Source organism: Xenopus tropicalis, chromosome 6, assembly GCF_000004195.4.
Source record: "Xenopus tropicalis strain Nigerian chromosome 6, UCB_Xtro_10.0, whole genome shotgun sequence".
Classification (NCBI taxonomy): Eukaryota; Metazoa; Chordata; class Amphibia; order Anura; family Pipidae; genus Xenopus; species Xenopus tropicalis.
In genome coordinates, this window is record NC_030682.2 from 140,339,229 (window position 1) to 140,571,940 (window position 232,712).

General features: G+C 43.8%; 5 protein-coding genes across 7 annotated transcripts; 2 read left to right on the forward strand and 3 right to left on the reverse strand.

Moving 5' to 3' along the window:
- Positions 1–17,546: 17,546 nt before the first annotated feature.
- Positions 17,547–22,441, reverse strand: ndufb9 (NADH:ubiquinone oxidoreductase subunit B9). The gene is made up of 4 exons (NM_001078784.1): positions 22,303–22,441; positions 18,502–18,694; positions 18,271–18,384; positions 17,547–17,777 (listed from the first exon to the last, which is right to left on the reverse strand). Exons 1-4 carry the CDS (start codon positions 22,389–22,391, stop codon positions 17,646–17,648), a joined length of 528 nt encoding a protein of 175 aa, NP_001072252.1. The 5' UTR covers positions 22,392–22,441; the 3' UTR covers positions 17,547–17,645.
- A 13-nt stretch (positions 22,442–22,454) lies between these two features.
- tatdn1 (TatD DNase domain containing 1) lies at positions 22,455–37,909 on the forward strand. 2 transcript variants are annotated; one of them, XM_012965171.3, is made up of 12 exons: positions 22,455–22,542; positions 24,113–24,178; positions 24,750–24,799; positions 25,587–25,650; positions 27,448–27,591; positions 28,051–28,093; positions 33,268–33,353; positions 34,278–34,318; positions 35,325–35,401; positions 35,522–35,592; positions 36,614–36,740; positions 37,618–37,909. In XM_012965171.3, the coding sequence occupies exons 2-12, from the start codon at positions 24,139–24,141 to the stop codon at positions 37,718–37,720; spliced, it is 846 nt and encodes a 281-aa protein (XP_012820625.1). In that variant the 5' UTR covers positions 22,455–22,542; positions 24,113–24,138; the 3' UTR covers positions 37,721–37,909. The 2 variants fall into 2 exon arrangements, with proteins under 2 accessions (XP_012820625.1, XP_002938706.1); XM_002938660.5 differs by lacking the exon at positions 22,455–22,542 and adding an exon at positions 22,554–22,616.
- A 1,975-nt stretch (positions 37,910–39,884) lies between these two features.
- rnf139 (ring finger protein 139) lies at positions 39,885–47,604 on the reverse strand. Its single transcript, NM_001001242.2, has 2 exons — positions 47,377–47,604; positions 39,885–41,957 (listed from the first exon to the last, which is right to left on the reverse strand). The coding sequence occupies exons 1-2, from the start codon at positions 47,537–47,539 to the stop codon at positions 40,129–40,131; spliced, it is 1,992 nt and encodes a 663-aa protein (NP_001001242.1). The 5' UTR covers positions 47,540–47,604; the 3' UTR covers positions 39,885–40,128.
- A 5,412-nt stretch (positions 47,605–53,016) lies between these two features.
- Positions 53,017–73,469, reverse strand: washc5 (WASH complex subunit 5). Of its 2 annotated transcripts, none has more exons than XM_031903312.1 (29): positions 73,271–73,469; positions 71,320–71,575; positions 69,386–69,531; positions 68,278–68,362; positions 67,036–67,136; positions 66,233–66,425; positions 65,628–65,780; positions 64,121–64,234; positions 63,825–63,996; positions 63,186–63,313; positions 62,674–62,803; positions 61,853–61,965; positions 61,557–61,723; positions 61,118–61,193; positions 60,813–60,923; positions 60,408–60,548; positions 60,026–60,106; positions 59,357–59,458; positions 58,811–58,990; positions 58,129–58,253; positions 57,878–58,040; positions 57,360–57,462; positions 56,793–56,872; positions 56,509–56,612; positions 55,990–56,119; positions 55,720–55,816; positions 55,141–55,294; positions 54,705–54,792; positions 53,017–53,700 (listed from the first exon to the last, which is right to left on the reverse strand). In XM_031903312.1, exons 2-29 carry the CDS (start codon positions 71,503–71,505, stop codon positions 53,644–53,646), a joined length of 3,480 nt encoding a protein of 1,159 aa, XP_031759172.1. In that variant the 5' UTR covers positions 71,506–71,575; positions 73,271–73,469; the 3' UTR covers positions 53,017–53,643.
- Positions 73,470–73,568: 99 nt separating this feature from the next.
- Positions 73,569–200,926, forward strand: nsmce2 (NSE2 (MMS21) homolog, SMC5-SMC6 complex SUMO ligase). Its single transcript, XM_031903509.1, has 7 exons — positions 73,569–73,667; positions 75,837–75,987; positions 94,815–94,921; positions 119,652–119,805; positions 194,434–194,531; positions 197,512–197,618; positions 199,461–200,926. Exons 2-7 carry the CDS (start codon positions 75,849–75,851, stop codon positions 199,570–199,572), a joined length of 717 nt encoding a protein of 238 aa, XP_031759369.1. The 5' UTR covers positions 73,569–73,667; positions 75,837–75,848; the 3' UTR covers positions 199,573–200,926.
- The last annotated feature ends 31,786 nt before the right edge of the window (positions 200,927–232,712 follow it).

Below are 232,712 nucleotides of genomic sequence, written 5' to 3' on the forward strand. Positions count from 1 at the left end.
CCCTACTATACCTGCTATCCCACAGCCCCAGTCCCTTCCCAGAGGCTATTATCCCCCCACTGCTACTATAGGCACCATCTCTCCCTACTATACTTGCTATCCCACAGCCCCAGTCCCTCCCCAGAGGCTATTATCCCCCCACTGCTACTATAGGCACCATCTCTCCCTACTATACCTGCTATCCCACAGCCCCAGTCCCTTCCCAGAGGCTATTATCCCCCCACTGCTACTATAGGCACCATCTCTCCCTACTATACCTGCTATCCCACAGCCCCAGTCCCTTCCCAGAGGCTATTATCCCCCCACTGCTACTATAGGCACCATCTCTCCCTACTATACCTGCTATCCACAGCCCCAGTCCCTTCCCAGAGGCTATTATCCCCCCACTGCTACTATAGGCACCATCTCTCCCTACTATACCTGCTATCCCACAGCCCCAGTCCCTTCCCAGAGGCTATTATCCCCCACTGCTACTATAGGCACCATCTCTCCCTACTATACCTGCTATCCCACAGCCCCAGTCCCTTCCCAGAGGCTATTATCCCCCCACTGCTACTATAGGCACCATCTCTCCCTACTATACTTGCTATCCCACAGCCCCAGTCCCTCCCCAGAGGCTATTATCCCCCCACTGCTACTATAGGCACCATCTCTCCCTACTATACCTGCTATCCCACAGCCCCAGTCCCTTCCCAGAGGCTATTATCCCCCCACTGCTACTATAGGCACCATCTCTCCCTACTATACCTGCTATCCCACAGCCCCAGTCCCTTCCCAGAGGCTATTATCCCCCCACTGCTACTATAGGCACCATCTCTCCCTACTATACCTGCTATCCCACAGCCCCAGTCCCTTCCCAGAGGCTATTATACCCCCCACTGCTACTATAGGCACCATCTCTCCCTACTATACCTGCTATCCCACAGCCCCAGTCCCTTCCCAGAGGCTATTATCCCACTGCTACTATAGGCACCATCTCTCCCTACTATACCTGCTATCCCACAGTCCCTTCCCAGAGGCTATTATCCCACTTGGTGCTGTTATTAACCTAATTCTGTGCCTGTAACATTACTTACCAGGGCCTGGCCTGTTGTGATTCCATGTAGAGAATAAACTAACAAGTGCTGTCCAGTTCTGGTCTCTGGTGCTCAAACGGGACATTATTGCGTTAGAGAGGGTCCAGAGAAGGGCAGCTAAGCTGGCCATACACGAACTGATGACATTGTACCAAACCTCGTTTCGTATGATATTCGGTGCGTGTATGGTGGCTCAATGAGGTGACCAATATCGCAAAAGGCTGACTCGTCGATCGGACAGGTAAAAAGATTTTGATTGAGCAAACACAGTAACACAGGTTACTATATTCAGGGCTGAATCGGCAGGAGGTAGAATTCCTATTTTTTTTTACCCCCATATTTGATGATTCAGCCCTGAACGTCCGTGGAGGGTGGGAATAAACTTTTGTGCGACCAATGGTTGCACGAAAGATCGAAAATCGCTACGTGTGTGGCCAGCTTAATCTGTAAGGGTATGGGAAGTCTCAGTTATGGGGAAAGGCTGGCCAAGTTGGGGTTGTTTGGAGAAGAGGTGCATAAGGGGTGATATAATAATGTGTAAATATATAAGGGGATCGTATAATAACCTCTCTAATGTTTTATTTACCAGTAGGGCCTTCCAACGGACACGAGGGCACCCACTCCGTTTAGAAGAAGGGAGGTTCCGTTTAAATATTCGGAAAGGGTTTGTTACAGTGAGAGCTGTGAGGTTGTGGGATTCCCTCCCTGAATCAGTCGTACTGGCTGATACATTATATAGCTTTAAGAAGGGGCTGGGTGGATTCTTAGCAAGTGAGGGAATACAGGGGTAGGGAGATAGCTCTTAGTACAAGTGAGGGAATACAGGGGTAGGGGGGATAGCTCTCAGTACAAGTGAGGGAATACAGGGGTAGGGGAGATAGCTCTCAGTACAAGTGAGGGAATACAGGGGTAGGGGGGATAGCTCTCAGTACAAGTGAGGGAATACAGGGGTAGGGGGGATAGCTCTCAGTACAAGTGAGGGAATACAGGGGTAGGGGGATAGCTCTCAGTACAAGTGAGGGAATACAGGGGTAGGGGGGATAGCTCTCAGTACAAGTGAGGGAATACAGGGGTAGGGGGGATAGCTCTCAGTACAAGTGAGGGAATACAGGGGTAGGGGGGATAGCTCTCAGTACAAGTGAGGGAATACAGGGGTATGGGAGATAGCTCTCGGTACAAGTGAGGGAATACAGGGTTATGGGAGATAGCTCTCAGTACAAGTGAGGGAATACAGGGGTAGGGGAGATAGCTCTCAGTACAAGTGAGGGAATACAGGGGTAGGGGGGATAGCTCTCAGTACAAGTGAGGGAATACAGGGGTAGGGGAGATAGCTCTCAGTACAAGTGAGGGAATACAGGGGTAGGGAGATAGCTCTCAGTACAAGTGAGGGAATACAGGGGTATGGGAGATAGCTCTCAGTACAAGTGAGGGAATACAGGGGTAGGGGAGATAGCTCTCAGTACAAGTGAGGGAATACAGGGGTAGGGGAGATAGCTCTCAGTACAAGTGAGGGAATACAGGGGTAGGGGAGATAGCTCTCAGTACAAGTGAGGGAATACAGGGGTAGGGGGGATAGCTCTCAGTACAAGTGAGGGAATACAGGGGTATGGGAGATAGCTCTCAGTACAAGTGAGGGAATACAGGGGTATGGGAGATAGCTCTCAGTACAAGTGAGGGAATACAGGGGTAAGGGAGATAGCTCTCAGTACAAGTGAGGGAATACAGGGGTAGGGGAGATAGCTCTCAGTACAAGTGAGGGAATACAGGGGTATGGGAGATAGCTCTCAGTACAAGTGAGGGAATACAGGGGTAGGGGAGATAGCTCTCAGTACAAGTGAGGGAATACAGGGGTAGGGGGGATAGCTCTCAGTACAAGTGAGGGAATACAGGGGTAGGGGGATAGCTTCTCAGTACAAGTGAGGGAATACAGGGGTAGGGGAGATAGCTCTCAGTACAAGTGAGGGAATACAGGGGTAGGGGGGATAGCTCTCAGTACAAGTGAGGGAATACAGGGGTATGGGAGATAGCTCTCAGTACAAGTGAGGGAATACAGGGGTAGGGGAGATAGCTCTCAGTACAAGTGAGGGAATACAGGGGTAGGGGAGATAGCTCTCAGTACAAGTGAGGGAATACAGGGGTAGGGGGGATAGCTCTCAGTACAAGTGAGGGAATACAGGGGTAGGGGGGATAGCTCTCAGTACAAGTGAGGGAATACAGGGGTATGGGAGATAGCTCTCAGTACAAGTGAGGGAATACAGGGGTAGGGGAGATAGCTCTCAGTACAAGTGAGGGAATACAGGGGTAGGGGAGATAGCTCTCAGTACAAGTGAGGGAATACAGGGGTAGGGGAGATAGCTCTCAGTACAAGTGAGGGAATACAGGGGTAGGGGGGATAGCTCTCAGTACAAGTGAGGGAATACAGGGGTATGGGAGATAGCTCTCAGTACAAGTGAGGGAATACAGGGGTAGGGGAGATAGCTCTCAGTACAAGTGAGGGAATACAGGGGTAGGGGAGATAGCTCTCAGTACAAGTGAGGGAATACAGGGGTAGGGGAGATAGCTCTCAGTACAAGTGAGGGAATACAGGGGTAGGGGAGATAGCTCTCAGTACAAGTGAGGGAATACAGGGGTATGGGAGATAGCTCTCAGTACAAGTGAGGGAATACAGGGGTAGGGGAGATAGCTCTCAGTACAAGTGAGGGAATACAGGGGTAGGGGAGATAGCTCTCAGTACAAGTGAGGGAATACAGGGGTAGGGGAGATAGCTCTCAGTACAAGTGAGGGAATACAGGGGTAGGGGAGATAGCTCTCAGTACAAGTGAGGGAATACAGGGGTAGGGGAGATAGCTCTCAGTACAAGTGAGGGAATACAGGGGTAGGGGGGATAGCTCTCAGTACAAGTGAGGGAATACAGGGGTATGGGAGATAGCTCTCAGTACAGTGAGGGAATACAGGGGTAGGGGAGATAGCTCTCAGTACAGGAAGTGAAAGGGGAATACAGGGGTAGGGGAGATAGCTCTCAGTACAAGTGAGGGAATACAGGGGTAGGGGAGATAGCTCTCAGTACAAGTGAGGGAATACAGGGGTAGGGGAGATAGCTCTCAGTACAAGTGAGGGAATACAGGGGTAGGGGAGATAGCTCTCAGTACAAGTGAGGGAATACAGGGGTAGGGGAGATAGCTCTCAGTACAAGTGAGGGAATACAGGGGTAGGGGAGATAGCTCTCAGTACAAGTGAGGGAATACAGGGTAGGGGAGATAGCTCTCAGTACAAGTGAGGGAATACAGGGGTAGGGGAGATAGCTCTCAGTACAAGTGAGGGAATACAGGGGTAGGGGAGATAGCTCTCAGTACAAGTGAGGGAATACAGGGGTAGGGGAGATAGCTCTCAGTACAGTGAGGGAATACAGGGGTAGGGGGAGATAGCTCTCAGTACAAGTGAGGGAATACAGGGGTAGGGGGGATAGCTCTCAGTACAAGTGAGGGAATACAGGGGTAGGGGGGATAGCTCTCAGTACAAGTGAGGGAATACAGGGGTAGGGGGATAGCCTCAGTACAGTGAGGGAATACAGGGGTAGGGGGATAGCTCTCAGTACAAGTGAGGGAATACAGGGGTAGGGGAGATAGCTCTCAGTACAAGTGAGGGAATACAGGGGTAGGGGAGATAGCTCTCAGTACAAGTGAGGGAATACAGGGGTAGGGGAGATAGCTCTCAGTACAAGTGAGGGAATACAGGGGTAGGGGAGATAGCTCTCAGTACAAGTGAGGGAATACAGGGGTAGGGGAGATAGCTCTCAGTACAAGTGAGGGAATACAGGGGTAGGGGAGATAGCTCTCAGTACAAGTGAGGGAATACAGGGGTAGGGGAGATAGCTCTCAGTACAAGTGAGGGAATACAGGGGTAGGGGAGATAGCTCTCAGTACAAGTGAGGGAATACAGGGGTAGGGGAGATAGCTCTCAGTACAAGTGAGGGAATACAGGGGTAGGGGAGATAGCTCTCAGTACAAGTGAGGGAATACAGGGGTAGGGGAGATAGCTCTCAGTACAAGTGAGGGAATACAGGGGTAGGGGAGATAGCTCTCAGTACAAGTGAGGGAATACAGGGGTAGGGGGGATAGCTCTCAGTACAAGTGAGGGAATACAGGGGTAGGGGGGATAGCTCTCAGTACAAGTGAGGGAATACAGGGGTAGGGGGGATAGCTCTCAGTACAAGTGAGGGAATACAGGGGTAGGGGGATAGCTCTCAGTACAAGTGAGGGAATACAGGGGTAGGGGGATAGCTCTCAGTACAAGTGAGGGAATACAGGGGTAGGGGAGATAGCTCTCAGTACAAGTGAGGGAATACAGGGGTAGGGGAGATAGCTCTCAGTACAAGTGAGGGAATACAGGGGTATGGGAGATAGCTCTCAGTACAAGTGAGGGAATACAGGGGTAGGGGGGATTAGCTCTCAGTACAAGTGAGGGAATACAGGGGTAGGGGGGGATAGCCTCAGTACAAGTGAGGGAATACAGGGGTAGGGGGGATAGCTCTCAGTACAAGTGAGGGAATACAGGGGTAGGGGGGATAGCTCTCAGTACAAGTGAGGGAATACAGGGGTAGGGGGGATAGCTCTCAGTACAAGTGGAGGGAATACAGGGGTATGGGAGATAAGCTCTCAGTACAAGTGAGGGAATACAGGGGTGGGGAGATCTCTCAGTACAAGTAGGGAATACAGGGGTAGGGGGGATAGCTCTCAGTACAAGTGAGGGAATACAGGGGTATGGGGGGATAGCTCTCAGTACAAGTGAGGAAACAGGGGTAGGGGAGATAGCTCTCAGTACAGTGAGGGAATACAGGGGTAAGGGGATAGCTCTCAGTACAAGTGAGGGAATACAGGGTTATGGGAGATAGCTCTCAGTACAAGTGAGGGAATACAGGGGTAGGGGAGATAGCTCTCAGTACAAGTGAGGAATACAGGGGTAGGGGAGATAGCTCTCAGTACAAGTGAGGGAATACAGGGGTAGGGCGGATAGCTCTCAGTACAAGTGAGGGAATACAGGGGTAGGGGGGATAGCTCTCAGTACAAGTGAGGGAATACAGGGGTAGGGGGGATAGCTCTCAGTACAAGTGAGGGAATACAGGGGTAAAGGGGAGATAGCTCTCAGTACAAGTGAGGGAATACAGGGGTAGGGGGGATAGCTCTCAGTACAAGTGAGGGAATACAGGGGTAGGGGGGATTAGCTCTCAGTACATAAAAGTGAGGGAATACAGGGGTAGGGGAGATAGCTCTCAGTACAAGTGAGGGAATACAGGGGTAGGGGGATAGCTCTCAGTACAAGTGAGGGAATACAGGGGTATGGGGGATAGCTCTCAGTACAAGTGAGGGAATACAGGGGTAGGGGAGATAGCTCTCAGTACAAGTGAGGGAATACAGGGGTAGGGGGGATAGCTCTCAGTACAAGTGAGGGAATACAGGGGTAGGGGAGATAGCTCTCAGTACAAGTGAGGGAATACAGGGGTAGGGGAGATAGCTCTCAGTACAAGTGAGGGAATACAGGGGTAGGGGGGATAGCTCTCAGTACAAGTGAGGGAATACAGGGGTAGGGGAGATAGCTCTCAGTACAAGTGAGGGAATTACAGGGGTATGGGAGATAGCTCTCAGTACAAGTGAGGGAATACAGGGGTAGGGGTAGATAGCTCTCAGTACAAGTGAGGGAATACAGGGGTATGGGAGATAGCTCTCAGTACAAGTGAGGGAATACAGGGGTTAGGGGAGATAGCTCTCAGTACAAGTGGAGGGAATACAGGGGTAGGGGGCGATAGCTCTCAGTACAAGTGAGGGAATACAGGGGTATGGGAGATAGCTCTCAGTACAAGTGAGGGAATACAGGGGTAGGGGAGATAGCTCTCAGTACAAGTGAAGGGAATACAGGGGTAGGGGAGATAGCTCTCAGTACAAGTGAGGGAATACAGGGGTAATTGGGAGATAGCTGCTCAGTACAAGTGAGGGAATACAGGGGTAGGGGAGCATAGCTCTCAGTACAAGTGAGGGAATACAGGGGTAGGGGAGATAGCTCTCAGTACAAGTGAGGGAATACAGGGGTAGGGGGGATAGCTCTCAGTACAAGTGAGGGAATACAGGGGTAAGGGAGATAGCTCTCAGTACAAGTGAGGGAATACAGGGGTAGGGGAGATAGCTCTCAGTACAAGTGAGGGAATACGAGGGGTAGGGGGGATAGCTCTCAGTACAAGTGAGGGAATACAGGGGTAGGGGAGATAGCTCTCAGTACAAGTGAGGGAATACAGGGGTAGGGGAGATAGCTCTCAGTACAAGTGAGGGAATACAGGGGTAGGGGGGAATAGCTCTCAGTACAAGTGAGGGAATACAGGGGTATGGGAGATAGCTCTCGTACAAGTGAGGGAATACACGGGTAAGGGGGGATAGCTCTGCAGTACAGTGAGGGAATCAGGGGTATGGGAGATAGCTCTCAGTACAAAAGTGAGGGAATACAGGGGTAGGGGAGATATGCTCTCAGTACAGAGTGAGGGAATACAGGGGTAGGGGAGTAGCTCCTCAGTAACAAAGTGAAGGGAATAACAGGGGTAGGGGGGATAGCTCTCAGTACTACAGTGAGGGAATACAGGGGTAGGGGGATAGCTCTCAGTTTTTTACATAAGTGAGGGAATACAGGGGTAGGGATAGCTCTCAGTACAAGTGAGGGAATACAGGGGTAGGGGAGATAGCTCTAAGTACAAGTTGAGGGAAATACAGGGTGTAGGGGAGATAGCTTCTCAGTTAACAAGTGAGGGAATACAGGTGGTATGGGAGATAGCTCTCAGTACAAAGTGAGGGAATCAGGGGTAGGGGGGTAGCTCTCAGTACAAGTGAAGGGACATACAAGGGGTAGGGGTGGATATAGCTCTCAGTAACAAGTGAGGGAATACAGGGGTAGGGGGATAGCTGCTCAGTCAAAGTGAGGGAATACAGGGGTGGGGGAATAGCTCTCAGTACACAGTGGAGGGAATAGCAGGGGTTAGGGGGGATAGCTCTCAGTACAGTGAGGGAATACAGGGGTATGGGAAGTATAGCTCTCAGTACAAGTGAGGGAATACAGTGGGTAGGCGGAGATAGCTTCTCATAACAAGTGAGGGAATACAGGGTAGGGGGGGATTAGCTCTCAGTACAAGTGAGGGATACAGGGGTAATGGGGGATAGCTCTCAGTACAAGTGAGGGAATACAGGGGTAGGGGAGATAGCTCTCAGTAACCAAGTGAGGGAATACAGGGGTAGGGGGATAGCTCTGCAGTACAAGTGGGGAATACTAGGGTTTATGGGAGATAGCTTCAGTAGCAAGTGAGGGAATACAGGGGTAGGGGAGATAGCTCTGCAGTACAAGTGAGTGAAATACAGGGGTAGGGGGGATATAGCTCTCAGTACAAGTGAAGGGAGATACAGGGGTAGCGGGGGAATAGCTTCTGCAGTACAATGAATGAGGGAATAGCAGGGGTAGGGGGGATAGCTCTCAGTACAATGAGGGAATACAAGGGGTAGGGGGATAGCAAATCAGTACAAGTGGAGGGAATAAGGGGTGGTGAGATAGCTCTCAGTACAAGTGAAGGGAATACAGGGGGTAGCGGGGGATAGCTCTCAGTACAAGTGAAAGGGAATACAGGGGTAGGGGATAGCTCTCAGTAACAAGTGAGGGAATTACAGGGGTAAGGTGAAGATAGCTCTCAGTAACAAGTGAGGGAGATAACAGGGGTAGGGCGGGATAGCTTCGAGTAAACAAGTGAGGTGAATACAGGGGTAAGGGGGGATAGCTCTCAGTAACACAGTGAGGGAATACAAGGGTAGGGAGATTAAGCTGCTCAGTGTTACAAGTGAGCGGAATACAAAGTGGGTAGGGGGGGGTAAAATAGCTTCTCAGTTTTAAAGTGAGGGATACAGGGGTAGGGGAGATAGCTGCTGCAGTAAAGGTGACGGGAAATACAGGGGTAGGGGAGATAGCTCTTCAGTACAAGTGAGGAATACAGGGGTAGGGGGGATAGGCTCTCAGTACAAGCTGAGGGAATACAGGGGTAGGGGAGATAGCTCTCAGTACAAGTGAGGGAATAGCAGGGGTATGGGAAGATAACATCTCAGTTACAAGTTGAGGGAATACAGGGGTTAGGGGAGAACATAAGCTCTCGTACAAGTGAGGGAATCAGGGGTATGGGAGATTAAACTCTCAGTACAAGTGAGGGAATACAGGGGTAGGGGAGATAGCTCTCAGTACAAGTGAGGAATACAGGGTAGGGGGGATAGCTAGTACAAGTGAGCGGAATAACGGGGTATGGGAGATAGCTCTCAGTACAAGTGAGGGAATAGCAGGGGTAAGGGGAGATAGCTCTCAGTCCAAAGTGAGCGAATACGAGGGGTTAGGGGAGCATAGCTTCCAGTACAAGTGGAGGGAATACAGCGCGGTAGGTTGGAGATAGCTCTCAGTAGCAAGTGAGGGAATACAGGGGTAGGGGAGATAGCTCTCAGTACACAGTAGAGGGAATACAGGGGTAGTGGAGATAGCTCTCAGTAACAAGTGAGGGAATAAGGGGTAGGGGGATAACTCTCAGTACAAGTGAGGGAATAACAGGGGTAGGTGAGATACTGCTCCGTAGCAAGTGGGGAATACAGGGGTAGGGGAGTAGCTCTCAGTACAAGTGAGGGAATACAGGGGTTAGGGGGGATAGCTCTCAGTACAAGTGAGGCGAATAACAGGGGTTAGGGGAGATAGCTTCTCAGTACAAGTGAGGGAATACAGGGGTAGGGGGTGCTCTCAGTACAAGTGAGGGAATACAGGGGTATGGGAGATAGCTTCAGTACAAAGTGAGGGATCAGGGGTAGGGGGGATAGCTCTCAGTACAAGTGAGGGAATACAGGGGTATGGGAGATAGCTTCTCAGTACAAGTGAGGGAATACAGGGGTAGGGGAGAATATGCTCTTCAGTACAAGCTGAAAGGGAATACAGGGGGTAGGGGAGATAGCTCTGCAGTACAAGTGAGGGAATACAGGGTAGGGGGGATAGTCTCTCAGCTACACAGTGAGGGAATACAGGGGTAGGCGGTGGAATAGCGCCTCTCAGTAACGAAGTGAGGAATACTAGGGTATGGGAGATAGCTCTCAGTACAAGTGAGGGATACAGGGGTAGGGGGGATAGCTCTCAGTACAAGTGAGGGAATGACAGGGGTAGGGGGGATAGCTCTCAGTTACAAGTGAGGGAATACAGGGGTAAGGGGGATAGCTTCTCAGTACAAGTGAGGGATACAGGGGTATGGGAGATAGCTTCTCAGTACAAAGTGAGGGATACAGGGGGGTAGGGGGATAGCTCTCAGTACAAGTTGAGGGATCACAGGGGTTAGGGGGGATAGCTTCTCAGTACAAAAGTGAAGGGAATAAGGGGTAGGGGGATAGCTCTTCAGTACCAGTGGAGGGATACAGGGGTAGAGGGGGAATAGCTCTCAGTACAAGTGCGCGGAGATACAGGGGTAGGGGAAGATAGCTCCCAGTACAAGTGAGGGATACAGGGGTAGGGGGGATAGCTCACAGTACAAGTGAGGGCATACAGGGGGTATGGGAGAATAGCTCTCAGTACCCAAGTGGAGGGAAATACAGGGCGTAGGGGGGATAGCTTCTCAGTAAAGTCGAGGGAATACAGGGGTAGGGGAGATGCTCCCAGTACAAGTGAGGGAATACAGGGGTAGGGGGATAGCTCTCAGTAACATGAGTGGGGATACAAGGGGTAGGGGGATAGCTCTCAGTAGCAAGTGAGGGAATACAGGGGTAGGGGGGATAGCTCTACAGTACAAGTGAGGGAATACGGGGTAGGGGGATAGCTCTCAGTAACAAGTGCGTGGAATACAGGGGTAGGGGGATAGCTCTGCAGTACACAGTGAGGGAATACAGGGGTTAGGGAGATAGCTCTGCAGTAACAAGTGAGCCGGAATACAGGGGTAGGGTGAGATAGCTTCAAGTACAAGTGAGGGGACTACAGGGGGTTAGGGGGGATAGCTCTCCACGTACAAGTGAGGGATACAGGGGTAAGGTTGGGATAGCTGCTGCAGTACAAGTGAGGGAATACAGGGGTAATGGGAGATTACTCTCAGTACAAAGTGAGGGAATTACAGGGGTAGGGGGATAGCTCTCAGTACAAGTGAGGGAATACAGGGGTCGGGGGGAATAGCTGCTCAGTAAAAGTGAGGGGAATACAGGGGTAAGGGGGGATAGCTCTCAGTACAAGTTGAGGGAATACAGGGGTAGGGGGGAATAGCTCTCAGTACAAGTGTAGGGAATAAGGGGTAGGGGGGATAGCTCTCAGTACAGAGGTTGAGGGAAATACAGCGGGGTATGGGAGATTGCTCTAGTACAAGTGAGGGAATAGCAGGGTTAGGGGACATTAGCTCTCAGTAACAAGTGAGGGAATTACAGGGGTAGGGGGGATAGCTCTCAGTACAAGTGAGGGAATACAGGGGTATGGGGGGATAGCTTCTCAGTACAAAGTGAGGGAATACAGGGGTAGGGGAGATAGCTTCAGTACAAGTATGGGAATACAGGGTAGGGGAGATAGCTTGCGTACAAGTGAGGGAACCAGGGGTAGTGTGGATAGCTCTCAGTAACAAGTGAGGGAATACAGGGGTTATGGGGAGATAGCTCTCAGAACAAGTGAGGGATAATAAAGGGGTAGGGGGATCAGCTCTCAGTACAAGTGAGGGAATACAGGGGTAGGGGGAGATCGCTCTCAGTAGCAAGTGAGGAAATACAAGGGGTGGGAGTAGGCTGTGCAGTACAAGTGAGGAATACAGGGGTTGGGGAGATAGCTCTCAGTACACGTGAGGGAATACAGGGGTAGGGGAGATAGCTCTCCAGTACAGTGAAGGGAATACAGGGGTAGGGGGGATAACTTCAGTACCAAGTGGAGGGAATACAGGGGTAAGGTAGATAGCTCTCAGTTACAGTGAGGGATACAGGGGGTAGGGGGGAGATTAGCTCTCAGTACAAGTGAGGGAATACAGGGGTAGGGGGATACGCTTTTCAGTATAAGTGAGGGAATAACAGGGGTAGCGGGAGATAGCTCTAGTAGCAGTGGAGGGAATAACAGGGGTAGGGGGGCTAGCTCTCAGTAGCAAGTGAGGATACAGGGGTATGGGAGATAGCTTCTCAGTACAAGTGAGGGATAAACAGGGGTAGGGGGGATAGCTTCAGTACAAGTGAGGGACCATACAGGGGTATGGGAGATAGCTCTCAGTACAAGTTGAGGGAATACAGGTACGGGAGATATGCTCTCAGTACAAGTGAGGGAATACAAGGGTAGGGGAGATAGCTCTCATACAAAGTGAGGGAATAAAAAGGGTAGGGGGAAGCTCTCAGTACAAGTGTGAGGGAATACAGGGGTAGGGGGGATAGCTCTCAGTACAAGTGAGGGAATACAAGGGGTATGGGAGATACTCTCAGATACAAGTGAGGGAATACAGGGGTAGGGGGGAATAGCTCTCAAGTACAAGTGAGGGGAATCCAGGGGTAGGGGGGAATAGCTCTCAGTACAAGTGAGGGAATAGCAGGGGTAGGGGAATAGCTCTGCAGTACAAGTGAGGGAATACAGGGGTATGGAGATAGGCTGTCTCAGTACATAGGTGAGGCATAACAGGGGTAGGGGGGAATAGCTTCTGCAAGTACAAGTGTGAGGGAATAACAGGGGTAGGGGGGATAGCTTCTCAGTAACAAGTGAGGGGAATAACGGGGTAGGGGGATAGCTCTCAGTAACAAGTGAGGGATACAGGGGTTAGGGGGGATAGCTCTCAGTAACAGTGAGGGATACAGGGGTAGGGAGATAGCTCTCAAGTACAAGTGAGGGATACAGGGGTAGGGGGGATAGCTCTCAGTACATAGTGAGGGAATACAGGGGTAGGGAGATACGCTCTCAGTACAAGTGAGGAAATTACAGGGGATATGGGGGGATAGCTCTCAGTACAAGTGAGGGAATACGGGGTAGGGAGATAAGCTTATGCGTACAAGTGAGGGAATCAGGGGTAGGGGAGATAGCTCCAGTACCAGTGGGGGATACACAGGGGTAGGGGGGATAGCTCTCAGTACAGTGAGGGAATACAGGGGTATGCGGAGATAGCTTCTCAGTACGTGAGGGAATACAGGGGTGGGGGGCAGCTCTCAGTACAAGTGAGGGAAATACTACGGGGTAGGGGAGATAGCTTCCAGTAGCAAGTGAGGGAATACCAGGGGTAATGGGGGGATAGCTCTGCAGTACAAGTGAGGGAATATCACGGGGTAGGGGGGATAGCTCTCAAGATAGAAGTGAGGCGAATACAGGGGTAATGGGGGAATAGCCTTCTCAGTACAAAGTGAGGGAATACAGGGGTAAGGGGAGATAGCTCTCAGTACATAGGAGGGAATACAGGGGTAGGGGGGATAAGCTCTCAGTACAAGTGAGGGAATACAGGGGTAGGGGAGATAGCTCTCAGTACAAGTGAGGGAATAGCAGGGGTAGGGGGGATAGCTCTCAGTACAAGTGGGGAATACAAGGGTAGGGGAGATAGCTCCCAGTAAGTGAGGGAATACCAGGGGTAGGGGGGATAGCTCTCAGTACAAGTGGAGGGAATACGAGGGGTAAGGGGGGATAGCTCTCAGTACAAGTGAGGGAAATACTTAGGGGTAGGGGATAGCTCCAGTACAAGTGAGGGAATACAGGGTAGGGGGGATAGCTCTCAGTAACAAGTGAGGGAATCCAAGGGGTAGGGGGATAGCTCCCAGTACAAGTGAGGGAATACAGGGGTAAGCGGGGGATAGTCTCAGTACAAGTGAGGGAATACAGGGGTAGGGAGAGATAGCTCTCAGTACAAAGTGAGGGATACAAGGGGTAGGGGGGATTAGCTGCTCAGTACAAGTGAGGGAATACAGGGGTAGGGGAGATAGGCTCTGCAGTACAAGTGAGGGATACAGGGGTAGGTGGGGATAGCTCTCAGTAAAGTGACGGGAATACAGGGTAGGGGGAGATAGCTCCCGTAAGAAAGTGAGGGAATACAGGGGTAGGGGGGATAGCTTCAGTACTAAGTGAAGGGAATAGCAGGGGTAGGGGGGATTAGCTCTCAGTAAACAAGATGAGGGAATACAGGGGTAGGGGGATAGCTCCAGCGTAAAGTGAGGGAATACAGGGGGTAGAGGGGGGTATAGGCTCTCAGTACAAGTGAGGGAATACAGGGGTAGGGGGTAAGCTCTCAGTACACACAGTGAGGGAATACAGGGGTAGGGGAGATAGCTCTTCAGTAGCAAGTGAGGGAATACAGGGGTAGGGGGGAATAGCTCTCAGTACAGTGAGGGAAATACAGGGGGTAAGGGGAGTATAGGGTCTCAGTACAAGTGAGGGAATACAGGGGTAAGGGGAGATAGCTTCTCAGTACAAGTGGAGGGAATACAGGGGGTTGTAGGGGGGATTGCACTCAGTAAAGTGGGGAATACAGGGTTTATGGGGGATAGCTCTCAGTAAACAAGTGAGGGGAATACAAGGGGTAGGGGAGATAGCTTGCAGTACAAGTGAAGGGAATACAGGGGTAGGGGGGATTGCACTCAGTCAGTGAAGGGAATAGCAGGGGGTAGGGGAGATAGCTCTCAGTACAAGTGAGGGAATACAGGGGTAAGGGGAGATAGCTCTCAGTAGCAAGTGAGGGAAGTACAGGGGTAGGGGAGATAGCTCTCAGTACAGTGAGGAATCAGGGTAGGGGAGATAGCTCTCAGTACAAGTGAGGGATACAGGGGTATGGGAGATTAGCTCCTCAAGTACAAGTGAGGGAATACAGGGGTAGGGGGGATAGCTCTCAGTACAAGTGAGGGGATACGGGGTTAGTGGGGATAGCCTCAGTACAAGTGAGGGAATACAGGGTAGGGTTTTGAGATAAGCTCTCAGTACAAGTGAGGAATACAGGGGTAGGGGGGATTGCACTCAGTACAAGTGAGGGAATATCAGGGGTAGGGGAGATAGCTCTCAGTACAAGTTGAGGGAATACAGGGGTAGGGAGATAGGCTCTCAGTAAAGTGAGGGAATGACAGGGGTAAGGGGAGAATAGCTCTCAGTACAAGTGGGGAATAACAGGGGTAGGTGGAGATAACTCTCAGTACAAGTGAGGGAATACAGGGGTAGGGGAGATACGCTCTCCGTACAGTGAGGGAATACAGGGGTACGGGGGGGGAATAGCTCTCCGTACGTGAGGGAATAGCAGGGGTAGGGGAAGATAGCTTCTCAGTACAAGTGAGGGAATACAGGGGTAGGGGAGATAGCTCTCAGTACAAGTGAGGGAATAACAGGGGTATGGGAGATAGCTGCTCAGTAAAGTGAGGGAATCACAGGGGTAGGGAGATAGTCTCAGTACAAGTGAGGGAATACAGGGGTAAGGGGGGATAGCTGCTCAGTACAAGTGAGGGAATAACAGGGTAAGGGGGAATGCTTCTCAGTACAAGTGAGGAGAATACAGGGGTAGGGGATGATAGCTCTCAGACAAGTGAGGGAATACCGGGGTAGGGGAGATAGCTCTCAGTAGCAAGTGAGAGGAATACAGGGGTATGGAGATATGCTTCTCAGTACAAGTAGGGAGATACAGGGGTAGGGGGGTAAATAAGCTCTCAGTACAAGTGAGGGAATACAGGGGTAGGGGAGATAGCTCTCAGTACAAGTGAGGGAATACAGGGGTAGGGGAGATAGCTTCTCCAGTACAGAGTGAGGGAATGACAGGGGTAGGGGGGAATAGCTCTCAGTACAAGTGAGGGAATACAGGGGTAGGGAGATCAGCTCTTAGTACAAGTTGCCCCAGGGACTGGTCCGATTGCCATCTTGGAGTAAGGAAGGAATTTTTTCCCCTCTGCGGCAAATTAGAGAGGCTTCAGATGGGGTTTTGCCTTCCTCTGGATCAACTAGCAGTTAGGCAGGTTATATATAGGCATTATGGTTGAACTCAATGGTCTTTTTTCAACCTGTATTACTACGGCACTAGCCCCAGACTCATGGCTTGAAGTGGGGGGGCGGCATAGCCAGTTACTGCCAGTAAAAGGATTTATTATGCACTGTGATTCGCAGTTCTAATAAACTCCACTGGGGGGCAGCGGACCCTGTGCTTGTTTGCACTCCCGGATATGACTATGAGGCTTGCAAGACAAAAAAACATTTGTCCTCCTAATAATTTGAATGTCTCTGCTGCTTCCTTGCCAGGAGGAAACTGACTATGTATAGAGTCTGGCAAACACCACAGGGGTTGGGGTGCGCTGCTATAGAGTGACCCCGCCCCCTCAAATAACTGTCTCCTTTCCCAAGGCACTGTATTAGAGCTGTCTTTTTAAATAACCGACTCCAACACAAAGCTGCATGTAGAGAGACTGAGGTTGCTGCGGGATACTGAAAAGTAATTGTTTAACAGAGAAATGGTGCAGAACTTATCACTGATGATATTTAGTAATAATCACCAAAAACTATTAGAAAATAAACTAAAAGTTTGCCAAAAGTTTGTGGCTAAACTGGAGCCACTGACACGCTGAATGCCTGGGCGAGGGAACTGGTACTGCTGTAGGGGCCTGGAATCCCTATCGATATAACTCCCAATAACATCTCCTTGGCCAGTAATACAGACATGGTACGTTGGCCTAGGGAATATTAAGATACTTACAGCAGATTACCCAATGGGCTAAATGCCATGATAGTGTTATGTTTAAAGGGGAAAAGAAGATGGGGGGCTACTGGGGGCATCTTCAGGGGCACAGACCTTCCCTGCTTCACTGCAGAACCCCCAAAAGAACCATACTTATTGGTAAAGTTTTAGTTCTCCTTTAATTGAAATTAAAACCCAGAAAACAAGAGTAAAGTTGGCCAGACTGCTCTTCTGAGCAATTTACACTATATTTTCTAGATTTGAGATGTTACCAGTTTTACACTGCTCATATAATAAATGTGAAACAGCACCACCTGCTGTTCATTTCGTCCGACAGGCAACAGCTGAAAGAAAATGAATTTCATGGGGAAAGTCTTGTGATGTCGCTGTACTTAGAAAATGAAGTCAGCGAGCAGAGAAGAGTCACCTGATGTTTCCCTGGTCATTCTAAGAAGAGCAGCATCATAAGACAAACCCCATTTTCTGATTGATGATTTCCAATACCCCTAAGCTTTGCTTCTCAAAAACAGCTCACTGAGCATGTGCAGTGCCACTGACACACAAAAGATGGCTTTACAAGATCCAAGATGGGGAGCTGCGAGGGGTAACTTTGAAGGCCTGGTTTATTACTGTTACTGCTGAGCCTATGGGCAGGTACAGTAAGTTCTTGCCAGATCCTTAAATTAACCCATGCATCACTTTGGTGAAGTCTGCACACAGCTACCTGTCCTGAGTAATGGATCTTGATCTACAGGGATAATGGGAGTCTTAGCATGCAGGGAGCTCTAGTGGGGGGAACACAAAGAAACTCAATATTCCACACATGTAGTCATTTATTATTGCAAGGGTTAATTAGTACATCAGATCCAATCAGATCTCCACAGAGAAGGATCTGCGTTTAGGCTGGGTGTCCTCTAGGTGGGGCGCTCACGTGGCCGAGTCACATACTGCCACCAAAAAGGAGGAAGATGGCCTGGCTTCCGGGCCGGGGGCAAAGCTTCAGTCTTGGGACCTCCAGCGGGGGTCTCTTCTAGCAACTGCTGCACCTGAGATGGAAGGAAAATAACAGAACCGTCAGGGCAGAAATGCGGCACCGTCAGGGCAGGAATGCGGCACCGTCAGGGCAGGAATGCGGCACCGTCAGGGCAGGAATGCGGCACCGTCAGGGCAGGAATGCGGCACCGTCAGGGCAGGAATGCGGCACCGTCAGGGCAGGAATGCGGCACCGTCAGGGCAGGAATGCGGCACCGTCAGGGCAGGAATGCGGCACCGTCAGGGCAGGAATGCGGCACCGTCAGGGCAGGAATGCGGCACCGTCAGGGCAGGAATGCGGCACCGTCAGGGCAGGAATGCGGCACCTTATACTATATTAACAAACTCTACACCCCGGGGTTCACCCTCATACGTTAAATAGAAATTAATGTAAAATGAACCTTTAGTATTTGTGGAAATGGCCTACGGCTTGATGTTACCCCCAATACTCAGTTCATTCTACACTGACTCCCCCATTAGGCACATGTTCCAGTCGCACAACCGTACCTCCTTCTCCCAGCTCTCCTCCCGCAGCTTCTTCCACTGCTCCCTCTTGGTAAAGTAGTCCGGGTACTCTGCCTTCTCGGAGGGATGCCAATGGTCCAAGCACCACTCTGGCACCTGCAAGGACAAGTAAAACCAACTTACAATTTCTTATATATGTGTATTTATATTGTATACAGCACATACAGTATAACCCTGGCCCAGGGCCCCGTGACAGTAAAGGTGCCAGCTGACCTTGTAGCAGTCGTATCTCTCATAGGAGGTTCCCCCCGGGGAGTCAGGGAAGATGTAGGGCTGGGTGTGTTGGCGCTGCCAGAACTCCTCCTCGCCAGCCTTCAGCAGCTTGGTGGCATTCACCATGTCTTTCTCATCCTTGTGGTCATCGAAGCGCGCTCTCAGGAGGCAGGCAAAGTAGCGGTACTTGTCCCTAAGGGGTTAACGACGGAGAGAATTCAATATATTTTCACACTGGGATGTTTCTGTTCCTCAAGGCTCCAGCCTCCATGGCACAAAAGGAAAAAAGGCTAATGACCCCCCCCCCCCCCTTAATAGCTGGTACTTACCCCTAATAGGGTGCAACTGATACTAAAGAAAACAAGTTACATGATGCACCAATATACCCTAGCAGTGTGATGGCGAGGGCATCGGTACCATATGGGCCAATATACCCTAGCAGCGTGATGGCAAGGGCATGGGTACCATATGGGCCAATATACCCTAGCAGTGTGATGGTGAGGGCATCGGTACCATATGGGCCAATATACCCCAGCAGCGTGATGGCGAGGGCATCGGTACCATATGGGCCAATATACCCTAGCAGCGTGATGGCGAGGGCATCGGTACCATATGGGCCAATAGCAGGAAAGGTTGCACCGTAACTCATGGCAACCAGATTTTCTTTCATTACTGCACCTACTGGCAGGGCTGGAGTTATAGAAGGGGCCCTGGCAATGAAGGAGGAGTAAACCAACCTGCAGCCACCCCGCTGTGTAACTGCCCCCCCGTCGGTGATGTGTAAACTGCCCCCCGTGTGTGTGTAACTGCGCCCCCCGTAGTGTGGTTTGTAACTGCCCCCCCCAGAGCATTGTGTGTGGTAACTGCCCCCCCGTGTGTTTGTGTGTGTAACTGCCCCCCCCTGTGTGTGGTGTTGTGTTGTGTGTAACTGCCCCCCCGTTGTGTGTTGTAGTGTTTGTAACTGCCTCCCCGTATATGCGGATGTGTCGTTGTTGGTTCTGTAACTGCCCCCCCGTCTGTGTTTGTGTATGTGTAACTGCCCCCCCCTGTGTGTGTGTTGTAACTGCCCCCCGTGTGTGTGTGTGTTAACTGCCCCCCCCGTCTGACCGTTATACAGTCACGTGTGTGTGTAACTGCCCCCTGTGTTTGTGTGTGTGTACTTGCCCCCCCCCTGTGTGTTGTGTTGTAAACTGCCCCCCTCGGCTGTCCTCAATGTGTGTGTGTGGTAAACTGCCCCCCCCTGGTGTGTGTTGTGTGTGTGCTGTAACTGTCCCCCCCCCTGTGGTCGTGTGTGTAACTGCCCCCCCCCTGTGTTGTGCACTGTTGTTTTATGTGTAACTGCCCCACCCTGTGATGTGTGTTGTAATGCCCCCCCCGTGTGTGGATCTGAGTGTGTGTGTAACTGCCCCCCCCTGGTGTGTGTGCTAACTGCCCCCCCGTCGTCTGGTGTGTTGTACTGCCCCCCCGTGTTGTGTTGTAACTGCCCCCCCGTGTGTGTTGTGTGCTGTAACTGCCCCCCCCCTGTGTTGTGGCCTTGATGTCTGTGGTTTAACTGCCCCCCCGTGTATTGTGATGTTGTGTGTGTAACTGCCCCCCCCGTGTGTGTCGGTGCTGTAACTGCCCCCCCCAGTGTTGGTGTGTGTAACTGCCCCCCCGTGTGTGTGTGTAACTGCCCCCCGATGTTGTGTGTGTAACTGCCCCCCCCGGTGTGTGTGTTAACTCCCCCACCCGTTGGTTGTGTTGTACTGCCCCCCCCCGTAATGTGTGTGCTGAACTGCCCCCCTGTGTGATTGTGTGTAAGCGTCCGCCCCCTGTTGTGTGTGTGTTAAGCTGCCCCCCCCCTGCTTGTGTGTGTGTAACTGCCCCCCCCCTGTCATCTTGTGTGTGTGTGTTGTTGTAAACTGCCCCCCCCTGTACTGGTCATGTATGTGTGTAGACTGCCCCCCCCTGTGTGTGTGTGTGTGTAACTGCCCCCCCTTGTGTGTGTGTGTAACTGCCCCCCCTGTGTGTGTGTGTGTGTAACTGCCCCCCCCCTGATGTGTGTGTGTAACTGCCCCCCCTGGTGTGTGTGTAACTGCCCCCCCCTTGGGTGTGTTGGTAACTGCCCCCCCGTGTGTGTGTGAAACTGCCCCCTGTGTGTGTGTGTAACTGCCCCCCCTCGTGGTGTGTGGTGTAACTGCCGCCCCCCTGTGTGTGTTGATCCTGTGGTATGTGTGTGTGTAAACTGCCCCCCCCTGTGTGTGTGGTGATAACTGCCCCCCCCTGTGTGTTGTGTGTAACTGGCCCCCCCCTGTGTGTTGTGTGGTAAAACTGCCCCCCCCGTGTGTTCTGTGTGTTGTAACTGCCCCCCCCTGTGTGTGTGTGTAACTGCCCCGCCCTGTGTGTGTGTGTAACTGCCCCCCCCTGTGTGGTGTGGTGTAACTTGCCCCCCCTGTGTGTGTGTGTAACTGCCTCCCCCCTAAGTGTGTGTTGTGTGATTGTGATGTAACTGCCCCCCCCTGTGTGTGTGTTGTAAACGGCCCCCCCCTGGATGTGTGTGTTCGTGTGTTGTTAACTGCCCCCCCCTGTTGTGGTGGGTGGTGTGTGTAACTGCCCCCCCTGTGGTGTGTGTGTGTGTGTGTGTAACTGCCCCCCCCTGTGTTCTTGTGTGTTAACTGCCGCCCCCCCCTGTGTGTGGTGTGTAACTTGCCCCCCCCCCCCCCGTTTGTATTTCTGTGCTCGTATGTGTAACTGCCCCCCCCTGTTTGTGTGTGTGTAACTTGCCCCCCTGATGTGTGATTGTGTGTGTTAACTGCCCCCCCCTGTGTGTGTGATGTAACTGCCCCCCCTGTGTGTTGTGTGTAACTGCCCCCCCTGTGTGTGTGTGTAACTGCCCCCCCTGATGTGTGTGTGTAACTGCCCCCCCTGTGTGTGTGTGTGTAACTGCCCCCCCTGTGTGTGTTTGTGCTAACTGCTCCCCCCCCCTGTGTGTTAACTTGCCCCCCTGTTTGTGTGTGTAAACTTGCCCCCCTGTATAATAACATTAAGTTGATGTGTGTTGTTGTAACTGCCCCCCTGTGTGTGTGTGTAAACTGCCCCCCTGTGTGTGTTGTGTAACCCCCCCTGTGTGTGTGTGTAACTGCCCCCCCTGTGTGTGTTGCCCCCCCTTGTGTAACTGCCCCCCCCTGTGTGTGTGTGTAAACTGCCCCCCCCTGTGTGTGTGTGTAACTGCCCCCCCCTGTGTGTGTGTGGTAACTGCCCCCCCCCTGTGTGTGTAACTGCTCCCCCCTGTATGTGTAACTGCCCCCCCCTGTATGTGTAACTGCCCCCCCCTGTATGTGTAACTGCCCCCGCTGTGTGTAACTGGCCAATAGCCTTTCAGTACCAAACAAGGGCAAACACAAGACCAGAATTGGTCCCCCAGGGTCAGACGGGCGCCTCTGGGTGGGGATAACTATAAGTAACAAAGTATTACATAGTGTAAACATGGTCAGATATTCCCAATATACATGTAAAGATAGGCCTAAGGTCTCCTGTTAACTACAACTCCCATGATCCCCTGTGTCAGGCAAGAGAGCTACAGGTTTCAATGCTGTACCCTATTAATGGGAATGCTGCCTCACTGAGCCGGGCCCAGCCTCCCCGCACCCCCAGGGGTCCCGCTCCCCTAACCGCAGCCCTGGGTTCCAATATCCAGCCGCTCCGCGCCTCCCCAAGATCTGTCATTGAGTGCCCTTCCAGCAGGCCGGCCGCACAAGCACTGTAGGTAGGGCCGCTGCGGGAGTATAGGGGAAGGAAGCCGCAGTAGGCGGTTACAGATACCTGAAGATACACCAGGACTCCAGGTGCCGCAGAGACTTCTTATACAGGCGCAGCACCTTCTGCTGGTGGCTCAGGTAGGCGGCCGCCATCTTGCCTGCTCCGGCAGGGGGCGGGCCTCACAAGCTTACGTACACAGCAGGATTACGTCCGGCGTTCTGTCGTACGTGGCGTTCGCGTTGATCTTCGCTGGGTGCAGCAATATGGCCGCCAATGATCACGTGGATTGAGGCGGCCTATGAGGTAAGAGCGCAGGGCATTGTGGGTATTCCGCAGGCAGATACCCTGAGCCAACATGTCACTGTACCGATTCATTGGTGAGAATATGGCAGAGTTTTCGGCATATCGTTACTGTTCGACAGTCATTCATATATTGTACTAATGGGCCTGGGGCCCTACATTCTGTCAGAGCGTTCACTGGTTGGAAAGTCTTTATCAACCACTGGGGAAGATATACAATGCAAAGGGTCTGTGGCTGTTACTGAACTACAGTTCCCAGCAGTCTCTGCTAGTAGTGTTACTGAACTACAGCTCCCAGCAGTCTCTGTTAGTAGTGTTACTGAACTACAGTTCCCAGCAGTCTCTGCTAGTAGTGCTACTGAACTACAGTTCCCAGCAGTCTCTGCTAGTAGTGCTACTGAACTACAGTTCCCAGCAGTCTCTGCTAGTAGTGCTACTGAACTACAGTTCCCAGCAGTCTCTGCTAGTAGTGCTACTGAACTACAGTTCCCAGCAGTCTCTGCTAGTAGTGCTACTGAACTACAGTTCCCAGCAGTCTCTGCTAGTAGTGCTACTGAACTACAGTTCCCAGCAGTCTCTGCTAGTAGTGCTACTGAACTACAGTTCCCAGCAGTCTCTGCTAGTGGTGCTACTGAACTACAGTTCCCAGCAGTCTCTGCTAGTATAGCTTACTGAACTACAGCTCCCAGCAGTCTCTGCTAGTATAGCTACTGAACTACAGCTCCCAGCAGTCTCTGCTAGTATAGCTACTGAACTACAGTTCCCAGCAGTCTCTGCTAGTAGTGTTACTGAACTACAGTTCCCAGCAGTCTCTGCTAGTAGTGTTACTGAACTACAGTTCCCAGCAGTCTCTGCTAGTAGTGTTACTGAACTACAGTTCCCAGCAGTCTCTGCTAGTAGTGCTACTGAACTACAGTTCCCAGCAGTCTCTGCTAGTAGTGTTACTGAACTACAGTTCCCAGCAGTCTCTGCTAGTAGTGTTACTGAACTACAGTTCCCAGCAGTCTCTGCTAGTAGTGCTACTGAACTACAGCTCCCAGCAGTCTCTGCTAGTAGTGCTACTGAACTACAGTTCCCAGCAGTCTCTGCTAGTAGTGTTACTGAACTACAGTTCCCAGCAGTCTCTGCTAGTAGTGCCACATAGGCCTGGAGTGCTGGACACTGCAAGATGCTATGGGTGCCACTGGAGCTTGCACTCTCCTCATTACATTGTCACCAGCAGCCAAGTACCCTGCATGGTAAACAGTATAAATAATGATACATTTAGAGCTTAATATTCCCATTAAGCAGATGACTGGAAATAAAACACACAAGCTGCAGTATGGCAGCACCCACTTCTAAATATAAAGGCAAATCTGCTGAGCTGGGATGTTCTGTAGGTGAATGTAGCGCCAGACCCTGGGATGGGATCTGTGTATTTATGTACTTGGAAGCTGCCATATTGCCGCTGCGATTATTGAACGTTAAACATTTGCCACAGACCCAATTAAGGGTCGTTTGCTCTGGAAAAGCACATGTACTGTCTCTTTAAGAAAATGCCACTGAGAAGTTTTTTTTTTTATTTTTGTTGCAGATATTGGCATCAATTTAACAGACCCCATGTTCAGGGGGCTCTACAGGGGCACTAGGAAGCACCAAGGTAAGGCTCACTGGCCATTCTAACTGATAATGAGAATGTTATAGAATCTCCTATTCCTAGCAACTTTTCAATTGGACATTTTTATAGTTTTTTTTAATTATTTGCCTTCCTCGTCTGCCTCTTTCCAGCTTTCAAACGGGGTCACTGACCCCAGCAACCAAAAAACTGTTGCTCTGTGAGGCTTTGATGTTATTGTTACTTTGTATTCCTTATCTTTCTCCCTTTCCTATTTATCTTATAGTCTCTCATTCAATCCAGTGTATGGTTACTAAGTTAAATAGGACCCTAGCAACCAGAAATCTGCTCATATTCCAAACGGATATTCAAAAAAAATGAGGCCCAATTGGAGGTGCATTAAATTCTGTCCTCCACTCAAGGAGATAGTTAATACATTAGAGGTAAAAAGCTCAGGAACTGCCCCATATGCCAGGGCCTTTAGGGTATGTACCAAACGCACAGGCCTTTCATGCAGACTTGTTGGGCCAAAAGCACTCAGATCTGTGCCTCAGGGGATTGGCCAGTTGGTCAGAGCTGATTGTGTGCAGAATAAATGATTTGTGCCATTTTGCAGATGACTTTGCAGATATAATAGAGCGGGCAGTCAGAGCCGGAGTGCAGAAGGTAAGTGACCTGTCCATCCATACATTACATTAATTGCACTTTTGCCCTGCAGTTGGTTATAGGGCCCATGTTGTCCGGGGTACAATTTGCCCCAGTGCAGTAACTTTAGTCTGTAGATGAATTTTAATGAATTTGGGCATTAAGGCCTCTTTATGGTCTGTGTTTGTTCGGGTTTAGCTCAGAGCAGCCAATCACAGATTCATGAATGATGGGGGCCCCATACCACTACATTAGCACGGCCCTCCCCCCAAAGAGGCCCCAGTTACCTATTGGCCCTGGGATGTGGGCCCTGCCAAAAAGATAAAATGATAAAAAATGATAAAAAAAAAAAAGCATTCATGTCAATGACTCTGATCACTCCAAGGCCACTCCCCAAATATGCCAAACCCCACCCACAATCTACACAAACTCCACCCACTCCTGCATCTGGGGACTCGTGAGTGCAGTACCCCCTGTACCCCACTGATGACGGCTTTGGTCTCAGAATGTGGGAGTGTCTGGCCGGTGACAACCACTTAGCCATAAGAATTAGCAGCCTCGCAGTATAACGATCACAGCTAACAGCTGATTGGTTGTTGTGCTGCACTGAAGCAAATGGGGGCTTTTGTCTGAAATAAGGTTTAAAGTGCCTGACGTTACACTGACTTCTACATTGATAAAGTGCTTTTCCCTTATGATGACCCCATGGTCCCTCCGCTTCCCATACCGGCCTCGCTGTACTGTATTTGTTGTTGCACGCGGTGCCCGTTGTGTATCTACTCATCCAATAAACATTTTGTCCCTTCAGTTTATGATCACCGGAGGGAACCTGCACGAGAGTAAAGAAGCCATACAGCTTGCGCAGTCCAACGGTACTTCCCATTCATTTGGTAGAGATGGAGCAGGAGTGTAAAAGCAAAAGCCTAATAAGCAGTAAAATACCTGCTGTATTATCCATACAACTATGGCCCTGTACTATGCACAATTCAGCAGGAACAGCCCCCTAAGTTTGCTCATAGCCTGTACAGAGAGATACCATAAAACTATGGCAGCATAGGGATTCCCCTGTACTAAGCACAATTCAGCAGGAACAGCCCCTAAGTTTGCTCATAGCCTGTACAGAGATACCATAAAACTATGGCAGCATAGGGATTCCCCTGTACTAAGCACAATTCAGCAGGAACAGCCCCCTAAGTTTGCTCATAGCCTGTACAGAGAGATACCATAAAACTATGGCAGCATAGGGATTCCCCTGTACTAAGCACAATTCAGCAGGAACAGCCCCCTAAGTTTGCTCATAGCCTGTACAGAGAGATACCATAAAACTATGGCAGCATAGGGATTCCCCTGTACTAAGCACAATTCAGCAGGAACAGCCCCTAAGTTTGCTCATCGCCTTTACAGAGAGATACCATAAAACTATGGCACATAGGGATTCCCCTGTACTAAGCACAATTCAGCAGGAACAGCCCCCTAAGTTTGCTCATCGCCTGTACAGAGAGATACCCATAAAACTATGGCACATAGGGATTCCCCTGTACTAAGCACAATTCAGCAGGAACAGCCCCTAAGTTTGCTCATAGCCTGTACAGAGATACCATAAAACTATGGCAGCATAGGGATTCCCCTGTACTAAGCACAATTCAGCAGGAACAGCCCCCTAAGTTTGCTCATAGCCTGTACAGAGAGATACCATAAAACTATGGCAGCATAGGGATTCCCCTGTACTAAGCACAATTCAGCAGGAACAGCCCCCTAAGTTTGCTCATAGCCTGTACAGAGAGATACCATAAAACTATGGCAGCATAGGGATTCCCCTGTACTAAGCACAATTCAGCAGGAACAGCCCCCTAAGTTTGCTCATCGCCTTTACAGAGAGATACCATAAAACTATGGCAGCATAGGGATTCCCCTGTACTAAGCACAATTCAGCAGGAACAGCCCCCTAAGTTTGCTCATAGCCTGTACAGAGAGATACCATAAAACTATGGCAGCATAGGGATTCCCCTGTACTAAGCACAATTCAGCAGGAACAGCCCCCTAAGTTTGCTCATCGCCTTTACAGAGAGATACCATAAAACTATGGCACATAGGGATTCCCCTGTACTAAGCACAATTCAGCAGGAACAGCCCCCTAAGTTTGCTCATCGCCTGTACAGAGAGATACCCATAAAACTATGGCACATAGGGATTCCCCTGTACTAAGCACAATTCAGCAGGAACAGTCCCTAAGTTTGCTCATCGCCTGTACAGAGAGATACCATAAAACTATGGCAGCATAGGGATTCCCCTGTACTAAGCACAATTCAGCAGGAACAGCCCCCTAAGTTTGCTCATAGCCTGTACAGAGAGATACCATAAAACTATGGCAGCATAGGGATTGCCCTGTACTAAGCACAATTCAGCAGGAACAGCCCCCTAAGTTTGCTCATAGCCTGTACAGAGAGATACCATAAAACTATGGCAGCATAGGGATTGCCCTGTACTAAGCACAATTCAGCAGGAACAGCCCCCTAAGTTTGCTCATAGCCTGTACAGAGAGATACCATAAAACTATGGCAGCATAGGGATTGCCCTGTACTAAGCACAATTCAGCAGGAACAGTCTCTCAAACAGACCTTACCTAGGGTTTTCGTTCTATTATAAAAACATATTTCTGTTCCCGTTAGATCACTTTTACAGCACAGTGGGCTGCCACCCGACCCGATGTGGAGAGTTTGAGCAGGGGGACCCTGAGCAGTATTTGGCTGAGCTGCAGGATCTGCTGGAAAATAACAAAGGCAAAGTTGTGGCTGTTGGCGAATGCGGCCTGGGTGCGTATGTAGGAACCCTGTGGTGGTATCTGTGCTGTGTGGGCAGGCAGAAGGGCAGATTTAGCAGAAAGCAACAAAACAATTTGAGTTGATCGGTGGGGCCAAGGGTTAATAAAGTGGATAAACGTCCTGAATTTCCTTCTAGAAAATCTCTGTTAAATCTGCCCCTTTTACAAGCAGAAGTAATGGTCAGAGGCCAGTGGCTCTACAGCGCCCCCTACAGCATCAGGCATTACATAATTTTACAGGAATCCACCGATTGGCCACTTGGCTGTTAAATTCTGACCCTGATGCAAGCCTGGGGAAATGCATTAATAAGATAAGTGATGCCTTGTCCAATATCTGCATATCACTACCCACAATTCCTAGCTGCTGTGTAATAGATGGTGCTGGTATGATTTGCTTGGATCCTATTGGAGCAGACGGACTGCCCTAAATATTATTGCTCTTCTCTTTTAGACTTTGATCGGCTGGAATTCTGCCCCAAGGAAACACAGCTAAAGTAAGGAACTGTGCATACCGCCAGTGGGGATATATATTAGAGGAGAACCCCGCACTACCACTCAAATATAGGGTGCTCAGTGTGTAATAGTAATTAAAGCAAGGAAAAGAAAAAAGAACACATTTAACCCGGCACACCTATAAGTAACCATAAAAACAATTCTTTATTATATACCAAGTAAAAAAATTTTTTAAAATGAGGGAAGACAAAAAGGAGATTTAAAATCAAAACCCTATACCTAAGAAAAAGTGACACTGACAGATCTATAGGTCAAGATCTCTCTATTGAGATATATCAGGGTTTGTTGCTATTTAGATCAAATCTAACAAGTAAGTAACAAATGTGTTGCAACACACCAATTCCCTGATTGAATAGAGGGGACTTGTACTTTATTGCAACAAATGTATCGGGTTCGTAGCACTCAGATTATCTTAACACGGGTAAGTATCTTAAACTATTTCCCAAATTTTTATTACTATGCTTCATATATTGCCGTTTTTCTATATAATAAAAAACAATACCCCAGTCTGTGTGAGATTAAGTACTCATCTATTATTATTGTCCAAATAGTGTGTGAATATGTATTTAGATCATGACATACTATAACTGATAGTGTGACATATTCTCCCCACACGCCAAAAGGTTTGTAGGATGTGTCATATTAATGACATTGGTTTTAATTCAATATATCAGGTAAGTATCAAGTGTACTAGAAATCCAAGGAGTTCTGATTTCCCCGTAAGTAGTGGCCAAATTGCCACCACTTAGTTCACTATATCAGGTAAGTGATAGGTACTGGAGATCGAACTCCTCGGACTCTACCATAAGTAGTAGCTAAACGCGTATAGTTTGCGTAGGATTCTAGCTATGGCGACAGGCCCTGTTTTCAGATACTTATACCTATTACACTGCAAGATAGTGTGAATCCGTTGGACAGCGCTTATATCGCATAAAGTTCGCTGTTGGTAAGCTGTTCATACCACCTAATCACCACTATTCATGGAGCACACTGGTATGGTAAAGTGTGCTGGCATCACACCCTCATAGTACCCAGAGTCTGGCAAATCCCACTAAATAACAGACTGTATCAAGCTCTGTCTTATTCATTGCCCTGACTTAATCACCCAGGAACAAAAGAGTAATACGGTACCGCGCATTCGCAGCCCCAACTATCCCCTTGAAAACAATGTCTTGATATCAAGGAGGGCAACTTAGCGGTCTAGGTGTTCGGCAATCATTCAGCAACTAATCCGGGCTAAGCCCACTATGAGATACTTCGTTAAGCCCTCAAGACGCCGGCTGCGCAATCAACACCCAAAACTGTCACTTGTTATTATTTGACTACCGTTATTAGGGAACTAGCGTATAGTATGTTTATCGCTGTTCCCCCACTGCCTTGATCATACAGGGGGTGAATATTTGGGTACAATGTTACCGGTGCTTAGGCTGAGAATTCACACGGGGCTCAGGCAGAGTCCTTCCAAACGGCACGGAGCTCTAATAGCTCCCAGTCGTTCCAAGGTGCGCGGAGCTCAAACAGCTCCCGATCACCCAGAGCTCAGGCAGCTCCCAGCCGTTTAGGATTTACGCAGAGCTCAGACAGCTCCCAGCCGTTTACAGATACATGGAGCTCAGGCAGCTCCCAGCCATTTAAATTAACACAGAGCTCGGACAATCCCAATCCGTCCGAAATTACCCGGAGCTCAGGCAGCTCCCAGCCATTATCTAATACAACCTTAATTGGTGCTTCCGTAACTCCAACTCGAGCAGCTAATCTGTAATATTACTTAAGGAAAACAGTGTTCCTGTGCCTACTACTTGAACAATTTACCTCGGCACAGGAATTGTTAGCAGGGAAGAGCCCAATCAATCCCGTATCACATCACACAAAAGGTACAAAAAAGTCGTCCCCGCTAATAAAGTCAGTAAGATCCTTGTGCCTACTACTCAATATTTGTTACCTCGGCACTAGGATCATAGGTATAGGGTATAAACGCCGACGCGCGTTTCGCTTAAAAGCTTTATCAAGGCAAATCTCGAGATTCGCCTTGATAAAGCTTTTAAGCGAAACGCGCGTCGGCGTTTATACCCTATACCTATGATCCTAGTGCCGAGGTAACAAATATTGAGTAGTAGGCACAAGGATCTTACTGACTTTATTAGCGGGGACGACTTTTTTGTACCTTTTGTGTGATGTGATACGGGATTGATTGGGCTCTTCCCTGCTAACAATTCCTGTGCCGAGGTAAATTGTTCAAGTAGTAGGCACAGGAACACTGTTTTCCTTAAGTAATATTACAGATTAGCTGCTCGAGTTGGAGTTACGGAAGCACCAATTAAGGTTGTATTAGATAATGGCTGGGAGCTGCCTGAGCTCCGGGTAATTTCGGACGGATTGGGATTGTCCGAGCTCTGTGTTAATTTAAATGGCTGGGAGCTGCCTGAGCTCCATGTATCTGTAAACGGCTGGGAGCTGTCTGAGCTCTGCGTAAATCCTAAACGGCTGGGAGCTGCCTGAGCTCTGGGTGATCGGGAGCTGTTTGAGCTCCGCGCACCTTGGAACGACTGGGAGCTATTAGAGCTCCGTGCCGTTTGGAAGGACTCTGCCTGAGCCCCGTGTGAATTCTCAGCCTAAGCACCGGTAACATTGTACCCAAATATTCACCCCCTGTATGATCAAGGCAGTGGGGGAACAGCGATAAACATACTATACGCTAGTTCCCTAATAACGGTAGTCAAATAATAACAAGTGACAGTTTTGGGTGTTGATTGCGCAGCCGGCGTCTTGAGGGCTTAACGAAGTATCTCATAGTGGGCTTAGCCCGGATTAGTTGCTGAATGATTGCCGAACACCTAGACCGCTAAGTTGCCCTCCTTGATATCAAGACATTGTTTTCAAGGGGATAGTTGGGGCTGCGAATGCGCGGTACCGTATTACTCTTTTGTTCCTGGGTGATTAAGTCAGGGCAATGAATAAGACAGAGCTTGATACAGTCTGTTATTTAGTGGGATTTGCCAGACTCTGGGTACTATGAGGGTGTGATGCCAGCACACTTTACCATACCAGTGTGCTCCATGAATAGTGGTGATTAGGTGGTATGAACAGCTTACCAACAGCGAACTTTATGCGATATAAGCGCTGTCCAACGGATTCACACTATCTTGCAGTGTAATAGGTATAAGTATCTGAAAACAGGGCCTGTCGCCATAGCTAGAATCCTACGCAAACTATACGCGTTTAGCTACTACTTATGGTAGAGTCCGAGGAGTTCGATCTCCAGTACCTATCACTTACCTGATATAGTGAACTAAGTGGTGGCAATTTGGCCACTACTTACGGGGAAATCAGAACTCCTTGGATTTCTAGTACACTTGATACTTACCTGATATATTGAATTAAAACCAATGTCATTAATATGACACATCCTACAAACCTTTTGGCGTGTGGGGAGAATATGTCACACTATCAGTTATAGTATGTCATGATCTAAATACATATTCACACACTATTTGGACAATAATAATAGATGAGTACTTAATCTCACACAGACTGGGGTATTGTTTTTTATTATATAGAAAAACGGCAATATATGAAGCATAGTAATAAAAATTTGGGAAATAGTTTAAGATACTTACCCGTGTTAAGATAATCTGAGTGCTACGAACCCGATACATTTGTTGCAATAAAGTACAAGTCCCCTCTATTCAATCAGGGAATTGGTGTGTTGCAACACATTTGTTACTTACTTGTTAGATTTGATCTAAATAGCAACAAACCCTGATATATCTCAATAGAGAGATCTTGACCTATAGATCTGTCAGTGTCACTTTTTCTTAGGTATAGGGTTTTGATTTTAAATCTCCTTTTTGTCTTCCCTCATTTTAAAAAATTTTTTTACTTGGTATATAATAAAGAATTGTTTTTATGGTTACTTATAGGTGTGCCGGGTTAAATGTGTTCTTTTTTCTTTTCCTTGCTTTATTTACCGCCAGTGGGGAGACCTGATGTTTCTGGGCCCCACAGTAAAATCAGTTTAGGGCCCCCCCATACCATTACATATAGGACATTTTATATTTACATTTAAAGCGTGTATCCAAACTAGTTTTAAGGCAGTGCCCGCTATAACTCCTGGACCCCTAGCAACTGCAGGGTCTGCTTCCCCTTTAATACAACAGTTATTATGTACAGTGCCCCCTATAACATCTGGACCCCCTAGCAACTGCAGGGTCTGCTTCCCCTTTAATACAACAGTTATTATGTACAGTGCCCCCTATAACTCCTGAACCCCCTAGCAACTGCAGGGTCTGCTTCCCCTTTAATACAACAGTTATTATGTACAGTGCCCCCTATAACTCCTGAACCCCCTAGCAACTGCAGGGTCTGCTTCCCCTTTAATACAACAGTTATTATGTAGTGCCCCCTATAACTCCTGAAACCCTAGCAACTGCAGGGTCTGCTTCCCCTTTAATACAACAGTTATTATGTAGTGCCCCCTATAACTCCTGGACCCCCTAGCAACTGCAGGGTCTGCTTCCCCTTTAATACAACAGTTACTATGTACAGTGCCCCCTATAACATCTGGACCCCCTAGCAACTGCAGGGTCTGCTTCCCCTTTAATACAACAGTTATTATGTACAGTGCCCCCTATAACATCTGGACCCCCTAGCAACTGCAGGGTCTGCTTCCCCTTTAATACAACAGTTATTATGTACAGTGCCCCCTATAACTCCTGAACCCCCTAGCAACTGCAGGGTCTGCTTCCCCTTTAATACAACAGTTATTATGTACAGTGCCCCCTATAACTCCTGAACCCCCTAGCAACTGCAGGGTCTGCTTCCCCTTTAATACAACAGTTATTATGTAGTGCCCCCTATAACTCCTGAAACCCTAGCAACTGCAGGGTCTGCTTCCCCTTTAATACAACAGTTATTATGTAGTGCCCCCTATAACTCCTGGACCCCCTAGCAACTGCAGGGTCTGCTTCCCCTTTAATACAAGTTATTATGTAGTGCCCCCTATAACTCCTGAAACCCTAGCAACTGCAGGGTCTGCTTCCCCTTTAATACAACAGTTATTATGTAGTGCCCCCTATAACTCCTGAAACCCTAGCAACTGCAGGGTCTGCTTGCTCCTTAATACAACAGTTATTATGTACAGTGCCTTTCTCTACAGGTACTTTGAGAAGCAGTTCGAACTGGCAGAGAGGAGCCGACTGCCAATGTTTCTGCACTGCAGGAATGCACACACGGAGTTCCTGGGTAAGGGAATGTTGCTTACTAAACAAGGAAATGCTATGCAGTGTTACAGAACTTCCTTATTGGGCTGGAAATGTAAAGGGCAAGTAAAGCCCTGCCTGCAGTTAGCTTGGGTTAAGGCACAGGGCTGCTTTACTGCTTTATACCCTGTTCTCTGGGCAATGTTTCCTCATCATCATCATATTTTATTTATACAGGGCCAGGATATTACACAACACTTATAGGGCATAGCAGCTATATGGGTGCTAGAGTCCCCATTACCCTAGCAACCAGGCAGTGGTTTAAATGAGAAAGTGAAATATTAATAGATGTGAGTCTGAATAGAAAGAAAAGTAATAGTGAAAATAACAATGAAATTGTAGCCTCAAAGAACCATGATTGTTTGGCTGCCGGGGCCAGTGACCCCCTATAAAAAGACGCCAAAGTCAGAAAATGAAAGCAAATAATAAAAAAAACTTATAAAATGAAGACCCACTGAAAACCTGCTAAGAACTGGCCATTCTATAACAAAGCAAAGGTTGATTTAAAGGGGACCTGTCACCCAGACAGAAAAAGCTGTAAAATAAAAGTCCTTCTCAAATTAAACATGCAACCCAAATTCTTTAGATAGAGAGGCGGGGCAGACGATTACTTTCACTTTACATTCAGCATTTCCTAGATGTCACTGCACCCCCCCCCCCCCCTTCTCACCATCTAATTGTGTATCCCGTGCATGGGCATCAGGTCCCTTTATAACAGTGCCCACTAAATGGCATCTTCCTGCTTACTATGATTGGGAATTGAAGGCCGAAGGAAGTTTAATATTATTTTTATGGTGTAAGTGAAGTTTATTTTGCTTAAACACAGTAGAAACACGTTTGGAATTATTTCCTAGGATGATAGGTTTTTATTAACTGTTACAAAAGGACTTTTTGTTTTTACGTGCAGATATAATGCAGAGGAACAGAGACCGGTGCGTTGGGGGTGTAGTAAGTACCAAAGTCATTATTATTGTCCCTATAACCTGGCATAGATGCCTTACAGTGGAACCAAGGAATTAGTATTAAAACATTGTGCCAGTTGCAGTGCATTCACTTCTGATCATTACATTCCTTCTTATACACAGGACATTAAAGGGGAACTCCGGCTTCCGAACCAAAATTTGTTACAGAGCCCCACACAGCACAGAAACCCCTAATATCCCTATCACTGTAATCTGTTCCTTCAAACAGTAGGAATAAATACCATTTTATATGCTGAAATCCAGCTGCAAAACAGTTCTTCTCTTTCTGCATCATTTGAAATCCTGGCAGGGGAGGAGGGACTGGAACACTGATGTTACACATTGTAACAACTTCCCCACAGCTTACAGACAGCATGCAGGAACTACATAACCCACAATGCATTGCACTGGGATGTTCCTTTCCTTATTGACATCATGTGTGCAGCAGGGAATCGTGGGATTGGGAGGAGGCAGGCTGAAGGCAGGCTGAGGAGAGGCGACTACTGTTACATTTATTTGAGTCACAAAGTAGTCAGCCAGACCAACAGGGTGCGGGGCTTAGAAACTGTTCCAGGCCATATTAAATATGAAAAGGCTGCATATTTTTTAATTGTTGAATTTTGCAAAGTTGCTTGAAATTATGTTTACTTTTCAAAAAGCTTAAATTGTGTGTTGAGTTCCCCATTAATGTACCTTGCCATTTCCCTTCCTCCTGGCTGCAGATCCCATTTTTGTCCAGTAGGTGGCACCCATGCCTTTACTGCTATCTTAGTTACTGAAATGTGATTCAAGTTGAAGTTGGGCTATAGGCCCCATTAGCCACTCAGGCTGCCTCTAGAATACAGACCCCTCTCACAGAAAGTCTGCCATTGGTTGGAGAGAAGTGCAATAGCCTGCAGTGAGGGTATGGCACTAGTACATTCGCTCCTGTGCTGCTTGGGGTGAGTCTGCGCCCCTGTATAGCTGTATTGTTCGGTTCTGTCTCTTTTTAGGTTCATTCATTCGATGGCACAAAGGAAGATGCAGAGGCCATAATCGGGCTGGACCTGTATATTGGGATTAACGGCTGGTGGGTCTGTTTGTTCCTGTATAAAACATGGAAATGGAACTGCTGTGCATTACGCTGTCAATTCCACTCTCTGCTCTCAGTAGAATATTATTATGATTATGATTTTCCCCCCCATTTCAGCTCATTGAAAACAGCGTCCAACCTGGAGGTTCTCAAGTCGATACCGAGTGAGAGACTGATGATAGAAACAGGTGAGGCAGCCTGGAGTCCCATTCCCACTGCAGAGTTCTCGGCTATTTCTACTGTATATAAAGACTGTATGGGGGAAGCAGAAAGGAACCAGTTCCAATGCTATACTGGTAATATGACATATGCCCCTCCCACAAGCCCCCTGTAACTGCAGGAGAGGATTTGTGTTAGTGCCCATACTAGCAGGGTTGCCATTACCCCCATAGCAACACGGACACTGATGCCAGTCCCTCCTGTCCCCCTTGATGGCCGCCCTGTATATGAATGACCAACAATAACGTTGGCATAGGTCTAGTAACCCATAGCAATCATTTTAGTTATTAAAGCGGTGATTTACTTTTAAGTTGACTGTGAGTATGCTATATAATAGCCAGTTCTTAGCAACTTTTCAATTGGTCTTCTTTTTTTATTTAGCATTTTTGAATTATTTGCTTTCCTTTTCTGACTCTTTCCAGCTTTCAAACAGGGGTCACTGACCCCGGCAGCCAAAAAACAAAACAAAAAAATGATTGACATGTGAGGCTACAAATTCATTGTTATTGCTACTTTTTATGACTTATTTGAGACCCATTCCTATTCATATTCCAGTCTCTCATTTAAACCACTGCCTGGTTGCTAGGGTCATTGAGACTCTAGCAACTGTATAGCTGCTAAAATTCCAAACTGAAGAGTTGCTGAATAAAAGGCTTTTTAAAAAAGCACAAATAATAATAAAAAAAAGACCAATTGCAGACTGTTTCAGAATAGCATTGTCTACAACTCACTTAATTAAAAACTGAAGAACTTCTTTAAAGAGATGGCCAGTCACCTACTGATTGGCTGATGAGTTAATATATATGATCTCGACAGGTTCCAGCTGGCGTTTTTATTCATTCGAGTTTCTGGCGACAAAGAGCCCAAACTGAAAAAATCATACTTTAGTAAATGCCCCCTAACATGTAAGGGCCTATTCTGCCCCCAGCCGGGCCTGCTGGAATGTTCATTCTCACTGTAATGATGAGCAAATTTATGTGCTTGTTACAGACGCCCCGTGGTGTGGGGTGAAGAATACTCATGCTGGGTCGAAGTTTGTAAAAACAACATTTCCAACAAAAAAGAAGTGGGAAGCAGGTTATTGTCTGAAGGACAGAAATGAGCCCTGTAACATCATGTAAGTACTGTGTCCTGCTATATTAGGGCTCACATTAAAGGAGAACTAAAGCCTAAAAAACATCATGGCAGAAACTGCACCATCTATAGGCACCATCTCTCCCTGCTATATCATACCCTACTATAGAGGTAATACAGAATTAGGGTAGAGATAGCCAGATACACAGTAGGACTACTGAAACATGTCTTAACCAAAATGAGTTCTGTGAAATGCAGAAGGAAATGAGTGATGCACATATCAGTGTATGAGCCATTATACGGATGGGAAAGGCAAGAGTGAAAGAATAAAAGGCCATTTATTGTGTAGCACAGTATTAAGGGAATGTAATGAGAGAAGGGCAGGGCAGTCTGCTGAATGGAGCAGGGCTCCTATACGAGTTACAGAAGGATCTGATCAGGATGACAGGTATAATGTTAGCTTTAGGCCTGTTCCAGTCAGCCATGGGAAGGGATTACTTGGTGCCAAGAAGTACTGGATTTTCGGGAAGTTTCAGCGCAAGAAACCTGCCCAGATAGGAGGAGAACAGGGAACAATAATAATTAACATTAGGATGTAGAAATACCAGCACAATCCTGAGAACACTGGGCCCCATTGTGTAACATCTGAGCAGCTCATGGATCTCACCCTGCAGCACTGTGTGTGTATAATGCTCCTTGGTGTTTCTTATACTCTGACTTCATGGGATTGGAACCAGCATTATATACACTGTTGTCTGCAGCAATGATAAATCAGTAGGCTACTACCTTAGTGCCTCATTGGTTAGCAGGGCACTATGGGTACCGGCACAGTCTCTAGCTACACACAGTAATTGTGCAGTTCCATCATTCCATTGTATGTATATATCCCTTGGTAACATCTACCCTTTGTGCCCCTGCAGACAAGTGCTGGAGATTATGGCCTCGGCCAGGGAAGAGGACCCATCGGAGCTCTCCAAGACCCTGTACAACAACACAGTGAAAGTGTTTTTCCCAGCAGCATAAAGGCACAGGGATGGACAATAAAGGGTGTTTATCTTGGGGGCAATCTGCAGCTTTATTCGCCTCTGGATGGGACTGGGCCAGATGTGCAGAACAGGAGCGGTACCATTGGCCCAGGAGTTGCTTTATACATCAGAGATTGGTTATACAGCAATATCGCCTTACAGTAACATAAAGAGATTTTGGGGCTCATAGTTTTTTCCCATTTTTTTTAGTTATTTACATTTATGTTCTTCCTGAAATTTAAAATGCTTTTTGGTTGGCAAGTAACCTAAGAATTCTGTCTATAGAGGCCAACTTTCACTATTCATGTTCCAGTCGGCCCCTCTAAATTCCTTGCCTTGAGATGGCACTGGCCCCACTGTGTTTACATTTACACTCCTGGTCTCTTAAAAATGGAGGAGCAACATGGGAAAATAACTCAGAATGCTTTGTATTTGCCCGTAACTCCCAGTGCCTACAGATACAACTCCCTTTACCCCCTTAATTCCAAGCAGTTCCACCTACCTCAGAATGTGGCATTACTGCATACAGGTGGGCAGCTCGTGGGATACACGCCATTCAGGCTGTGCCAGCCAGGGAGCACCGGGGCAATTCAGGGCCTGCTTTTAGCACACGACAAGGTTTAATTTCAATGTATTATTTGTTACTCAGTAAAATAAGAGAATTGGTGAAGAGCCCAAGGGGCCCCTGCACTAAGGAACCCCTGACGATGTCTGTCATTATCAGGATCTATTTGATTTAATCATTTACTACTTCACATAACCAAACTATGATTTTTTTAAACAGTATCCAATAACACGTAGGGTTTGTCTTTTGACAATTAAACACTTTCCAGGGAAAGAGAAGAGCTACTATTAATAAACACTAGGTGGCGGTATAGCTTTTAAGTCTATGGGGAGGAGAGTAATATGGAACTCACCCTCAGACATAAATGCAAATAAGCACATAATAAGCTATACTTATTTACCTAGGGAAATTATACAGCACATAAGCCAGAGATGTTTATGGATGTGGTTATTTCGCTGCTTGGAGTTGGCTGAACATTAATCAGTAGGTGCTTAGAGCAGCTCAGTAGGATATACAGCTGGACTTCAGCCTTCAGTGTGCAGGGACATCACATAATAATCAACTGTATTTCTGCAGGTAGTGACACATGGAAAAACACCGCTCTCCTTTCCCAAGAGTCGGCCTATGGCCATAAAGCATCTAGTCTCCACCCCCATCCTAATGTTGGCACTTTGTGCAGGAAAGGAAGCGGCACTGAGAGAGGGCCAACACGTGCACTAGTATAGGTTTCAGCACACGGTATGACTAATGTGCACAACTGTAACATTTATATATAGTTATTAAGTGTAAGATTTAGCACCACTCTCCCGGCGCAAGATGGCATAATAAGCTCTGTAGAAGCCAAATACAGTTCTGCTTGACTGTATGGGCTCTAATTCATAGTAAGGAGAGAAACTAGTCTCTTCAGCAACTCACAGTAAATCTATGGAAGTTCCTGTAAAAAAAAATAAAAGGAACGTCTGATAAGGGCACAAAAATGCCTAAAAAGGCTATAAATTCTACATTTCATATACTGAACTTACTGTACCAGGCCAGGGGTTCAGCAGCCCTATAGCTGTAATGATCCATATCCACAGGAGCATCCCATCTGTGTCAGTGACACTGCACATGCTCAGTATGCTATTGGCTTAGGGATCATCATAAACCAAGCAGGAAGTTCCTCAGTCACAGAAGCTTATGGTATAGGTTTCTGCAGACTGCACTGGCTTCTAAGTGATGTGAATATAAACAATATAGCCTTGTACTGGGAATTTTTTATATTCTGTATATTGTGAGTGGGTCCCTAAGCTCAGCTAAGTGACAGCAGCACAGAGCAGAGTGCTGGGAATCAGCAGAAAAGAATATGGGGGGCTACTGGGACATCTTCAGGGGCACAGACCTTCCCAGCTAAAGGGCTGTGGTCACCCCAGGCTAATAAAGAAGCCAAACCCATAATATGTGGCATCTCTAGCCTTCTGGAAATGTAGGGCTAATGGACATTTATGTTTGGGTGCATTTTGAGATGAAATAATGCATCACCCTATATGAACTAATTATGTACCCCTGTCTAGGAAATAACTATCATATTCTGCCCAGCAACTGCTCTTCAACAAAGTAATGCAAATTCAAAGTTTTATTCCATGTACAAGAATGTACACATTTAATTAGGTCACAACAGAGACCAAAAGGAATATTTACAGTAGCACTTAACAAGAACTATCCATCCAGACCTGGCCTCGAGATTCTGATTTTGTGCTTTCGGATGTAGAAAAAAAAAAAAAGAAAAAAATTCTCTGATCTGGATTTCAAACACCTTAATGATTTAGACACACAAAGGCAAAAAAAACGCAATTAAATAATGCTTATTCCCCAAGAGAGTCTGTATCGTCGCTGACGTGTTCCTCAGAAGTGGAGTTGTGCGGTTCTGTCGTCCATTCCTCGTCGTCGCACTCCACGCTGTCGTCTTCGCTGAGGTTTTGCTCCTCGAGTTCCTGATCCGCCTCCCGATCAGCGTCGGGTTGCGCGGGTTCCTCGTTGGGCGCCACAAAACCATTATTGTTGGATACAGAGGCGTTCTCTTTTGAATCATCGTCGATATATACTTTCTGATGGCACATAGGACAAGTGTCTTGTATGTACAACCACTTGCGAAGGCAAAGGGCATGAAAGTAATGGTGGCATGGGGTAATACGGGCAGAGGTGTGGAACTCTTGGTAGCAGATCGCACACACGTCGTCTATCTCTCGTGATTCCGAACCCTTGACTTCTGGAAGCGAGTTTATTTTTTTCACAGCTTTCCTCCGGTTCATGAAGGTCTTCCACCCGTTCTTGGCTTGCAGGTAGATGTTGAAGTAAGCGTGCAGACACATCATGCATGCCCGGATCTTGCTGCCAGATTCAAACATCATCGTGTAGGCCCCATTTCCGAACATGATTACTCCGAAGATGAATTCGATAATACTACCAGTTGAGCGCACGTAGTAGACGTAGTCGTCGAGCTTTTCCCACAGCACGCTGTAGTAACCGTCAATCATAAACAGTGTGTAGACTGTCAGAGAAACAATGACTTTCAAGCAAAGCTCTACGCAGAATGCCGTGACGGCAAACAGCCATGTGTTAAGTGCATAGTAGTGCCACAGCACACAACTGAGCAGAACTGGAAGAACAAAAAGGCAAACAGAAACCAGCAATACTGGAAGGTGCCTGCGGTACGATGACACATGGGAGGCACTAAGTGACATTAGCACGGGGTCAGTCATTCCGTGGATGAAATGCAAGACTGCTGTTAACAAAAGGCACATGTTTCGACAAAGGCGGACAAGTCGTTCCTCCGGTTTCAACCCACTCAGTCCAGTTTGGAGAGCCAATATGAAGAACAGCACTGGTGCCACAAAGCCGAGCCGCTTATCCTCTTCCTCCGTCGACCCGATGAAGGCTAGAATTCCCAGGCCCAAGTAATGGGCAATTGACGAGATCACCGCGCTCATTCCCAATACTGTTAGGGTGGAATCGCAGCCATTGATAATTAGGTTGCACACAAGTTCCGAAAGGTCATTCCAAGGTATAAAGTAAGAAACCTCTCCCGCGTCGCTGCTCGACTCTCTGACCACGTAGAATAAGAACACGGCTTGGGTCGCTAAGCGCGTCAGCCAGAAAACGCGCAGCACGTCTGGGAAGTGAATCTTTTTCCAAGCATCCTCAACCATGAGCTGTATTCCATACACTTGGTACATGTGCTTGAGGAGGAGCACGGTATATTTCGTTGAGTAGTAGAACCATCTGAAGCGGAAAGCCAAGCAAGCTACAGTGTAGAGTATGAGAACGAGGGCAGAAATGAAAACCAAAATTTGTTGCACGCCGAGTGGAAGTTCTATTATAAAGCCAACTGTGGGGATCAGCAGGTCAAGTATTATTAGCTGGGAGTAGGACTGGACCTGGAGTAACGTGATGAAACCAATGCCAAAAATAAGTTGTAATACAATAAGCGTCATCCATAGGGAAGGTCCGTTGGAAGGAAGAAATTCAAGCCCCAAAGCCGCGGAGTAGGAGGCACGGGAAAAGTTCAAGTGCAAGGTGGCATAGTAACTGACCAACACTGAAGTTGCAGCCAGCGCTAGGGCCGCCGTGATCATGTAGAACTTGAAAAGTGCTCTGCGAGACAACACCAGCACAACAATGGATGCCACAACACCTAGAAAATACAATAAAGAAGGGGTCAGTGGTGAGAATCGTAATAGGTTTCTCTAGCAAGGGTCAGCGTAGCAACAAGGCACAGACCAACATGGATCTTAAGCTGAGGGGATGCAGACTGGGAAATTCTATTAAAAAGGCTCCATTTAGGCAACACACTAGCAGAGACCGCTGGGTCTATAATCATTATGAGCTGCAGTGGAACGTGTTAGCGTTGTACAACAGGGAAAAATAAGAACTTCCTGGTTGTTAGGGGGTCACTGACCCTGGCAAACTGAGTAACAAGTAATAAGAAGCAAAGCAGTAGATATTGTACATAAAAAATGAAGACCAATTGAAAAGCCGATTAGATAAACTCTTTAAACTTCATTTATAGGGGAACTTCCCCTTTACCTATCAAGCATTACCAAGAACCAGCAAATGAGATTCCCGCAGCTTTGGAAATATCCAATAACGCCAATGTTTGCTTGACTTGCTGACGCTCAGTTTCACCACAAAGCTCTGTGAAATCTGATTATTGCATTTCAGCAATTTCAATGAAACAATCGAGCCAAAGGGTAACTATATCCCCTGTTCCAAGATGGCCGACGGGCAACCCTTCATTACAGAAACGCTGGAAAGTAATCGTGCCAGTAACAGATCCGCTAGCCCTGATTTGCACAGCGGCGCCTCGGCTTACCCACAGCCCCACACATTCTCTGTATAATACAGCTATGGGATCCCTCACCCAGCCCTGGGCAGCAGGGGGGGGGGGGCAACTCTCATTAGGTTTTAAGCCAATAAAAATGATTTTCTTTGCTCTGTAATAAAACAGGACCCTGTACTTCATCCTGACAAAGCTGAAGGAACCTATACTGATGGCTAAGCAATTACTATTAGGTATATTTCATATTTAAATGATATTTATTGGGCTTAAGGTCTGTTGATCCAAATTACAGAACGGATCCCATAGCAGTAATTCAGGCATCAATAACAAGGAACAAATTGTACTTGTTTTTTTGTGGCTCCAACCTTTGAATCAATATAACAAATCCCCCAGCTATATGTCAGTTTGCTTCTAAAGGACAAGTAACATCAAAAAATTAACATTACAATATAATGTACTGTTCTTTGCACTGTTAAGGGTGAAGACACACAGAGCTACTAGTAGCAGCTACTTGTCGTGGCTACTAAAATAGACAATGCTGATGATTTACTGATAACTGTCTCTACATGTGTTTTAGCAGAAGCAATTCTCAGTATTGTATATAGCAGGGGATTTTCTGGAATTTAGTAGCCGTGAAAAAGTAGCTGCTACTAGTTGCTCAGTGTGTCTTCACCCTTAGGGCCGTGACACACGGGGAGATTAGTCGCAACTAACCTCCCCACAATGCCATCCCAGCGGGTAGAATGTAAATCGCCTGTGGGATGGCATACGCAGTGCCGCGATTGGCCGAAGTCTCCTTGAGAAAGTCTACTATAGTTTATATAAATCAGCTGCTGTGTAGCCAGGGGGGACAGACCATTTTTTGGTGTTACTTCTCCTTTAAACAGTAAGATGCCGCTCTGCTACCAATCAAAAGTTAGTAGATGAGTGGAAGCCAATGAGGTGATTCCTGTAATGACTGACTGATTACAATGAGGGTTGAATCCTTGCATCACTGTAATCAGTAACCCATTAACTGCCTCACATTCTTTCTACCATTTTCTCTTAAGGGAAAAAGCGCAACATACTCAGATTTCTGACTCATGAACATCTCACTGGGAAGAGGGCTGGCCTTAAAGAAGATTTCTATGAAATGGGTGTTAGTGAGGCGGGACTGTGGTGCAGCACACCCCTATCTAGGCACCAACACCTACTGGAAGGAACACACCCCGGCAGCCAGGAGTCCATGGTGGCAATAGCACGCTAGGAATGCACTGAATGTGCGTTAGTCACACTATTGTGTGTGCGACTTCTAGGAATGTGCTGCAGGAAGGCATGGGCAAACTGGGGCAAACTAGATGCAGATGAACTTTGCCTCTCACCGCGTTGCACCTGTAGGGCCCCGGGTTAATTGGGTTTAAATATACATTTCCAGGCAACTCCAGGAAGGTTCCTGATGCTCTCGGCTATACACCCATAAGCAAATGTCTCATCTAAAGGGACACAGTGTATAAAAATAAGAATATGCCACTGCATTATGCACTTTTAAATATAAAAGGAATGTGATTTAAAAAGTTGCTTTAGCTGATTTGTTGTGTAAATAAAAAAAAACAAAAAAAACCCCTAGTCCCGCCCATCTGTTCCACTTCCTGCAGCTGGGCTGACCCAATAGGGAACTGACACCTATCTTTGCTTGTGTGATTGCAGGGCTGTGATTGGCTCTCTCCTACAGTGCTTCTGGCAGGGTCCGTTAGTACAAGCCCACCTCTCATTTGAAACATGGACAGGAACCATAGCAGATCTATAGGGAGCTCCTATTAAGGGGCTATTTTTATGAATAATAGTCATTTTTAGTCCAAAGTGAAACCAACATTATATATTGTTCCATTATTGCCTATGAGATGGGGGGTGGGTGATATCCTTGGGGACTTTTATATGAATTAGGGTTGTGCAGCCCGTGTCTCCCAGCTTCTGAATTTATAGGCGCACCCCTGTCACTCCCCGCCCCTTTTGTGATCTCATTATGGGGCGGGGCATGTATGGGACATGCCTCTTATACTGTGAGTGACAGTAGCACACAGAGCTGTGTCACAGCGACCCCCCTAGACTGCCACGTGCAATGAAACATGTCGCTTCCCCTGACAAGCGCAAACACGAGAGCCCCTCAAATCATTCCCAATTAAGCCAATGGGGGAGCAGTTGCTTCAGGCGTATGGCAGTTAGTTTTTTGGGCTGATCAATAAAAAAAACCATTACTCTTAAATGTCAATTTACAGAATATTTTTTGTAACTTTGCCCGACTGCCAAAGCAAACTCCCCCGCCCAGACTGGCGAAGCTCCCGCTAGCAGAACCCCGGGTCTGGCAGCTGCCTGTGGGCTGGGCACACAAAGCCGAATATGTTCGGTTGTTATGCACTTATACAGGTTTAATCACAATACCAGCCGGTCAGGCTCTTACAGCCAGTTTCACCAATACTTTCCAATCAGGGCGACAGAGTTCCAGCCCCAGTCTGACCCAACTCCAGCTCATCCCATGTCTATTGGCCACACAGGCTGCTTTACCCCAAATGCCTCTCTGCCCTTAACCGAGAGCTTGAATATTAACCAGCCATGAATACACCAAGCACTAACCATATAATTACAAGGTTAATTAATACAAACATCACATATAAAGGAACAGATGCCAATACCAAGTTTAGTGGGGTGTCAGTTCCATTTAAAGAAGCCGCAGCAATCCCAGCACTGTCACTGCACAAGCCCAGGGGAATAATAACTGCACATAGGGCAGGTCTAGCAGGGACAGGGATAATAGGGATAAATGGCTGGTATGGATTGCACAAAGCAGCCTGGCAGCCCTCCAGCTGTGACTAGTCAGTCCTGGTGTTATACAGCGCTCCCTCCCCAATGGTACTGGGGCCAGACAAGAGGTCAGTTAGTTGGAGATTTGGGGGAGAATGTCTCACTGTACTTACAGAAGCCCAAAATGGAGGTTAATTAAAGTGATATTTAAAGGAACAGTAACTCCAAAAATTGAAAGAGCTTTAAAGTAATACAAATATAATGCACTGTTGCCCTGCACTGGTAAAACTGGTGTGTTTGCTACAGTAACACTACTATAATTTATATAATAAGCTGCTGTGTAGCCATGGGGGCAGCCATTCAAGCTGGAAAAAAGGAGAAAAGGCACAGGTTACATAGCAGATAACAGATAAGTTCTGTAGAATACAATAATGTTTTATCTGTTATCTGCTATGTGCCTGTGCCTTTTCTCCTTTGAATGGCTGCCTCCATGGCTACACAGCAGCTTATTTATATAAATTATAGTAGACTTTCTGAAGTAAACACACAACTTTTACAAGTGCAGGGCAGCAGCACATTATATTTTAGTTACTTTTATACACTTTCATTTTTTGGTGTTACTGTTCCTTTAAGGCCACCTATTCTAGTTATCCTTGCAGCTGTTGATAAATAGCTGATAGTGTTGAAATTTATTTTATCTGTAACTACTAAAGGTCCCCATACATTGGCACCTACGGGTGGGCGATATCGGGAGAATCCAGGATAATTCGATCGTTGGCCCTGGGGCCAAATGATCGAATTATAATGACGGGCATAGGTAAAGATGGCCCGGGGACCGCATCAACGAGCCCATTCGGTCCCCGATCCGACTAGATTTTCTAACCTGCCCGATCGAGATCTGCACGATTTCAGGCCAGATATCGGTCAGGCAGCCCCGTCGGTAGTGCCCATACACGGGCCGATTAGCTGCCGAATCGGTCCAAGGGACCCATATCGGCAGCTAGAATCGGCCCGTGTATGGTGACCTTTAAGAAGGCCCCTAAAAACAAATGTTGTACATCAATGGGGGGATTAATCTAAGGGCTGTGGCACAGGGGAGATTAGTCGCCTGCAACAAATCTCCCCAGAATGCCATCCCACTGGCTAGACTGTAAATCACAGGTGGGATGGCTTACGCGTCGCCGCGATTTGCCAAAGTTGCCTCAATCGCCGCATATGCCATCCCACCGGTGATTTACAGTCTAGCCAGAGGGATGGCATTTCAGGGAGATTAATCTCGCCGTCTGCCACAGCCCTAAAGAGTCAGACAGCTGATTAAGGACTCAGCCAAAGCTAAGGGTGAAGACACACAGAGCTACTTAGTAGCAGCTACTTGTTATGGCTACCAAGCACCAGAAAATCCCACAGATTACTAGATACGGAGAATTGCCTCTGCTAAAACACACGTAGAGACAGTTATCAGTAAATGATCAGCATTGTCTGTTTTAGTAGCTGCTACTAGTAGCTCCGTGTGTCTTCACCCTAAGGAGAGAGTGTAGTGAAACAGGGAGAAACCAATACAGGGCTGGGGGGGGGCAGACTGTAGCAGACGGGGGTGCAGAACTAGCAAAGCTTTAGAATCTGTATAAAAAGCAGATATTTATTGCACAGTGTAACTACATGGTAGGGTAACAATGTATATCAAGCCGCACAAACTAAAGCTCTTCTGTCATTGAACTACAACTCCCACTTACAGCCTGTGGGGTGCAGGGAGATTGTAGCTGATCAATGGCGGCTCGGCCGATGTATAAAGGGCAGCCCATCAGACTCGGATATATAACCTCTCAGAATAACAATCAGGAGGCTAATGGGAACATGTAGAACACACAGGCCCCTATGTATAGCCGGCAGGGGGAAGGTACCGTATGGCACTGGCCGGCACACAGGGAACAAGGCAGTAGCCAGACAGGCTAGTAGTCACAAGGCTAACCCTACTGTGCAGGCCCGGAGTCCTTACCCAGCAGTCTGAGCGCCAGCTGCAGCAGCAGTGACAGGAAGCCGGCAGAGGCATCGTGGGGCAAGTTCAGGATGGCGTCCGTGATAAAGAGAGAGGGAACCCGCAAGGCCACATCCAGCACGGCCCGTACCCGCTGCCCGACCACCACCGGAGGGGACTCCATGGGCTCCGCCGCCCCCTCGGGCTATTTCCCTCCGGAATCCAATTGCCCCCTCATCTCCTTCCGCGGCCGACTCTCACACAACAGGAGGGCGGCTGCGTCACGGCACCATTGCTGCATCCGGTGACGTCCAACTCAGGGCGGAAGCGAGTCCTTGGAGGGAATGCGCCTGCGCAAAACTTTCAATTCTGCTTCCGCTGACCTGTCTATCGTCGCCACAGTGAATTATACATTTACAGCAGGGTTGGCGGGTTTTCCGGCAAATTGGGCTACTAATTTAAAGCCCTGGTGGGTTTCCAAAGTAAAAACCCGCCAAGGTAAAGTTTTGGGCTATTTTTTGGAGCCTTGGCAGATTTGTAGTTTGGAAATTAGCCAAAGATTTTTTCTTCTAGTGTGTCTGTTCCACTGCATGCTGGGTAATGTAGTTTGTTTCCAACTATTAGCCTACAGGTAAGATTAATATAAAACTACAATACCCAGCATGCAATTGGACAGTATAGACAGAGGCTCCTTTTTGCTCAACCTGTCTGTTCTGCTCCCTGCTCTATAGGGTATGTGATTGTACTGTTACTTTCTACTGGGATGTGGGGCAGTTCTACCCCCTGCTCCCTGCTCTATAGGGTATGTGATTGTATTGTTACTTTCTACTGGGATGTGGGGCAGTTCTACCCCCTGCTCCCTGCTCTATAGGGTATGTGATTGTACTGTTACTTTCTACTGGGATGTGGGGCAGTTCTACCCCCTGCTCCCTGCTCTATAGGGTATGTGATTGTACTGTTACTTTCTACTGGGATGTGGGGGCAGTTCTACCCCCTGCTCCCTGCTCTATAGGGTATGTGATTGTACTGTTACTTTCTACTGGGATGTGGGGCAGTTCTACCCCCTGCTCCCTGCTCTATAGGGTATGTGATTGTACTGTTACTTTCTACTGGGATGTGGGGCAGTTCTACCCCTGCTCCCTGCTCTATAGGGTATGTGATTGTACTGTTACTTTCTACTGGGATGTGGGGCAGTTCTACCCCCTGCTCCCTGCTCTATAGGGTATGTGATTGTACTGTTACTTTCTACTGGGATGTGGGGCAGTTCTACCCCCTGCTCCTGCTCTATAGGGTATGTGATTGTACCATTACTTTCTACTGGGATGTGGGCAGTTCTACCCCCTGCTCTATAGGGTATGTGATTGTATTGTTACTTTCTACTGGGATGTGGGGCAGTTCTACCCCCTGCTCCCTGCTCTATAGGGTATGTGATTGTACTGTTACTTTCTACTGGGATGTGGGGCAGTTCTACCCCCTGCTCTATAGGGTATGTGATTGTACTGTTACTTTCTACTGGGATGTGGGGCAGTTCTACCCCCTGCTCTATAGGGTATGTGATTGTACTGTTACTTTCTACTGGGATGTGGGGCAGTCCTACCCCCTGCTCCCTGCTCTATAGGGTATGTGATTGTACTGTTACTTTCTACTGGGATGTGGGGCAGTTCTACCCCCTGCTCCCTGCTCTATAGGGTATGTGATTGTACCATTACTTTCTACTGGGATGTGGGGCAGTTCTACCCCCTGCTCTATAGGGTATGTGATTGTATTGTTACTTTCTACTGGGATGTGGGGCAGTTCTACCCCCCTGCTCTATAGGGTATGTGATTGTACTGTTACTTTCTACTGGGATGTGGGGCAGTTCTACCCCCTGCTCCCTGCTCTATAGGGTATGTGACTGTACTGTTACTTTCTACTGGGATGTGGGGGCAGTTCTACCCCCTGCTCTATAGGGTATGTGATTGTACTGTTACTTTCTACTGGGATGTGGGGCAGTTCTACCCCCTGCTCCCTGCTCTATAGGGTATGTGATTGTACTGTTACTTTCTACTGGGATGTGGGGGCAGTTCTACCCCCTGCTCTATAGGGTATGTGATTGTACTGTTACTTTCTACTGGGATGTGGGGCAGTTCTACCCCCTGCTCCCTGCTCTATAGGGTATGTGATTGTACTGTTACTTTCTACTGGGATGTGGGGGCAGTTCTGCAGTTGATCCTTAAGCTATATCTCTCAGGATATCTTGGGGCTGCTGAGAGTTGTAGTTCAACACACCCATATGTATATCATGTCTGGGGTAAATGCAACATTCTGAATCCATTTCTGTAGTGACTTCCCAGCTGGACTGGGCACAGAGGGAATTATCAGCCATCCCAGTAACTGGAGAGGGGGCACAGGGGATGGATAATGATTATACACTTTAAAAGGCAGGTTTTCCCATATATACTTTTATTTTTTTTAGATTTTTTTTCATTGCACATATTGGACTATTTTTGGGCTACTTTCAAAATGGCTTTTGGCTAGTTTTAGGCTGGTTTTAGAACTGACTTTGGCTAGTTTGGCAAAATAAATCTGGCAACTCTGAGTAGGACAGTGAATTATACATTTACAGGAAAGCGCTGATCATTGCCTGTGAATCTTTAACTCTGCCCTGGGCCTCAGCAGGGATTGGCCGACCAGCCAGTGAAACACCAAGGCTGGGGGAAGCATAGCATACGTGCTGCCATTTCCCTTACAAGTGTATTACATTAGTATATTTATTAGTGAAGAAACTATTTTCACGCTAGGAAATTTGATGCACTATGTTATGTAAATATGGAAGCTTTCCCCAATACAAAACCTATAGGACTAAATCAATCATTTTACCCAGTTAGGTCATGAACCAAACACACACTTAAAGGGGAACTAATATAAACATTAACTATAAGCTTCATCATACTGAAATAAAAAATGTAATATGTTCAATTAAAAATTTTGAACTGTTTCTGAATTAATCAAGTTTCTCTTCCCCTCTCAGCATTTGTCTCCTTTCATTCTCTCTCCATGCAGGAGGTGGGAGTATGATTTCGAGTGACAGGTCTAAAACAGCCTTTGGTGGGGTGCTGCTTTTGCCTGGGTGTATTAGAGCGAACGCTTAAAATCAGCAGAAATCCTGTCTCTATATGCAGGATGTGTGCTACAGTCAGTTATTTTGTTAGATTTTGTTTGTACAGGAATCAGGCATTGGAGTGAGCACTAATACAATACCTACCCACAGTCCTGCATTACATGGACCAGTCCTGATTTGGGCTGCCCATCCACTGGTGTAACTATAGGGGCAGCAGACCCCACTGGGGGAGGGCAGGGGGGCCTGGACTGAAGTATCTGCTTCCTCTATAGATTGGAAGTAAATGAAAAAATTAGTTAAAAAAATCCCCCCTCCCAAGCCGCACTCTGCGGAAGGGGAGCAGGGACACGGGCTAAATAGTTGTTGCACTGAGCGGCTGTGCATCAGGCCCTCTGACTTGTTACACTGCTGTGCCCAGTCTGTTGGCCCACATAGTTGTAGAGATGTCCTGGGGCTGCCATTCCCTTACAGTGTGAGCAGCCCCCTGATCCTCTTTCAAGGGAACCTACTCTTGTCCATTATATCTGCAGTTTTATACCACCATTTTATCCCACTCATTGTTGCCATTATGCCCAACTTGCACCCAAAAGACACAACTCGAAGAGAATATGAGCAACATAAAGCAGTTTGTGCAATGCAGGTTATAAAAGGACATCTACTGAGACTGGAGGAAAGGAGATTTTACCATCATCATAACATGTTTTATACTGTAAGGACAGCCAGATTATGGAATTCCTTACTGAATGTAGTGATATTATGTATATTATGATTACAGTAGATCAGTGGTAGCAATCTTGGAAGCAATCTGACGGCTATTTTTAAATGATTTAATACTTAGCTACAACAGAAGCACACTGAAAAAATGAACACAGATTCAAACACACAATTATAAGCCAACAATATGTTGATGCATACCAATAATAGTAAATCCAAGCTTTATTCATTAACCATCACAATGCATGCAGAGGGTTGGACTTTGAAAGACATCAATGCACCAGGGGACTGGGTTATAGGTTGCTGACTGGGTTGGTTAATAGAGAACTCCGGCTTCCGAAACAAAATTTGTCACTATAATCTGTGCCTTTAAAATGTAGGAATAAATACCAAACTCACTCTCTTCTACAGCAAAAGACAATGCAGCAATGGAAAAAATAAATAAAAAAAACAGCAGTAAAATATTTAAGAGGTAGGCCTACTGTGTCTCTCTCACTAATGCCAAAGTAACATTACTGTGATTTTAGAAATATTATTATTTTTCCCACCTTGAGGCCTACCTATATTTATAATATGAGACCAACATTCTCTCCCGCATTTCCCCTTCCATCTTCTGGTCAATAACCAGCAGCATCTCACCGTATGTTACAGGTTATTTGAGATGATCCTAGATGATCCCAGATGATTCCTTCTATTACAAAGCTTTCTGAATGCTCATTTGTCACTGAAGATTAAGTCCCGGTAGAACAGCACAGGAACTGGATGGGCTGGAAGTTGATTCCTTTCAGTTTATCCAATCCCCATGCGGCTTAACTTTCTGTGACAGGACGGGTTCCGGCTAATCAAGTAAGTGCTGCACAGGCGAAAAGCCAAGACCCAAAACCTATAGGGCCTGGGACAAAAATACCCCCTGTAACTGCCTGATGGCAGCCCTCTATGCCCATGTCATGTCCATAATGTAATTATACGCCCACCCTTGCCCATGTGATGCCCAGAATGTAAGTATATACCCATTTCGAAAATGTAAGTATAGTCCCATGTCCTATCCATGTGATGCCCAGAATGTAAGTATATGCCACTCCCTGCCCATGTGATGCCCAGAATGCAAGTATACGCCCATGCCCTGCCCATGTGATGGCCAGAATGTAAATTCACACAATTTAGTTGTGCTGACACTAATTGCCCCAACCTTGGTAACTCGCGTGCAAGCTGCAGCAGTTCTACCTGAAGGGTACCAAACCATTTCTAGAAGCCAACAGAACACAAACCACTGAATTACTGTGGAAAATGCTGGTGTAAATAAAACCGTAAGTATACATTTTTTATATTCCCTTTGTATTTTACCATAAACAAAGGGGCTGTATATATAGAGCGTCTTTCTATTAGTGCTTATCTGTAGGTGAGGGCACAAGTTCCTCTGTTACAGACAATAAAGCCAAAAGTGGTTTCCACACATACAATTATCTTCCTCAGCATCCTATGATACGTGAGCCTGACCTGAGTCCGGGTTAGTAAGGCGGTCATTATAGGCGGTCATTATAGGCATTATAGGCCAGGGTCCTGGCTCAGGTCCCGCTTGCCAGGTTACCGGCCACAGAGGAGCTTGGCCACTTAATAACAAACACGATAGTCTGAATCACAGCCCATACAGAATCACATGTTTATATTGTGTTTTTTCTGTTATTTTCTATATTATTTTGTTGTCATCCCCCACATTTATGGCCAATAAAAACCAGAGCTTGAAGGGCCTGATAATAGACAATCTCTTTGAATCTGTTATTTCCCTCTACACACCTCCTGGTCATGGTTTCAGTCTGATCCTGAGCTCCATAATTGCAATCAGTCAGTCAGGTTAACAAGTATTCATTTTATTACTGAAAAGAGATGTATTTAAAGGACAAGATCATGAAAAATGATGTATCCCTCACATCTATGAACAAGAATCTAAACATAACTGAGTGCAATATTAAATCATCTGCTGCAGAATGTGCATATTATCTATTACAGAGCTGCCCAACTGAAGGCCTATGGGCTGGATACAGGTGTTCAATGTATTTTTATGCTCTGCAATATTCCCCAAGGCCTCCAACTGTGACATTTAAATTCAACTCAGCTCCAGGCAGTGGACATATTGGATATTTAGTGCAATATCTGGGAAAAGCTAGGGAGAACTGACCTACAATATAAATTGAGAAGTCCCACACATAGGCATTAAGGCTGGTCAATAGAATGATGTGATTAGATTTACAGTACTATGTAATACTATTGTTGTGTGTGAGCATAAGAAAACCTGTATTCAGTGCCTAGCCAATAGCAATAGACTTCCTCATTGTGCCACATCCACATTAATATGGGCACCTAGCACATCGGCACTAGGTGCAACCCCTGCTCATTTGCAAAGTTGCACATCCCAGAGTTAGTAAATCCGTACTTCATTTTTTCAGCCACTCCCAAATAGCCGTTCACCCTGGGGGTCACTGTATCGTCCGGAATTCATCAAAAATGAAATTAGGCACATGTGCTTCGACAACCTATTGGGAAAGGAAAAAGTAAGATAGGTTTCAATATAAAATATTATAGTTTGTACCTGGCTGAGACACAAGATTTTAGCAGTCATTTGCTGAAATAAAAGTGTAATTCTAGACAGCTCCTCAATGTAAGCTAATTAAACATTTTCAAAGCAGAATCTTCCTGTCCCTCTGTATCCTATGTCAGTGGTCTCCAACCTTTTTTGCACCACGGACCAATTCAAGCAAGACAATTTTTCCGAGGACCAGGGGTGGTGGGTATAATACAGCTCATCATAATACAAAATCAGTGGGAGACCTGAGCTTGTTTCCCTGCAACTAAATGCGCCCAGCCCCCTTGCTCTTACTCCCACCTAAGTGGTGACATCCCCTGACACTTAGGGGCACATTTACTAATCCACGAACTTTTTCGCGATTGGCGTGAATCTTTCGAGCGCTCAATACGAAAAAGTCGCGACAATTCACGAAAGTCGTAATGGCTATGCAAAAGTCGCGACAATTCACAAAAGTCATAATGGCTATGCAAAAGTCGCGACAATTCACGAAAGTCATAATGGCTATGCAAAAGTCGCGACAATTCACGAAAGTCATAATGGCTATGAAAAAGTCGCGACAATTCGCGCAAGTCGTAACGGCTACGAAAAAGTTGCGACAGTGACGAAAAAAATACGAAAAAGTCGCAAAATGTTCGTTTCCAATCCGATTTTTTCCCATTCGGGATTCGGATTTGTGGATTAGTAAATCAGCCCCTTAGTATGGAGCTTTAAGTACTTTGGTCCTTTTCGTGATCAGTAGAAAGCTCCCTGGGGTTCGCACAGCTGTTGTCATGGAGTTGGGATCACAGGTAATTGGGACCAGAGGTGGCCCAGTTCAGCACAGCTCATGGTCTGGCACCGGTCCCTGGCCCGGTGGTTGGGGACCCCTGCTCTATGTGTTACTAAACACTGAAACACTGTTGCAGTTGCTAATAGATGTCAAAAGAGGGAGAGAGAGAGAATCTATCTTACCCTTCTTGGCAGTTTAGCAAAATGAACATAATCTTCAAGAAACATAAGTGCACCCACAACATCAGCCGGCATTTCTGGGATCTTCTGGCTAAAATGACAAAAGAAAAAGTCTCATCTCAGTCTTTATTTTGTGCATAATCCATTATTAATATGGATTAATATGGCGTTATTTCCAGTGTTTGGTGTGCCTATTCTTTTGCTTCAAGTGTAGCACTGACCCATGGGTCCAGCCAGGCGTCCTTCAGCCTATGCCCCATCCAACAACAGGGTCGGTAGTCAAATAATAATTAATAGTTTGGATAGATAATCTGTGAAGTCTGTTGAAACTGAACTCACCACAAGGAGCCATATGTGCACAGATAATTGGCATTCAAAACTGACCTGGCCAAATGTATGGCTGCTTTAACTGGATATAGCACTGTGTCTGCTGTCTCACCTGGTGCTTTGTTCCAATGACGAACGGATAAATTGCCCTATCAGGGCCAGAAACTGCTCAGTGTAACGGGAATGGAACTGCTTGAGCAGTGTTAGCAGGCCGAGTACCAATGGAACCCAATCAATCGGATCTGCCGGCTTCCTGCATGTCATTCCTAGTGGCACAAACAGTAAATGGGTCAAATATAGCCATTATTGTTTTATGAAGAGATGCTGAAAGCAAAGCCAATGGGAGAGAAAGAAAGAAGCAACAACGAATATAAACAGTGAAAGACATTACAGAGACTAATGTTGGACATAAATGGCCCACATTCTGCAATATCTCACGTGTAATGATTTAGCATATACTAGTTTCATTTGGCCATACGCATGGCCATTCACATTTCACAGAGCCAATAATTGGTCAGTTCTGGTTCCCCATGACCCTCAATTACAGGTCATCCATTGGCCCAGATTTGCATGTTGGCTGATTGGACCACCTCATCAGAATCTGTTCAACCAATTTAAGCACTAACTGAAATACAAAAATCTGTGCATGGCAGGGCAGTTAAAGAAATAGAGACATGGATCAGGACAGTACCTAGGTTCTTGTTATACTGCAGCTTTGGCAACTGGGCGACCAGGAACAGGAAATTCACAATAGGAAAGAAAGAGAGCTGCTTGGTAGTAATGTAAATCTGGGTGAAAAAACACAAGAGAAAAATAACACTAAATAACATTTCAGCAGAAATGTATTGTGAGTTGTACAGTGGCATTAAAGAGAAATATAAGGCTTGGTTGTGGCCTACAGTAAGTGTGTTTGTGTAACTGTATGCAGGAGTGTGACACTAACACAGGCACAACATCTTACTTTGTTCAAGGGGTTGTGTGTCCCAGCTGCTTCCAGGTATGCAGTGATCTCATATAGGAGCGTGTTGTCTTCTCGTGGGCAGGGAAGGCTCGGGTCCTGGTAGTGGGCTTGTATGTCAGCCAATATGGCTCTGGGGCAAACATAAAATACAAGATAACTCCACTGCAGCCCATTGTACAGAAGCAGCAATTGACAGTAATGAGTAGCGAACTGCAGTTGGCAATCAGCTCATCAGTTCCCAACATTCACACAAACAAGTTGGATAATATCATATAGTTTAACAACAAACATTCTTTTTGGGTTGTTCAGTTTCCACTCTGTTGTGTGATGTTATCCACAACAATACTGGTACTGGGCTCCAGCATGGGGCGCTGTTATAGGCAATGCCAGCAGCAAATTTGTACTTCTAATTGCAGGATTAATTTCAGAGCACTGGGTTTGGTTGGGGGGTTGATGGCCCCCTAGAGTCCCAGAGGGGTACAGTATTTATCACAGTTAGATGAAGGTTTAAGCTCTTACTCATTAAAGTTCTCTAGGGCTCCTGCCAGGTGCTTAGAGTCAAATTTACACGAGTAGTTTAACTCATTGGCAATCTGTTGTCTTAACACTTGCATCTGTCCAACCTGTAAAAGCAGAAGGATAAAGTTAAGATGAAGCAGCTCATATCCGCTCTACAAATTGATGACCATGATGATAACATTACAGCAGTCACTGAATGAAAACTCCCAGAATCCTGAGATCTCTGGCAGCACTGAAATTGCCCCCGCTCAAATAATCTTCGGAACTAGTATTCCTTTACCTACCTTCATTATAGCATCAAGATAAGCAGGCCAGATTTTCTGGGTTTTTGCAATGGCAGCAGAGTATATTTTGGCAGAATTAGCTGTATAAAATAATGAATATATGTATCATGCTTAGGGTTAACATACAATGCCTTATAAACAGCCACTGAGGAAAAGCTTCTTATGTTGTAAAACTACACACAACTCTGCCCCTACATGAAACAAAATTTGGTGAGGGCCTTCCTGTGCTTATAAATGTACTTGTATTGGCCATAATACTCTATATCCAAGATGTATATTCACTCCCAAATTACATCCTACTATCCTGGGATAGTAATTATGCCTATGTTCCAAACCTGACAACAATTCCCTTTTAGCAGGAGAGGGCCCATTCTACTGTCTCAAATACTAATAACACATTGCAATTAACACTGAATTTACTCACAGTTCGGGAGCCTATACATAACTGGAACACAGTCATAATAGCGCCAGTACTATAGCCCTAGTGAAGGGCCACAATCTCAGGGCTATCAGCATTACAATCTGCCTTGTCAGAAACTAGTATTACATCAGTAATAAAGCACTTACCTACAATCCCTTTAACTGGAGTAACTACCTTCTGTAAGGCCCGTAATGTCTCCTGGGCACTTTTATCCCTCAGAATTAACCTCTGATACAAGAGGATGAAGTTCTGAAAGAGAACAACCCTGTGACTTCATTCACAGCCACTGCAATAAGCACACACTTTAGCATTACATTCATGTCTTTATTGTTGCCCAATGGAATCAATATCCTACTGTAATAGTGTAGGTGTCATAAACCTTATTATGAAATACAATCAGCAGGAACCATTTACTGGTCACCGGGGCATAACTACAGAGGAAGCAGACCCTGCAGTTGCAGGGGGGCTCAGTGGTTTAGTGGTCCCAGTGAGTCCCTAATTAATGAGCAATTTCAATATATATCATGTCAACCTACTAATATTTGGGGTTGTAAATTCTAGTAATTTCAAGTAACTAGTACAGTCCGACCCTGTATCTAACATTACAGTTTTAAAGCTTAAATGCGAAGGTCTCTATAATTGTGCGCCCTCTGGTGGTACAAACCTGCAGTTCCTTCACTATCATAAAGCAAAGTAACCTGTCCAAGCCATTTAAGCCAAAAGTTCCCAGTGAATCGTTGATCTCTGAGAAGAGGTGGTTATTAGTGACTTCCTGGTGAGTTTTCATGTCGTACCACGTGTTCATCTGATCTATGTAACACGTAACCCTGCCGTGCACACAAAGGGGTAAAACACACATTTATAAAAGGGGAATGCTTTCTCATAGTGAAAAAAACATTTTATTTGGCTACTTACTTCGGATCAGTAATTCTCAGGATTTCCCGACACAGACGTCCTATAAACGTCATTGATTCATCCACAGGAGGAAATTTGGGAATAGGGATGTGAGTTGACTGATACATGCTCTGCCAGTCTTGAATCTGTTGGATATAGAATTGCAAGTGATCAAAAACACTGGGTCATTTCTATGTCAATAATTCTGTATCAGTGGTAAATGGTCTAAGTTGCAGGATATAATGCCACAATAATTATTCCCTATAAGGGTGATCACAAACTGGCATACAGTCCTTTTCTTCCTGTCTGTATTTTGTAGGGAGGCAGAGAAAAGTAGTTCCGTTCCTATAGGCTCCTGTGTGTAGCTGCACTGACAGACACAGAATTGGCCTGACTGCAGTTACATAGAGCGATTTTTGGCCTAAAAAATCTGAAAGCATGCTTTCTTGGGCCGATCTCAACTCTATTTAGCTACACTCAGGCCGCTGTGTCTGTCAGGGTGGCGACACACAGGAGCCTATAGGAGCGGATCCATGCCCAATGAGCCATCACCCTGAGGGTTTGAATTTGAGTGATATGAATCTTTTTTTATAACCTCGACAACTATTTTCAAATGTCTATGTGTTTGTAAATATCCTATTTAATTACAAAGTAAAATACACAAACGGTTATTTCCTTTAGTACTGTAAAGCTGCCACGGTACCTTTGTTCTTAGGAAGTTGTTGCATTCCTGTTCTACGTTGTAATTAACAATACGGGATACTTCCTCCTGCCAAATTTTCAAGCCATAAATGCTGACGTAGTCTTGTATGTACTCGAAGGAGCGATGGAATCCATCCATGGTGGCAGCCATGTCTTTCAGCTTTGGCAGCAGTTCGCTGGGCTACAAGAAAATGCAATTTTTTTTTCCATAAAAGGAACAGGCAAGAGAGGTTTTAAACAAAAGTCCTATTTTTTGTAGTTCATGATAAACCTAACTTGCTGGTTTTGCCCCTTTAAATACCCCTTTGTTGCTATAATCCAGCACAGCTGAATGTGACCGGTATATTATGACAGTGTAGTTCCCCCCATGGGAGGATTCCTATTAAATACCTAGATCAGATAAGATACATGTAAGGCTTGAGAGGCAATCTCCAGGGGAATGTCACTGAGTGTGAGAGGTACTGTGCTGTACTGTACTGCCCTTTCATTCTATTCTGTGCGCATTGTAATCAAATGAAATAAAGCACAGACCACTCTGCAGTTCTACCTTTGCTCTGGAGTTGAAGATAAGCCCTTTGTGTAGAGCAACAGCAACTCTTTTAACCAACTCCTTCCTGATCCCATCCTCCAAAAGCTGCTTTGGATCCACCTATGAAGACCAAGTTAAACAAAGATTAAGATTTCTCACATATTCCTTATGTGCACAGTGCTAATTAATGATTGCTGGCAATGGTTTAAGCACAGGAGAATATCAAAAACTTACAATATGAAAACAGGCACATACCATTATAAGTGTGGTTTAAAGAGACAACACAAATTCCCTGTTATAAATAGTACAGACTGTTGGTACAGTTGCACAGTGACATATTAGCTCTGGCTGACATCACATGGCACTTTTTAGATAAAAGGATATCTTTAGATAATGTAGTTTCTATATTACTAAACAGTACGTTAGGTATAATTACAGCAGATAATACTGATGCATCTGCCTGCAGCTGAACTGAATAGCTAGTGAATTCATTCACAGATAGTAATGGGTTTTAACTCTACTACTAAAATGGAGCGTATCAATATGCTGATACTATTGGGAGAACAAAGCAGAGGGGTGCAATACATTAGGGGGAAGGCCAAGTCTACCAAGGAATTCTTCTCATATTGCAGTGCATTATGTGACCCATAGGGAGTAGCTGGTACAGTAGAGCAGAGGGCAGCCTACCTTGATTATGCCTACAAGTGTAGTCTTCATCATTAGAATTCCTTCAGTAAAGATTGAAATGGCATTGGTCAACTTGGCAACCTGCAGGAATGAATAAAAACTTTGGATACCAGTAACCATTGAAAAATCAGCTTTCCTGCATAGCCTACCATTGTTTCTTCAGTCTTACAGGTTATTCTATCACCAATCATTCCAGTATCAATTTACAGGCAACTTGTACAGTGTTGACATTTTATAATATATAAGTGGCTGCTGTGGACAATTGCTTGAGATCCCAAAAATGTGGAACTGCTGCATTTGTGTGTTATCTAAACATGTAAAGTGCTGAATGCTGCATATTCCCAGGTGTCAGTGCATATGGTTATAACTGGTGTGTGCTCACCTCATATCTAGCCCCAAGCTGAGCGTAGTCTCTCAGTTTGTCCTTGTCCAATCGGGTTGGCACTTCGATAATGTCATGTGTCTGTAACTTGATGATCTTGGCTAGGGAAGTGAACATGCTCTCCGGGATGATCTGCAGAACCTTCATTAAACAGAATTAGGTGACAATGTTGCTAAAGGTCAGCTCTCAAATAAAACACAGCTTTAAAGAAGTGTAAAAAAAAAAACCAAATACTAGCACCATATACACTCCCTTTTTCAAATAACTTATATTTACACGTCATATTATAATCTCACTATGGCAGCCTTGGTTTCTGGTTGCTTTGGGTTCCAGGGTAAAGCAGTGACATATACAGTAGAGTACAGCTCATGTTGAGGCACTGGATACATTGCTTTGGATCCTTACCTTCCTGACATAGAAAACCAGCTCTCCTGAGTAGTACTGGGATACACTGAGTAGGTCAGGGCTGTTTGCCTGATTGATGCGTAGCAAGGGCAAATCAAGTGCAGAGGCCAGCTTCAGGGCAAAGAAAAAATAAGATTAAACATTCACACATTTAAGAAAACCTTTATAACAGACAGTCTTGTACATTCACGCAAATAACATGCAGTAGTCTGTGGTGTCTCTTAAATTTGAGAGTTGCAATGTCAGTACCATATGGCCCTTGGCAACTGGAATATAACAGTGTCTTCCCTCCCAGCATGGCTCACCTTAAGGAAAGTGGCCCTCAGCTTGGTAACCATGGACGGGTTGGCTCTGATACTCTCTTGCATGATTGCTGTGAAGCTTCAGAGACAAAAAAAAGGAACTCTTTATTCTGCAGCTCTTATCAGTGAATACACATGGGTTGAAAGTAGGTGGGAAATGCAATCTAGCTGCACAAATAGGCAAGACATTGCAAAGCAGCCATAAAAACAAAGACCTATAGTTATATGTTGATTCTGGATGTAACACTCCTTGTGGCTTTCATATAAGTCAGGTATTTAGGGTGTCGGTGAAGAACATGGTAAGGTAGGGGGCTGATGCCATACACAAATGAAGATGGTGCATTGTGGCACAAAACAGTGCACCGCAGAATACTATTCCTTATAATAGAATATTCTAGTCTCTAATGTCCTTGCAATCCTAGCAATAGATTACAAAATGTACCTGTCAATCAGCTGCCAGGCATACGAGAGGTCACCCACAATCTGCATAGTGATCAGAACCTCCTCTTTAATGTTAATGGTGCGGATCATTTGATGGAGGAACTTGCGGGTATCAGCCAAGAACTGGCACACCTGAAGGTTTGTCTCCAGCTGATGGAATTCTTGGACCTTCACATTGTAAAGTGAGAGGAAGAGTTCATTAAGTATGTGTAATTTAAAACAAACTTGCTACACAAAGTACTAACATAGACTCTGTATAAAAATGTATTGGTGGTATAGAGATAAACAGGTACCTACCTCTTCAAGAGCCTGGATGAGCTGAACGGTCTTCCTCCCAGCAGCAGTGGAATCATCATAATTTAAGGAGTGAATTTGCTTGGCGATCTCTCTGAACCAGGCTTGCAAGTGTTCTGAGAGTGGGGTGAATATATTCAGCATAAGGTATCTACCCTTCAGTATGGGTATCAATAAGGTAAGATATGCTTCTCCGTATAGTATTGAAATATAACTCTCACCATCCACAGATGATAAGTGCTGTAGTCAGCAGCTAGTGGGTAATCTCTAAGCTTCAAGAGCAGGCACCGGTTATTAAGATTGCAAAAAGCATTACAGTTGTCATCCTGCCCCATATTGCTCTGCTTTACCTGCTGTCCTCACTCTTCCTACCTACAGCTGCTGCTCTGTACCCAGAATAGTCACCCCCTACTGGCACCCCCAAAGACAGTTTTGCTATTATATAACTACAGATCCAGTTGCTGAAAGTTGCAAAGTTAAGTTGGGTTGAAAAAAGACCAAAGTCCATCAAGTTCAACCCTTCCAAACAAACCCCAACACACACACACATAGAACCATACCGACCTAAGTACAGTATATAAACCAACATCAATACTAACTGTAAATTTCAGTACCACAATAGCCTTGGATATTCTGCTTTTTCAAGAACTCATGCAAGCCCCTCATATAGGCATTAAAAGAATCTGCCCCAACCTCACTGCCCTCACCCTAAGGAACCCCCTACACTGCTTTAAATGAAAGTTCCATTCCTCAAATATAAAGGGGCACAATTTAATATCATCTGCAAAATGTGACACACAAACAAATAAATGCATCTCTTGTACCATTTTTCTCTACCCTGGTGAGGGGTTTGACGCCAGAGAAAACATCTGCCAGCTCCGTCATTCTTTCTGATCCTTCTTTCTTATAGCTTTCCCACTTGTTTTGCTTCTCTGACAGCATCTGTTTGAACATCTGAAAGGGAATAAAAATATGGGTGAGGGATTACCCAAACTGGCTTGTGCCCCACACATTGCATGTACATACATTCTGAATGCACCAAATTTACACTCTCCTAAAAAAACTGTTGTCAATATGCAGGGACTTGTAGTTGACTATTGCTTCCTTGCTTAGGTTTCTAGACTAGCTAGACATAAGGTGCTGGGAGTTGTAGTTTGTAAAAGCAATTTTATTTATTGTTACAGGGTAAATGTTTTCTAACATACACAGCAAGTAATGCACACTATTACCTTGTACAATTGTTTGGCCAAATGGACCCAGAGTAAATACTCTGGAAATATGCCAGAAAGGGTAAGCTGTACATTCTATGCCAGTGATCCCCAAGAGCCCAACGTACCTCCTTCAGAAGGAACTCAAACTGTGCAGTATCCAGCAGCAACTGGAACAGAATCTTGGGGTTGTACTTGGAATCAGCAAGAACCTGATCTTTTACCTGGCGAAGCCGTTTGTTGTTTGGATCATAAGCTACAAGAAAAAGAAAAAAAAATAAATAAATAAGGTGCTGAACTGTAAAGCATGTTATGTGAAATGGATATTCAGGGCTCTGCTAGACTGTGAAGTGGACTATGCTGGGTACAGTACACTTCCCTCTTCAGCCAGACACCTTTAAATTGTGTACCCAGCAGCTACAATCCAAACTAACAAATCAGTCTGATCCAATCATTATGCCCCATGGCCAAAGATCAGTTTACATGGGCTGGGGTTAGAGGACTTCTATATATAAAATTCTCCATTTTTCAGCTTATAAAAGACAGGCTTGGTTAGAGTCAGAGGCAAGCCCTGGCATCTCCAACTGCACTGCCCCATGACGCCACTTTTTGCCAATAGTTTTTCTTGCTGTACAAGCCTAAGATCTGACTGCAACAAAGAGTGACTTCTTTGGGTAACTTTCTATAAAAGGGTTTATTTTCTCTTTCACAACAATATTCTTTTAATGTACCATTAAACAGAATATTTACCCATCCCTTGGCCTTACCAGAATCAGCTGTGTGAAGCATGAGCCATCGGATGGCGACATTGCAGTCCCGCAGACAATTCAGCAGCTTGGGGATGTTATCCAGTACAAACTCCTCTCGGAGAAAGCCCTCCTTCAGGAACTGCTGAACCTGGGGGTGCAGGCTCTCAATGATTTTTGCATACCTGGAAGCCTGTTTGGGACAGAAATGGAAGAGTCTACATTTACTAAGTCTTCCCAGGTGGGACCTCACCATTTAGTTTGTTACTCATAGCAGGTTATATGGAAAATATAGATCCAATGCCTGTCCCTCATACCTGCTCCTTGATATTGGGCAGGTCCAGTGTGTAATTCAAAGCAGTCTTTGCAGCCTTGTAGGGCTCCCACACTTCCATCAGATTCACAGTGATCCCCATATAGATGCTGATAACCTAAGGAATAAGAACAGGGCTTTTATCTTGCAACAATGACTGGGAGTGTTGCAGACCACTGAATCTGTTGAGATATTACAAGTAAGGGTTGATGCCAGCATGGACTGCAAAAGTAACTGTGGATGAAACACAATACTAGGTCATAACAGAAACATAATGTGAGTAAATAGGAGGTAGTTATAAAAAGTTAAATCTCTTTATTAGGACAAAATTTAGCCTAATGCATTTTGTGCCGGATGCACACTTACACATAGTAAGTGCCCCATCACCCATGAAATGCGTTAGCCAACCCAATAAAAAGATGTAACTTTTTATAAATACTGCCTATTTATTAACCGAGAGGCTGACATAATTATTCTTCTGTATATACTAGTTTCACTTACCCTCTGACGGGGGTTAAATTTGAGATTTCCTCTCCCCATACAGCCGTTTGGGATTTCTTATTACTTTTTGGCTAAATTATACCTCATAGTTTAAGCAGCACACACCACAATTCTAATTTGTTTCTTAGACACAATGCTCACTAACACTGCTATAACAGTCTCTACTCTTCTGGGAAGGTTCCCACTAGATGATGGAACATTGTTGGTGGCATTTGCTTCCATTCAGCCACAGAACATTAGAGAGCTTGGGCAGTGATGTTGGACATCAGATCTGGAAACAATTGGTGTTCCAACTCATCCCAAAGGTGTTCAGTTGAGAGAACTATTACCACAAAGTAGGAAGCATGGAATTGTCAAGAATGTTTTGCTTTCACTGGAACCAGGAAGGGACCCTTGTCCAAAGCAGGGAAACAGCCTCAGACCATTATATCTGCTCCATGCTAACATCATTAGGAATTCAGGCATGTAGTATTCTGGCATCTACCAAACCCAGATTTTGCCATAAAATTGGTAATATTTCCTTTATCACTCGTGTCCAATGACTTTGGTCTTTTCACCAATTTAGTGATGCTTGGCATTGCACATGGTTATATTAAAAATCCCACACTCCCAGTCTTCCCACCTAGTATCTCATTCCATCTATTCCTATACTCTTTTCCCATTCTATTGTTGGTATATTTAAGTTTACCACTGTTACAGTACTCTATATAAGTAAAAATCCAATAAAAACCAACAAAAAAAAAAAATCCCCATGAATAGTTCTTGTTCTGACATTGCTTCCAGAGGTCTGGAACTCAGCAGCAATTGTTCCAACAGAGAGTTCACATACTTTTGGTTATATAGTTTAGATCACAATAAACCTTTTGGTCGCCTCTCCTCCTTTTAAACTTCAAATGTATTAAAAGGAAATAATAAGAAGCAAATAAAAATGATATGCTTGTTGCAGTGCCTCTTAGTTACACACCAAATAATCTTCTCTTATAGTTACACAAATGACCCAATATACTCACCCAGTTATCTGGGAAATACTTATCCACTATTTCTCTCATTTTGGCTTGGTGAGTGTGCAGAGTTGGTGGGTGGAAGTAGAGAATCACATACAAAATGGCAGCCTGCGTGGCAAGTGCCGTACTACGGTGCTCTGGCAATGGATAGGCAGACACCTACAGGAGAAAGAGTAAAGGATCCTATAACTGTATGGAACAACTGTATTTCTGGCTATTTAAATAATAGATAAACTTAAAAAATGAATGTAAAATTGCTTAGGGTGCACTTCTAAGCTGTTTTGCAGTTTACATGAATTGTTTATTTTTTTCATTTCAAAGCTATCAAAGCTAAACTGCTGATATAATGAATTCTGTAACAACAGCGCCACCTGCTGGTCAGTTCTTCTGTACAGAAGATGAGATTCTGTTAGGAAGGAAAACAAAGAACTGTTCTGATGTTTCTCTGCTCAGGAAAGAGATCCAAAACCTCGGATGCCCCTTTTCATGTCTTTCCTAAGCAGAACATATTCTCCTCGAATAAGGAAGAACTGTCCAGCAGGAGAGCTGTTGTTACAAAATCAACACATACATCAAATGTTTCACATTAGGGGGTACCAAAAGCTACTCACTTGGTTATAGATATCATCTGATCTTAATCTGCCAATCACCATGCTGATAAAGGTTTCACTAATTGGCACGCGGCTGAAGTAGCTCTCGGGGTAGTTTGGGGGTCTTTTAGCGCCTGGCTGGCTGGAGTAGCCTGTACTTCTAAGTAGCTTGCAGATATCATCCATGTTTGAATCGACAGAGGATCTTGCTGCGCTGAGGACATAAGAATACACAATTATTTTAATGTTCAAGGATGTAACAATTAGGGATGCACCAAACCCTTAGAACACACCCTGATGGATTCTGCCGAACCGAATCAGGCTCCTAACTAGCATATGCGCGGCCGATACCGAATCCTTCAAAAAAAAGGCTGGATTCGGCCCGAATCCCGAACCGAATCCGGGATTCGGTGCATCCCTAGTAACAATACACAAAGAAAATATAAGGGTACATGTTGCTCCCCACCCCCTTTGATGTTGCTCCCAGTGGCCTCAAAGTAGGTGCCATTTTTACATTTCTGGCTTGGAGGCAAGTTTTGGAAGCCCAGACACAGTTTTACTCCAAGCAGAGCCTCCTGCAGAATAGCAGTTCACATGGGGCTACCAAATAGCCAATCACAGCCCTTATTTGGCATCCCCAAAGAAGTTTTTCATACTTGTGTGGCTCACAAGTAAGAAAGGTTGGGGATCCCTGACAAGGACTAATGCTTTGGTCTGTACATAAATGCACTGAGGCAATATTTGCCAATACGTGGACTAACCTAGTCTTTCTCATTAAACTACTGTGGCTTTAGAAATATTATTTTTCCCACCTTGAGGCCTACCTATATCTATAATACGCGACCAGCATCCTCTCCCGCACTTCCCCTTCGATCTTCTGGTCTATAACCAGCAGCATCACACCGTACAGGTACAGCGCCTCACACTGGTGAAATGAGACATCAGAAACAAATTAAGTAACGATCTGACAATAAAGAGTTGAATAAACAGCCTAAAATTAAATATCACGTTGGGTCCAAAGTAACAACTTTGGTTTGGTTTGATAAAAAGACAAAAGTCCATCAAGTTCAGCCCCTCCAGATGATTCCCAGTGCGCACACACATGCATACATAAAAACTGTAGATCTTGAGATAACAATCACTCAAGAAATTCTGCTTGTTTAAGAAATCATCCAAACCCCTCTTATAGGCATTAATAGAATCTGCCATCACAACAACACGCAGCAGGGCAGTCCCCAACCTCACTGCAAAGAACCCCCGCTGCTTCAAATAAAAGTTAATTTCAGTCAGTAGAGAGTAATATTCTGAGACAATTTGCAATTGGTCTTCATTTTTTATTATTTGTAATTTTTTAGTTATTTTGTTTTCAGTTCAGGATCTCTCTAGTCTGGAGTTTCATCAGTGATTTGGTTGCTAGGGTCCAAGTTACCTTAGCAATCAGGGAGTAGTTTGGATGAGAGACTGTTATATGAATAGGAGAGGGACTAAATAAAAAAAAGGAACGTAACAATAATAATAAAACTGTAGCCTCACGGAGCAATAGTTTTTTTGGCTGCCGGGGTCAGTGACCCCCCATTTAAAAACTGCAAAGATTTGGAAGAAGGCAGCAAACAAACAACAATCATGACCAACTGAAAAGTTGCTTAGAATTGCCCATTCTATAACATACTAAAGGTTAGCTAAAAGGTGAACCACCTTAAAAAGGAAGCCTTCATTAACTGGTTTCTTGGTCGTTTAATCACAATATAATGTAGGTAAAATTGGAAGATTAAAACATTTAAGTGGCTACACCAAGCTATATGCAATATATATTTATCTCCAACATAATGGCACATTAGGGTGCACCTATACTTTAGGTGCTGTGTGTCTTAAAGAATAACAACATCTGTTACTAGTCCCATAGTGTCTGTATGTACCTGAGGCAACTGTCCATCATGGATACAATGAGCTGGATATATGCAAGTGCAGCTAAGAGGACTGTATGAAAGGCAACCTACTTTTTTCCTTACAGCTCCCCCCCAAGAAAAAGAGTGCATCAGCAAGTGTAACAGCCGGCTATTACTCACAAGCAGCTGTTTTCCGTCCTCATTGAGAAGCACAGTTTCCAGGGTTTGCTGAATGTAAATGCCTTCATTAAGATCCTCCAAATACCTGAAACAAACAGTAGTAGGATGTCATATATACATTGACAAAAAAGAGGCATCATTCCAAGGGGAGAGAGGTAATGCAAAGTTGATATTCAGTTCAGTGCAATATGTCAATATTAAAGGGGTTGTTTACCTTTACGTTAACTTTTAGTATGTTATAGAATGGCCTATTCTTACCAACTTTTCAATTGGTCTTCATGGTATTTTTTATTTATAGTTTTCTAATTATTTGCCTTCTTTTTCTACCTCTTCCCACTGACCCCAGCAGCCAAAATCTATTGCTCTGTGTGGCTACAATGTTGTTATAATTGTCACTTTTTATTATCTTTCTATTCAGCCCTTTTCCTATTCATCTTCCAGGAACTTTAAACCTCTTCCTGGTTGTTAGGGTAAACCAGGCCCTAGCAACCAGATAGCTGCTCAAATTTCTCACTAGAGAGCTGCTGAAAAAAAGCTAAATAACAAAAACCACTATAAATAAAATCCAAATGCAAATTGTGTTGTAATATGATTTTCTACATTGCACTAAAAGTTAAGTAAAAGGTGAACAACCCCTTTAAATCCCATTTCCCAGCAGTGAGATGCCGGGATGTTTGTTCTGAACTAAAGCAATGTATCAACGTTTATGAAATATCCTTATCCTTTTGACAGAAGCCTTATGCCTCTTACAGTTAGAGCCCCCATTAAGCCTTTGTTCCCAGACTCATTCCCACACTCTTTGTGCCCTGGGGCATAGCACACAAGCAGTATACCACCTAAGGGAGGTAGCATATAAATGTGTATGCACATCTAGTAGCCCAAACCCTGGGTGGAACACTGCTTATGTGCAGATCAAGGCTTAAAGAAAGAAAGTCACATTAAAGGAACCCATAAGGTTATTCGGGCTGACGCAGAATGCTGCAACTGATGGGAAGTTTGACCTTATCATGTGACTTTTGGACTAACCAATTGGAACAAACGCATTGCTAAAATTTAGTGTAATTACAGCTAAAGGTGACTGTAGAGCAATCATCTTACACCGAGGTACCTGTTCAAATCAACAATATACTTGTGTACGCTTTCAAAGGCCAAATAAAATCTTGTTAGTATCTCTATGTTGTTTTCACGGAATTCCTCATCCAGGTCCTGGAGCTCTGGTTTGGCTTCCAGTCTCCCCTCACAGACCTCAGGCCCCTGCCGACAGAAAAGACAATTAAACATTTTTCACCCTGGCCTATCAATATGCAGTTGCCTAGGAAGTTTTAGTCCAGGAGACCATTTAGCATGAGTCTAAAATATTATCATTTCATATAGGACTATTTAACCCGTCATATGGTCACTCAAGTTTAAATAAGGTATAACAGGGTTTCCTTGAAAAATGTTTTTGATCAAAGCACTTCTGATGATTACCCTAGCCATAATGATGCTGTAAAGCCTATCGAACAAGAGATGCAGGCTCACTTAGCCCTACAGCCAGTGTAGGATGGTGAATAACAGTACAGGTATGGGACCCATTATCCAGAATGCTTGGGACCTGGAGTTTGCCAGATAAGGGGTCTTTCCGTAATTCAGATCCCCTACCTTAAAAAAGGAACAGTAACACCAAAAAATTAAAGAGTTTTAAAGTAAAAGAAATATAATGTACTGTTGCCCTGCACTGGTAAAAGTTGTGTGTTTGCTACAGAAACCCTTCTATAGTTTATATAAATGAGCTGCTGTGTAGCCCTCGGGGGCAGCCATTCAGGCTGGAAAAAAGGAGAAAAGGCACAGGTTAAATAGCAGATAACGGATAAGCTCTGTAGAATACAATAGTGTTTTATCTGTTATCTGCTAAGTGTCTGTGCCTTTTCTCCTTTGAATGGCTGCCCACATGGCTACACAGCTGCATTCTTTATATAAACCATAGTAGTGTTTCTGAGGCAAACACATCAGTTCATTATATTGGAATTTCTTTTATACACTTGAATTTTTTGGTGTTACTGTTCCTTTAAGTCTGCCAATAAAATTACTTAAACAGTAATTAAACCCAATAGGACTGTTCTGCCCCAAATAAGGGGTAATTATATCTTAGTTGGGATCAAGTACAGTTACTGTTTTATTATTACAGAGAAAAGGGAATCATTTAACCATTAAATAAACCCAATAGGGCTGTTCTGCCCCCAATAAGGGGTAATTATATCTTAGTTGGGATCAAGTACAGTTACTGTTTTATTATTACAGAGAAAAGGGAATCATTTAACCATTAAATAAACCCAATAGGGCTGTTCTGCCCCAATAAGGGGTAATTATATCTTAGTTGGGATCAAGTACAGGTACTGTTTTATTATTACAGAGAAAAGGGAATCATTTAACCATTAAATAAACCCAATAGGGCTGTTCTGCCCCAATAAAGGGTAATTATATCTTAGTTGGGATCAAGTACAGGTCCTGTTTTATTATTACAGAGAAAAGGGAATCATTTAACCATTAAATAAACCCAATAGGGCTGTTCTGCCCCCAATAAGGGGTAATTATATCTTAGTTGGGATCAAGTACAGGTACTGTTTTATTATTACAGAGAAAAAGGGAATCATTTAACCATTAAATAAACCCAATAGGACTGTTCTGCCCCAATAAGGGGTAATTATATCTTAGTTGGGATCAAGTACAGGTACTGTTTTATTATTACAGAGAAAAGTGAATCATTTAACCATTAAATAAACCCAATAGGGCTGTTCTGCCCCCAATAAGGGGTAATTATATCTTAGTTGGGATCAAGTACAGGTACTGTTTTATTACTAGAGAGAAAAAGGAAACCATTTTTAAAAATGTAAATTATTTTATTAAAATGGAGCCTGTGGCAGATGGCTTTTCCATAAGTCTGAACTTTCTGGATAATGGATTTCCGGATAAGGGGGTCTGATACCTGTACCTGTTCCCTTATTTTTATAAATTCTTTTTTCCCCTCAAGCAAAAATATGAATGAAGTGGTTTTTTTTTTACCTTGAAGTAACTAAAATCGAATATGATATCTCCATACTTCTGCTGATCTGCTTTGTCTTTAAGGCGGAACACACTGGGAACAAATTCCGAGAGCCGTAACAGTTCCGCTATGATAGCGTTTCCACGGGAGACAATGCGCAGAATGGCTTGCCCGCACAGGTTATTTTCTGCCAGGAAATCAACCATCTTGCTTACACTCCGCAGCTCCAAGAATCAAATCAGAAGGAAATATCTCTCTACTAAACCTGCACAGGGACAGAGAGATAACAAGCAGGAACATAGTTACTTTTAATACATTTAAAATGATACATCCAAGAAATTATTATGGTATCGTTCATTATAACAAGAATCGTAGGTACCCCGGCACTCTGGTTATAACCCATGTGTCACAGTCAGTATATCCTAATCTCAGGACCAGCAGATTGCAGCAACCCAGCCCTTTCCTTGATTTATATTTTAAAGGGGATGCTCACCCGAGCTGTATTTATACAAGGGCCTGTGCCTCAGGCAGCAAATTTAGGAGGTGGACCCTGCCCTCTGTTTTGTGATTGGCCCCTGCATAGTGCAGTCGGAGCTCTGGTGTGGCCCCAGACTAATACATCTCTGGAGTCCCAAGGGAGGGGACCTCAGCTCTACATCCCATTAATTCCAATTTATTTCCTCTTTGCTAAGATGAGCCCTGACCAGCTCTGACCCCCGACCTCACAAGTATTTTAAGACATTTTGATCATTGCATTTTGGTTTTTTTTGTAGTTTAAAAATGAGTTATCATTTTTGTTTTGCAGCAGTCAGCTTTGGGAAGTTATTGGGGCGGATCCCCTTTGGGTTAACTTTTACTATGTTGTAGAATAGCTGATTTTTAGCAACTTTTCAACTGGTCTTCGTTCTGTATTTTTTTTTTTTTAAAGATTTTCAATTATTTGTCTTCCTTTTTTGATGCTTTCCAGTTTTCAAATGGGGGGGGTCTTAAAGTATTATTATTACTTTTTATTACTTATCCTTCTATTTAGAGCCTCCCCTATTCATATTCCTGCATGGTTGCTCGGTTAAACTGAACCCTAGCAACCAGATAACTGCTGAAATTCCAAACAGCAGAGCTGCTGAATAAAATGTATGTATGTATGTATGTATAACTTTATTTATAAAGTGCCACAAGGGTACGCAGCGATGTACAGTCTTACAGAATACAAAATTACACACAGGGAGGACAAGTGTTATAATAAATAAATACAATAAGTACATATATGTATATATATATATATAAGTGCCATGTGGTATGAGACACAGTAGGAAGGAGGTCCCTGCCCTGTAGAGCTTACAATCTAAGTGGTTGGGTAACATACAGGCACAAACTGGAAGGTAAGAGTGCACCAGGTATGGGCATTTGCCCTTAAGCGCAGGACTGGGCAAAATAATGTTTTAGTGCCCCAGAAGGTACAGTCTGAGCTTTTTCTTAAAGCGAGTGGGTGAGTTTTCCCTACGGAGGGAATTAGGGATAGAGATAATGCTAAATAATTGAAACCCCTAGATAATAAAAAATGAAGACCAAAATCTATTTGGCTGCTAGGGCTTAGTTACCCTAGCAACCAGCAAGACCTTTGGTAGCCACAACAGAAAGTGAACAGCAGAGGGGACAAATGCAACTATAACAAAATTAGGACAACTATGAACTTTTTTTTTTTTTTTTTTAGCATGTTCAGTTGCAGGCAGAATAGGAAGGCCTATTCCACTCAAAAGCCATCTAAAATAAAAAAAGACCAACTGAAATGTGTCTCATAACAGGTCCTTGGTCTGTATATTAGTATAGAGCAGGGTCCCTATTATAGCAAATGGCCTCTTCCCTCAGGGGCAGTCTGTACTACATTAGTATATATATACTGTATCAGTATAGCTAAGTAGGAAATAAGTACTGTCGGTGACAGCCATGGGCAGAGAGCAGAGGAAGCCTTACCAGGGGTCCCTTGCTGTGAGGAGAAAGTGGTCTCTTCCTCTTCCCCAGATTGCATCAGGGCAGAGCCGTTGCCATGGTATCCAGCGCCCAATACCCAGTACCACTAAGCTCTGCCATGGCACACCCGTAGAACCCTCAGCTGCTAATCACATGACCTGCCAAAGCACAGAAGTCATGTGACGCGGCGGCCAGTGTTGATGACGTCCCAGCGCGCCCCCTGCCATAGTAACTGAGGTAGCGGTGGGCGGGGCCTACGGAGAGCGGGGAAACAGGACGGAGGGCTGTGGGCGGGGCCTACGGAGAGCGGGGAAACAGGACGGAGGGCTGTGGGCGGGGCATACGGAGAGCGGGGAAACAGGAAGGAGGGCTGTGGGCGGTACTTGTGCGGGTTCGGGAGGTAGGTGCTCATTCTAATTTTGGGTTGGAGCCTGTATTTTACATGTGAGGAAAGAGTGCTTGCCCAGTATATATTTACCAGTCCCGGGGTTGGGAGTCTTGTTTAACCCGAGGTTCTGCTGTTTATGCTGTACTACAGCTCCCAGCATCCCCCATGGCCGAGGCACTGTCACTCATGCTCAGGGACTATAGACATGATTCTATAAGATATATATTGCATAGCCCCAGGACTTTTATAACCAACTTCTTGTCCTCTGGGTGTTATTAAATGGGCATTTTATGAACATACTTTGTTTTATGTGCTGATACACTAAGTGATGTGTATAAATATCATTAAAGGGGAACTTCACCCCAAAACTGACTTTCCTTTTGCATAATGAAAAAAATATCATTCCAAGCAGCTTTCCAATATAGTTTTTCATGAGAATTGTGTGGCTGCAATGGTATTTGTAAATATATTTTCTGCACTGCTGGTTCTGACTCATGAAACAACATAGGCGTTCCTGCTGTATAGTTACATAGGGTTGAAAAAAGACCAGAGTCCATCAAGTTCAACCCTTCCAAGTAAACCCAGCACACACACCTATACTTACCTATCTTTACTATCAAATACATAAACTGTATATATGTAGCCCACTTTAGGCTGATGCCACACATGGCGTAGGGCTGATTTTTTTCAGCCCTACGCCTGCTACTTGTGCCTGCACCCGAATGAATGGGATACGCTCGGGTGCAGGCACATGTAGCCGATATACGCATGAAAACACGAGACTTTGCATTCTCACACGTTTTCATGCGTATATCGGCTACATGTGCCTGCACCCGAGCGTATCCCATTCATTCGGGTGCAGGCACAAGTAGCAGGCGTAGGGCTGAATTTTCGGCAAGCGTTTTTCCGCTTGCTGAAAAAATCAGCCCTATGCCATGTGTGGCATCAGCCTTAGACAGTGCTGCTACTTTTACACTATAACTACCCCCCCCCCGGAAACTCTGTACTATCCTCCCTGCAACTCCCGGTACCTTACCCCCTTGGGGTAGCTGCTTACCAGGCAGTTGAGGATCCTCTTTGTAGGAAGAGACAAGACACTGGCTGTGATGTGAACCAGATGAACTGCTTTATTGAGTGCAGACAGGGCAGCTAAGAGTACGTCACACACACCATTCAGGGTACACTCTCCTTTCCTTCTCTTTGGGAGACCCCCTCTCTCCCTGGGCTACCCACAGTACTCTCGCCAGGTGATCCTCTTTGGGAGCTCCCCCCGGTACTCTCGCCAGGAGACCTTCTCTTAGGTCTCACCCTGGTACTCTCGCCAGGCTGACCCTCCCTGAGGCCTCACCCCGGTACTCATGCCTGAGCACCCTTCGATTAGGAATCTCCCTGGTGGTCACTTGCTCCACCTAACTAGACACTACATCCCCTGAACTCCAGCAATGGATTGCTGGGGGGGGTCTTAACTCCTTTTACTCCTGGTGGGGCTATCTCTGCCTGTTCTTGCTATCCCTGCCTGTCACTCCTAGAGTGATCTGTTACACACACTACTGAACTAGAGCTCAAACTGGTTGATCACCTCTTCACAGAGGGAGGTCCCAGGACTTAAACCTAACAACACATGGAAGCATCCCCTTATATATCCCAACACACCACCCAATGGTTGCTGCCTGAACTGCAGGGAAACTCTCTCTAAACACACAAACCTACAGGACCATCTTAGGTGTCCAAATCCCACAGGGTCACCCTCTAGTGCCTGTCTAAACGGGAACCCACCACAGTTATCACAATATCTATGCTTGTTCAATAACTCATCCAGGCCCCTCTTATTAAAGAATCTGCCATTACAACAGCAGGGCATTTCTCAACCTCATTGCCCTCACCGTGAGGAACCCCCTACGCTGCTTCAAATGGAAGCTCCGTTCCTCTAATCTAAAGGGGCCTCTTTTAATTAAGGATCCCCCCAACACACTACCATTTAGTAAATAACCCGTGTTTATATTATTTCTACCAAAATTATATAAACGTGAGCCACAGTCTTCTGGATTATTGCCTTCCAGCACTGGGGTTCTAGGCTCGATTCCAGCCAGGGCACTACCTGTAAGGAGTTTGTAATCAAGCAGGTAAATATGATAAATTATTTTGAGGAATTTATTGTGCCTTCTTTTTTTTTTTTTGTAGAAAATTTTCAAAATGTCTGGCCGGTCAGCGCCTATGATTTCTTTCAGCTCTGTGGATAACTCCCTGTCATCTCTGAAAAGCTGTCAGGGGTACCTGAGCACAGGAATGGATATCACGGCTAGTGTGGCCCTCGACCTGCTCGAGACTGGATGTAAGTTCTCTCTTAAGTTCCTTCTCCTCAAAACTTCTCATTAGGTTTCCAAATAGAGAGTTGTCAAGTTAAATTAGATATAAAGAATTTCCATATTCAGGTCATTTATATGTAGGAAGGTCTCAATTATGGGAAGGCCATCCCCCATAGATTCCATTTAAATAAGTCACATTTTTAAAAATGATTTCCTTTTTCTGTGTAAAAATTAAACCCTATTGGGTTTATTTAATGGTTAAATGATTCCCTTTTCTCTGTAATAATAAAACAGTACCTGTACTTGATCCCAACTAAGATATAATTACCCCTTATTGGGGGCAGAACAGCCCTATTGGGTTTATTTAATGGTTAAATGATTCCCTTTTCTCTGTAATAATAAAACAGTACCTGTACTTGATCCCAACTAAGATATAATTACCCCTTATTGGGGGCAGAACAGCCCTATTGGGTTTATTTAATGGTTAAATGATTCCCTTTTCTCTGTAATAATAAAACAGTAGCTGTACTTGATCCCAACTAAGATATAATTACCCCTTATTGGGGGCAGAACAGCCCTATTGGGTTTATTTAATGGTTAAATGATTCCCTTTTCTCTGTAATAATAAAACAGTACCTGTACTTGATCCTAACTAAGATATAATTACCCCTTATTGTGGGCAGAACAGCCCTATTGGGTTTATTTAATGGTTAAATGATTCCCTTTTCTTTGTAACAATAAAACAGTACCTGTACTTGATCCCAACTAAGATATAATTACCCCTTATTGTGGGCAGAACAGCCCTATTGGGTTTATTTAATGGTTAAATGATTCCCTTTTCTCTGTAATAATAAAACAGTACCTGTACTTGATCCCAACTAAGATATAATTACCCCTTATTGGGGGCAGAACAGCCCTATTGGGTTTATTTAATGGTTAAATGATTCCCTTTTCTCTGTAATAATAAAACAGTACCTGTACTTGATCCCAACTAAGATATAATTCATCCTTAATGAAATCAAAACAATCCCATTGGATTTAAGGTATATAAATCCAAATTATGGAAAGATCCCTTATCCAGAAAGCCCTGGTCCTGATCATTCTGGTAACAGGTTCGATACCTCTGTGTATAGAAGGAGAGAATTTGCTCTCTATGAAAGTTGCAGCTGTACAAAGATTTTGCAACAATTGTGCAATTAAAAGTATGGGGAGCCGAGTACCGGCAGTAAGGATTAGCTCGTACTGCTAGCAGCCTCCCAGCTGACTTAACCCTATAAATGCTTAGTTCCAGAATTAGTCCCCATATTAAGCTATAGGCTAATTGGCACATATGTCTGATACCTACAAGTAATCCAACTACCCCATATTCTCAATTAATACTTCTAGAAAGTTCTTCTTCTGATTTACATTTTTTCATGGCTCAGGGCATTGAGAGGGTTACTATGTGTAGGAGAGGAGGTGACTTAATGTTCCATGAAACCAAATGAATCTTAACAGATATCCACTTGGTTTTATTTTACTTTTGACAACCATTTCTCATAATAACAAATTATCTTTCAATTGCAATTGTCTGTAGACAGTTTAACTGCATCATTTTCATCTCTTTCATTGAGTTGATCACATGATTGTTTTTAATGTTTTATACTTATAAAGTTTTCTGTATTTTGAATGAGCGAGAGTTAAGAGGGCACCATTATGGTGGAATGGCTGTGCCTTAATTTGAGCTCTTTTATGATTGGTGAGACAATTAATTTGTACCTTATGATTGGTGGGAGCCACCTTTAAATACCCTATAAGTGCTATTACACCTTTGCCTATGATTAAGTGGCTGTGAACATTAAACGTGTAAGGCAATTATGGTAATCCAATAAAATTATTTCTAATGAAAAGTTTTGCCTGAAGATTTGCTCATTGAGTGCCTGCTCTTCAACTAATAGGTGACAGTTAGTCAGTATGGGCAGTTTTTGGCTATTTCCACTAGGTGGCAGCATTGTTTAATCCAGAAGATTACAATCAAATCCTCAGCCGCTGTCACAGTAAATCAGCGCATAGTTTTGTCAGAGCTCAGACATTTAGGAGGAAAGCATTAGAGAAATTTGTGAGCGTAGCAAGAATGTGCCAACACCGCAGATCGCTGTTAGTGAGGCAGCTACTCCCCTTACAGATTGTTAGAATTGCTTCTGTAACCAGCACAGCTTTGTGGTTTTTCCTTAGATAAATGATATCTCCCTTACCGGCTGAGATCGGTTCATCAGGTCCGGGAACAGCACGTGGCGCTAGAGAGACAAAGTGGGAAACACAGTGGGGCTCATTTATCAACACTGGGCAAATTTGCCCACGGGCAGTAACCCCTTAGCAACAAATCAGTGATTGGCTTTTTTCAGCCAGCTGCAGGTAGAACAATAATTGCAACACTGATTGGTTGCCATAGGTTACTGCCCATGGGCAAATTTGCCTACTGTTGATAGATGGCCAAAAGTGTTTAGTTGCACATGTGAGTACTAAAATGGCCAAAATTACCTTACTAATTTGGTTTTTGGAGGCACTCATTTTGGGTTTCCTAGTTCTTCCAGGGTATTTTTCCTCTGTTAGTGCCTTAACCTGTCTCTATGTTGGGCAAAGGGAGCCCTGGAAATGCCTCCTGCTCAGGGCAGGGTTCTTGTGCACCAAAGTATGTGACACTGTGTGCCCTATTATACTAAGTAAGTGCATTATTAGTTGATCTTTGTCCGATTTGACAAATCCATCCACAGGCCTCAGTGAAATGTCTATTCAGCCGGTTGGATGTCTGGAGACTTTCATTTTGGCCCCATACTTTGCCCAATAAACTGCTCATTTAGGGTATCGTTATGAAAGGTGCAAATTTAGCCCAATTCCTTTAAAGGGGTTAACTTTTAGTATGTTATAGAATGTGCCATTCCTAGCAACCTTGCAATTAGTCTTCACTATTTAATTATTTACCTTTCCAATGGATGTCACCGACCCCAGCAGCCATAAAACTGTTGCTCTGTAAGGTTACAATTTCATTGTTATTGTTGCTTTTTATTCAAGGTGGTATATAGAGGGAGCTTGCTATTGTAGCCATGTCGCTAGAAATTGTTGGGAATGGGCAATTACTTGCAATGCAAAGTGCCCAGAGCTCCCACCAGTGCCCACAATGCACCGAGGCAGTGTTAGATCAATCATATGACAGGGAGCTGCTGGCGTCTCGCTTGGTACAGAACATTCTCTCAGAGCCAGAGGACTTCCTCACATCCCAATGCAAACAGTCTCCTTTGTACGAGGCTGACTCACATTATTAGCCAATGCTCTCAGCTCCAAATCACACTGCCTTCATGGCAACACATGTCCTTAATTAACTTTCCTGAGCATCTCACAAGGCTGCTTGTAGGGTGAGGCATAGAGGAATTTGCCCTGTGGCCCCAGCATCAAAGGGGCCCCACTGGAGTTAAACATGATAGATACAATTACAGTGGGCATGTTATATTTTGTATTAGTTGTTACATATCTTCTGTGTATACATTGGGGATGGGCAGCCTTTGTCCCTCCCAGCATTCTTCTCGGCGGCCTTTGGATGCTGGGGGTTGCAGTTGGATATCTGTCGTCCTGGTACCTGGGACTTGTTGAAATAAAGGGTGCTCCAGTGCCATGAATTTGCTGGATTTCAGTGCAGGTTGCACCAGGTCTTTCCCCCACGTCCTCCCTGATCTAGAATAGAGTGAAGGAAAGTGCAGAGGAGGCAGCAGTTTTCAATCTAGAGCACCTGCTGGACTGGGCTGGGCTTTGAGTTTTTGGGAATACCCCTTATACATCAAGCTTTTCCCAACGTGAATGTTCCTTAGTCCTCTTCCTCCCTGGGTCTCGTCTGCCTGGTCCTGAAACCCTCTGCAAAGACCAAGTGCACATTACTAGGTTGTTCTTCATGGGTAAAACAACTAACAGTAATTGGCAACATCCCTTTTCAGATTATGGGAATGGGATCTGTTATGCAGAAACCCATTATTCAGAAAGCATAAAGCAATGCCATTGTCTGCACTCACAGGCACTGTGCCATCCTGGGTGCAGACTCACAAGCACCGAGTGCCCATACAGTTTGGGGGGGGGGGGGGCCTGTATGTTGTCCCCCAAAGTCAAATCACTAACCTTGTGGCCCAGGCCTGTGTGCATTTTTCATAAAAATTCTGCCCCTTTCTGCCATGTTGGATACAATTACCCAAGCATCCCCTGTGGCACCGGGGCCAGATGAGTGCAGGGATACGTAAGTAATAGGGTCCAACGTGGCGGTGGCGGTTGGGTCTAAATTCCATTGCGGTTATTATAGAAGACATGTACCAGCTCCATATAGTCATTTAACTTTTTGTGCAGCAGCTCTCCAGTTTAAAGTTTCAGCAGCTGGTTGCTGTGGTCCAAATTGCCTTAGCAACCAGGGAGTGGTTTGAGTGAGAGACTAGTATATGAATAGTGGAGGACCTGAATAGAAAAACGAACTATAAAATGTAACAATAACAATAAAACTGTAGCCTCACAGAGCAATAGTGTTTTGGCTGCCAGGTTCAGTGCCCCCCCCCCCCCCCCCATTTGAAAGCTGGAAAGAGTCAGAAAAAGAAGGCAACTAATTCAGAAACTATAAAAAATAAATAATGAAGACCAACTGAAAAGTTGAGTAGAATTGGCCACTCTATAGCATAGTAAAAGTTAAACTTAGATCCCTTATCCGGAAACCCCAGTTCCTAAGCATTCTGGGTAATGTATCCCCTATGTTAAGTGAAAGAAATAAAAGCAACTGAAGGGCAAATTTGCCAGGTCCCTGACTCAGACCTTTATAGAGCAATGCTCTTTATAACAAGACTATATTGGTATTATTGCACATTGGGGCAGAGCTGGGGCTTCCAGATTTAGCTCAGAACATCTCCAATTAAGATGATTTCTTTTCAAACATGCTGCAATTGTTGCCTTGAGAAGGATCTGTGACTCAAAGACATTTGCTCAAGGGATTGTGGTTTTCTACTGTGCTTAGCGTTGGTACAAACAAACAGGAGGTGACACACTGGGTCAACCCATGGGGCTCAGCGCCCTGCAAATATTTATCATGAGTGTGTGTTTGCACTAGTAATACCAACGCAGGAACTCCCCGCGTCATTCTTGGCATAGAGTGCACACATTCTGCTTGGGTGAGTGCTGGATATTTCTAAAGTGCTGGTCCGACTGGGCCGAACAACGGAGCAAGGAGCTTTATATATGTGTCATTTTTATTGTGCCTTATATGATCAATTGCGGCTTTGCAACATCATTTAAATGCTTTCTGGCTAAATCTGTTTACAGGGTAGGTTTATTTGTTGGGTGTGTGTGTGCCAGTATCATAATTTGCACGTACTTGCACAGGAATATTGCCCGGGTTGTCCAGTTTATGTTTACCCTCAGCATGCAGCATGGTTATGACCTGTATCCATGCCCAATATGCTTTCTGCTCTTTAGTTTGTCTGTTTGACTTGAACAGACTGTGATCTGCCCATAGTGCTGATTGACAGGTGCATCTAATCCAGTGGCTCAGGGGCATCATGTTGCTCTTCAACCCCTTGGATGTTGCCACCAGTGGCCCCAAAGCAGGGGCTTTTTTGAATTCCTGAATTTTGTTGTATAAAAACGAGGTGTATTAGCAAACAAAGCTCATGTAGGCTGCCAGTCCCCATAGGGGCTACCAAATACCCATTCATAATCCGTATTTAGAACCCTCAGGAACTATTTTATCCTTGTGTTGTGCCCCCAACTCTTTGTTAATTTGTCTGTGGCTCTCAGGTAAAAAAAGGTTGGGGACCTCTGATCTGATCTATGGCATTTCCCACCCCCTGACCCTCTGCTGCACGGAGAAGAGTCAAATGTTGGTGGTCTGCACAACCTGGGCACACTTTTGGCCATTTATACCTTTAGTTATATAAAAATAGCCCTTACATAAATGTCATTCAAACCCCACAGCATTATGTTGGAAGAATTGTACTTGTTTTTCTGGACTAGACGGTTACCCCCCACCCGTTCCCTAACAGAAGCACAGAATAGCCCAGTCAGTGGCACGACTCCGGCTTCTCCCCACCCATCACTGGCTCATGATTTAATCAACGTGGCTCTATGGCGTGATTCATGTGAGGGACATATGTCATGTGCTGTTCATCATACACTTACCCATCCGCTCTTTAGAATTATTCACAGAAACTGCTCTGCTTTAAAGGCGACCAATCTTCCCCAAGGAAAGAACTCCCCGAACTCCCCGTTCCCTTGACTCTCTGCCAAAACATCTGGCTTCATTCTTGGAAAGCACCAGTCCCTATTGTTTCACTTATTAGAATCAGGCGTCCAAATCAAGAGGAAGGCCTCATATGTATGATATCTATTTATCAGAGGTCCAGATCTTCCCACTGTTTATTCCCTAGTGACCATGGCAGAGGCTAACGCCCTTTTGCTGTAATAACGTGGGTTCCAAACTGTGCGCCTGGGGGGGGCCCAAAGCACTGGGATGGGGGGCAGCCTAAACATAGCTGGGGAACTTTGAGATTGGACATGTTGAGGAGCAGAGCAAGGAAAGCGGCCTTCTCCCTTATAGGAGGGTCCTTGTACGTTCCCTTTGTGTAAAATAAGAGACCTGCCCTTCCATTAAATGGACCACATAGGCCAATGTCCAATGGTCTGGGTGTGGGGCCCCTGAATGACTCCTGTGCACTATATGTGATCCCCCCCCAGAAAACATGTTCACATGTATATGTGGTCCCCAGTCAGTGCCTTCTCTTATCCATTACCAGTTCCTTCTCCTCTGTAATTCAACAGCTGAACCCCAGGAAAGAAAGATTGATGGGGGGCTTGGAGGTGACACAGGGGCAGTTCAGTGACTTCCATTAGGCAAGGCAGAATCTGCAAGCAGGCTTAGAAAAAGACCTTTATGGAATTAAGGGAAATCCCTGCAATTTATAGAACGTAATAGATTTCTGCAAAAGTTCCATATTGGTTAGGGAGAGAGGGGCTAAGAGGGTCGCAAGAGCCCTTCTCAAATACACGACAAGCACCAAGAGGCTTCTTTAAACTGAAGATATTCACATGCCCCAGCTACACACACAGCAATGTCTTAATAGCAAAAATTAACGGCTTTGACCTTCACTTATGGCATTATAGGCGGAGACATGCAAATAACTCCTTAATGTGCCCCTGGCCAACTATGCTACCAGAACCGCTAGGCTGTATCTGTGCTATTAAACCTTGTGCAAAAAAATAAAGCATTTTCTGCTTTTGTCTGTAAAAGAAGATGAAAAACACACGAGAGGCAGTGGAAAACTGGCTTATTGTACAGAATTAGTCATTTCGGTGCAGATCCCTGCTTGATTCATCCTGGGCGTTCGCTCGCTCTCCCGGTGCCAGGGGTTTAGGGTTGGTTAAATGTTTGTGTGCTGGCTCGAATTCTGCTCCCACTCGCATGGCGGCGTGCCTCATTCTCCCAATCTGCTTCTCAATAAGCGTTCGGTTCACGGCGTACCCACAGCGGCACGTTCCATCAGATGATAACTTCTTATCATTCAGCAGCATTCTAAGACATTTTGTAATGGATCATTATTAATTATTTACATTTATTCTGCAGCATTCTCTGGCTGGGAATTTCAGCTTTTATCTGGTATCTAGGAGTTACCCTAGCAACCAAATCAAAAGGTACGATTAATACTAGAGGGCAGGGCCACCATCAGAAAATGTGGGGCCCCATACAAGTTAATTTATGGGCCCCCCATAAACACAAGCGCACAGTAGTAAAGTTTTGGCCTTGTCCCTTGTGTGGTGCAATGTAACAAATGTTACCCTATAATAAGCAGTTCATATATAGAGTATTAATAATTAATGTGCTAACTAGCAGTCGGTTCATTGGGATTTAGTGGAGTTTGCCCTAAGTTTAAACCCTAGACTGCCCCAGCTCTGCGCTGTCATTGCTTGACATGGAAGTTACGTGAATTTTTGCATTAGTTACCTAAACTGTGTAAATTTAGGGGCTGTAACTAGTCAGTATTAGTTCATAAATATATTAAATAAAATGTGCAAATAAGTCAGCCTTTAAATTGGGGAGGCAGAGGGGTTTATAAGTAAGTTGCATAAGGTTCTTTGAAAGTAATGTAAGTAAATTGCGTAAGTGTAGGGGCCCAGTGATGGTGCTGTGAGGCCCAATAACCAGCCATTCCCCTGCTGGAAAGTTCATGTAGGCAACACTGATACCATTCAGTAAATAGAATATAAACAGCTGATGTTACGGTAATAAGTAGTCCATCTAAATCAGGGGTGGGCAAACTACGGCCCGCGGGCCACATGCGGCCCGTTTGGCTTTTTAATCCGGCCCGCCGACGCCTGATTGGTTGCGCCCCGTGCGTGCGCGTGACGGCAGAACGCACGGGCGCAACCGTATAAAACTTCAGATGCAGCGGGAGCCGAGGGACTGACACAGCCGAAGGAGGCAGGCGCTCGCTGGAGGATGGAGCCAAAGGAAGCTGTAGGTCGCTGTGGGGGGGGGGGGAGCTGGTGGGAGAATGTTGAGGAGGAGGATGGGAAGGACGCTGGGGGGAACTGCAGGATGCTGAGGAATAGAGCTGGAGGATGCTGGGTGGGATGCTGGGGGTGAGCTGAAGGATGCTGGGGGGAACTGCAGGATGCTGAGGAATAGAGCTGGAGGATGCTGGGTGGGATGCTGAGGGGGGAGCTGGAGGATGCTGGGGGTGAGCTGAAGGATGCTGGGGAGGATGCTGGGGTGGTGAGCTGAAGGATGCTGGGGAGGATGCTGGGGTGGGGAGCTGCAGGATGCTGGGTGGGAGCTGAGAGGCCCTGTGATTTCTAATGGCGGCCCTGGGCGTAGCGCTGGTCCGGCCCGGGCCGTCTGTAAGTCAATGTGGCCCCTGAGCCAAAAAGTTTGCCCACCCCTGATCTAAATAATAAAGAAAATAATTAATGTGCTAACAAGTCAGTCATTTCATTGGTGGTCAGTGGAGTTTGCCCCTTCCTGCCCCTGTCAAGCTTCTCTGCATTGTATTTTGCTTGATACAAAAGTTTCCTAAGTTTCTAGGCAGGTTACGTTATTTTTTTACGTAACTTTCACTTGTGGCCGGGGCCCCATTCAGAAGCAGAATTCACCAGGCTCGGCACACCAGTACCCCTTCTCTCCCCCCGATGGCGGCCCTGCTAGAGGGCCTAAAATAATACATAGAAGCATCATTTTGCCTTGCTTGCCCATAGATAAATATAATTTCTGGGATATATTGATGACTGGTTTGCAAACAGGGTTTGTTTTGCAGTCCATATTGTAGCTGTTTGGCTTGCTTGCCCATAGATAAATATAATTTCTTGGTTATGTTGATGATTGGTTGGGGAAGATTAAATCGCAGGGGGTGGGTGCTACATGTTAGGAGCGCTGGCCTGGGGTATCAGGTAAGCGATTAAAATTACTGGGGGTGTCTAATATTTGCCCCCCATGATTATAATGTACCAAGAGATACCAGCTTAGGTCTTGAGACATAAGGGTTATTTTTGTGTGAGCAAATAAACACAGCTACCAGTGGGGGGCGTACGTTGATAATAAATATGTGCAAAACTGTTCCTGTTTGTGCGCAATGAGATTTATTTTTTAATCCAATTTTACAGTTAACCTGTAACCGAACTTGATTTATTTTGCAAAATATAAAAAAAAAAAATAGTTTTTCCATTGTCTGCCTTGTTTTCTGTATTGTCTCCTTAACGAATTACATATACAATTGTTTCACTTTTCATAAAAGACAGATTTTTTGAAAAAAGGCACCGGCTATGTACCATTTTTATTATTTTTCATTTCCCCCATGTTCCTTGTGCCATAGTAACACCAAGTTCTTGGTTTCCCGAGGTGAAAATTCAGTAATATGTAATGTAGTGTAAGAAGAGCAAGTGCATTGATTTGATCAGCTTCAAGTCAAATCAGATTTAAAGGTCCCTTTTGATTTATCAAATCCGGTTGCAACTTGATACAAATTGGATGGAATTGGATGAAAAAAGTTGGGATCATATGGATTGCTCCTATTGACACTGGCCTCTCTGGGAACCCTAGAGCATTCCCTACCTTGTCACAGATCAGAGGAATTTTGGACAATGACACCTGATTACACTGGGAGATGTCTTTAGATGGGCACTGGAGCAAAACAAACAACTCCCAGCACCCCTTTGGCTTCCAGTTAAGGTGCTGCGTTTGGGCAATGCTGATGAAATGTTAATAAATGATGGAAATGACCCCATATATTGTATATCTCTCCTGCTCCTTTCTACAGCTGCTGCTCGTCAGGGTCCAGTACAGTTTCCCAGAGTGTACCCCCTACAGCAGTAACTACACTAAGAGATAATAGCAGTCCCATCGTTATAACTAAATGAACAGAATCCATCTCCTTTAGCTATGTAAATTAAAATGTATATTTTATGAGGGGGTCTAAATGAACTTTTTGTAGGAAACACTCTCCTTTTGTGCAATCAGCTCAGTAGCTACCTTCTTGGCACAATTATCCCATAGTGTTAACAGGTTTTCGCATAGAAAGTCTCTTCTTGCTCATCCCATTTCATGAATCTTGTACCAATAACGAGACTAAATACTCACCTCCATGATGCTCCCAAATGTGAATTAATCGCTGGTTGGTTGAGTATCCTCCTGCTAAGAGCAAAGAGTCCTTGTTGGGTGGGTCTTATATGGATGGGTCTTTTTAGAGTTTTATAGCCCATCTCTTTCACTGATTGATAGAAATTGGTATGAATTATATAACTATTGTGAAAAATAACATTTTTGTAAGGGACTTTCAATCAATCCACTGTTATAAATACCTGGGCCTATGTGGGCCAGCCCTGGGAAGATTCAGTAGGGCCATATGGGCCAACAGACCATGTGCAGCTTGACAACACACAAAGGTATGGCCAAGTTAAATCTATCATACAGTGTATGTACAGAATAGCATCGGGGGCCACGCGCTTCCATGACGCATGTTGGATCAAAGCATAATTGTTCATTTTCCGGGATTGTTTCCCTTTAAAGCCTCTGCTGCTCTTGCAACACAACTGATTTTTAGCAGAAAACGAAGGGGGTTATATTTCTTGCATAAATCCTTATCTGCTTGTGCAATACCAGCCTTATGTGCTGTGCGTGCAAATCTGCCCCACACTTTCCCTGTCCATTCTGCAGTCGTTCATCTTATTCCATGATCTTCGGTCTGTTCCATTACTGAACATGTTCCCTCTTTAGCGCCTCTATGCGCAACTTGTTTATTTTCTTATTCAGTCTTGATATCATTGCATAGTCATTTTCATGTTTAAGCAATACAGTTTACTAGTTTCTTAAGGACTTGGATTGGGGATGGGCAAGTTGTTGTTAAACTGCAACATGTCTATGAAGATTTTCATTCATCCAGGTCATGGTATATCTAGTATAAATAAATTTAAAGCAACTGCAACAATTCCAGGAGGCTACAATGAAGATCCAACCATCCTAGGACACTACGGATGAGATCCAGAACCACTGTTAGCATTCATCTGTCCTCTATAAAGTGCTGAAATATTCATTGTAAATCATTCTTATCAGTCCCTGCCCCAGTAGCACTTATAATCTTTGGTCCCTGTAACTTACATAACATGATCAGTTATATTAGGAACCAGTTAACCTGCCTATATAATTCTGGAGAGGAAACCAGAGTACCTAGAGGAAACTCACACAATCATGTGGAAAACATACAGACTTAGTGCCCTAGCCAAAACTGAACCTGGGACCCCAATTATTGAAAGCAGCAATGCTGAACAAGCTTGGTTTGGATGAACCTTTGTTCCATTGGTTTTGCATTGGTACAACTGGAAGGGACTCAAAAGTATTGCTTTACTCGGATGGCCCCATCTGAAGCCTCTCTAATTTGCCACAGAGGGGAAAAAATTCCTTCCTTACTCCAAGATGGCAATCGGACCAGTCCCTGGATCAACCCGTACTAAGAGCTAACTTGCTGAATTTGATAAGTGGTCCAGGTGCGTAAGCCCCAGATCCTCAGCTCAGGCAGCAGAAAACAATTTAAAAAAAAAGGGCATTCAAGCACACTAGGAATCCACAGGGCCAAAAATATAAAAGTAAAAATCAGTGGCATAACTACTCTGCACTGGGGCCCCCTGCAAAAAAATCTTTGTAAGGGCCCGGCACAGAGTAACAAACCCACCAGGCCCCCTTCCACCTCCCTTGTCTCCCTGTGCTGAGGCGTTTCTCCGTCCCGCAGACCCATTCTCATTTAAATCCCCGCTGCCACCCACTTTCCTAACTGAGAGCCGGCAGTGAGCAGACATCTCAATGCAACACTGGAGGAACCATACCCCAAATGGAGATGTCCACTTTTTAAATTCTGCCTCATTAAAGAAGATTTTTACTTTTATATATTTGGCCCTGTGGTTCCTTAGTGTTGAAGGCTTTTTTTTCTTTTTAATTGTTGATGGGTTCCCAAAGGGTAACTTATAATTCTATTTGTCTGGCTATGAATAAAAGACAAAATCTGGAGAAATTCTATGGATATTATACTGTGAGAGGCAAATGTTGGGACAAAAGCTTCAGTATGTTGGAAAGTACAGGTATGGGATCCCTTATCCGGAAACCCGTTAAGCTGGCCATACATGCACCGATAATATCGTACGAAACCTTGTTTCGTACGATATTCGGTGCGTGTATGGCAAGTCAGTGAGTCGACCAATATCGCAGGAAGCTGCTGATATCGGTCGACTCGCCGATCGGCCAGGTCAAAAGATTTTGATCAGGTGCCATAGAAGGCACCTGAGCAAAATCTGCCGTCAGGGCTGAATCGGCAGAAGGAGGTAAAAATCCTATTGTTTCTACCTCATTATCTGCCGTTTCAATCCTAAACGGTTAGTGGCAGATTGTACGATCTTTCGTGCGACCGATGGTCGCACGAAAGATCTACAGTCGCCACGTGTGTGGCCACCTTTATCCAGAAAACTCCAAATTCGGAAAGCTCATCTCCCATAGACTCCATTTTAATCAAATAATTCAGAACTGATTTCCTTTTTCTCTGTAGTAATAAGACAGAACCTTGTAACTGATCACAATTAAGATATTAATAATCCTTATTGGATGCAAAACAATTCTATTGCATTTAATTAATGTTTTATTGATTTTTTAGTAGACTTAAGGTATGGAGATCCAAATTACGGAAAGACCCCTTATCCGGAATACCCTTGGTCCCGAGCATTCTGGATAACGGATCCTATACCTGTACTTCATTTGTGCAAATAACAAACCCGGGCCCTGTCACAGCTAAAGAAGCACCCGAGAGCCCCAAATTCTAGCTGTAAAGCGTCTTGTGAAATGGCTGCAGAATATTGCACATGATCCCAAATTTCTTGCAAATGTTTCGTTTTTCTGTAACACGGTGACTTTTCAGTAGCAGAAGCAGCAATTTCCATTGGAAACCGACCCACGCACAATCACAGCTTTCTCTCTTCCCTTCTACAGTTGTGCAACTCCCGGGCCTTTGTTAAACATAAATAACCTCCTTGCTGTAAGAGAGGGAACCCCCAGAGCCATTGAAAGGAAATTAGCCCCCCTCTTCTATATAAGCCCAGTTAAAATATGTGTTGAAATTGTGCCCTACTGAGTGTAAAAATACAAATATTGGTTGAGCACATCGAATTGTTACATTAGTTCCCTGCTACCCTGTATGGTTCCGCTCTGTATGATTTACAGAACTGTTTATTTAGAATAACTAACTGTTTGAATGCCAGGGGCACTTATTATTACCAGTAAACTGGGAATGCACTGAATCCAGGATTCAGCCCTTTTCAGCAGGATCAGAAAGATTTGGGGTTCGGCTGAAAGCTCATGGTGGAACCTGGAAAATCTATGGCAGTGTTGAACACACTGTGGGGACATTGGGGAAAAGAAGTGATAATGTAATTGGGAAAAGGGCTTAGAGGGGTTTCATTCCACCTTTAGAGGGGTTCTTCACCTTGAAATAACTTTTAGTATGATGTAGACATCGATATGCTGTGGCAATTTGCAATTGGTTTTTATTTTTTGTGGTTTTTCTGGTATTTAGCTTTAAGTTTAGCAGCTCTCCAGTTTGGAATTTCAGCAGCTGGTTGCTAGGGATCTTGCTTACCTTAGCGACCAGGTAGCGGTGTGAAAGAGAGACTGGAATATGAATAGAAGAGGGACTAAATTAAAAGATAAGGAATAAAAAGTAACAATAAAAATAAAATTGTAGCCCCATAGAAGGCTGCACAGCTGAATGCTCATAAAATGGTTTGTGTCCCATGTTAATGAAGATTAACCTAATCTCCAGTCTGTAGGAAAAATGAAAGCAATAATATGCCTGCGTGTGTGCGGCGGTTCTAGTTCAGCCACACGTACAAGCGGGATTGTGCAGGAGGAATGCAGTACATGCGTAAGGCTGGGTTATATATCACTAAATAGAGGCCTGGCTGGATTCTCTGGTTCTTCTCTCTCTGCAGTTGAACTGACCTGCCTGCTGCTGCACCTGCAATCCTAATTTCTCTTTTATTTCTGTAGCAACAAACACTGGCAAAACCCACAGCAGCTGAATAGACAATGTGAACAATGCATACAAGGGGAAAGTCTTCTAAATTTCCCAAAAATGGGCAGTGTATTTGTTCTTTGGAGCTCGGGCGGATAACCCCTGTCTATTGGTACCTACCTAATGGGCAAACTTTGCCTGCTGGCTTGGCCTGTCCTCACACCCATATCAAGATTTTAAAGAGGGGTTTTTTTTTTTGCTTAGGTCCTCTCCTATAGATATATCAGTCTCTCATTCAAACCAGCGTCTGGTTGCTAAGGTCATTTGGACCCTAGCAACCAGATAATTGCTGAAATTCCAAAGTGGAGAGTTGCTGAACAAAAAATGAAATGATTACAAAAACACAAATAATAAAAAGTGAAGACCAATTGCAAATTGTCTCAGAGTCTTACTCTCTACAGCATACTAAAGCTAGGATCAGATAAAAAGGGAGTTTTAACCTTAAAAAAGCAAGTTGCAGGTAAAACCCAGTCTGTATAAAATGCATAATAATTAAAGTGAGTGTAGGACTGGCCAGACCGGGGGTGAGTGAGTGTAGGACAGTCCAGACCGGGGGTGAGTGAGTGTAGGACAGGCCAGACCGGGGGTGAGTGAGTGTAGGACAGGCCAGACCGGGGGTGAGTGAGTGTAGGACAGTCCAGACCGGGGGTGAGTGAGTGTAGGACTGGCCAGACCGAGGGTGAGTGAGTGTAGGACAGGCCAGACCGGGGGTGAGTGAGTGTAGCACAGGCCAGACCGGGGGTGAGTGAGTGTAGGACAGGCCAGACCGGGGGTGAGTGAGTGTAGGACAGGCCAGACCGGGGGTGAGTGAGTGTAGGACAGGCCAGAACGGGGGTGAGTGAGTGTAGGACAGGCCAGACCGGGGGGGAGTGAGTGTAGGACAGGCCAGACCGGGGGTGAGTGAGTGTAGGACAGGCCAGACCGGGGGTGATTGAGTGTAGGACTGGCCAGACCGGGGGTGAGTGAGTGTAGGACAGGCCAGACCGGGGATGAGTGAGTGTAGGACTGGCCAGACCGGGGGTGAGTGTAGGACAGGCCAGACCGGGGGTGAGTGAGTGTAGGACTGGCCAGACCGGGGGTGAGTGAGTGTAGGACAGGCCAGACCGGGGGTGAGTGAGTGTAGGACTGGCCAGACCGGGGGGTGAGTGAGTGTAGGACAGGCCAGACCAGGGGTGAGTGAGTGTAGGACAGGCCAGACCGGGGGTGAGTGAGTGTAGGACAGGCCAGACCGGGGGTGAGTGAGTGTAGGACAGGCCAGACCGGGGGTGAGTGAGTGTAGGACTGGCCAGACCGGGGGTGAGTGTAGGACAGGCCAGACCGGGGGTGAGTGTAGGACAGGCCAGACTGGGGGTGAGTGAGTGTAGGACAGGCCAGACCGGGGGTGAGTGAGTGTAGGACAGGCCAGACCGGGGGTGAGTGAGTGTAGGACAGGCCAGACCGGGGGTGAGTGAGTGTAGGACAGGCCAGGCCAGGGGTGAGTGAGTGTAGGACAGGCCAGACTGGGGGTGAGTGCGTGTAGGACAGGCCAGACCGGGGGTGAGTGAGTGTAGGACAGGCCAGACCGTGGGTGACTTTGATGCAGTTGCCCAACTTGAATACATTGCAATATACTGTATATACATAACAATTGCCATTTTGAGGAAGACATTTTTTTGTAGCGTTATGGACAAAATGCCCTTAATATATTGACACAGCTAAGTGTCTGTTTATGGGGGCACACCCTCATTGCATCCCCTGCTTTATCATTTATATAATGTTTAGGGTGAGCACAACTTTCCCTTTAGCTAACACTTCCACGAAGCCATGTGATTTGATTTTTATTTTCCTGTTTGCCAATGAAACAAGCGGATGCAGTTACATAACCCAGAGCTACTCCTGATGCCAGCGGCAGAATGCACTTTGCCTCATGTTTTTAAAAATAAAGACGTGGAGCATAAAATCAGAGCCCCGTGATGCACTTGAATATTCGCAGGCGGCACATTGAGCCTCTCCGGCGTCCTCACTTCACCTCCCTCGCTTCCTCTGCTGCCGCCGTGAGATCTGCTGACTCACATTTGATTTTATAATCCCGGCGTTTATAGGCGGGACAATTAATGCCTCCGTGCTCTCCCTGGCCAGCATGGAAGCCGGCTCTCTCTGCCCATTAATGATACCTTCAGCCATGAGTCAGGCTATAAAAGTGATTGTCTAATTAGCAGGTGTCAGGAGCGCTAACCTGAAAACAAACAAACACAATTAGAGAAGTCGCGTTCTAAACAAGAATTAGGGAAATAAAAAATGGCGCAATGGGCAACATTTTAAGGAACTCTGACCACACCAGCTATTTCTGTATCCATTTCATTCACAGAAATATCAAATAAAACCCATTTAACTCTTGTAATCCAGCCTGTAATAACTCCTGTAGTGTAACCTGTAATAGACACCCTGCTTATCTAAGCACAGGTATGTGACAAGTTCTCTCCTGCTGTGTGGCTTTTACCCTATAACAGGCCCCTGCTTCTTAAAATACAATGATGTTAAAGTTCCATCCTGCAGTGAGGCTGCATACTCTATACCAGTCCCCTGCCACTTAAAAGAAAACTATACCCCCAAATAATGTGGGTCTCTATAAATAAAAACAAGCTCATATGTAAAACCCGGCTTCATCTAAATAAACCATTTTCATAAAAATATACTTTTTTAGCAGTATGTGCCATTGGGTAATCTTAAGTACTAAGGGCCGCCCCCTGGGATCATAGGAGTCACAGTGCACACAAACAAGCCAAGGCACACATACATGCTAGGCCCCATCAGCCAATGAATGGGCAGAGTTCTGTCATTTGCTTCCACACTACTTCCTATTACAGTTACAGCTGCATCACTTCCTGTCAGCTGATCTCTGAGGGAGCACTCAGCCCATCACTAAATGGCGGCTCAAGGGAAAGGATGTAAAAGGGCAATATTTTCTGATATTACTGAATTACAGTTTGGGGAGATTCTTTAATAGGCCACTTAATATGATATAAACTGTCTGTTGGTTACGTATTCATTCTGGGGGTATAGTTTTCCTTTAAAATACAATGATGTTAAAATGATGTCAAAAGTTTAGGGATGCACCAAATCACTTTTTTGGATCTGGCCGAACCCTGAATCCTTTGTGAACGATTCAGCCAAATACTGAACAGAATCCTAATTTACTTCCCTGTTTATGTGCCAAAAGAATTCCGGTTCGGTTCTGCCAGAGGCATGGATTCGTCCAAATCCGAATCCTGCTGAAAAAGGCTGGATCCTGAAGCAAATTCTGGATTCGGTGGATCCCTACACAAGTTCCACCCTGGAACCATTCATAATACAATAACGCCATCACAAGGTCAGTCTGCACCCTTGCAACCCCTCACCAGTGACAATAAAAGGATATTAAAGTGACAATGCCTACTTCACCCTGTGATAAAGAAAAGCATAACAATTCATGGACAGAAACATTATTTTGTAAGAGATAAAGCGGTTGTTAAGGATCTAACCTAGAAACCAGCCCCCAGGCACAGCATCAAAGGATTCCAGAGCTCACTATAACCAAAAGGCTCACGCAATCTGATTTTTAGTTGGAAACCCATTAGTCACACAGGCTTGGCAGGCAGATACCATCATTACTCCGAGGCAGCACTGAGGTCAGAGTAACTTGCAATGGCTTTATATATTCTGGGGATACCGTATGTACTCGAGTACAAGCCGATCCGAATATAAGCCGAGGTACCTAATTTTACCTAAGAAAACTGGAAAAACTTATTGACTCCAGTATAAGCCTAGGGTGGGAAATGCAGCAGCTACTGCTAAGTTTTAACAATCAAAATAAATACCAATAAAATTACATTAATTGAGGTTCAGTGGGGTATATGTTTTTCATTATTTATTTTAAAGAAAAACAGTAAACTAGCTCTGTAAGCGGAGAAGAGGGTCAACAAAAACAATATGAGTACTAGCCCACGCTCATTGCACATTGGCAAACTGGCAGCAGACCCAGTCCCGGAGGAGATGTAAGTGGAAATAAGTATTGCTAGTGGGAGCCTAGGCCAGGGCACTGGAGGGTCTGGTTGCGGGGGGCTTAATTTGCACACAAAGGAGAGAGGGTGCTAGTCAGGAGGGACCCATGGCACCCAACTCGAGTATAAGCCCAGGGTGACTTTTTCAGCACATTTTGCGTACACCGAGTAGAGTTAAATGTGGGGCTGTATATATGAATGTTAGATATTTATTATAGTGACTTTTTTATGTTTTTACAGGCGAATCCACTGAGGTAGATGCCCTGGAATCAGCGATGCTGGAATATGCAGAGATGGAGAGAGATTTAAACCAGTACATACATGCAGTGGAAGAAACTGTGCAAAAGGTAAACCCCTGCCTTGTTAAAGCCATAAAGTAAGGATGCACTGAATCCACTATTTTAGGAATTGGCCGAAACTAGAATCCTTTGTGAAAGATTTGGCCAAATACCGAACCAAATCCAAACAGAGGGTTTTGTGCACAGTAAACATTTTTCAAAAAGTGACAAGAAGTCACGTGATTTTAAAGATTTGGTTCGGCCAGGCACGTGGATTCAACCATATTCAAATCCTCAAAAAAATTTGTTCCATTTTTCAAACAATGCAGCTTTGGGTGGGATATTTGGAAACAGTTACAATACATTTTCTAAGCCCTGAGATTCAGCAGTTGTATAACAGTAATGATCTAGGCCTATAAATTAACAGTAACAAAAAAAATGAAAGTATATAAAAGTAATTACTATATAATGTATCGTTACCCTGCACTGGTGCAACTGGTGTTGCCTCTAAAACCCGACTATAGTTTATATAACCAAAACTGCTGTGTAACCATGGGGGAAGCCATTCAAAGGAGAAAAGGCACAGGTTATGTAACCTGCACCTTCTCTCCAGCTTGAATGGCTGCCCCCGGCTCCACACAGCAGGGTATTTATATAAACTATAGTAGGGTTTCTGTAGCAAACACCCCAGCTGTACCAGTGCAGGAATGGCTGCCCCCAGGGCTACACAGCGGGATATTTATATAAACTATAGTAGGGTTTCTGTAGCAAACACCCCAGCTGTACCAGTGCAGGAATGGCTGCCCCCAGGGCTACACAGCGGGGTATTTATATAAACTATAGTAGGGTTTCTGTAGCAAACACCCCAGCTGTACCAGTGCAGGAATGGCTGCCCCCAGGGCTACACAGCGGGGTATTTATATAAACTATAGTAGGGTTTCTGTAGCAAACACCCCAGCTGTACCAGTGCAGGAATGGCTGCCCCTGGGGCTACACAGCGGGGTATTTATATAAACTATAGTAGGGTTTCTGTAGCAAACACCCCAGCTGTACCAGTGCAGGAATGGCTGCCCCGGGGCTACACAACAGGGTATTTTTATAAACTATAGTAGGGTTTCTGTAGCAAACACCCCAGCTGTACCAGTGCAGGAATGGCTGCCCCCGGGGCTACACAGCAGGGTATTTATATAAACTATAGTAGGGTTTCTGTAGCAAACACCCCAGCTGTACCAGTGCAAGAATGGCTGCCCCCGGGGCTACAAAACAGGGTATTTATATAAACTATAGTAGGGTTTCTGTAGCAAACACCCCAGCTGTACCAGTGCAGGAATGGCTGCCCCCGGGGCTACACAGCAGGGTATTTATATAAACTATAGTAGGGTTTCTGTAGCAAACACCCCAGCTGTACCAGTGCAAGAATGGCTGCCCCCAGGGCTACAAAACAGGGTATTTATATAAACTATAGTAGGGTTTCTGTAGCAAACACCCCAGCTGTACCAGTGCAGGAATGGCTGCCCCCGGGGCTACACAGCGGGGTATTTATATAAACTATAGTAGGGTTTCTGTAGCAAACACCCCAGCTGTACCAGTGCAGGAATGGCTGCCCCCGGGGCTACACAGCAGGGTATTTATATAAACTATAGTAGGGTTTCTGTAGCAAACACCCCAGCTGTACCAGTGCAAGAATGGCTGCCCCCGGGGCTACACAACAGGGTATTTATATAAACTATAGTAGGGTTTCTGTAGCAAACACCCCAGCTTTACCAGTCCAGGAATGTTCCTTTAAAGTGGTCCACAGCAGCTTTCCAACTTTTGAGTGTCGCTGGCCCTACACATGCTCAGTATGCTCTGGGCTGCTGTTGAGAGTCCAAGCAAAGATTGTGTTTCACTTGAATGTCCTAGAAGCTGATGTTACAGGGCTGATTCTAATATTCCGATCTGGAATTCACTGGCTTCTGAGCTGCCATGTAATATAAATCTCAACTAATTAACCTTGCTTTGAGCCTATAATACTCTATAAATGCTATATTGTGAGTCTGTCTAAGCTCAGGTGACAGACATTGGCACATATTCTTAGCTGGTTTGAAATCAGGACATTCACCTTTGTGTTCTTGGGCAACTGTTGTTACCCGGTGGGGTTGCTCTCATTAGCAGGGCCAAAACTGAAGAAAGAGTGGATAGGTCAAAGTACAGGGAAATATTGCAAGAGGACCTATTCTCTTGCTGCTAAATACCTTGGGTGAAAGTTCATGAAGGTATTAATTGACTCACCTGAATGATATATATATATATATATATATCTGCATATCTAAATGTCAGAGTGGTATGCCAAGCATTGTGACTTGTGTGTGAGTAGTCACATGACTCCTGGGGCAATTAGGCTCAGGGGCACATTATCACCTACCACATTCTATGACAGACGTGCCTGTTCTACACTACGTGACAGTGTATGTTGAAACACCTTATTAACATTGAGAAATATCCCCGGCTCGTGTGATAGGCCAATCTTGTTGCAAAAACAACCTGTAAAATTTCAGTTGCCCTTGAAACGAGCAGATCAAGCAACACAATAACATCTCCCGAGCGAAACATCAACAGGTTGCGCAAGAGAAAATGCAGGTTACAATGCCATCGCATAGAGCGAATTCTGGGAAATCCTTTGCCCTCTGGCACGCAGACACTCCTTTCTCAAATGAATGTAAACCACCCGTGGCCGACTCGCCAATACCCATTGTATCGCACAATGCTGGCCCAAGGGCTCAGCTCCCTGGCTTATTCTCACTGTTTGGATTATTGGAGATTTCCATGGTTAGTCTCATTTGCCTAATATTTAAACAGTAAATATGTTTCAAAGGCATCATAAATGTTTGTTTTTCCCTAAAGCTACATACACGGCACAAAGCTGAGTAACACGGGGCCAGGGTTTATCTATACGTAGGCCTTACCCATTATCCTTTATATGTTCCGCAGAGCTGTTACTTGGAATATAAACTATTCACACGAGTCTCCACCCTTGCAGTAGAGGCTTAAAGGGGTGGGTCAAATTTAGTACAGTGACTCGGGGGCAACATGTTGCTCCCCAACCCCTTGGGTGTTGCTCTCAGTGCCCCCAAACCAGGGAGTTATTTTTGAATTCCTGACTTGGGGGCAAGTTTTGGTTGAATAAAAACAAGATTTCCTACCAAATAAAGCCCCCTGTAAGCTGATAGGGTGCATAGAGGCCCCTAATAGCCAATCACAGCCCTTATTTGGCTCCTCCATGAACTTTTATGGTGCTTGTGTTGCTCTCCAAGGCTTTTTATATTTGACTGTGGCTCACAAGTAAGAAAGGTCGGGGATCCCTGTTTTAGTATGTTATAGAATGGCCTATTCTAATAGCTTTTCAATTGGTCTTCATTATTTATTTTTTTTTATAGTTTTTGAATTATTTGCCTACTTCTTCTAACTCTTTGCATCTTTCAAATGGGGGTCACTGACCTTGGCAGCCCAAAACTATTGCTTTTCGAGGCTACCGTTTCATTGTTATTGTTACTTTTTTGTTTTTTCTATTCAGGCCCTTTCCTATTCATATACCAGCCTTTTATTCAAACCACTTCTGGGTAATTTGGACCCTAGCAACCAGATAGCTGCTGAAACTCTAAACTGGAGTGCTGCTGAACAAAAAGCGAAATAAACAAAAAAACCACAAATAAAAAATAAATACCAATTGCAAATTGTCTCAGAATATTACTCTCTATATCATACTCAAAGTTAACCCCTTTAAGGTGGTCATTTATGGTCAGATTTCAGCTGCCGATAGACCGTTTTGGCAGCTTATCTGCCTCTGAATGGGAACCCCCGACGGGCCTACCCGACCAATATCTGGCCTAAAATGTTCCCATTAGATCGGGACCGCGTTGATGCGGTCCTCAGTCCGATTGGCCATATACTCTAGGGCCAAACGATCGAATTAGCCCCATATCACCCACTGCAGGTTAATCTGTCTGTTAATCTGTTAATCTGTCTGTATGGTTTTGGGGTGTGGGAGGAAACTCATGCAGGCACATAGAGAACCAACTCATTCCTTGCAGATAGTGCCCTGGCTGGAATCAAACCCAGGACCCCACTTTAGGCAGTAATGCTGAAAAACTGTATATACACTGTGTTAATTATGGTAAACGCTTCTGTGTTTCATTCATAATTTCACTGTGTATCTCAATAGAAATAATGAATAAGGACTCACAAATAATGAATTGCCTAAAGCAATGGTAGCATTGGGTACTTGGCACCAAGGTTGGCGCAGCCTTGCTTCCCACAGACCTGCCATTGTTGTATACAGAGCCCTTCCCTGGTGGGACTTGGTTTGTATGCGCTGCCTGTGGGTTTCACTCAGCTCTAACAGAGGGAATTCCTCTATGTGTTCAGTGACTAAACACTACCTCTTGCCTTTTAGGGGCCCAGTCTCCCACATACTTTAATTGGACTAACTGAGTCATAACTAGGTGGGGAAATAGGTTGTCAAATCAACAGGACTCTACAACCAGGGCCGTATTTATATATATATATATATATATATATATATATATATATATATATATATATATATATATATATATATATATATATAGGCCCCGCTGGCCTGTACCTAGGGCAGTGTTTTTACAGGGGCGGCCATCAGGTATGCTATAGAATTGAAAAATAAAAAACCACCCCATTCACCGCCAGAGGCTACCTGAGGTCTGGCAGGGCGAGAGGTGATTTTTTTGGCAGACATGATGTCACTTTTTCAACCGGGGGGGGCACAGGGCCTACATACAGTGCAGTCCACAACCTTTCAATAGTAAAACTGTTACATTTGTTTAAAGGACAACTAAAGCCAAAATAACTGGGGGTGCCAATTCACAAGTGTTGAGCCAAACCAAATCCAAAATCCTTAATGTCTTGGCTACTTTAATGCTCTGCATAACTGATAATTATAAGTTTTTGGCTTGTTTGGTTTGTTTATTTTTCTCAAAATCTGGTTCGATGTTGGCATGAATCTTTTGTGGAAGATTCAGTATTGTGCCCAATCCAAAAATGATGGGCCCCATACATGGGCAGATAAGCTGCCAAATTGGTCTTAAGGGGCCAAATCTGCCTATTAGTGTCCAGTTTAACATATTTTTGGCAGCCCCGTGCAAACAGAGGGATTTTCCATGTCTCTGTATATAAGGCGTAGCTGACCCAGGCAAAGCTGTGTTTGGCTTGCCTCTGCCAGCTCTTGCACCATCTTAGCAGCCGATTGCCTAATCTGGAAACTATAACTACACTGCAGGCCCAACAGAAACTGCATTTCCAATCTTTATTCTGTGCCCCCACCTTGGCCCCCACTTCAGTTATATAACTTAGGGGTGACTATTAGCAATTTGCTAAATTGTGCTGCAGTTTTAGTATTGTCTGTTGCAGAATGGCTGTGCTTTTTAGCCCAAACAGTGTACCTGGATCTGCAGGCCATGCATAGCACACACCTATCTTCTAATCTTTACATCTCTAAGAACACTGAAAAACACATTTTTATATATGAACTAAAGCCCATTTGCCAAACAATTTTACTTAAAATCTAAATATAGGGAAAGACCCAGAAGGTTGGTCTAAAACAGGGATCCCCAACCTTTCTTACTCATGAGCCACAGTCAAATGTAAAAAGACTTGGGGAGCAACACAAGCACCATAAAAGTTCATGGAGGAGCCAAATAAGGGCTGTGATTGGCTATTAGGGGCCTCTATGCCCCCTATCAGCTTACAGGGGGCTTTATTTGGTAGGAAATCTTGTTTTTGTGCAACCTAAACTTGCCCCCAAGTCAAGAATTAAAAATTAACTACCTGGTTTGGGGGCACTGAGAGCAACATCCAAGGGGTTGGTGAGCAACATTTTGCCCCTGAGCCACTGGTTGGGGATCACTGGTCTAAAAGAACACACACAGTCCCTTCCCAGAGGCTATTATTCCCCCACTGCTACTATAGGCACCATCTCTCCCTACTATACCTGCTATCCCACAACCCCAGTCCCTTCCCAGAGGCTATTATCCCACTGCTACTATAGGCACCATCTCTCCCTACTATACCTGCTATCCCACAGCCCCAGTCCCTTCCCAGAGGCTATTATCCCCCACTGCTACTATAGGCACCATCTCTCCCTACTATACCTGCTATCCCACAGCCCCAGTCCCTTCCCAGAGGCTATTATCCCACTGCTACTATAGGCACCATCTCTCCCTACTATACCTGCTATCCCACAGCCCCAGTCAATTCCCAGAGACTATTATCCCCCCACTGCTACTATAGGCACCATCTCTCCCTACTATACCTGCTATCCCACAGCCACAGTCCCTTCCCAGAGGCTATTATCCCCCCACTGCTACTATAGGCACCATCTCTCCCTACTATACCTGCTATCCCACAGCCCCAGTCCCTTCCCAGAGGCTATTATCCCCCCACTGCTACTATAGGCACCATCTCTCCCTACTATACCTGCTATCCCACAGCCCCAGTCCCTTCCCAGAGGCTATTATCCCCCCACTGCTACTATAGGCACCATCTCTCCCTACTATACCTGCTATCCCACAGCCCCAGTCCCTTCCCAGAGGCTATTATCCCCCCACTGCTACAATAGGCACCATCTCTCCCTACTATACCTGCTATCCCACAGCCCCAGTCCCTTCCCAGAGGCTATTATCCCCCCACTGCTACTATAGGCACCATCTCTCCCTACTATACCTGCTATCCCACAGCTCCAGTCCCTTCCCACAGGCTATTATCCCCCCACTGCTACTATAGGCACCATCTCTCCCTACTATACCTGCTATCCCACAGCCCCAGCCCCTTCCCAGAGGCTATTATCCCCCCACTGCTACTATAGGCACCATCTCTCCCTACAATACCTGCTACACCAAACTCTGCCTACACAGCAGAGCACAAACACTGCAGATATGCTAAACCTTAATGTCTGTAAAGTGTTTTTTGAATTCATCTGCACGATCATTTAAATTGTTTAGTTTTAGTTTGCAGAGTATTTGAGGTTTGTGGTCACGTCGCTCCCAGTTCAGTTCTAGTTTAGGTTTAGAGAAGCAGAATCTCAAGGTGCAATATCATCCCTTCCCACATGTTAGGCTCCCTTACAGATATTAGACAGCTGCATGGTATAATTTTTTGTGGACAGTTCTAAAGTAGCCCAGCATGAAGGTCTCCAGATGTGCTCCAAGCCAACTCCTCGAGCCCAACACACCCAGAGCAAGGAATTTAGGTGAAGCAAGAATGCCTGGGGTGATCATTAATAAAATATTTGCACTGGGTGCCTAAATCTGTGATCCTTTGGGGGTTTATTGCATGCCTAGGATTATTCCATGTATCCAAGAAACAGATGCAGAGACTCAAAAAAATGTTTATGCCGTGTAAATGAACCGACCGTGTTTCCAGTGTATCAGTATTTAGGACTTGTGTTCTTAAATTGCTCAATTTGTGACCTGAAACTCTATCTGCGTATTTTTATACTCCCACTTGGGTTTAAAGATTTGTAAAAAAGAAAATAGGAATAACAACTGCCCAACTGCACCGTACCATGCTTGTGATTGGGAGATTCATTGGTTGACATGGAGGTGATATACGCAGATAACTACACCACATATATATATGAACATGTAGAGAAAGTCCATAGTTGTACCCTCTCCGTCCATATGGTTCCTGAGCTGATCAGTTGGGTACCAAAAAGCATCAGCCAGTTAACTAACTTTTATGTACAACATAGTATTAAGGATGCACCAAATCCGGCATCCGGTTCGGGATTCTGGCTGAATCCAGCCTTTTTTTTTGAAGAATTCGGTTTTGGCTGAATCCACAGTCCCGGCCGAACCAAATCCCAATTAGCATAGATTAACATATGCTAATTAACAGTCGGAAGGGTTAAATGGTAGGGGGGATTTTCTGCGCGCACGCAGCAATTTTTAACCCTTACCGATCCTAATTAGCATATGCTAATTCGGTTTATGATTCGGCAGAATCCGTCAAGGTGGGTTCGGGGGGTTCAGTCGACCCCAAAAAGTGGGTTCGGTGCATCCCTACATAGTATAACTTTTTACTTACCGTATATACTAGAGTATAAGCAGAGTTTTTCAGCACCCAAAATGTGCTGAAAAATTAACCCTCGGCTTATACTCGAGTCCCTCCAACTAACACCCTCTGCTACCTGATTCCCTGTACTCTCTTCTGTGCTCCGCTCCTTCCTGGTTCCTTGCCCCGCCCCGCGGCGTGACATCACACGCTCCCTGCTTTCGGCTCTGGTGTCTGTGTCTAATGGTGAGGGGGAGGGAGAGCCTTTTCAAGCAGGCAGGAATGGAACTGTTTGAAGCAGGCAGGCAAGGGAACATCAAGCCTGCATGCTATTGAGGTGAGGAGGGAGGGAGAGGGAGGGAAGTAAACCTCAAGCTGAATCCTCTCAGTTTATGATGTGCTCCTTTTGATAGACAGGTTGAGGAGCAAGGCATTAATGAGTGATTACTTCTCCAGGTGACCCTGCTAGAGGAGGCAGTAGGGGGGAGCCTGGCATCTCGCATACTCATTCCCTGCACGTATTTGTTCAGTAAGATTGATAGATTCTCATTTTATTGGAATTTATTTTGATTATTGAAACTTAGAAGCTGCTGCATTTCCCATCCTAGGCTTATACTCGAGTCAATAGGTTTTTCCAATAGGTACCTCGGCTTATATTCGGATCGGCTTATACTCAAGTATATATACGGTATTTGCCTTCCTTGTCTCGCGCTTTCCAGCTTTCAAATGGGGGTCACCGACCCTGGCAGCCAAAAAATTATAGCTGTCTGAGTTCAGTTATTGTTGCTTTTTATTATTAATTATTAATCAGGTGCTGCCCACTTTCCCATTCTAACCACTGCCTGGTTGCTGGAATAAGTGGGACCCTAGCAACCAGATAGCTTCAGAAATTCCAAATTAGAGAGCTACTAAAAGTTAAAGCAGACTACGCTTCTAACTGTCCTATGGCAGTCCCTCATTGACCTTGTATCAAACTGCCCTAAACCCTCTTTGTTACACTCAAACCACACCCCTTTCTTGCTAGCCCCACCCTTATTGTTGTTGATCCTTGATAAGAGTTATGCCCCAAGTATCAAATACATACAGCTGTTATTAAAGGACAAGAAAAACCTTGAACACTTTTTTTTCTAGACCAATACACCCTTCCTTTAAAAAATGAACTAGTCTAGTTCATTTTTTAGAGAAGTGACTCTAAGTCTAGGGAAAAGTTTAGTATTTATGTTCTCTAGGGGTTCTCTATTGACACCCCCTCATTAGGTTTCACTGTCCTGTCTGTGGGTCACATGTTTTCTCTGTGCATTTTAATTTCCCTTACTTTCAGCAGATTTCATTCGCTATGAGACTGACCTTTACCAGTTTCCATCATTATAGGATAAGTCATCTTACAACTTTCTTGCTTCTGTATTTATTCACAGACAATATCTGCTGTCTTGACTTGAGGCTCTTTAGAAATGTATTTCTCAGTCTATCAGACCCTATCAGTGCCTGGGTGGTGTTGGTGGGTGGGGGAATGAGAAGATACAAGTAAATGTTTGGTGTCCCCGTGACCCTGAGCCTAAGAGGAAGTCTTCTATTATTCATTTGGTTGCATCACCAGTTTCTATCATTGATTTGGAAAATTCCCCTAGAAGAACTTGTATTTTATATTGACGTTTAGCTTTATTTTCATTATTCTCATGGGGAGGCAGTAATGCTGCATCCATCCAGGCATCCAGCTATCCACGTGGCACGTGTGGTTCCTCTCAGCCCGGGTACATTTCTTCCAACTCCAATGTGCCACAGGCCTCTTTCTATGCCTCCCATTTATTTGAATAGGAATTGGCTGAATCATACGGTACAGGCATTTTGGAAGCTGATGCAGGGGGAGAAGGCAGTTTGTTGTGATAGTCAGCCGACTGAAACACGTAGGGGGCCTATTGATTATGCTGTGAAAAATGAAATTTGCAGTGTAAAAAGCTGTGTAAAATGAATGGAGAAACTTGCGTCTGAATGCCAGTTTTACATCGTTATTTTACGTAAGTTCTGGCAGAGGAAAAATGCGTAAAAAATATTTTACACAGCATTATAAATCAGCCCCATAGGGTTGAGGAAAGCCATAGGGATAATGGCAACAGAGTGTTTTGACCTCCAGGTGGTAGACAGTGGCCGTCATTATGGATAGGGTAAATCTGACCGCCATTGTTTTCTAACAGTGAAAAGATATCATGTAGGCAAAGTAGATAAAGGGGAAGTTAATGGGAAAGACCATCAGAGATTGAAGGATGATTTACGGTGGCCATACACGCTAAGATCTGCTCGCTTGGCGAGGCTTGGCGGATCTTCTCCCGATATCCCCACCTATGGGTGGGTGGTATCGAGCTAATTTGGTCGTTTGGCTCTGGGACCCAAAGATCGAATTTGAACGACGGGAATAAGTGTCCGACGATTTGGGGACCGAATCAACAAGCCGATGCGATCCCAGATCCAACTAATTTTCAAACCTGCCTGGTTGAGATCTGCCCGTTTTCAGGTCAGATGTCGGTAGGGCAGACCAGTTGGTAGTGCCAAACACGGGCCGATAAGCTGCTGAATCGGCCTAAGGGACCAATATCGGCAGATAGAATCGGCCCGTGTATGGCAGCCGTAAGGCAGCTAAACCAAGCAGAAAACCTTGCAGTTAAGAACTTGGCAGATGAAGGTCAGGGCTTAAAATCTAAGGTGAAATTATTGGTAAGTAATAAGTAAGTAATATTGGGGCTAACAGTGGGCCCAAGCCTCTGGGTCTGCTTCTTCTGTAGCCACTGAGAGATAAGTGCACTCATTTGGGTGGGAAGGCTTTGGTGTGTGCCGCGCCCTTCCAAAGATTTTTTGCATCTTTGGACGCAAGTACCTTTCATGAATGGGGTTTCCCATGCAACTGAGTGCAGGGATATGCGGGGGACAGAAGCTGCACTTCTGGGTGTAAATGAGCCCTAAAGTGAATGGGATTTTTACTGGTGGCGGTTCTGTTTTAGAAAGTCCATGTATTTTTTTGCGTATGAAAATTGTTTTCTGAACGTTCCAATAAATGCCTACAATATCTCTATTGAGGGATTGTGGGAAGGGGTTAAGCCATTGCTGCTAAATGGAACCCACAGGACACAGCGGCTAATATCTGTCTTTCCTGTTAGTGTCATTGGCTCATATAAAGATGGGGAGAGGAAGCTTTCATTGTAAGCACAAAAATGCTGCTTCTGAAATCCCTTTTCTTTTCATGCAAAGTCAGAGATTTATAGAAAAATAATTCTTCTCACGCGGCCAGAAATAAATGTTGGCTCGGTTTTGTTGATTTTCTGAGTGACCCAACTGTTCAGCCGCTGGGCCATGACGATAACACATGAAAGATCTCTTCAGATGATCGCTGCTCGAGAGGAAGCAAATGTTTCCTGCTTCCCTGCCATCGTTAGTCATGTAAAGCTAATTAATCTATGGCAGAAAATCACTTTGCTTATAGTAACTGCCTTATTGTCAGTCCTTCACCGTCTCTTGTATTGGGCATTAGGGAAGCACCAAATGAAAGGGATACTGTCGTGGGAAAACATGTTTGTTTTTTTTTTCCAAAACCCATCAGTTAATAGAGCTTCTCCAGCAGAATCCTGTATTGTAATCAGTTTTTCACAAGCACAAATTATTTTGTTTAATTATTTAATTTTGAGATTTCCCATGGGGCTAGCCATATTCTTCATTTCCCAGGGTGCCACAGCCATGTGACCTGTGCTTTGATAAACTTCTTTCACATTTTACTGCTGTGCTGCAAGTTGGAGTGATATCCCCCCCTCACCCCCAGCAGCCGATCAGCAGAACAATGGGAAGGGAGCAAGATAGCAGCTCCCAGTAGGTATCAGAATAGCACTCAATAGTAAGAAATCCAAGTCCGGCTTGGGACTCCTCCAGTTACATGGGAGTAGGAGAAACAATAGTTTAGCTGAAAGCAGTTCTAATGTGTAGCGCTGGCTGAAAGCTCAGACTCAGGCACAAGGCACTGAGATGGCGCCTACACACCAATATTACAGCTACAAATACATTTGTTGGTTCAAGAATCAAATGTTAAATAGCAGAGGGAATTATTTGCTGTGTAACAGTGTCATTTAGAAATAAAAATTACCCCATAAAAATCATGACAGTATAGGCGATCCATCATGTGCTGATTGTGTGTAAATAGTTCAATACATATTTATTAGTTTACTTTTTATGCATGCTTATTATGTAAATGTGCATGCAAGCTTCCTGGGAAAAAAAAATAATAAAGACCAATTGAAAAGTTGCTTAAAATTGGCTATTTTACAACATACTAAAAGATAAAGGTGAACTACCCCTTTGATAACTTTCATTTTCCTGGCCACAAAGATCATTATTGCAATATTTCGGAAATCCATATCTATTCCTAAAATGCTTTTCCAAAAACAAGCCATTCTTTTCTCTCACTATGATAGATATCAGGGCTGTGGAGTCGGTAGATAAATTCTCCGACTCCTCAGTTTCTGATACTTCCGACTCCACGACTCCGACTCCTCTGTTTTTAATATGCTGTTTTTTTTTATTCCCATTTAAATTTAGTAGGAGTCAGAGTCGGTTTGTTTTTTTCCGACTCCAGGTACCCAAAATTGACTCCGACTTCTCAGCCCTGGTAGATATGTTAGCCTGATTCATATATAGATTTTAATTTAGTTTTTGTAAAGTGGCCATACATGAGCCGATTTCACTTGTTCTGCGATGAACGATCTAATGGGTACACGATCGTTTGACGGTCGGTTTGCCATACGATATGCCATCCACGGACACCGATTATTTGAAAAGATGTCATGGTATCATTGATGTAAAATATAGACACGCTGCTCCTGCCCGCCTCATGCCCTGTGTGTGCCATACCCCACTTTACCACTAGTTCTGGGGAGTTTTGCCAGCATTTTGGAAATGGTTGCAACTTGCTGCCCTATCCAAAAAACATGTTTTATTAAAGGTTATGTAATATGTAACGCTCATATATGAGTGATCCCTGCAATAAGCGAATTAAGGTTCCACAAGGAACTTCAGTACTTCAGTATACAGTATGTTCCTTGACTTCCGCCGGCAATCATGACATGCGCAGAGAACAATCGTTCAGTGACCACACACCAACTGGCAGATTTTATCGCTGAACAACCAACATTTTTAAACCAATTCGATCAATTTTTTGGCCGATAATGTCAGGCCGATTAGTGGCCCGATGATTGTTTGCACACCATCAGCTATACGATAAGCTAAGATATTATCAGATCATTCTGGAATTGGTCGTTTGAAAGTATAAAATCATGGCCTTCATGGTCGCGAGGTCATTAGCAAGAACCTAGGGTTTCAAGTTAAATGGGAATAAAAGCACCTGAAAAAACTCATACAGAAAGAAAAGATGGAATCAGTTTGGTCTCCAGTAAACTCATGTCTAAGAGAAGATTTTCATAGGTACGGGATCCGTTATCCAGAAAGCTCTGAATTAAGGAAAGGCCGTCTCTCATGACATCCCTGCTTTTAAGTCACCAGCAGTATCCCTGGTATTTAGACATTAGAATGGGTAATAGACTGGGAGTAACCTTGCCTTCTGCCAAATGGCCATGTATAATTCCTATGCATGTTCTAGATACAGGGATGTAATGCATATATCCGCAAGCTCATCTGTGATCCTCTCACCAGGAAGTGCTATTGCTGTAAATGGGAAGTGATGTCATCAGAAGTGGGCATGGCTAGAAAAGTTTTTTCTTTTACAATTTTTTTTTTTTTTTTTTAAATAATAAGATATAGGTCATATAATATAAGATAAGAAATATGGATAAGACCTACCTGCTGATCCGCATCTATACCTGCAAATAACCAAAAATCCCACCCACAGTCTGCAGGGTACCTGCTTTTCTTGCGGGTAGCCAACCCCCTGCAGGACTCTAAGAGCCAGGCATTGGTAAACCTGCTCTCTATATTTTTGTAATGTCCAGTTATATTTGTTGTTTGTGTCTTTACTCAAATAAATCGTTTATTCCATTTTGTGTCTGTTCCAATAACAAAATATGGGCGAATGTTTGACTTTATGCCCCTGTTACACTTTATGCTTGTGTTCTAGATGATTGACATCCTTTCTTGAGGACATGGGTACAGTGCAGACTCACTTTATAATGTGATCAGGTGACACACAACATGACAACTACCAATAAATATAAAAAAAAAAGCAGAAAACAAGGGCAGTCGAACTGACTATATCACATATTTGTAAACAAGCACTATAGCTGAATGAAGTTTGCGAGACGTATTTGTATTTCAGAAGGCGCCTATACAAAGTTTCCTTTCCTATTGTTGTCGTGTTTAAGACAGCAAATCAATAAGTGAAGCGAATTAGGCACCATACACATAATATCTGTTGTACAGTTGATTCCTATTAGTCAGCCAATCGATTGGCCCATACGGCAGGCAGCCCTCGGGTTGTGCTTTGCTGGCGCCACCGCTGCTTCAGATCTGCGTGTCAGCCCTATGACTTCTGATCTGTTTATTAAGTTGGCTTTCTTTTCCTTCCGCTGTCTGATAAGGGGAAGTTGATTCAACTTGATGGACACGATATCCTTTTCAGCCTATTGTACACACCAGTCAAGGAAACTAAACGGCGCATTACTGTAATGATTTAATAGCACGGTCCTTCTTAAAGAGGAAATGCTTGCCAAGGGAGAATTCTGCTTAGAGAAGCAATGGTTCTGGCTATTAGTAGTTATATAACACACAGATTTTTTTTCCACCAGCATTTATCAGCTAGGCCTACGCCTTCATCTGTGCCTAGACCTACACCTTCATCTGTGCCTAGACCTACACCTTCATCTGTGCCTAGGCCTACACCTTCATCTGTGCCTAGACCTACACCTTCATCTGTGCCTAGGCCTACACCTTCATCTGTGCCTAGGCCTACACCTTCATCTGTGCCTAGACCTACACCTTCATCTGTGCCTAGACCTACACCTTCATCTGTGCCTAGGCCTACACCTTCATCTGTGCCTAGGCCTACACCTTCATCTGTGCCTAGACCTACACCTTCATCTGTGCCTAGGCCTACACCTTCATCTGTGCCTAGACCTACGCCTTCATCTGTGCCTAGGCCTACACCTTCATCTGTTCCTAGACCTACACCTTCATCTGTGCCTAGGCCTACACCTTCATCTGTGCCTAGGCCTACACCTTCATCTGTGCCTAGACCTACACCTTCATCTGTGCCTAGGCCTACACCTTCATCTGTGCCTAGGCCTACACCTTCATCTGTGCCTAGACCTACACCTTCATCTGTGCCTAGGCCTACACCTTCATCTGTGCCTAGACCTACACCTTCATCTGTGCCTAGGCCTACACCTTCATCTGTGCCTAGGCCTACACCTTCATCTGTGCCTAGACCTACACCTTCATCTGTGCCTAAGCCTACACCTTCTTCTGTGCCTAGACCTACACCTTCATCTGTGCCTAGGCCTACACCTTCATCTGTGCCTAGGCCTACACCTTCATCTGTGCCTAGACCTACACCTTCATCTGTGCCTCGGCCTACATCTTCATCTGTGCCTAGGCCTACACCTTTATCTGTGCCTAGGCCTACACCTTCATCTGTGCCTAGGCCTACACCTTCATCTGTGCCTAGGCCTACACCTTCATCTGTGCCTAGGCCTACACCTTCATCTGTGCCTAGGCCTACACCTTCATCTTCCCATTGACTGTAATATGTTTTAGGCCTAAAGATGTGCAATACTCATACTGGTGTTTTCAGATAGTTTGCATTACAGCCCATGGGAGCTGGCAGAGGTAGTTTTGGACTTTTCTCTGCTGGCTACAATACACTGACAGGGAAAATGTTCTGTGGGCCTTCAGCCTTAGTCCTCTATAAGTAAAGCTTGCCATACTCTGAAAGATCCACCATTGTTCTGCCTTGATATGGGCAATGGGCAAAAGATTGGATCACACTGACAGGAAGCAGGTCCTCGGGGATAGGACCACATCAACAAACAGATGGGCTCCTTGCCCCAATTGTATTTTTAAATCTGCCTGTTCGTCATCTGCCCAATTTTTCTCCAGATATTTTTTTCAAATATATATTTATCCACAAAATAAAAGAAAACTATGATAGTCTGTCTGTGTGCTCTCTGCTTAGGCTCACCATGTAATGCCACCCTTCTAACCTTGTTCTATTGTAAACTGAAGACTTTTGGGATTTGAAGTCCCTCTGCTTGCCATAGCGGTTGGTGCACAAATTATCTGGAAAGCTGAGGAAATTTAAGTTCCCGAATCCATAACTTTATAATAGAACGAGGTTAGGAGGGGTTGCATTACAGTCTTAGCCTAAGCAGGGTAGGGGACTGGTCCCTTAAAGCAAATAGGCAAGCTGTCATGGTTTCCTTTCAGTCTTTGGAAGCCATTACTTCACAATGAAACCAGGTGAGGGAAGAGTTGCATTTAATTTGAACCAGGTCTGAACTGGGAGTCAGAATAGGCCCTGGCATTCTAAATACACAGAGGCCCAAACAGCCCCCCCACCAACCAACTCAACAGTGACTGTTTATGGCATCTAACAGCCAGAATCCACAGATTGCCAGTCCGAGCCTGATTTTAATCATACAGTCTGACCATCTGGGTACAGAATGTCTCATTGGAGTGCTAGTCTCTCTAGATCAGGGGTCCCCCACTTTTCTTACTCGTGAGCCCCAGTCAGATGTAAAAAGACTTGGGGAGCAACAAAAGCACCATAAAAGTTCATGGAGGAGCCAAATAAGGGCTGTGATTGGCTATTAGGGGCCTCTATGCAGCCAATCAGCTTACAGGGGCTTTATTTGGTAGGAAATCTTGTTTTTATTCAACCAAAACTTGCCTCCATGTCAGGAATTCAAAAATAACTACATGGATGGGACCCATTATCCAAAATGCTTGGGACCTGGGTTTTCCCGTAATTCGGATCTCCTACCTAAAGAGAAAAGAGAATCATTTAACCATTGAATAAACCTAATAGGGCTGTTCTGCCCCCAATAAGGGGTAATTATATCTTAGTTGGTATCAAGTACAGGTACTGTTTTATTATTACAGAGAAAAGGGAATCATTTAACCATTAAATAAACCCAATAGGGCTGTTCTGCCCCAATAAGGGGTAATTATATCTTAGTTGGGATCAAGTACAGGTACTGTTTTATTATTACAGAGAAAAGGGAATCATTTAACCATGAAATAAACCCAATAGGGCTGTTCTGCCCCCAATAAGGGGTAATTATATCTTAGTTGGGATCAAGTACAGGTACTGTTTTATTATTACAGAGGAAAAGGAAATCTTTTTCTTTTAAAAAAAAATGTGAATTATTCTATTAAAATGGAGTCTATGGGAGATGGCCTTTCCGTAAAATAATGGGTTTCCGGATAAGAGGTCCGATACCTGTACCTGGTTTGGGGGCACTGAGAGCAACATCCAAGGGGTTGGGGAGCAACATATTGAGCCACTGGTTGGGGATCACTGCTCTAGATCATCAAGCAATCTTTATTAGATCTCTGTTTAGATGCAGCATCACCTAATGGAAAGTTTCTGTAAAACAAAAATTATGTATATATAAATATATTTTGTGCCTTACCCCTGTATTTCAAAAACAGTGCTGGACTTCTCTGCCCCATACAGAATATCATCTCCATCTTGCTCCATCTTCTGTCCATTCCACCACCCCAAAGTTTGAGTTCTGGCCAAAGGAAAAGAACACTCACCTCTTCACTCAGCAACTACTAAGAACAGTTTTGTCAAAACATTCTAACATGCGAATGGATGAATCAACTGGGCAGTTAGTCATATTAACAACCCCACCTGCTGCGTGACAGTCCCCCGTGAGGATGTCCTGCTCTTTTAGTAAGTCACACGGATCTGAGTTGGGTTCCTCTGTACAAGAAACCCCCTTTTTTCCTTTGTTGTTTTCTGGATTTCAGTTGGCTCTGTAAGCAGCTATGATGGCATTGCCTAAGAAGTGATGCAATAGTAATTTAGGAACCAAATCTGTTCAAGTAATCCTTCTGCATGACTGCAGTTTGGCTGCACTGCTATATTTCATCTTGGCCGGGCCCATGCCACGTCTGACTCATTTATACACTGCGTTTCACAAGTGAGAAGAGCTACAACATCCGACATTTCAGTTCCTATATTTTCCTCTCCTTGCTAACCTTTGTTTCCAAAGTAGGAGTTGCGCAGCTTAGCGAGTACAAGCTGTACAGGCACGTAGGAGTCCTGTATTTCCATGAATAAAGCGCCATGTGTCTCACCGTTTGAGAAGCAATTATAGGGTCGCTAAGAAGTCGTTCTTTTCTGTGTAAGAGTACCTAAGCTCTGGCTGAGATGCCGTAGGTCACAAATGTTCTTAGTCCTTGTTAAATTCATGATTCATCGTTCTTTGTTTTCGCCACCTTGCAAATAAATTGAACTTTTGTCCACAAGTGTGGGCTGTTCTATTCCTATTCATTTCTTTGACTAAGTGCTTTTGTGACTATACATTTTACAGTTATGTTACGGAGTTAAAAATATTAAAATTCCAAGCCCTCCACCATGTTACTGCTCCTTTTTATTGTTTTTTGGCCCCATTCTAAAGATTGGTAATCTCCCTCAGTTTCTAGAGAAAAGGTATTGCCAAAATCTCTCTATCTTTTAATGTTTTGGGGAATAGAAGGCCTACAAACCCATGAACTGCCCTTTTGTGCCCCTCAATGTTATGGACTGTCTCTTTCTATTTTTTACATTGTTGGGAATAGAAGACCTACAGGCCAATGAACTGCCCCTTAGGCCTTGGTCTTCAAGACAGACTGCCACAGAAGGAGAAGGCTTTCAGACCTATATAGTGTCTTTACCTTTCTAAAGAAAAGGTATTTCCCATATCACAGCTCCAAATTTATGGACTGTCTCTATCTTCTGGGGAACAGAACGCTTACAGACCAATTAACTTTTCTTTTGGTTTTGGTCTTCATTACAAACTGTCACAGAAGGCGACTTTCAGGCCTATCTATCCCAACCTTTCTAAAGAAAAGGTATTTCCAAGATCACAACCCAAATTTTATGGTCTTTTTCTATTTTTTCAACGTTTGTGGGAATAGAAGGCCTACAGGCCAATGAACTGCCCTTTTGGCCTTGGTCTTCAATGCAAACTGCCAAAGCAGGAGAAGACTTACAGACCTATATAGTGTCCTTGTAGACTGAGTTCCCTGCTTATATTTATCTTAAAAAAAGGGGGTGAACTCAAATATCATAGCTCTTACTGAGGGACATTTCTCTTCTAGACCAGTGCAGTGGCCCAGTGGATCCAGCGCAGTGGTCTTTGGGTTGTGTTAATCCAAGCCCCCTTTTAGTCAGGGCACCTTTAGCAAAGTTACAAATATAGTAAAATCTTGCTGTATCAGCTGTAGTTTCAAGAAGAAGCCTATCAGAGCTTCTGACTAATGGCTTTTGGTTGGACCCACTAGCTCAAGAACTCCTTTTAAGTTATAGCAAAGTTACAGCTATAGGAAAATATTGCTGTATCAGCTATAATGTCAAGAACTACTTCTTTAGCCCAAGGGGGTCTTAACAGAACTAAGCAAAGATAAACAATTGAAACAATTAAAATTAAACATCTGCATTAAAGATCAAGCGGCACAGTAATATATATTGTATATTCCTATCTAAAAAATTCAATTTCATTGACAAAGTAACTGAAATTCTAGGATTACATTAGTTATTTAAGCTGCTGGCTACCCCTCTGGCCAATGCTTAAAGCCCAGTAGATGAGATTCCGGTGCAGGAAGGTGATCACAGACCCATTTAATAAGGCTGCATATGTTTTATTTAATAAAAAGTGTGTGCCCCAGAGAAAGACCCTCATTGCATGGGCACACCTTACCCTACAAGCTTGATGTTAGGGCTTATTTATAGTGCAAAAATGGACTCCACTGTTAAACATATTGACTCCACGCGGTGCCTAAACATGCTCTCTGCATTTGTGCAATTGTGCCAGTCAAGCCAGTCCTGATGCATCCCACAAAATGCGTCAATTAATGTAGGAGACACCCTGGAGCTACCAGTGCCCTGCAGTTGGCTGGAATCCCAGGGTTCCCACGTGCAGCCAAAATTTCACAAAACGCGTTGAAGTCAATAGGCGTTTTTTTGCGGGTACCGTGCAACTTGTTTTTACAGCATGATTTTTTTTTGGGCAGTGATTGGATGTTTTTTTCGCAGTGAAACCTGGCAGAAAATGTCGTTCATTGCTAGACATCATGTTGGAAATAATATAATTGCTTAGGGCCCTTACACACGGGCATTTCTTCCGGCGACCCCCCTGCTGTTGATTATTTATGCGTTCCACTGCATGGGAATGCAAGAAGAAACGCAGCCCTTTATAGTTTTTTTCAATTATTTGCTGTCTCTTATTCAAACCACTTCCTGGTTGCTAAGGTAAGTTGTACCCTAGCAACCAGATAGCTGCTGAAACTCCAAACTGCTGAACAAAAACTGAAATAATTCGAAAACTACAAATAATACAAAATGAACCAATTGCAAATTATCTCAGAATATTACTCTCTACATCATACTAATTCAAAGGTGAACAATGGAATTGCCGAAACATCTGTCTTATGTAAAAGAATGAATAGCAAGCTCCACGGATTTATTTATAGGCTGGGTTTCACAGTTGAGCATGATTTTCGATAGGGCTGAGCAAATGCTGTGAGCATTAATAATAATACTTAAAGGTTCAGTACATACTAACAGCTCCCTTCCTGGGCTTTGTCTGGTACATCCGGCCACTTCTGACCCGGGCTACTAATCTTGTGGGCCGTGTTGGTTGCACAGAGCTAGAATGGGAAATGTCATCTTGCCTTCTCTGTGCGTGGGACTCATTAGCATTCACAGGTCTGAATAGCTGCAACATCCGACTCCTGAGCCCCTGTATGTTTTTCGCTATTTCTAGAGTAGGAGTTGTGTAGCTGAGCAAGTACAGTTTGTACAAGCACGTAGGAGTCTCCCTTCATGTATAATTACATGCACCTGTGTAAAGTAACGGCAGCCGTTATGAGTAAGGAACCGGTGCTTTTGTAGTGGAGATAGGTCTGTGCCGCACAGGAGGTGCTGTTAGAGAAGTGCTCCAAGCCTGGAGGCATAAGAGTGCACTTATCTCATTCCCAGCTTACAAGGCAATAATACATACATTTGCAAATAATCTGTAGTGCGGCCGGTTTCACATAGACGCAAAGGTTGAACTTGATGGACGCATGCCCTTTTTCAGCCTTTTCTACTAAGTTACAGTCCACACTGCATAGCACAGACCCAGAGAGATGCAAATGCACTTCATATAGAAGCCTTTTTTACCAGGGTTGTTATTATGCTTTATTTATATATGTTCTGCCCCAGTGGAGCTTACATTCTATAGGTGGCCACACATTAAAAGACCTGCTTACTTGGCAAGGCCACATAAAGCGTGGATCTTTCCCTGATATGCCCCATTCGAGGTGGGCGATTTTGTATAATAATTGAAGCTAAGCAGGCTGTCAGATTGAGGACTGTATCAATTACACAGATCTGGTCCATGATCTGATGGGAACAATCAAACCTGCTTAATCGATATCTGGACAATTTTTGGCCAGGTATCAGTTGAAGGTCCCCATAATCCCCACCTTGAATCCCAACTGCATGACACTACAGTGTGTCTGCAGATGCCACAAACAGCTGGAGCCTGTGGGTTGTTCAGCCCTGTAGTTAATGAATCATTCAGTACCATGGAAATGTTGGTGCAACTACACTGTGTGTTGCAGCATTATTGAATATGACAAATATTGTCACACCGGCGCCCTCGCCATCTGAGTTGTTACTGGTGATCAGGGTCAGACTGGAGGGGTGCCTCAGGGACCCCTGCACCCCCCAATGATAGCCCCCGCCGCCTCCACACCCCCAACACCCATCTGACCCCCACCTCCAAACACACCTAAATTAAACCTGCAGCACGTTGGGGGAGGGAGACCGGCAGATCAGTGGAGCGTCCTGCAGGGATCAGGTCTGGGCCGCTGGGGCCCACCGGGCTTTTTCCCGATGCCCCAGTGGCCCAGTCCAACGCTGATGGTGATGTTTGGCAAGAGTCCCACCCAAGCCATCCCCAGTGTCCGACACCCAAATGCTTCTCCTGAAATAAAGGGTGCCATAACTGATACACAAGTAAAGGTCCCCATACAAGGGCTGATTCTATCTGCTGATATCGGTCCCTTAGACCGACTCTGCAGTTTATGGGCACTAACAATAGGCCTGCCTGACCAATATGTGGCCTGAAATTGGCCAGATAGCGATTGGGCAGGTTAAAAAATGTAGTCGGATCGGGAACCGCATTGACGTGTTGATGCGGTCCCCGACCTGACCACGCCTATATCTGACGTTCTAATTCGATCGTTTGGCCCCAGTGCCAAACGACCAAATTAGCCTGAATTAGCCCGATATTGCCCCACCCGTAGGTGGGAATATCGGGAGAAGATCTGCTCACTTGGCGACCTCGCCAAGCGAGCGGATCTCTGCATGTATGGCCACCTTAAGTGTTTTAACTGACAAAGCATTTCCTTTATTTGCGAGTCCGTCGCTGATTTGGCAATGGGACAGCTTTCCCCGGCCCAGCAACATGTGAGCGTTGCAGCAGCTGGAGGTTTGCATGTCGGCTTACTCACAGCGCGGTGCTGTTTAGGCAGAAGCATGTGAGCTGGCTGAGGTGTTTCACCAAAATGACTCAATATATGTAGATTACTAATTGGGGAAAGAGACCACTGCTTAAAAAAAAGAGTTGTTTTTCCTTCCCTTCGGTTACAACATAATTACAGTGTATAAAATGAAGTCTGAATCATCGCCCACGGCCCACTTTGGTTTTGATTTGACTCAGCCGAAGCAGCGCACACTTTGAAAACAAATAGGGGAATGAAAGAAGAGGTGCAAAGTTTGCTAGTGGTCTTGTTGCCCATAGCAACCTATCAGCAAGCAAGCATCTCCTGGTCAGCGGTTGGAAAGCAAGTTATTATTTGACATATTATTCAGGGAAATAAACACAGCAAGTCCCACTACCATTTTGGCCTTGTCAGGGATTCAGTAGGTTGTAGTTGAGCAATAGCTGATTAGAAACCACTGGTTTACATAATATGTGATATTATCTTATTATAAACTACTCTCTTCCATATGATTTTGTGTTGCACTAGGCCATCAGTAAGCAGAGGGGGGTATAATGTCCTCTCTGACCCTTGGTTGCGCAATGCTTGGAAAAGGGGTCCTATTTGCATGGTCAACGGGAAAGGGTCCTCTTACCTCTGGATACAGGAACTCCCAGTACAGGTTTGTGAATGCTCTGAGCTCTGAATTCGTCATTTAGTCATGGGAAATTATACATGTGCTTCATGACTCTTATGGGGCTATGTGATATCAAGAGCAAAGTTTGCTATACCTCTTATTACCTATAACAACAGCCAGGTAGCATTTAAAGGAGAAGGAAAGGCTAATAAAGCTGCAGGCATACCTTCAGTTCTCTCAATAGTGCCCTTAAGTCTCCCCATATTTCTCCCGTTCAGATGATCAGAAGCCAAACAGGAAGAAAAAACGCTGAGCTGCATAAAGAAAGTTCCCATAATGCCTCTCTCCTGCACCAAGACCCCTGTACATGCCTAGTTTGTAAGACTATGAGGAAGCTTCCTGCTGATTGGCTCAGATCACACATTCCTAAGGGGGGGGGGAGGGAGTTCTTAGCATTCTTGTGGGGGGAGGGGAGAGGAGAGAGAGCTGTGCAGACTCTGGCACAGGAACAAAGGAGACAAGAAATCCTGTTTCTTTTGATAGAGGACTCACTGCTGCGTTTCTGTGAGTGCTTATGGCTGTATTTACATAGACCTTTCTAATAAAGCTTACTTAGTTTTACTGTTTAAATGGAAGCATCCCATTGGTTGCTATGGGTTACTGCTCCTGGGCAAATTTTGTGCCTTTTATTACATATGGGGGTTAGCCCTGTGAGAATGTACAGAAAAGCTATTTTGTCATTACATCCTGAGTGTGACGCTTTGGGTCCTCTATACAGGTCTCTCTTTGGTTAAATTCAGACTGCTTTAGAATAAAGACCCAATAGCTGCTATGGAGCCCAAGTGAATTAAGGATCTAACGTGTCCAAAAAGCCAATGTGCTTGTTTAGGAATTGGTGAATCAATCTGACAGATGGAGCTTGGCCACCCACAGTATCTGTACAGTATTGAAACCCGCTCAGTAGATAATTTAAGGTGCTTCTGGTATACAGACCAGCACTGGCAACAGGATGATTCAGGCAACATTATAAATTATTCTGGCAAGCAGTTGGCTAGATAAGGATGGCTAATGGCCAAACAGGAGCGACTGCATTCTACTGTAGTTTTTCCCTTTCACAAAGTAAAGTCAGTACTGATTTCCCAGGGCTGGAAATTTCTTATGGTTTGTTAGTCTGCTGCAAGCAAATAAATTCAAAGGGGAAGTAAAACCTTCCATTCTTCTAATGTCTCAGTCCTAACTGCAAGTTACACATGATGAGACCAAATACTATGGTACTGTTATCCTACTGATTATTCAAATAAATGCTTTTGTGGGAATTATTAATATTTTTGGATAAACCTGAACCATCCCTGCCCAGGTGGTGGGAGAGCGCTGTGACTTAAAAATAAAGATATTCCTATCTATTTCAGTTGCTTTTCTCTTTATGTTTTACAGTTAAGACGAGAGCAAATAGAACAAGTCCCCGATCTCCTGTCTCAGGTGCAAGAGAAATATGCTACAATACAGGGAAAAAACACAGATGAAGACTTGAAAAAAAATGGCCGATTTGTTCAGTTTAAAGATCAGCTTAGAGAAATGAGAAAGCAAAGTAAGTGCCCTCTGTATAGCAATGCATTGTATAGGCCTGGGCTTGGGGTAAGGCTGCTCTTTTATTTCCATGTTTGATTGCTCTGTATGTGTCAGTACAGCTTCCTAATCCAAGCCACCTCGGCAGTGAGGCTGATTTCTCTGCACAGTGGGGAAATAGGCAATAGGTGCACAATGTCTTGTACATTTGCTGTTTCTACTGGGATCCTATATGCACTTACTCTATATGTTTCAGAATGGGGCCTATGTACCCTGGTTATATCATTGCTTCAGGCCTAGGGCACATAGAATGATTCATCTGCTCCGCTTAGTCATGGATGATAAATAAAATTGCTTACTCCGTATTTTGCTTTTAGCACTGTGTGTGCAGGTGTGTGTATAAACCCTCATAGAACAACGCACGGCTCATACACTTATATAAAACTGACCCCTGTAATATGACACATAAAGTACGACAAACACATATTTATATAATACCTGACCTGTAGTGCCATATGCAGTTTATATAGCGAATAAAGTTCCCCCTATTGTAAAATATAGGGACATTATAAGTCACCGAGGAGTTCCATGACCAGGTAATGGAACAGATCATGGAACTCTGAGGTGGCTTCTTATATTCTCATATTTTACAACAGGGCGTACTTTATTTATTATAATACAGGTATGGGATCCGTTATCCGGAAACTCGTTATCCAGAAAGCTCCAAATTACAGAAAGACCATCTCCCATAGACTCCATTTTAATCAAATAATTCAGATTTTTAAAATTGATTTCCTTTTTCTCTGTAATAATAAAACAGTACCTGTACTTGATCCCAACTAAGATATAATTACCCCTTATTGGGGGCAGAACAGCCCTATTGGGTTTATTTAATGGTTAAATGATTCCCTTTTCTCTGTAATAATAAAACAGTACCTGTACTTGATCCCAACTAAGATATAATTACCCCTTATTGGGGGCAGAACAGCCCTATTGGGTTTATTTAATGGTTAAATGATTCCCTTTTCTCTGTAATAATAAAACAGTACCTTGTATTTGACCCCAACTAAGATATAATTACCCCTTATTGGGGGCAGAACAGCCCTATTGGGTTTATTTAATGGTTAAATGATTCCCTTTTCTCTGTAATAATAAAACAGTACCTTGTATTTGACCCCAACTAAGATATAATTAATCCTTATTGAATGCAAAACAATCCTATTGGGTTTAATTAACATTTTGATTTTTTTTTAGTAGACTTAAGGTATGAAGATCCAAAATATGGAAAGACCCCTTATCCAGAAAAAACCCTTGGGTCCTGAGCATTCTGGATAATGGATCCCATACCTGTATACAAGTTTTAGTGAGTCATGTGGTAGAAATTTACAGTGGTGTGAAAAACTATTTGCCCCCTTCCTGATTTCTTATTCTTTTGCATGTTTGTCACATTTAAATGTTTCTGCTCATCAAAAATCGTTAACTATTAGTCAAAGATAACATAATTGAACACAAAATGCAGTTTTTAAATGAAGGTTTACGTTATTAAGGGAGAAAAAAAACTCCAAATCTACATGGCCCTGTGTGAAAAAGTGATTGTTAAAAAATAACTTATCACACCTGAGTTCAATTTCTGTAGTCACCCCCAGGCCTGATTACTGCCACACCTGTTTAAATTAAGAAATCACTTAAATAGGAGCTACCTGACACAGAGAAGTAGACCAAAAGCACCTCAAAAGCACCTCAAAAGCTAGACATCATGCCAAGATCCAAAGAAATTCAGGAACAAATGAGAACAAAAGTAATTGAGATCTATCAGTCTGGTAAAGGTTATAAAGCCATTTCTAAAGCTTTGGGACTCCAGCGAACCACAGTGAGAGCCATTATCCACAAATGGCAAAAACATGGAACAGTGGTGAACCTTCCCAGGAGTGGCCGGCCGAACAAAATTACCCCAAGAGCGCAGAGACAACTCATCCGAGAGGCCACAAAAGACCCCAGGACAACATCTGAAGAACTGCAGGCCTCACTTGCCTCAATTAAGGTCAGTGTTCACGACTCCACCATAAGAAAGAGACTGGGCAAAAACGGCCTGCATGGCAGATTTCCAAGGCGCAAACCACTTTTAAGCAAAAAGAACATTATGGCTCGTCTCAATTTTGCTAAAAAACATCTCAATGATTGCCAAGACTTTTGGGAAAATACCTTGTAGACCGACGAGACAAAAGTTGAACTTTTTGGAAGGTGCGTGTCCCGTTACATCTGGCGTAAAAGTAACACAGCATTTCAGAAAAAGAACATCATACTAACAGTAAAATATGGTGGTGGTAGTGTGATGGTCTGGGGTTGTTTTGCTGCTTCAGGACCTGGAAGGCTTGCTGTGATAGATGGAACCATGAATTCTACTGTCTACCAAAAAATCCTGAAGGAGAATGTCCGGCCATCTGTTCGTCAACTCAAGCTGAAGCGATCTTGGGTGCTGCAGCAGGACAATGACCCAAAACACACCAGCAAATCCACCTCTGAATGGCTGAAGAAAAACAAAATGAAGACTTTGGAGTGGCCTAGTCAAAGTCCTGACCTGAATCCTATTGAGATGTTGTGGCATGACCTTAAAAAGGCGGTTCATGCTAGAAAACCCTCAAATAAAGCTGAATTACAACAATTCTGCAAAGATGAGTGGGCCAAAATTCCTCCAGAGTGCTGTAAAAGACTCGTTGCAAGTTATCGCAAACGCTTGATTGCAGTTATTGCTGCTAAGGGTGGCCCAACCAGTTATTAGGTTCAGGGGGCAATTACTTTTTCACACAGGGCCATGTAGGTTTGGATTTTTTTCTCCCTAAATAATAAAAACCCTCATTTAAAAACTGCATTTTGTGTTTACTTGTGTTATCTTTGACTAATAGTTAAATGTGTTTGATGATCAGAAACATTTTGTGTGACAAACATGCAAAAGAATAAGAAATCAGGAAGGGGGCAAATAGTTTTTCACACCACTGTACATAACTAAGCTCCGATTATAACTGATGACATCACTAAGCACCGTTTATAATGATTAAATTTCCCAGAGAAATGACCAAACTGTATATTATATTATGTGGCACTACCTGTCCTCTCTAGTGTCATATGCAGTTTCTACATGTATATATAAACCCAAAGTGGCGTATATAAAACTGACCCCTGTAGTACGACACACAGTTCATATACACACAGCATATATAATATATATATATATACTTGAACCCCTTAGAATGACACAAAGTTCATATATAATCCTAACCACAGTGTATTTATATAAACTTGACCCCCATAGAATGACACAGTTTATATATATATAAACCTGACTTCTGTAATGCGTCACAGTTAATATTACTATGCCTCTACCACTAAATCATTATACTGGAATGTAACACACAAGAACGTCTAAGGGAAACTATGCTTTTATTACTTACCCTTAATAGATGGGCTACTCTAAGATGAACTTCCAACATCAGCACTGACCCAAGCCTTGTTTATAAGACTGTTATTTAATTCCTGATGTTGTGAAGGAGTTTGTTGCCATTATCTTTAGTTCAGGATATGAATGGGTTATCCTTAGAATGTTTTATGGCAGAGCCGATAGCCGCGGCCGGTGTGCAAACAGCAGTGCTATAGTGTATGGGAGTTCACAGAACTAATACAAAGGCGATGTTGCACAGGTACTGGAAGTGCAAACAGAAGGGCAGTGGTGGCCTTTAATCTATATGCTATCACTGGCTGCCGTTTCATGGACATTATGCAATGTTTAATATGTATGTATTGAGCTTTTTTTCTTGGAAGGCTTAAGCCATGACTTTTGCTCTCTGTGCCCTCTTTTGATGCATGAGTTATCTGCTGTTCATTTGAAGTCTTTATTACTTGTTCCCAAGCAGAGTTTGTGAGCGCTTACGACATTGCAGGGACCTTTGAGTTTTCTGCTATTTGCATCGCTGAAAAATAAAAACAATTGGGCTCATGTGCCCTTGCCCCTGGCATTAGTGTAAGTGCAATGGCATTAAGTGCTTGGCACTTGTTTCCTGTTCTTTCAGTGTGGCCCAGAAAAGGTAAATGAGGCCTAATAATTACCATCAAATTGAAACTGTTTTTCCTAGGGTTTAAAAACATCAATGATTGGATAAATCAATTTGTGCACTCAGTATTGTCCAAAATTATGCATATGTGCGGGACCTACCATATTGCTGCATTCATCCTAGGCTCTACAGCAGTGGCCCCTCAGTCACCTTGCATAGCCATATAAAGATGGATCTCCCTGTCAGACAGCTGTAATGATGATATACAGATATAGCTTATCGTCAGGCACCTGAATAACTATATACGGATGGAACTCATTGCTAACACACAAATGCCTTTATACAGATGGACTTCACTGTTAAACATCCCAAATGCCTACATACAGCTAGACTTCACTGTCAAGCATCCCAATTGGCTGTATACAGCTAGACTACACTGTCAAGCATCCCAATTGGCTGTATACAGCTAGACTTCACTGTCAAGCATCCCAATTGGCTGTATACAGCTAGATTTCACTGTCAAGCATCCCAATTGGCTGTATACAGCTAGACTTCACTGTCAAGCATCCCAATTGGCTTTATACAGCTAGACTTCACTGTCAAGCATCCCAATTGGCTTTATACAGCTAGACTTCACTGTCAAGCATCCCAATTGGCTGTATATAGCTAGTCTTCACTGTCAAGCATCCCAATTGGCTATATACAGCTCAACTCAGGGAAAAGATGCTTAATGGCGGGTCGTATGCAGGTGATAGCACTACCCTCAAACACATAATCTAGAATATAAACTTGTTGTGTTGTTAGAGGAAGAAACCTTCAATTGGCAGATTCTTCAAATAGAGAAAGTCACTTGCACTCAGCTATTATCAATATATACAGGACATTAGGACATTTTGTGGAATTTAGTGGAAGGCAGATTCATATAGTCATGGGGGCAATGAAATACTGACAAGCAGACCTACTGTACTGCGGCCTGCACATCTAAACAGATGCTGTGAAACCAAGACAAATTTACTTACCAGCCAGATAGATTGCAGCTAAATCAGTTTTGAGGTTTTGATCAATAAGGGAAGGCACAATCTAGTCCTGGGCCATTTCTGACAAACCTGCCCCCGGCAGATTCCCGCTCCCTCACACACCTCTCCCTCCCTGGTCTCCCACCACTGAAGGACATTGCATGGGCTCCTCTGAGTGCAGCCAGAAGTTATGGAAGAGGAAAAGAGGACCAAAATGGAGGGTAGGCTAATATATGATGGTGGCAACCCTAGTTAAAATATGTCAATAATAATTGCTGCACTCCCGGAACAATACTGTGGGGAAACTAGATTCAAGGCAGTTTGCATTGGAAAACAGTATACAAAGTGGTATAGATTTTACATTTTCAATGAGGGCCGAGCAGTATTTGTATTCTAGTTATACTGCTTGGCCCGGTGCCACAATCCCCTCAAACCAATCTTACTTCCTACCAAATGTTAACTTGCCAACAACAACCACCCTCCCGTCTTTCAGGTTCTTTCCTAAAACCCAGGCTAACATGGCCATCTTTGGGATATCTGTATCTTCCTCAATCTCATGTGCCAGGTACAGGGACACAACAAAGTTCTGCCGAGTAAATTCATCAGTCTTTAGTCCCGCACGCTTGAAATATATAAGCACTATAGCAAGAAGGTATTTGTCTGCTATTTTGTAAAAGCCGTCCTTTTGAAGGAAAGACATAATCTTTTTATCACTAAGAAGCTGGAAATATGCCTCAACTTCGGCCTCTTCTACATAATGATTCTTTTCTTCCAAAATCTCATCAGAGTTAGAATTTATTAGTTTGTCTTTGGTCATTTTTCTTTTCAAAAAAAGTTTTTAAATAGTTTGAACAAAAACAGTTGTTAAGTCTCTAGGAAACACGACCTATCTCCTCCTAAGATCTCCTCAGATCTCCTCCTAAGAGAAATCTGTGCTTGTTTTATCCAACTGGATAAACGATAACTGACCATTGTGATGTCGTTGCTATGCCCAGTAGTGCCCATGTATAAGAACTGGGTACTGGGCATAGCTGTGACGTCACAATGGTAGCAGTGGCAAAGCTGGCAACATGGCATAAACCTTGGCAGAGTAAAGAACTTATACTCACAACTCAACTGGGCCCAGTATTCACATGCAAACTGGGAATTGGTGCCCCCCTAACTTGCTGCACATTGCTGATAGTGTAACTACAGTGTCAGGGAACCCCAGTAACCCCTGCTACTAACTGTACAGTCTGCTCCCACACACTTTGCTCCTATATTGTCCTTTTCATGGTGTCAACTGTGCCTGAGCTGCTGGCTTATCAATCATAGCTTTGTCTGACATTGTTTCCTACTTATAAATAAAAGTTTTACCAAACCTATATTTGAATTCGTTCAAATACCACATATTCCACTAAATATTTGTCCAGTTGCAAATCAAATCCAGCCCTCAGTTTACATATTTGTAAACTGTCTTTTGTACCCCTCTGTTCCGTAAAGCGCTGCGTAAATTGATGGCGCTGAATAAATAATAATAATATTTGAACTTAAAGAAAAAAATGCATCATGTGAAAAAAATTGTCACATTTAAATGCTCATGTGACTTAAGGTCCCCAAACACAGGCGATTCTAGCTGCCGATATCAGTCCCTTAGACCGATTCGGCAGCTAATCGGCCCGTGTATGGGCACTACCGACGGGCCTGGCCGACCAATATCTGGCCTGAAATCATCCAGCTATCGATCGGGCAGGTTAAAAGATCTAGTTGGATCGGGGACCGCATTGGCTCGTTGATGCGGTCCCCAAACCGACTTTGCCCCTGGGCCAAACGATCTAATTACCCTGGATTCTCCTGATATCCCTGTAGGTGGGGGATATCGGGAGAAGATCCGCTCGCTTGGCGTCATCGCCAAGCGAGCGGATCTGAAGGTGTACAGGGTTCATCCCTATTTTAGTTATAAATGAAAATGATTCATCAGTTTTTACAAAGGAATGCCTAATTAATATACCGTATATACTCGAGTATAAGCCGATCCGAATATAAGCCGAGGTACCTAATTTTACCTAAGAAAACTGGAAAAACTTATTGACTCGAGTATAAGCCTAGGCATCCATTTCTTTTAACACACCTGCGCGCAGTATCTATGTGGTCTGCCCAGATATTCCCATAGGGCGCTCTCTTCAGCACCAGGTGCTTTCATGTAGGCACTGTAAGGTGACATTGCTGATGGCTTAAAGCAATTACATTGCTAACTTCTAAAAATGGTTGTTTTCTAACCAAGCTGTCTGCAGTAAATTGAGAGAATTCAATTTTTTTTTCAAAGAAAAGCTTTGGTAATAACAAAAGGAGGCTGAGCACAAAGGAAAATGAGTTGACTGTTACAGTGTTGTCACTATGTCGCATTGCCCTAAGGAGGTACTTTGCCATGATGAGTTTAGTATTTGAAATACAGGTATAGGACCCATTATCCAGAATGCTTGGGACCAAGGGTATTCCGGATAAGGGGTCTTTCCGTAATTTGGATCTCCATACCTTAAGTCTACTAAAAAATCAATAAAACATTAATTAAACCCAATAGGATTGTTTTGCATCCAATAAGGATTATTTATATCTTAGTTGGGATCAATTCCAAGGTACCGTTTTATTTCTACATAGAAAAAGGAAATCAGTTTTAAAATTCTGAATTATTTGATTATAATGGAGTCTATGGGAGACGGGCTTTCCGTAATTCGGAGCTTTCTGGATAACGGGTTTCCGGATAAGGGGTCCGATACCTGTACTAGTAAAGGCAGCCCCGTTTTATCAATTCAACCTGCCATCCGTTACGTGCACCAACACCCCCCTGTGCGCACGACTGTATTATTTTTCTATAGGATCAACTCTGTTCTGGTCTTCTATATGCCAGTATATAAAGTGCAGTGCCCATGGAACTAAGTGGAGAGGTGCAGCTTCATGAGTTGGGCCACCCACAACATGCCCAATGATCTTCTGAACACAAGCATCCTACTAACAGGCTGGTTGCACTGCCCCTCTGCGAATGTCTACTAGCCCCTTATTATCTAGACAACCGGTCATCCAGTGCGCGCACACGCACGTCACGTCGCGCGCACCCCAGCTTTCAAATGGGGGTCACTGACCCCGGCAGCCAAAAACCTGTGAAGCTACAATTGTATTGTTACATTTTATTACTTATCTTTTTTATTTATGCCTTCTTCTATTCATATTGCACTGTCTCTTTCAAACCACTGTCTGGTTGCTAGGTTAAATTGGACCCTAGCAACTAGATAGCTGCTAAAATTCCAATCTGGAGAGCCGCTGAACAAAAAAGCTAAATATTTCAAAAAACGCAAATAATAAAAAAGGAAGACCTATTGCAAATTGCCCCAGAATAGCACTCTCTACAAGGGGCAGTGTTCACTCACATACAAATGAATAAATACCATTAGTTCCAACCTGCATTGCACTGACACACAATTTTAAAACCAGACACTAATGTTACATCTCCCACTTCAGGAAACATTAATCACACTTGTCTAATCATCTTGACCTACTTAAGGCGGTAATTTCCTCCGTCTGCCCACAGGAGCTCAGGCAAACAGAGATATCTTGAGGGACCGGGCACATTAATAGGCTGAAAACTGCATCCATGCCGCCTCCAATCCTGATTCAGTTCTTGGTTTTAGGGGTGAAAATGATGTTTTTGCTGTATATTCCCACAGCAGGACAAAGGCTTTCTAGCTGCAGCATTGAGTCAGCATTGATTCTGTATTCATTCTTATCTGCACCTATTTCAGGCCTTTCCACCACCCACAGGGGCAGTACATCATTCACTATAACTAGAAATACTTGCCTTAAATTTGTTCTTATTGGCCCAAAAAATACCAGCAATTGTTTTATTGTCATGAAACCATAAGGCAATAGCCAAACCCGTGCAGCCGTGCCAGCGGCTTTCTTTCTGCTTTTAGCTACTTTTCATATCCATGTGGAGCAATATTATTATTATTATCCCTATTATTTATAATTTTGCAGCACTTTACAGGGATTATACATCATTTACATCAGTCGCTCCCCCAGTGGAGCCTTTGTTTGCCTTTAAAATCAAATGTAATATTGTAGAGGGTGATATTCTGAGACAATTTTCAGTTGGTCTTCATTTTTTAACTATTTAACCTTTTGTTCAGATTTAGCCTTTTGTTCAGTAGTTTTCACTTTTGAAATTTTAGCGGCTATCTGGTTGGTGTGGTCCAAATTAGCCTAGCAACCAGTAAATGGTTTGCATGAGAGACTGGAATATGAATAGACAAGAACCTGAATAGAAAGGTAAGTAATAAAAAGTGACAATAACAATAAAATCGGAGCCTCACACAGGGGAGGGCTGAGGGGTGCAGGGCCTACCGGGGCTACTGCTTCAGGGCCCCCACCACCTGTTTAACCCCTTCTCCGATCGCATGTAAGTGAAACTTACCTTCAGCGCGTTGGGGGAGGGAGACCCATGGATCGAGGGGAGGGCCCTGTGGGGATCGTGTCTGACAGTAGTTTACAGGCTGCTGGGGTCAGTGACCCCCATTTGAAAGCTGGAAAGATCCAGAAGAATAATGCAAAGACTAAAAGAAAATGAAGACCAATTGAAAGGTTGCTTAAGAATTGGCTATTCTGTAACATACTAAAAGTTACCATGAAGGTGAACCACCCCATTAAGGCATGTAGGGGGAAACCCACAGACGTGTGGAGAACATTTAAAGTCCTTGTAGATATACCCTAGCTGGTACTGAACCTATGACCTCAGTGCTGGAACGCACAAGAAGCAGCCCCCCGGCTGTTCTGTCTGGGTGGGAAGTGGACAGGATGCTTAAAGTTACTGAAAAGTTTGTTACTGATGTAGGAAGCATCTCCTGACACGTCTGCTCAGTTCTATTGCTCCTCTCAGACTGAGAATAGAACTGAGAAGTGTTGGGATGTGCTGCTTGCATCAGTATTTAAGAACAGAAGAGCATATTAAGTTTTACAGGTGGTTATATATCCCCTTTAACAGTATACGGGTAGGGTAGTGGGTATATCCCCCCACCCACTCAAGGTTTGTTCTACAAGGATATCCTGGGCTAAAGCCAAATATTATTAGAAAGTCATTGTCCATTTTCCTTTCATTTCTCACTTCCACGTATTCTAGAACATGGATTTGGATATCGGCAGCCCAAAGCGCTCCTGATTGTTCAGAACTGCAACTGCCCTTTTGTTGTCCTGTGGGGGTCATTTTGGGGGTTGTAGTCCTACAACTGGCAGAACCCCCGGAGGTTTCCTATCTAGAATATGCCTAAAGTTATTAAGCACAGCACTGACTGATGGATGGCAATACAATATGCCACTTATATGTGTAGGGAATATATGCACTGCGAGAGGCAAGAATATCATTATTTCTCTCTGCTCCCTTAATCGCTTCTCTGTTAGGGGAACAGACAGTATAAAACGGGAAGCGTGTGATGTTCAGCAGGAAGAGAAAAGAATTAAAAATAGCTCAGAAAATCACCTTAATATGTGACGTGGCACAGTATGTACCCTGCTGCCATAATCATGTATAATAGGGCAGGAGGGGAGCCGGGGGAGATGTGTGGGTGAGCAGCTCTGTAACTATAAGCACGTAACTGCCATAAGAGTTATTATTATTCATCTGATGGGGCTGAGACATAAATAGCACTGCGGTGATGTGCAGGTAAATATAGGCTGTGGGTCAGTTACAGCAGGCCAACTCTCCTGCCCCCCGGCTAGAGCCGATTTCATCGCTATTTAATTAAAATAACCAATTTCTACTAAATGTTTGAATTCAAACTGAACTGACAATAATAGGGGGGTAAGAGAAGAGGCTGTAGTTCAGCTGCTGCTTGGGCCTAAGGTATAGAGGGCCCTGCCAGACTCACGTAGAGTTACTGTATACACTACGGCAAAAAGGGAAAGTTGTGCTTACCGCTACATTTTAACCATTAGGCTGATGTCCCACTGAGCGGTTTAGTCGCCCGCGATAGCAGAGTGAGGTTACAGAGATGTAACCATTTGAAATGCCTTTCCACCAGGATTCCGAAGTCGAGGGCTTACCACTTGTGACTCGTGTTGTTGCCGGTGGAAGGGCATTTTGGAGCAGTTAGATGCCGGCAATAGGAGAGATCTATCGTGGGCAACTAAACAGTGACTAAATCAGCCTTAGGCAGGGTTGCAAGGAGCCTGTGACAACAAAATTTATACAAAGACACTCTGCACTCCCCCTTTATTAATATATATATATAGGACATTAAGCCATTCTGTGCATTAAGCTACTAAGAAATGTCCTCCCCTTTAAAGGAGAAGGAAAGGCAAAGTCACTTGGGGGTGCCAAAATTGTTAGGCACCCGCAAGTGACTTAAATCGCTTACCTTCTACCCCGGGCTGGTGGGAGAGAACAGCCCCAGTCCGGGGTAGCAGCGATCGCTTCCTGATCGCGTCTGGCCTGTCCTACACTCACTCACCCCTGGTCTGGCCTGTCCTACACTCACTCACCCCCGGTCTGGCCAGTCCTACACTCACTCACCCCCGGTCTGGCCTGTCCTACGCTCACTCACCCCTGGTCTGGCCTGTCCTACACTCACTCACCCCCGGTCTGGCCTGTCCTACACTCACTCACCCCCCGGTCTGGCCTGTCCTACACTCACTCACCCCCCGGTCTGGCCTGTCCTACACTCACTCACCCCCGGTCTGGCCTGTCCTACACTCACTCACCCCCGGTCTGGCCAGTCCTACACTCACTCACCCCCGGTCTGGCCAGTCCTACACTCACTCACCCCCGGTCTGGCCAGTCCTACACTCACTCACCCCCGGTCTGGCCAGTCCTACACTCACTCACCCCCGGTCTGGCCAGTCCTACACTCACTCACCCCCGGTCTGGCCAGTCCTACACTCACTCACCCCCGGTCTGGCCAGTCCTACACTCACCCCCGCACTCCTGCATTCTGCCACCAGGTGGAGCATTTAGTAAAATCTAACAGCTAACAAAGTCTCTGCCAGGGCCGTGGAGTCGGTACATAAAACTGTCTACTCCCGACCCCGATTCCTTAGTTTATGGCACCACCGACTCCAAATCCAGGTTCACAAAATTGCTTACGACTCCACATTCCTGGGAGGGCTATGGATTTCATACATAAATCATTGGACTTCAACTCCTCGGTTTATGGTACCACCAACTAACAGGTACCGGAAATTGCTCCACAGCCCTGCTTTCTACCATCCTCTTTGGTAAATGGCATTGCTGCAAAGGCTTCCAATAGCATTGAAACCAGAATCTTAGCTATTGTATGTGCCTCAACAGTTCATTGGTGCAGACCGGGTTTATCAAGCTCAGAACATTTATTTTTTGCATTCATATATATATATATATATATATAAGGCAAGCGCTTCTATTGCACTTGAGTTGAGGTTTCTCTCACTCCAAAAATACATTAAAAATTGAGTCCTTGGGTTTTACAGCACTGGTACTTGGTAGTTGTAGTTATAATTGTCTGTAATTGACTCGTGAATTTTTAGTATAGCAACCACTGTATGATATTTGAATATGGACTTTGCACATTTATAAGGGACGCCCAGTAAATAATTGTGGATTTTATTAGCAACATCTAATAAGGCAGAATTCTCATACACCCACCTGGCATTATATCCAGCAGCTCTAGGCTGGCACTGAGCCCGTCATTGACTGTTTCTTTTGAGTGTCTAGAAACCCACTCTCCCCAAATAGGGAAAGATTCCGGAGTGAGCAACGTGCAGGCTGGGGATCAGAGCAAATAGAGCTGCTAACTATTATTCATACATACATACATATATATATATATATATATATATACATATACATATATATTATTTTTTTTATTTGTGTGTGTTTGGTGGTGGGTTGAATAAACCTCATGAAGGTTCATATTTAATCTCCAAGATAATCCAGTAACAATGGCATGCAGCATCTGGAAAGCATTTTGCTTTATTTACCCTTCAATGTTTATCCTTTAACTAATATTTTAAGTTTGGTGTTTCATTAAAGATAGAATTGTTTGTTGGGCAGAAATGCAACAGTGAAGTATATATTTATATTTGATGTTCATTTTACCCCTGGCATATTGGGCATAATTTTAGACCCAGATTGAAAGGCTGCTGTGTGCAGAATTTGGAGATGGAGAGCGCTGGTCTCTAAACCTCGACTACAGTCTTTAGGTGTTAAGTTATGTCTGTTACATCCCCAAAGGTGTATGTTAGAAAGGGGGCTAACCCTGTACTAAAGCAAAAATTAATATTAAGATTGGGAATGGGACTCTCCCTTGCCCTGAGCTCCCATGTAAAAGTGAATAGCAGAGCCTTATTTATCAGATTCAATGTGTATCGGTGTTCGTGTCAGCCATCCCAGCTCTGTGGTCACAAAGGGAAATATCTTTATTTGCACTGTATCTCTATTCAGATTTAGTTTTGCATTTTAAGATCAGATATTATGTGCTATTAATACTACCATGCTCATGCAAACCTTAATAAACTACAGTTGAGTCACTTGTCAAGGAAAAGAGATATGCGCAGAAATATATCCTCACCAAACACAAACTTTTTCATATGAGTGGCCCTTTCAATGACTTGAGTGAGTCATATAAATAAACATTGCATGAGTGTGCAAGCACATGTATATATATATATATGTGTGTGTACCAGAATTATAGGCAGGGGGAGGTCATTATGTTGGGAGGGTGGCTGCCATGAGAAAAAAAAAACTCTGCTGGCCCTTAGCAAAGGCCAACAGCCTGTAGCCCAGCCAGCAACATTTCCTAGTCACCAGTTACATTGGGCTACCTTGATCCTAGATAGCACAGTGACACTGTGGTTGGAGCTATTTATTTGATGTGCATTTCCCCAGGAATACTTGCTAGTCACCAGTTGCATAGGGCTACCTAGATCCTACACTCCATAGTGTTACTGTAACAAAGTCTATTTAGGTGACCTGCATTTCTCCAGGAACATTTGTTAGTCATCTGTTTTATAGGGCTACCTACACTGCACTGTAATAATGTGTTGGGACCTGTTTCTTTAATCTGCATTTTTCCAGGAATACTTGCTAGTCACCAGTTGCATGGGGCTACCTAGATCCTACAGTCCATAGTGTTACTTTGGTCAAGCCTATGTGACCTGCATTTCCCCAGAGTAATTTGTTAGTCACCGAGTACATAGGGCTACTTACATTGCACCATTGCACTGTGGTTTGGGCCTATATCAGTGACTTGCATTTGCCCAGAGTCATTTGTTAGTCACCTAGTACATAGGGCTACTTACAATGCAACGTTGCACTGTGGTTTGGGCCTATGTCTTTGACCTGCATTTCCCCAGAGTAATTTGCTAGTAACCAAATACATAGGGCTACTTACAGTGCACCATTTCACTGTGGTTTGGGCCTATGTCTGTGACTTGCATTTGCCCAGAGTAATGTGCTAGTCACTGAGTACATAAGGGCTACTTACAATGCAGTGTTGCACTGTGGTTTGGGCCTATGTCTGTGACCTGCATTTGCCCAGAGTCATTTGTTAGTCACCTAGTACATAGGGCTACTTACAATGCACCATTGCATTGTGGTTTGGGCCTATGTCTGTGACCTGCATTTGCCCGGGAACATTGCTAGCCACAAGTTACCGTATATACTCGAGTATAAGCCGAGTTTTTCAGCACTAAAAATGTGCTGAAAAAGTAACCCTCGGCTTATACTCGGGTATATACTTTAAACAACTATTGCACCCAAACTAGATGCAATGCGCTTGTTGTGCGCACCCCCCAACCCCCCTCCCCTGTGGACGACCTTACGCTGCCTGTAGACGCCATCACATGTCGTGCGTGTAGACGCCAGCACGACATCATGCACAACGCTGCACCGCTTTGGGCGTGGGCTGCCCACATTGTTCCTGCGCGATGAATGCAGCAGCTGCATAGAGAGTAGCGCCCAAGCCGCCCATTCATCTGCTCCCTGCTGCTCTGCTTGTATGTACAGTATGTGCTCAGCTCACATAGCGGCATCAGGCAGCGCCAGACATTGCCTGCGGAAAGATCTGTTGCTCTTCGCAAAAATTGCGCCTTTTGCCCTAATGCTTGATCTAGGTATTATGTTCTATGCGAGGGAGAGCAGCTGACTTGTGTAATGTAGGGGGGGATCACCTGCTACAGTCCTGTGGTAAGTAGCTGCGATCGCTGGGCGTTCCTGATTGGGTCTTTGGTTTCCTGTTGCAGGGGCTGCAGAAATGATTTTCCTATTTATTCTTACATATACAAACGGGGGTGGGGGGATATTATAATAGTTGAAGCTGGGTTTTTGTTTCAGTTTTGCTATGCAGCTATGCTATTTGCTGTATTAGAGAAGGAAAGTTGCCAGCACTATTTATGGGAACTTTAATTGGGGCAAATAACTGTGGTGCTACCTCTTTTCCCTTACCAGCTACAGTCCTGTAAATCAACCCCACTTGTTAGTATGGTTCTGCCGGCCCCTGCGGAGTAATGAGTTGATGATGTTATTGATTTATGTGATTCTGGGCTTACCAAGCTGTGACCCTGTTGTTGAACTACAGCTGTGTGCCAGCACCCTTCCAATAGGTTTAGGTTGAACATCTCTGAGGTATGTGCTAAAGCAACATTTTTCCATTTTTCTGGCAAACGTGGAAGTTTGAGATGAAGTCGCTGCAATAGTTGGGGAAATGGGAACAACTCTAGATACATAGGCGGAGGGTGACTTTTTTGTTTGGGGAGGCTAAAGATGGCCCATACACAGACTGACCTACAGCTAATGTGACACTTAGTGGATTCGCTGCTGGTGTAAAAAATTAACCTCCCAACTACCTCTTGCCGTTCCCACTGACTCCCAGGGATACTGCGCAAAAGTGCGGGTGGGGGGGATTTTTTTAACCCTAAAATGCTTAGGATGTAAAAGCATTCATACGTGCACTTCTGTTAGGGGTTCTCTATACATTTGTGTTCAGTTAGGTTAAAGGGGTAGTTCACCTTTAAATTAGCTGTTAATATGATGTAGACACTGATATTCTGAGACAATTTGCAATTGGTCCTCTTTTTTATTTTTAATGGTTTTTCAGTTATTTAGCTTTTTGTTCAGCAGCTCTCCATTTGGTATTTCAGCAGCTATCTGGTTGCTAGGGTCTTATATACCAGGTAGTGGTTTAAACAAGAGATGGGAATATGAATAGTTAAGGGGCCTGCATGGAAAAATAAAACTGTAGCTTCACAGAGCAATACTTTTTGGTCAGTGACCCTCATTTGAAAGCTGGAAAGAGGCAGAAGCAAAAGGCAAATTATTTAAAAACTATATAAAATTAACTAGGAAGACCAATTGCAAAGTTGCTAGGAATAGGCCATTCTATAACATACTACAAGTTAACTTAAAAGTGAACCTCCCCATTCCCAGGCACGTTATATACAGCGAGACACAGTCTTTATATACAAACCCAGCACATTATATGCCATGAGGAGCAGTGGGTACAGATGGCAGATATTCAGGCCCTGGCACTGATACACAGCATTGGCCCCACTGTAACTTACTATAAATGAAAAAAACAATGACAAAAGTAAAAAAAAAATAGAATGTGCAAAAAACCATAACAAATATATAAAAGCACAATGAGCTTTGTCACGGGGGAAAAATTAACTTACCCTCCATCTGTTAGGGTAGGGGATATTATAAATGTCAGATGACAAAAAACAATTTCATTCCAGCTAGTGGGTCAGCCTTTAGAACATATACAGTATAGTACCTGTGGGATGAAAACTGCAGCAAAGTTCAAAGCTGGTTCATGGGTAAACTTACAGTCTGCAGATTCTTCTTTTTTAAGTCTTCATTTCTGCAGTTTGCAAAATTTCCCGATCCCTGTCTGCATCTGTGTCTTGATTGGTCAATTTTACTGTCTGTCAAGAAAGCTGTGCTCTGATTGGAGAATGTACAAGAAGAAAGATCCAATCAGAGCACAGCTGATTAGAGCAGAACCCGGAGCTTGCAGGGACAGGAGAAGATTTGCAGCACAGCGCAGAAACGGAGCCAGGTTTTTTTATTTAATTTTTTTATTTTTAGGGTGCCAGAGCAGATTTGGGGAGGCTTAGCCTCCCCTAGCCTTATTGAAAATCCGCCTATGTCTAGATATGATATGTAACGAAGGTAAAGTGGTTGCTTTCTTTCTAATTCTTTCTAATCTCTAGTCATGCATGGCATGCATAGGATGGCAAGTACTTGATAATCAGTATGGCAGCTTCCTTAGCCTTCCCAAACTTGCTTTTGTCTGCTGCTGTAGCATTTTTCTTTCCCTAAAGTTATCTATTATTTATTTATCTGTTATTTGATTATTGAAACTTAGCAGTAGCGGCTGCATTTCCCACCCTAGGCTTATACTCGAGTCAATAAATTTTTCCAGTTTTCTTAGGTAAAATTAGGTACCTCGGCTCATATTCAGATCGGCTTGTACTCGAGTATATACGGTACATAGGGCTATGCTGACAATCCTGTTCTACTGTTATGCAGACTAGGGCCAAGGATTCCAGTCTATAAACACACGTGGTACCTCCGCCTGTTTCCCTTGCCCTAAGGATTGATTCACTGGGTAATTTCTGCTTGTGTTCAGTTACATATATTACGTTGTATTCTGTTTGATTCTGATGGAGGAAGAGGAACTTGGCTCATCTCTATAATATGTACATACCCAGACATTTACTGCTTTATAGTGATAGTGGCACTGAGGGCACAGTGCATTCTGCGTTGTAAAATAGTAAATTATATGGGTTACGTGCAGGCTTACAAGTAAAATGTAGGAACCTTTCCTAGAGTGTTTTTTATATATTGTAGGAACAGTAACAAACTCTTTCTCTTTCATGGTTTCTACCATATACTTTCTCGCTTCTCAGGTTATTAATCAGTAGAAGGGATATAAGAGATGATAAGTAAGGTTTGGGCCAGCCATACTGAGTATAATAGAGGCTTATGGGAGGTTAAAAGCTGGGGGAACAATGCAAAATATGTTAAAATTATACATTCAAATCTCTATTTCCACTGGGTAATGGAGAGGGCTACTGAAGAGCCTCCCACCTTTGCTGGTATATTTTGAATAACTTCAATGTAATTTAAACATCAAACACTATGGGGAGGAAGCACAACAGTAGGTCCAACACTGGCATAAACATTGTAAAGAGTAAAAGGCACATTCTGCCCGTAGCCGATTAAGATTTCTTCCGTGCCATTGTACCAGACAGTTCCGCAGATGCATGTATATAACGTGACAAATGGACGTGTCCTGCTCAGGTCACTGAGCTAAGAATTTATGTGAAGAGGTCCCAAGCTCAGTCGTGCTAAAACATTTCCAGTAGATTGGCCATAGGAAGGTCACTCCAGTTAATGTTGTAGAACATATGTTCCCGAGGCCTTTCCATTAGCCTGGGACTTCACACATGAAGTGCTGTACTTGGAACATTCTGTTGTGCTAATGCTGTGCTGGGCCGGAGGGTCCTTTGGGTCAATGTTTTGGGCACTTATGTCAGTGGCAAACATGGCGTAACCAACCTTGTGGCTATTAGAAAAATAAAAAATTAGGCACTTCAGCGGGCAATTAGCTAGCAGGGGAAACAAAGAAAACCTAATCAAATCCTGAAATTCGTGGTGTATTTTTTTTCTGACTGTACAATGTTTAAACTAGCCACGAGTTACTTCCTGACGTTGTTTAAGCTCCGATAAAGAAGTGTACACAGTAATCTCCTGTCAGGAGGGTCTGTCACGCACACTGCTCTCGAGCCATTCACAAATGGAACCTCCTGTCTACACTTCCAAAACAAAAGATCAAGGGGAAAGAGGAGAAAGAAGTGCAATAGCACAACACAAACGCCGCGTGTCATGGCATCATTGCCAGGAGTCTTCATTTTAATACATTTAAGCCTTCTACTGAAGTACTTGTGATATAAATGGTGGTAAAGCAACAAAGACCATTTGGGAAATCAGGAACATCAGTCTGTATGAATAGAGATACCATTGGCCAATAAGCATTTAGCCTTTGGAGTCGCACCTAAAACCGCTTTTGTTAAAGGTACTTGTATCAAAATATGCCCTTTGCGCTTCTGTATAGTTGCACTTAGCGTCGCTCAGGCCTTCCCTAGGCTGGCTACCTGCCCCCCTGTTCATGAATTTGAGCCCCCTTGTACCACTAGTTGTCGAACCAAGGGAACTGCACTGGGTCACAAATTATCCTAATTCCAACAATATGTGTTTGGCTCTAGGCCTGGGGTTTGTTGCCAGCGCACAAATACAGATGTGAGTATTGTGACCCTAAACTCTTTTTTTTTTTTTTTTTCATTCTAATTACAAGTTCTATTATAGGAAAAAAATGTACATTAAAAAAATTGGATCATGGAGGCCCATTGTTGGATACTTATCCACATGTTAATAGACCAAAGGGATTCTGGGTACAAATTCCTTAAGGGTCCTAAAAAAATCCCATATACATGGGTTTATCCTATAGGCTAAAGCTCACCCACTGGGTTTTAAAGCAAAAGCCAGGATAATAGCTGATCAGATTCCCAACTACAGACTGGCTTCGTTAAAACCCCCTGCTCTTGGCCTTTTACCTATTTGCTAAATAATTTCTACCCAGGTTCTTTTGTGTTTTCCTTTAGTTTGCCTTTAAACACATTCAGTGTAGCACTTGTTCTTTTGCCATCCTGTTATGAAGTGTATACATCGTGCGTGGGAAGACTGTGTATATTCTGTTCTTATAAGGAGGCCATCTGTCTTGTTTCACACTGGGAACAATATCCTATCCAACTGTTTACTAAACTACACTTTCCTAAGCCTCTACCTTGTGCAATCGCCTCTTACGAAACTGGGTTCCAGAAGTCCATAGCAGATTCTTGCTGGGCAAAACATTTGCCTTTGTCATTTTGTGAGCAGTTCACATCTGCCTGTAGCACAGAATAAATACAAGGTGTAATTGTGTGCCTCGATGATCCATGGCTATTTGGTGCCGGAGGCTACAGAATGGAACCTGCTTTCATATTCAGTATTATTAATATTATTATTTAATCAGTAGCATTAGAAAGGTCAGTATATACCCCTTGTATGACTATAAAATAACAGTCCTTTTTTCATTGATATTCCACCTTCAACAAGTATTTTTCAAGTCATGTGACTGGATCAATAACCCTTGATCTGAAAGTGATTTGTATTTACTACATTGCAGCAAGGAAAGGTCCATGGCTGATTCAGCTGCACGTGGGCAGAGCAAATAAGCTGCTGAACTTTGAAAATGCATCAAAGATGAAGACGATGAATCCCTTTTTTAGACATTTTGAAAATAAAATGGAATTTTAAATCAGAAGTTCATTATTAAGTGAATTTATGAATTCATTCCAATTTGCCAAACTCTGGAGCAGAAACTTATGAAGCCCAGACATTGATTAATGGGTTAATAACCTCAAATGGATTCATACAATAAGCACAATCTTTTTGCATTTATTGTCTGAACTGAGACAGTTCAAGGGAAAGGGACACGTTTTGCCGACCTGTGCCAGAGTTTCAGGTCTGGACTGGGATCAAAAAATAGGCCCTGGTATTTCAAGTGCACAGAGGACCAAATAGACATCTTAGTAGTCCCTTTGGCATTTGCCAGAATCAACAGATTGCCAGTCCAGGCCTGCCAGACTGGATGCCAGTAACATGGCATAAAGTGATGTGTCTATAGTGGAATGGTTTTCCCTGCCACCATCCCGGCCTGCTCCGCTGCTCAGACTGCATACCCTCCTGTTTAAATATTTCATCATTTCATATATTCCTGCATTCTCTAGCTCCTACTATATTTCTTGAGCTGTTTGAGCTTCAAAATGGTCGTGGGGCAATACAGAATAAACCCCTGAATGATGATTTGATATTTACATTTATAAGCAGTAGTTCTTTCAAGGGGGGTCCAGCTGGGTCAGTTAGGGAGAAATCTGAGCATGAATGCTTATGTGTTGTCTTGGATATCCCCAAAAGGAACGAGGCTCTTAAACTTTTTGGCCTTGTGGGGGCCTAAAACCAGGGCCACTATAGGATGGGGACAGGTGGGTGTACAGAGCCCCAACACTTCCCATGACAACTCTGCCTGAAACCAGAAAACCTAAAGACCTTTGGTCACCAATCGTCTCCTGATATGCCCACCTACAGTGGGGGATATTGGGCTAATTTGATCCTTTGGCCCTAGGGCCATATGATCTAATCAAAACGGTGGGTATATGGCTGTCGGACCAAGGACCACATCAACAAGCCAATGCAGTCCCTTATCCATCAGAAAATCAAACCTGCCGAATCTTAGGCCAGATAACGGTCGGGTAGGCCCGTCGGGGCACCTCTGATGGGCCTATCCAACAGATATCTGGCCTAAAATTGGGCAGATCTCGATTGGCAAGTTTGATTTTCCATGGGCAGATAAGCTTCCGAATCTTTCTGAAGGACACAAATCAGTAGCTGACATCTGCCTATGTATGGCCACCATAAGAATGAAATCAGACCATGCAAGGCAGCTTTATACTACTATATTTACTATATAATCCTTGTGTCTGAATATGAGCAGCGCCTCTGCTAGGCAAGCCTCCAGCATTCAGTCTAATGGCAACGCTCAGACTATAGATATATCTTTATTATACAGTAGTGAAAACAGACTTGAGGATTCCCCATTTATTTTCCCTTTTGGCCACACAGTGAATAAATAAATGAAAAACGTGGCTTTCTAGCAATGATCTCACACTTGGTTCTTTCTTGTGTTTATTGTGTTCTGTTTGTTTAGTTTGTGACTTGCTCTTCGGCTGTTGTTGACCTGTAACTTGCGGCTCTGTCAGGGAGCCAGTGGAAACATTTCCCAACATCATCCGATCCTTTTTCTCTGCCCCAAATAGATTTATTCTACAAGGTTTTCATTTCAGCTGGAAATGTTTTCTGGGGATGTTTGGATAAAGTTCAAGGGACATAATTATTTCCACCATTGGTGGTGATTGTAAGTGCACCATTCTGTTGGCCTTGTGGGGCCACTGGGTTGAACCATATCATGAAAGCAATGTTTCCAAATGTCGAGTCACTGATATTCCCATTATTATTATTCTCTATATAGCAGCAACATATTCTGCATCACTTTATAGAGATTACACATCATTCCCATCAGTCCCTGCCCCAGCAGAGCTTACAATCTAAGGACCTTATCACATTTCCATCAGTCCCTGCCCCAGTGAGCTTACAATCTAAGGTCCTTATCACATTCCCATCAGCCCCTGCCCCATTGAGCTTACAATCTAAGGTCCTTATCACATTCCCAGCAGAGCTTACAATCTAAGGTCCTTATCACATTCCCATCAGCCCCTGCCCCATTGAGCTTACAATCTAAGGTCCTTATCACATTCCCATCAGTCCCTGCCCCAGTGGAGCTTACAATCTAATGTCCCTATCACATTCCCATCAGTCTCTGCCCCAGTGGAGCTTACAATCTAAGGGCCCTATCACAATCCCATCAGTCCCTGCCCCAGTGAGCTTACAATCTAAGGCCCCTATCACATTTCCATCAGCCCCTGCCCCAGTGGAGCTTACAATCTAAGGTCCCTATCACATTCCCATCAGTCCCTGCCCCAGTGAGCTTACAATCTAAGGTCCCTATCACATCCCCATCAGTCCCTGCCCCAGTGGAGCTTACAATCTAAGGTCCCTATCACATTTCCATCAGTCCCTGCCCCAGTGAGCTTACAATCTAAGGTCCCTATCACATTCCCATCTGTCCCTGCCCCAGTGAGCTTACAATCTAAGGTCCCTATCACATTCCCATCAGTCCCTGCCCCAGTGGAGCTTACAGTCTAAGGTCCCTATCATATTCACACACAGTATGGTCAGTTTTATCAGGAGCCAATTGACTTACCCATATATTGAGGTGAGCAATATCGGACTGATAGCCCTAGGGCAGGGGTAGGGAACCTTGGCTCTCCAGCTGTGATAAAACTACAAATCCCAGCAAGCATTTTCCTTAATTAACCATGACTGTGGCTGTCAGACTCCTGCAATGCATTGTGGGACTGGTAGTTCCATAACAGCTGGAGAGCCAAGGTTCCCTACCCCTGCCCTAGGGCAATCACTCCAATGAGATTTTTAAATCTATACAGTCTATATCTGCCCGATTTCCAGCCAGATATCCGTTGGGTAGACTTGTCGGTGTGCCCTATACACGTGGCCACCTAAAACTTGATGGAAATATGATTGAATAGAGCCAAGAATTTAGAAGTAAAATGCTTGGTAACAAACCTGGAAGGCTTGCAATAAATCTGTGCTCTTCCACTCGTAGACGGATATTACAACCATATTAGTCTCTGGATAGATATATCCCATAAAAATGTATCTGCATACACCTGTAGTCTTTCTATGATAGAAGTATCATTAACTAAATCATAAACGGTATTAATAATAATACCCAGTATGTCTGATCCAAGCACAATTATCTAACTTTCTAAAGGTGAATAATATACTCGAATAAACAAAAATGAGATGCAAGAAGATGGCCCCCACACCAGGAAGCCCAGCTTGAACATATGCTATTTTTACTGCTCTCATATGTTGTTGCCGATGACTAATTGAATGTGATAATTATGACACAACCTGGGAAATGGAATACATATGTCTTCTTTCTTTCTTAGTGTTTTACAGGCCAAGGTTTTGGTGTAGTTCTACAAAGAGTCACAGATAAATACTGGTAGGTGGTCCGTGCAAGGTGAGAATGTGCGTGGCCATTGATGTCACACATCTGGTCTTCTAACAAAGGAATTACTGTCCATTACCAGCATTGGCATCCTCTTGTTTTTGTTCTGTTCCCCCTCGGGAGGCAGCAGGCATTTCATGTGATTTTGCAACAATTTTCTTTTAGGGATTTAGGGAGTAGAGCTTACGTCTTAGAGGTCTGTGCGTTATCCAGATGAATAATGCTTTGGTGGATATGTTCTGGAAAACAGCAACATGTGTACCAGGAGTCCTCCAATGTGGTTGAAAATACAGATACAGGGACACCATTTGAGGCTGCCCATGGCACTGTATATAGATGACTATAGGCATAGGTGGGTTGTGCATTCTGTTTTAATAGGCACAATACTGTTTTGGGGGCACTATTTTGTGTTAGGGGTTCTGAATCATAACCAAGTTTTAGAATTAAAGTTTAGGTGCCTGACCTATTGTTTTTTTCCCAATTGTTTAATTCTGTGATTGGATACAGGTTGGTCCAGCCCAGGGATCCCCCAACCCCCCAACACTCAAATATAAAATGTTTTGGTGAGCAACACAAGCATGAAAAAAAGTTCCTTGAGGATGCCAAATAAGGGCTGTGATTGGCTGTTTGGTAGCCCCATGGGGACTGCTGGCCTGCAGGAGGCTCTGCTTGGAGTAAAACTTCGTCTCTATGTTTAAAGGAAAAGTAACACTACCTCTACTCTGCCCCAATAATTGCCCTATCCTGCAAACCATTTATTATTTTGAATGCTTTATTAGAAAATACCTGTTAAAACTTGGCTTCCGGTCATTTAAGAAAAGGCGATACGGCGATTCAGGGGAAGCATCCACTACGTGGTGATCGATTGATCGAGCCTAGCCTTCCTTCTATATAGGAAGGAGTCAGGCTAGGATCGATCAATCGATCGCCGCATAGTGGATGCTTGCCCTGCATCGCCATATTGCCTTTTTTCAAATGACCGGAAGCCAAGTTTTAACAGGTATTTTCTAATAAAGCATTCAAAATAATAAATGGTTTGCAGGATAGGGCAATTATTGGGGCAGGGTAGAATAGATTTTTTTTTTGGGAATCACTATCTAGTCCAATGACCAGGCTAGACACGGACTCACGGCGCAGAAAGTTATCTTCTCACATCCCAGCGCTCCACAACTGATCACTTTATAACACTGATCTACAGTCCCCATAAGTTATTAGGTAGGTTATTATAGAGATCTATAATAACCTACAGAGATATAAAGATAGCTTTTATCTCAACTGCTTTGGATCTTGTGCCATGAGGTCCTTCTTACATGATACAGGTATGGGATCCATTATCTGAAAACCGGTTATCCAGAAAGCTCTGAATTACGTGAAGCCCATCTCCCATTTTAATCAAAAAATTCTGATTTTTAAAATTGACTTCCTTTTCCCCTGTAATAATAAATCAGTACCTTGTACTTAATCCCAGTTAAGCTATAACTTATCCTTATTAGAGGCAAAACAATCCTATTTAATCCTATTTAATGTTTAATTATTTTTTTGGCAGACTTAGAGATCCAAATTACACAAAGATCCCTTAACCCCAGGTCCCATGCATTCTGGATTACAGGTTCTATCTCTATATTTACATATATATATATATGTGTGTGTGGTTTTTTTTCTTCCTCTTTTAAGACATTCGTTATCAGAACATCTATGGCAGTGATCCCCAACCATTGGCTCGGGGGCAACATGTTGCTCCCCACCCCCTTTGATGTCGCTACCCGAGGCCTCAAAGTAGGCTCAATTTTTACATTTCTGACTTGGAGGTGAATTTTGGAAGCCCAGAGACCGTTTTACTCCAAGCAGAGCCTCCTGCTTATGTGGGACTCACCAACACTTATTACATCTGTGTGTGGCTCACAAGTAAAAAAAGGTTGGGGATCCCTGATCTAAGACCTCATTTTTGGAGCCTGAGGCAAGGGGCAAGGTTGGCCTTTGCCCAGCAAAGCTGCTCTTCACCTCCTAGCTTCTGCATCATTGAGATGTACAAGATAGGGCACACTAGTGTCCTTAAGGCAAAGTTGTAAATTATCATCTTAAATTTAAGCAAACCACTAATTGCCATAGGGTTTGTGTCTACTACAAGGGGCTGCTGTCCATCCACAGAGTCTGGAAGGTTTCTAGGGATCCTGTTTACATTCTCAGTCTGCTTTCAGTGGAATCATTATGTGTATACTGGTTACATATGTGGTTTATAAACTCAGGTCGTGCTTTTCAGGAGCGCTTTTCCAAAGTTCACAACTAGATAATCAGAGATGCTACACATTGACTAAATCCCAACTGTTGAACTTCAGAATGTTGTGCTGAAGATAAGAATGTGTAAATCACTACAGGTTTAGCCTTCCACAGTATACAACATTCTGATGGTGTTATGGAAACAGACTTGTCTGGTTGCTTCCACCTCCCTTAGTGTAGAGTGTTAGGCTCTGAATAAGGCTGCAGTTTTTATTTTATTTAAATGCCCATGTAGGAAGCCCTCCGACAGGCCTACCCAATCTATATCTGGCCATAAATCAGCCAGATTTGGGCAGGTTTGATTTCTCCATCAAATCAAGGATCTCATTGGCTCAATAATCCAGTCCTTACTGTGATGTCTTATATTCCCATCCTTGTAATGCAACTGTTTAGCACTAGGGCCAAATGATCATATTATCCTGGTATTGCCCACCATAGCTGTGCATATTGGGGAAAGATCCCCTCGTTTGATGACCCTGCCAAACAGGCGAGGTCTTAGGGCTGTGGCAGATGGGGAGACTAGTCGCCCGCGACAAATCTCCCTTGTCGCGGGCTAGTAGTCTCCCCGAAATACCATCCCATTTCGGGGAAATCGCGGCGCCGTGTATGCCATCCCACCGCACTTATAGTGTATGGCCAACTTATGACAGCAAGCCTCTGGATCACTTGTAAGGGAATGCGAGTAAAACAGGCATAAGCTTTCTTGAGGCAGTATTTTTTATAATATTATCTCTTTTACAGCATGTATGATGCTTAGAGAGTTGCATGGTATTAACATGAATGGCATACCTACAACACTGGACTTTTTTGGTTCAAGCCCCTCTTTGAGGTCCAACCTTTAGTCAATCTAAGAAAAAATACATAGGGCAGTAAGTAAGTTTTCACCACAGTTTCCACAGTTTTGGATCTTCAACCTGAACTTTCCTGCCACTGCTTTAAAACCTATAGGTAAGAACATTCATCTTGCAAACATTGTGCCTCCATTAGTCCTGTTTGTTTTGCACATCTCCGTGTCTCTGGCACATAATCAAGAGAATTTTACAGGGAGGTGAACCAGGAACTTGGCTAATAAATAACCTTTGAAAGCAGTGTATATCTCTTTGTCATATTCCAGGATTCACCTGTATTATACAGCGCAGTCTTCTTGGTTCAAAGGCATAAAAGGATAAAACACATGATCCAGGCCAATCCTGCTTATCTCTATTATCAGTTAGGAGAGGAAACTGCACTTAAGAGCCTATTACCTTCTATTTTCACATTGCAGTCGGGGCAATCGGTTGTGCCATGCTTTCTGCAGGTCATGCATGTCAAAACACAATAATAAAGAAACACATTTAATCTGCGTTTCCAGGAACCTGAGTACAACAAACACTGTGCTCCCTGCGCCGCTGATGCAACCTGCTTCATACTTGCAGTGTGATAGTTACAGTTGTGCTTTATTGCTCCTAGTATGCTAGTTTCTCTCTGTCTCCAGAGTTGTGGCACATACCTATTGGCATTGGGTAAACCACATGTCTGGCTTGGAATTTTCAGGCCCTTTATCAGGCTGTTGAACTTATTTTATTGTGTGTCCTTTGTGTTGCGTCATACACTGGCATACCTCCCAACTGTCCTGGTTTTCACAGCACAGTCCCGATTTTAACAGCTCAGCCTGTAGTCCTGGATTCTTACTGAAAAGTCCCTCATTTCTCTTTGATCTCCTGCACTGAACACTAAAAAAAAAAAGATACAATGTGTCTCAAACTTAATTAAACAAGTAGACTATTGGCAGAGAGCCCAGAAAAGTTAATAGGCAACACTTGCTCTTAGATACAATTGGAACTAATAAGCTAAATAGGTCTCTTCGGGGAGCTGAGACTTGCAGCTTAAAGGGCAATTTCCCTGTAATAACTGTAATAATACATACAGGTATGGGATCCCTTATCTGGAAACCCAATATCTAAAAAGCTTCGAATTACGGAAAGCCTGTCTCCCATAGACCCCATTTTAATCAAATAATTCAGATTTTTAAAATTGATTTCCTTTTTCTCTGTAAAAATAAAACAGTGCTTTGTATTTGAAGATATAATTAATCCTTACTGGATGTAAAATAATCGTATTGGGTTTAATTAATGTTTTATTGATTTCTTAGTAGACTTAAGGTATGAAGATTCAAATTACGGAAAGACCCCTTGTCCGGAATACCCTTGGTCCCGAGCATTCTGGATAACAGGTCCTATACATGTAATACAAAACCCCCAGAAATGCATTCGAACTTTAAATAACCTGCAAAATGTTGTAAAATGGGAGTGGTATTAAGGGGTGTGGTCACAACAATGGGTGTGTTCAAAACATTTCTTTTTGTCTTTCTTTTTCAAATGTTGCTAGGTATGCATAGAGGCGGAGCAGGCAAAATTTGATTGACATATGGGATTTTTAAATGCCTTTATAATGGGTATGGGTGTGTTACAGTATTGCAACCAGGTTTTTGTATGATTTTTGCTTTTTCTTTTTCTAATTTGTTGTCAACGTCTTTATATAGACAGACAGTTGTGCAATAGAGGTAGAATAAAAGCCATGTTTTCACTGACTTCCCATACTGCATACAACAGATGGAGCTCGTGAGGTGTAGAATATTTCTTGCATTGCTGCGTGCCGTCTCACCTGAACCTTTTGTTTGTGTGTATTCTACACCTCACAAGCTCCATCTGTTGTATGCAGTATGGGCAGTCTGTGAAAATACAGCTTCTATTTGTTTTAGTCTGGATGGATGATAAAATGTGTCTTACCAGTAAATTACCAACCTGTTCTCTGTCATAAAATCAAGTTCATGTGCTGAGAATCAGTGTGTAAACTCATATTTTAAACTTCAAAGCAAGTTGTCACTTTATACACACCCAGTGGCACAACTAGCACTTACTGGTATCATTTTAGGGCCCCCTCTAAACTATGGAAGTTAGAAAATCATCATAAAAATATATATATATATTGGAACAGCTTATCAGTCAGTGCCCTACTGGGCCCCAACGCAATCCAAGGGTCTGTCTCCTCAATAGTTACTTCCTAAAGGTTTCAGATTTAAGCTTTTCCACTTAAAGGAAAACTAAACCCCCAGAATGAATTCTTAACCAACAGTTTATATTATGTTATGTGACCTATTAAAGAATCTCCCCAAACTGGAATATATATATCAGTAAATATTGCCCTTTTACATCCTTTCCCTTGAGCCGCCATTTAGTGATGGGCTGTGTGCTCCCTCAGAGATCAGCTGACAGGAAGTGATGCAGCTCTAACTGTAACAGGAAGTAGTGTGGGAGCAAAAGGCAGAACTCTGCCCATTCATTGGCTGATGGGGCCTAGCATGTATGTGTGCTTGTTTGTGTGCACTGTGACTCCTATGATCCCAGGGGGCGGCCCTTAGTACTTAAAATGGCAGTTTCCTATTTAGGATTACCCAATGGCACATGCGACTAAAAAAGTATATTTATATGAAAATGGTTTATTTAGATGAAGCAGGGTTTTACAAATGAGATGTTTATGCAATATATTTTTATAGAGACCTACACTGTTAGGGGGTATTCATGAAACACAAGGCAAGTTGCATGCTATTTTATATCTATGATACATTATATTGTAGTGTCACCCACTGTGACCTGCAGCACTTATATTTGCCTATTTCTGTCTGTTAGTTACCCTCCCATATAGATTGTAAGCTCTATGGGGCAGGGACCTCCTTCCTCTTGTGTCCTCGACTCTTAACTTTTTTTTTTTAATTGCAGCTGTATTTATCTTGTATTTATTGTTATACTTTGTATTTATCTATTATTATCTTATTACCCCCCTGTTTGTATTAATGTATTCTACTGTACAGCGCTGTGTTCATAAGTAGCACTTTATAAATACAAACATACATTGAAATCTAAGTATTTGGGGAATGTACGTCTGAGAGGTAGGAATTTTCAAAAGAGAGGTTAATTTTTTTTTTAAACAGGAAGAGGGTCAAAGTCTAGACTGATGTACTAGAATAAGCTATTTCAGGATATTTCAGTTAGAAACACAACTGCCCAGTGTACTCATGTCACCCCACTTTCCAAGGACTATTTGTATCTTTTCTGTTTATGTTGACTGAAATTCCTTAGATAAGCTGTGCCTGCGCCCCAGTAACCAGTTCATTCTGAGAACCCTTCCTCAATGGCATATTAATATAGCTTTGGTCTCTGCTAGAATAGTAAACAAGTGGTACGGGGTTCATTATATTCCCTCTTGCTGCTCCCCAGTGCTCCAACATGGCTTACACCAAAGGGGGCATTTACAAAAGGTTTTTTTTCCCCTCATGATACATAATTTTTGCCCAAAAATGGGATTTTGATGCCAACATGTCACGCTTTATTATGCATCAAGGCTTTCTCTTAGGGCAGTGGCACCAGGGGCAGAAAGAAGACATTGCTTGGCTTATTAAGCCTATGAATCACATTGCACAGTCAACAAAGGGTAAATTACCAAAAATACACAAGTTGTTTTTTACTTCTATCCTTGCCCTTCTAAGGGGCCCCATTTTTGTTGGGAGCCTGTGACAATTTCCCCATAACCAGCCCTACACCAAGAGCTTGTGATATTATAGGGATTGCCTGTCCCCACCGGGAGGCAATGTGAACGCATTGTCTCCATTGCTACATTCTCTGTTTGCCCCCTTTGATCCAACAGGGTTCCTTTCAGCCAGCGACCATTTATTTTGTTTCCTTAGTTCACACGCAACAGAAAATGAATAATCTTACGTAACATGGAACCCTCTCGGCAGACAGCTGTATTTGTCTTTGTGGTTTTGTCAACTCCTGCAAACCCTACGGCAGGATTACATGTCAAAATTCCATTCAGGTAGTTCTGAAATGGTGCGTTTGCAGTAGGGGGGATTGCTGCCAAAATACTGAAAGCCTGATTTCCTCTTATGTTTAGTCAGTGCTCACAGAACGAGGGCAAAGCATGAACTCAAGGGCTTGAATAAATTGTACAAAAATACACCTGATTTGGTTCAGTATTTGGGCAAATCTATTAAAGAGGATTCAGTTTTCAGCCAAATCCAAAAATGATGGATTTGGTGCATCAATAACTTATTATTAGAATAGTGTTAATATCTAAAACCAGTGATCCCCAACCAGTAGCTTGAAAGCAACATGTTGCCCCCACCCCCTTTGATGTTGCTCCCAAAGTAGGTGCCATTTTTAAATTTCTGTCTTGGAGTCAAGTTTTGGAAGCACAGAGAAGCATTTTTATTCCAAGCAGAGCCTCCTGCAGACCAGCAGTCCCCATGGGGCTACCAATAGCCAATCACAGCCCTTATTTGGCATCCCCAAGGAACTTTTTTCATGCATGAATAAAAACAGTTGGGGATCCCTGTCTTAAACCATGCTTTGCGGTCTAGTACTGCAATATCATGCCATTTATTAAACAGCATACTAACTCCACATAGGGCAAATTAGTTGCTCATTGCAACTCTATACACCCATCTGTTGCAGTAATTATGTGCCAAGTAGGTGTTGCTTTGGTCTTGTGAAAGTCCAGGGGAAGTAGCCAACAGGCACCAGAGTTCTCACTACTGTTGTCCGGCTTGTTCTACTGTTCCATTTGCCATTTTCTTAAGCAGCCAGAGTTCTAGTGTGCCCTGCAAACCAAGATGACAAGATGTCATGCCATTAAGGTTTGGGTGTTCTCATTCCTTCCTATTTCTAGCTAGAAGGGGGCAATTAATTGCATGGGCAGCAGTGTGACTTCCAAGCCCAAAAGCTTTTGCAGTTCACAAAAGCATAAGATCCAAGTGGGGGCATTTAAGAGCAAGAGGCCCAAGTTGCACTCTGGCAGATCCAATTTGGGGGTTTATGTTTTAACCCTCTGTGAAGCTTTATAAATGTCTTCTTGGTGTCTTACTGATAAGTTTGATGTGACAGTCATTTAAAGATTTTTGTAAACCACATAAAAGCACAGAACATGTGGCATGTAATTGTGTAGATGAATAAAGCCAAGGTTTCCAATGGATGTTTCCATCTTGCTGGGTCTTATCTTTGCAACAAGCTGGAATTTGCTTCTAAGGGGTAGAACTTGGGCATCAACCAGTCGAAAGAACAAGAGAGGTTACCACAAAGGACCACAGGTGGGCCACAAAGCAGCGAAATGTGTCAATGTTCTGCTTTTAAAAAGCTTTCATTGCATTTACTGCACATCCCTTGTCACCCTTTACCTCTCTCGTTCTTTTGTTGTCTCCCCAATTCATTACTCTCAGGAGCCATGTTCCAGTGTCGAAGCCACCACAAAAGTTTCAGCTAAATACTAAATCCAATCCCAGATTTGTCAGCTTCATTTTCTAGTGCTTTATGGTCTCGTGACTATACTGGAGCAGATCCAGTTCCGCCGAGCACTAAGGATTCAAATCAATCAGATTAATCCTGACCCATATTCTGGATTTGGTACTTTCCTAATTTTACAAGATAAAAAAAATCACCTTTTGGGATAATTTAAAAGATTATTGCACATGGTTTATGGGTCGAGGCTTCATTTTGGATGAACAGATTGCTGCTGGTCTAGATATAAAACATATTCATCCATTTGTCTTTTTACAAAATATTTAGCAATGTAAACCTGCTGAGATCTTGCATTCCAACCAGTGGGCACATCAGCCAGTGTTTCAATGGAGATTTTTCTAGAACTCCGTTTAAGCACATTTTTGATGTTGCTTTACCAATAAAGTCAATAGGAACTTTTAAATGTTATAGAGAGTTTAAGCATTAAATGATAAATATGGGAGTATGGAAAAAAACACAAAAAGTGCCTATGAAATTAAGAAGAATGATTGTATTGCCCTAACTGTCATGCAGTTTTGACTGCCGCCTTCTTTCTCATAACACCAAGTTTTTTTGGATTTAAACAGCAGGCTATTGGTTGTTGTTGGGACACATGACTATAAGGCAAAAGGCCTCTCTCTATAATATGAAAGCAGCCATTCATCTGGCTTGTTTTGTAAATGAAGCATATAAATCCTGGTTCCCTTGTGTGAATCAGAGTCAGGAAGGAGCACGTTGGAGCATGACTGGTTCTGCGTGTGAATGTGACTGGATGCTATTGTGTATATATTGTATGACTGAATGAGCTTTAAGTTGACAGGAAGTGTATAGGGTTTCAGTAGGTTGCTGTGCGTGATTCAGACTCAGGAATGGAGCACCTCAGTGCGTGACCTTGTATTTGTGCAACCACTTAGTCAGCCAGGCTTCTTCCATGGGTAGGTAATGGTGCGTCAGATTTGCCCTGCTGCAGCCAGACTAGTGCCAGGGCGGCTGTTGCATTTATGACAGTGGATTGCAGCACTGATGATTCAAGAATGCTCTTTTATTCAGCACTAGTAATCATCCTGCATTATCGCTGACTATAAAAGCTAGCAATTACCCTGAGAGCAGGGCCAAATGAGAAAAAAACGTCCCCTTCCCACTCAACACTTATTTTATAAGTATAATGTATTTCTAACACAGCCCCCATCACAGGACATTATCTGTCAGACACATGGCCCTTGTCTGTGCCACTGAAGCCTTGGGATTGTGCAGCTCCTGGGAAGGAGGAATCCAAGCTACTGTCTGCCTCCCACTCCCAAGAATGAAAAGTTCAGGGCCTAGACCCACTGGCAAGGGACCTGGTTGCTGGCACATCATCAAGCATGAGTTCCTGTGGAACAACAGAACCCCCAGAATTGCCCAGACCAAATTGTGTGCCCCTTGTGCCAAAGGAGGTTGGCTTTAGTAAACTTCCATCTTTACTACTTGGCCTCGCAAATATTACCTGAGTTGGTGTTTCACCCCCAACCCGTACAACCCCTATACCCAACTCTTGACCTCTCAAGAGGGTCTTCTCAACTTCTTCCCACCCCAGAGACACAGCCTCTTTGCTCACATCTCTATCTACCCCTCACAAAGCTTGGTCATTGGCCCTTAAACTCTGTCACTTTAAGATCCTCCCCTGATTTTATGTGGTAACTCCTACCTGCAAAAGCTTAGATACTTACAAGACTTCATTTACTGGCATCACCAAATAATGTTAAATACCCAGGAGAACTTGTGGAAAACCCCACCTTCCCTACCTTCTTTCAACTGCAACAAAAATGCCAGTCACCTCCACTCCGCATTTTAAAATATCTACAGCTCAGACATGTTTTTTCTATTCAGAATTCTCTACATACACCCCTTACTATTGAGCAAATGCTCTTCACCTAGCATTGTGTATCCTGTATGACTTGCCTCCCAAATGCTTTGTTTAAAAGTAATTGTTTGATACATTCTAACGAGAAATAGTAAAAAAAAATAAAACAAACTTATTATCTCCATCATTTTGAAATTTGTGATACAAACTTGCTTTCGTTGCAATTATATTTACAACTTTAAAACAATGCCCAGTTGCACCCATGGATGTCCTTTGAAAACATGTAGATTTGGGACCTATGGGCTCTACCATACTCTGATTGGATCATCCTGATTTGTCTGAGCATGATGATGGCCATATTGAGTAAAGATCTTATAGTGTATGGCTTAACTTCATGTCACAGGGAGCTGTAATCCAGTTGCAAGAATCCATGTAATGTAAATCGGATCAATCACATGGATTTGTTATACCTCCTTTGAGGTTCTTGGCCTTTCCCTTAATCATAGGTTTGATCCAGTTCCAGGTCTGTGCTACAGGAGGTCAGATCCCTGTGAGATAAAGAATCAAGAGAAGTCTAAGGTCTGGTGGAGTAAAGGAAACTGGCAAGGTGATATATTCTTTGCTGCTGAGCTTCCAGGCTCTGCCCCGGGATTTCTCAATACATTATTTATCTCTCATTAAGTGCTGTTTGTGTTTATGTACGTGACTAAATGACAGTTACTTATTTATCTTTAGTAGTGGAAACTGCTAACACAGCAGACATTACTGCACTCGGTTGCCCAAGCTTTGAATATAATTCTGAGTGCAATTATTGCCCTCTTTTCCTGCCAGTTGCCATGAAAAGGAGACCATATAAGGACCTCCAGCCCACACTTGCTCATACTGCCTACTCCAGCTGGCAGTTTGCAACTAGAACATCTCAATTTAGGATCTATCCCAAGCCAGATTGAGTATCCCTATTAGCATATACACTTCTCCCGCCACCAGTGGTGAGGAACCCCAAGAAGGACCACATTTTCTAAACATGTTGAAGATGGTCATATGATTCTTTCAGTCAAGAGTAAGAGTATACTTTCAGTAGTCGTAGTGGGTCAACTTTTGCTACTTTGGGTTGAACCTTCATCTGCTTGAACTTTAGGCTGAACCTTCTCCCTTTGCTTTAACTTTAGGCTGAACACTCTGCTAATGTAACTTTAGGCTGAACCCTCTACTGAAACTTGGGACAGAACCCTTTTCTACTACTAGGCTCAACCTTTTCCTACAATGGTAACTTTAGGCCCAACCCTCTCTTAATACTGTAACTTTAGGCTAAACCTTCTCCCTTGGCTTTAACTTTAGGCTGAACCCTCTTCTACTACTAGGCTCAACCTTTTCCTACTACTGTGACTTTAGGCTGAACCTTTTCCTACTACTGTAACTTTGGGCTGAACCTTCTCTTACTACTGTAACTTTAAGTTGAACCCTGTCTTAATACTGTAACTTTAGGCTGAACCTTCTCTTACTACTGTAACTTTAGGTTGAACCCTCTCTTAATACTGTAACTTTGGGCTGAACCTTCTCTTACTACTGTAACTTTAAGTTGAACCCTGTCTTAATACTGTAACTTTAGGCTGAACCTTCTCTTACTACTGTAACTTTAGGTTGAACCCTCTCTTAATACTGTAACTTTAGGCTGAACCGTCTCCTTCTACTGTAACTTTAGGCTGAACCTTCTCCCTTGGCTTTAACTTTAGGCTGAACATTCTACTACTGAAACTTGTGGCTGAACCCTCTTCTACTACTGGAATTTTAGGCTGAACCCTCTCCTACTACTGCAGCTTTAGGCTGTACACTCTTCTACTACTATAACTTTCGGCTGAATCCTCTCCTACTATTGTAATTTTAGGCTGAACCTTCACCTACTGTAACTTTAGGCTGGACATTCTCCTACTACTGCAGCTTTAGGCTGGACATTTTCCTACTACTGCAGCTTTAGGCTGGACACTCTCCTACTATAACTTTAGGCTGAATCCTCTCCTACTACTGTAATTTTAGGCTGAACCCTTTCCTACTACTGCAACTTTAGGCTGGACACTCCTACTACTGTAATTTTAGGTTGAACCCTTTCCTACTACTGCAACTTTAGGCTGGACACTCCTACTACTGTAACTTTAGGCTGAACCCTCTCCTACTACTGTATGTTTGGGAAGCAGCCCTGTATACTCCATTTTACATAGGGGCCCTGTATGTGACCAATAGATGTATACAGTGACCTTCTCTCTGCTCCCTGCAGTTGTCAGCCCTGCATAGAGTCTAACATTTTCCCAGTAAATATTTATGAGCATTATGAAATACCTTCTTTTGGGGCAGCGTGTTCTTTATCTGTAGTTTTATTTTAAGTTCCTGATACAGCACATAAAATTGAGCAACACTCGGAGCCTATTTGTAAAAAACCAGTGTGAACTGGAGATCCTCGTGATCCATTTAATAGAAACTGGCAAGGCTCCAGGAGGCACCTGCAATAGGGATATTCTTATTGGCGTAAGGTGATAGGAGGGGCGGCCTGATGTTACTGTACACCAGGGGACTTATTTACTAAAATGCCTTTGTCTGTTCAATTGGTCCCTTTAGCCTACATTTTTAAACACTGGTGGTCATTGCAAAGCCATATTAACTGCTGAATAATGGCATGCCCTAGAGCAGGGGGCGTTATTCTGTACGGGGGCTGTTCTGTATGTTAAATATAAAAAATCAACTCAGTTTCTGCAAACAGAGCCCCCACACTGCATATTATGTGTTATAGGACCCCATAACTGTACAGAGACCCCCAGAAAACCATATATTTTTGTAAAGTACACATTCTGGCAAATCCAAAACAGGGAAAGCCGTCTTTCTACACCAAACTACCAAGTGTTTTCAGATAACGGATCCCAGATCCTGTAGTAATTTATGAGTGCACCTACAAGTACGGGTTCTCTTAAATGGATGCAACGGAGAGCACTTATTGGAGGTCTTGTGTCCCCTCATACTGTGGCACTTCCGCATGGTCGCCAGTGCATTCATCCTGGCTCTTCTGATGAACATTGTGCAACTGCACCTATTGATGCTGAGGGACCCCTGGAACTCCTGCCATCCTGGACTGGAGGTAGCCCTAGTGTTTCAACAGCAGGATGCATATATAGGCACATAGACTTGGCCCCCCCTGAATTGGATGCAAAGATAATTTTGAAAGCGCTCCAGATTTGGGCACATTCCCACTCTGAACATGCTAGCCCCAAGGTGTACCCCATTTGCATCAAAACCGAAGCTCAACTGGGGCCATTTTGCACATCAGGCACAATTGTGGCAGATACATTTTAGAGCAGGGCTGGAATTATGAGGGAAAATGCTGCTTTATTAGTAAAAACATGGTGATTCGTTTCAAATTTGCATTTTGCACACTGCTCTCTCTTTCTCTCTCTCTCTCTCAAAAACCATTTTCTCTGATCATTTGGCCACTGGAGGACACTGTTTATTTTCACCATGCTAGCAGAAGACATGGCCAGCCTGGTGGTGCTCTGTAGGAGGGGGGCATTGGGGTTTCTCCTGGTGTCTTGGGGGGCCAGTCCCACCCTGCTTATATGTAAACAGAGAGTTATTTGAAAACAGCATGTTGTCACTTTAACTGAGGAGATAGGATTAATGTACTGCATAGAGACTGGTCGTTGTTTTAAACTGTATTTCTTTATAGTTTTGTAGGGATTTGGTTCAGAATTTGGCCAAACCCCAGCCCTTTTTGCAGAATTTGGATAACTCTGATAAATTATTACGGGCGGAATTCTCAAAATTCGGAAGTACATTTTGTTTTTTCTCTCAAAATGACGACTGACTTTTTTTCTCAATTCCTGTATTTATAGTTGGTGTGAATTTTCCTCATCTCTTGCACATACTCTTGATCGCAAATACACAAGACCTTTTTGCACGATTTTCACTTTTATGCCTGGGGGGCCCCAGGTTTGATCAGCACATTTTTGTTTGCACGTAAGGCAGTTAAGGTCAAATCTGTTTTCAGCCAAATCCAAAAATTATGGATTTGGTTCAACCCCCAAGTGTTTCCGAGTACAGTATGAGCCCCTTTCCCTTGGTGAAATGAACCCCAAAACAGAATAAATGGATCCAATACTATCTCAGGCAAAGCAGTTATATCCCTTTGGGTCACTGTCGTATTTGCATGGTGGGTGACAGTTAGTTTTGGTGTCGGTCTCCGCTGGGTAGGCTGCGTCGTACGTTTCCCACGTCAGGATGCGACCTGCCCACTATCCCCGCCATTTAGTGCCGAGCGCTCGCCCCAATATCTGCCGATAGCATAAATATTGTGCGGAGGCTGCCATGGGAACAGTTGTTTTCCTACTTTGCTAAATTTACTCTGCAGTTGAATATTAACGCAGCGACTGGCAGTACATGAAAAGCGAAAATATCTGCTGTGTGACTCAGCGTGACTCATTCCCAGCGAGCCCGGCGTTACTGCCTGACATTGAACCATTTGGCAGCCTGTCCTGCTGCATTTTTTTTCTAGGAAAACTCTCTCTCTCGACACATTTTATTCTCACAGAGGCTCTTGTGCAACCCCGGCCCGAAGCCCTTTCCCGAGGTCCCAAACAGAAAACCGCCATCTTGGAAAGCAGCTTAAATCTCTCTAGTTTGACCCTTCTATTTTCAAGGCTTTCATAGTGACGAAGTTTAAAGGGAAGGTGAACCCAAAATAAAATATTGCCTGATGAAAGAAAACATAATTTCAAGCAACTGGTCGTTTTGCATTCATTTAAAATGTTTATTAGTTGTAATAAAGGATCATTCTACCCCTTCAAAATAATGTAGAAGAAGTCGGCCTTCCGTGCTTCTCCACTAAGGGAAACAGGTACAACATTCAGTCACAGTTACAAATAAATTCAGAGTGTAAAAAATTTGTTATGATTGTATGTCGGAAAGATGCTGAGAACAGCAATTTCATTAATTTGGTAATACTGTATGTAAAGGGGAAATCCACCTAAACACAACTTGAGCTTTTCGAAAAGTAAAATTCAAGCAACGTTGCAATATACATCAATTAAAATGCATAAAAATGCAGCCTTTTCATGATGTTTAATGTAATAATCTGGTTTGGAACAGTTCCCTAAGCCCCGCCCCCTGTTCCCCTGCTGATCTGGCTGACTACTTTGTGACTCAAATAAATGTAACAGTAGTCGCCTGCCTTCAGCCTGCCTTCTCCCAATCCCACAATTCCCTGCACACGTGATGTCAATAAGGAAAGGAACATCCCAGTGCAATGCATTGTGGGTAATGTAGTTCCTGCATGCTGTCTGTAAGCTGTGGCGAAGCTGTTACAATTTGTAACATCAATGTTTTAGTCCCTCCTCCCCTGCCAGGATTTCAAATGATGCAGAAAGAGAAGAGCTGTTTTGCAGCTGGATTTCAGCATATAAAAATGGTATTTATTCATACTTTCTGAAGGAACAGATTACAGGGATAGGGATATTAGGGGTTTCTGTGTTGTGTGGGGCTCTCCAAAAACTTTTGGATCGGAAGCCAGAGTTCCCCATAAAATGTAGGGTTTACTTCCCCTTTCTCATGTCAGCGATCTGAGAGTAATTTACTGCATGCTAATGGAAAAAAATGTAGCCACTACTGAAAAGTAGAAATGATTGAGCCATAAAGCCAATAACTTGACCCCCTCTACATTGAAACTGCCTGTCAGTCAGAGCCCCTTCCCTTTCCCAGCAGCCCTTTTGTGCTTTCACACAGCCCTGGGGATGGAGATTAAAGGGGTTGGGTTCACCTTAAAGAAAACCTTTAGTATGTTATAGAATTTCCCATTCCTAGCAACTTTGCAGTTGGTCTTCATTATTTATTTTTTATAGTTTTTGAATTCTTTGCCTTCTTTTCTACATCTTTCCACCTTTTAAATGAGGGGTCACTGACCCCAGTATTTATCTTTCTATATATGCCCTCTTTTATGCATATTCAGAACTCTTGTTTTAACAACTGCCTGGTTGGTGGGGTAAATTGCCCCATTGCCACCAGATAGCTGCTAAAATACCAAACTGCAGAGCTGCTGAACAAAACATTAAAGGAGAAGGAAAGGTAAAAACTAAGTAAGCTTTATCTGAAAGGACTATGTAAATACAGCCATAAGCACTCACAGAAACACTGCAAAAGAAACAGGATTTCTTGTCTCTTTGTTTTCCTCTGCCAGAGACACACAGCTCTCTTCTCTCCTGCTCCCCCTCCCTCAAGAATCCTAAGAACTCACCCCCCATTAGGAATGTGGATCTGAGCCAATCAGCAGGAAGCTTCCTCATAGTCTTACAAACTGAGCATGTACAGGGGTCTTGGTCTTGGTGCAGGAGCGTGGCATTATGGGAATTTTTTTTACTGAGCTCCTATGAGGCTTCTGAGCATCTGAACGGGAGAAATATGGGGAGACTTAAGGGCACTATTGAGAGAAGGTATGCCTGCAGCTTGAGATTAACTCTATTAGCCTTTCCTTCTCCTTTAAATAACTGTAAAACCATAAACAATGAAAAACAGTTGCAATTGTCTTTAAATATCAGTGTCTACATTGTATGAAAAGTTAATTTAAAGGTGAACTACTCCTTTAATGTGAAATGCAGAAACTCTAGCTCACAGTTCCACATTAGTCTCCAAAGATCCACGGGGATAATGTGAGCCAGTTAAAAAATGCACGGTGCATTATAGCTTATACCCCTTCAATGGATAAAATTCCTTTTTTTTTTTTTTTAGAGCTGCCGGCTCTGCAAGCAAACGTCTCACTTTCCGGATAGTCCCTAGAACATGTCGGATACTGTATAGGCGAGTGTTAGATTGCAGGGTAGTGAGTGAGACAGAGCCGGCATTGTTGGGAGCCGGCGGTGGCGCGCTATCTATGTATTGCCCCATGAGCTTCTATTAGTGTCATGCAGTCCCGAAGCCTCTGATATTTACTGGGAAGTTAATGAGCCGGCACAGTCCATTGTCTCCAATAAATCAGATCAGTCCAAGTTTTGAAGGTCCATTTAGCTCAGAATGCCTTTATTTCCGTGGGAATCGGTGCATAGAGAAAGATCTGATGGAATATTCGGCTTTGTTTGGGGCATTGTGCCAGGGTAAGTTAACGTTTAGTATGTTATAGAATGGCCCATTCTGAGCAACTTTTCAATTGGTCTTCATTATTTATTTTTGATCGTTTCCGAATTATTATTATTTGCCTTCTTCTGACAAATGGGGGTCACTGCCCCCAGCAGCCTCTGTGAGGCTATAATTTAATTACAATTATTACTTTGTATTAATTATCTTTCTATTCCGGTCCTGTATCCGTCTTTCATTCAAACCACACCCTAGTTGCTAAGGTAATTTGGATCCTAGCAACCAAATAGCTGCTGAAGCTCAAAGCCGGAGAGCTGCTGAGCAAAAACTGAAATAATAAAAAAACTACAAATAAAAAATTAAGACCAATTGCAAATTGTCTCAGAATATTACTCGCTACATCATACTAAAGGTTAACTCAAAGGTGGAAATTGTAACAAGCTAGCAAGGTGCACTGTATAGTGTTTATATAGGGTCGTCTGTGTTCCTGGCATACAGTGGTTGCTCCATACAAATGTTTAGCACAAGCCCTTTACTGTACATGCTGTATGTGTGCCGTGTCCGTTACCCAGCGTTCAATGGGGCCATAAATACAATAAACTCACAACCTGCCCTTGCATAGGGTCACTTTATTTCAATAAATATTTATTTATGAACAGGCTGTGATTAATTTATCAACAGATATAACATATCGAGACAAACAATTTTAGTAAATAATGAGAATTATGACATATTAAGTAAGTAAATGTTAGTCTGTGTGTATACAGAGGAGGCCTAGAGGTTTTCCTTATCGGGAGGGCTGTCTAGTCCCAATTTATTAAAGAAGAAGTCAACCTTTTTTCAGCCCCTATCTGTAAAATGACTCTAAACCACCCCCCAGAATAGCATACCTTAGTCCCTGCATTCAGTCTGATCTGGTTTCTGATTTGTAAGATCTCCAGCTCCTTTCCTCTACTTCCTGGTACAGTGTGAAGCCCCGCCCCCTCTTCCTGTTCAGCTCTCCTCATCTCTTCCACTACACCGTAACCATAATCCCATCGATTTTATTTTTATGAAAATCTATGGAAATTTGCCTTGTCTTCCATGCTTTAGCTATGGTGAGTTTATCAGCAGTCATAATAACAGTAAATAAGTGGAATTGTGTTGAAGTAAGAGTATCTGGTTTCTTACATAACAGAGCGGTAGCCGGGTGTTTAGGAATAATAATCCCACAAATAGAGTGTACCATAGTGTATACTCTGATCCAGAACCTCTGAACCTTAGGGCAGTACCACGGATAGGGTCACATAAGTGTGCGCAAACTTCCCTGAACTTCCCACTGCTGCTGCTTAGCTAACCTTACCTTGCAAATCCATTAATTATTAACCAATAATTATCAACTGTTCAGTCACAACCACTAATCTATTATTAATATTATCCTTTATCAAGCGCCAACATATCCCACAGCGTTTTGCAGAGATTAATCATCATTCACTTCAGCCCCAGCCCCTGCCCCAGTGGAGCTTACAATCTAATGTTCCTTTTCTATTCACACACACACGCTAGGGTCCGTGTATCGGAAGGAAAGTGGAACACCCTGAGGAAACTAGGGATGCACCAAATCCAGGGTTTGGGATTTTAACATTAAGGTTTGGATTTGGTTCAATATTTGGCCAAATCTTTCGATTTGGGGATCAGACGCATCCTAAAATTGTTGATTCAGTGCATCCCTAGAGGAAACCTTAAGGGGTAGTATGTTATTCTAAACCGCCTTTTCCAGTTGGTCTTCATTATTTATTTGTTATAGATTCAAATACTTTGCGTTCCTCTTCTGCCTTTTTCCAGCTTTCAAATGGGGTCACCGACCCCGACAGCCAGAAAACTTGTTGTGTGAGGTTACAGTTTTATTGTTATTTTTTACAGCTTTACCAGCAGCAAATGGCACTGGGCAAGACTGTATCAAATTCAGTGATCCCCAACCAGTGGCTCAGGGGCAACATGTTGCTCCCCAACCCCTTGGGTGTTGCTCTCAGTGCCCCCAAACCAGGGAGTTATTTCTGAATTCCTGACTTGAGGGCAAGTTTTGGTTGCATAAAAACAGGTGTACTGCCAAACAGAACCGTCTGTAGGCTGCCAGTCCTATAGGGTTGCCACCTGTTTGGTTTTCACCCCAAACAGTTCGGTTTTTCTAAGGCCTGTTTGGCTCTCAACTGTCTGTTCGGTTTTCAGCCTTGTGAAACCCAAACAATAATCTGGCTAATAAATGACAAACTAATATTAAGATAATCACCTCAACATGACTTAGTTATCAAGTACAATTAATTTCTTATTATTACAAAAAAAAGCAAATCAATTAATTAGAATTTTTTTAAACTTAGCATTGCTGTATTGCAAAGTTTTCTCCATAACTGATTTCGGTATAATAGATCCAATACCGTTAATTAAACAATTGGATTTACACATCAGGCAGAATATAGATAAAGATGTGGTTTTGTAATAGAGATGCCATTTTTTCAAAGAGGTGCCCAATACAAAACTTTCTCTCCAGTTTTAAACGCTAAGAAAACTGAACACAAATCAAGCCAATAGAATAAAATGATGCAATAACCCCACTTCGGCGTCATAATCCTGCTGACATCATTGTACCGCTTCTGACGTCATCATGTCCAACATCACTGCCCCACCCCCAATGCCATCTGTCTGCCCTCCCCCCCTTTGTTCGGGTACAGCCTCTGGCAAAGGTGGCAACCCTACGGTCCATATAGGACAGTGGTTCTCAACCTTCCTAATGCTACAACCCTTTAATACAGTCCCTCATGTTGTGGTGACCCCCAACCATAAAATTATTCCTAAGACCGTCGGAAAGGGGTCCCGACCCACAGGTTGAGAACTGCTGATATAGGGGCTACCAAATAGCCAATTACATCTCTTTTTTGGTACCACCAAGGAACTTTTTTGATACTTGTGTTGCTTTCCAACTTTTTTGACATTTCAATGTGGCTCACTGCTAAAAAAAAGTTTGGGGACCCCTGATCTAATGCATGATCCCCCTAATCTTTACAGGTCTTCTTCAAACTTATACCATTTGACATACCTCAAAACAGAATAAATAAGCAATTTATGTGAAACACAACTGTGTAATGTTTCTTTTTATTAATTCTATTGCTTTTGTTTTTATCCAATCATAAATCATGGCTCCCCTGGGCATACAGCCGGGTTCCTGTTTGCTTATAATAGTAAGTGTGTGTGGGAGTGTTACACTAGTACAGAGCTATTTCTGGATAGCATTGGTTGCACCGGCCATTTTTGGGCTGTTAGCGCCTCATGGGTTAAAGGTTGCAAATGCTGAATAACTGTAGGATACATCACAAATAGAATTTTATTGCCTTTATCTTATAGGCAGTTATGCCATGTGGTGTGAAGTTTATCTGCCGCCTGCGTCATTGCCGGAGTTATTTAATCTGCTAGAGCAGGGTCACACCGAGACAAGCTGCTATCTAGGTACAAATCACATTATTCTCAGGCATACACGCAATTTGAGATCCATCTTATGAGAAAGACAATATTCAGGCACAGTATCATTAGGCACAGGGGGAGTATCACGCTTTGTGCTTTATGGGTTAGGGCAGAATGGCAACTTTATTCTCTTAGTATCTGAGATACTCTTGTTTACCTGTTAAAGGGATATAAGTATGTAAGCTCCACAGGGGCCAGGATACCCCCCTAAGGCAGTGATCCCCAACCAAATAAAATAAAGCCCTCTGTAAGCTGATAGGGTGCATAGAGGCCCCTAATAGCCAATCACAGCCCTTATTTGGCTCCTCCATGAACTTTTATGGTGCTTGTGTTGCTCCCCAGGTCTTTTTACATTTGACCGTGGCTCACGAGTAAGAAATGTTGGGGACCCCTGCTCTAAGGGGAGCCAAATGGCAGCGAGAGATGGATGGTTAGTTAGGGTATAATTGGAAAGTAAATTCTTATTTACAATCATGGCTATCCCTGGATCTTAAAGGGCACCTATCACCCTAAACTTGCATGCACATAATGAGCAGGACTCCCTTCTCACTCGTTATGCACATGTGTGTCACATGCACATGCATAATGAAACCTCATTAGTGCCACAACATGGCTGCCTAAACTGGGAACTCCCTACCGGTGCGGGCAGCCTAACTTTGTATTGGGCAATTTTTTTTTTTATTGTGTCCCCCAACTGGAGTAGAGGCTCTATTAGCCCCTATCTTACTGTGAGAGAAGCAATTTTAGGGTGATAGGTGCCCTTTAAGGAGATATTAGGAAGAGTGAATCACAGTCCCTTTGCAGAACTGGATGTTTGCACTGTAAATAGCTGGGCAGGAATCCAAATGTGGAGCTGGCACACCTGGGGGGCATGCAGCAGTGGTAGGTGGCTCAGCCTGAAGACCGGTTAGGGTGAAATTTGAGTAGAATGCCTAAAAGGTGCCCTCCCACATTGATAATTCATCATGGGTCATTCAGATATAAAGTGCTGGGAAATCAGGCAAAGATCACACTAGCCATAAATGCAGCTTGCAGTCAGTGGTTCTGTAGAGATAGGAATCCAGTCAGCCCAGAGACACAGTTTTACCCCAAGCAGAGCATCCTGCAGGCCAGCAGTCCCCATGGGGCTACCAAATAGCCAATCACAGCCCTTATTTGGCACCCCAAAGACGTTTTTGCATGATTGTGTTGCTCCCCAACACTTCTGAATGTGGTTCACGAGTAAAAAATGTTGGGGATCCCTGCTCTAAAGGAAGGCCTGGTGGGTCCTCCAACACTGGCTTTGGCCAAAGGGAGGTCCAACCTACAGATGAAGCAGGCCTAGTTGTTTCTGAAGCTATTTGCAGTTTTTGAATTAAGTTAATTATGGCTTTTCAGCTCTTTAGTTTGGAATCTGAATACTGGGTTCCCAGAAGGCCTGTGTATATAAAGAAAAGTGATACGGAATATTAACAGCAATAAAATATAGCCTTTAGGATGGTGCCCCTCATAGGAAAAACTGCCTATAAAGCCAAAGCCGTCCCTTCTCCAGCTGTTTCCTGGCACAAGTACGTGGCTGGGTTTGCCTGCTGGAAAACAGTTGTAACATTTTTAATAATGTCATCCAGCATGGCAGCATATTAAATGTCAAACTATAAATATTAGCTTTTTTAGGCAATAAATGACTTGGTCTTATGTCTGTATTTAGTCTAGGGGAAAAAAGTTAAAAACATGGTAGTTATTTCTGGAGTCTGTTTATGGCCCTGGCGTTATCTCGGCGAGGCAGCTCTTGTCTCTGCTGCGAGATAACGACCGGAGCAATAGTAACAATGATACGACAAAATGATATTTGTGGAACGCAGCGAGCCCTAGATCTTTCTGCAGTGACGTTGCAAATAATCCTTCAGTTATTTCTTTCTCATAATGTACCTGCCACACATTTGAACTCTTATGCCCTTTTATTGACAATATGGAACGTCTTGTTTTACTTGTATAATTAGCAGGTATGATTGCATTGTTGGGTTATGCGTCTTCTGGAAAGAATGGCATGATGAAATAAATATGTCTGCAACAGCATAATATCTTGGCCATTGCCGTTGTAAGTAATTGTATGGAATCTCTTTTGTACAGGCTAAGGGGGCCTGCATGGGTTTCCAGGTACTCTGGCTTTCTCCCTAATACAAATTGATTCTAGTGTGTGTAAAATAAGAAAATTAAATTGCAAGCTTCACTGGGGCAGAGAGACTGATGCAAACGATGGAATGTCTCTGCAGAGCTCTGTGTAATTTGTCAATAATATAAATACAAGTTAATAGTAAGGCATCAGCCTCTGGCTCACTAGGCTGAACTTCCAGCGGGTCTCTGATGAAGGTGTGATAACACTACAGGGGGGCTACGAGAGGTGAAAGAGAATGATATGGCAAGCAGAGGTCTTTAGACTCTAGTGTTAGGCCCACAAGGTGGAGGCCCAAAGCAGTGGGTGATGGACCCAACGTGAAGACCAATAGGTTGACTGTTCTAAATGTATTTTAATATATCGGGAGTCATGTTTGAGCTAAACGGTGGGCTTTCGACCAAAGGGGGCTCATGCAAAACACACTGAGCACACTAAATATTTTTTTTGTATGTTCTGGGAAAATGTGAATGATCTGGGCAATTGAGATTAAGGTATTTGCTGGAATTCCTTGGCCTTTAGATTTCTGATGTAGGCTTTCTTTGCTTGTGCATTTAAAAGAAGGTCAGTGATTACTCTATGGAGCCCCACAAACTTGGGGGACATAGGTGGGTCACAGGGAACCTAGGGCATTTCAGATTTATAGTTGGGCAACAGCTGCTATGGCATTGGTCAGTTCATACACACACAAAATAAACTGCATATAATATATTTAATAAACTGCAACATCGATGGGGGTTTCTATACTCTCTATAGTCTTCTACTCCTTATACAGGGCCTGTTATCTGAAGTGGGCAGAAACTAGGGTTTTCTGAGTAAGGGGTATTTTCGTAATTTAGATCTCCATACCTTAAGTCTACTAATAATTAATTTAAACATTAAACCCAAAAGGATTGTTTTGCCTCCAGTACAATGTACTGTACTATTATTACTACAGAGAAAGAGAAAATCATTTTTAAAATTAATATTTTGATTAAAATGAAGTCTATGGTAGATGGCCTTCCCCCAATTCGGAGCTTTCTGGATAATGGGTTTCTGGATAGCAGATCCCATACCTGCATAGTGCTTATTCTTTTCTAGGAGCCACAATTGTCTGTGTGGTAATCATTGTTCTCCCCTACTTGATCTACCCCCTACAATATAGTGTATGTCCCCTACGATAGCATTGCCCAGCTATGTAACTATATATATATATATATATTGTATTTCCCTGTGTATTTAATGTTCCTATTCTAGAAGCCTTAACCCTCTGACCGCACTCCAAGTGCCTCTTTTTTTGTTGGATGGAAAATACTTTTGCCCTTCACTGTTCATTCAGCCGTCACTTACGAGCTGTTCCTGCGGCAGTCTAATATTTCCATTGACTCCGGCTTTCTTTGTGTTCCTGCCAAGATCCTACTCGGCTTCTACCTGTATCCTCTCTGGGATTCTTTCCTTCCACTGCAACTTCCTTTCCTTATTCTTCCCTTCCTCTGTCAGATCCTTTATCCCCTGGACTTGAATTGTCTGCTCGCTGCCCTGGGAAGGAACGAGAACAAAAAAAAACACAAATTCTAAGAAGAGATGTTGTACTTCCGACAGTATCTTTCATTGAGCACATCCGCTACTAACCTTGCTGCAAAGGTCATTTCTATTAACTAGATACTGGTGTGCCAGCCCACAATTCCCACCATTCTCCCTCATTTCCCACAAATATGTGCAGTGGCTTATTATTATTTTAATAGAGAAACTTTTAAGCCTTAGTGGTTGTGATTAATCCATGTGGATTTGTAGGTGGTTGGTGACTGTGCAGAAGGTGAAAATGCACCCAGAAAATCCAGTCCTATCCGGTACCAAGGTAGGGCCGGACTGGGGGGTGCAGGGCCCACCGGGGCTACTGCCCCCCAAGGTGCCCCCGCCACATCCTCCGTACCCCCCACAGGGGCCCCAGCCGCGCCCCTCAGAGGCCCTGTCATTGTGACGTTCCCCCCAGAGCGCATTAGTGATACCTTTAACACTGACGGCTTGGGGAGTGGCAACAGGAATCAGGTCTGGGCCACTGTGGCCCACCGTTTCTTTCCCCAGTGCCCCGGCGTCCCAGTCCGACCCTGTACCAAGGTGATTGGTATTGCAGCCTTTTAGTGCTTGGTCCTGTCCTGTATGTTCTCCACATGTCTGTAGGGTTTTCTATTAGTGATACACCGAATCCACTTTTTTTGGATTCGGCTAAACCCCGAATCCTTCGTAAAGGATTTTAAAAATGTGATTTTAAAAATTCGGATTCGGTTCAGCCAGGAGCATGTATTCGGCCAAATCCGAATCCTGCTGAAAAAGGCAGAATCTTGTCCAGATCCCAAACTGATTCCTGGATTTTGTGCATCCATAGTTTCTATGAACAGTTTAAACAACACTGCGGTGCCGTAACTTCTGATAAAACTACAGAGAATACACAGGACTGATGTACATGGCTGAAAAATCACTATAAGCAATATTTAATGTGCAATTGCGATACAAATAAAGGGTAATGGTATGCTAGGGACAGACATAACAGCTGCTGAGGGGCCACATCAGGAAAATATATGGGCCTGTCAGGGTTCTTAATGATCTGCACTCCCCGTGTATGGCCACCTTTAGAATGAATGGAGAGTGATGTTCTGAGACAATTTGCAATTGGTCTTCATTCTTTGTGTGTGGTTTTTTGATTATTTCAATTTTTGTTAAGCACCTCTCCAGTCTGGAATTTCAGCAGCTATCTGGTTGCTAGGGTTCAAGTTATACCAGCAACCAGGGAGTAGTTTGAATAAGAGACATATATGATATATGAATAGGAAAGGGGCAGAATAGAAAGACAAGTAATAAAAAAGTAAAAAAATAGGGGTCAGTGACTCCTATTTGAAAGCTGGAAAGAGTCAGAAGAAGGCAAATTCAAAAACTAAAAAGATGAACTACCCCTTTAATATTGAATTGCAGGGTTGGATCTCAGCAGCTTCTGTATGAGCTGCTCCAAATACACAAAATATTCAGTGTCCCCTGCGATTGCCTTTAATCTGCCGTTACAATCATGTCCCTTATGTGAGCGAGCCAGAGAGCAGCAACAGAATCAGAGGAACTTTCACCAAGTAGAACGAGGTCACGTTTTCTAGGTCAGATTTCCCTATTTATATAACGTATAAGGCCGGGGCAAGCTCTGGGGCATTGGTGAAATCTGGGCTGCTCCACATTCGGATGATGTTGTTATACATTACACTTGTTTTGCAGTGAAATTGGGACACGCCAGACACCATAACAACAATATAACCCAAATTGCTGGAAGTATATGAAACTGTAAATATTCAGTCTTTTTTACTAGAGTAAAAGGCTGCATACATGATATTTATCACAATTCTGTTGTCTTAATACCTGTAATGTACCAATGGCGGGATGTAACCATAACTATGGGGCTGCCATCCAGCAGGGGGCAGTAGGGGGCCCTGGGAATTTTAGACCCTTGAAGAGCCAGAATACACAATTTTCTTCCCTTTTTATGGTTAAAATCACCCTGACTCTAGGAGGGCTCAGTGCTGATCATGGAGGTTAGTTCATCTTTTTCTGAATTTGGAGACAGTAGTGTCTGCTGTTGGGTTTGCTGGAGAGATGCACAGAATGGCCCAACACAACAGACAAACCCATTGGATGTTATTTGCTCTTCAGCCAGACATCAGCCTTGATAGCTTATGGCTAGCCACTGTCCAAATCTGCCCTGGAGCAGTAACCCATAGCAACCATGGCTGATCGTGGTCACTGACCAGCAAGGTTTAGAATATCATAAGATCCATTTTGGTGCATGGCATAATACAAAACATTTTTATTTGGTAACCAGGTCTGGGCTGGGATCAGCATTGGACTGGTTTTCCCCTACTGCCCTTCCCCTACTGCTCCACACCCGCCTACCTACACATTTGGGCAGGGCCACCATCAAGGTGGCATAGGGGGGACAGTTGTCCTGGGCCCAAAGTTTCCACTTTTAAGGGGGGACCCGTCATGCTAAACTTTTCTGATTAGCTGGGGCCCCCTTTAATCAAATACAGGCCCAGTCTACCTTAACATTGGGCATCTTGGTGGTCAGCGACTAATCTGATTGGTTACGCCCTGTGCGTACGCGTGACGTCAGTAATCACAGGGCGCAATCCTATAAGAGGGCCTGTCGCATGGCGACAGAAGTGAAAAGGCGTCTTAAGGGGATCTTCTTGCCGAAGAAGCCACTGCCACCATAGTACCCCCCACTACCACTGAAGCACCCGCCGCTGCTGAAGAAGGAAGAAGATGCCGGAGGAGCCAAAGATGGTTTTAGGGGGCCCTGGCCCCCTGTACTTTTAGGGGGCCCTGGGCGCCAATGCTTTTAGGGGGCCCTGTCTGTGTGCCCTTTGTACTAATGGAGGGGAGGAGGGGGGCCCTGAAAATTTTGTTGTGAGGGGCCCTGGGCAGGGCAGCCCTGCACAGGGGGGAGGGAAGGCAGTGTGGAAGCAACAGTACTTACAGGTAGAGAGGGCCAACCAGTTTTTTTTCACGGTGTCCCACCACTCCAGTACTACCCTGACTGGGATTCAAAATGTGCCCTGACATTTCAAGTACACAGAGGCCCAAACAGCCCCCACAGGCCCTTTAAAAACTGACTGTCGGTGGCATCTTACAGCAGAAGCCACTCTGGCATTTACCAGAATCCGCAGACTGCCAGTCCGGTGGCACCCTACACATAAACCATGTGGGATATTCTGCTCTTCTCGTGTGTCACCATATTTAGCCATTTAATTAAGCCATGTTCCTATATTGTTTACACAGTGTTGCTGAGCTATTTTATATAAGTAATATGAGGTTGGCTAATGGGGGGTATAAGTGCCTGAAGCTTTCCTGCACACGTTGGGAGAGTGCAAAGCGCTTACAGAACAGGGATCCCATCTGCCTGATCTTGCCGGCCTGTCTGTCACATCTGGAGCCTTGCCATGCTATAATTGCTTTTAGGGGCGTTTATATAATTGTGTTATGCAACTTTCCTTCCACGAAATACTGAGTCGTTCTCTGTCTCTGGGAAGCAGGGAATGTCAACCTTCTGGTTCCCAACTGTCTGCGTACGCTTTTTTTTTTTTTTTTTTTCTCCCTAAATTCTTACGTGCCTCACCGGTTCCTAGAGACTGTACAGCAACCGGCTTGTTCCATACAAACAAAGGAATTTACGTCGGCACGAGTTACAGAGGGATAACCATTACAGAGGACGGTGGCAAGATGAGTCTGTTGCACCTTTATGGAATTTGAGGGAAACAAAGCCAGGGGCAAATAGATAAAGGGGACCCAGACCCTATTCCTGCAGGGGCTCCCCCACTGACCCCCCTCCCCCGATCACACCTAGTTAAGTATGATGTGGGAGGGGTGGCAGGGGCCCATGGGGGGTGTGGGTGGCCCCTGGGGTGGCAACCCGGTGGGCCCACACACCCCAGTCCGACCCTGGATACTGCCATTTGACTTTTATTAGCTGCTTTCCCAGACTGTTTAGAATGGGCAGATCCTACTTACCAGAGTGGTTCTATAGGTGGCCATCATTGTAAACTCCTGTTTAAATCTGGCGCTATATTATTTCTCTCGGGCAATATGATGTATGGTGCCCAGGGATGTAATGTTCGAGGAAGAAGACCCTGTTACTGCAGGGGGGAGGGCAGTGTATCCTTAATTAATATGTTATTTGGATATATGTAAACCAGGTTAACCTCGTGAAGTTTAACAGGCCCTAAAATTCATTAACTGTGGGGTCCAGGAATTTCTAGGTTTCATCCTAAAGGAGAAGGAAAAGTACAATTACTGTCAAGTTGTAGAATTCTTTCCCTGAACAGTTGTACTGGCTAATAAGCTTTCTCCCTTTTCTTAAGATAGCAGCTGCCATTTTAAGTAGATTTCTGCTGCAGCTCTAGCCGTTACATCTGCACATCCATCTGCACAACGAGCCAGAGTAAGTAATTGATACAATAACTTGTTATTTACAAAAATTTAATTTGTACTAAGTCCAGCATCAAGAAATATTTTGCCCTTGTAACTACTATTGTAGTACTGTGGTGGGACTTGTACACTGGGGTCCAAGTACTTGATAATTAGTATGGCAGCTTCCTTAGCCTTCCCAAACTTGCTTTTGTCTGCTGCATTTTTCTTTCCCTAAAGTTATCTATTTATTTATCTGTTATTTATTTGATTATTGAAACTTAGCAGTAGTGGCTGCATTTCCCACCCTAGGCTTATACTCGAGTCAATAAGTTTTTCCAGTTTTCTTAGGTAAAATTAGGTACCTCGGCGTATATTCGGATCGGCTTATACGCGAGTATATACGGTACTTAGTTTTTACATTTCCTTCTCCTTTAAGCAAGTGAGGAAATACAAGGTAACGTAAATAAACAAATAGTGGATCCACGGAGCGGTCCGATTGGCCTCTTGTAGCCAGGAAGGAATTATTTATTTATCGGAGGCAGCATCAAGTGTTCACCTTTCTCTTGATCAGCTGGAATTTAAGTAGCATTTACTTTGAGAAAGGATTGAACTTGACTGATGTTTTTTTTTAACCTCATCTCAATGTGAAAATGAATTAGTTTAGTGCTCAGTGTGAGATCAGCAGCAGCTTAAAGATTAGACATCCCTGACGTAAATGCTGGAATTATCTACCATTATACTATCTAGTTCTTTGTTATTTAGAAAGGGAATGCTAAGGGCATCCGTCAAGACTGGCCCACCTCCGATTCCTAATGGGCCTGCTCACATAATACCCATAAATGTAACATTGCAGAGAGCAGACTCAGTACAGCTATAGGATCCGTTATCTAGAAAGTCCTGAATTACACAAAGGCCATCTCCCATAGACTCCATTATAAACATATGATTCTAATTTTTAGAAATTATTTCCTTTTTCTCTGTAATAATAAAACAGTACCTGTACTTGATCCCAACTAAGATATAATTACCCCTTATTGGGGCAGAACAGCCCTATTGGGTTTATTTAATGGTTAAATGATTCCCTTTTCTCTGTAATAATAAAACAGTACCTGTACTTGATCCCAACTAAGATATAATTACCCCTTATTGGGGCAGAACAGCCATATTGGGTTTATTTAATGGTTAAATGATTCCCTTTTCTCTGTAATAATAAAACAGTACCTGTACTTGATCCCAACTAAGATATAATTACCCCTTATTGGGGGCAGAACAGCCCTATTGGGTTTATTTAATGGTTAAATGTTTCCCTTTTCTCTGTAATAATAAAACAGTACCTGTACTTGATCCCAACTAAAATATAATTACCCCTTATTGGGGGCAGAACAGCCCTATTGGGTTTATTTAATGGTTAAATGTTTCCCTTTTCTCTGTAATAATAAAACAGTACCTGTACTTGATCCCAACTAAAATATAATTACCCCTTATTGGGGCAAAACAGTCCTGTTGGGTTTATTTAATGGTTAAATGATTCCCTTTTCTCTGTAATAATAAAACAGTACCTGTACTTGATCCCAACTAAGATATAATTACCCCTTATTGGGGGCAGAACAGCCCTATTAGGTTTATTTAATGGTTAAATGATTCCCTTTTCTCTGTAATAATAAAACAGTACCTGTACTTGATCCCAACTAAGATATAATTATTATTATTATAGGAGTGTTAGTAGCACTTCAGAACCTTCCTGGCTTCTGTCTATTGTTTTATCTAAATAAAGTTGTGTTTCCCATGATTTTGTGTCAGTCATCAGATGGTCTGAAAGGAGTGGGATGTTATTTCATGTCACGAGTAGAAAAAAAATTGTTTTGGAGTGAGTTTGGGTATGGGATTCCTTATCCAGAAACCTGTTATCTAGAAAACTTAAGAGTTATGGAAAGGCCATCTCATTGGGGTTGCCACCTGTGCAGTTTTATAAAAAGTAACAATAATAAAACTGTTGCCTCACAGAGCAATAATTTATAGCTGCCGGGGTCAGTGACCCCTTTTTGATAGAAAAAATAAATAATGAAGACCAATTGCAAAGTTGCTAGGAATAGGGCATTCTATAACATAATAAAAGTTAATTTAAAAGTGAACCGCCCCTTTAAGATCTGTAAATCAGATAAAAGAAGGTGCATGCAGGTATGTGTGATAAATAAATGACTTTCTATATATATGTACATTTATTCCTGCAGATAGCATGTAACTTATAGGAAATGTTATGAGTGCCTTCAGCGAGCATTGCAAAACCACCCTGCCAGCCTAAGCCCTTATTGTACAACATCTCTGTGTGACTAAATAGCGTAGTAAACTTTGTATCCCTTTGTGTCACGCAGATTTATGAAAGAGATAAATATTATTATGAAAAACACCGAGCAGTAACCACGGCAACAGTTATTTGATCTTGCAATAATCAGCGAAGTATTTGGTTGCGCAACTCTTGTGCAATAACTATGCAATCGCCCGTTGCACAGAATCACCTTTTGTTTGCACAGTGATGTCACGCGAGGCTTACTCACCCCCTCGCACTGGGAACCGCCGAAAATCCCTGCCCTTCTTTCAGTTTGACTCGGTATCACTTTTTTTTTTGGAACAGAAAGATGAATATCAATTGGCCATAAAGCCCTCTGTATCATCCTACCATTATAACATTTCCCTACTCTTTAGGGCAGTGTGACTTGTGAGACCATCAGAAGCTTTTATCGCTCCGTGTGTGGCCACCTTCATAACAGGAAAGCAAATAATTCTGAAACTATAAAAAAATAATAGAGACCAATTGAAAAGCTGCTAAGAATTGGCCATTCTGTAACGTACAAATACAGCATACAAATAGTTAACAAAAAAAGGGGAAACCACCCTCTTTAAAGAGCCCCAAACAGCTCTAATAAAAATCTGTATTGCATCTATCACTGGCAAATACAGGTATGGGATCCCTTATCCAGAAACCCGTTATCCAGAAAGCTCCGAATTACGGAAAGCCCGTCTCCCATAGACTTCATTTTAATCAAATAATTCAGAATTTTAAAACTGATTTTCTTTTTCTCTGTAATAATAAAACTGTACTTTGTACTTGATCCCAACTAAGATATAATTACCCCTTATTGGGGCAGAACAGCCCTATTGGGTTTATTTAATGGTTAAATGATTCCTTTTTCTCTGTAATAATAAAACAGTACCTGTACTTGATCCCAACTAAGATATAATTACCCCTTATTGGGGCAGAACAGCCCTATTGGGTTTATTTAATGGTTAAATGATTCCCTTTTCTCTGTAATAATAAAACAGTACCTGTACTTGATCCCAACTAAGATATAATTACCCCTTATTGGGGGCAGAACAGCCCTATTGGGTTTATTTAATGGTTAAATGATTCCCTTTTCTCTGTAATAATAAAACAGTACCTGTACTTGATCCCAACTAAGATATAATTACCCCTTATTGGGGGCAGAACAGTTATATTGGGTTTAATTAATGTTTTATTGATTTTTTAGTAGACTTAAGGTATGGCGATCCAAATTACGGAAAGACCCCTTATACGGAATACCCTTGATCCCGAGCATTCTGGATAATGGGTCCTATACCTGTACTCTTAAACACTTGTTTAGGAGAGAATTAAATCCCCACAAAGTATAAAGGATATTACAGTAGAATTCCTATAGAAGTGCTGCACCGTGACCTGCATGAAGCCAGTTGGGCTTTACAGCGTCACAGAAGTACTTGGTGACGTTTTCTATTCCAATAGTGAGTGATAAAGGAGTCAGCATGGCTAAGGGCTTGTACAGTAATGCCAAGGCTCACAGACTGCATTATCCAAAACTGGGTCAGTTCTCTCATCATCTCGCTGGCATCCCGGGTTTGTGCCAGCCACCGTGTAGCCTGAACTTAAACGCCACATTTGCAAATCCCCCCCCCCCCCATTCTATTGCTGTTATGTTTGTACAACGCTAGATGACTTTAAAGGGCAGAGGGCAGGGAAAACAGTAGATTGTGGGTGGCCTTTATGAACCGATGCCCAAACCTAGTGGTGGGAGAATAAAGCATTACCCTTCACACTGTGGTTTTGCTAGTGCCAGACCTAAATAATGCTGACCCAGCTTGTTCATCTTTGCAGCCTGCCAATAACAATTCGTAGCAAAAAAAAAAAATGTGATGCACCCTGCGTATTTCAGTGATACACGAGCAGATTTCAGCTGCTGTTTCGGGTCCTTGATCCAGCAGTTTATCTGCCCATGTATGGGCACCCCCAACGGGCCTACCTGACTGATATCCGGCCTAAAATTGGCCAGATCTCCAGTGGGCAGTTTTCATTTTCCCATCGGATCGAGGACTGCATTGGCTCGTTGATGAGGTCCTTGGTTCAACGGCCCAGTTACCCACCATTTTAATTAGATTGTTTGGCCCTTGGGCTAAATAATTGAATAAGCCCAATAGTGCGCACCATAGGTGACCTTAGCAAGTGAGCGGATCGCACTGTGAATGGCCACCATAAGGGGCCCATTTATCAAAGTCCGAATTTCAGACATTTAAAAGTACGATAGAAAAAATTCAGATTAAATTCAATCATTTCTGATGTGCGTTACAAGCACGAAAATTTTGCATCGTGGTCGTTTGAAAATATCGGGGTACGATCCCAAAGTTCCAAAATTTTCGTATCCAAACGATCGTAAGTGGCGCAAAAACCTTTCTAACTTTGACACTTCAGTGCATGATTTTGGAAGCCTCCCATAGGACTCAATGGCAGCTCCAGCCTGGCCCATGGAAAGCCACTATACTGAAGCTTGAATGAATCCGAAATTTTTGTACTCGTTGCGACAAATACAATTTTGTTGCACAAATTGTCACAAGGTACGAAAAAAATGCAGAAAATACACACAGTTCTAAAACTTAGAAAAAATACAAATTTTTCCCATTCGGACCCAATTGTACTTTGTTAAATGTGCCCCTAAGTGTGTAAATTTGCAAGTTCATCCCTATTGCCCCATGCTACTTCCATCGAATTTGTTAGCAAGTCTACTCATTGGGGGAGTGCACTAAAACCCCTATTAAACCAGAGATTATTAACTGAATACTCTAGTATACAGTAGGTGTCTGTAGATTGTGGCTTTGCTTCTTGCAGACACTCTCATTGAGCCAAGGGACCTGGGACAGATTTTTCCCATTCAAACCCAATCGTACTTTGATAAATGTGCCCCTAAGTGTGTAAATTTGCAAGTTCATCTTTATTGCCCTGGGCTGCTTCCATCAATCTATGAATTGTATCCATTGGCCACTTGCACTAAATTTGTAGGCAAGTCTACTCATTGGTGGGGTGCACTAAAAACCCTATTACACCAGAGATTATTAATTGAATACTTTAGTATAGGTGTCTGTAGATTGTGGCTTTGCTTCTTGCAGACACTCTCATTGAGCTTCACACAGGATCTTACCTGTTCAGGTACCATTCCGACAGTTACTGGCCCTGAATAAAAGTGGTCAAGGGACCTGGGACTTGACTCAAAAATCCAATGAAGCCTCTGACCAAGCAGAGAATAGGAAAGTATGAGAGTTAGGTGACATTGTTCATAAATTCTTGCTTGTTCTGCGTGCAATGTTCTCTTACTCCATAACACAATGGTTATATTTTCTCAAGATCTGTTTTCTTTTTGCTCAACAGATTGTGATATGTAAATAAACTTTGAGACGTGACACATTGAAAGGCGAGCCATTCATACACTCATAATGTTGTCGGAAACATTTGTTGAAATATCGGATTCTGTAATATTTATTGAAATACCTGTGCTATATAAGGGAGCTTTATATCAACTGTCGGCTTTGAGAAGGCATTTGATAGCATTTATAGGGACAGTCTGACAGCGCACTGCATGCCACAACGGGGACCTGAAACCCACACATAAAAAGTTGTATAATAAAAGTCCCATTTGTTTTTTAATTAAATTATCTATACCTATTATAAATGAATTTAAAAATCTGAGCTTTCAATCATATATTGCCTGCAGGCCATATGTGCAAGTGAGGGAATACAGGGGTAGGGGAGATAGCTCTCAGTACAAGTGAGGGAATACAGGGGTAGGGGAGATAGCTCCCAGTACAAGTGAGGGAATACAGGGGTATGGGAGATAGCTCTCAGTACAAGTGAGGGAATACAGGGGTATGGGAGATAGCTCCCAGTACAAGTGAGGGAATACAGGGGTAGGGGGGATAGCTCTCAGTACAAGTGAGGGAATACAGGGGTAGGGGAGATAGCTCTCAGTACAAGTGAGGGAATACAGGGGTATGGGAGATAGCTCCCAGTACAAGTGAGGGAATACAGGGGTAGGGGAGATAGCTCTCAGTACAAGTGAGGGAATACAGGGGTAGGGGAGATAGCTCTCAGTACAAGTGAGGGAATACAGGGGTATGGGAGATAGCTCCCAGTACAAGTGAGGGAATACAGGGGTAGGGGGGATAGCTCTCAGTACAAGTAAAGGAATACAGGGGTAGGGGAGATAGCTCTCAGTACAAGTGAGGGAATACAGGGGTAGGGGGGATAGCTCTCAGTACAAGTGAGGGAATACAGGGGTAGGGGGGATAGCTCTCAGTACAAGTGAGGGAATACAGGGGTAGGGGAGATAACTCTCAGTACAAGTGAGGGAATACAGGGGTAGGGGGGATAGCTCTCAGTACAAGTGAGGGAATACAGGGGTAGGGGAGATAGCTCTCAGTACAAGTGAGGGAATACAGGGGTAGGGGAGATAGCTCTCAGTACAAGTGAGGGAATACAGGGGTAGGGGGGATAGCTCTCAGTACAAGTGAGGGAATACAGGGTTATGGGAGATAGCTCTCAGTACAAGTGAGGGAATACAGGGGTAGGGGAGATAGCTCTCAGTACAAGTGAGGGAATACAGGGTTATGGGAGATAGCTCTCAGTACAAGTGAGGGAATACAGGGGTAGGGGAGATAGCTCTCAGTACAAGTGAGGGAATACAGGGGTAGGGGAGATAGCTCTCAGTACAAGTGAGGGAATACAGGGTTATGGGAGATAGCTCTCAGTACAAGTGAGGGAATACAGGGGTAGGGGAGATAGCTCTCAGTACAAGTGAGGGAATACAGGGGTATGGGGGATAGCTCTCAGTACAAGTGAGTGAGGGAATACAGGGGTAGGGGAGATAGCTCTCAGTACAAGTGAGGGAATACAGGGTAGGGGGGATAGCTCTCAGTACAAGTGAGGGAATACAGGGGTATGGGGGATAGCTCTCAGTACAAGTGAGGGAATACAGGGTTATGGGAGATAGCTCTCAGTACAAGTGAGGGAATACAGGGGTAGGGGGGATAGCTCTCAGTACAAGTGAGGGAATACAGGGGTAGGGGAGATAGCTCTCAGTACAAGTGAGGGAATACAGGGGTAGGGGAGATAGCTCTCAGTACAAGTGAGGGAATACAGGGTGTAGGGGAGATAGCTCTCAGTACAAGTGAGGGAATACAGGGGTAGGGGAGATAGCTCTCAGTACAAGTGAGGGAATACAGGGGTAGGGGAGATAGCTCTCAGTACAAGTGAGGGAATACAGGGGTAGGGGAGATAGCTCTCAGTACAAGTGAGGGAATACAGGGGTATGGGAGATAGCTTTTAGTACAAGTTGCCCCAGGGACTGGTCCGATTGCCATCTTGGAGTCAGAAAGGAATTTTTCTGCAAATTAGAGAGGCTTCAGATGGGTGTTTTGCCTTCCTCTGGATCAACTGGCAGTTAGGCAGGTTATATATAGGCATTATGGTTGAACGTGATGGACGTATGTCTTTTTTCAGCCTTACTAACTATGTTACTAACTAACAGTGTACACAAAATAAATTCCAAGATTGAAGAGAAAAAAAATGAAACCATTTATATAGTGTAAGTAAAGTTTATTTTGCTCAACTAACATGATAGAAAAGGATTTAGAATTATTTCTTAGGGTTACAGGTCCCCTTTAAATGTGGAGGCAGCAGTGCCAGCCTTCCCATACTGCAAGTCTGAGGAGAATTCTGTGCATGTTCTGCCCACAGACGTTTTCAGACTATGACCTTCTTACTCAGCGTCATCTAGAGGACATGGCCGCCATTATAATGCGATGGGGATGGATTGGGCAGGACTAAGGTGTCATACAGGCTCAGCCAGTCCAGAAGGCAGCGCTTACCAGATGGGAATCAGAAGAGAGGCCGGCCTAGAGTGACATGGCGACGTACAGTTGAGGCAGAATTTAAGACCTTGCAAGAAGCATGGGGGACAGTCACAATACCGGGCTTAGGCAGACAGAAGTGGAAGCCCTTTGTTTCGCCGTACTTGCCAGTGGGTGTAACAAGCAGTAAAATAGCGTGATAGAGATCTGTAGGGACAGAGGCCTCAGTGCTGGGACTGGATGTGGTTGATCTGCCAGCACCCCCCACACACAAGCCTTTGTACACAGGATACTGATTGTTTAACAAATCTGAATTATGCTTTTATTCCACTTTTCTTTTCTAGAAATAGATGGAAATGACTTTTAAACCCCAATAACAGATTCTCTCATTGCCACCTCTTTTTATAGGGTATTCCATAACCCTTTGCTTTCCAATGGTAACATCTCCTCTCCTCTAGTCACTTAATTAAAGGGGACCTGTCACCCACGCATGAAAAGCTGTATAATAAAATACCTTTGTATTGAAACCGAAATTCTTTTTTTAAATGAAATCATCCCTACGTTATGAATGTATTTAAAAATCTGAGCTGTCAATCATATATTGTCTGTCCCGCCTCTACACCTGCGGCATAGAGGCGGGGCAGGCAGTATATGATCGACAACTCGATTTTTAATTACAATTACTTTAACTTTCCATTCAGCACTTCCTAGATATCACCTAGATGGCAAATGCATACAATTTCGGGGTGATACAAAGTTTGCCTTAATAACAGTGTACACAAAATGGCGCCGGCCTGCTGGCTATGACTGTAAATTCTAAGACTGAAGGGGGGAAAAAATTAAATAATTCATATAGTGTAAGTAAATTTATTGTGTTCAACTAACATGATAGAAAAGGATTTGGAAATATTTTTTATGGTGACTGGTCCCCTTTAAGCTATGGGAGAAAACTTCAAAAGTAGGGATTCACCGAATCCCGGATTCACTTCGGGATTCGGGCTGAATACAGGCTTTTTTTGATGGATTTGGTTTCGGACGAATCCACGGTCCCCGCCGAACCAAATCAGAATCCTAATTACAAAATTTAGGGGCTGATTTACTAATCCACGAATCCGAATGAGAAAAATTCGGATTGGAAAACGAACATTTTGCGACTTTTTCGTCGCCGTTACGACTTTTGCGAATTGTCGCGACTTTTTTCGTATTGAGCGCTCGAAAAAGTCGCAAAATACCGATCATTACGAAAAAAACGCATTGGGACGCTTTTCGGACGTTTGTGGATTAGTAAATGTGCCCCTTAGTATATGCTAATTAGCATTCGGAAAGGGTTACATTTTAGGGGGGGGGATTCTTCACTGCGCACGCAACAAATTTTAACCCTTGCTGATCCTAATTAGCATATGCCAATTGGGATTCAGTTCGAGATTCGGAAGAATCCGCCAGGGTGGATTCGGGGGTTTGGCTGAACCCAAAAAAGTGGGTTTGGTGCATCCCTATTCAAAAGGCACATTTTATATTGTCCTTTGAGATATATATATTTGTTTATATTAATCATATAGATAGAATAACCCTTATTTCCCCAAGCCTTGCTTTCTATTTTGCTTCTTCCTTGTAATTGGTTTGTTTGCCGTCTCTGAACTTTTTTTCCAGTATTTCCGTGTTGTCCCAAAGTGCAACCAGAGTGACCAGAAACCATTTAGTTTTAGGGAATTGTTTCCTTTCAGTGGTTGAGTTAATACCCTACACATTGAGTGCCTGTAGAGCATAAGCAAACCCCCTTAAACCATCCCTGATACATAAAGAAAACGATGTCCCCCATCATCTCGTTAACACGGGGAGATCTGAGTGCAATGCGGTTGGTTTTCTCATCTCATAAACAAACAAGTGCATTTTGCGCATTGCCAAGGTCATTAAGTGCACTTACGTTAATGATACTGCCCAGGTCACTAAGCACAAGTGGTTTACCGCTTCCTTGCACTGTTAATGTTTTATAATGCATTAGCCGGGGCCGATCCCGCTCATCAGCAACTTTTGCTGAATTCTTTCCGAGTAACAGTTTTTTTATTGTTGTTTTTAATTAGTCCTCATGTAAATGACTTAATAAATCCTCTCAAGGTTGAGCTGCTATTTTACCTGGCACTAATAGACCTGTTTTTTCACACATACATGGCATTGTTTTGTGATAACTCTATTTTAATACATGCCGCTGCCTGACATCAATTAAAATTGCAATAAAGGCATGGGATCCCTTATTTTGAAACCCATTATCCAGAAAGCTCCACATTACAGGAAAGCCATCAGCTGTAGATTCCATTTAAGCAAATAATTCTAACTTTTAAAGTTAATTACCTTTTTCTCTGCAATAATAAAACAGTACCTTGTACAGGTATGGGATCCTTTATCCAGAAACCCGTTATCCAGAAAGTTCCAAATTTCGGAAAGGCCATCTCCCATAGACTCCATTACAAGCAAATAATTCTAATTTTTAAAAATGATTTCCTTTTTTTCTGTAATAATAAAACAGTACCTGTACTTGATCCCAACTAAGATATAATTACCCCTTATTGGGGGCAGAACAGCCCTATTGGGTTTATTTCATGTTTAAATTATTCCCTTTTCTCTGTAATAATAAAACAGTACCTGTACTTGATCCCAACTAAGATATAATTACCCCTTATTGGGGCAGAACAGCCCTATTGGGTTTATTTCATGGTTAAATGATTCCCTTTTCTCTGTAATAATAAAACAGTACCTGTACTTGATCCCAACTAAGATATAATTACCCCTTATTGGGGGCAGAACAGTCTTATTGGGTTTATTCAATATTTAAATGATTTTTAGCAGACTTACGTTATGGAGATCCAAATTACGAAAGATCCCTTATCTGGAAAACCCCAGGTCCCGAGCATTTTTGATAACAGGTCCCATACCTGTACTTCATCCTAAGTAAGCTGCATGAATCCATATTGGTGGCAACACAATCCTATTGGGTTTATTTAATTTTTAAATGGCTTATAGTAGACTAAAGGTATGGAGATCCAAATTATAGAAAGACCCTTATCTGGAAATTCCCTGGTCCCCTTAGCTGTACAATATTACCAGTTTCTCTCTTTTAAAGGTAAACGAAAGGTTGAAGCACTTTTATTCAGACGAGAGTGACAGTTTGGGGAAGAAATCACAATGGCAGCCCTCAATAATTCTACTTTTTGTTCTCATTGAAACAATTTAAGAATGTGTAGGGAATGGGGAGCACAGCCTGAACTTTTGTTAGGTTTAAATTTGAGAGAAAAAGTTCATCAGATAGCTTCAAGAAGGGGTTGGGTGGCTTTTTAGCAAGTGAGGAATTACAGGGCTACTGAAAACAGCTCATAATACAAGTTGACCAAGGGACTGGTCGGTTTGCCATCTTGGAGTCTGAAAATAATTATTATAATTGGAGAGGCTTCAGAGGGTTGTTTTGCCTTCATCTGGATCAACTAGCAGTTAGGCAGGTTTTATTATAGATATAAAGTTTAAACTTGATGGTTGTGGGTTTTTTTCAGACTAACTTACTATGTTATTGAGTTACTATGTTAACACATTTTTTTGGGGGATATCCCTTGAAGTACAGGAAAGGGGCCCAAACCTAAAAGTTATCTGTTCTGTATCCTGCCACTGTTTCCCAAAGTCATAGATTGGATTTCAAAAAATTCCACTTTCTTGACTTCAGAACCAGTTGTGAAATAGAAATATACTAGTGGGGTTATTAGATGAAATGTTTATCTGAGTTCTGTTTTACCACTGGATCTAATATATCTGTATAATGGTATTCTATGCACAGTTAGCAACCTTTCAACTCTTAACTCTTTGTATATAAAGTACTCTTTATGGGGCTGCACCAGAAAGAACATTAAGGGTGGGAAACCAGTGGATTTGACATAAGGAACTCTGTTTATGATTTTTTACATTTGTTTCATTCTCATGTTGCTTTGGTTTTTTATATACTTTTTAGGTATCTGGGATGCTGACCTATAGTAATTGCAGAACTAAATCAACAGAACTACATCAATAGGATGCTGAAGATATTCAATCCCACATTTAAAATGATCGGGGTATAACCTTTCATCCTTAAATCATGTTTGATGTATGAACAGTGTCCCATAGCAACCTCATATTCACTCAGGCCTTTGGTGAGACCCTTCCATGATTTACTCAGCCCTAAATCCCTGCTTGAATGAAGTGAATCAGGCATGGACTCCCAGCAGAAATGGTATTTAACCCCGAGATGCCGGCAGTCAGTAAGGTCATTCCTTGCGTGTTGCTTGGGGTCAATGATACGGCATCTGTTCACTAAAGGGGACAAAGTTCAAGCACAAATGGAACTCCCTGGGCTTGCCCCTTTATTTTTGGCTCTGAACCCAAAATAAAATCCTTTAAAAATAAATGGCTTGGCATTTGCACGAACAGATGAACTGTGTGCCGAACGGCCGAGTGACCAGCGTATTATTCCTTATAGATAAGAATGCTCCATTATAAGCTTCCTTCCTTTCTGCCTTCCTTCCTCTTCATGCTTTAAGCAAAGTCCTATTCTCTTCCATGTAGGAGGCATTCTTGGCATTGCTGCGAATACAGCATCTAATGATCCCGTGGCTATAAGAATAGATGACCTTGAAATATGACTTTTTTTTTGTATGTGGAAACAATGTGCAAGTTTGAGATCCCAGCAATAATTCACATATTGCTGTCAAGGCAGAAGGGGTACAATCACTCATAGGGCTTTCACTAGGCAAATCAATACAAGGCCCAGGACATTTGCCCCTTTTGTTTGCCTGCAGAGCGTCCATTATAAAGTTCTTTTTCAATCTCCCTCTTCCATGGAACAGAAAACTATTGTCACTAGCAAAGGACCCATTTCTTAAATGTATTCCGGTAGTGTTATATTAATAAAGGTTAAACGCATAGTAAAAGTGGTATTTTAATAACCCTAGGGTGTAGGTTGATTATTTTTCCTTATAGGTCTATAAATACGTATATTCAAACCGTCGGCTGCTCCTTTGCAGAACATGCCTAGACGACAATTACTTCCTTAACCACTTAAAGGGGTGGTTCACCTTTGAGTTAATTGACCCCGGCAGCCAAAAAGCTGTTGCTCTGTAAGGCTACAATTTTATTGTTATTGTTACCTTTATTGCTTGTCTTTCTATTTAGTCCCTCTTCTATTCATATTCCTGTTCAAACCACTGCCTGGTTGCTGGGTTAAATTAAAACTTAGCAACCAGATAGCTACTGAAACAAAAAGCTAAATAATTCAAAAACTGCAAACAGTAAAAAATGAAGGCCATTTGCAAATCTCTCAGCATAGCACTCTCTACATCATTTTTTTTTAAAGCCCGAGGTCAGTGCTTTCAGTTCCTAAGTGCAAAATTACGTGCACAAAGGGTGCAAACTGGCCAGTCCTAAAAAGGACAAGGCCACCGTACTCGATTCCCACAGGCCAAAAGGCTCAGGCAAAAAAACGAGTCTTTGAGCCCTCCTTCGCCGAGGCTAGGGAGAGGGCCCCTTTATCTCCGACCCCCGGACCAAAAGGCTCCAAAGGGAAAGGGTTTTCAAACTCTCCTTCGAGGTCGGCCGAAGCTTCCCCCGAGGTTTTTTCAAGACTCAAATGAGATACACCTAGATGCACCTTGGCTGGGGGCTCGGTTGTGAGAGCTATATAGCTGACACATTTCACATTCAAGTTATGAATTTCTTCAAAGCTTTTTTTAACATTTCCTACAACCATTCCAACCAAACATGAAATGTGCTACTGTCAGCCTTCGCGTATTTTATCAAAACGCTGCACAATGCCCCCACCTTTTCCTGTTCAGTTAGTTCATTTGATTTTTTGCCCCCAGTCTTTTGAAACATTATCTGCTTCTGTGCCAGCTCTGCAGTGGGCTCAACCCCAATGTCACTGAACATGGTTTAAATATCATTTACCATTTGCACAATGACCAGACCAAATATTATATAGTGAGTAATGTTCCCCCATTGTACAATATGCAGTCACATTTTTGACAGTTTCATTTAGGTTCTTTACAGTTTCAGCACAATAATAACCCCAAGTGAGGTCCATACCGAATGGGTTTGTTGAGAATGGAGTGGAAGAACTAGACTGGCCTGTTCCAAGTCTGACTTTAACCCAACTGACACCTATGTGGTAAATTGGAACCTGACCGTACGACAGGCCTGATCCGCAACATCAATGCCCAGCGTCTTATGTATAAATGGAAGCAAATCCCAAAAACAATGTTCCGAAATCTAGTGGGAATCTGCCCAAAAGATCAGAGGTTGTTATAACGACAAAGAGAGAAGCAACTTCATATGCGTCCCATTACTTTTGGCCATATAGTATTTCCTACAAATCTATTGGATGATGGGATGGACTACTTTAAAACTTTCAGACGCATTAATAATCCAAAGCGGATATAATGTTGATAGAGAAAAGTATTTCAACTCTCGGATACAGCAATTCCCTTGTTCTATTCCATATACTCTATGTTCTGCTGATTTATTATCTTGTCATAATGTGCAAACTCTTGGCTTTACTAATGCATCCACTCGGCATAATATGCAGACTGTCAGCGGGCAGGAATACATGCTCCCTATTCCTACCTTGTTAGTAGGTGCCAGTTAGCCGTATAATCCCCTTCATTCACCATCATGCGCTCACTTTCTATTGTTTCTACAGATCTGTTTCCTTGGCATAAGCAATTATTAGTGAATGGCATGTAAAGGGTTAGATTTCAGGGTATTGTTTATCTAAAGTCAGGGACTAAAAACCTTTCAATACAGGGATCTAAACTAGCGGAACCAGTATTTGAAACCTGACCCGGACCTGCATCCAGGAAGATGGATCGGCAACCCGCGTTTCTACCCGCTTGTACCCCGACCCGCAACGACCTTATCCACAACCTATTGACCACCATTAAACAGGAAGTGCTGTTGTTGCAAACTGGAAGTGACTTCAACAGAAGTGGGCGGGGTAAAACAATTCTATACATTGTTGCGTCACATGGCATGTAAAGGGTTAGATTTTAGGATATATTTTATCTAAAGTCAGGGACTAAAAACCTTGTTTCTCTAGCAGAGTGCACAGCTCAAGCAGAGTTTTTGTGGAAACTTCCAATGCTGTTTCTTCATTGGCTGCTAGAATGGAGGGTGTTGAGAAGAACTGAGCATGCTCAGTAAGCCAAGAGCCATCTCCTAAGGGAGGGATAGGTTAGAGGAGGAGAAAGGATCCTAAATGATTAAGGGGATGCTGCATCCTTACTATTAACCTTTGAACAACCAGCGTGGCAGCTATTGAAAGATTTCAAAGAGGCTGTTCACTGATTAATTTTTTTGTGTGGGGTTTACATGTCCTTTGAAGTGCCCAAAAAATCCCCATGTACCCTAAAAGGCTAATCTTGCACAGGTGTGAGCAGGCTTAGTCTGCTTTAACAACGTGTATACAGAAGAGGGCTAAAAAGACCCGGGCGGGTACAGATACCTTTAACCCATCATAAGCCAAAAAGGTCTCTAATGCATTGCTAAGCAGCCATGGGTTTAGTCATATAGTGATTTAGTAAATAGAGCAGATTGTTTTCTTTCTTGGGATCAGTACGTTTGGGCGTGACTTTCGAGGGAGAGTAAATGCTGCCTTTGGCAATTCTACTTATTTCTGTCGTAAAAAAGAACTGAACGTTGCAGGCCGTCCCGTGACTCAGTGCTGTATGAAAGGGCCATACCCTTCTGTCACTTTATATTTACAGCTCTTTCACAACAAAGCACAAAAATAGCCGCTGCCTGTCATTTCCTCAGTGTATGAAAGGTGTAGAGTGAGGCTTATATACCAACAATGAACAGAGCAAGGCATGATTCCAAACACATTCTGTACAGTTTTCAGTACATGTATGCTGGATGGACGATCATTATCTTTGTGCAATGGATACTGGCTAGTTGGGGAGGTTTGAAAATGTAAGGGTAAGAACCCACAGAGCGAGTTACTCGCCCTGTGTTAGATCTTTGCTCTCGCGGGCGAGTAACCGCCCCAAAAAGGCTTTCCAACTACAACAATCAGAGGTGGGCCAAGTCGCCCCCCCGGCGTGCACGAATGCTCGCACACGTGGGGACAGGGGGCGCAGGGAGCGCCCGGGAAATCAAATGTGGGGGTAAGAGAACCCCGACTAGGGGTGGCAAAAGACGTACCTGCCTAGCGCCCCCTCACAGTTGCGCCCTAGGCAGGTGTTTCTTCTGCATACCCCTAGTTCTGGCCCTGACAATAATAGAAGCCCCCGGTGGAAAGTCCTTTGTGTCGCTTTGGTAATCCGAAGTAGCATGAAGTTTCCTCCTGCATGCAACTTTGTGCAACTTCGGAACAGGAGCGGTGCGAGGGGCTTTCCACCGGCGACTTCTATTGTTGCTGATGGAAAGCCTTTTCGAAGCAGTTACTCACCTGCCATAGCAGAGATCTGTCGCGGGCAAGTAACTCACTCTGTGGGTTCTTACCCTTATAGTACATCAGGGAGTGAGATAGAAGGAACCGACTTCTTGAATAAACAGAACAATAGAAATATGATTGGTCAGATGATCGTTGAGAAGGCTAGCTTCTCCTGGCTCTTATATATATATATATGCTGCCTATTCCTCCTGGACCTTTTAATATATTTCCTCCTGAAACTTACATTGCTGTCCAGTCAGTAGTTTATCTACATTTGGAGATGAATTGTACATATCCTTCACTCTGTCCAGATTGTATTTCACCACAATAAAGCCATACACACACTGCTAACATCGTATAAAACCTAGTTTTATGATTTTCAGACCATTTGTGGGCTCAGAATTATTGCCCTGATAATTTTCATACCATGGCGATTGGTTATTTAGTCGATCGGGCAGGTTATTATGATAAAATCTGCGTCTGTATTGTGTATCTGCCGATACCCTTGGGGGCCCTACAATGGGAGTCACTTTGGTACGATTGGTGCTGCCAACTATTTCATGTTCAGAACATCCTCCCATTTGTTATTTTTAGGGCTTTATCCTACAATTTCACGCTGAATGTGAGTTGCATTTAAACATAAGATCAATATCCGAACGTTGAAAGAAGACTAAAATGGCCATTGCTAGTGACATTCAATTACAACAAGTACTTCGCTCTCACCCTTCTGTACGCTCATCAGCCGTGTCTCGCTGCCATATTACTCTTACTAAATCAACATTAAACTCCTCGGGAAAGTGACTCTTTTCCTAGCGTTTGCTTTAAAGGCGATGCCCTCATTCTCTTCTCATGTTGGAATGTGTGACGTCATCTTTTAATGTTTTAAAGGGAAAGGAAAGGCTTGATTGCCAGGGTTTTCCGGTTGATTATGCAACCCCCAATGATCACTATCTTCAAACACTGGGAGGTCTCTTCCCTGGGCTGTGGACGTGTTCAGTAGAGTAAAATCGAAACTTTTAAAGGGCACATGCGTATGGCCCAGGGTAGTCGCACAGCCGCTGGGACAGGGGGCAAGTTGGTGGCACAGCACACACTGGAATTGTAACCCGGGCTGGTGATTAAGCCTTTCCTTCTATGTTAATGTTCTCTTCTTTGTACACATGGACTTCTCTGCGCATAGCCAGCCTTTCATACTAAAGTGACCAAAACACCTATGGCAAACTTTAGATATACAGATGCGCAGTGTATATTCACATTCAGTGATCTGTAGCCGGGCGAATATCTAGCCAGCTGAATCACTGAGACACATACAAGTACAGTCAGTCAGCTATAGCCATCTGCACTACACAGCCACTTACCTGCAACCAACTGGAATGTTCTTCCAGTCAGCTTGTTCCAGTGGCTGCAGTTACGGGCAGAAACCTTCTGGTTTGTGTAGCCACAGCCCTCCCTCTTATAATGACGTAGATATTAACCAAAACAAAAACTCTGCAAGGAGAAGCTTAACATACTCTGATAGCCCTATAATGCTACAGTAAACTGATTATTACATGTTTTGTTTCTGCAATCTAAGTCAGTGATCCCCAACCAGTGTGAGTAACATGTTGCTCACCTCCCCTTTTGATGCTCCCAGTGGCCTCAACGTAGGAGCCATTTTGACTTGGAGGCAAGTTTTGAAAGCCCAGAGACACAGTTTTACCCCAATATGAGCCTCCTGCAGGCCAGCAGTCCACAAGGAACTTTTTTCATGCTTGTGTGGCTCACCAACACTTTTTGAGTGTTGGCTCACGAGTAAAAAAGTTTGGGGACCCCTGGTCTAAGGAACACTTTCCATTTTCTAGGCTGGGTAACTTAAGTTAAAGACAATAAGACAATCTGCTGTAAGCTGTGAATTAAGTGTTCTTGTCTGGGCCACTTGAGACTCCCTGCTACTAGCCCTGTAACCCTGTCATCTTAGTGTTTGGGGCAGGTAATAAAAGAGCTCTCTTGTGTTGCGCTAGCCATACATGGACCAACAGTGGGTGCATAATGTTCCACACTTGACAGGTGTCAATATTGATTAGGAAGGTTGGGCCATGGATGTGGTTGTGGTACGATGGGTCTACATTGGCCCCCAGTGTTATCTGATCCTTGGCCCAGAGGCCAGACAGTCAGATCAGACCAATTCAAGCAAGCTAGCCAAGATACAAATATGTTAAAAACTCTAGTATATCTGTCTGTGTATGACAAACTTCTCCTCCTTTTTGCGTTCCGGCTTTCTGCTTGGCTTAAGCATTTCTTGTAAGATGCCCTTTGCCCAGTAGGTCCTATTAGAAATTTCTGGTCCATTTCAAAGTCTGAATTTGAAGATATCTCTCTTACTTTACAAGCATCTTACTTTACAAGCAGAAGGCTGGATTTGTCTATTAATAAATCAAAAATATTGAGAGGGGGGGACTTTATTGGCACAGCTGCCTAAGCCCATAGGCTTGACTGTAACCACAGAGGAAGTTGGGTTTTCTCCCACTATCCACTATATAACTGACGGGAACCCTACTTCCTTGTGCTGTCCCACTAAAAATAACTGGTTTCTGGGGTAACGTTGCCATAAATTTGCCATCACCAAAGCACAAAATCTAAAAGAACAATACATTTCATGATCATCCTATAATCTCCCTGATGGAGCCTGCGGTTGGAGCTGCCCCCTAGGTGCATTCAGGCTGAAAACCATAATAGCTCTGCTTTGTATTGAGCACTGATTCATAATGTCAAACAGCACAACTGCTTGCTTCGGCATAGGAAATTCCTGTAAATGCCAAGATTATAGCAAAACGAAAGGAAATGGGCTACTTCCTTCTTGAAATGCCCCTGACGCTGCAAATTTATCAAATATTCCATTTTTTTTCTCTTACATTTTTATTTAAGTTACTCCAAGTTTGAAGGCTGTGAAGTTAAAAAAAAAATAACAAAAACTAAAAATTAGATGAAGCCGTAGGACTAGGGAGACTGGTTGTATCTGTAATGTTGCCGTGCAAGGAATAATTCACAGAAATGTCATAGAACAAGAAAGGCTGTACAGAAGCAAGTAATCTCCCAGCCTTATACCCTTATGGGAACCTGAGTGCATGTCCCGCTGGCATGTGGAGAATGTCTGTGTGAACGCCTGTACTCGGGGTTAGGAGATAAACAGGACGGTCTCGAGGAAGTGACACCAGAGTGCAAGAGCCTAGGTCACAAGCACAATCTCTGCCGTCAGTTCCCATACAAATATAGCACACTTAATCTCACCCCTCGATTTCACAAATACTTCGCTTAACCTCTTCGCGTTTCACAGAGCCCGGGTTCAGCCACCTGGGTCGCACAGGAACGTAGAATGGAATTCCATGGGCAGAACCAGAACAGTCTCTGGTTCGTCAGCGGCAACAAGCTCTGTTGGTCCAACGGAATTATTTTGCCATGATATCTAGCGTTTGCTTTGTCTGTAGATTGAATAATAGGGTTAGGCCCTCACAAAATGTGCCCATGCCATTCTCTTTTTGTCGTGTTTGCCTATTTTAGAATCTGTCAGAAAGGACCAGCTAGGATACACACGTGCCACTGGATACCTGGTATAATGGGCAGATCAGTTGTGCCCACATTAATCCACTTATAAAGATGGTAGTTTCCTACCCAGAAGTGATATCACGACTTGGGCTATATAGATAGACAGGAGTAATATCATGACTTGAGCTATATGGATAGTCAGGAGTAATATCATTGACTTGAGCTATATGGATAGACAGGAGTAATATGACTTGAGCTATATGGATAGTCAGGAGTAATATCATGACTTGAGCTATATGGATAGTCAGGAGTAATATTATGACTTGAGCTATATGGATAGTCAGGAGTAATATCATGGCTTGAGCTATATGGATAGACAGGAGTAATATCATGACTTCAGCTATATGGATAGTCAGGAGTAATATCATGACTTGAGCTATATGGATAGTCAGGAGTAATATCATGACTTGAGCTATATGGATAGTCAGGAGTAATATCATGACTTGAGCTATATGGATAGTCAGGAGTAATATCATGACTTGAGCTATATGGATAGACAGGAGTAATATCATGACTTGAGCTATATGGATAGTCAGGAGTAATATCATGGCTTGAGCTATACGGATAGACAGGAGTAATATCATGACTTGAGCTATATGGATAGACAGGAGTAATATCATGACTTGAGCTATACGGATAGTCAGGAGTAATATCATGACTTGAGCTATATGGATAGACAGGAGTAATATCATGACTTGAGCTATATGGATAGTCAGGAGTAATATCATGGCTTGAGCTATATGGATAGACAGGAGTAATATCATGACTTGAGCTATATGGATAGACAGGAGTAATATCATGACTTGAGCTATACGGATAGACAGGAGTAATATCATGACTTGAGCTATATGGATAGACAGGAGTAATATCATGACTTGAGCTATATGGATAGTCAGGAGTAATATCATGACTTGAGCTATATGGATAGTCAGGAGTAATATCATGACTTGAGCTATATGGATAGACAGGAGTAATATCATGACTTGAGCTATATGGATAGTCAGGAGTAATATCATGACTTGAGCTATATGGATAGTCAGGAGTAATATCATGACTTGAGCTATATGGATAGTCAGGAGTAATATCATGACTTGAGCTATATGGATAGTCAGGAGTAATATCATGACTTGAGCTATATGGATAGACAGGAGTAATATCATGACTTGAGCTATATGGATAGTCAGGAGTAATATCATGGCTTGAGCTATATGGATAGACAGGAGTAATATCATGACTTGAGCTATATGGATAGACAGGAGTAATATCATGACTTGAGCTATACGGATAGACAGGAGTAATATCATGACTTGAGCTATATGGATAGACAGGAGTAATATCATGACTTGAGCTATACGGATAGTCAGGAGTAATATCATGACTTGAGCTATATGGATAGACAGGAGTAATATCGTGATTCTTAATCATTACAAACCTAGAATTGCTCATTTTCCTGGACTGTTATAGTTCTGTTATAGTTCTCTTAGGATACTATGTATTTTCAATGTTTTGTGGTTGCATAGTTGATGTGATTCTCTGTTCCACAGTGGGAGAGAAAGAGGAGGGAGAAGGAGCCTTTGAAAACGTTGATGAAGACATAGCTGTAATGCCAAGCCAGCAGAACTTCACATGCCCAATTACACAGGTAAATTACTGATCCCTGTTTTATGCTGGGGATTATTTTGGGAATTAAATTTTGTCTTCACAGCTATTTTTCTGTGCTGCTCAGCAGCTAAACCTTTCCCTCTGCATGGGAAGATCAGACTTTACGTATCTCACCAATGCAGTGCTTTTAGGAACCATTTGGTTGTTGTTCCGCCTCAGCTTGTGCCACGTAGCACATAAATATTCTCTTTTTAGGGTCCCACTCATTAGGAATGAGAGATTTCTCCTAAATATATATTGGCACTGCAATGGTTAGTGTCCCACCGGGGCCCCTAAACACCCTGTGCCCCAAAGCAGCATAGAGCCTGGATAGGGGCATTGTTCCTAGTAGTAGGCAGCGTCGGACTGGGCCCCAGTGGCACTGACCCGATCCCCACAGGTCCTCCACTGATTAGCCAGTTTCCCTCCCTGACACACTGCAGATAAGTGCACTCGGGGGAGAGGGTTGGATGGGTCTTGGGGGCCCGGGGGGGTTGAAGGTGGCGGGGCCATTGGGGGGTGCCCCTGAGGCAGAAGCCCTGTTTGGGCCCCTCACCCTTAGTCTGACCCTGGTAGTAGGTGTTGCCCAATACCAAGGACATGTTGTGCAAGCCAGTACAGGTATGGGATCCGGGATCCGGAAACCCGGTATCCAGATTCTAATTTTTTAAAAATGATTTCCTTTTTCTCTGTAATAATAAACCAGTACCTGTACTTGATCCCAACTAAGATATAATTACCCCTTATTGGGGGCAGAACAATCCTATTGGGTGTATTTAATGGTTAAATGATTCCCTTTTCTCTGTAATAATAAAACAGTACCTGTACTTGATCCCAACTAAGATATAATTACCCCTTATTGGGGGCAGAACAGCCCTATTGGGTTTATTTAATGGTTAAATAATTCCCTTTTCTCTGTAATAATAAAACAGTACCTGTACTTGATCCCAACTAAGATATAATTACCCCTTATTGGGGGCAGAACATCCCTATTGGGTTTATTTAATGGTTAAATGATTCCCTTTTCTCTGTAATAATAAAACAGTACATTGTACTTGATCCCAACTAAGATATAATTACCCCTTATTGGGGCAGAACAGCCCTATTGGGTTTATTTAATGGTTAAATGATTCCCTTTTCTCTGTAATAATAAAACAGTACCTGTACTTGATCCCAACTAAGATATAATTACCCCTTATTGGAAGCAAAACAATCCTATTGGGTTTATTTCATGTTTAAATAATCTTTTAGTAGACAAGATATGGAGATCCAAATTACAGAAAGATCCCTTATCTGGAAAACCCCAGGTCCTGAGCATTCTGGATAATGGGTCTCATACCTGTAACCCCTAAATGAAGCTATAAAACAAAGGAAATAAAGATACATAAGTCCTTCAGTTATATAACTGGCATTTGCATGTTCCATATTGAGATTTCTGACCCACAAACAACTTCAAAAATATTCCTAAAAAACAGGTTTGTTCTGCAGTTTGACAGCGAAGCCAATTGCGTGCTTCCGTGCAGGGTTTGTCACAATAATGCTAGTGCTTTTCTAGGCATTCCAGTCTATTCTACACAGAGATGTAGTGTCTGAAACGGAAAAAAAACAACTACAAATATGTGGGTGGGGTAGTTGACTGTTCCTTGGTGAGTTCGTGCCACGGCTTCACTCGCTGGGTAATTGGGTTTCTTTCTACACGTTCCCGGGCCTGTGTTTGTACTCGCTATAGAAAGCAAAGGGTACGGATTTTAAAAATACAGAATATAAATGACCTGGCCAGCTTGGGCGGTGTGAGCCGGCCATTGCAATCCTAAGAATTTATGTTGCCTCCATCCTATTCAGTAACCTGCACAGGCTTTTGTGTACGATGTTATCATTCAGAATAGTTCCAGGGCTGAGCCTCTGGTATGTGGCATGATCATCACAATGCAGTTTGGCAGCGCGGCTTTAAATAGCTTAAAGGGGAACTCCACCCAAACACAACTGAAGCTTTTTAAAAAGTAAACATACTTTCAAGAAACTTAATATGCATCAATTAAAAATATGCAGCCTTTTCATGATGTTTAATGTAATAATATGGTTTGGGACAGTTCCCTATGCCCCGCCCCCTGTTCCCTAAGCCCCGCCCCCTGTTCCCCTGCTGATCTGGCTGACTACTTTGTGACTCAAATAAATGTAACAGTAGTCGCCTGTCCCTCAGCCTGCCTTCAGCCTGCCTCCTCCCAATCCCACAATTCCCTGCTGCACACGTGGTGTCAATAAGGAAAGGAACATCCCAGTGCAATGCATTGTGGGTTATGCAGTTCCTGCATGCTGTCTGTAAGCTGTGGACTAGTGTTTACATTTTCCAAACTGGAAAGAAAGAGAGAAAGCACATGTTGCATAAAAGGTAAGCTCTGTAGAATACAATGGTGCTTTACAGGGCTTTCCTTCTGTGTAACCTGTGCCTATTTCAATGGCTATCCCCATGGCTACACAGCAGCTTGGGTAGCGGGTCAAAGCAAATAAAAATGCAGCTTGCTGGTCCAGGTCTCAAAAATTGGTTCCTTGCAGGACCTGTGGGTTGCTGGTACAACGCGTACATCACTAATCCAGTGCACTATTAAGGGCATTTGCATCTTTTTATAAGAACTGATTAAAAAAGGGCTGCTTCATACATAAAATATATGCAATATACTATCAAGGCCTGCCCTATGTGTACTTAGTATTTAGTATCCTGTGCATAGGGGATATCCATACTCAAGAGATGTCTAATGTGCTCTATCTGTACCTATATTAAGCTGCTTCCAATCTGTCTGACTTCAACTGCTGCCAAACTACAACCCTAACACCCCACTGCCAGCTGCAGAATACCCCTGCCCCGAGCCTGCCCTTCTGCGGGGTGTCTGAAATCACTGGGATCGACCCCTTTACTAGTGGACTCGAGACAGAACCCCTGGGTATGAAACTCTGAGATTCTAAACGTTTCCAATCTTCCGCAGATGAAAATGACAAACCCGGTGAAAAACAAAGTATGCGGTCACACCTATGAGAAGGAGGCCATAGAAAGGATAATTCAAGACAAGCACCAGAGGAAGAAGAGGGCTACGTAAGTTCCTAAAACTGGTTTTGGTTCTTTATTGGTATTGAGTAACATGCCCACAAAGGTTCTGCTTCCCAGTAAATACATGAGCCACAGGTATTGTTTCCCTTTAATTCACCTTCAGGCACAGTAGAGCCCAGCGTTACCTTTACGTATATTATAGAATATCCTATTCATAGTTCATTTTGCAGTTGGTCTTCATTATTCCAGTCTGTCATTCGTATGCCAGTGTCTCGTTCAAACCATGCCTGGTTGCTAAGACAAACAAGACCCTAGCAACCAGATAGCTGCTACAGATTCCAAACTGGAGAGCTCTGGAATAAAAAGCTAACGAAACTAAAAAATCATAAAAAATAAAAACCAATGGAATATCAATGCCGGTGTCATAATAAAATTTCATTTAAAGATGAACAACCCCTAGCCAACCCCTTATTACTTACAGACGGTAAACCTTCTGCGTTTGTTACGTCAAAAAGAGACACTTCAGATCCTCGTTGGTGATACATGGGTAAATGATATACTTTAGGGCTTAGTCCTACCCTGGACTTGGGTCTGATTGCAGCCGGAGCATCTGTCCCTCCTGTATATCTGATGTGAAAGGCACCACAAGCTTTACATAATAGTGTAAATAATACACTGTTACAAATGACACATTGCATGTTAAATTGTGTTAAAAACAGTTATAGGGGGTTATGTAATAAGAGGCATTAAGTTTGCCCAGGAGCAATAACCCATAGCAACCAATCAGCTGGAAGCATTTACTGGTCACCTGTTTAAAAGCAAACATCTTATTGGTTTCTGTGGGTTACTTAGTGCCTTTTATTACATATGGGGGATAGTCTGTTACTGCAACCTGTGCAGTGTCGGACTGGCCTACCAGGAAAACTCCCGGTGGGCCCAGGTGTCAGTGGGCCCTCCTGCTCACTCAACCATTTGCCTTGTACGCCTATATCATGACCATTACTCAATTCTATATGAGAAGAAATGGAGGAAAGGATAGATAATAGTATGTAAAAAGAAGTAATTAAAAGGCTAAAGAACGTGAGTGAACAGAGAAGGTTAGAGTGGGCCTAAGGTTTTCTGGTGGGCCCAGTCCGACACTGAACCTGTGGCCCTTCAGTCATTGATAATACAGAACCCAGTTATCCCATTGATAACCAGTGCTGGGAGTCCTGTTTTCTGGCTTGGCTCGGGTCCCTTCTCTTCTCACTGATATTATGATAGTTAGGGCTGCCTTCTATCAGCGATAATATTGTAATAATATCATTTCTGGCTACAGTACCTGCCCCCTGACATAGGAAAGCTATCTGGCCAGGGACAGAGCAAGTAAAACGGACACAGATCTTTTACATTTGAGTGCATTATAAGGAGAGACCCGGCTGCAGTGGCAATGAGATTCCCTTGTCCAAAGGCAGAAACCTTAAAGGGGAAGTAGCAATACCATAATTTATTTTTGACTGTACGGCATGCATCAGAAGTGGGGGGGGGGGGGTTGTTTCTGTAGTGGTTTATTGAAGCACATTAGGTATAATAAATACAGTACGCCCCCAATATACCTGCCTTGTATAAGTATCAACCTGCCCCTAGAATGTTATAATCAATGTCTCTTCTTTTCCATCTCCATCCCTGCAACTGCCCAAAGTGGTGAGGCAAGTCAAACAAAAATGGATTCCCTTACCCCTTAACTTAATGAGGGTTTTATATATATATAATAACCCCCTGACACTCCCTGGCACTTGTTTCACAAGAAATAAGTGCACATCCTATAAACCCAGCTTTTCTCCTGTGTGTCGTTAAAGCACAACAAGCATGCACGGAACTCTTCATCTTTGTGTTCTTGTTTTCTAGGTGTCCTATAATTGGCTGCGACCACTCTGACATGCAGTTATCGGATCTTGGGCCAGACACCCTGCTTAAAAGGGCCATTGACGTCCAGAACAAACAGAAAGGCCACCATTGAGCAAAAGAAGTCAGCTGGCTGCGTTCCTTCCCGAAGAGAAAAGCTGGTTAAGTGTCTCGTGACATGGAGTGCAGATTGCAAACACGTTGTGTAATTCTTTGTTTTTGTAAAGGGCTGTATTTGCCTGCAGAGTTGAATCCTGTCAGACTGTGTGTGTATAGGGAAATGCCATATATACTGATACCACCCTAGGCTTCCTAAGTTGGCCATACACAGGCAGAGTTCAGCTGTCTATTTGGCAGCCTATCTCCCCATGTATAGGCACCCCTGACGGGCCTACCCAGCCAGTATCTACCCTACAATTGGCCAGATCTCGATCTGGCAGGTTTAATTTTTCTTTGGATCAGCTAGTTGATGCAGTCCAACGCATCCATCGAGATCTGACCAATTGTAGGGTAGATACTGGCTGGTGTAGGCCCGTCAGGGGTGCCCATACACGGGGAGATAGGCTGCTGAATCGACAGCTGAACTCTGCCTGTGTATGGCCAACTTACAAGACCAAGGGTGGTATCAGCATATATGGCATTTCCCTATACACACAGTCTGACAGGCTTCAACTCTGCAGGCAAATACAGCCAAATGATCCAATTAGTCCAATATCAACCACCATAGGTGGGCAAATTGGAAGATGATCTGCTCATTTTGCAACCTTGCCGAATGAGCAGATCGCACAGTGTCTGGCCACCTTTAGCCATTCTCATTAAACACAAAGGCTTTTCTAGTTATTTCTCCTTAGTGCAGGACTGGACTACCTGCTGGTTGGTAGATGATGTATTACAACTCTTGAGTATCCACCAAGGACCTCTGGCTGATTATTGGATGCTTTGCTTTACTCTCTACAGGTTGCCTATTTCTACTGTAGATGATTTCTGTTCTGGAAATTACATTTATTAAAATCCTTCCTCGTTATTGGCTGATCATATCTGCTCACCAGTCCACCAAGACCAACTGACCAACCAGAATGGGGTGTTTATCATTGGCAAGCAGCCTGTTCCCATTGGCGGGTCAGGTCTGGCAGCTGTGCACTGCACTACAACTACACTTAATGTGGGAGGGTTTCGGAGGCAAAAACTAGGGGTTCCAAAGGGGGACAAAAACTAGGAATTCCAAAACTAGGGGTTCAGGTCCCAGGCAGGTGGGTAGGAGGCAAACAGGTGAGTAGGGCTTTTTGGACACCGAAGGTTATATTTAGGGTAAATGTTTAATAGCCCAACAATTGTGCCTTACCAGATGTTGGAGCACAGTGGCTCTCATTAAAATGTTTAAAATGTTACATATACTATTATTGTTAATAAAATAATTGTGTTTGCATATGTGTTTTGTTTCCTGTTGAAATAAACCTTTATTTTCAATATTCTGTATCACGCTGTTTTATTGTTGTGAAACTGCCAATCATCTTCTCGCTGTTCATCTGTTTCTGCGAATTTGTTCCAGGACAAGTCGGGTGTTCATTTCGGGGAATCGCTTAGGAACAACGCAGACGAGCTGATTGACGTCCATTTGCAAAGAATTAGTGGCTAAATCAATATTTATATACCGCTGCTGCACTTGCTGCATTTATGAATGGGAACCTGAAACTGATATTCTGCGTAAGCTCTGAGATGTCCCGGGAAGTGGTCTGAGACAGGTCTGTACTGTGAGCTTGTGTGCAGAGAGCCAGGAAAACCACCGACGGGCTCCTGGTTATTATTACTGCGCAGGTACAATAGGGCTTATGTACGTACGCACTGTCCCTGCATTCAGCTGCCTGTAAAACCACTTTCTTTAAAGGTACGGGTATCGGACCCCATATCCAGAAAGTTCCGAATTATGGAAAGACCATCTCCCATAGACTCCATTTTAATCAAATAATTCACATTTTTAAAAATGGTTTTTACTTTTCTCTGTAATAATAAAACAGTACCTGTACTTGATCCCAACTAAGATATAATTACCCCTTATTGGGGGCAGAACAGCCCTATTGGGTTTATTTAATGGTTAAATGATTCCCTTTTCTCTGTAATAATAAAACAGTACCTGTACTTGATCCCAACTAAGATATAATTACCCCTTATTGGGGCAGAACAGCCCTATTGGGTTTATTTAATGGTTAAATGATTCCCTTTTCTCTGTAATAATAAAACAGTACCTGTACTTGATCCCAACTAAGATATAATTACCCCTTATTGGGGGCAGAACAGCCCTATTGGGTTTATTTAATGGTTAAATGATTCCCTTTTCTCTGTAATAATAAAACAGTACCTGTACTTGATCCCAACTAAGATATAATTACCCCTTATTGGGGGCAGAACAGCCCTATTGGGTTTATTTAATGGTTAAATGATTCCCTTTTCTCTGTAATAATAAAACAGTACCTGTACATGATCCCAACTAAGATATAATTACCCCTTATTGGGGGCAGAACAGCCCTATTGGGTTTATTTAATGGTTAAATGATTCCCTTTTCTCTGTAATAATAAAACAGTACCTGTACATGATCCCAACTAAGATATAATTACCCCTTATTGGGGGCAGAACAGCCCTATTGGGTTTAATTACTGTTTAAATAATTTTTTTGGCAGACTTAAGGGAGGAGATCTGAATTACGGAAAAACCCCTTATATGGAAAACCCCAGGTCCCGAGCATTCTGGATAATGGGTCCGATACATGTACTTTAAGGCATAGTTGCACTCGGTGCTGCTCAGCCCTTCCTGCCTTTTGTTTTGAATTGAGCACTTTTTTGCCCATTGACGCAGGAAAGCACTTGAATTACTGCCACCCCCAAACCAAGCAGTAGCTCCAGGGTTCTCTTAGCGCCCTCAACCACCTCCCACCTGGGTCAGACTGGTTCAGTTTGAAACCTGGTAAGCCCCGGCCCTAGTGGGCAAAACAGCAGGTACTGGAAATATTAAAGGAGAAGGAAAGGCTAATAAAGAGTTAATCTCAAGCTGCAGGCATACCTTCAGTTCTCTCAATAGTGCCCTTAAGTCTCCCCATATTTCTCCCATTCAGATGATCAGAAGCCTCATAGGAAAAAAAAAAACCACTGAGCTCTGTAAAGAAAGTTCCCATAATGCCTCACTCCTGCCCCAAGACCCCTGTACTTGCTCAGTTTGTAAGACTATGAGGGAGTTCTTAGCATTCTTCAGGGAGGGGGGAGCAAGAGAGGGGTGAGAGAAGAGAGCTGTGTGTCTCTGGCACAGGAAAACAAACAGACAAGAAATCCTGTTTCTTTTGACAGAGGACTCAGTGCAGTGTTTCTGTGAGTGCTTATGGCTGTATTTACATAGACCTTTCTGATAAAGCTTACTTAGTTTTTACCTTTCCTTCTCCTTTAATGATTCACATTGGATGTTCTGTTTAGTCTATGAGTCTGTAATACTGTGTGTATCAGACGGGGTAAGGGGACTTAAAGGGAAACTATACCCCCAAACAATGTTGGTCTCTATAAAAATATATTTCATAAACAGCTCATATGTAAAACCCTGCTTCATCTAAATAAACCATTTTCATATAAATATACTTTTTTAGTAGTATGTGCCATTGGGTAATCCTAAATAGGAAACGGCCATTTTAAGTACTAAGGGCCGCCCCCTGGGATCATAGGCTTCACAGTGCACACAAACAAGCCACGGCACACAAACATGCTAGGCCCCATCAGCCAATGAATGGGCAGAGTTGTGCCTTTTGCTCCCACACTACTTCCTGTTAGAGTTAGAGCTATATCACTTCCTGTCAGCTGATCTCTGAGGGAGCACACAGCCCATCACTAAATGGCGGCTCAAGGGAAAGGATGTAAAAGGGCAATATTTACTGATATATATATTCCAGTTTGTGAGATTCTTTAATAGGCCACTTAACATAATATAAACTGTCTGTTGGTTACGTGTTCATTCTGGGGGTATAGTTTCCCTTTAAAGCAGCCCTGTCAATACCAACAGATATTTCACTCAGAATGAAAAGCCTTTACAGCATACAGTAATGTGTGAGTTATACAGAATTCCCATTCCTATAGAAGATGATTGTTTTTTTTTTAGCTACAGCATAGTTGCCCTTTAACCATGTGATAATACTGAATAGGAAACCTTTTGACTAATCCACTAATGGGTTTCCTCAGCTGTCAGGCAGCTTCCTTTCCTCCCATTATCCAATTAGAAGTACTTGAGTTTTAGCCTTGGCCTCTGACCCTGCGCTTGTGCATTCTGTACCTGCATTCAAATGTCATTGATCCAGCCATAAATGTGTTACATATTTACACAGGTAATTTGTGTTGGAAAAACCTCACCTCCTTACCTAAGCGCAGGGGGTCGATACGCATGTACATCTGCAGCCCATTCCGGTGATGTTGTTCAACTGGACCCTCTGTATAGAGTTAAGGTGGCCATACACGTTAAGATCCGCTTGCCTGGCGAGGTCGCCAAGCGAGCAGATCTTCTCCCGATATCGGGCGAATTCAAGCCAAACGGTAGAATTAGAACGCCGGCAATAGGCACAATCAGTTCGGGGACCGCATCAACGAGCCGATGCGGTCCCCGATCCGACTAAATTTTTTAACCTGCCTGATGGATATCTGCCTGATTTCAGGCCAGATATCGGTCGGGCAGGCCTGTCGTTTGTGCCCCTACACGGGCCGATAAGCTGCCGAATCAGTCTAAGGGACCAATATCGGCAGCTACAATCGGACCGTGTATGGCCACCTTTATTGTGCATGCACAATATCCCCCTATCCTCCCATTTCCCACTTATTGCTTCCCATTGTGTATTTTTAGTCTTAAGACGGCCATACACAGTAAGAGCCGGTCACTTGGTGAGGTCACCAAACAAGCAGATCTTCTCCCGACATGCCCACCTAAGGTGCCCCGTCTGACCACATCAACAAGCCCATGCGGTCCCTGATCCGGCAGAAAATCAAACCTGCCCAATGGAGATCTGGCCAATTTAAGGCCAGATGTCGGTCGGGTAGGCCCGTTGGGGGTGCCCATACACAGATAAGCTGCTATATTGATCTGAAGAACCCAAATCGGCACCTGAAATCTGCCCGTGTATGGCCTCCTTTACACGATTTTAGTCTAATTTGTCTCTTTAGTTTTAACACCAGTCCTTGGTTCTAACTAGTTTATCCTATTTACCTGCTTTGTGTATTTCCTTTGCCTTTTTGCCCTCACATCTCTCTGCTTCTTTTCCTTAACTGTATTGTGCTCTTAAGGTGGCCATACACCTTCAGATCCGCTTGCTTGGTGATGTAGCCAAGCGAGTGGATCTTCTCCCAATATCCCCCACCTGCGGGTGGGCGATATCGGGCGAATCCAGGCTAATTTGGTTGTTGGCCCTGGGGTCAAACAATCAAATTAGAACGACGTGTATAGGCCAAGTCGGATCTGGGACCACATAAACGAGCCGATGCGGTCCCCGATCTGACTAAATTTTTTAACCTGCCCAATTGATATCTGGGCGATTTCAGGCCAGATATCGGTCAGGCAGGCCTGTTGTTAGTTCCCCTACACGGGCCAATTAGCTGCCGAATCGGTCTAAAATTGGTTCCGTGCTGGACTCCAGTGCCACCCTGGGAGGCACCTAGTTAACCTGTAGGCACTGTATGTGGATTCACCCTCAGGACAGAACATTTGCCGTGTACCAGCCTGAAGCCGTTGTAAAACACTACATTGATTTTATTTTTAGCAGTTGGATGCAGTCACCGTATCCCTAGAGCACAGGTACATCTGTCAGCTTGTCCCATCCACCTGCTAATTGGCCTCCTGTGCGGTTTATCCACAAACCACGCTCTTGTGGCGCGGCCCGAGGGCAGGTGTGAGAACCTGTATCCTAGAGGGATCTGATCCGCTCTTTGTGAATCATCTCCCCCAAATCATTACTCATTTTCAGGTTAATCACCCAGGTGACTCAGTAAGTGGCTGAATCATTCTGAAACCTCCAACTGCTCTGCCATCAGGATATCCTGTACTGTCAGAGGGGAACGAAGATCAGGAACTGCAGGGCTATGAGAATTGTCAGTGTCGCTGCCATCCCACCTAGAAACCCTCAAAGAATAAAACAAAATATCATGAAGGAAGAACATCTTAACTCTATTCAACAAATGCTGTAATTGTTACATATTCTGTTTCCTTTATAGATATCTTGGTTGACCCAGGACACATGTTCTAGACCAGTGATCCCCAACCCTTGGCTCAGGGGGAACATGTTGCTCCCCAATCCCTTGGCTGTTGCTCTCAGTGGCCTCAAAGTAGGTGCCATTTTTACATTTCTGGCAGTTTTATTCCAAGCAGAGCCCCCTGAAGGCTGCCAGTCCCCATAGGGCTACCAAATAGCCAATCACAGCCCTTATTTCATGTTAGCGTGGCTCCCCAATACTTTTTACATCTGGAGTGTTGCTCATGAGTACAATAGGTTGGGGATCCCTGTTCTTACATATAAATATAGAGCTGGGAGCTCCTTAGCAGCTTGGATACACTGCGTAACAGAGGCAGTTTTATATCCAAAAACTTTACATTGGCCACAAACTACATGTCTCTTTGTATAATGACACTAGAATCTACTAATTACATATTCCAGGGGTTCAATCAGGCCACATGGACAATGAACCTATCACTATAATCTGTTCCATTTTTATATGCTGAAATCCAGCTGCAAAACAGTTCTTCTCTTTCTGCATCATTTGAAATCCTGGCAGGGGAGGAGGGACTAAAACACTGATTTTACAAATTATAACAACTCCACAGCTTACAGACAGCATGCAGGAACTACATAACCCAAAATGCATTGCACTGTGATGTTCCTTTCATTATTGACATCACGTGCGCAGGGAATTGTGGGATTGGGAGGATGCAGGCTGAGGACAGGCGACTACTGTTATATTCCTTTTGGGTAACTGGAGGGCAAGTTTAAAATTTTCAAGGCACTCGGTTATATTTATTTGAGCCTCAACATAGTCAGACAGATTTTTATATATTTCAAATTTCACACAGGGTGCCACAGCCATGTGACTTGTGCTCTGATAAACTTCAGTCACACTTTACTGCTGCGCTGCAAATTGGAGTGATATCCCCCCCCTCACCCCCAGCAGCCAATCAGCAGAACAATGGGAAGGGAGCAAGATAGCAGCTCCCAGTAGGTATCAGAATAGCACTCAATAGTAAGAAATCCAAGTCCAGCTTGGGACTCCTCCAGTTACATGGGAGTAGGAGAAACAATAGGTTAGCTGAAAGCAGTTCTAATGTCTATGAAGATTTTCATTCATCCAGGTCATGGTATATCTAGTATAAATAAATTTAAAGCAACTGGACTTGTTTGGTAATCATTGAAGACGTTTCACTACTCATCCGAGCAGCTTCTTCAGTTGAACTGAAGAAGCTGCTCGGATGAGTAGTGAAACGTCTTCAATGATTACCAAACAAGTCCAGTTGCTTTAAATTTATTTATACTAGATAAGCAGTTCTAATGTGTAGCGCCGGCTCCTTCTGAAAGCTCAGACTCAGTCACACTTTACTGCTGCGCTGCAAGTTGGAGTGGTATCCCCTCACCCCTAGCCGATCAGCAGAACAATGGGAAGGGAGCAAGATAGCAGCTCCCAGTAGGTATCAGAATAGCACTCAATAGTAAGAAATCCAAGTCCGGCTTGGGACTCCTCCAGTTACATGGGAGTAGGAGAAACAATAGGTTAGCTGAAAGCAGTTCTAATGTGTAGCGCTGGCTGAAAGCTCAGACTCAGGCACAATGCACTGAGATGGCGCCTACACACCAATATTACAGCTACAAATACATTTGTTGGTTCAAGAATAAAATGTTAAATGGCAGAGGGAATTATTTGCTATGTAACAGTGTCATTTAGTAATAAAAAGTACCCCATAAAAATCATGACTTTATCCCTTTAAAAGCAATGTGTCCATTAGAATGTGCAGCTTTGGGCCCACAGAGCCGACTATAATGATTAATTGTAAAGACCTGTAATATTCTCTGTTCCAAAGTATCCAGAAGGATTTATTAAATGTTGATTTTTGCAAATTGCTGATCCCCAATGCGGCGGGCTGAGAGCAGTGTGTGGGGCCGGGCCCTGTTGTGTAAGGCTTATTACATGAAAGATCAGCGCGACTCTTTGATGCAGAGATAAAGCAGCGGCAGGATTCGCCGGTACCACAACATCTAATTGACTCTGTATCTGCACCTCGCCGTGCGTCAGCAGCCTGCCCTTATCAGATCCAATTCCCAGGGCTTGTTATTTCAGAAACTCGACTTGAAACTGAAAGTCTCTGGCAATTACCCTCCGGCTATTGAACATTTCCTGGAAATTTTTCTTTGCACACAGTTTTGCTGACAGCTGCTGGATTTGTTTTTACGAAAAGGCACGGGCGAGGCGGGGACGTCTGTAACACTGGGTCTGTATCTGGCACGTCCCATAGGGTCACCCTTTGCTTCTACACAGGGGTGTGTGTGCCGCCAACTGAATATTAATGTTCCCGGGAAATGCCAGTGCCGTGCCATTAATGCTTTCCTTAGTGCATTCATTGCCTCGGGTCCCAGGAGATAAAGTTGGTAGAACCCGGCACTTTCAGTCCTTTCTATCATTAATGGAATACTGTCATGGGAAACCCATCAGTTAATAGAGCTTCTCCAGCAGAATCCTGCATTGTAATCTGTTTTTCCCATGGGGCTAGCCATATTCTTCATTTCCCAGGGTGCCACAGCCATGTGACCTGTGCTCTGATAAACTTCAGTCACACTTTACTGCTGCGCTGCAAGTTGGAGTGATATCCCCCCCCCTCCCCCCCAGCAGCCGATCAGCAGAACAATGGGAAGGGAGCAAGATAGCAGCTCCCAGTAGGTATCAGAATAGCACTCAATAGTAAGAAATCCAAGTCCGGCTTGGGACTCCTCCAGTTACATGGGAGTAGGAGAAACAATAGGTTAGCTGAAAGCAGTTCTAATGTGTAGCGCCGGCTCCTTCTGAAAGCTCAGACTCAGGCACACTTTACTGCTGTGCTGCAAGTTGGAGTGATATCCCCCCGCCCCCCAGCAGCCGATCAGCAGAACAATGGGAAGGGAGCAAGATAGCAGCTCCCAGTAGGTATCAGAATAGCACTCAATAGTAAGAAATCCAAGTCCGGCTTGGGACTCCTCCAGTTACATGGGAGTAGGAGAAACAATAGGTTAGCTGAAAGCAGTTCTAATGTGTAGCGCCGGCTCCTTCTGAAAGCTCAGACTCAGGCACACTTTACTGCTGCGCTGCAAGTTGGAGTGATATCCCCCCCCCCCCCCCCCCCAGCAGCCGATCAGCAGAACAATGGGAAGGGAGCAAGATAGCAGCTCCCAGTAGGTATCAGAATAGCACTCAATAGTAAGGGTGAAGAAGCATGGAGCTACTAGTAGCAGCTACTTTTTCACCACTACTAAACACCAGAAATCCCCTGCCATAGACAATACTGGGAATTGCCTCTGCCAAAACACATGTAGAGACAATTATCAGTAAATGATCATCATTGTCTATTTTAGTAGCCATGACAAGTTGCTGCTACTAGTAGCTCCGTGTGTATTCACCCTAAGACATCCAAGTCCAGCTTGGATCAGTCTGAATTGAAAGATTTTTTGGAGACATTTGAAGGAGTACTTACCAGGCATGTATGTGACTTTCTATGCAAGGTTTGAAAAGAAAGAGATTCTGGTTGAATTTCCAAATGACGCTGTTACACAGCAAATAATTCCCTCTGCCATTTAACATTTTATTCTTGAACCAACAAATGTATTTGTAGCTGTAATATTGGTGTGTAGGCGCCATCTCAGTGCATTGTGCCTGAGTCTGAGCTTTCAGTCAGCGCTACACATTAGAACTGCTTTCAGCTAACCTATTGTTTCTCCTACTCCCATGTAACTGGAGGAGTCCCAAGCCGGACTTGGATTTCTTACTATTGAGTGCTATTCTGATACCTACTGGGAGCTGCTATCTTGCTCCCTTCCCATTGTTCTGCTGATTGGCTGCTGGGGGTGAGGGGGGGGGATATCACTCCAACTTGCAGCGCAGCAGTAAAGTGAGACTGAAGTTTATCAGAGCACAGGTCACATGGCTGTGGCACCCTGGGAAATGAAGAATATGGCTAGCCCCATGGGAAAAACAGATTACAATGCAGGATTCTGCCGGAGAAGCTCTATTAACTGACGCCTTTTGAAAATAAAACATGTTTTCCTGTGATCGTATTTTAAATCTTTTTGCATTAACTCCTATAGTATCTGAAACTTCTGCTCTGTCTCCCAAAATAAATGTACTATTTCCTTATCTACTAAACAAAAGCGTAAGGAGGAGTTTGGAAGGGAATAATGAGTGAGTAAGGACAAGGCTGAAGTATGGAGGAAACAGTAGAAATAGCAGTTCCGTGGGTATTGCAATCTTGATAAATGATAAGAATTTATGGCTGTGGCATATTTGTAGCTCACACGCAAACGTATTTCCCTGGGGCAGAGAGAAGAGTCCGTTGAACTCCCACAGGGCAAGGTACCAGCATTTCTGCAGCGCTGACATACAGGGAATACACGGGGCAAGCCCAGCGCTCATCATGGCTGCCAATTCTCCAGCTTCTATGGGAACCCCCAGTCTCTCAGCTCCCCACACCCAGCCTGGGATATGTTTCTATGAAGCAATATGTGCTGTTGAACTTTACCTTTTCTTTATCCATTGAAACTGTACTGTGTTTTAAAATGTTTAATTAATGGTTCCTACCAGTGGCATTGCTAGGCAACGCTGGCCCCCCTGCAAAAAAATCTTTGGAGGAGCCCAGTGTGCAACCCAAGCACTACCTGCCCCTCCCATTCTGCAGCACATGTCCCCCCTCCCTACTGGGAACACATGGGCCCCCCACCCCATCCCGCTACCCTCGGCATCCCCCCTAGCCTCCCCCCCCCATTGCGGCCACCAGGGAGAATGCAAGGTAAGCTAAGGTGCGGCCCCCCCAGCCCAGATGCACCTACCCAGGCAGAGGGCAAGGTAAATGCCACAAACAAAATGAGTAACTATAAATGCCCCGTACCCAGATGACTGGTACATACAGAAATATATACACATAGATACTGTGCAAACCCATCATTAGTCTGGGGAACTTATTAACACAAAATAAAGCTGCCCCTTCATTGGCTGATGAACCAGTCCCTGCTGTTTACTTACAATTGTGGCTTTAAAGCATAGGAACCGAATCCTCATTTTGTTATTACTACTAGTGCTACCAAGCAGCACCCTGGGGTGAGCAGAAGCTCTGCACCCTTTTGCAGATGTTTATTATTCATATTCACTAGGAAAAAATTTGGCTGGCTGGGCGTCCGGCACTTGCTCTGTATTTCATCATGCACTTTTATCCTGGGAAACACTGAGATGTGATTCCTGCTGTGAGAATTTCACTGGGTGCATCTTTGCAATGAGTCTGTATTCTCCCTTGGGTGGGTTTCTACAGGGTGCTCCAATTTCCTCCCATGCTGGGACATGGGACTGATGGGAATGTGAGAGGGACCTTAGATGTAAGCTCACTGGGGCAGGGGCTGATGGGAATGTGATAGGGACCTTAGATTGTAAGCTCCACTGGGGCAGGGACTGATGGGAATGGGATAGGGACCTTAGATTGTAAGCTCCACTGGGGCAGGGACTGATGGGAATGGGATAGGGACCTTAGATTGTAAGCTCACTGGGGCAGGGACTGATGGGAATGTGATAGGGACCTTAGATTGTAAGCTCACTGGGGCAGGGACTGATGGGAATGGGATAGGGACCTTAGATTGTAAGCTCACTGGGGCAGGGACTGATGGGAATGTGATAGGGACCTTAGATTGTAAGCTCACTGGGGCAGGGACTGATGGGAATGGGATAGGGACCTTAGATTGTAAGCTCACTGGGGCAGGGACTGATGGGAATGTGATAGGGACCTTAGATTGTAAGCTCACTGGGGCAGGGACTGATGGGAATGTAAGAGGGACCTTAGATTGTAAGCTCCACTGGGGCAGGGACTGATGGGAATGTGATAGGCACCTTAGATTGTAAGCTCCACTGGGGCAGGGACTGATGGGAATGTGATAGGCACCTTAGATTGTAAGCTCCACTGGGGCAGGGACTGATGGGAATGTGATAGGCACCTTAGATTGTAAGCTCCACTGGGGCAGGGACTGATGGGAATGGGATAGGGACCTTAGATTGTAATCTCACTGGGGCAGGGACTGATGGGAATGTGATAGGGACTTAGATTGTTAGCTCACTGGGGTAGGGACTGATGGGAATGTGATAGGGACCTTATATTGTAAGCTCACTGGGGCAGGGACTGATGGGAATGTGAGAGGGACCTTAGATTGTAAGCTCCACTGGGGCAGGGACTGATGGGAATGTGATAGGGACCTTAGATTGTAAGATCACTGGGGCAGGGACTGATGGGAATGTGATAGGGACCTTAGATTGTAAGCTCACTGGGGCAGGGACTGATGGGAATGTGATAGGGACCTTAGATTGTAAGCTCACTGGGGCAGGGACTGATGGGAATGTGATAGGGACCTTAGATTGTAAGCTCACTGGGGCAGGGACTGATGGGAATGGGATAGGGACCTTAGATTGTAAGCTCACTGGGGCAGGGACTGATGGGAATGTGATAGGGACCTTAGATTGTAAACTCACTGGGTCAGGGACTGATGGGAATGGGATAGGGACCTTAGATTGTAAGCTCACTGGGGCAGGGACTGATGGGAATGTGAGAGGGACCTTAGATTGTAAGCTCACTGGGGCAGGGGCTGATGGGAATGTGAGAGGGACCTTAGATTGTAAGATCACTGGGGCAGGGACTGATGGGAATGGGATAGGGACCTTAGATTGTAAGCTCCACTGGGGCAGGGACTGATGGGAATGTGATAGGGGCCTTAGATTGTAAGCTCACTGGGGCAGGGACTGATGGGAATGGGATAGGGACCTTAGATTGTAAGCTCACTGGGGCAGGGCCTACAACAATGGGCTACAGCACAAATGAGTGGCCAATTTTGCCCATGGCCATGTAGACTGATGATGTAATCGAAGGCCTATTGTACTATGATGTCATATCACTGTACCTTTAACTCTTTATGGCCAGGCTGAAAGGCCAGACCCCATTACCAGTGCACAAGGAAAAACTGTAACTGCACTTTGAGCCATAAAGCTAACATACTGTTACATTGCATTTCTTTTGCTGTTTACATTCGACTTACAGTTCTCTCTCAGTCCGGGGACATTTAAAGCTACTTACTTGTTCCAAAAGAACTATTGGCCTTTGTTTGTCAGTAGAATTATGGGAGGTGCAGTCTAACAACAGGTGTAGGGCTGTGAGTTGGGCATCCCTGATATATATATTATTATATTATTATTATATATACTGAAACCATCTAACCCTATGTTCTTTGCATTTGTATCTATTTCTCCCCCCACGGATCCTCCAATGCTAGGGCCCAGGCCAAGTGGCCACTCTCCCCTAAATTAAGCCCTGTTTTTAAACCTCATCCAAACACAAGTATCTGCCTGCTGTGCGCACACGTAACTGGCCCAATTTGGCTGCTGTAGAGCCACATAGAAGCATTCCCTGTACAAGTGGCCCCACACACAGGCCTAATGCCAGTTGCACACAGGGTGCAGGTACCCCATGATGGGTCCATGTACAATATGAATGATATAAATCTGCACACTTGAAAACAAAATTCTAACCTTTCTATTTTTGTAAGACAAACCAAAGCTTACAGAATGCAGCTGATGGCTGGGAGCTGCCGTACATGTGGCGGAACTGACAGGTAACCTTTACATCAGGCCCCGGGGCTGCAACCAAGGAGAAACCGGTGCCACAAACAAGAGATGCTGATGGTGATAGTGTTGGGCAAAGTGTCTGTAGGGCCTTCCCCGAAAGCTGCTTTGCCTTTATATTCAGCGTATCCTGTAAGGCAAGTGCAAGCCATTCCTTTATATATGTATATATAGCTATGTAACTGTATATAACTGTATAAATGTATATATAGCTATGTAACTGTATATAACTGTATATATGTATATATAGCTATGTAACTGTATATAACTGTATAAATGTATATATAGCTATGTAACTGTATATAACTGTATATATGTATATATAGCTATGTAACTGTATATAACTGTATATATGTATATATAGCTATGTAACTGTATATAACTGTATATATGTATATATAGCTATGTAACTGTATATATGTATATATAGCTATGTAACTGTATATATGTATATATAGCTATGTAACTGTATATATGTATATATAGCTATGTAACTGTATATAACTGTATATATGTATATATAGCTATGTAACTGTATATATGTATATATAGCTATGTAACTGTATATATGTATATATAGCTATGTAACTGTATATAACTGTATATATGTATATATAGCTATGTAACTGTATATAACTGTATATATGTATATATAGCTATGTAACTGTATATAACTGTATATATGTATATATAGCTATGTAACTGTATATAACTGTATAAATGTATATATAGCTATGTAACTGTATATAACTGTATATATGTATATATAGCTATGTAACTGTATATAACTGTATATATGTATATATAGCTATGTAACTGTATATATGTATATATAGCTATGTAACTGTATATATGTATATATAGCTATGTAACTGTATATATGTATATATAGCTATGTAACTGTATATAACTGTATATATGTATATATAGCTATGTAACTGTATATATGTATATATAGCTATGTAACTGTATATAACTGTATATATGTATATATAGCTATGTAACTGTATATAACTGTATATATGTATATATAGCTATGTAACTGTATATATGTATATATAGCTATGTAACTGTATATATGTATATATAGCTATGTAACTGTATATAACTGTATATATGTATATATAGCTATGTAACTGTATATATGTATATATAGCTATGTAACTGTATATAACTGTATATATGTATATATAGCTATGTAACTGTATATAACTGTATATATGTATATATAGCTATGTAACTGTATATATGTATATATAGCTATGTAACTGTATATAACTGTATATATGTATATATAGCTATGTAACTGTATATATGTATATATAGCTATGTAACTGTATATATGTATATATAGCTATGTAACTGTATATAACTGTATATATGTATATATAGCTATGTAACTGTATATATGTATATATAGCTATGTAACTGTATATATGTATATATAGCTATGTAACTATATATAACTGTATATATGTATATATAGCTATGTAACTGTATATATGTATATATAGCTATGTAACTGTATATAACTGTATATATGTATATATAGCTATGTAACTGTATATAACTTTATATATGTATATATAGCTATGTAACTGTATATAACTGTATATACTGTATGTATATATAGCTATGTAACTGTATATATACGGTATAAATGTATATATAGCTATGTAACTGTGTATAACTGTATATATGTATATATAGCTATGTAACTGTATATATACGGTATAAATGTATATATAGCTATGTAACTGTATATAACTGTATAAATGTATATATAGCTATGTAACTGTATATATACGGTATAAATGTATATATAGCTATGTAACTGTATATAACTGTATAAATGTATATATAGCTATGTAACTGTATATAACTGTATAAATGTATATATAGCTATGTAACTGTATATAACTGTATATATGTATATATAGCTATGTAACTGTATATAACTGTATATATGTATATCTATGTAACTGTATATAACTGTATATATGTATATATAGCTATGTAACTGTATATAACTGTATAAATGTATATATAGCTATGTAACTGTATATAACTGTATAAATGTATATATAGCTATGTAACTGTATATATACGGTATAAATGTATATATAGCTATGTAACTGTATATAACTGTATAAATGTATATATAGCTATGTAACTGTATATATACGGTATAAATGTATATATAGCTATGTAACTGTATATAACTGTATATATGTATATATAGCTATGTAACTGTATATAACTGTATAAATGTATATATAGCTATGTAACTGTATATAACTGTATAAATGTATATATAGCTATGTAACTGTATATATACGGTATAAATGTATATATAGCTATGTAACTGTATATTACTGTATATATGTATATCTATGTAACTGCAATTGGTGCAAATACAACCCAGAGTGCAAGGGAACCTGTTTGAGCGCAAAATGATGGTGTCCTAATGCACAACGACTGCATCTATTTTTCTGCAACTAAACCTGCAGATTTCATACAGCTTCCAGAGCCTTAGCTTAAAGACACACTACTAGTAGCAGCTACTTTTTCACGGCTACTAAACTCCAGAAAATCCCCTGCCATAGACAATACTGAGAATTGCCTCTGCTAAATACACATAGAGACAATTATCAGTAAATGATCAGCATTGTCTGTTTTAGTAGCCATGACAAGTAGCTGCTACTAGTAGCTCTGTGTGTCTTCACCCTTATACAGAGATGTCCGAGGGAAGTGAGGACATTAAGTGAAAGTGGGAAAATGTCCCTGAAATTCCACTGGTCTTCATTATTTACTTTGGATACTTCTCCTGACTCTTTCCAGCTTTTAAATGGGGGGTCGCTGACCCCAGTAGCCCTGTGAGGCTACATTTATTGTTATTGTTACTTTTTATAACTTAATTTTCTGTTTAGGTCCTCTCCTGTAAATATATCAGTGTCTCATGCAAACCACTCCCTGGTTGCTAAGGTAATTCAAACCCTAGCAACCAGATATCTGCTGTAAAATTCCAAACTGTAGAGTTGCTGAACAAAAAGTGAATTCATTAAAAAAAAACTAATAAAAAAATAAAGACCAATTGCAAATTGTCTCAGAATATTACTCTGTATGTCCCCACAATATATTCTTATTTATTAAGAAGCCAATGGCAAAATGATAAACTAAATGTCACTGTTGGTGGAAAAAACAAAAATATTAACTTTTTGAACTTGGAATTTGACCTTCATTCGTTCATTCGTTAGTGGAATTGGTAAATCTGCCCCATAATGTTCATATTTTGACTATTTTTTCCATTTAGGCAGAGGGCGTCTGTTACCAACGCATTATTATTTCTGAGTTTGGAAATGTCCGTCAGTCGCTCAGTAAATTCTTTCCCCTAAACACACAAAGCTGTGAGGGAAGTGAATCTGTGAGAGATTATCAGACAGATGCACCAGGGGGAATTTGGGACTGAGGTTGCTGCCTCTTCACTCATCAGCCCTTAGCTTTCCTGAGGAGGTGGGTACAGCCATGTTCTTCTCTTTCTTCTTCTCTGTCTTTGTGATTGGGCCCCGGTGGTTCTGAAACAAACAGGCAAGTCAGTAGCCCCAACACTCATGAACTCTTCTGCGGGGACTCATTGTACCACCGAGGTACCTTTGGAGGAAATCATTTCTATCCCTATCTCTATGCTGCGGCCCCTGTATTTGTTCTAATGACTGGGGTTATGGCCCTACTATCACTCCTCAGTGGTGCTCTGGTCAACTCAGCTTACTAGCCCTTATTCTCCAATGCTTACTCACAGGTTACCCATCATCAACACTTCTGCACAGGAATCCAACAATAGATACAACAATCTATAATGGGTGATGCAGGGATCCTACTCCCCAATATTCAGCATGGATCTGTAACAGGGATCCCCAACCAGTGGCTCAGGGGCAACATGTTGCTTCCCAACCCCTTGGGTGTTGCTCTCAGTGCCCCCAAACCAAGTACAGGTATGGGATCCCTTATCAGGAAACCCGATATCCAGTAAGCTCCGAAATACAGAAAGCCTGTCTCCCATAGACACCATTTTAATCAAATAATTCAGATTTTTAAAATTGATTTCCTTTTTCTCTGTAATAATAAAATAGTACCTTGTTTTTGATCCCAACTAAGATATAATTACCCCTTATTGGGGGCAGAACAGCCCTATTGGGTTTATTTAATGGTTAAATGATTCCCTTTTCTCTGTAATAATAAAACAGTACCTGTACTTGATCCCAACTAAGATATAATTACCCCTTATTGGGGCAGAACAGCCCTATTGGGTTTATTTAATGGTTAAATGATTCCCTTTTCTCTGTAATAATAAAACAGTACCTGTACTTGATCCCAACTAAGATATAATTACCCCTTATTGGGGCAGAACAGCCCTATTGGGTTTATTTAATGGTTAAATGATTCCCTTTTCTCTGTAATAATAAAACAGTACCTGTACTTGATCCCAACTAAGATATAATTACCCCTTATTGGGGGCAGAACAGCCCTATTGGGTTTATTTAATGGTTAAATGATTCCCTTTTCTCTGTAATAATAAAACAGTACCTGTACTTGATCCCAACTAAGATATAATTACCCCTTATTGGGGGCAGAACAGCCCTATTGGGTTTATTTCATGGTTAAATGATTCCCTTTTCTCTGTAATAATAAAACAGTACCTGTACTTGATCCCAACTAAGATATAATTAATCCTTACTGGATGCAAAATAATCCTATTGGGTTTATTTAATGTTTTATTGATTTCTTAGTAGACTTAAGGTATGAAGATCCACATTACGGAAAGACCCCTTATCCGGAATATCCTTGGTCCCGAGCATTCTGGATAACGGGTCCCATACCTGTAGTTATTTTTGAATTCCTGGCTTGGGGGCAAGTTTTGGTTGCATAAAAAGTATAATGCCAAACAGAGCCTTCTGTAGGCTGCCAGTCCCCATAGGGGCTATTAAGTAGCCAATTATAGCTCTTATTCGCACCCCAGGAACCTTTTTCATGCTTGTGTTGCTCCCCAACACTTTTTCCATTTGAATGTGGCTCGCGGGAATAAAAGGTTGGGGATCCCTGATCTGTAACAGCAAGCCATGCCGCTGCTTGTAGGGCTGCGCTACCCCAGGCTCTGGCCATAGTGCCACCTTCCTTAGTGAAGGGCATCCATGTTATGCAGCCAGGTAGGTTCCTATACTCGTTATTTAAACATATTTACATTATCACGAGTACATTTTACATTTATAACCTGTGCTTAGCCGTAGTCATGTGATCAGGCGGCGCAACTCATATCATTGGCAAATAATGATAAACTGCAGGAACGTGAGACACACATTGATCTGACTGGGCGGCTGCTCATAGTTTATTCATTACTCTGAAAGTCCCTAAAGGCTTATCAATAGCACATCTGTTTGCCAACCACTAGCAAAGTTTGATCACTGATTAAATGAAACGTATATGTTACTCTGTGTGGCCTACATGGTATATCAGAGATAAGAACTGGCTAACCAATATCACTGCTACTGGGCATGGAAGGGGGTACTATAGTTCAGGCAAGGGATCACTGTGCTTAGTACAGGGGAATCCCTATGTGCCATAGTTTTATGGTATCTCTCTGTACAGGCTATGAGCAAACTTAGGGGGCTGTTCCTGCTGAATTGTGCTTAGTACAGGGGAATCCCTATGTGCCATAGTTTTATGGTATCTCTCTGTACAGGCTATGAGCAAACTTAGGGGGCTGTTCCTGCTGAATTGTGCTTAGTACAGGGGAATCCCTATGTGCCATAGTTTTATGGTATCTCTCTGTACAGGCTATGAGCAAACTTAGGGGGCTGTTCCTGCTGAATTGTGCTTAGTACAGGGGAATCCCTATGTGCCATAGTTTTATGGTATCTCTCTGTACAGGCTATGAGCAAACTTAGGGGGCTGTTCCTGCTAAATTGTGCTTAGTACAGGGGAATCCCTATGCTGCCATAGTTTTATGGTATCTCTCTGTACAGGCTATGAGCAAACTTAGGGGGCTGTTCCTGCTGAATTGTGCTTAGTACAGGGGAATCCCTATGCTGCCATAGTTTTATGGTATCTCTCTGTACAGGCTATGAGCAAACTTAGGGGGCTGTTCCTGCTGAATTGTGCTTAGTACAGGGGAATCCCTATGTGCCATAGTTTTATGGTATCTCTCTGTACAGGCTATGAGCAAACTTAGGGGGCTGTTCCTGCTAAATTGTGCTTAGTACAGGGGAATCCCTATGCTGCCATAGTTTTATGGTATCTCTCTGTACAGGCTATGAGCAAACTTAGGGGGCTGTTCCTGCTGAATTGTGCTTAGTACAGGGGAATCCCTATGCTGCCATAGTTTTATGGTATCTCCCTGTACAGGCTATGAGCAAACTTAGGGGGCTGTTCCTGCTGAATTGTGCTTAGTACAGGGGAATCCCTATGTGCCATAGTTTTATGGTATCTCTCTGTACAGGCTATGAGCAAACTTAGGGGGCTGTTCCTGCTGAATTGTGCTTAGTACAGGGGAATCCCTATGTGCCATAGTTTTATGGTATCTCTCTGTACAGGCTATGAGCAAACTTAGGGGGCTGTTCCTGCTGAATTGTGCTTAGTACAGGGGAATCCCTATGCTGATACAGTTGTATGATACTACCCAAACTCTAATTTCATTACCAACTCTTTCTGCTCACCATGCTTTGCTTTTGGAGACCATTGCTTGGCTACAGTGTCCAATTGGACCACTAGGACCCACCAGAGAAGCTGATGCCTGTGGCAACTGTCCAGGGCATCTAATAACAAACTTAGGGGGCTGTTCCTACAGAAGGGTCCAGTGGGAGATTCCCTGATACCCCGGCAGACAAGTCTGACCCTGCTTGGTTACTAACTGCTATTGGTTATGGGCTGGAATGAGTCACACTGTTATCCTTGGGCCTCACCTTTCTCTTCTGCTTTATTTCAGTTTACAGAGTCTCAAAACCACCCACGTTTTCTGACACAAAACGGCTCCAACACCCACTGCAGAGAATTGTGGTGTCACACAGTTGCACCTAAAGTCACAACAGTGGCATTTCCATGACTTCCCACACCCAACACAGACTGTTAGCCCAAGGCCACACGCACAGCACTAAGGTTACATGCATCTGTGTCAGCTCCACCGGACCAGAATCGCATGCACGGATATCCAAAGACAGTAAAGCCCGCCATACACTCACCGATATTATTGTACAAAACCTCATTTGATATGATTTTTGGTGCGTGTAAGGAGGATCGATGAGACGACCAATATTGCAAAAGCCGTCTTGTTGATTGGGCTGTGTTTAGGGCTGAATCGCCAAATAGGGGTAGAATTCCTATTGTTTCTACCTCCATATCTGACGATTCAGCCCTGAGCATCAATGGAGGGAATGAACGATCAAAGATGGTAACTGGTATGTGTATGGCCGCCTTTATACTCCTGATTACATATCACAACATTATGATATAGGGGGAAATCTGTAGTGGTCAGATTGGCTGAAGAACAAATAAAGGTCAACTATTTGACAAAAACCATTATATTCACTGGAAAGACTGTTGCCACCCTCAGGCAGGCAAGTGGCAAAGTGCAATGTCAGATGCCCCTAGTCTGCTTTTTACCCATAGAATGCTGTATTTCTCTTGTAGTTCCAGTGTAATTGTGGTGTGTAGAGTGAGGGTTGTATCACTTCTGGAGCTTGTTCAAAATGGCATATAAATCCGATTCACTGGTCAGAAGTATGGTAAACCTATTGACGCAACCCACTATGGGATCCCTGAAGGTGTAGGGTGGCTGGCACCCGGGGTTCCCTAGGGACATTAGGCACAGTTGCACGTCATTTCTCCGAATGGGCACATTGGCGCCATACAGAAGTGCAGGAGTGCGTTTGGACATGAGGACCTTAATGAATTGGCCCAATATGTGCTCTCCATGGAGTCCATCTTAGAGCCCCTGCACTTGTAAACCCATTAGAACACTACCCCTTCTTTATGCAGCAGCCTCATAGGAAACCAGTTGAGGTAGAAAACTAGACAGCTGGAATGTAAGTAAATAGGCCCCAAGTCATTTTAAATATGTAAAACGCGACGTTGGCAGTTACGTCTAAATCTCTCCTGTTTGTTTGGAACTATTGCCCCTACCCCTGGCCCTGAGATACAGCGAGCGGGGAGGCGCAATGCTGACTGAGCAGGTTTCCGACATTCCGAGCATACGTACGTTCCTAGCACTACACACTGCTGGGCTAATAGTCCCACAGGGACCGTGTATGGGGCCCCAGAACCAGGTGCGTTAGGTCCGCTCGCCAGATGCTTCACTTTCAGCCCCCTCCCTTAAGCGCAGAATAGGCTTTTCTTTCTTTCCTGCAAAATGCAAAAATAAACGCAGTCGTTGCACAAACTGATGCTACGTTGGTGCCACATCTTACACTTCTGCATAATAACCTGATGCCCAGTAGTGGTATTAACCCCCTGACTACCCCTATTGCTGGTTCCCTGATGCTCCAGGGTTCCCACAGTATAGACTCAGTGTATAAGTGCAAAAACAAATTTAGCCCCAGGCTCCGGCATAAGCAAAGGGGCTTCTCTGCACAATAACAGCTACTGGGGCAAAAATGTCTATTTGCCAAAGGTGCCATGGAGGAATGTACACTATGTGCAAGCTGATAGTGAGCGAGTGATAAGAGCTTCAGCATGCATGACAAGGGCCTTGCTATAGAGATATGTATCTGTGCATGATATATAATTACATGGTAGGAGACTAAGCATGAAGGACGAGGGTAAGAATTAACCAGTAGTTATTCAGTGCATTAGAACATTATCAGGGGTAGACCAGCCTAATGCCCAATGAACCCATTGGAACCTTCACTGGACAAGTGGAACTGGAACATTCTTATACTCTCTATAGGCTATAGAGTCTATCAGTAGCAAAGCAGTATATAAATGTATACTGGTCCGTGCATCCAATTAAATGATTAAAACATTTACTGGACTGTACAGTAGCTAGTTAGGAAGATTGGACTAAACCAACAGGGCTGCCGCTCCCTATAAGCAGAGTACTCAGTCTGCATAGGGTACCAACTCCCAGGGGGGCACCATCCCAGCTGCTCCAAAAAAAAACCATTTTTCTATATTATAACATACCCCCCCAACACTGTCCTGCCGGTTTTTATAGCCCATCCTGCTGTCCCGGATAGTTAAATCAATCTATGGGGGCTATTGGGGGCACTTACTATGGGGGCATTGTCTATGGGGGCAATTAGTAGGTGTTTTTTTTTTATTATTTTACTTCCGTAATATTTGGGGGAGGGGGCACAAAAGTAAATTTCAGCTTAGGGCACCCATTTGGCCAGCAGCGGCCCTGTAAACCAACCTGTAGGCAGCTAGGATATTAGAACAACCACTGGGCTGGACCATTCTGTAACTAATCACAGAAGAGGCACAATATGTATGAAATACAGCACTATATATAAAAAAGGTCATAAATTGCTCAACAGCCCACCCTACCCATATTTATTAGGAAGCCAGCTGCATATGATTCCATTGGGAGAACCATTGGCTCTGCTAGTTTATATAGGAAAGCACTTTAACAACATGTTAAATAGTGAAGATCTCAAGTCTTGTTGGATCAGCCGGACCTAGAGATAGACTTTTGTTAAAGCCAGGGCAGTTGACCATCTCTACACAACCTGCTCACATAGCAACAAGCTAACTGCCACCCTGTTGGCCTACAAGTAATACATGGAGGGATGATCGACATAGACCTTCTGCACTCATCCAGTACGGTATATGGCTAAAAGTATATGAACACCCCTTTCAATGAATGGTATTGGCTGTTAAAGCCATCATACAATGACATTTCTAACAATTTCATGCTTCCTACTTGGTGGCATCAGCAGGGTTAGACTGGGGTGTGTAAGGCTCAATGGGGCTGCTACCATAGGGGGGAAGAATGGCAGCAAGGGAGCGACGGGGGCGGGCAGGTGGGGATTGGTTCCGGGACAGCGGGGGCCTACTGGGTTTTTTCCCAGTGTCCTCCTGTCCCAGTCCAACCCTGGGCAGTAGGTTGCAGTTTGCTGTTTTCACACAATAAAACCCATACAGAATAGGTTTGCTGAGATGGGACTAGAACAACTTGACTGCACAGAGCCCTGACCTCAACTTTAACATGTGAGGGATGAAGTGCAATGCCAATGTACGCTGGTCCTGATGCCCAACATTAGTGTCCTCCTCCCCAACATCAATGGCAGGAAATGCCACCAACAGTATTCCACCATCTAGTGGGAACCCTCCCACAAGAGTAGAGGGTAAAGGCTTAATTTAGCAGCAAGGGGCAGAACAACATCCCCCTTGGAATGAGATGTTGGACAGGCAGGTGCCCCCATACAGTGTATGTGTTAGTGCCGACAGGTAGCCATGGCTTCAATAATGAACTTTCCAACTTATTCCCATCTCCTTGTAGATTGTAAGCTCTTTTGGGCAGGGCTCTCCTCACCTCTTGTATCGGTTATTGATTGCTTTATATGTTACTCTGTATGTCCAATGTATAAAACCCACTTATTGTACAGCGCTGCGGGATATGTTGGCGCTTTATAAATAAATGTTATTAATAATAATAATCTGCACCTCCTTTGTGTCGGTGCCGCCGCAGCCGGCGTTTAGTCAGCGCTCACACAATGCTGAGTGGATCTGTCATTCACAGTCAGAACAGACTCACAGATATTTCTTTTTTCTCTGCACAGGAAAGAACTGAATGCTCTTTTGAGCAGACACGTGGGCCGCTTATATGTTTCACTCCAAGAGAAGGGGGTGTGTGTGGGAGGGAAAGAAAAAACGGTTCGGAAACATTTATTTAAGAAAGCGCTAGATGACTGTATGTGAGTCTATATATATTTATATACACATATTCTTCCACTGCCTTCACTATCACCAGGGTATAGAGGGTCTAGGAGTTAGTAAGAGGGTTTTTCATTTTTAAACAGAAGGGAAAGTGTCACCAGGTTGTGGTTGGTTTATTCCCAGGGGTAAATCATCCTATCCGCTTTCATTAATCTATTAATGTGTGTGATTTTATTCCCTGCAGCCATTTATATAACATAGAGCTGCTATTCCCTGCAGCCATTTATATAACATAGAGCTGCTATTCCCTGCAGCCATTTATATAACATAGAGCTGCTGACTTCCATTGTGTGGCAGAAGTTTCCATTCACTGTTTGTCGTACGTTGGTCATCAGGAGACCGGGGGCCCAGTGGGGGATCAATGAGACGTGGGGGCTCTGGGCTTAGGGTTGCCAATTGGCTTGTGTTTTAGGCCAAGGCCGGGGCCTGTATTGCAAATTTAGCCCCTGGCCTGAACCACCTAAGCCCTCAACCCTCCCCAATCCTACCTCTTCCCTTCCCCAATCTCCCCTCGATCCAACCACTGGCTCTCTACTGGCACCCTATTGCCCATTACGCCATAACCTTCCCCCCCAATTCGTCACCACCCCCAGCCAGCCGGTAAAAGCCATTTTAAAAGATGGCAAAATAAATATTTAAAGATTTGAAAAGAGAAATAATTTTATAAAAAGTAAGATGGGCCCCTTATCACATTTCCCCCTTAGGCTATAGCCTAGGCAAGCTTATACATGAATCTGCCCCTGCAGAGGGCAACTTGGAGTCGCTCCAGCCCTGCAGCCACAAAACCACTTTTTCTATTAGATATTGCAGAACAGGCTCTGGGAATGGGCAGTTTTGCAGAACGCGGTGCTTGCAGAGCTTTTGTAACACTGTGAGTTCCAGCTAAATTCTCTATGGTGCCTCTAGGCAGACAGAACCAGTGACTGGGCCCGCAGGCATGTACATGTGTCATCTCTGTATCTTGTGTGTTGTCATTGCCTCCTGGCATGGAAACGAGATGATTCGCTGACTCCCCAGGGCATCCAAGGTGTAAATCACTAGGGAGGTCTGAGATCATTTGTCTTTTTTATTTTAACATAAGGTGCAGCACTGCAGGGAGGGCTGGAGGTTTGACCCAGCCAATGGGCACCTGTGTTCTATCAGTTGGGCAGCTCTGGAAAGACAATTGGGCGACCTGCTGCCCTGACAGCCCCTTTCCATTCCAGGTCCCAGCCCCTGTGGCCTTTCTACAATGTGGAGCTAAACATACACCGGTCCAACAGTCCAACTAGCCCACTAATCAACAGTCCAACTAGCCCACTAATCAACAGTCTGACTAGCCCACTAATCAACAGTCCAACTAGCCCACTAAACAACAGTCCAACTAGCCTACTAAACAACAGTCCAACTAGCCCACTAAACAACAGTCCAACTAGCCCACTAAACAACAGTCCAACTAGCCCACTAAACAACAGTCCAACTAGCCCACTAATCAACAGTCCAACTAGCCCACTAAACAACAGTCCAACTAGCCCACTAATCAACAGTCCGACTAGCCCACTACACAACAGTCCGACTAGCCCACTACACAACAGTCCAACTAGCCCACTAATCAACAGTCCGACTAGCCCACTAATCAACAGTCCGACTAGCCCACTAATCAACAGTCCGACTAGCCCACTACACAACAGTCCGACTAGCCCACTACACAACAGTCCAACTAGCCCACTAATCAACAGTCCAACTAGCCCACTAATCAACAGTCCGACTAGCCCACTACACAACAGTCCGACTAGCCCACTACACAACAGTCCAACTAGCCCACTAATCAACAGTCCGACTAGCCCACTAATCAACAGTCCAACTAGCCCACTAATCAACAGTCCGACTAGCCCACTACACAACAGTCCGACTAGCCCACTACACAACAGTCCAACTAGCCCACTAATCAACAGTCCAACTAGCCCACTAATCAACAGTCCGACTAGCCCACTAAACAACAGTCCAACTAGCCCACTAAACAACAGTCCAACTAGCCCACTAAACAACAGTCCGACTAGCCCACTAATCAACAGTCCGACTAGCCCACTAAACAACAGTCCAACTAGCCCACTAATCAACAGTCCAACTAGCCCACTAAACAACCCAACAACAGTCCAACTAGCCCACTAATCAACAGTCCAACTAGCCCACTAAACAACAGTCCAACTAGCCCACTAAACAACAGTCCGACTAGCCCACTAATCAACAGTCCGACTAGCCCACTAAACAACAGTCCAACTAGCCCACTAATCAACAGTCCAACTAGCCCACTAAACAACAGTCCAACTAGCCCACTAATCAACAGTCCAACTAGCCCACTAAACAACAGTCCAACTAGCCCACTAAACAACAGTCCGACTAGCCCACTAATCAACAGTCCAACTAGCCCACTAAACAACAGTCCAACTAGCCCACTAATCAACAGTCCAACTAGCCCACTAAACAACAGTCCAACTAGCCCACTAAACAACAGTCCAACTAGCCCACTAATCAACAGTCCAACTAGCCCACTAAACAACAGTCCAACTAGCCCACTAATCAACAGTCCAACTAGCCCACTAAACAACAGTCCAACTAGCCCACTAACAACAGTCCAACTAGCCACTACTAGCCCACTAAACAACAGTCCAACTAGCCCACTAATCAACAGTCCAACTAGCCCACTAAACAACAGTCCAACTAGCCCACTAAACAACAGTCCGACTAGCCACTAATCAACAGTCACTAGCCCACTAAACAACAGTCCAACTAGCCCACTAATCAACAGTCAACTAGCCACTAAACAACAGTCCAACTAGCCCACTAAGCAACAGTCAACTAGCCCACTAAACAACAGTCCACTACCCACTAAACAACAGTCTGACTAGCCCACTAATCAACAGTCCAACTAGCCCACTAAACAACAGTCCAACTAGCCCACTAATCAACAGTCCAACTAGCCCACTAATCAACAGTCCAACTAGCCCACTAAACAACAGTCCAACTAGCCCACTAAACAACAGTCCAACTAGCCCACTAAACAACAGTCTGACTAGCCCACTAAACAACAGTCCAGCTAGCACACAAAGTGATTGTACCAACCATTGGCTTTTAGGGGTTCCAAGATAGAAAATGGTTTTGGCACCAGTAACCATGGGGGCACAATATTGCATGCTGGGATTAGATGCAGATGAGTCTGTAGCCTATGCAAACAAGCATATTATTTGCCGTTTAGTCTGGATTATTATACAGTTCCTGCACCCTATTGTATCCATGCAAGGAAACATTGTGCATTTGGTTGGTAGCCCCCTTGCACTTGTGTAACTCACCATATAGATGAGCATAATGGCGGCAGATGGAGTCCGGCAGTCTCTCCCTATGTGAGGTTGTGCAAGCTGATTGCCGAGATGGCATTTTCTTGAGAAAGCAAATACAGCCCCGGGGCAACTCTCACTCTCTGCCATGTGACTGAGGAACATCTCTAATGTGTTAGTGAAGGTGCAAAGCTGTGAGTCACTGAGCGCAAGAGTGACATGTGCTTCTCACAATAAGTGATGGAGGGGCTGCTAGAGGCATGCTGGGAACAGCAGCGCAATTATCCCTTAGCAGCATTCTATCCACAGGCTTGTAATGATCCCCTCCGCGCAGGCAGCTGCTGTCTCTCTAGGACTGACTCATTTTCCTTTTTAAAGGGAAACTCCACCCAAACACAACTGAAGCTTCTTGAAAAGTAAACATCATTTCAAGCAACTTTGCAATATACAGGTGACATGAAAAGTGGGTGCTATTGCAGATAGGGGTGACTTACCTGAGATTCCAACTTGATTTTCAAACCTGCCTTGATATATTTTCATCAGTAGCCAGAAAAACGATTGTTCTATGAGCTTACAATTGTATTATTCATCCCCTCTCCTATGCATATTCCGGTATCTTATTCAAACCTCTGCCTGGTTGCTAAGGTAAACAAGACCCTAGCAACCGGATAGCTGCTGAAATTCCAAATTGAAGAACTGCTGAACAAAAAGCTAAATAATGGAGTGCTCCTTTAATTTAGCTTTTATAGAGCTTTTGAATCATGGAACAAAACGGGTCTAAATGAATCATTTGAGGAGTGTTCTTACTGGGCTGAAAGGGACGAATATCTTTATTTGTGCCTAGAAATATCATGAATTATAATAGCACAGTGTCTTTGTAGGGTTAATGGATTTTTACATTGCAATCTGATTGGAGGGTCCTGTTTGTAGGCACAAACATCTCCTGCCCGTGGGTGCCTGTGGGTGCCAGAGCCGGGTTCCCCATGCTCCATCGGGTGCCCTTTCTCCCTGTACATGAGTGTGTGTCATTGTGTGAGTGAATCAGTTCATTAATTGTTAACATGAATATTGTGTTCATTAGGGCTTTCACGTCAGTAGGTGCTCACAGGGCTGCTGGGAGGGTGTGAGTTTCCTCTCGGACAAATTGCCTGTGGTTATGGTCACTGCCCATCCGTCACTGAGTGCTGTGTGTCGCCCTATGTGTCCCTCAGACAATATGTGTGTGTGTCGCCCTATGGGTCCCTCAGACAATATGTGTGTGTGTCGCCCTATGTGTCCCTCAGACAATATGTGTGTGTGTCGCCCTATGGGTCCCTCAGACAATATGTGTGTGTGTCGCCCTATGGGTCCCTCAGACAATATGTGTGTGTGTCGCCCTATGTGTCCCTCAGACAATATGTGTGTGTGTCGCCCTATGGGTCCCTCAGGCAATGTGTGTGTGTGTCGCCCTATGGGTCCCTCAGGCAATGTGTGTGTCGCCCTATGGGTCCCTCAGACAATATGTGTGTGTCGCCCTATGGGTCCATCAGACAATATGTGTGTGTCACCCTATGGGTCCCTCAGACAATATGTGTGTGTGTCGCCCTATGGGTCCCTCAGGCAATGTGTGTGTGTGTCGCCCTATGGGTCCCTCAGACAATATGTGTGTGTCGCCCTATGGGTCCCTCAGACAATATGTGTGTGTCACCCTATGGGTCCCTCAGACAATATGTGTGTGTGTCACCCTATGGGTCCCTCAGACAATATGTGTGTCACCCTATGGGTCCCTCAGACAATATGTGTGTGTGTCACCCTATGGGTCCCTCAGACAATATGTGTGTGTGTCACCCTATGGGTCCCTCAGACAATATGTGTGTCACCCTATGGGTCCCTCAGACAATATGTGTGTGTGTCACCCTATGGGTCCCTCAGACAATATGTGTGTGTCACCCTATGGGTCCCTCAGACAATATGTGTGTGTGTCGCCCTATGGGTCCCTCAGACAATATGTGTGTGTGTCGCCCTATGGGTCCCTCAGACAATATGTGTGTGTCACCCTATGGGTCCCTCAGACAATATGTGTGTGTGTCACCCTATGGGTCCCTCAGACAATATGTGTGTGTGTCACCCTATGGGTCCCTCAGACAATATGTGTGTCACCCTATGGGTCCCTCAGACAATATGTGTGTGTGTCGCCCTATGGGTCCCTCAGACAATATGTGTGTGTGTCACCCTATGGGTCCCTCAGACAATATGTGTGTGTGTCGCCCTATGGGTCCCTCAGACAATATGTGTGTGTGTCACCCTATGGTCCTCAGACAATATGTGTGTCACCCTATGGTCCTCAGACAATATGTGTGTGTGTCACCCTATGGGTCCCTCAGACAATATGTGTGTGTGTCACCCTATGGGTCCCTCAGACAATATGTGTGTGTGTCACCCTATGGGTCCCTCAAACAATATGTGTGTGTGTCACCCTATGGGTCCCTCAGACAATATGTGTGTGTGTCACCCTATGGGTCCCTCAAACAATATGTGTGTGTGTCACCCTATGGGTCCCTCAGACAATATGTGTGTGTGTCACCCTATGGGTCCCTCAAACAATATGTGTGTGTGTCACCCTATGGGTCCCTCAGACAATATGTGTGTGTGTCACCCTATGGGTCCCTCAGACAATATGTGTGTCACCCTATGGGTCCCTCAGACAATATGTGTGTGTCACCCTATGGGTCCCTCAGACAATATGTGTGTGTGTCACCCTATGGGTCCCTCAGACAATATGTGTGTCACCCTATGGGTCCCTCAGACAATATGTGTGTGTCACCCTATGGGTCCCTCAGACAATATGTGTGTGTGTCGCCCTATGGGTCCCTCAGACAATATGTGTGTGTGTCGCCCTATGGGTCCCTCAGACAATATGTGTGTCACCCTATGGGTCCCTCAGACAATATGTGTGTGTGTCACCCTATGGGTCCCTCAGACAATATGTGTGTGTGTCGCCCTATGGGTCCCTCAGACAATATGTGTGTGTCACCCTATGGGTCCCTCAGACAATATGTGTGTGTGTCACCCTATGGGTCCCTCAGACAATATGTGTGTGTGTCGCCCTATGGGTCCCTCAGACAATATGTGTGTGTCACCCTATGGGTCCCTCAGACAATATGTGTGTGTGTCACCCTATGGGTCCCTCAGACAATATGTGTGTGTGTCACCCTATGGGTCCCTCAAACAATATGTGTGTGTGTCACCCTATGGGTCCCTCAGACAATATGTGTGTGTGTCACCCTATGGGTCCCTCAAACAATATGTGTGTGTGTCACCCTATGGGTCCCTCAGACAATATGTGTGTGTCACCCTATGGGTCCCTCAGACAATATGTGTGTGTCACCCTATGGGTCCCTCAGACAATATGTGTGTGTCACCCTATGGGTCCCTCAGACAATATGTGTGTGTCACCCTATGGGTCCCTCAGACAATATGTGTGTGTCACCCTATGGGTCCCTCAGACAATATGTGTGTGTCACCCTATGGGTCCCTCAGACAATATGTGTGTGTCACCCTATGGGTCCCTCAGACAATATGTGTGTGTCACCCTATGGGTCCCTCAGACAATATGTGTGTGTCACCCTATGGGTCCCTCAGACAATATGTGTGTGTGTCACCCTATGGGTCCCTTAGACAATATGTGTGTCACCCTATGGGTCCCTCAGACAATATGTGTGTGTGTCGCCCTATGGGTCCCTCAGACAATATGTGTGTCACCCTATGGGTCCCTCAGACAATATATGTGTCACCCTATGGGTCCCTCAGACAATATGTGTGTGTCACCCTATGGGTCCCTCAGACAATATGTATGTGTCGCCCTATGGGTCCCTCAGACAATATGTGTGTGTGTCGCCCTATGGGTCCCTCAGACAATATGTGTGTGTCACCCTATGGGTCCCTCAGACAATATGTGTGTGTGTCGCCCTATGGGTCCCTCAGACAATATGTGTGTGTGTCGCCCTATGGGTCCCTCAGACAATATGTGTGTGTCACCCTATGGGTCCCTCAGACAATATGTGTGTGTGTCGCCCTATGGGTCCCTCAGACAATATGTGTGTGTGTCGCCCTATGGGTCCCTCAGACAATATGTGTGTGTGTCGCCCTATGGGTCCCTCAGACAATATGTGTGTGTGTCGCCCTATGGGTCCCTCAGACAATATGTGTGTGTGTCGCCCCTATGGGTCCCTCAGACAATATGTGTGTGTCGCCCTATGGGTCCCTCAGACAATATGTGTGTGTGTCACCCTATGGGTCCCTCAAACAATATGTGTGTGTGTCACCCTATGGGTCCCTCAAACAATATGTGTGTGTGTCACCCTATGGGTCCCTCAGACAATATGTGTGTGTCACCCTATGGGTCCCTCAGACAATATGTGTGTCACCCTATGGGTCCCTCAGACAATATGTGTGTCACCCTATGGGTCCCTCAGACAATATGTGTGTGTCACCTTATGGGTCCCTCAGACAATATGTGTGTGTCACCCTATGGGTCCCTCAGACAATATGTGTGTGTGTCACCCTATGGGTCCCTCAGACAATATGTGTGTCACCCTATGGGTCCCTCAGACAATATGTGTGTGTCACCTTATGGGTCCCTCAGACAATATGTGTGTCACCCTATGGGTCCCTCAGACAATATGTGTGTGTCACCCTATGGGTCCCTCAGACAATATGTGTGTCACCCTATGGGTCCCTCAGACAATATGTGTGTGTCACCCTATGGGTCCCTCAGACAATATGTATGTGTCGCCCTATGGGTCCCTCAGACAATATGTGTGTGTGTCACCCTATGGGTCCCTCAAACAATATGTGTGTGTGTCACCCTATGGGTCCCTCAGACAATATGTGTGTGTGTCATCCTATGGGTCCCTCAGACAATATGTGTGTGTGTCACCCTATGGGTCCCTCAGACAATATGTGTGTGTGTCGCCCTATGGGTCCCTCAGACAATATGTGTGTGTGTCACCCTATGGGTCCCTCAGACAATATGTGTGTGTGTCACCCTATGGGTCCCTCAAACAATATGTGTGTGTGTCACCCTATGGGTCCCTCAGACAATATGTGTGTGTGTCACCCTATGGGTCCCTCAGACAATATGTGTGTG

Excerpts from the sequence above, each read along its gene's own strand:
- rnf139 (NM_001001242.2), bottom strand. The coding sequence starts at position 47,539 with ATGGAGTCCCCTCCGGTGGTGGTCGGGCAGCGGGTACGGGCCGTGCTG. Across the intron at positions 41,958-47,376 it reads GCTGGCGCTCAGACTGCTGG|GTGTTGTGGCATCCATTGTT; the intron begins GTAAGGACTCCG and ends TGTATTTTCTAG.
- ndufb9 (NM_001078784.1), bottom strand. The coding sequence starts at position 22,391 with ATGGCGGCCGCCTACCTGAGCCACCAGCAGAAGGTGCTGCGCCTGTAT. Across the intron at positions 18,385-18,501 it reads AGAGATACGACTGCTACAAG|GTGCCAGAGTGGTGCTTGGA; the intron begins GTCAGCTGGCAC and ends TTGTCCTTGCAG. Across the intron at positions 17,778-18,270 it reads AGGAGAGCTGGGAGAAGGAG|GTGCAGCAGTTGCTAGAAGA; the intron begins GTACGGTTGTGC and ends CTTCCATCTCAG.
- washc5 (XM_031903312.1), bottom strand. The coding sequence starts at position 71,505 with ATGGTTGATTTCCTGGCAGAAAATAACCTGTGCGGGCAAGCCATTCTG. Across the intron at positions 60,924-61,117 it reads TGAGGGCCACTTTCCTTAAG|CTGGCCTCTGCACTTGATTT; the intron begins GTGAGCCATGCT and ends TTTGCCCTGAAG. Across the intron at positions 54,793-55,140 it reads TCATTGGAACAAAGCACCAG|CCAGAAGATCCCAGAAATGC; the intron begins GTGAGACAGCAG and ends TTGTCATTTTAG.
- nsmce2 (XM_031903509.1), top strand. The coding sequence starts at position 75,849 with ATGTCTGGCCGGTCAGCGCCTATGATTTCTTTCAGCTCTGTGGATAAC. Across the intron at positions 119,806-194,433 it reads TAGAGAAATGAGAAAGCAAA|TGGGAGAGAAAGAGGAGGGA; the intron begins GTAAGTGCCCTC and ends TCTGTTCCACAG. Across the intron at positions 197,619-199,460 it reads CAGAGGAAGAAGAGGGCTAC|GTGTCCTATAATTGGCTGCG; the intron begins GTAAGTTCCTAA and ends CTTGTTTTCTAG.
- tatdn1 (XM_002938660.5), top strand. The coding sequence starts at position 22,595 with ATGTCACTGTACCGATTCATTG. Across the intron at positions 33,354-34,277 it reads TGCACACACGGAGTTCCTGG|ATATAATGCAGAGGAACAGA; the intron begins GTAAGGGAATGT and ends TTTTACGTGCAG. Across the intron at positions 35,402-35,521 it reads TATATTGGGATTAACGGCTG|CTCATTGAAAACAGCGTCCA; the intron begins GTGGGTCTGTTT and ends CCCCCATTTCAG.